The following is a 205,575-nucleotide window of genomic DNA, read 5'->3' on the forward strand; positions in this document are numbered from 1 at the left end:
TTAGCTGGGGAAATGAAAATGAAACTTAAACGGAGAAATGAAACTAGCCCTCTCAGGAATACCCCCTCCCAACAAAAAAAAGCCCAGGCTTTGAAGCTTGACCATTTTCTCCTTTGCTTCTGTAGGCCTCAAACCTTCACAGAAACGCAGCACATAAATGAGGCGCCTGGGAATGAAAAGTGAATACTCTTGAGTAATCCAAAGGTGGCCCTGACTGGCAATCTTTCCTTCTTAAGTCACTGCAACAGTGTCTGATCCCACTAGATAAGGTATTTCGGGTGATTGGCCCATTGTGCCGGTGTCCCGATAAATACTCAAAGACACCTGGTGCAGGTGCAGCAAATGTCCCATGACCCCACTTGGCAGTCAGTGGTGCAGTTAGTGGTGCAATCCTATATGTGTTTAGACCGAAAAAAGTCCTACAACTCCCCGCATTCCCCAGTCAACTATGTTGGCTGGGAATTGTAGGACGTTTTTCTGTCTAAACATGCGTGGGATTGTGCCTTAAGTAATTTGTTTTAAGCTCTGGTCTTGGGGGGATGGGGGAGGCGCATGTTTGTGAACTGCCCAGAGAGCTCCAGCTATGGGGTGGTATAAAAAGGTAAAGGTGTCCCCAACCAGTCGAGTCCGACTCTAGGGTGCGGTGCTCATCCCCGTTTCTAAGGCGAAGAGCCAGCGCTGTCCGAAGACGCTTCCGTGGCCATGTGGCCGGCATGAACACCCAGGTGCACGGAACGCTGTTACCTTTCCCGCCGAGGCGGTACCTATTTATCTACTTGCAATGGATCATGGATCACTGCCTTGTTGTGGCGAAGGGACTTGCGTAACTCAGTGAAGCCATAAGCTATGCCGTGCAGGGCCACCCAAGACGGACAGGTCATGGCGGAGAGTTCTGACAAAATGTGGCCCACTGGAGAAGGAAATGGCAACCCACTCCAGTATTCTTGCCAAGAAAACCCCATGGAACGTATCCCAAGGCTAAAAGATAGGACGCCGGAAGATGAGCCCCTCAGGTCGGAAGGTGCCCAATATACTACTGGGGAAGAACAGAGGGAATTTCCAAGTAGCGCCAGAAAGAGTGAAGCGGCTGGGCCAAAGCCGAAAGGACACTCAGCTGTGGATGTGTCTGGTGGTGAAAAGAAAGTCCGATGCTGTAAAGAACAATATTGTTTAGGAACCTGGAATGTCAGATCAATGAATCAAGGTAAGCTGGAGGTGGTCAAACATGAGATGGCAAGATTGAACATTGACATCTTGGGAATCAGTGAACTAAAATGGACAGGCATGGGCGAATTTAATTCAGGTGACCATCATATCTACTACTGTGGGCAAGAATCCCTTAGAAGAAATGGAGTAGCACTCATAGTCAACAAAAGGGTGGGAAAAGCAGTCCTGGGGTACAATCATAAAAATGATAGAATGATCTCAGTACGAATCCAAGGCAAACCATTCAACATCACAGTAATTCAAGTCTATGCCCCAACCACTGATGCCGAAGAAGCTGAGGTTGATTGGTTCTATGAAGACCTACAACACCTTCTAGAACTAACACCAAAAAAAGATGTCCTCTTCGTCATAGGGGATTGGAATGCTAAAGTAGGAAGTCAAGAAATCACCGGGATAACAGGCAGGCATGGCCTTGGTGTACAAAATGAAGCAGGACAAAGGCTAACAGAGTTTTGCCAAGAGAACACGCTGATCATAGCAAACACTCTTTTCCAACAGCACAAGAGACGACTCTACACATGGACATCACCAGATGGTCAATATCGAAATCAGATTGATTATGTCCTTTGCAGCCAAAGATGGAGAAGCTCTATACAGTCAGTCAAAACAAGACCTGGAGCTGACTGTGGCTCAGATCATGAGCTGCTTCTTGCAAAATTTCGGCTTAAATTGAAGAACGTAGGGAAAACCACTAAACCATTCAGGTATGACCTCAATCATATCCCTTATGAATATACAGTGGAGGTGAGGAATAGATTTAAGGGATTAGACCTGATAGATAGCATGCCTGAGGAACTATGGACGGAGGTCCGTAACATTGTTCAGGAGGCAGCAACAAAATCCATCCCAAAGAAAAAGAAATGCAAGAAAGCCAAGTGCCTGTCTGATGAGGCTTTACAAGTAGCTGAGGAAAGAGGGGAAGCGAAAAGCAAGGGAGAAAGGGGAAGATATATCCAACTGAATGCAGAGTGCCAGAGAATAGCAAGGAGAGACAAGAAGGCCTTCTTAAATGAACAATGCAAAGAAATCGAGGAAAACAACAGAATGGGAAAGACTAGAGATCTCTTCAAGAAAATCGGAGATCTCAAGGGAAGGTTTTGTGCAAAGACGGGCATGATAAAGGACAAAGAAGGCAGGGACCTAACAGATGCAGATGAGATGAAGAAGAGGTGGCAAGAATACACAGAAGAACTATACAGGAAAGATCTGAATGTCCCTGATAGCCATGATAGTGTGGTCACTGAACTTGAGCCGGACATCCTAGAGAGTGAAGTCAAGTGGGCCTTAGGAAGCATTCCTAACAACAAAGCTAGTGGAGATGACAGTATTCCAGCTGAGCTATTTAAAATCCTAAAAGATGATGCTGTTAAAGTGCTGCATTCAATATGCCAACAAATTTGGAACACTCAACAATGGCTGCAAGACTGGAAAAGGTCAGTTTACATTCCAATTCCAAAGAAGGGCAACGCCAAGGAGTGTTCAAACTACCGCACAATTGTGCTCATTTCACATGCCAGCAAGGTGATGCTCAAAATCCTACAAGCTAGGCTTCAGCAGTATGCGAACCGAGAACTACCGGAAGTACAAGCTGGGTTTCGAAGAGGCAGAGGAACTAGAGATCAAATCGCCAACATTTGCTGCATCATGGAGAAAGCAAGAGAATTCCAGAAAAACGTCTATTTCTGCTTCATTGACTACGCTAAAGCCTTTGATTGTGTGGATCACAACAAACTGTGGCAAATTCTGAAAGAGATGGGAGTACCAGACCACCTTACCTGTCTCCTAAGAAACCTGTATGAGGGTCAAGAAGCAACAGTAAGAACCAGACATGGAACAACCGAGTGGTTCAAAATTGGGAAAGGAGTACGGCAAGGCTGCATATTGTCACCCTGCTTATTTAACTTATATGCAGAGTACATCATGAGAAATGCCGGGTTGGATGAATCAGAGGTCAGAATTAAGATTGCTGGGAGAATTATCAACAACCTCCGATATGCAGATGATACCACCCTAATGGCAGAAAGCGAAGAGGATCTAAAGAGCCTCTTGTTGAGGGTGAAAGAGGAGAGTGCAAAAGCTGGTTTGAAACTCAACATTAAGAAAACGAAGATCATGGCATCCGGCCCCATCACTTCCTGGCATATAGAAGGGGAAGAAATGGAAGCAGTGACAGATTTTACTTTCTTGGGCTCCAAGATCACCGCAGACGGTGACTGTAGCCATGAAATTAAAAGATGCTTGCTCCTTGGGAGGAAAGCTATGGCAAACGTAGACAGCATAGTAAGAAGCAGAGACATCACCTTGCTGACAAAGGTCCATCTAATCAAAGCTATGGTTTTCCCAGAAGTAATGTATGGCTGTGGGAGCTGGACTATAAGGAAGGCTGAGCGCCGAAGAATTGATGCTTTCGAACTGTGGTGCTGGAGAAGACTCTTACGAGTGCCCTGGACTGCAAGGAGGTCAAATCAGTCAATCCTAAAGGAAATCAACCCTGAGTGCTCATTGGAAGGACAGATACTGAAGCTGAAGCTCCAATATTTTGGCCACCTAATGCGAAGAGAAAACTCTCTGGAAAAGACCCTGATGGTGGGAAAGACTGAAGGCAAAAGGAGAAGGGGACGGCAGAGGATGAGATGGCTAGATAGCATCACCGATGCAATGAATATGAACTTGAGCACACTCCGGGAGAGAGCGCAGGACAGGAAGGCCTGGCGTGCTATGGTCCATGGGGTCACGAAGAGTCAGACACGACTGAACGACTGAACAACAAATGTCTTGCTTTTGAACTGCTAGGTTGGCAGGAGCTGGGACTGAAGACGGGAGCTCACTCTGTCATGCGGCACTCGGGTCTCGAACTGCTGACCTGCCGACCTTCCAGTCCGCAGTTCAGCATCTTAACCACTAAACCACCGTGGTCCTTATGGGGTGGTATAGCAATATAATAAATGAAATAAGTGAAATGAGATGGTAATGCATGGCTGACTCCAGGATTTGTGGGCTTTGGGGCAGCAGAGCAGCACTTAACCAGGTTTGATTCCCTTTGAAAGAAGGTCCCTGGAGGCTTCTTGGCATTCTGTAGTATTTGTGTTTATTTACAAATATGCATGGGTGAAGGCATATAGCTTAAACACTCCCAACAGACAGCCCCAAATCCATTGCTCCCACATCAGATCTCTAAGGAGACAGCCAGCATGCCAAAATGCTGTTAGCTTACAGAGTCCAAAACTCTGTGTCTGTGTTCCATTCTCCAAACTGAAGTGTCTCTTTCCATCAGACCCCTGGATTATTTCATCCTCAACTGGGAGGTGGGAAGATCTGCCTTTTCTTTAGATGGTTCTTCCTATTCAGAATATCTCCCCCCCCTCAAATAGCCCTGTATCAAGAAACAATGGATAAACAACTATTTAGTTCCCATGGCAACATATTGCCTGTATTTGCCTAACAAAGGATATGCTGAGCCAGACCTGGGTAGACCAGGGTTTGACCAACTTTAAGCATCGAGTAACCCTCTCATGTTGAATGAATCTTTCAGCACCATTATTAGTTAAAAAATAATAATTTTCATTTATATCCTGCCTCTTAACAAAAAGGGCACAAGGTTGAACTTCAGGAGAAACTTCCTGACTGTTAGAGCAATACGACAGTGGAACCAATTCCCTAGGGAGGTGGTGGGCTCTCCCACACTGGAGGTGTTCAAGACGAGGCTGGACAGCCATCTGTCAGGGATGCTGTGACTTGGATTCCTGCATTGAGCAGGGGGTTGGACTCCATGGTCTCATAGGCCCCTTCCAACCCTACTATTCTATGATTCTATGATTCTAAGGTGACCTACATAATATCATAAATTTGCTAAATAAACACAGGGGTGTCATTTAGGAGGCCACCTGAGCACGGGCCCTGGATCTTTTTTGAGCTGTGCCCCGGATCTTTTGAGCTGTCCTAATTGCCTTTTTTTTTTTTTTACATTTTCCCATTGACTTACATTGGAAAACAAAAACGGCCATATCTTTTTTAGTTTGTAAGATAAATACATGAAATGTGGGGGATTGGTAGCCCCCATGGAACTGATTGAATCTGCCAAATTTCAGGCAGTTAGGTCCAGTGGTTTTTGGGCTAGCCACAGGTAAAATTTGCTATTTTCAAGAAAATTTGTCAAAGCAAAGAGCTATAATTTTTTTTGTGCTTCCGCATACATGCATGGAATTTTGGGACCTGCCAGCCCCTATAGAGATGACTGAGTTTACCAAAGTTCAGACAGTTAGGCCTAGTGGTTTTTGTGCTAGCCACAGGTAAAATTTGCTTTTTCCAAGAAATTCTGTCAAAGTAAAGAGCTATAATTTTTTTTTGTACTTCCAAATAAATTCATGGAATTTGGGGATCTATCAGGCCCTATGGAGCTGACTGAATCTACCATATTTCAGACAGTTAGGTCCAGTGGCTTTTGCACTAGTGATGTGTAAAGTTTCCTTTTCTCAAAGTCTAAAACAAAAAGTAAAAACTGTCAAGTCACCCAAGGGATTAGAGAACCTAATCAGAAAGTGTTTAAGGTGACCATTAGGAGGTCACTATCCCTAATCTCTGGTGTAGGGTTTTTTGAGGTGCAAAAAACTTATCTCCCCTTACTTTACTTTTCTGCTCTTACATGCCCACTGTTGTGAGCTTGCCTGCAATGAAATTTTGAGGAGGGAGAAGGAAGGGAAGACAGAGCTCCATGTGAAATACTGGTATTTCACACAGCATCAGATTTTACTGCCCCAAACTGGAACCTTTGGCTTCTGCAGAAGTTTAGTAGCTTCAGTACAGCAAAGGATCCAATCAGCCTCCATAAACTTCTTTCTCCCCCTCTACTTTAATTTCTCCTGAATATCTGTAGGACTCAAATAATCCCAAAGGGAGGGTTAGGACTATGTGGTGTCATGATAGAGAAACTGCTGGGGCTTTTAAATAGGTTCTGCAGTTTTAAAAAAGCTAAAAAAAGCCCTCAGCCACCTCACCTCATAAAGTTCATGTAAATACGTGCAATCCTTACAAACCCTCCACAGCCTCCTAAACTCCTCTGAAGTACGACCTCTCTGAAAGGAGCCACTTGGCCGAGGGAATTCTCTCTACCCCCCACCCCCGCACATATTTCCAATCACCATTCTTCTTTTCTTCTTCCCTCCCCTATCCTTTCTTTCTCTTCTTTATTCCCCCCAGAGCATATCTTGGGGAATTCTTAAAGAGAATTCTCTTTGGTGGGTAAGAGAAGTTCTGAACTGTATTTGACTTTATACAAACAGACAAGAGGGCTGGTTTTTCTCTTTCTCACTCAAGCCTTCGAGAAAAGTGGGTTCACAGGGTTGCAGAGAAACAAATCCGGGGCTGTTTTGTTGGTCAGTTGCCATTATCCAGCAATAGGAAGGGCTGTAGCTCAGTGGCAGAGCACATGCTTGGCATGCAGAAGGTCCCAGGTAGGGCTACAAAGCGTCTCCAGGTAGGGCCTTTCAGAGAGGTCGCAGCGTCTCCAGGTAGGGCTACGAAAGAATCCTGCCTGAAACGTTGGAGAGCCGCTGCTGCCAGTCAGTGTCAACAATACTGCGCTAGGTGGACCGAGGGTATGACTCAGTACAAGGCAGCTTCCTGTGTTCCTCTGAACAGAAAGCTTTAATAAAAATAGGAGTTTTTGGTTTGCCTCTTCAGTGGAGGGGAGATAAATATTGCTAATTTATGCAATCCTATGTATGCCTACTGAGAAGTCCCATTATGTTTAATGAGGCTTACCCTCAGGAAGTAATGTATGTAGTAATAATGTATGTAGTAACGTATGGCTGTGAGAGCTGGACTATAAGGAAGGCTGAGCGGCGAAGAATTGATGCTTTCGAACTGTGGTGCTGGAGAAGACTCTTACGAGTGCCCTGGACTGCAAGGAGGTCAAATCAGTCAATCCTAAAGGAAATCAACCCTGAGTGCTCATTGGAAGGACAGATCCTGAAGCTGAAGCGCCAATGTTTTGGCCACCTAATGCGAAGAGAAAACTCCCTGGAAAAGACCCTGATGCTGGGAAAGACTGAAGGCAAAAGGAGAAGGGGACGGCAGAGGATGAGATGGCTAGATAGCATCACGGATGCAATGAATATGAACTTGAGCACGCTCCGGGAGAGAGCGCAGGACAGGAAGGCCTGGCGTGCTATGGTCCATGGGGTCACGAAGAGTCGGACACGACTGAACGACTGAACAACAACAACCCTCAGGAAAGTGTGCATAGGATTCCAGCACAAGTTACTTTTGCAGGGAGGTTTGCACCTTGATGTTCTGCATGTTTACTCAGAAATAAGTCCTGAGTTGTGAGCACGGTACTGCAGGCTTAATACAGTGCCTACCCAATTCTGTCTAATGAACTGACTACCCTTTCAGCTCATCCTATGCATGTTTTGTCATTTGTGGGTTTGAGGGGGGGGGGGTTGCATGAACTCTAGCTTCAGTGGTGAGGGAAAGGCACTTTGTGCATGCTCAGAGTTTCTCCATAACTGAGCCCTAGTTTTGAAAACAGACTCATTGGCTGAATCCTGGTGAAGTCTTAGCACAAATGAAGTTATGGGGAGGAAGATACAATGAGAACTTGTGCATAGAGAGGAGTTGCACAAAACAAGACATCTGTTTTTATGAAAAGTTGCTGGAGGATTGTAGGATGAGGAGGGATGGCTGCATGGAGGGGAATAGAATTGGTAGGGGGAGGATGCAAGTGCTCAGTGGTGAAAGAAGAACATTCTGCACATGCTCAGAGGCAATCTCTGTTTAAGAACATAAGAAGAGCCGTGCTGCATCAGACCAAGCTCCATCTAGTCCAGCATTCTGTTCACACAGTGGCCAACCAGATGCCCACGGGAAACCCACAAGCAGGACATGAGTGCAATAGCACCTTCCCACCCATGTTCCCCTGCTGCTAACATTGGTGAAATGTAAATAAATTCTAGTAATTCTAAATTTGCATTCATGCATATTCTTCAGGAACTTTGCAGGTTTCTTGCCTGGGGGACACCTCTAACCTGTGTATTTTCATACAAACTTGCCCAAAAACTATGGGGGAAGGGGGGAAGGGAAGGGAAAGCAAATCACTCCCTCCCCCAAACTGGAGAACTCCCCTTCCAAATGAACTGCTGCACCTATCCTTCTGAAATTTTGCTGGTTTCTTGTTGTTCAGTCGTTACGTTGTGTCCGACTCTTCGTGACCCCATGGACCATAGCACGCCAGGGCTTCCTGTCTTCTGCTGTCTCCAGGAGCGTGCTCAAGTTCATATTCATTGCATCGGTGATGCTATCTAGCCATCTCATCCTCTGCCTTCCCCTTCTCCTTTTGCCTTCAATCTTTCCCAGCATCAGGGTCTTTTCCAGGGAGTTTTCTCTTCGCATTTGGTGGCCAAAATATTGGAGCTTCAGCTTCAGTATCTGTCCTTCCAATGAGCACTCAGGGTTGATTTCCTTTAGGATTGACTGATTTGACCTCCTTGCAGTCCAGGGCACTCGTAAGAGTCTTCTCCAGCACCACAGTTCAAAAGCACCAATTCTTCGGCGCTCAGCCTTCCTTATAGTCCAGCTCTCACAGCCATACGTTACTACTGGGAAAACCATAGTTTTGATTAGACGGACCTTTGTCGGCAAGGTGAAGTCTCTGCTTCTTACTATGCTGTCTAGGTTTGCCATAGCTTTCCTCCCAAGGAGCAAGCGTCTTTTAATTTCATGGCTACAGTCACCATCTGCAATGATCTTGGAGCCCAAGAAAATAAAATCTGTCACTGCTTCCATTTCTTCCCCTTCTATGTGCCAGGAAGTGATGGGGCCAGATGCCATGATCTTAGTTTTTTTGATGCTGAGTTTCAAACCAGCTTTTGCACTCTCCACTTTCACCCCCAACAAGAGGCTCTTTAGATCCTCTTCACTTTCTGCCATTAGGGTGGTATCGTCTGCATATCGGAGGTTGTTGATAATTCTCCCAGCAATCTTAATTCCGACCTCTGATTCATCCAACCCGGTGTTTCTTATTATGTACTCTGCATATAAATTAAATAAGCAGAGTGACAATATACAGCTTTGTCATGCTCCTTTCCCAATTTTGAATCAATCAGTTGTTCCATGTCCGGTTCTTACTGTTGCTTCTTGACCCTCTTACAGGTTTCTCAGGAGACAGGCAAGGTGGTCTGGTACTCCCATCTCTTTCAGAATTTGCCACAGTTTGTTGTGATCCACACAATCAAAGGCTTTAGCGTAGTCAATGAAGCAGAAATAGAAGTTTTTCTGGAATTCTCTTGCTTTCTCCATGATCCAGCGAATGTTGGCGATTTGATCTCTAGTTCCTCTGCCTCTTCAAAACCCAGCTTGTACTTCTGGTAGTTCTCGGTTCACATACTGCTGAAGCCTAGCTTGTAGGATTTTGAGCATCACCTTGCTGGCATGTGAAATGAGCGCAATGGTACGGTAGTTTGAACACTCTTTGGCATTGCCCTTCTTTGGAATTGGAATGTAAACTGACCTTTTCCAGTCTTGCAGCCATTGTTGAGTGTTCCAAATTTGTTGGCATATTGAATGCAGCACTTTAACAGCATCATCTTTTAGGGTTTTAAATAGCTCAGCTGGAATACTGTCATCTCCTCTAGCTTTATTGTTAGTAATGCTTCCTAAGGCCCACTTGACTTCACTCTCTAGGATGTCTGGCTCAAGTTCAGTGACCGCACTATCATGGCTATCAGAGACATTCAGATCTTTCCTGTATAGTTCTTCTGTGTATTCTTTCCACCTCTTCTTAATCTCATCTGCTTCTGTTAGGTCCCTGCCTTCTTTGTTCTTTATCATGCCCGTCTTTGCACAAAACGTTCCCTTGAGATCTCCGATTTTCTTGAAGAAATCTCTAGTCTTTCCCATTCTATTGTTTTCCTTGATTTCTTTGCATTGTTCATTTAAGAAGGCCTTCTTGTCTCTCCTTGCTATTCTCTGGCACTCTGCATTCAGTTGGATATATCTTCCCCTTTCTCCCTTGCTTTTCGCTTCCCCTCTTTCCTCAGCTACTTGTAAAGCCTCATCAGAGAGCCACTTTGCTTTCTTGCATTTCTTTTTCTTTGGGATGGATTTCGTTGCCGCCTCCTGAACAATGTTATGGACCTCTGTCCATGGTTCCCCAGACACTCTGTCTATCAGGTCTAATCCCTGAAATCTATTCCTCACCTCCACTGTATATTCATAAGGGATATGATTGAGGTCATACCTGAATGGTTTAGTGGTTTTCCCTACGTTCTTCAATTTAAGCCAAAATTTTGCAAGAAGAAGCTCATGATCTGAGCCACAGTCAGCTCCAGGTCTTGTTTTGACTGACTGTATAGAGCTTCTCCATCTTTGGCTGCAAAGGACATAATCTGATTTCGATATTGACCATCTGGTGATGACCATGTGTAGAGTCGCCTCTTGTGCTGTTGGAAAAGAGTGTTTGCTATGATCAGCGTGTTCTCTTGGCAAAACTCTATTAGCCTTTGTCCTGCTTCATTTTGTACACCAAGGCCATGCTTGCCTGTTATCCTGGTTATTTCTTGACTTCCTACTTTAGCATTCCAATCCCCTATGGCGAAAAGGACATCTTTTTTTGGTGTTAGTTCTAGAAGGTGTCGTAGGTCTTCATAGAACCGATCAACCTCAGCTGTTGGGGCATAGACTTGTATTACTGTGATGATGAATGGTTTGCCTTGGATTCATACTGAGATCATTCTATCATTTTTAAGATTGTACCCCAGTACTGCTTCTCCCACCCTTTTGCCCGAGCAAAAGTGGGATGTTTTCCAAAATGCTGAATCGAGGTCTGAGTTGAAGTGGGGTGGGGGGTCAGGGCACACTTATGTCTGTATGTATGTAATCTATACACACACACACACACACTGCATGCACGCACCACACACACGCGCGCACACACACACACATATATATATTAGACATGCGCTTAGACTCATGTGTGTGTGTGTGTGTGTGTGTGTGTATGCAAATTTGTGTTATGGACCTGTGCCCCAGATCTTTTAAGACCCTAGCAACGCCCCGCCCTAAAGTGTTTTTCAATATTCACATGATTGAGGCAGAGTACTAGTTTGCAACTATAGGGTTAACTCTCTTTTTCTTATAAGGCTAATTCTCTTGTTTTCAACCCACTTCCCTTCCCTCACCTGTATTTCTTTGACTTTACCTGGTAACTATTGATCAATGTGCATTTTGGCCTTTTTCACAAGACAGTAGAGCCCAGAGGTTAAGTTTATTTTATTTGTTAGATTTTTAATCTGCCCAATAACTAATGGCCTCAGAGCAGATTACAAACAGGTTCTCTTGAGCTACTTTATCACAGGAATGGGCAACTTGCGGCCCTCCAGATTTTTTGGACTGCAACTTGCATCAGCTCTAGTCAGCATAGCCAACAGCGAGGGATGACAGAATGCACTTCCGCTGATGTATTTAATGGTAACAAAATGTAACAAAAGAAAAAAAATGTCATTTGCATGTATTTAAATATAACAAAAGAAAAAAATGTCATATGCAATATATAGGAAAAAGATTCCGTAAGCACAGATCTGCAGGTCTTACTAAAAACCCACACACCTAGAGCAGGCTGCTGCAAGACATTTTAACTCCCCAGCCCATAATCTTTCAGACTTACAATTGCCTCCAATTGAACAAACAAAGGACCCTGACATGCTTGACAGAAAGGAACACTTCTGTCTCTGCAGACTTCCGGATCAGAACTCTTATGCCATATGGTCTTACCCTAGAGGACAATTCATAAGCTTTGCACCACTGTTTTAGTCTTCTGATGAACTTTCAATTCCCAGCATTCCAAACTGCCACTCTTGATATCCACTTCACATCACATGTAAATCCCATTTTAATTTGTCAAATTGTATACTATTAATTGAATAATTTAAGGACCTCAAGGTACTATGCATAGTTCTACCCCCCCACACACACACACACACATTTTTTTTCATCCTCACAACAACCCTGTGGGGTAGGTTAGGCTGGGAAGGAGGGAGGGAGGGAGTGATTGGCCTAAGGTTACCTAGGGAGCTTTATGGCCAAGTGGTCTGGTCATACTCTAGTTACACTCTAACTCCTCCTCTACATTGCCTCTGTGCACAGCCTTTCTTCTATTTTATGTTGATTTTAAAATTGATTTTTATAAGAAGTGTAACCTTTTGCTGGGGACTGGGGAGAACAGGCACATGCTGTGGTTGGTTTTTGTGCTGTTACTATGAATAGGCTAGCAAAAGAAGTCTGTTGCTTGGCTCCAGTGGTATGTGGGTCCCCCCCACCCGCGCGTTCCACCCTCCTACGCAACAGGGAAGGGGAATGCTTTGCTGATAGGAGGACAATGCGAGGATGTGTTGCGTGCCACAAGTGAGTGGCAAGATAAGATAAGGGAACCCCAGGAAGGGAAGGCGCCAGCATGGGACTGCAGACGCAGCAGCTGACAGATCATTTGCGTGTCCTGACAGATCAAAACAGGGACACAATTCACACTTCTCCCCTGTCAAAACATCCTTAGACAAACCACCACAAAAGGCAGATTCTCCAGACAGGTTGCTTTGTCCCTTGCCCCCCCCCCGCCCCCCATCTATCTTACCAAAATGATATTCAGAAGTACAGACAGGCGAGCTCCTTTTTCAGGCAGATTTCCGCATTTGGATCCTACAATTCCTTTCTTATTTGCTAGACCAGGGATATTTTTGTGAGCAAAGCAGCTTCGAAAAAGTGCTGTGCTTGGATGCAAAGGTGGAAGGAGAGAAGAATGACGTGCATGCAAAATGATAGGAAAATATTGAAATGGATCGTGAGGTACCAGCAATTGGATCTCTCCCCTGCAGAAAGATGGGCCTGCTTGAGTTCTCCCAATTGTCTATTGTGAGTTGTTACTTCATTGATTAGATTGAGGTGGCCAGTCGCCAGTCTGTGGGGCTGACCAGGCTCCTGAAGCAATTTGATCTGGCTCCAGCAGCCCTATCCAATTTTATATAGATTGATTTACCGGATTCCTCTCCTTCCTCCAAGGAGCTTGATGTAGGGGCGTGCACTGGTTTTGGAACAACTGAAAAACATTACTGAATGGGGCCCATTTGGTTCTAGAATTAATGCAGAGGGCTTGGAGAACCTGTGAACCTTCAGATAGTGTAGGGCTATGTCCGTTTTTCATGTGTTCATCCATAAATTCAATCCATCCCATTTCCGCATTAATCTAATTGTTTTTAAGTCCACACCAAAAAAAGAATGTATTTAAATTCATCTTTTGCCCCCTTCAGTTTGCTTGTTTAACTTTTTTTGTGTGTGTGGTACTTATACAAACCTCAAGGCTCCCTTGATCATACCACTATCTCCCTCTTGTTCCTCAGTAGCCCCTTTTTGCCTCTAGTCTGGTCGGCACTCACCACTTGAGTTCACGATTAGAGGGAGTGATGTACTATCAGCTGCAAGAGAGAGAAAACAAGGACAAGGCGAATCGGCTTTGCACCATGCTTTCAGGTGTCCATTTAGGGCTCCTTTTAAGCTTGGACAACCCTGGAAAGAGATCCCCATTTCCCCTCCAGAGAACTTATCCATCCTCTAGGGACCTATGTTTTGCACTAAGCTGAAATCAATGGGTGATGGATGTACCCATGCTCAGAAGTACCTTGCCTATTCCAGGGGTGAGCTCTGCAGTTAACACAATGTGGAGCAGAGCCTTGACTCAAACTGAGCATGACTTCTCCTTAATCCGAGTTGTCCACATTACGTTTAACTACAGAGCTCACTATCGTAATAGCCAAATGTGCCTCTGGGTATGTATAAAGTGCCACTGAGTAAAGTGACCCACCAGACATTGATTTCAAATTAATGCAAAGCACTTCCACAACAAAAATATATGGCTTCTAATATTTCAAAATTAATGCTCTCTTCTTTTTTTCCTGTCCCCATCCAGGGTGCCATATTTTAAGAAAGAGAGCATGTCCAGAGGAAAGGCAGCCAAGATGATGAGGGATCTAGAAATCAAATCCAGAGGGATGGTTGAAAGAGCTTGGTATATTTTGTTGGAAAGTCTGGTGTGACTTACAGCAGAGTTGCCTTATATAGAGAAAACGTGGCAACACAGCATTTAGTATCAGGGGCAATAAACGCAAGCTAGAGCCAGTTTAGAAAAAGTTTGAGTGAACTTAGTTTATTAGAGCTTTTATACGCATCATCAGAGAAGGCTATCTAACTTTAACTACAAGCACCCCCTAAAGCTGAGTGCGTGTATGGAAAGACCACATGATGGTTGGTGCAGAGCCAAAAGGAACAGGAGGAAAAAGGAAGAAGAAGGGGAGGAATCAAGAAAAAGGAACTGATCGGACAACAAGAGGGATGAACAAACAAGCAGCTGTTGATGCAACACATTCTCTATCGCCCCCTAGTGTCTGGAAGCATGCGGAGTTGTTCTTATTATCCTGGAGAAGAGAAGATTAAGGGGAGATGATACCAGTTTTCATATATCTGAAAGGCTGTAATACAGAAGACGGAGCAGACTTGTTCTCTGTTGCCCCAGAGGGCAGGACTAGAATCAGTGGGTGGAAACTGCAGGGAAGCAGATCTTGGAATAAACATTAGGAGAAGCATCCTATCCATAAGAGCTGTTTGACAATGGAAGAGGCTGCTTCAGGAGGGGGCTCTCCATCACCAGGGGTACTTAAGCAGAGTCTAAAGGGTTATCAGGGATGCTGTAGGAGCTGCATCTTACATTGAGCAGGAAATTAGAAGAGATGACCTCCAAGATTAATCTATGAGGGAAGGTTACAACAGCTGGGTTTGTTTCGCCTGGAAAAAAGGAGGCTAAGAGGAGACATGAGAGAGGTCTACAAAATTGTGCATGGTGGACAGAGAGACATTTTACTCCCTCTCTCAAGATGCTAGAACCCAGTGGGGTCATCCCATGAAGCTGATGGGTGGGAGATTCAGGACAGACAAAAGGAAGGACTTCCTCACACAGAGCAGAGTAAAACTATGGAATTCCCTCCCACAGGATGTAGTGATGGCCACCAATTTGGATGGCTTTAACATTTATTTGTTACATTTATATCCCACCTTTCTTCCATCATGGAACTCAAGGAGGCTGCATGTGGTTCCCAGGTGGTCTCCCCTCCAAGCACTGACCAGACCCAAACCTGCTTAGCTTCAGCAAGGTGGCTGCCTCATGTGCCTTCAGACCATGCCCTGGGACCTTTAAAAGGCGGTTAGACAAATTCCTGGAGGAAAAGGCTATCAATGGCTACTAGTCCTGATGGCTATGTGCTACCTCCAGTATCAGAGGCAGCATGCCTATGTACACCAGTAGCTGGGGAACATGGACAGGAGGGTGCTGTTTCACTTGTGTCCTGCTTAGGGGTTCCTGGTCAACAGCTGGTTGGCCACTGTGTGAACAGAATGCTGGACTAGATGGACCCTTGGTCTGATCCAGCATGCCTCTTCTTATGTTCTAACGTTTTTATGTTCTTATTCCCTCCAGTCTGTGGAGGTTGGTGGCTCTGATTTCTGTGGGGCTGTGAATCCATTCTGGGTTTTGCTCAGAACCAGCCAGAACTCTAAAGGAGCTATCCAATGTGCTGAACTTATTGGAGACAGCACCTTGGATAGCTCCTTTAGAGTTCTGGCTGGTTTTGACAGAAACCCAGAATGGATGCATAGCCCCTCTGAAACTGAAGCCACCAGTTTCTGTCCTTCTTCCATGCTGGTGAACCATGAAACAGAACCAATTTCCTTTACGTTTCCCCCCTGCTGGCTGTGTCAAGAATGGGTTGCAATGGTATCTTATGGTCATATCCTGCCTAAAGAGGATTTTTATGACAGGGCCTTGCTATTTCCCACCCCCGCCGTGTCTTTTTAAAAAAAGTGTGGAATCGCTGCATTGCTGTGCAGCAGTCCATTTATTCTTGCCAGGAGCTACCCTGGCATCTGTTCAGGCAGCAGCGAGAACAGCTCCTGTAGACCGGCAGAGAGGAAGAATATTTCACTTGCCCTGCACACCGAATGTGCATAAGTTACGTGCATTTGGCCTGCTGGCAGCATTTTCTCGGATGGTATAGTACAGGGGTGTTGAACCTGAGGCCCGGGGACCAAATCCCACCCACCTGGAGTTCCAACCTGGCCCTCCAGGGTTGCCTAGAACCTTCCAGGGCTACACCCCCTTTCCCCCGATCACTGATTGGTTGGTGCATTCCTGGCTCTTGTTCATTTTTCCCACCTTACTTCCAGGTTGGATGCGCCTGATCTGGTCTGATCTCAGAAGCTAAGCAGGGTCAGCCCTGGTTAGTACTTGGATGGGACACTGCCTGGGAATCAGGCTTCCTGCATTGAGCAGGGGGCTGGACTCGATGGCCTTGTAGGCCCCTTCCAACCCTATGATTCTATGTCTATGTCTAAAAGGTGGAAATGCCTCTCCTATGGCTTACTTCCTGGTGGTATGAGCTTTAAGCTAAATATGCTGGTATTTTTGGCCCTGCCCCTTTTTGCCTCAGCCCCACCCACCACAGCCCCCAAAAGCTTCTTTGAAATGGAATTTGACCCTTGGGCTGAAAGAGGTTCTGGATCCCTGGTGTAAGAGGACATTTCTCCCTCTCCCTCTCTCTCCCCACCCCCATCCATCCATCCATCCATCCATCCATCCATCTATCATCCCTCTCTCTCAGTTCACAAAATTTAAAAACATAAAATACAACATAAAAGTTTAAAATTACAGTATAAAGGAAAAGGAAAAATAAAACCTAGTAGCAATGCAAAGTTTTAAAGTACAGTAACAGATTTAAAACAAAAACCCATGTGTTTGGACGGTGGAGCTCGGTCTATAAATGCTAGGTCCAGTGAGGAATTCAGTGGCAGTGTGAGAGAGCACGGGGGCCGCACAACATGTATCTGGGGGCCATGGCTTGTGCACCCCTGTTTTAAAACATCATTACTCCGAGCTCCTCAAGCTATTCTACTTCAGGGTTCAGCTCACTCTCCCAGGGTCTGCAGACATTAAATCTATGAGCGTGGGGGTCTGTAGATGCATCTTCTCTCTAATTCACATGCAGGTAAACCCCAGGGTGGTGGATTTGTATCACATTTGCATATGCTAATTAATGGGTACAGATGCCCAGTTAGAAGGAATGGCTATAATTTCAGTGAAGATGCAATCCATCTCGCTATAGTGGGGAAGACTGTGACCAGCTGCATGGCCAGCCCTACTGTTAGGCAGAGTGAGCTAGTGGCCTCAGGCAGCAGACGCTGAGGGCAGGAGGGCAGCCTTCCACCATTCTCCCCCAAGTTCTCTAAGCTATCCTCTCCCTGTGTGCCCCAAAGCTAGCCTAATGCCCTCAGGTCCAGTGGAGGGCACTATCCTGTCACCAGTGTTCAACCACCTGTCCAGTTGGTTTCTATATGTGGAATCTCTGATTCAGGCAGCAAAATGATTTGGACCCAACTGAACAGATGACCTGCGTACCTGGCTGCTCAGTCTGCTGTCCAGGCGATGCTAACTTCTGATGGGTAACTTCAAGGCCCCTCCGCTCCCTTTTTAGGCTCCCTTAAACCAGACCTGGATTGGACAGCTCTTCAGATTGGAGGACCGCTCTCTGCAAACTAAGACACATGGCCACCTTACTGCGATGCTGCGTTTCCAAGATTCCTGCGCCAGCAACAATATGTACCAGAATTCACTCTAGACACCCAGGCATAAAGCCAGCGAATGAATCACAAAGGAAGAGTTCTTGGCACTGGTGGCGTTTTACTCATCTGCTTCCTTCTCGGGGTTCTCCTAAAAATGTGACTGTACTTCCAAGAGCAGCAATTGGAAAGAAAAAGAAAATGTTGGAAGCGCAGAAAGAAGCAAGCACAATACAGGGGAGGCCTCCACCCCCCAACCAGGGCTAACCTTCTCTCTCAAATGAGTTACACCAGGTGCAGGGAAGGGGTGGTCCTCCAGATGTTCCGTGGACTGCAACTCCCATCAGCCTTAGCCAGCACAGCCAATGGTGAGGGATGGTGGGAGCTGCAGTCCAAAGGATGGCCACCCATTCCCCATCCCTGAGTTACACCATGCCCTTAATTTCAACTCTAGTTCCTTTACCATTGGATTCTGTCGCATGGCCATGCTCCCAATCCATGTGTCAGATCGTGACCAGGCCCTGCCTTGTGAATCTCAAGATTTGGGATGCTGGGGATGTGGCAACACTACTCACAATAGCTCTCATCCATTGACCTAGCTACATGCACACGCACACCCCTTCGCGGAACCATAGGGTAGTATCCAACTGTGTCATTCCATTAGCACAAATGATGTTGTGCTAGCAGAAATTAGGTTCTGAACTATGTGCAGGAGATTCACCCTGCCTAATAGGAGGGCCGGCCCTGGAAGGGCTGACAAAAGATTGTCCTCTGTTTTGAAGGGTTTCTCCATTTGAAGGGCCATCCAGTCCAGTTCCTGTTTAAAGAACCCTCAGAAGGAAGAGCTGGGCTGTGGAGTTGCTCCTCAACAGTACCTGGACAGCAGACTGAGCGAGGCACACAGGTCACCGGGTCACAGACTTCCACACCAGGGTGAGACGGACTGCATTTCTGCTTGAATTATAATAATTATGTCTAAATTTGCATCTATATGTATAAAATAGCATGTGCAATTTTTATGCAGATTAGTGTCTTCTTTTCTCCTCTTTTTGGGTGATGCGTGTCCTCTTCTTTTCTTTCTTTTTTTGGTGGTCCATAAGAAGCTAAGAACATAGGAAGAGCCCTGCTGGATCAGACCAAGGGTCCATCTAGTCCAGCATTCTGTTCACACGGTGGCCAACCAGCCACCCAAGGGAAACCCACAAGCAGGACAGGAGTGCTACAGCTCCCTCCTACCCATGTTCCCCAGCAGCTCGCATACTGGAAGGCCACAAGTTGGTTGCCCCTGCTCTAGGTAATTGATTCCATTGTCAAACTGCTCTTACCATCCAGAGGCTTCACCCAAAGTTCAATTGCGCTCTGTCCTCCTGTAACTTAAACCTGTTAGATCCAATCCTGCCCTCTGGGGCAGTGGAGGACAAAAGACAAGCACCTTCCCTCTTCTATCTGACAGCCCGTTGGGTATTCGAGGAGCTCCTTCTTGTCTTTCCCTCTGTCTTCTGCAGGATAAACGTACCAAGTTCCTTCAACTTTTCCGCATAGGACTAATATCCCATGCCATATTGGTTTCCTTCCTTTGAATCTGTTGCAGTTTGTCTATGTTCTCCTTAAAATGCAGTGTCCAGGGCTGTACACAGTGTTTCTGATGAGGGCAGAATAGTGCAGGATGAAGTGGCGATACAAGAAAATATTTACGTAGCCTATCACGGCAAAAAAAAAGGAACGCAAACGGCGGCGGCTATGGCAGCCGCCATTCGCATTCCCTTTTTTGCCATGATAGGCTATGTAAATATTTATGTAGCCTATCATGGCCTCCTCAGGGACGCAAATGGCGTCCCCGTGTTAGCAGTGATAGCCTACGTAAGTATTTATGTAGCCTATCACGGCCTAAATGGTGAAGCGAATGGCGGCTGCAGACGCAGCCACCATTCGCAAAGCAGCACGAACGGCACCAAGTGAGCGCTCCGTTCCTCATGCCTTTCGCGGGGTGGTGGGGCGGGGGGCTTTGTTCCTCCATGGATTTCGGGGGGGGCGAATGCACTGGCATTCGGCCTCACTGAGATCTGTGGCAGAATTCTCTGACATTCCTAGTTTCTATACTTGTATAGAAACTGTTCAGATGTTACTCCAGACATGCAGAGGGGATGAGGTTGTTGTCCATGAGCGGCTGTGATCCTGTTACAGGAAGTGGTTCTCAGAGATCATAGAATCATAGAATAGTAGGGTTAGAAGGGGCCTATAAGTCCATCGAGTCCAACCCCCTGCTCAATGCAGGAATCTATGCTCAATGCAGTCAATCTCATTCAAAGTCAATCTAAGTCAAAGCAGATAGCTAACCATTCACTAATTGACCAAGCTGACTTCTTCTCCTTGCTCAGCAGGTCCATTTCTGAATTCAGAACTCCATGTTTGCCCCTGTAAAATGCAACTAGCTAAACATACTGTGTGTGACGGGGGGGGGGGGGGTGGACAGGAGAGGGTTAATGGGACACAAAAGTATTATTCAGTGGAGGCTGGTGGTTCTGATTTTGGTGGGGCTATGAATCTATTCCAGGTTTCAGTCCGAACCAGCCAGAACTCTAAAGGAGCTATCCAAGGTGCTGGACCCTATCCCCAAAATAGTTTCACCACCTTGGATAACTCCTTCAGGGTTCTGGATGGTTCTGACTGAAACCCAGAATGGATTCTCAGCCCCACCGAAATTGGAGCCACCAACCTCCACTGGTATTTATTTATTTATTTTAAATTTCTTAATTGCCTTTCTCAATAAAAGACCCATGGTGACATCCAATAGAATTAAAACATATGCACTTTAAAATATCTGCAACCATTAGCCATTCAAATCAAACCACCCCATCAAACAACTAAAACATCAGTGCTGACGATAGACAATTCAATGGATGCATTAAACAGCCCATCAGATGCATGGGGAAAGGTGCCGAAAAGGTGACAATGTTGGCACTCAGCAGATCTTGCTGGAAGAGCATTCCAGAACCGAGGGGCCACCACCGAAAACTCATTGAAATCCTAGCACCGTCATGGACCCTGGAATAAAATGGAGTTTGCTTCTGCTGCCCTCATCACCCACCACTCTCTGGGTAGTCATTTGCCACCCCCACCCCCACCCCCACCCCACCCTCCCAGGCTGCAAGGCGCTGAACTTTGGTCCCCAGCCCCAACCCTATACATTTTATACAGATTTTATGACCATTTTATGTAAATGGCTTTTAAACTTTGTATATTGTATTTTAATGTTTTAACTTCTGTAAGCCACCCAGACAGCTTCAGCTATGGGGCGGTATAGAAATGTTAATAATAATAATAATAATAATATAGCCCTAGCTGCACCACTGTTTATGAATGATGGTACCACAAAAATTGGGACTGCCCTTGGACAGTAGGGAGAGAGCTGGCACAGATGTGAAAAAAAGAAAACAAAATCCAGTGCGATGCCAGTGCTGCAGTTCATTGTTTTCATTTTTTTTAATGAATCCCTTGCTATCCATCATTGTGCCCTAGTCGTTTTCCATTTGTGCAACATAGGCACTTCTTGGTATCCAGGGCTGATCTTTGGTGTTTCTAAAAGATTAATGCTGAATATGCATGCAAACTTCTGCAGCATACATCTACTGGCATACGTTGCTTCTTTTTCTGGGATGTGCAGTCTCTCTCTCTCTCTCTTTCTCTCTCTCGTATCAATCCCGCCCAAGGTGGGGTGGAGGCAGTGTTTTGGGACTTTCTCCATGAGACTACACCAGAACAAAGCCAGGGTTAAGCCGAAACAGTGAGCAGCCAGAACTGACTCCAGGACAGAAAGGTGCATCTCCTAGGACATCGTCCCCAAGGTCAGCCTTTGAAATAAGAGTTGGGCTGGCAACTCCAGCAGCCACTTTGATATTAGAACTTGGGGCTCCCCAATGAAACTGATTAGCACAGGAGTGTGGAACCTCAGGCTTGTGGGCCAAATCTGGCCTGCCGGTGTGGCCCTCCAGGGTTCCTCAGATGGACACGCGCCCCTTCCCCTGGCCCCACCCTTTTCCCCTGACCACAAATCGTTTGGTAGTTCCCCGGCTTTTGCACAGTTTTTCCCTGTTTCTAGAAGGTTGAAATGCCTCTCTTGAGGCTACACTACTGGCAATAAGACCTTTAAGCTACAACATGGCTGGTGGGCCTCGCCCACTTTGGCCTTCGGTCCTGCCCACCACTGGAATGCGGCCCCTGAAAGCTTCTCTGAAACTGGATCCATCCCTCTGGCTGAAAGGGGTTCAGTGCTTCAGGACTGGCAGTAGACTGAGGACAGGCCAAGGAAAGCCCTTCAGACAATGCACAACTCTGCCACAAGAGTTGTGCACTAGTGGAAGTCCTAGTTCCCCTCTACTCAGCACTGGTTAGGCCTCATCTGGAGTACTGTGTCCAGTTCTGGGCACCACACTTTAAGAAGGATGCAGACAAGCTGGAGAGGGTTCAGAGGAGGGCAACAAAGATGATCAGGGGACTGGAAACAAAGCCCTATGAAGAGAGACTGAAAGAACTGGGCATGTTTAGCCTTGAGAAGAGAAGACTGAGGGGAGATATGATAGCACTCTTCAAGTACTTGAAAGGTTGTCACAGAGAAGAAGGCCAGGATCTCTTCTCGATCATCCCAGAGTGCAGGACACAGAATCATGGGCTCAAGTTACAGGAAGCCAGATTCCGGCTGAACATCAGGAAAAACTTCCTGACTGTAAGAGCAATACGACAATGGAACCAATTACCTGGGGAGGTGGTGGGCTCTCCCACACTGGAGGCCTTCAAGACGAGGCTAGACAGCCATTTGTCAGGGATGCTCTGACTTGGACTCCTGCATTGAGCAGGGGGTTGGACTCGATGGCCTTGTAGGCCCCTTCCAACCCTACTATTCTATGATTCTATGGTGACAGCTCTGCTGGCTCGGTGACAAACTCATGGAGTGGGAGGAGGTCCATTAATGGCTATTGGCCATGATGGCTAAATGGAACATGAATACATGTTACTGAAGAGCAACAGTGGGAAAGGGCTATTGCCTTCAAACCCTAATTGTGGGCTTCCCAGAGGCATCTGGTTGAGAAGCAGACTGCTGGACTGGATTAGAGACCTGTTACTTGTGGCCTTCTTGAATGTCTCTGCCTAGCCGCTGGGCCCTGAACTAGATGGACCCTTGGCTTGATCCAGCAGGGCTGAAGTTCTTATGCATGCTCTGTTGATCTGGCAAAGACAGTATTGATACAAGGCCTCCCCAGTCCAGAGGTGTCATATTGCTTGAGTACCGGCTCCGTAATATTGCCCCACACCTGAAGCTTCTTGCTTCATGGAGCAAAACACACTTAAGGCGCAATCCTATGCATGTTTAAACAGCAAGAAAGGCCTACAACTCCCAGCATTCCCCTTCCAGCATAAGGTGCAGAACTTCAGACCAGGGAGCTAATCCGGGCTTCTGGAATTCTCCAGAGGGAAACCAAAGTCAAAAAAGAAACAGCTGCACCAATTGAATTCCCATCATGTTTTGACACTTGGTCTTTATCAAGGGAAGAACTCTTGGAGATTGTTTTGGAGGATTTCCTCTCCCTTGCTTCTTCCAAAGAGTCTTGATAAAGACCCTTGATAAAGACCAAGTGTCAAAACGCGTTAGGAATTGCACTGGTGCAGCTGTTTCTTTTTTGACTTTGGTTTCCAGCCTTACAGCTGTCAGTTCTCCAGACAGCCCCACCCCCTTTCCCAGGCCCCACCCTTTCCTCCGACTACCAATTTGTTTGGTTATTTCCCCACTTTTCTTTAGTTTTTTCTCCATCCTAAAAGGTTGAAATGCCTCCCCTAAGGCTTACATACTGGAGGGAAGAGCTTGAAGCTAAAAAGTCCTGGTAATTTGCCTCGCCCCTTTTGCCTCTGGCCTTGCCCAGCCCTGGAAGGTGGCCACTAAGAGCTTCTCTAAAATGGAATTCGGCACACAGGCTAAAAGAGATTCCATGCCCCTGTTCTAGGGCCAACGCTGAAAAACATTCTTGCTGCACCATTCAGACACCAATTCCTACCTTCATCTATTTCTTCCCCCCCCTTTACTTATGAGGTGGCTGTGGAGTGTGGGTGTCTTTCATTGTACAATAATCTCTGTGGCAGCCTGTAGCCCCCTCAGCTTCCCACACTTCAATTAAAGCTATCGTGAGGAAGACATCATGAGGTAAGTTCTCCCATGGGCCTTTTTCAGCTCAAGAAGTGCAGGTGGCCTGGGAGGCTGCAGAGCAATGGAAAGATGTGTAATAGAGAGAGAAAACACACACAGCACCCTCGGCCACCTTGCAGTGATCAGGTAAGCTCAAAAACCAAAAGAAATTCAAAATTCTGCCAAAGAAAAGTGGAAGCCTCGACACAGTGGATGGTGTTGCCACTTGCAGGAGCAGTGCAGTAAACCCAAAGCCCGAAGGAAGGAAGGAAGGAAGGAAGGAAGGGAGAAAGAAAGAAAGAAAGAAAGAAAGAGAGAAAGAAAGAAAGAAAGAAAGAAAGAAGCTGTGCTACAACCCCTGCCAATAGCGAGCCCGATGTGTGCGAAACTGTTGGAGAATTTCGCGTCCCCTAGGAGAAATTCAGTGAAATTGTCCCCCCAATTCCTCTGCCCACAAAGAGGCTGGAGAATTTTGAGAGGCCGTTTGTGCACAGCTCTGTTATTAATTAATAACGATTCGTGAGCAGTTGAAGACAACAGAGAGTGACATTGAGCACTTTGCACATTAATGGGTCAGCCTTTCCTTTTTATTGACAGGCAGCAGGGGTGCAGCTTAACAATCATCCCCGGCTGGGCTTACTTTAGAATGTTTCCAGAAGAAATGCCGACGTACGCCTGTGGTCATTCCGTTCTTGCCCCCTCCCAGCCCTCTTCCTCCAGCGCTGAATGCAGTGCGGTGTTTTTCTCGTTACTATGGCTGCCTCCCCCCAGGATACAGGAGTGTATTGTGCAGAACAAATAGGAAAGACTATATTCCCAAATTGTTTGTTTGCATTGATGCTGATCAGAAATCAACATGGCTTCCTCAATTAGGTCTTCCTGCGAACAGAGAGGGCTCTTGGACCCTGGGGGAGCCTTTCTCTTCCTCTGTCTATGTATATTATAATTAGTGGCTCAAGCTTCCTCAAGATTTAAACTCTGCCTCTGCGTGGAAGTCTGGCTGAGACGTCTGAGCTGTCACCTGCAATAGCTTTGCTGTCTGCTCCAGCAGTGCTGATCTATATGTCCATGGTCCTAACTTTCCCCCTCCCTTCTGCTGTCCATCATCTCCCCGCTGTCTGGGCCGAGCTGGATTTTGCAAAAGCTGCCGCATCCACGTTCGCAAAGCGATGGGTTCTTCCCACTCGATGTCGGAGGAAATTCAGGAGCTTGCCGACAAGACGGGCTGTAAGTACATAAAGCTGCCCACATTGCTCTCCCCCACTCCAACACCCTTCACATTTTTACTTTCATTTAATCTTTCCAATGTTGGCCATTTTTTATGTGTGTGTTTTCGGTTGTCAACCCCGTCACCGAAAGGCAAATTGTTCCTTGGCGGAAGAATGCAGCTTAATAACTGCTTGAGCAACTCTGGCTTTTCTCTTTCTCTTTCCGCAAAGCATGGAAGCTTTTGAAACACCGGCAATGTGTTCACAAACACAAGCAATGATGACATTCGGCAGACTCTGCCTAGCTGGGGTGTGGGGGGAGAAAGGAAGTTTGTGAAGGAGTGAGACCTCCCACCGCACGGACCTTTTCTGTCTGCAGATGTGCAAGTTCAGACTTTCTGGCTTATCGGAAGTGTGCAAGTCTTCAACCCACTTCTTTCTTTCCAGTGCAAAAGAGGGAAATATTGGCAGGCTTGTGGGGGCACCAAGCTTTGCAGAAGTACAAAAATCAATGTAGATAAGACACCCGAAAGGGTTTCTAAAACAACCCAATGAGGAATGAGCACACTCAATGGCCACAGAATGCTGGATTATTGTTTGGGGCAGGATGGGGGGGTGGAACCTGGGGGAGGGGAACATGGAATGGAGTACCCGAAAGAAGGCATGGCTGGCTAGCAGGAACCCCGAACAGGTCCAACTTGTATACACAAGAAACCTTTTGGGTTGACATGTTTTATTAAGGGCTTTCCATGTTCACTCAGGCTTCCCAAAGTTGGGAAATTACAGCTGTTAAGCATCACGCCTGCAACAGATGCGTTATTTAGGCAATATGGACATGATATCCTATGCTGTGGTTAGTTCCTGCTTCATCATTACCTTGGAGCTTGATGACTGTGGTGGGCCCAAGTCCCAGATGTCTCTGTTCTCAGAAATAGACACATGGACCTGGTTCACACATAACACTAACCCATGGTTTATTTAACTCATGGGTTGTTGAATTTCAGGTTGAGATATATGAACAGAGCCGCACTTACAAACCACAGTTCATAACCATAAACAACCCAGAAAGAGAATCCATGGTTTGTTGCTGGGTTGTGAACTCTGGGTTGTTAAATCATGAGTTGTCATTATGTGTGACCCCAGAACCATGGGTTGTTCATGGGTAGTTTTGCCAGGTATGGTATCCAATGCTGTGGCTAGTTCCTGCTTCACCACTGCCTTGGAGCTGGATGGCTGTCGGTGGCAGAGTGTCAGACCCAAGTCCCAGATCTCTCTGTTCACTGGAATACACAAATGGCTTCTATGGAACTGAAGCTCTCATGCAACTGAAGGTACCATTCCACTTTACAAGTACCCAACCAACATGATAAGAGTTGAAAGGGTCCTTAAAGGTCACCTAGTCTGACCCCCTGCCACAGGTAAAACTTTTTAAAGTTTCTTTTCTTTTAGCTAATTAAGTGAGAAAATGGACAGGGTGGAGCACTAGACAATGCCAACATGACGTTGCACATGGAGGAAGCGAGACGTTGTGCATTCCAGATTCAGAGCGGTGGTGTGGCGATCATTTTCTCTGCCAGGGCTGTGATATGCAAACCAGGAACAAAAATTATGTTTGAACATGTGCGGCGTGAAAATTTCCCCCAAATGAGTTATCAGAACATTCGATGGAGCAGGTATTCAGATCAGAGAAGGTATTTTCCTTGCAAGGTTCTGAGCCCCCAAACATCTTTTTTAAGCAGCCATGCCATTTAAGAACAGAAAAACAATTCTGGCGAACTGCTGTTTTGCTTCTCATATCTTGTCATGGAATTTGTTCTTCTCCAGGCTCTGTGGTTCCTTCCTCACATTTTTTTCTCGCCGCATTAAGGGAGATATTATGAGGGAGATCAGGATTACAATGATCCTTTAGGAAGAGGAATAAAAAGGTAAAAAAGGTGTCCCCAACCAGTCGTGTCCGACCCTAGGGTGCGGTGCTCATCCCCGTTTCTAAGCCGAAGAGCCAGCACTGTCCGAAGACGCTTCCGTGGCCATGTGGCCGGCATGACTGAACACCGAGGTGCACGGAGCGCTGTTACCTTTCCCTCCGAGGCGGTACCTATTTATCTACTTGCAGTTTCTTGCTTTCGAACTGCTAGGTTGGCAGGAGCTGGGACTGAAGACGGGAGCTCGCTCCGTCACGCGGCACTCGGGTCTCGAACTGCTGTCCTGCCGACCTTCCAGTCTGCAGTTCAGCGTCTTAACCACTAAGCCACCGCGGCCCCTTAGGAAGAGGAATACTTACTACTAAAATGTGCAGTTGTTGAGATATATATGCTCTGCACAAATGGCCTTTAGAATTTCTCCATCCTCTTTCCCTATTGGTGAGCAGAGAAATTGGGGAGACAATTTCACCAAATTTCTCCCAGGGGAGGAGAAATTCTCCAACAATTTCTCACAGGTTGGACTCTCCATTGGGGAGAGTTGTAGCTCAGCTTTTTCCTTTTTTTCCTAAGGGTTTTTTTTTGGGGGGGGGGGGTTATGCTGCCTCCATAAATGGCAACAGCATCAATTGGGTTGGAAGCCTGGCCCCCCTTCTGTATCCTCCGCAATGCAGGTGTGTGTGTTTTACAATTCATTTTGGATTTCTTTTAGTGGCGTTCCTGAGCTTAGCTAATCACTGCAAGGTGACTGAGGGTGCAGTGTGTGGGTGGGTGTTTTCTTTTGATTACACATCTCCCCATTGCTCTGCAGCCTCCCAGGCCGCCTGCCTGCACTTCCCGATCTGAAAAAGCCCCGTGGTCGAGGAATTACCTCATGATGTCTTCCCCCAATTGTAGTGTGGGAAGCCGAGGAGGTTGTCTGCTGCCAGAGAGAGGGGGTTGTATAATGAAAGTATAATGAGAGTCACGCACACTCCTCAGCCAAGCATACGAAAGACAAGCACAAGAATCCACAAACATGAACATTTCTCCCAAAATTTCTTCACCTTTGAATTTCTTTTTGACAGTAATTTCTTTTCTATCAAATTGGATGAGAATGAGAAGCGGGGGGGGGGGAGGGGAATGTGGAATAATTACCTAATTACTTGAAAGGCAAGACTGTTTATCTTCGTGGCCAGCGACATGAACTAATACCGCAATGCTATGGAGAGCTGCGCTGCCTTAACTCCAGTCCTTACATTCGACTAAGTTTGCATATAGTTATCAGTGGAGGCTGGTTCTCTGGTTTGGGTGGGGCTGATATTCCATTCTGGGTGTCAGTCAGAACCAGCCAGAACTCAGAGCGATCCAGATGATTAGCCCATTTGGGGGATGGGGTTAAGCACCTTGGATAGCTCCTTTAGAGTTCTGGCTGGTTCTGATGAAAACCCACAGCCCCATTGAATCACAGCCCCACTGAAATCAGAGCCCCAAGCCTCCACTGATAGCTAGGATGCAATTCATAAGCTGTCCAGATGGTTTGACTACAATCCCCATAAGCCCCCACTAGCATGGCCAATGATTTGGGATTATGGGAGTTGTTGTCCAGAATACCTGGAGGGCACCAGCTTGCCTGTCTTCAATGAGCTGGATGGCCCATTAGTCTAACCTGTTATAAGGCAGCACCCTGTGTGTGAGTATTCAAGAGATGGGCTATAGGTCCCTGCTAGACCACCTGCTTTGCATAGATAACGTCCCTGTTTCAATCCCTGGCGTATTCAGGTTGGGAAAGACTCCTGTCTGAAACCTGGAGACACGGGACCAGGTATAGGGAACTTGTCTTGACAGCGTCAACCTGCTCTGGGCTCCAATCCAGCAAGTGGGATCTGTGGAATAGAATTTAGAAGGGGTAGAGGAGGTGGTAGGTTAGAACCAAGTATAGATTAATTAATAATAGTATATATAACTCTTTTGTGGTTAATAGCCAGTGTGGTGTAGTGGCTAGGGTGTTGGACTGGGAGTCGGGAGATCCGGGTTCTAGGCCGCACTCGGCCATGGAAGCTCGCTGGGTGACTCTGGGCTAGTCACAGACTCTCAGCCCAGCCTACCTCACAGGGTTGTTGTTGTGAGCATAAAACGGAGAGGAGGAGGATAATGTACGTCACCTTGGGTTCCTTCAGGAGGAAAAAAAGCAGGATATAAATGTAATAAATTAATTATAATAATAATACATTTTATTTGTGTTATTATTAATACAAAATCCCACAAGTTGGTCTATTTTATTATGCTAGCAGATTTAAAACAAAAAACAAAGCAAAACCCTATTTCCTTATTAGTTCTCTTGTTTTGGGTAGAATAAATCAGTTAATCACATTGGGTGTCTCCTTTACCCAGAATAAAGCGCTGAAGCACGGTGTGTCAGTGAGGACAACTGATCAAAGTGGAGGCAGATGTCCTGAGGGGTTTTTCAGTTTCAACAGGTGGAAGCTGGAGCAGGAACGTCTCGAGGCACCTGGCATTGGGAACTCACCTTGCCAGTCTTAAGCTGCTCTGGGCTCCCAGTCCAGCTCTGGGCCCAATTCAACACGCTGGTTTTGAACCTTCAAAGCCCAACATGCCTTAGGGTCAGTATACCTTAAGGGCTACCTTTTCCCACATGAACCTGCCCTGATGCTGAGATCTGCTCTGAGAACCCTTCTTTGGCATCTCCCATCAATCTGAGGTAAGGTAGGTAAGGACCCAAGATAGAGTTTTATCGGTGGTGGCCCCTATCTTTGGAAAGCTCTCTCCAGGGTCCTGCCCACTTTCATGTATCTTTGGCACCAGGTAGAGCTCTATTTAGTTTTGTTTTTAGCTGTTGTGACACTTCACCCATCCTTCATTGTATGTTACACTGCTCTGCTTGTTCTATTGCATTATTTTGTTGTAGTAGTTGTTTAGCATTCTGTTCTTTTTTTTAAAATTAAAGCCTTCGGTGAAGGGCAGAAAATGGCATGGGTTAAACAAGTGGGACCTGCCTGCGATAACATGCATGGAGTGCTCCTGTTCAGGGTTTCAGCCAGCCACACCCTCATCCGGGATATGCCATTCCCCCTCCCCGTTCCCCTTGCCAATAGATACTTGACATTCTGTGGCCACTGAGCTTGCTCCGAGTTTTTTGGATGGTGTCTCTCATCTCCACCCCACCCTGTCACCCTGTCAGGGTTTTTGTATCTCTGCAAACCAAGCCAGCAAACCTTCCTCTTGAACATGGGTGGTGCTGTTTTGGCTAACTACGGACTGGTGCTTGGAGAATGAGTTCGCTATTAGCATATAGAGAATGAGTTCGCTATTAGCATATAGCAAACCCCCTCATACGTTTAGGATTGCAGCCTTTGTCTTTAAGGTGCTGCTTCAGGGTGTGTTTGTTTTGTTGTTAGCTACATCAAGCATGGCTACTCCTCTGGGAGTGGAGTTCACCTTCCAGGGGAAGTTTGAACAGCCTCCTCCCTAATGAACTTCCTCAGGCGAACGGAAACCTTTTTCTTTCCATTGGCTTTGGGGAATTTAATTACCGTTTTGCCGGGCCTGTTTTTGTTCTTAGCTGTGCTGTTGTTCCTTGCTGATGTTGTTGTCTTTGGGGAATTCAGTTGCCCTTTTGCCCTGCCCAGTTTTGCTTTTAGCTGTGCTGTTATTTCTTGGTGGTGGTGGTTTAAAAAAAAAAAAAAAGTACCATGTTTGTTTTAATTTTTAAACCGCTGTGACCCATAAGTGGGAATGGTAAATACCTTTTAATCAAATCTGTTTTATCTTCTCGGTTGCTATTTGGGTTTTTAGATTTGCTGCTCTCAGTACATTTGTTTCAATTCTTTTAAATATGTAACATATTGAACTTATCATTGCCCTCCCCATATATGATCCCTCCCAGTACTGACTCCAGGATTTGGGGGCCCCACAATTACGGGCACCCTCAGTGCCCCCCACAATCTGGAAGAGACAGGACATGTAAACTGCAAATTTTCTTAGACTGTATCTGATCTTCTTGGATAGTCAGGGTAGCAAAGCTAGGGCAGAGGGCTGATCTTGGGACCCTGGCAAATGCCCAACCTTGCCCCCCTCTGGAGCCGGCCTTGTCCACCCGTGTCAACACTATAATGTATGTATGTATGTATGTATTTCATTTATATCCCACCTTTTTTCCTCTTGCAAGGAACCCAAGGCAGCTTACATTATCCTCCTCCTCTCCATTTTATCCTCACAACAACAACCCTGTGAGGTAGGTTGGGCGACTGTCTGCGACTGGCCCAAAGTCACCCCATGAGCCTCCATGGCTGTGTGGGGACTAGAACCTGGTTTTCCCTACTCCTAGTCCAACACTCTCACCACTACACCACACTGGTTCTTGAATCTTTTTCATTCTATCTTGCTTGTGTCTCTCTGGTCCTTTTCTGTGGTAGCCCCCATACTGTGGAACTCCTTTCTGCAGGAAAAACACCAACCACCTTAAAGATGAACAAACATAACTTAACAAGCCTGTGTAAGCAGTGGTGTCGTGGAGGCAGGGTTTGCAGGGACGCGGGGCCAGCACCTTTTGATTAGCAGGGAAGCTGACAATATCTGCAGTCCCCCCCCCAATCTTCCCTGCCCCCCCTCTGAGTTTAGCTGCAATCCTCACAGTAGCTGGGAGAAAATGACATTTCCCAGCAACTCTATATTGTTCTCTATTGTAATGCAAAGTATTTGGGGTTGGCTGGGTTGTGAATGGGCAATTAAAGACCATTAGCTATTCAAAAGACCTGAAAAGTACTAGAACTGGTTTTTAAGAACACGAAAAGAGCCCTGCTGGATCAGACCAAGGGACCATCTAGTCCAGCATTTTTGGCCTCTCATAGGAACATAGGAAGCTGCCTTATACTGACTCAGACCATTGGTCCATCTAGCCCGGCATTGTTGGCACTGACTGGCAGCGGCTCTCCAGGGTTTCAGGCAAGATTCTTTGGCCCTACCCCATTCCCTGTGGGTGTGGCTATGGGAACTATTATTATTGTTATTAACATTTCTATATTGCCCAATAGCTGGAGCTCTCTGGGTGGTTTACAAAGATTAAAAACATTAAAAATACAATACACAGAGTTTAAAAACCATTTACATAAAAAAACACATGAACAGACAATATACATAAAAGAAACATATATCTTAAACAACTTCAAACAAACAATCTCAAAAGCATAACCATAAGACATTCCAGGATCAATTAAAACTTATCATATGCTGCCGAATGCCTGGGAGAAGAGAAAGGTCTTAACCTGGCTCCAAAAAGATAACAATGTTGGCACCAGGCAGGCCTCAGGGAGATCATTCCATAATTTGGGGGCCACCACCGAAAAGGCCCTCTCCCTTGTCACCTTCTTCCGAGCTTCCCTCAGTGTGGGCAGCCAGAGGAGGGTCTTAGATGTTGAGCATAGTATACAGGTAGGTTCATATTGGGAGAGGCGCTCTGTCAGGTATCATGGTCTATCATGCACTTGCCATTACACCACTGGGCATAAGTTGATCTGATGAAGGGGATTAAACGTCAATCACAATTGATTTGTTACAGTACTCTCATCACGCTAACATTTGCACCTGCTTGTGCAATGAGCCAGTCATGGAAGGTGAAAGGATTTTTGGATAGGTTAGTTTAGGAAGCACCCTACTGGAACCATCATATAAAAACAGGAAAGAGAAAAACACAGCAGAGCATTTTCTGTCTCCTTACCTATCAAACAAAACACATTGGTAGATATATGGGAACTTCTTAACTTGCCTTTTCACTTCTGAGAAATGGAGATAAAAACCAGCAACAGCCCATTTCTCCTAGGGGAGGACTGGTGTATGTTAGACAGCTGTAAAAGGAGCTTGACCTCCCTGGAGTTCAAGCAACTGAGAGCTTATCAGAGTATAAAAGTTGCACTGGCTCTTTTCTTTTAATAGCTTAGGCAATTTCCATTTACAGGAACAGCCCTGTGTGTGCATGAGAGAGAGCCTGTGATGCAGCTTTTGTTATCTCTCCTTTCCCGCTTGGATCTCATCAGTGTTTCTTTTAAATTATTGCCTACTCTGTCCTGAAGTCATGGGCGCAGGTCACGAATGGAAAGAGAAAATAACTCCCTCCGCTCCTGCTGCAAGTATGAGAGTCAGTATGGTGTAGTGCAGGGGTGGGCAGAAGGTAGATCTGGATCATCTCCTAGTAGATCCTGGCGTGATTTGCACTGCAGCAGCAACGAGCTCTGCCCCTCAGTTGTTTCAACTATAGCAGCAAGGAAACAGCAAGAGGGGAAGGCGCTTACATGTCCCAAAAAGGAAGAGAAAATATTCTCGGGTGCCTGAAAAAGAACATAAGAACTTAAGAAGAGCCCTGCTGTATCAGACCAAGGGTCCATCTAGTCCACCATTCTGTTCACAGAGTGGCCAACCAGCTGCCCACGGGAAACCCACAAGCAGGACAGGAGTGCAACGGCACCCTCCCACCCATGTTCCCCAGCAACGGGTGAACAGTGGCATACTGCCTCTGATACTGGGGATAGCATAGAGCCATCAGGACGATTATTTGTTTTGTTTGTTTGTAACACTTCTATACTGGTGAATATAATAAAATCCCTTGGTGGTTCACAATAAAGATTAAAATACATTTAAATACAATATTAAAAATGCAACATCAAAACACAACATTAAAAACATTTCCATCTGCAGTTAAAAACAATTCAAAGAGCAGTAAAATGGAGTGGCACGATTAATTTACTTACAGCCCAGGGAAAGCCTGGACTAGTAGCCATTGATAGCCTTCTCCTCCAGGAATTTGTCTAACCCCCTTTTAAAGCCATCCAAATTGGTGGCCATCACTACATCCTGTGGTAGCGAGTTCCACAGTTTAACTCTGCGCTGTGTGAAGAAGTCCTTCCTTTGATCTGTCCAGAATCTCTCACCAATCAGCTTCATGGGGTGACCCCATTAGGTTCTAGTATTTTGAGAGAGGGAGAAAAATGTCTCCCTAGCCACATTCTCCACACCACGCATAATTTTGTACACTGCTACATGCCTCCTCTTACTTACCTCTTTTCTAAGCTAAACAATCCTCATAGGGGAGTTGCTTCAGCCCCTTGATCATTTTAGGGTGCAATCCTATGCACGTTTAGATGGGGAAAAGTCCTACAACTCTCAGCATGCCCCAGCCAACCAGGCTGGCTGGGGCATGCTGGGAGCTGTAGGACTTTTTTCCATCTAAACGTGCATAGGATTTCGCCCTTAGTTGCCCTTTTCTGCACTTTTTCCAGCTCTGCAATTGCTTTCTTCTTCTTTTTTGGTATGGTGACCAGAACTGTACACAATATTCTAAGTGTGGTCACACCATAGATCTGAATAAGGGCAGTATGATATTGGCAGTTTTATTCTCAATTCCTTTTCTAATTATACCTAACATGGAGTTTGCTTTTTTTACAGTGGCCGCACACTGGGTTGACATTTTACATCTCTAGTCTTTCTGTAAGAGCATTCTTATTTACATAGTTTTTAGAAATCATTTTGTAGGGAGTAAAGGCTGGGCAAGAACATAGAAACACTACACCACTGCCCCCCCCGGCCCCCCCAACATCCACTTTCTCTTCCTAATGGTGAGGCCAGCCGTGCACAAGCAAACTGCACAAGCTCCCTCCCGTCTACAGGGGCGGCCCATCCATATAGGCGAACTAGGTGGCCATCTAAGATGCCACTTAAGTGGGGCACCAAATTCAAGGGGAAAAATACATTTTTTAAAAAACATACAAATACAATAATGAAGATGTCGTTATTTCATATACCGAATATCATAGCCGTCCACCGGACTTTAAGGATTAAGAAAAAACTTGCTTCACGGTATTTCTTTTAGGAGAAGGATGTAACAGTTCTTTTCTCTGATCTCAGAAACATTGGTTGGACAGACAGACAGACAGACTGAAAAAACAAATAATTGGGACTCTGTTTAAATAAATACACTTAAACATTAAATGGAAAATAGGGGCAAAATGTTTCCCAGATTACCAAAAACCTCAGCCTAGATCTGCCCTTGGGGTTTGGGGGTTGTGATGCCAATTGCATGGTTCGCTTAGGGTACCAGTTTCAGGCAGCTAGTCTAGGGGGCCCCTGCCCGTCTAAATATCAAGTCACAGCGGGAAAGCCACAGGGAAAATCCCGAATGCCACTCGCACATCTAAGCACCGCATCACACGTTACACTGTGGCAAAAATGTGTTTTGATTTGTTCATTTAAAAAAAAATTACCCACTCCCTTTCCTAGGAAACTCTCGGCCCAAGATGACACAAAAGAAAAGCCAATGCCTTTGGAGTGATGCTTTGGTGTTCTGTTCCTTTGTTTTGTCCCTCTTCTATATTCAGTTCCTTTTCAGGGTGGTAGGGAACCTGTGGTAACACTGTCTCGTACCCCCATGAGCTGTGAATGGCTTTGGGATTGTTGTTTTTCCAGGTGAGCTCAGGTTTAATGGGGGCAAGAGAGCTTGATAGGGTCGTTTTTCTTTTCCTTTCATCAGCTGGCCAAAAATGTTGCGCACAAATTGATCTCGCTTGGGCTGTGTAAATGCCATTTAATTATGAATCCAATAGATTTTCCTTCCTGTTGGCGATCCAATTTCCACAGGAGTCAAATTCAAAGCCAAAGAGGGATGTATCTGAGAAAAAACAAACAATTCTTTCTCTTGGAAAAAATCAATTCATTGTTGATAAGGTTGGCAAATGAACTCAGTGCTCCCCTGGTTGTGTGGGATTTCAAGGAGGGACTAGCAAAGAAGACCCATTACCAATCTGAGGCATTGGGATGGCACAAAATCTTACTATTAAACCTTATGGGTAAGGTACATAGCTGGGAGATCTGGTTAGATCAGGAATGGGCAACTGGAGGCCCTCCAGATGTTTTGGCCTGTGATTCATCACTCACATGATCCATTGGCTAGGCAGGCTAGGGCAGATGGGAGTTGTAGGCCAAAACACTTTCCCACCTCTGCTTTAGATCCAGCTTTATTCATGGAGACCCCAGCAGCATCTGTGTCCAAAATCACCTTTCACAAGCTTTGGTTGGTTTGCAAATTCTCATGGGTTGATGTAGGGGGTGGAGATCTTGCCACAGTTATCTATGCCTCTGCCCTGTTTCAACGCAGGCCAGGGCCTTGGGCAAGGTGCAGATAGTTTTAGGAGCAGCAGTGAGAGAGCAACCAGTTCAGTCCAAAATCATACACCAAAGGGCCGAGGAAGGTTTGCAGGCACAGGCAGAAGCAAGGTCAAGGCAGTCCAGGGGTCAGTTCACCAGTGTCCATTTCAGCAAGCATCAAAGTCAGTCCAGGGGGTGTCCAAAAACATTATCCAGATGTGTAGCCGAGGTCTAGGACCTTATCCGATCGGGTATCTTGAAAGCAAAGCCAAGGTTAAGGCGCTGTTGTTCGCAGTCAAAAAGGTCAGTGTGATGCTTTTAAGAGAGGCCCTCACACTGTGACTTCTGTTTGTTCTTTTGCTGGATGCAACTGATTCTACGCCGCTCAGAGAGATGGATCCCCCCAGAGTGATGCTTTTAAGGGAGGCCCCCATACTGTGACTTCTGTTTGTTCTTTTGCTGGATGCAACTGATTCTACGCCGCTCAGAGGGATGGATCCCCCCAGAGTGATGCTTTTAACGGAGGCCCCCACACTGTGACTTCTGTTTGTTCTTTTGCTGGATGCATCTGATTCTACGCCGCTCAGAGGGATGGATCCCCCCAGAGTCTGCCTCCAGCACTTGGGGGAAGTCCTGCTCGAGAGGGGCCCGGCTGCTCCTGCAATGTTTCCAGAGGAGGACTGTCAGCCAAGGCCTCCTGTTCCTTCCTCGCTGAGCTCCGGCTGGCTCCCATTGTGCTGGCTCTCCCCCTCCTCTTCTTCCTCAGATGAATCCTCCTCCAGGTAGGGCATGACAGCCTTGGTAATGTCCCAGTTGGCCTACCGCCAATGTGATACACATGGACCTGCCTACAAAAAGTGTTTGAAAGGTTCTGCCAGCGGTTCAGAACATGGCGGACAGATTATGAACTGGTTCCTCCTGCTGCAGCAATTGTGAGCTTTTCTACGTGAGGTTGTTAATTACTCTATCTACTTTTGGTTTTGTTGCAGAAGTGAGATCCAAGCTCTACACAAAGGTCTACACGGGGGTGGGCCAAAGGTAGAACTATTGCTAGATATACTGGTAGATCTCCAGGGAGGTAGCCGTGTTAGTCTGTTGCAGCAAAAACAACAAAGAGTCTTGTGGCACCTTAAAGACTTAACAGATGTATTCTGGTTTAAGCTTTTGTGGACACTGTCCACTTCATCAGATGCACAAAGTGTTCACCTCAAATTGGCAGATCTGTGTTAACCTAAAACCTGCCAATTTGAGGTTAAAACTTTGTGCAACTGATGAACTGGACAGTGTCCACAGAAACTTATGCCAGAATAAATCTGTTAGTCTTTAAGGTGCTGCAAGACGCTTTGTTGTTTTGGGTAGATCTTTGAGTCCTTTTAGTAGATCAGCAAGGATTTCTGACTTCCAACTTTATAACAGTGTGAGCAACAAAATAAATTTCCCCCCTCCCTAATTATACTGCTGTAAGGAAAAATGGATGGGGGTAACCGGGAGCAGATTTTTGCATGGAAGGACCGTGAACTCTGTTCTAGTACAAATAAACAACAAATTCCTGGGCTCAGAATTCTTTCATTCCAAGGGTACGCCTTTTGCACCCAGCTCCAGTTGGTGGGTCACAGGGTTCTAGTAAAAAAAAAAAAAGAAAAAAAAAAAAAAGGCAATCCTGCAAGCCTGATGTCTTTCCATCCCTGCCTTAAAACACTGATCTGGATGCATGGTTGACTCTTTTCTTGTGAAAGGATGGTGTGCTCAGCTTGTTTTTAGGGGGGAAAATGTTTATTTTAATCCTTTCCTCTTCTGGGAATGAAGCATATTATCTGAGGCAAGATGATGGCGAAGCTTCAGAAAGAAGCCAAAGCAAAGCAACAGACTCTAAATAGCAGGTTCTCTCTTAGGTTGTTGTTGGTCAAAATCCAATGACTTCTTCCATAAACCAATCAGGAGTGAGTGAGTAGTGTGTGAGCTTTCCCAGGCTGTTGTCGGCAGGGCCGGTGTCAAGGGTAGGCATGCTCGGGCACCTGCTGAGGCCCCACACCCCAGCAGGATCCCACAGACAAGAGCCCCTGGACTTACTCCTCCTCTTCACCTTTGCAACCTGCTTGTTCACCTGCCTCTCGCTCTGGCCCAGACAGTGGAGGTGGTGAGGAGGTGCGGGAGATGCCACGGCCTGCTTGCTCCCTGGCGCTCTGCACCTGTCAAGTGAGCTATCTATCTATCTATCTATCTATCTATCTATCTATCTATCTATTTATTTCTATACTGCCCAATAGCCGAAGCTCTCTGGGCGGTTCACAAAGCTCTCTGGGCGGTTCACAAAAATTAAATCCAAACAACACACAATAAAGCAATTTAAAATATACAGAACATTAAAACCACAATATAACAATACAACCACAATAAAACCTAGCAGCAGTGCAGAAGTTTAAAATACAGATTTAAAACAGCAAAGATAAAAATTTAGAAGGCTAAAATGCTAAAATGCCTGGGAAAATAAAAAGGTCTAAAATAAAATAAAAATAAAAAAAGAGCAAGTGGTAGCAATGATGAGTAAAAGGATGAGGAGCAAAAGCAGCTGGTGACAATGGCGGTGAGAAGGTAGATTCATTGGCTGAGTTCACATAACACACTAACCCATGCTCAGTGGTTGCGTGTAGGTTATCGTTGAACCATGGGGTTATTGTTGCACTGTGGATTATCATGTTGTCTGAACACAGCACATTTTCCCCAGGGTGGCTTGTTAACCACGCAGTTTGGCTTATTTTTCTCAAACACACCACCTTGAGAACCCATGGTTTGTTGTTGGGTTGTTCTGGGTGGTTAACAATCCACCTTGCAGAAACTGTGCTGCATTCCGACAACACAATAGGCCACAGTTCAACAACAACCCACACTCAACCACTGAGTGTGGGTTAGTGTGTTGTGTGAACCCGGCCACTGAGGGAGGGGACCTGTTGAGGGTCTCTCCCCCAAAGGCCCTCAAAAACCTGGAGCTGGCACTTAAATGAGCACTATTTTTGTTATGTCGACAGCAACCCCAGGGAAGCCTGCGTAATCTCAGGACCACATGGAGGGGAAGTTCTAGGTCTTTCTCTTCCTGCTTTGGCCCCAACAAAAAAGACAGATCTGAAGCTGCACCAGCCCGCTAGCTGCAGCAGTCATCTCAGTTGACAGAAGGTGCAGCAAGACCGCTCAACAAGATCAGCCTCGGATGGCCTTCTCTCCGTCCCATCAGCCAGGACAGCTAGGCTGGTGAGGACGAGGGAGAGGGCCTTCTCTGTGGTGGCCCCCACTCTGTGGAACTCCCTCCCTAGGGAACTCCGCTATGCCCCCTCTTTAATGAGCTTCCGCCACACATTAAAAACGTGGTTGTTCAGGCAGGCATTTGGGGCGGGTTAGGGTATTTTTAGAAATATGATGTTTTTAATGTAGAATTTTATTGTTTAAACTGTTTTATTGTTGTACATTGCCCAGAGTGGCTGGGTGACCAGCCAGATGGGCGATTATTTATTTATTAAATTATTTATTTATTAAATTTATTAAATAAATCTGAAATCCAAAGAAGGTAGGGTGTGACGTGTGGGGAGGATTCTGCAGCGGACAGTGCATCCCTCTGGGAGTCCAGAAATTTAGTTTATATGCCAGGAAAACGCTGTTGTATTGTGCTAAATGAAGAGGTGACAGGAGGCATAGTGAAGCCAGGGCTCACAGGGAGGAACTCAGCAGTGCTTAGCTGTAATCTTCACAATAGTTAACGGGAAATGAATTTTTCCAGTATTAATATATTGTTTGCTGTTGTAATGCAAAGTATTTTGGGAGTGGCTTGCTCTTCAGTGGCCAATTAAGCTTCATAAAAGACCTGCTCCTGGTGGAGATGAAAACTCCCAGAAGTGATTTGTTGATATCGATCAACGCAGCATCTGCACTTTAAAATGTACCATTATATCACCAGAGGTGACTGTCTTTTGTATAACTTAGAGCGCAATCCTATGAATGTTTGGACAGAAAAAAAGTCCTACAACACCCAGCATGCCCCAGCCAGCCTGGCTGGGGCATGCTAGGCATTGTAGGATGTTTTTCTGTTTAAACATGCATAGGATTGCACCTTTAATTCCTTGTCGATGGTCAGGTGAAGTTTCTACAGATAGCTGAAGATACCTGCTCAATGGTTTTTAATGGCTAGTGCATGTTTCTTTAACTAGCATTCATGGTTGGAGGACACACCCCATATTCTCTGAAAATGTTTCTTTAATGAGCGATGATGGTTGGTGGCTACTAGTGAAGTCGGATCCCAAATTTTCAGTTGAGGGCAGGAGAGAAAGAGTTGGGAGTTGCAATGTAGCCAGGAGGAAGGCAGTCTGAGTTATAGCGCCTGAAAGGGCTATAGCACTTGCAGATGGCTTCCAGGCCATGCTGTTTTGCTTTTGGGAAACTTAACAGATGTAATGCTTGCCTACTCCCAATGCTCAAGCAATATATTTGTCAATAAATAGATATCACAGTCATGTCATAAACCCATAGTTTGCTCCCTCCTGACAAAGAAACAACCCTTGAAGTGGTCAGGAAAGTACATGAAAAAGAATTGACTAAATAATATGTATGATGTCCACAGGCAAAAGAGTTCACCGGTTCCAAACCACAGATATAGGGGAAATGTTCGAATGACACATGGCTTGAACATCTGATAAAAAAAAAAAAATTAAAGGTTCCATTGGCTATGATTCTTTATGGGTGCAGTGGCATCGCTATAGACCCTGGCACTTCTGTGGTGAAAACCTTATGCTGTATGATGGAGGTTGGAATGGGAAAGTATTCTGTTCTCTGAGGATATGTGCTTTTCAAGTTTCTTATGTTTCTAGCCCTCATGACTGCAAAGGAAAAGCTGGAAATATATAAGTAATGTCTGGTAGAGGCTGCTGGAAGTTGGAATGTGTGGCAGACTGTTCTAAGACACTTTCCATTTGTAACTATTGTTTCATAACCCCCCTTTTCAAACTAAAGAAACGATCATGGCAGCCTTTACGGCAGGAGTGCTAAACCTCAGTCCTGGGGGACAAATCTAGCCCTTCTCAGGTTGCAAATCTGGCCCTCTGGGGCCATGGCGCTCCCCCACCCCACCCCCTAGACATAGTTATTGGCATTGAGAGCTTTAAGCTAAACTAGGCTGCTATGTTTGGCTTGCCCCTTTTTGTCTCCAGCCCCACCCACCACTAGAATGTGGCCCCCAATAGATTTTTTGAAATGAGATTCAGCCCTCAGGCTGAAAGAGGTTCAGCACTCCTGCTTTACAGGGGCAGTTTTCCTTTGGAGGCGAGCCTGCTGTGGAAACTTCTGGGGTGTCTCTGACGATCTGCTTTTTGCCACTGTACAAGCTGAGCATGCATTTGACAGAGGTGCAGAAGTGAGTATGCAGAAAGGCCATGCGTGGCCTCCAACACAAAATCGGAGGTGTGGTGATGGTGGAAGGGAATGATGAGCTGGTGAAGGCTGCATTCAGATGCTGTTTCTCCAGCGTAAGAAGGGGCGCAGAACCGATCAGTCAGAAATGGGCAAGCTAAACCCAGCTGCTACCAGCTTTTTGATTAACCGGCGCTCTGTTGTCTCAACCTGCAGTAAAGCTGTAAATCAGGTGACGGCACAGGGGAATGGCTTCAACCTTCATCATAGGTACATCTGTTGGTTTAAAGTTTCTGTTAAAAATGAGCCACACCAAAGGGAGTGTCCATTGGACAAAGAATATGTATAAATCTCTGTGATGGGATGCAGTTTGTGAGCATGGATTTATAGGCGTGAGCTGGGATGTATCTTGGAATGTCAGAATCCCCACATTCTGGGGTGGAACAGAGGACTTGGATCTCCTCAGACCAGGGGTGGGGAACCTTTTTTTTCTGATGAGCGCTGCATTCTCTTGGGGAAAGCCAAATCCTGGTAGAAGCGGGTTGTGGGGGACAAATCCAAACGTGATTGGCCGGGCCACCTTGTTTCTCTTTCTGGAACTTCCTCTTCTTTCCCTGTGCCTTCCCACCCAGCAGGCTGCCGGGTAAGGAATAGGTCACTGTTTTGTCTGTTTTTTCGTTTTGTGGTGTGTGTACACACACACACACACACACACACACACACTTCATTTTATATTCAATAAAGAAAAATAAAATCACTTATATTACCTTCACACCCAGTCTTGATCTTTTTTACTTAGTCAGAATATCCATTAATGCCAGATCATTTGACCAGTATTGATTCCAAAACTGGAAAAATGGAGTCCAGTCTCTCTGGAAAGTTTCCATCGAGTTGTTTCTTCCTTCCCATAGTTGCTTATGAGCTGTGATCTTATTCATCAGCGTCCTGTTCCAGATCTTCCTTCTCCATTGACCCAAAGTTGGTATGGTTGGTGATTTCCATGCCTTTGCCAACAGCATATAAGCTCTTAACATGCACACAACCATTACAGGATGTTCCTTCCTGACCCAGTCCTTTTGAAATCCTAGCAATAGCATTTTAGGATTTAAAGCATTTTAGGATTTAACTGTATTTCATAACCCATGATATCTTTAATACCTTGAATAATGTCCAACCACTATTTTCTTTTCACCTTCAGACATTCCCACCAAATATGAAAAAAATGTACCACTCTCTCTGCCACATCTCCAACATAAATCAGGCCTATTTGGATACATAGGAACAAGGTACTCTTGCTAGAGGTCTGAATGTTTGAAATTAAGCAGAGGACTGCATGAAATCAGGCCTGGGTGCCTGCTATTAGAGGGACAAAACCCTGCCACTATGAATGGAAGCTGGTACCTGCCATAGAAATGGGTGTACTGTTCTCAGAATATCTGCCTTTTCTTTCTTCTTTAAGTTTCTAGTCCTCGTGATTGCAGAGAAAAGCCAGGAAATGTGTAGGGAATGTCTGGTGGGGTAATGGTTGGTAGAGACCACCCGAGGTTATGGGGTATGGACCGATTGCCCTGGTTCCAGTTACTCCTGTCGTTTGCAGTGCCAGTTCGAGGGTTGTGGAGGTCCTTGGGCAAGGTGCTGTCCATAGGCCATCCCTGCATGCATAAGGCCATGTCCTCCTTGCCGCTCTTGCCATGCTCCGTGTGCTTGCTTCTCCCTCTAGACACCACCTCCCAGAGAGAATGAGATGGGGGTAAGACAAGGCATGCCGAGTCCATCGCTCTTTCACCTTGTTCCTTTCACCGCTCGCTCGGAGAGGGCAGGTGAACAGGCAGCAATGGCAAGAAGCAGAAGCCGCAGGACTAGAAGGTACCGGGGACTGGCAGCAGTCCCCCCCTTACTGAAGCGTGGGCCTTGGCAGGCGCCCAGCAATGCCAATCCTCAGGCCCCGGTCCCTTCGCCCCCCCCTTTAACAAAATGATTATCATCACCTTGACAGCAGGGCTGAAGAACCTGTGGCCCCCAAGATGCTGCTGGACTCCAATGTCCATCAACCTCAGCCAGCATGGCCAATGGTTGGGGGTGATGGGGGTTGTAGTCCAACAACATCTGGAGGGCCACAGGTTCCACAAACCTGCTTTACAAATTAAGTTCCTTCTGGAGGAGACAGCAATGGTGGCTTCTGAAGTATTAAAACAATCTGTTTCTTTATAGTTGTACAAGTTCAGAAGGCATCACATGGGCACCGAAGCAGGCACACAGGGGAGCAGTGCTAGATCTGACCGTATTCTCCCTTTTGAGCCTGCTCATGCCATGAGATCTTCAGGGGAGGCCCTTCTTGCCATCCTGCCACCATCACAGGCATGTCTGGTGGGAACGTGGGAGAGGGCCTTCTCGGTGGCTGCCCCAAGGCCCTGGAACTCCCTTCCCAGGGAGGCGAGAGTGGCACCCTCCTTGATTTGTTTTTGCAGGCATGTAAAAACTTTCTTGTTCCAGCAGACCTTTTGGGAGAGCTAGTCTGGACCTGTGAAAATAGGACAGATAGATACTATATTTCTTGTTGTCATTTAATGTTTTGATATTTTATACAATTTTAATATTATTTATGATTTAATTATATTTTTAACTTTTGTATACTTCTGTTTAAGGGGGCCGCGGTGGCTTAGTGGTTAAGACGCTGAACTGCAGACTGGAAGGTCGGCAGGTCAGCAGTTCGAGACCCGAGTGCCGCGTGACGGAGTGAGCTCCCATCCTCAGTCGCAGCTCCTGCCAACCTAGCAGTTCGAAAGCAAGAAATTGCAAGTAGATAAATAGGTACCGCCTCGGCGGGAAAGGTAACAGCGTTCCGTGCACCTGGGTGTTCAGTCATGCCGGCCACATGACCACGGAAGCGTCTTCGGACAGCGCCGGCTCTTCGGCTTAGAAACGGGGATGAGCACCACACCCTAGAGTCGGACACGACTGGCTGGGGACACCTTTACCTTTTTATACTTCTGTTTATAGGTTTTAATTGTACAAATTTTAAAGCTGTAAAGCTGCCTTGCATCCCAGTACTGGGAAAAAGGCAGGATATAAATATAAATTATTATTAATAATAATAATAATAATAATAATAATAATAGATCTCCCAAACCAAAGGAGCTGCCATAGTGGAGGATGTGGAAAAGGCTTCTTGTCCCAGGAGCACAAAGGGGTGAAGCTGACCAGGTGGAGAGGGGAAGCTCCCTGGTGACAGGCTTTGATGGATCAGCGTTCTGCTGGGGAGGGGGGTAGCTTGCAGTGAGGCTGTTAATCAGCTCATCACCCTACCTAATTAACAGGAATTGCATTATGCATTTGTTAACTAGGTAATTGCTAGGTTGCAGTTAAGTGAGTTTGGGTTGATAGGCGCCATTTGGGAAGCGACCTGAGACGTCAGCATCCCAGAAATGCTTCAGCTGGAAAGTTTCTTGGCTTTCAAAGTTCCATCATCCGGGAGGACCAAACATTCCACTGTGAATATAAACACAGTCTTTGCAACTTGGGTTAAATAAAGAGCCTGCCTGGATGCAGCTGTAAGTGCCTGTGCTTTGCATGTTTAGAGGACGCTGTGCTTGCTGGCTTTTCTGTTAAATGAGAATGCTGGAAACAGGGTTGGCGTCAAGGGTAGGCATGGTTGGGCAATTGCCAAGAACCCACACCCCAGCAGGGGCCCACTGGTGAGAGTCCCCTGGAGGTGCTTCTCCTCTTCGCCACTGCAGTCTGCTGGCTTACCTGCCTTTCACTCTGGCCCAGACAACGGTGGTGGTGGTGGTGGTGGTGGTGAGAAGGAGGAGGCAGCAGATGCCGCTGCCTCCTTTCTGACTGGCTCTCTGCCTCTCAAGCAAGCAAAAGAAAGAGGATGAGGAGAGAGAGCAGCCGGTGACAATGGCAGTGAGAAGGTAGAGGGGGTGGTGGGGCATTGAAGGTGATGTCCCGAGAGCAGTCAAACACGTGGAACTAGCAGTGACGTGGGGAACCAGTGCCCTGAGCTCCTTGGAGGAAGGGTGGGTTTTTAAAAAAGCCGTAAATAGTGTTGTGTACTGCTCTTTGAGTTTCTTGCTCAAGAAGCAGCAGCAGCAGCAGCAATAAATAGCACTGGTATACAAGAGAAGGATCTGGGGAATTGCTTTCCACCAGAGAGAACACAGCAGACACCTCTTGCTGCTTTCTTTCCTACGCTTTCCTTCCTGTGTCTGTGCAGCATCCCATCCTGCTTGATCTTTCAACCATCTGCTCTTCATCCGGAGGAAGATGTGACAAGACACGTTGCACACTCATTCTGAAACTGTTTGCTGTAGAGCAAGGGGGCAGAACCTCTTTCAGCCCGAGGCCGGAATGCATTGTGGGGGAGCTCTTGGGGGTGGGCATTCCAGTGGTGGGCAGGGCCAAAATATATAAAAAAAAAACACCAGAATATTTTAGCATAAAGCTTGGGAACCCAGGAAGGTTAGGTTGGAACCGCAGCCTGAGGTTCAGTGTCCCTGCTGTAGAGAAAAGCATGTGGGCTGGTTCAGAGAGACCACTCATGAATGAGCAACGGCCTGCCGTTTAGTGAGCACTCATTCAAGGTACACCAAAAAGGGGGGGGGGAATCCCAAGGCGCCACTGAGTATGGACTGTAGTAGTTATGTATTTGTTGTGCAGATCTCTAAAATATTCATGGATGATATAAAAATTCTTTATTTTTTAGGCAGATCGCTAAAATGCTCAACGTGTTTCGAGGCTATGTCTCTTCCTTGTGAGCAACTGATCTGTTTAAAATATATCGAATACATATTTTTGTTGTACAATAAAATTAACATACAATTCCTAAAAATCTTAAAAGTTAATTCTCCACCACGATATTTAGAGACGTTTTCCTTCACAACATATACATTTGATGAAAACCATACTCATGGCATATAATAATGAGGAGTGAGACGTACTTCCTTATATTGTTCTTTCTATCGAATCTAATGGTTGGAAAATTGAAATATATACTTAATCTTTATCTCAAACATATATCAAATTAATACTGATATTAATAGCACCTTCCCTCTCAGTGTGGTTCGCTCATTCAAGGTAGCCAGGATGCTGGTTCAATGTGCTGAAGGCATCCAGGTTGCGCATGGAATCAAGTGGAGCTCAATGTCAGTGTCAAGCCACAAAGTACAGACAATATAGCTTATACTGCAGAATCTGATATTGGACACCTGGACTCCTTGCAGAGAAAAGAATACCTGCCCAAGCTGTGTAGAATTCCTGGCATGATTAATGGGGCCAGCTAGGGTGGGGTTAGTGCACCACCCACCAGGATCACTGATCACCCCATGGGTTGTTTTTTTTATTTCAATTTAAAGAAGAGCTTCTCTTTAGTGTAGGGGAACATTATGACTTTTAAAGGGGAATATAATGACTTTTGCATCCCCTAAAATGGCAGAGCTCAAACTCCCCTTTCCCCCAACTTGCTAAGTTCTTTCCACTCATTATCCCACCCCATGGATGTTTTTTTCAAGATCGTTGTTGCCCATATACTTAGGTCATCCTGGAAAACTCCTCCTTTGGGTACTTTGATAGCGAGGCTAAGTGGTAATTTAGGGAATGTATTATTTCATGAAGGTATCTATTAAAAATATGATTTATGTTGGTGTTATAGTGAACACTTTAACTTCTTTGTAAGGGATTAAATGCTTCTGAACTAACTGTTCTTTAGTTTCATTGTAAGCAATTACATGCTTCTGAACTAACTGTACTTATTTGAGTTAGATGTTTCTGGTGCTAACTATTCTAGGCACTAAAGCTGCAATCCTCTACCCACTTACCTGGGCCCTACTTTTGAATAAACATGCATGGGAATGCACTGTAAAATATACACAGACACTTGAGTGTGGTGGAAATACATGGCAGCTCCACCTTATTGTGGACTCATGCTTCCTCACTCACGGTAGTTTGCAGGTCCATTACACAACATCATCCGCCTCCAAGGCTTCTCCCATGCTTTGCAACCATTATCACTCCCCCCGCCCCCAACGGGAAAAGTCTAGTATTTTTTCCCAATGGCATTATAGAACCCTTGTGTAATTGCACAATTCTGCTATACCACAGCACCACCTAGTGGTTGTGTAATGGAATGTATAGAAAGGCAGAGAAAAACACACACCTCCCCCAAAAAAGTCACGTGTAAAGGAGCCGATTTTAATCCTGCAAAGAATCCAGAAACAGAAGCCTTGGTAAAGGTGCAGGTTAAAAGCCTCCTGTAGTAAAGCCCTTTATGAGGGGGTATGCAAATACCTGGCCACCTGCCCCTATGGAAAGTCTCACAAATGAGGCAGCTAGAGGTTCACTTAGAGACAGTCACTCTAAGAAGGATCTCTTGCAAGGTTTGCAAAAGTACTAAACTTGATCTCTCTGGTAGAAGCAGGGATTCTCTCCAATTCACAGATGAAACGGTTGAGGCAGTGGCGGGATGGACAAATGAGTGATGCCTCACCAAATTCTGTTTTCTACCTTGCTGCTTGCTTTGCTTTGTGGTTGTTCCCAAATGCAAGCATGCTGGTGTGCATATTTTCGAATGGGAAAGGTGCGCATTTTCGAATGAGAAAGATGTGCATTTTCGAATGGGAAAGGCGTGCATTTTTCCAAGTATGCACCCAAATGCGCGCTTTCCCCCATTGATTCAAGTGTGAAAATGTGTCCTTTTTTGAGAGGGGAAGCATTTGTGACTGTGATCGCAAGCTTGAGAACGTGTGAGCTTTTTCGAAAAAAGTGATTGCGTTTGTGCTTGTGTTTAGGGTTGCAAGTGGGCCATGTTTGGCTGGTTTTCAAGCAGAAACAAAATTCTTGTACATCCCTAGGTGGAGCTCGGGAATTTTAGACCCTGGACCTAATGGTTTTATGGGGTGCTTCCCCTTAGACTGCCATATGCATGACTTCAGTTGTTAAGCACACAGTTAACATTTCTTTTCTCGCTGCCCTCCCTGCTCCACTATCTGCTTACCCTTCCTGATTTAAAAAGAAAGAATGCAAAGATATGCGGTTTCACAATGTAAACTTAAATAATAGCATCATCATGACTGCAGGAATAAAATAAAGTACTCTTTCTGCGACCCTAATGCTAAATGCATTTAGGGCACAATCCTATGCATATTTAGACCGAAAAAAAGTCCTACACACTCATAGGATTGTGCCCCTACTTGGGAACAAGCAGCAGTTTGTTTTAGAAAAGGGTGATCTATTTTAATAGTAAAATGAATAAAATGGGCATTTGTGACCATGTACATGCCCAGCTGGCCAGCCCCTGATCATAAAATTGATCTCTGAGGAGGAGGGAGGGAGGGAGGGAGGGAAGGAGGGAAGGAAGGAAGGAGAAGGAAGAAGGAGGGAGGGAAGGAGGGAGGAGGGAGGACAAGGATGCTGCGGTGAAGAGCGTTAGCCCTGGCATCCATGTGCCAGATCATTTGCTGATTCTGGGACTGTTTGCCACAGACCCATCTCATCATTTTCTGGGTTGTCATTTGGGTGTGTACTTTGACCCCGGCGTCCAGCCACAGCTGCATCACTTTGTGGAAGCTCAGAGAAAGCGTTACCTAAACCGGTGGAGGCTGGTGGCTCTGGTTTCGGTGGGTCTGTGAATCCATTCTGGGTTTTAGTCAGAACCATCCAGAACTCTAAAGGAGCTATCCAAGTTCTGAACTCATTTGGGGGATAGGGTTCAGCACTTCGGCGAGCTCCTTTAGAGTTCTGGCTGGTTCTGACTAACATCCAGAATGGATTCACAGCTCCACTGAGCAAAATTCACTCCTCATACTGGCCCGGGGAAAGGAAGACCCCGGAGTTCAGCCTCCCACAGCCTGGTCTATTCTATTGCCCTCCCCCACCCCAAACACACATATCTCTCCTTGAAAAATCTCAGCCTCAGAAGAGGACAAGGTGCGGACTTTCTGTTCATAGTATTAATTCCCCAAAGTTTATAAGAGGATGCGTGTTTTTAAAAAAGAAAATAGAAAGAAAACTAAACCCAACTTCCAGATGTACAGAGCTTTTCTGGTCCCTACGTTTCCATGACAATAATGATGTCAGCCAGTGAGAATGTCAAAAGTCAGCCACTGACAGTGAAGACGCAGAAAACAAGATGCAGGGGAATTATTTTTTCCATTTTTGTGAAAAGCAGGAGCGACGGGAACTATAGCCGAATTAGCATCATGTTTAAAATAGCATTACTGCTTAAAGGTCGTGTGTTGGAATTTGGAGCGTCTGTAACTGAGTGAGGTTCCAGCGCGCCAGAAAGGGTCCCATGATGGTGGTGGTGGTGTCCTGGGTGACCGACAGAAGCAAAACAAACCAACAAAATCAGCCCTCAAGCAAAGTTATGGCCTTTACTTTCTCCCAGAAGCCAAGGAGCAAACGTATGAAAGACAAGCAAGCGAAGTAAACTATGGAAGGCGAGTAAGAGGAGACATGATAGAGGTGTACAAACTTATGTACAGTGTGGAGGAAGTTACTTTTTTCTCCCTTCCTCAAAAGACTAGAACCCATTGGGGTCATCCCATGAAGCTGATTGGTGGGAGATTCAGGACAGATGAAAGGAAGGACTTCTTTGCACAGGACACAGTTAAACTATGGAATTCACTACCACAGGATGTCGTGATGGCCACCAATATGGATGGCTTTGAAAGGGGAATGGACAAATTCGTGGAGGAGAAGGCTATCAATGGCTATGAGTTCTGATGGCTATATGCTGCCTCCAGTATCAGAGACAGTATGCCTGGGTACACCAGTTGCTGGGGAACTTGGGCGGGAGGGTGCTGTTGCACTCATGTCCTGCTTGTGGGTTTCCTGAGGGCAGCTGGTTGGCCACTGTGTGAACAGAATGCTGGACTAGATGGACCCTTGGTCTGATCCAGCAGGGCTCTTCTTATGTTCTTATATTCTTAACCTCCACCCGGGTCTCAAAATGGATTCCACACACACCCTGCCCATGTGCCTGCTACTGACCAAAACAGGAACAGCGCACACACCGAAGCCCAACATTCATGCAACTGTCAATTGCATGGGTGGGTAATGTCTCATTTGGCCCTGAAATAAACTTTGAAGTTTATCTGGGGTATAGGGATTGGCAGTGCATGTAAGGCTCTTTGCTCTAGATGGATACCCCACAGGATGGCATTATCTCATGAGCTGCAGTTGATCCTCCAAACAAGCATTGGTTGTTAGCTGGCCTTGAAGAAGTTGTGTGTGTGTGTGTGTGTGGTTGATGGGAAGAACATAGGGTGGCCGTGTGTCCTCTTTTACAGAGGAGAGTTCCCCATTTGAAGGGCTGACAGAGGAGCATCCTCTATTTGAAGGGCTGTCCAGCCCAATTTTGGCTGAAAGATTGATGATGATGGACCGTAAATACAGTTGTCCATCGACAGTTCACCCCTGGACAGCAGACTGAATAGGCAAGCACCTGGTCACCTGATCACAGTCTCCCACCGCCCCCCCCCCACCGCCACCTTGATGGGATTTCTATTTCTAAATTTGCATCTATACCTATAAATTAGCATATTCAACCTATATGCACATCTGTCCTATCTTTTTTTGGTGATACAGGTCCTTTCTTTCACAATTCATCAGTGGCCACCCCAGGCACAAATCGATCTGAGTCCTCATTCTTTTCTGAGCCCTGGGAACATGTCTACTCTTAGAGGAAGGCATGAGGCCTAAATCAGTGGCAGAGATGGAGGATTAAGTGCCTTCTTGGGTCTCTAGGGGTGTGTGTGTTTTCTTGGCACTGATTATCACCAGGCGTTCCCCTCTGTATTGGCGAGACCTGTACCAACTACATATTAGAACCTTGCAAATAGCCACCCCCAATATTGACCAAAGCATTTATCACCTTATCAGCTGTGGCCAAAAAGGGCAGGTTGGTTTTTATTTATTTATTTTTGCTTTACTTGTGCATGCACTAAAAGAGAGAGAAGGGAAATGGAAGCACAACTCCAGGATTCATTTAATGAGCTGTTTGTACATTCTTGCTTGTTAGATTGGCTGTGGCTAGAAGTGAGTCAGAGAGGAGAAACTCTGATTTCTAATGAAGGGGGATTTAAGTTTGATTCCTTTTGCCAGCCAGGAGGTGCAACTTGATGATCATGGTGGCCTTTTTCAGTTCTGTGATCCGGTTGTCATATTTACTAATGGCAAACCTATTCTCTGACTGCCTATTTTTATGTAGCCAAAAATGGCACCTGACCATCTTTGCACAAAAGGGGAGGTATCGGTTGACAAGGAGGAATGCCAACGTTTGTTCTTTATTACATTTATTTGTTACATTTACATTGTTTGCAGAACTGCAACAAAAATTTGTGGGGGGGGGGAGGAGCCCCCAAACTGGCGAATGAAGACTGAGCATGCTCAGTGGTCACAGGATGCTAAGTGTGTTCGGTGGGAGGGGGAAGAAACAGAAAATGTGGGGAATGGAATGGAATCTTCTGGAAAGGGGCATGGCTGGCTGGAACCCGTACCAGGAACACTCCACACTGCAACGTTTTGTTGCAGGTCCCAGTCCCACCTGTGTTACTAACATGCTAACAGCAGGGCGAAGTGAGCCAAAACCCCTCAAACAGAAATCAGTAAATCCAAACGATACAGTAAAAAGAGGCCAAGAGACTATATTGACACTTCAAGTATGGCACATCATCATAGCCTCCACTGAGCCTTTCAATCCAGCAGCCATTCCATCCTGGCTTTGGTTGTCACCCCTAGAGCAATGGCGGCTGATGTCAATGGGGCTGTGAATCTGCTCCAGGTTTCAGTCAGAACCAGTTAGAACTCAAAGGGAGCTATCCAAGGTGCTGAACCCTATCCCCCGAATAGGCTCAGCGCCTTGGATAGTTCCTTTAGAGTTCTGCGTGAAGGCCAGAAGGCCCCACTGACATTGGTGCCACCAGCCTCCACTGCCCTATCATAGCAGCTTCAGGAGAGGTAAGATCTACATTAGGAAAACTGCTGCAGGAGAAGGGTTAACTCCTCCCAATAAACGCCAAAGCCCCCCTCCTCCTGCAGCTGCTTTCAAGTAAGGGTGGGCATATGCTTTGGCCCTGACTGACTTGACACAAACATAGTACAAGAAATAGTAGCCAAACTAACAAATACCTGGGGGGGGGGAGGTATATATACACACCTGTCTTCCCCAACCTGGTCCCTTTCAGATGTGTTGGAATAAAGGTCCCATCATCCCTGCCAGCATGGCTATGCTGGCTGAGGACAATGGGAGTTGTAGTCCAAAACATCTGGAGGGCACCCAGTTGGGGAAACTTGAGTGTTGAGGAAACCAGGTTGGGGAAACTGGGGGGGGGGGTCGAATGTCAGGCCTGCGGGCCAAATCCAGCCCTCAGGTTTGCCAGTGTCAAGGTGGACACTGAGCCCATAGAATCCCAGAGTAGTTCTGATTTGGAGGAAGAGCAGTCGCTCCTGGGAGAGGAGCACACCCCTTTTTCCCAGGGCCCGCAGCTGACAGAGATTCCTCCCACCAACATTCCTAGATTAGAAAGCAGTCCAGGGAGTGACCCAGCACCAATAGCAGACTGGTTGGATGCGCGGCGCAGACGCAGAGAGCAGCGCCAAATGGGGAGCGCGGAAAGGAGGCGTAGCGCCCGGTTGGCGCTCAAAGAACAGTTGCGCCCAGAGGATCCAAGGGAAAAGGGGAGGGACTCTCCCTAGTCCTTATATTCAGGGGTCTGCCAGTAATTGCCTTTCAAACGGGGACCAACTGTTCCAGCTTAGGGCGTAGGGATGCTGCTGCTCAGATCTAGTTGCTACCTGTAGAGTTGTAAGTTGTTAAAGAAGAATAAAGCTTTGAAAAGAATCCCTTTGTCTGCGTCTGGACTTGGCTACTGGATTAGACTGAGAGAGCCCTCCAAGGAGCCCTTGACAGCCAGATGGCCACACTCCCTCCCCTAACCCCACCCCTTTCCCCTGGCTGCAGTCCAGAGAAGGGGCCAAGCTAGACATGATGTTAATTGCTTGAATGCAACTGACATGCACATATTTTGTAATGTGCATAGCAGGGGCAGGAGAGTCTGAACAGCCTCAGGACCCTGGCTGGGGGGCCAGGAGTGAGAGTTTAACTCCTCTCTTCCCACCACAGTCCAAACAAAAACCACCAGTTTGAAGCTGCTGTTTACATTTCAAGGGAAGCCCTCCATTGGCACCAAGGAGAGCTTCCCTTGAAATGCAAATAGCAACTTTGGATTTTCCAGAACAAGCTGTTTCCTTCCCAGCATTTTGTATCAGGGCCAAACTGCAGGCTACATAGGAGATGTGTGAACAATCTCCGGACGGGTTCCTCCTTTCTAAAAGAAAGACATGAAATGGAATGAAGTCATCCTTGTTGCATGCCGACCGCATTCGTTTGATGTAAGAGATTTCTTGTGATCTGCATCTTGTCATTGGCTGAGCTGCTGTGACATCACAGAATGCTCACGAACATTCTAACTGTTGAGGGGGGGGGAATCCGTTGGGCAGTGTTGCTGCTGTGGAAGATTCACTAGGGAAAGAAAGGGGCTATGTGCTACGGGGGAGCTGGAGGGAGAGAGGCCGGAAAAGCAGGAAAGCTGATGGCCAAGGGGTCATTCGGTTGTGGATATGGTGGCAGAAAGGGAATTTGGAAAACCTCACTAGGGGCATGGAAGAGGCATGGAGAGCAAAGAGGCACTAATTTTCACCTTCAGACTCTAAGTCAGATTTTTCAGTTATCTACTGCCAGTAGATAAAGCAAAAGGAACGCTAGAGTTGGACCACTGTTCCCCAACCTGGTGCCCTCCAGATGTGTTGGGCTACAACTCCCAGCATGGCTATCTGCGCGATGCTGGGAGTTGTAGCCCAACACATCTGGAAGGAACCAGTTGGGGAAGGCTGGCTTGGATGCATCTGTCCCTTTCACAAGTGTGCACTGGGTATGCTCAAGGACTTTGTTCAGTCTGCATTTTCAAGCGACCTGACTAGATTTGCATTTCCTGGATTAATGCATGCAAACAAATGCAGCCATCCTTTGGGTTTTGTGCTTCTCTGAATTTTGCAGTGTGGTTCTCAGCTTTAAAAAGTGTGCCGGGTTTTGGAGGGCCCTTGGGCAAGATACCCTCAAGGGCCCCCTCCCTCAGTGGATCTGTCTTCTCGCCACTGTGATCACCAGCTGCTCTTGCTCATCCTCTTTCTCATCCTTGCTCCCACCTGCTTGCTTGACCTGCAGAGATCCAGGGAGCAAGCAGTCTGTGGCATCTCCCGCTCCTCCTTCTCACCACCCCCATCATCTGGGCCAGAGCAATAGGTGCATAAGTATGCCTACCCTTGACGCCAGACCTGGATACTATGAACCTTGACTTCATGTGTGCGTGTGCGTGCGTGCGTGCGTGCGTGCAATCTGCTCTTCAGGCAGAAAACCATTGTGGGTCAGAGCTAGAAAGTTCTGGTCAGATGGTATCTGTCATAAACCACCTATCAAAACAATATCAACCTGGATAAGAGGGGCAAATCTGAAAGTGATTCATAGGTGGCATCTCACACCAGTAAAATGGCACTGCGTAATAGTAGCCTCTCTCCTAAGTGTTGAAGAAGTTGTACTATCCACTGGACACTGTAGCATATGTGGCGTACATGCCAAACTTCAACAATATTGGGATTCTGTATTCAAGCTTTTATCAGCTATAAATGATAAAGTCATAGTTCTAAGACCCCCAACTAGCATTTCTCCATCTTCCAACCAAAAAGACCTTCTGAGACTACCACTGGGAGCAGCTAGAAGGGTGATTGCAGTAAGAACATAAGAGGAGCTCTGCTGCATCAGACCAAGGGCCCATCTAGTCCTGCATTCCGTTCACACAGTGGCCGACCAGCTGGATGGGGAACATCTGTAGGATATGCAATTACAGGGTGGTTTGCAAGAATTTGCCAAATGGCAGCAGGCAGCAGCTGACAAACAAATGCAACAAGTAAGAATTTCTAGAGTGGTAATTAAGAAAGATTTATTCATTGAACACTGGTTCCCTTTCACGTCGTGGATCAATAATGAAACAACCATTCCCGGAACAACTGTAGGTTACTCTTTATTCTGGAGAGACATTCTTGCTTAGAAGTAGAATGGGATATTACCATGTAAGAGCATAAGAAGAGCCCTGCTGGATCAGACCAAGGGTCCATCTAGTCCTGCATTCCGTTCACACAGTGGCCAACCAGCTGGATGGGGAACATCTGTAGGATATGCAATTAATGGGTGGTTTGCAAGAATTTGCCAAATGGCAGCAGGCAACAAACGCAACAAATAAGAGTCTCTAGAGTGGTAATTAAGAAAGATTTATTTGTTATAAACTGGTTCCCTTTCATATTGTGTGTTGATAATGAAACAACTGTTCCTGGAACAAATTAGGTCACTCTTCATTCTGGAGAGACATTCTTACTTAGAAGTAGAATGGGATATTACCATGTAAGAACATAAGAAGAGCCCTGCTGCATCAGACCAAGGGTCCATCTAGTCCAGCATTCTGTTCACACAGTGGCCAACCAGCTGCCCACAGGAAAGGAAACCTACAAGCAGGACAGGCATGCAACAGCACCCTCCCGCCCATATTCCCCAGCAACTGGTGTACATCGGCATCCTGCCTCTGATACTGGAGGTAGCACAATGTATGATGTATATTGGCACATGTTCCTATACAAACAGTCCTATTGGTAGCAAACGTATTCAAGCCTTTGTAATAATTGCAAAGAACCTTTTGCATGTGAAATTTTGTTTTGTAAATTTCTTGCTGTTGCATACCATATTAAATACAACAACAACTAATAATAATAATAATAATAATAATAATAATAATAATAATAATAATATGTTTAGGTCACTAACAAAAGGCTTATCTGTCTTCTCTTGGTAGTCACTTCAGATCAAATTGAGAATCTGCACCGGAGATTCAAGCAGCTGAGTGGGGACCAGCCAACCATTCGGTAAAGTATTTCCAATTCCTTGTCTTCTTAATTGTTAGCTTCTTTACTAAGTCATAGGGAATGCATTCTCTTGAGTTTGGGTCCTTATGTAGCCAAAAGAGCACCACCCATTTGCACAAGCAGCAGGCCCAGGGGCAGCCTGAGCTGCGCAGAAGTGCAAAACATCTTTAGGAAAAAAACAAACCCCAGAGAGCCTTGGGAGCCCCCCAAACAGCCCTATGAGGACAAGGGGTGGAGTTGGGCCTGCACCTTGGGTGGAAGTCAGAGATCCCGTACCCCTCCCCCCCATGACTACCCAGAGAGTGGCAGGCGATGAGGACAGCAGAAGCAAACTCCCATTTTATTCCTGTAGTCAGGATGGTGCTATGATTTGAGTGAGCTTCAAATGCAGAACTGCACATGCTCAGAGTATCTCTTTTCTGAAGCAGGGTTAGCAAACATTCTAACATATGCAGAAGCATTTGTAAAGCATGGAGTGGTGGGAGTGGGGGAGAGAAATGTTAGTTCTGTGCTTCACAGTTAAAGTAATACACAAGGCTGTATAAAGCCCCTGCCCTCCCTAGGATCATTAACTCCAGGGTCTAGATTTACTTAGTTCCACTGGTGATGAGGACTAAGTATCAGTGAGCATGGAATGCTAGATGAGTGTTGGGTGAGGGTGGGGGGATGGAATATAATATCCTGAAAGAGGCCATGGCTATCCAGGAGCACTCTGTGCTGCAACATTTTGTTGCAGGTCCCCATTTGTTACTTTTATTAGGGCACATGCTGCAACCCCTCTCTCTGCCCCTTGGTCTTTATAACTAATTAATGCTACTTAACATCTACATAGTGCTTTTAAAATACTAGGAATATAGGAAGTTGTCACTGGTCTATCCAGCTCAGTATTTTCTACACCAGGGGTGGGTAGGAAATAGATCTCCAGGTGTTTTGGACTTCAACTCCCAACATTCCTGCCCATTGACCATGCTGGCAGGGGCTTCTGGGAGTAGTAGTCCAAAACATCTGGAGATCTGCCTTATGCCCACCCCTGGTCTACACCATTTTCCCCCAGCCTGGTGTGCTTTAGATGCATCAGACTGCAACTCCCATCATTTTCAGCCCATGTCATTATAGGAGCTGAAGTCCAACACATCTGGAGGGCACCGTGGTGGGGAAGGATGGCCTTCACAGCAGTTCTCCAGTGTCTCAGACAGGCGACTTTTCCACCCCTATCTGCAGAAGGCATGGACTGAACCTGGGACTTCCTGCAGGCAAAGCATGTGTTCTATGGCTCTAAGTGCTTTCTATACGCCAGAGGTCCCCAACATGGTGCCCAATGTGGCACCCACAAAACTTAAACAAAAATATGTTTGGATGTGGCCAGTGCACAGTGAGAGCGTTGGACTGGGAGCCGGGAGATCCGGGTTCTAGTCCCCACTCGGCCATGGAAGCTCACTGGGTGACTTTGGGCCAGTCACAGACTCACAGCCCAACCCACCTCACAGGGTCGTTACTGGTTTGAAGATAAAATGGAGAGGAGGGGGATAATGTAAGCTGCCTTGGGAACCTTCCAAGAGGACAAAAGGTGGGATATAAATGCAATAACCAAATAAATAAATAAATAATTCCCCCCATTTTTAAAATACACATACATGGATTTGTATATCTCTGTAGCAATGAATACAATTGAAATTCATGCCACTTCCTAGCAGTTACTCATAGACTTCAGCAAAAGCAGGCCACATATTGAAGTAAGTATCAGTTTGAAGGTGGTGTCTATATGCCACCCGCTCAAATATTGAAAGCGTTGTAAGGTCCTCAATCCTTTGCATGACAGAAGGTGAGTGTTTATCCTTCCAACATTGTAATATCAGTCTTTTAGCTGTCAAAAGGATGCAGATAATCCATTTACGCTGACCGTTTTTAAAAATTTCCATGAAGCAGGTAAATAATTTAAAAGACCATGTACATCACTGAATATTAAAGACTATTCCAGTGCAAAATCTATCTGTGTAAGAATAACCTCCTGTGTTATAATAAATAACCTCCAGTGTAATAATAACCTCCTGGGTAAATAGCCTCCTGTGTAATAATAACCTCCTGGGTAAGTAGCTTCCTGTGTAATAATAACCTCCTGGATAAATAACCTCTGGTGTAATAATAACGTCCTGGGTAAATAGCCTCCAGTGTAGTAATAACCTCCTAGGTAAATAGCCTCTGGTGTAATAATAACCTCCTGGGTAAATAGCCTCCGGTGAAGTAATAACCTCCTGGGTAAATAGCCTCCGGTGTAATAATAACCTCCTGGGTAAATAACCCCCTGTGTGTAATAATAACCTCCTGGGTAAATAGCCTCTGGTGTAGTAATAACCTCCTGGGTAATAGCCTCCGGTGTAGTAATAACCTCCTGGGTAAATAGCCTCTGGTGTAATAATAACCTCCTGGGTAAATAACCCCCTGTGTGTAATAATAACCTCCTGGGTAAATAACCCCCTGTGTGTAATAATAACCTCCTGGGTAAATAACCCCCTGTGTGTAATAATAACCTCCTGGGTAAATAGCCTCCTGTGTGTAATAATATCCTCCTGGGTAAATAGCCTCCTGTGTGTAATAATAACCACCTGTGTAATAAATTTATTTGTGTAACAATAACCTCCTCCCAAAAAGGAGCAACTACTGGACATTGCCAAAACTTATGTTTAAAAGGTTTAGCTGTATTGCACCATCAGCAATTAGCTGAATTAGACAATCCCTTGTTAAAGAGACGTTGCAGTGCTCAACAGACATGAAATAAACGTTTTTGCTGAATAAGACGCAGCCTAAGATCCATAGATGAGACAGCTAGATGCCAAAGCAGCGATCCAGTGATTAGGCATTTTGTGGTGGTACCCACAGCTGTTTCTCAAATTCCCAAATGTGCCCACAGGTACAAAAAGGTTGGGGACCCCTGCTATATACTATCTTATTGTAAGCCTTACAACAACCCTGTAAAGAAGGCCAGTATTGTTATCCCAATATTTTGGGTCAGGGGCTGAGGCTGAGAGGCAGAGACAGAGACAGAGACTGAATCACTTCGCTAATGCCAGTAGCTTCATAGCAGAGGCAAAACTTGAACCAGGCTCAGCCTCTCAAAGCCAACAGTGAGAAGGGAATAGAAACTGGAAATGGAATTTGATCTCGTTTGTTGGTGGTGTAGCATTTAGAGCATCAAGAGTAGGGCTGGGGAAACCCAAGTTCAAATCGCCATCCAGCCATGAAGCTCGTTGTGTGACTTTGGGCTAGTCCCTCTTTCACTGCCTAACCTACCTCACAGGGCTGTTGTGCGGGTGGGGACGAGGGGACAACATACAATGCCTTGGAGGCAAATTGGGATATAAATGAAATAAATAAAAATTATATTTGACTTTATTTTTAAAACTCAGGGTAGCTTAGGTTGAAATGGAAAACAGGGTCATTGCAGAGAATGGCATTCTTGTGTTGCACTCTCCTTCTCTTCCTCTGCATTGTGTAGTAGATAATGTATAGATAATGATTGGCCCAAAGTCACCAAGTGAACCTGGGTAGCTCCAGTTCTAGTCGACACTCCAACCCAGGCGTGGGCAATACGTGGCCTTCCAGATGTTCTTGGATTCCAACTCACAATCGCCATAGCTGGCATGGCTATTGGTCAGGGACGATGCGACATGTTAGTCCCAGAACCCCTGGAGGGTCACAGGTTCCCCCCCCCCGCTGCCCTGAACTAACATGTGGGTGTAATGTGGAATCATAGAATCATAGGGTTGGAAGGGGCCTACAAGGCCATCAAGTCCAACCCCCGGCTCAGTGCAGGATTGAGCAGGGAGACTGCAGTCTCCAGTGGAGACTGGTCCTGATCCAGATTTGTCTCTGAGGTTTCTTCCTGGGCTGGAGCAGCTGGTTGTCCAGCCAGACAGTGGCTTGCTAATCAATTGCCTGCTCCTGCCCTGTTCTCTCTCTCTCTCTTAATGAAATTTTGTTCTCGCAGGCAATGTGTTTTTTTGCAAGAAGGCTGCTCTAATGGAAACCCAGATCATTATCTCCAGTGCACAGTCCTTTTTATCCATTCAAAATGTGCTGCTTCGAAAGAGGAGTCGAGGCATCATGGTCTGGAGAAGGATGGCTTCTCTGTCATCTGCCTGAAGCAAGAACAGCTGTTCCTTAATCCACTGTTGGTCCAGAGAGCCAATTGTGCATGGAATTCCAGCTGTGCAAACAAACAAAACCTCCTGCAAAAAAAATGTGGGGGAGCCTAGAGATGCATGAAACCCAGGACTGTCTCCAGGAATTGGAGGGCCCTTGAGCAAGACACCCCCAACGGGCCCCCTTCCCCTGTGAGTCTATCTTCTCCCCACCATTGCCACCAGCTGCTCTAACTGCTTATCCTCTTTTTCATCATTGCCACTGCTTGCTTGCCTGACAGGCAGAGAGACCATGAGCAAGTCGGCCGCGGCATCTGCTGCTTCTCCTTCTCACCACCGCTGTTGTCTGGGCCAGAGCGAGAGGCAGGTGAACAAGCAGGATGCAAGGGTGGAGAGGAGGAGCAAGCAGGGACTCTTGCCAGTGGGCCCCTAATGGGGTCTGGGCCCTCAGCAGGTGCCTGACCATGCCAGCCCTTAACACCGGTCCTGATGCAAACACTGGAGGGGGACAGGGGCTCTTTTCTACCAGACTCCAGCTGGTGGATCTCAGGCTTCTAGTGAAAACAACCACCCCAAAGTAACTCCCACAGACCTTATTTATTCGTGTCAGAAGCATCACAATGAAAAAACATACTATCACACATAACATTTAAAATATAAAATGCAGAAGTTAAAATATATAGAAATTAGACAAATCTCGCCCCCAAACTAGCAACATGAATTGTGTTCTGTCGCGCTGTCATAAGGTCCTCATGTGTACATTGGTCAGGGCCCAAAGGGCAAGTATACGTATGTGTTGTCTGCAAGTCTCCGCAGTGGCAAAGGGCAGAGATCACCGGATAACCCCATTTATTCAAAGTGTCTCTAGATCTTGTTACACCTGTACGCAGTCTATTCAATGATTTCCAAACTTCCCAGCTTTCATCGAAAACCGGGTGCCAGCTCCTCTTCTGGTTTCCTCCAGTGTTGATTCTTTGTATTCAAGTCCCACAGACCTGAAGTTTGCTCTCTGCACACCAGAGACGGTAGCAGAAACGTCCTAGCAGTATGAGCTATTTGACGGTGGAATTGTCTGTCTTGGGAGGTGGTGGACTCTCTTTCACTGGAGGTTTTTAAAGCAGAGGTCCAACAGAGCCAACTGTCAGTTGCATCCTGCATTGCAGATCCTGCACTGAACAGGGGGGTCGGACTAGATGATCCTCAAGCGCCCTTTCAACTCTATAATTCTATGATGTATCCACTCTCCACTCTGAGATTTCACTGTCCGAGACCGTGAGGTGGGGGCTGAGCCCTGCAAACTGAAAACAACTTGAGCAACTCACACCAACAAAATTTTATTCATTTATTCATTCTTTTAAAATGCTTATATGCTGCCGTTCAGGTCAAAGCCCTCCCAAGGTGGCTTACAAAAGATAATGAAAACTGTATTTTTTTTAATACAAAATTAAAAATCCAATCACACACAAAAAACGAGCCAGCAAGCAGTTTAAAACCCAACTCCCAACACTTTTAAGGGTGTAATCCTATGCATGTTTAGACAGGAAAAGAATGTCCTACAACTCCCAGCATTCCCTAGCTAGTTACGCTGGCTGGGGCATGCTGGGAGTTATAGGCCTTTGTTCTGTCTAAATATACATAGGATTGCATCTTAAGTGCACGATCCTATGCTTGTAGACAGACAAAACCCCTACAACTCCCAGCATTCCCCAGCCAGTATAACTAGCTAGGGAATGCTGGGAGTTGTAGGACATTCTTTTTCTGTCTAAACATGCATAGGATTACACCCTAAGATAATGTTTTTAAGGTCCTTTTAAAAACTAACAAAGGGGCTCTATGTACTCCTATTGAGCAGCCATCCTACAAAGACAAAAAATGGGACAAAAGAGGGATAGTGATTTAGCAGTAGGATTACCAGAGAAGACCCGAGTTGTTGTTTTCCCCCCAGTAGTTGCAAGGAAACATCACAAAGAGTTGAAATTGAGGGAGGTTTGTCCCTCACTGAATGTAATGTACAGATAGAGGATAGAGCCCCAAACTTTCAAACATGCATCTCTTCTTCTTCTCCTTCTCCTTCTTCACATCAAAATATAAAATGCATTATTGCAATACCATTAAAATCCAGTGATCAATTTGGATTCCTTTTACACAAAATCCAGTTACAAGAATTACCTGTCAGATTCCATCAGGCTTGCAACATAAAAATAACCACAGTTCATTCGTTCTCTCTCTCACACACACACACACACGGACACACACGCGCGCACACACACACAGGGGTGGAGAACCTCTGGCCCTGGGGCCAAATTCAGCCCAACTGGAGTCCCAGTCCTGCCATCTGGGGTTCCCCAGATGTCCTCACTCCCTTTACATGTCCCCACCGCTTTTCTCTGGCAACCAATTTTGGTGCTTTCACGGCTTTTGTGCTGTCCACCCCACCCCACCCCACCCATTCTTACAATCTTGAAATGCCTTTTCTAAGGATTAGTTACGCAGTAAGAGCTTTCAGTTAAACTATGCTGGCATGTGGGGGGCTCATCCCTTTTGCCTTTAGCCCCATCCACCACTGAAATGTGGCCCCGAGAGCTTCTCCGAAATGGAATGTGGATCTCAGGCTAAACGAGGCTCAACAGCCCTGCTGGGAACTGGGGAGAGGTAACGCCCTGTGTGCGTGTACGCACATGCATACACACTCAAATTACAAATAAAATCGCCAGAAATGTGTGTTTTAATAATCCATTTTGGATTTTGATGTTTAGGAGGCCGGGCGGGGGGACTGTTTTGCAAATGGTGGCGCCCAACTTCTCTCTGTATCACTATAGTTTGATTCCTGGTTCGAAGGATTATACCTCCTTTGGTTTCTGTTTCTCCTCCCGCTCAGCCAACTGCCCTTTGCCATGCCAAAAGCTGACCTTTCTGCAGGAAATTCACAGAGAGTCACAGTATGGGCAAATGAGCATCACTTCAAGGTGGCAGACGCGATGTCCTGCAGGGAGGCAGGCAGGAGGCCGCTTTCACAGCTGTCAGGGCAACTGGACAGAGGCACCCGCCATCCTTTGTTTGCAAAAGAACATTGCAGACATCAGGGATGAGTCACCAAGGGTGAGAAGCCAGATTTCAGCCCCAATCCAGTGAAACTCCAGACCACGAGTGCTAAAAGATCCACATTCTCGTATCTTCTCTGAACCTCCGCCAAAATCTAGCACAAAACTTTGGCATAGGTTCGGAGGAGATATGAGAATGTGGATTTTTTGCTTTGGCCAGGCCCCACCTAAGTGTATGTCATTTTCATGCTTTTGGTGGTGGCACAGAAATTGGGATTTGTGGCATAAAACTAGCATAAAATTTTGGCACAGGTTTGGAGGTGATATGACAATATTTGATTTTGGTGGAAGCACCTTGGTGGAAAGGTGGAAGCACTTCGAAAAGAATGCCATGATTACTCGAAGCCAACATGGATTTGTCAAAAACAAGTCCTGCCAGACAAATCTGATCTCATTTTTTGATCAAGTAACCTCCCTTGTAGACCGTGGGAATGCTGTAGACATCATATACCTCGACTTCAGCAAAGCTTTCGACAGTGCCCCATGATATCCTGATGAGCAAACTAGCTCAAAGTGGGCTAGAGGAAACAACGATCCGGTGGATCCACAGTTGGCTACAGAATTGGACTCAGAGTGCTTATCAATGGGACCTTCTCAAACTGGGGAGAGGTAACAAGTGGGGTACCTCAGGGCTCAGTCCTGGGCCCAGTGCTCTTGAACATTTTTATTAATGACTTGGATGAGGAGGTGCAGGGAATGCTGATCAAATTTGCAGATGACACAAAATTGGGTGGGATAGCTAATACTTTGGAAGACAGAAACAAAATTCAAAGTGATCTGGATAGACTGGAGCGCTGGGCAGAAAACAACAGAATGACATTTAATAGGGATAAATGCCAAGTTCTGCACCTAGGAAAAAGAAAACAAATGCACAGTTACAAGATGAGGGATATGTGGCTCAACAACACTACAAGCGAGAAAGATCTTGGAATTGTTGTCCATGACAAGCTGAATATGAGCCAACAATGTGATGTGGCTGTAAAAAAGGCAAATGCTATTTTGGGGTGCATTAATAGAAGCATAACTTCCAAATCCCGGGAAGTACTAGTTCCCCTCTACTCAGCACTGGTTAGGCCTCATCTGGAGTACTGTGTCCAGTTCTGGGCACCACACTTTAAGAAGGATGCAGACAAACTGGAGAGGGTTCAGAGGAGGGCAACCAAGATGATCAGGGGACTGGAAACAAAGCCCTATGAAGAGAGACTGAAAGAACTGGGAATGTTTAGCCTTGAGAAGACTGAGGGGAGATATGATAGCACTCTTCAAGTACTTGAAAGATTGTCACAGAGAAGGCCAGGATCTCTTCTTGATCATCCCAGAGTGCAGGACACGGAATAATGGGCTCAAGTTATGGGAAGCCAGATTCCGGCTGAACATCAGGAAAAACTTCCTGTTAGAGCAATACGACAATGGAACCAATTCCCTAGGAAGGTGGTGCGCTCTCCCACACTGGAGGCATTCAAGATGAGGCTGGACAGCCATCTGTCTGGGATGCTCTGACTTGCATTGAGCAGGGGGTTGGACTTGATGGCCTTGTAGACCCCTTCCAACCTTACTATTCTATGATTCTATGATTTTGTGTGAGCATTGCAGAGGGGCGTAAAGGGGATAATGGAGGTGATTGCAGGGAGGCCTTCCCTGAGGCAGTCCCAGGCATAAAGGGCAGCAAGGAAAATAAGTGGAGTCATTTCAGGGAGCATAAGAACATAAGAAGAGCCCTGCTGGATCAGACCAAGGGCCCATCTTGTCCGGCATTATGTTCAAATAGTGGCCAACCAGCTGCTCACAGGAAACCCACAAGCAGGACATGAGTGCAATAGCACCCCCCTGCCCATGTTCCCCAGCAACTGGTGTCCATACACATACTGCCTCTATACTGGAGGTGGCATAAAGCCATCAGGACTAGTAGCCATAGATAGTCTTAGCCTCCATGAATTTGTCCAATCCCCCTCTAAAGCCATCCAAACTGGTGGCCATCACTGCAACTTGTGGAAGATAGTTTCCATAGTTTCACTCTGTGCTGTGTGACCAAGTCCTTCCTTTTATCTGTCCTGAATCTCCTTCCAGTCAGCTTCATGGGGTGACCCCAGTGGGTTCTAGTCTTCTGAGAGAGGGAGAAAAATGTCTCCCTATCCACATTCTCCACACCATGCATAATTTTGTGCACCTCTATGATGTCTCCCCTCACTCGCTTTTTTTCTAAGCCAAACAATCCCAGCCATTGCAACCATTCCTCATAGGGGCGATGTTCCAGCCCTTTGATTATTTTAGTTGCCCTTTGGGGATCTAGGGTAGACCGGAAACCAGTGAAGGGGTTCAGAATGCACACAGTGTGTTGTAGGCTGTGTGTGTCAGCATGGGATTTATTTATTTATTACATTTCTATCCTGCCCAACAGCTGAGCCTCTCTGGGCAGTTCACAACGATTAAAACCATACAATACAATACAATACAATACAATGATAAGACCTAATATAAAACTTAAAAGTTTAAAAGCAGCATGTAAAACCAAAGTAAAACCCAACAGCAGTTACAGCCCAGGGAAAGCCTGGATGAAAAGGTGCATTTTTAGGAGTTAGGTGGGCAATCCTGATTTGTGTAGAGTTGTCGTGAGCCTGGGATCTTCTGAATGCAAAACATCACAGACCCTGCCACAGACCTCTATGTCTCCAGTCTTGGAGGGACCGTTGTTTTGTCTTGGTGAAGTTTCTCACTCTCTTATGCTTTCTGTCTCTACAGCAAGGAGAACTTTGATCGCATCCCTGACTTGGAGTTCAATCCAATTAGGTCCAAAATCGTCCAGGCCTTTTTTGACAAGAGGTAAAAAGTGGTGGGAAATTCATCTCCTTGGGGTAATCCTTTATAATAATAACAGCTGCTACTCTCTCCAAGCAACCTCTAGATCCATGAGCTATTTTGAAACATACACTTTAAAATGTCAAGGGTGGATTTCACAAACTTCTTTGTAAATATCTATGTAACACACATATGTTCTGCCAAAAAGCTGGGATTTGGTGGCCTTACATAATGGCACCCAAACGTTGGCAGTTTCCACCAGACACCTGCATTGCCATCTTAGGTGCCACCTAAGCCTTGTCTTATTTTCATGAGATTTTAGCAGTATTTAAAATGTTTTGAGCTTCAGTTTTTATCCTGCTACTTGCAGTTATATTTTTTATTTTGATACAGGGGCTTTGGTTCTTTCCCTGTCTTCCCATCTCAGTTTGGAAAGCAGGGATTCCAACCTGGACCATGAGGGGAAAAAATCCAAAATTCACAGTTGGGAAATACCACAATATTGTGCAAGCGTTTGAGTTTTCCAGAACTTGTCATCATAAGGCTAAGGGGGGAGGGGGGAAGACGGCGGAAGAACAGAAAAGTCCCCCAAATAAACCAAAGTTATGACCATCAGGTCTGCAGTTTAGACCCAAACAGGAGATTCAAGACTGAATGAATCATTCTGTGGTAGGTGTTGTAAGATATCAGGTAACATCTAGCATTCTGGAACAAAGAAGGAATGGCTCTCATTTCTGAAAACTTAAAGGCTGGCTGTAACTCAGATCTGGAGCAGATTTGGGACTACCTAGAACAGAAAATTACTATCCTGTTGTCTCCACAAAATTGTGAAAAATATAAAATAACACAATTGCCTGCTTCTGGCATTTCCCCCAACTCACAACCCTGTCCTGCAGAATGCACCCACAGATGGCAATGCCACACCTATAAAGATTTCTTCTTCTAAAGATTGTTTCGTAGCACTTGTCCATTTTACTATTCGTAAGTTGCTTTGTGTGTGTGTGTGTGTGTGTGTGTGTTTTAAACAGAAAGGTGGAGTCGATATAACAGATGGATGTGTAATGTATTGCATATTTAGATGGATTTGCTTCATAAGCTATCTTAATGACGTTTGTCAAAAGGCGGCGCTAAACATTCTGTAAATTAAGACGCTGGGTGGAACACCCTCACATGAAATGTGGGAGTCTTTCCCCCCCACTTTTAAGTGAGGCTGTCTTTGCAAACTCACTTTTCTAGGCTGCTGCGGGACAGCAACTGATGTGGGTAGAAAATCTGGTAGTAAATTCTTTTGTGTCTACAGGAACCTGCAAGAAGAATCCGAGGGGCTGGTGGATGAGATCAACTTTGAGGACTTCCTGACTATTATGTCCAATTTCAGACCCATTGAGATGAACATGAATGAAGAGCAGCTCGATCGCTTCAGGAAACAGAAGCTGAAATGTAAGTGGAGGGTCAAGCCTGTGGTTTTCAGGGGGGGTTGGGAGAGGGACTGGTTGGGGTACCTTAGGCACTCCTCATGCAGTACACCATGCATTAAAGGCATTGACCTGGTTCACACAACATGCCAAGCCAGAGTACGTGTTGAGCCGTGGGTGGTTGTGCTGCGTGAGCCCAGCTTGGCTAACAAGTCATAGTTTGTTAACCACGTACTCCGGCTTGTGGTGTCCTGTGAGCCCAGCCAATAAGTAGGTGCGAAGTATCCCTTGAAGCTATCCTCTTCACCCATATCTGCTCAAGTGTGTGCGCTCCCATCTCCCAGTGTAATAGGTGGCCTTTCAGTTTTTCTATCTTTGATTTTTAAGTCATCCCATCTGTTGCAAACCCTTGGTGCGAGGTGCATTGATAAGGATCGTGAATGGCTGAAATATTTATATCCTGCCTGTTAATCGCAAAGATGCCTGATGCAGCTAACAAATATAAACATCCAAGATCACAATAAAACCATACATGGTCAGCAAATGAAAGTCACAGGATTTCTGTATTTAATACGATAAATGCTTACAGAATAGCGATGCATCTGGGATGCATGTTCAAGAAAAGGCACTTTTTGCAACCTTCTCAGGGACTCTTCTTGATGAAGGATGTGAAGGTGCAGGTAAGAATGTAAGAAGGGCCATGCTGGATCAGACCAAAGGCCTATCTAGTTCAGCATCCTGTTTCCTGCAGTGGCCAACCAGATGCCCTTGGGAAGTCCACAAGTAGGGCATGGGATCAACAGGCCTCTCCCATCATTGCCCCCCTCCCCAACACCTCATATTTAGAGGCATACTGCTGCTGGACCTGGAGGTTTTATCATGGCCGAAGAAAAATAAGCAATCAGGAAAGAACTACAAATCTTACAGACAAATGTCAATATTGCAGCAATAAAATCATTTATAAAACAGCTAAAAATGGCAAACAATAATGTTAAATGATTGCCCTTGTAATTTGAGACTGAAGTTTTAGCAGGGTCGTGATGTTTTGTCTGTCCTTATAACCCTTGTGCATTATTTTGAAGTTGGTTCACTTTCTGTTCACTAATTGACTTTTACCTGCACCTGTCGTTGTGCATTTTTAGCTATTTTACTGTTAAAATATTCATGATGTCTATATGAATATAGCCAGTATTCTATATTATCAAAGTATCAGAGGCAGTATGCCTATGTATGCCAGTTGCTGAGGAACATAATATAATGTTGACATTTGTGGGTGAAATCTGTAGTTTTCTTCCTGATCTCTTATTTCCCTCCAGTTTCAATTGGACAAGAAATGATCTCTCTGGCTTGACCTTGGGCACTATCGTGGCCGTCAGCTATGATCCATGCATTTGTCTGAGACTGAAATCCTATACTGATTTACCTGATAGTAAGCCCTTTTGAACTTAAAGGGGCTCACTTCTGAGTGGACATTATAGGATTTTGCTGTAAATCCCCTTTAAATTTAATGGGTGTGCTCTGAAAATCAACAATGCATGGTGACTGGGGAATTAAAGTGACACAGAATTGGACACCCTTCCTTTGAATTGTTGAAGCGGGGATATTTAATGCAGGTCTGCCATGCGCGTGTGCTTGAGCCGCAATCCCAAGCCCTCTTACTACAGGAGTAAGCGCTATTAGACACAATGGAACTTACTTCTGAGCACACATGCATCGGATTGTGCTGTTGGTGGCATCGCTCTCAAGCCAAGGATGCCCTGTCTGACCCTGCTGGTTTTCGTCTTGTGTCTCCTAGTCCTCTTCCACATGTATGATGCGGACAGTGATGGGAAGATCACTCTCCAGGAGTACAGGAATGTAACGTATCATTTTGGCCTCCTGCTCTCCCAAATTGCACTCCGCATGACCCGCTGCTGCTGCATCAACTGGTTTTGCTTGCTTCTCCCTGCCAGGTGGTGCAAGAGATGCTCTCAAGGAACCCACACCTGGATAAGGAGTCGGTGAGGTCGATAGCAGATGGAGCCATGATGGAGGCTGCCAGCATCTGCGTGGGACAAATGGTAGGATGAGCTTTAGCCTCAAGCGGTGGGCCGTGGTGCCCACTGCAGGGGCTGTTGTAACATCTTCGTATGGCACCTAGGAAACCTGGGGAGCTGTATAAATAACAAGGAGGATGTAACATTCTGCACTTGCCCGCCTGGGGTGAGGCTTGCATAGAAGATGTCTGGATCCAAGCTGCAGTGTCTCCCCACACCTTCTCAAACGCCTCGTCCTTGCTTTGTAGGCATGTCCGCTCTCAAAGTAACGTTTTTCTTCTCTAATTTCAGGAGCCAGACCAAGTGTACGAGGGAATCACGTTTGAGGACTTCCTTAAGGTTGGGACGGGTCCTTGTGTTTTCACTTGGTTGTGGTGGTGAAGGCCAACCGGGGGGATGGGATGGCACACAGCCCTCCCCCTATATATATATATATATGTGTGTGTGTGTATGTGACGTTGATTTCCAAAAGCGCAGATGTGAAATTGTTGAAAAAGACGTAAGTGGAGGATTGTAGCACGTTTCTAACACACAGTTCGCAAACAACCCACAAGAGACTGGGTGGCGGAGTGGTTAGAGTGTTGGACTGGAAGTAAGGAGACCCAGGTTCAAGTCTCCACTCATTCAGGAGGCCTACTGGGTGACCATGGGCTAATCACTCTCTCTCAGCCTAAACTACCCTCTAGGGTGGTTGTGAGGAAATGGGTGGGATTAAAAAAACATGTAATAACAAGAGAGATTACAGCAGGGGTGGAGAATATATGTCCCTACGGATGTTGCTGGACTCCAGCTGGAAGTGATTTTCCAGTGACATCTGAACAGCCACACGCTCCCCATCTCTGGGTTACAGGGTTGGAAAGTACAATAACTGCTTAGTAAGCGTAAAAGGCTTGTGATCCCAGTCCAGCATTCCCCAACCTGGTGCCCTCCAGATGTTTTGGATGGCAACTCCAATGATTTCTGAACTTTGGCTACGCTGGCTAGGGCTAACGGAAGTTGAAGTCTAAAACATCTGGAGGACACGAAGGTGTGGAAGGCTTAGTTACTGAACAGATATTCAGCCTAGGGACTTGTTCACGTACAACAGAATAAGGCAGTACGCATGTCAAGATGGTAGTCTGGGCTATGCTGCTTCAGACTGCAGGTAGAGGTGTGTGTGTCACATCTTGAATACACCTCCATGTTACACACTAGCTGAAAATAGAAAATGAGCACAGCCTGCGAAGGGCCCTGTTAACTCCTGTTCCTATCTAGAGGGAGCTTATGTGGAGCATCAAAACTAGGACCCCCCCAGTTTACAGCGGAACAGTTCGTTCTACCAGAAATGGCAGCTGGTCTCTCAGCTGAGTTGATGAAATAGGCCGTCACTCCACTGCTCCCTCTGTGGAATGGCGTTCTCCCCTGCCTGTGCAAATCTTCACTCTCATACAAAGACACCTGCACCCTCCTCCAATTTCTAGGTAACGGGCTAATTCCGATTTCCCTAGAATACCAGTAACTGAAGTATCCCTTGCATTAATCATGTTCTTGCCACATGCCTCTCCCCTCCATTTCTAGCTTGTGACATATCATCGTCATCATCATTTCTACACCACCCATAGACGGTTTACAGAAATTAAAACATTAAAATATAACGTGCAACGTTTAAAAGCCATTCACATAAAACGATATACACAAAGACAACATATAACTAAAAACAACTTTGAACAGTCAGTCAAAATGAAAGGCAGAGCCAGGACTGATTAAAAACTCATCATGTGCTGCCAAATGCCTGAGAGAAGAGGACGGTCTTAACCTGGTGCCGAGAAGGCAACAATGTTGGTCTGACGTATTATTTATTAACTGCATTTATAGCCCACATATCCTTCCAGGAGCTCAAAGTGGTGTAGATGGTTCCTTCCCCTTTTTATACTCATAAGAACCCTATGTGGCAAGGCTGAAAGATGGTCACTGGCCCAAGGTCACCCACAGAGCTTCATGGCTGAATGGGGTTTTGAACCCAGCTCTCTGGCCCTAGTCAGACACTCTCTTACCACTACACTACACTGCCTCTTGGGGGTTTGCAATCTTTCTCTGGTGTTTGGGGGTGGAGGTGTTCTTATGTTGGGGGTGGGGGGAGAGAAGCGTGGGCTCAGGCTTCCCCAACCCGGTGCACTCCAGAGGTTTGGGACTTCAACTCCCAGCAGCCCTAGCCACCATGAGCAATGGACAGGAGGGCTGGGAATTGTAGTCCAAAAGATTGGAAGGCAACATGTTGGGGAAGGCTGAGTCAGCTTGTTTTGGTCTCTGAGCCTGCAGCACCAATTTTAGAAAATATTTTATGTATTACATTTTAAACCCTGCCCTTGTCTACATTATCCTTACAACAATCCTTTGAGGTTGGTTTGATGGAGAGAGTGAGTGGACTAAAGTCGCCCAATGAGCATCATGGGAGATCTGAAGACAGGTCTCTCTAGTACCCATCCAACACTGACCCTCAGCAGAATAGCAGCAGGGACCTCTATGTACAGGGGTTGGGGCTATGGAAAGCAAGTCCCATCAGGAAAGGTTGAAGGACCTGGATATATTTAGCCTGGAGAAGACTCAACAGGGGACATAGCAGCCCTCTTCAAATACTTGAAGGCTGACACACTGTTCCCTGCTGCTGGCCCAGAGGCTCAAGTCAAACAGCAGGTAGATTTTGGTGGACCATTAAGAGAAACGTCTTCACAGTAAGAGTAGTTTGACAGTGAAACCAATTACTTAGGGAGATGGTGGGCTCTCCCTCACTGGAAGGCCTTCAAGCAGAGGCTGTACAGCCATCTGTTTGGGCTGTGGCTCAGTGGTGGAGCCCCTGCTTTGCAGGCAGAAGGTCCCAGGGTCGATCCCCAGCATCTCCAGGCAGGGCTGGAAAAATTCCTGCCTGAAACCCTGGAGAGCCAGTCAGTGCCGATAACACTGGGCTAGATGGACCAATGGTCTGCCCCAATATAAGGCAGCATCCTGTATTCCTAACTCTGGCTTTCCTGCATTGAACAGGGGGCTAGACTAGATGGCCTAGAACCCAAGGATTCCAAGTTCCTGCGTAGCATGTACCAGATCTGCAGATGATCTGCAACCTAGCTTTGTTTGGCCCACCACCGATGAAGGGCTCCAGCATGGCTCGAAAACCACATGGGCCACAGGCACACCGGCTGCATGACTAGACCCTGTCCTTCAACTCTGTCTGCTTTTGTTTCCTCCAATGACAGATATGGGAAGGAATAGATATCGAGACCAAGATGCATGTCCGCTTCCTAACCATGGAGCCCATTGCGATTTGCTACTGACCAAAGAGAAGTTGGAACTGAGATGTCGGTGCCTTTGGAGAGACCTGGGACAAAATGTCAGGTGGTCGATACGGGTATACGGGGGAATTGCACCTCCCAGACCTACTGAGAAACAGAGCAATTTATTCCACTCTTTTGTCAGTCCTCAGAGGTGATATGTCTGGCCTAGCTTTACAGACTCTCTCTTCATGAGTCTATATATGAAGCCTCAAATCATCAATAAAAGCAGGTTCTGTTTTTAATTTTGGAAAGAGCATGTTCATTCCTACTATTTTGAATCTTCCAGTCTTGTTCTTCCTTGTTGATCTGCTTCAGTCTGTGGTACCCAGTAGCCAACTTGAATAGCACCAGATATTCCTGTTCTGCTGATCCAAACAAACAGACCGCCTTGCAATTAAGATGGATGCCTAACCCGTCGGAAACCTTAAATGATTGCCTTTACAAATATTTAAACTACATTACACATCTTATACACATCTACTCAAACGTTAGCCCCACTGAGCTACATGGGATTTGTTGTTGTTGTTGTTCAGTCGTGTCCAACTCTTCGGGACCCCATGGACCACAGCACACCAGGCCTTCCTGTCCTGCGCTCTCTCCCGGAGTGTGCTCAAGTCCACACATGTGTGTGTGTCCGTGTGCGCAGATGTGTGTGTGTATAAATACAGCTGTTGTTTATACACACACACACTCGTGTGTCTATGTACATGTATCTGTAAATGGGTAGTATCCAGTGATAGTCCTATGTAGCGTAGACCCACTTAAATGAATGGGAATTAAGTTTACTCATGACTAAGTTAAGTCTCATTCATTTCAATGTGTCTACCCCACACAGGATGAAGCTTAGATATTATCCTATGTATGTATATATTTATATGATATATATGTGTGTATATACATGAGATATATATGTGTGTGTGTATGCGTGCATATATACATACACGCTCTCTCTCTCTCTCTCTCTCACACACACACACACACACACACAAATAAATAGACAAAGCAACTAAACAGTGATGCAATGAGGCAGTCCTTGGATCCCTGAGGTATGCGAACAACCACAATAAGAACCTATATTTCTAATAAAACAATTGGCAAAACAGGAATAAATGTATATTCTTTCATTTGTATCAAACATTTTGGCATCCACCTTCATTGGTGAAAGTCATGAAGGCAGAAGCCAAAACGTGTGATAAAAATTATTCCTGTTTTGCCAATTGTTTTATTAGAAATATACATGCGTGCGCACACGCATATACATACACAAATACAACATATGTTAATACATGTATGCATTTGTGTATGCGTGTATATACACACACACACACACGTACGTACGTACGTATGTACGTACGTACGTTTGTTAGCTGCTCCAGGAGCCGTTTTGGCTGAGGAATGGGATAAAAACACTTCGAAGTACAATCAGTAAAAGCAAGACAGTCCCTGCCCACAGGTTTGTAAGATTAAAAGACATAACACAAAACAAAAAAGTGATGGGGAGGGAAGAGGAAAAAAGCAAGCAGATACGTCCGCATGTATCTATATCTACAGCATATCTATATCAATCTGTACCATCTGTACACACTTCCTTCCCCTCCCTCTATTCCCTCTCCCCGGAGAAAGCATGCATCCTGTTTATTGCAGGACCTCAGTCCACTGAAGATAACTTCATGAAAAATAAGTCTATCAATGCTCACTACTCAGGATGGCTCTATTCAGCCTTCTAGTTCAGCAGCAGTATGCCTTTGTTCCGGGGGGGGGGGGGGGGGAATAGTGGGAGAGGGCCACTGCCCTCACATCCTGCCTGTGGGCTTCTCATAGGCATCTGCTTAGCCAGTGTGGGAGACAGTGCTGGACAGGACAGACCCAGAGTCTGATCCTCATGACTCTTCTTAGTTTCATCTGAGGCTGGGATACGCGGCCCTCACTTGCATTTGCTTCTGCTGCATGTTCATTTTCCAAACTGTCACAGAGGAGCATGAACACGAAAGCACACTCAAAGCCCACCACTCAGATGACCACTGCCATTGAAGATCCAAGCTGGCTTGGCAAAAGTTCTCTCAGTCAATCTGTGACTGACACCAACCTCATCCCCGAGCGTGCCTGACTGGCAAGACAAATGTCCTCTTTCCCCAACTTGACTAAATCACAGCTCTTTTCCGACAACTAAGGTGCCCCAGCTTCCAAAGATTCCTCCCCTATCCAAAGTGCCTTTCTATCCTGTCCTTCCAGGCAGTGAAGCCTTCTCCTAAGTTTTAGGCTTCTACTATTAAGCAAGAACGTAAAAACCATAACCTACCATGTCACAGCAGTTTTCACACCCTGGGACAGCTGATCTCCCTTATCGAAGGTTGCAGAGTGCCCCTGACTGTGAAATAAAAGGGTATTTCCTTACCGCCCCCACCCCCGTCCCCCAAAAGATTGTCTTTCTTGTAAACATATCCAGAAGGGAAGTTTATTCTTCACAACTGTGTTTCAGGTGTAATTTCATGGGTGAGTTGGACACTCACTCCTGAAGGGTCTCAGTGAACGTTTTAAGTGATCTTCACGTCCCTTCTGGAGATACCCTAGCTCGCCTGGTTTCCCCTCCCTCCAGTTCTGGCTCTGGCCCTGTTTCTCCTTCATTACTAACTTTAAAATATGTCCTCGGGCCAGGGGAAAAGGTTGCCAAGTCTGGCTTCCCTGTCCACTTGAGTTGCTGGTGTGGCAGCTTCCTTCTGACTCTGCTCCTCCTCCTTCACGCCACGGTTAGCTGGGGCCAGCCCCTCTCCTCCAATGCCGTTGTGCCCTGTTGGGGCTTTGCATAGCACTGGTATCAGCCCATGTGTGGGGCTGGTTCCTTTTCATTCTCCTTCTCTGCCCTGCTGAGTCGGGATGCACTCTAGGGGAGATCTCAGGGCGGGATCATCAGCCTTGCGTTCCCCTCCACGTCCGGCGGCCCAAAGCCATCGCAGCCCCTCACTGCTTCTGGGCAGTTTGACGTGTCCTTCCCAATCCACTTCGGTTGGCCTTGACCAGCAGCCTCCGGTTCCCCCATCCAGCTAGAGGTTGTCATACGGGACCGCCAGGCCAATGTTGTAGTTGTAACCGGTCACTTCGTTATAAGAGGAGCGGCAAATCGGGAGGACACTCTCCGCGGTCAACTGGTCCACGGAGAACTCGTATGCATAGATGACTCCTCGATACCTGACCAAAGGGGCGGGGGGGAGAGAAGGTATGACAAAATATGCCTCTTGATTATGAATGAACTCAACCCTCAAGAGCCTGAACCACCTCAGACACAGCCATTGAACCACCCCAACCCCCTGGGAAAACAAAGGTGAAAAGACGGGTTCAGACAAAGACCATACCTCCAGATGGACCTCCAGGGGACTTCTACATGTGCTGTCACTCTCACTTTATGCATCTTAGATCCCATCTCGCCAAATGAGACAGTGCAGTGGTACAGCACCTGCTTTGCATGCAGGAGGTCCCAGGTTTAATCTCCAGGTAGGGCTGGGAAAACTCCTGCCTGAAACCCTAGACAGCTGTTGCCGGCCAGTGTTGATGACAACACCGGGCTAAATGGTCTGACTCGGTATAAGGCGGCTTCCTATCTGCCAGTGAGATGCTAATTCCTTATGGCTGCGCTGTACTTCGCAGGCCAATCCTTGCACATTTACTCAGAAGTCGGAAGGGCGCATGGGACCGCAGCCTAAGGGTGCAATCCTATGCATGTTTAGACAGAGATACGTTCCCTAGGCAGCTGCTGCCAGCCAGTGTTGACAATACTGGGCTAGGCGGACCAAGGGTCTGACTCAGTGTAGGGCGGCTGCCTGTGTTCCTAAGCACAAGGTAACACAAAGGAGAGGAAACCTATCATTTGCCATGATGCACCCAGCATATCCCAGCAGCAGTACGACCTCTACCGATCAGATGGGATTCTGGTGACAGTGCTAACATGACACTCCATGTGGGTTTCACTGGGTTTGTTTTGCCAAGGGACACACAAAGCTCCCTTGCCTCGATTCGGGATGGTTGTTGTTGTTCAGTCGTTCAGTCGTGTCCGACCCTTCGTGGCCCCGTGGACCACAGCACGCCAGGCCTTCCTGTCCTGCGCTCTCTCCCGGAGTGTGCTCAAGTCCATGTTCATTGCATCGGTGATGCCTTCTAGCCATCTCATCCTCTGCCATCCCCTTCTCCTTTGGCCTTCAGTCGTGTCCGACCCTTCGTGGCCCCGTGGACCACAGCATGCCAGGCCTTCCTGTCCTGCGCTCTCTCCCGGAGCGTGCTCAAGTCCATATTCATTGCATTGGTGATGCCGTCTAGCCATCTCATCCTCTGCCGTCCCCTTCTCCTTTGGCCTTCAGTCTTTCCCAGCATCAGTATTTAAAACGAGACAAATTCATCTTCCCAACTGGTTTCATCTGATCTTTGGAGACAGCGCTAGTTATTCCAACTGTTACAAGTAACTGACTTTTAGCGGACTCCCTCCCTGCCGCACCCGAAAATATGAGTCTGGCTTAGACCGAATTAGACTGCTGGTCCATTTAGCCTGGCACGGCCCACTCTCACTGGAAGCAAATCTGCAGTATTTCCTAAACGGTGATGATAGGGATTGAACCTGAGACCTTCTGCATGTGTTCTGCCACAAAGCTGCAGCCCCTCTGTGGACAGACAGACAGACACCAAATTCTCCCCCCATCCCTCACCCCACCACTCTGCACATTCAGTAGCATCGTCCGCCCACCCACCCCTCCCTGCGTCCTGGATCCTTTCCTTGCTTTCTGTTTAATGAAGCAACTGCCAGGGGTCCGGTCCTCACCTTCGATGAGCTGTCAAGTCATCATCCATGATGCTGGCCCCTCGGGGTATTTTTTCATCAGGAATATTGGCGGTGATGAGGCTGTGGGCATTGAACCAGATGTGGCGGACTGGGTGCCTGGGAAAGGAAGCATGGGTTCTACTGGTGGCTGTAGTGGTCTGGCTTTTTCAAAAACATTTGAACAGTTATATTTAAAGTGTCTAAATGCAATGTGCAAGTTCTGAACTTTTTAACTAAACAAACGAGCACTACAAAAGGATCCACTCATTGAAATGCACAGTAAATTAGAGCAAATCTACACAAAGAACAACTGAAAAAAAATCCTGGATTTCAATGCACAAATTTATAAGATGAGGAATATGCAGTATTCTCTTGGACCTTTGGGCAGCTTTTGATATCACAGATCAGGGCTGGGCAACATGGCCCTCCAGATGTTTTGGCCTACAATTCCCATCGGCCTTGCCTGCTTAAGCAATGGAGAGGGAACAGGGGAGTTGGCAGTCAAACATCTGGAGGCCCACAAAGAAACACAGAACCATAGAATAGTAGGGTAGGAAGGGGCCTACAAGGCCATCAAGTCCAACCCCCTGCTCAACGCAGGATTCCAAGTCAGAGCATCCTTGACAGGTGGCTGTCCAGCCTCATCTTGAATGCTTCCAGTGTGGGAGAGCCCACTACAAATGGTATCCTTCTGGATTACCTGGCAGGGTTGGCCTTTGGGGGCACTGTACTGCAGCAGTTCTAATCCTGTCTGGTTGTGTCCAAAAGATGGTGGTGGATGAGGCAGGTGGCTACAAGAGAGGGCCTTTTCAGTGGTAGCACCCTGGTTGTGGAATGCCTTCACCAAAGAGGCTCACCTGGCACCTACATTGTCTTTTTGGTGCCAGGTGAAGAACGTTTTTTTTTAAATTATCCCAGGCTTTTTAGACCTTCAATTTTGTTTTTAAATGTGTTATTGTGTTTTTAGATCTTTACACTGCTGCTGCTGCTGTTTTTTAAAAAACTTTACACTGCTGGTTTTTTAAAAAAACTTTGGCTGTATTTCGTTTTAAACTTTCAAAGGTTTATATTACGTTTTATGCTGTTGTATTTTAAGGGGTTGATTTTTGTGAACTGCCCAGAGAACTCTGACTCCTGGGCAGTCTAGAAATGTAAGAAATGCATACATACATAAATAAGATGGTATAAAAGAGAAGGGAGGGGAGATCTGATCAATTTAATCTGATTCAAATTCAGGGACCCTGTCAATGGCATTTCATCTCCAAGAGGTTCTTTTAGTCTTTCTGACCCACTAAAGCTTGTGAGAATCTCCACTCGCTTTCTCTTTCTTTTGAGTTAAATGGGTCTGGCTAGAAGAATTATAGCTTGTCATGCTGGGGAAGAGGAAGAGAAGGGAAAAGCCAGAAATGCTGCTTTTAGCACCACCGGGTGGCGTGTCACTGAAATAGCGCCGGACTCCAAAGATTCCTGAAGAAGGGCAAAAGGTATGGCAAGGCAACATTGCAGCTTAATTTACAGCGGCCTCCCCAAATCTGGGATGCTCCAGATGTGTTGGGCTACAGCTCTAGCACTAGTTTCCAACTGGTGGATTGGGACCCATGACCGAGTTGCAAGGACAGCACTAGCACCGTACAAAATACATGGTAAAAAATTCAGAAGTGGGTCTGCAAATGAATATTTTGAGCTAAAGGTCGGTCCCTGGTCTAAGAAGGTTGAAGAGAGTCCACAAATGAAAGTTTTCAGCTAAAGGTGGGTCCTGGGTCTATAAAGGTGGAAGACTACATATTTATAGTATCTCCGTCGTGTTAACTCCACTTGCAGTGAGAACACGACATCTGCATAAGGCTGCCTTATACCAAGTCAGACCATCGGCCCATCTAGCCTAGGACTGTCTGCTCTGACTGGCAAGGCCTCTCCAGGATGTCAGACAGGCTGGCTTTCCCAGCCTGACCTGGAGATTCCAAGAACTGAACCTGGGGCTTTCTGCATGGAAACCATGTGGTCTGCCTACCGACTTACAGCCCTTCCTCTGAATTCAGGAGCACAGGAAGCTGCCTTATACCAAGTAAGATCATTGGTCCATCTAGCCCAGTATCGTTGACACTGATTGGCAGCAGCTCTTGGGGCAGAGAAGTCTTTCCCAGCCCAATCTGACTATGCCGGGGATTGAACCTGGGACCTTCTGCCTGAAAGCGCTGCGCCGCAGCCCTGCCTTATGTACAGGAAGCTCATTTATATCAAGTCAGACCATCTACCTCAATACTGTCTATACTGACTGGCCAAGGTTTCAGACAGGAGTCTTTTTCCCAGCCATACTTCAAGATGCTAGGGATTTCCTGAACTTTTTAACGGGAGATGCCAGAGTTTGAAGCTGGGATCTTCTGCCTGCAAGCTATGTGTCTACCTACTGAGCTAACGCCTTCCTCTGAATACAGGAAGCTGCCTTACACCAAGGCAGGTCCTTTGTCCATCTAGCACAATATTGTGCACTCAGAGCAGTAGCAGCTCTCCAGCACCTAAGGCAGGGGTCTTCTCCGCCTTTGGGATCAGAGATCCTTTTAACCAGTGATGCAGCTGGAATGATGTGTTGAAGGTGCACCCCAGGTAACTTTGCCCATGTGAATGTGTACAATGACTGTGCTGTATACTCAACAGGGTTAACCATCTGGTAGCCTGCAAGTCCCACAGAGCAAAACCAGACCAGCCTTTCCCAACTGGGTGCACTCCAGGTGTGTTGAACTACATATTCTATCATCCCTGGCCAACACGGCTATCTCCTGGCTGGAGATGATGTGAGTTGTAGTCTGACACATCTGGAGGGCACTAGGTTAGGGAAGCCTGGCCTAGACGAATACACCCACCGACTTGCACTCGACAAATGCTCGTTACGGGCTGTACAGCACGCTGTCGTCATCATTTCTATAATGTCACCAATGTGTCATTAAAACAGTGGTGTGGAAGGTCTTTTGTCCCAAGGGCTGAACTCCATTTTGGGACACAATTCCAGTTGTGGGTGGGGCCAAAGGCAAAAGGGGCGGGGCCAAAAATCCAAAAGATTAAGCATAGTTTAGCTGAAAGCCAGTAACTAAGTTGTAGGAGAGGAATTTCAGCTTGTTAAAACGGCGGGGAAAACTGCATAAAACCAGGAAACTACCCAATGACCAGTGGTTGGGGAAAAGGGGATGGAGCCAGGGAAAGGGATGCAGCCTTCTAGGGACCCCTGAAGGGATGGATTAGGACACCCAGGGGGCTGATTTTGGTCCCCGGGCCAGACATTCTGCATCCCTGCTTTAAAAAGTATAAGAGAACAAGAAGCTTATTATCTAAAGCAGGTGGGGAAGCTGTTGTCCTCCAGATGTTGCTGGACGGTAACTCCAACCATCGCTGAACATTGGCCATGGTGGCTGGTGCTGATGGGAAATGGAGTCCAACAACTTCTGAGGGGACACACATTCCCCACCCCTGATCTAAAAACTGACAAAGTGGAAACAACCGAGGAAGGAGAGGGAAACAGATGCAGGGATAGACAAGAGAAGAAAATAATGTATTTCAATTATGAATACTTAGGCTCAGTTACACTGGGAAAACGGGACCAAATAACGCGATCAGCCACCATCAACTTGATTCAGGAACAGGATAGCAGGAAATGGGTTGAGAGCAGGTGGCCTTACCTGGCGTGCATTTCCCAGAGCTTGGTACCCATCCGCTGGTCCCATACACAGACCAGCCCCTCTTCCCCTCCGCTGACAACCTTCCAGTCATCCATCTGCACAGCAGAGACTCCGAGCTGGTGGCCATAGAACGAGCAAACGGGCTTGCTGTTGCGGAGATCATATACCCTCACCCTAAAAGACAAGAAGAGAACACCAGTAAATTCTTGTGACATGCAGGCTGGTGGGTTTTATTAGCACCACCTCTCTCAGGCAACCCTGCTTTTGTCTCACCCAAAGATGGCTACATGGCAAGTTGTCCCTAGAACTGTGCTGAATACGTCTCTCACTAGTTGGGGCCCACAGCTATGTTTCTAGGTGGGCTTAAAAAAGAAATGCTCCTGACATATAAAATTAAGTCAGCTTAAGAGTGAGCCCTGATTTTTTAAGAATATAGGAATAAAGTCAGTAGCTACCAACAGGGCTGACTTTGACCGTTATTATAAGGAGTTCCAGTCGCCGTCTGCACTCAAAAGGGAGTGCAACGAACTAATTCACCAATGAATGAATGCAACAGTGACTAGGCAGTAGCCTTGTGAAATCCGGAATTGCAAAACAGGGTCAGTGCAATGGGTGCAGCCAGTCAGTTTTCTATTACACTCCTTGCAATGTTCATTGCTTAGAAGTCTGATTCCAGGAGTCTTAGTTTAAGTGTACAAGTTTCTAACAGCACGGTGTGAAGATACTCCGAACAGAAAAAAACCCCTAAGAATGTAAGAAGTTGGATCAGCAGTTGAATAGCAGCGGGTTGATAAAATTGGGGAGACTACGATCATGTATAAACTTACTCAGCAAGGGCTGCAAGCAAGGCATCCTAATGTTAAAAAAGACATTATGGCACCAGGGTTTCCATGTATTTCCTATTTGGAAGCCCTTCAAACGTTTGATCGAATACCAACCAAGTGCAGTTGCCTATATTTTTTTCTGACTAGTATACACAGAGGCACACACAAAATAACACACCCTTGCACCCTCCCCTTAATATATGCTACATAATATGTGTTATGAATTTTACAGAATTCTGGTCACAGACCAGCCACTGAAGATACGAAGTATAAAATCAAGCTGACAAATACAAATACAAGCTGCAGGTGCAGAATATACCTAAGATGGAAGATTCAATCAGAACAAGCTTCAGTGACAGTATCTATTAGTATCAGCTAGTGCTACGGTGACTTATAATGAAATGTAACCATCTGATTCCTAAGGGAACATGCCCAGGCACAAAATTTTGCAGCCTTAAGAGTAAATTCATTGGTGAAATCTGAAAGAAGAAAGGATAGGTAGGTAAAACCTATCAGATCTGCCTAGAAACTTTATTAAAATTGGAGCCATATAATGGGAGTGAATATCTGTATAATATAAGAAGTATAATAAAACATGTTCAGCTCTATCAACCATGCCTGATTGGCAGGGGCAAACACGATGAGATAATATATGCCATATAATCAGCCTTCTCCAACCTGGCACCCCCCAGATATACTGGATTCCAACTCCCATAATCCCCAGCAAGCTGCAGAAGTTCCCAGGTTCAATCCTAGGGGAAGGCTACATTAGATAGTGAGCCCAACTTAGGCTGCTTTGCTACAACTGTCCTACAAGCATATCAGTGATAGACTACGGATTATAACCAGTGAATTTCTTTGTTTCTTTAGTGATCTTGTTATATTATTCTGTATGTTCTTCTCTTTATTTGTTGCCTTTATTTATTTTTAACTTTATTTAAAAAAAATTTTTTTTCATGGTTAAAAGATGAAGTGGGTCCACAATCCTGCTTCCCAAAGCCAGTTGCTTCCTGGAAGCTCACAGGGAAAACAGGAAGGCAATGATCGCTTCCTATCATTGTTCCTCAGCAATTGGTGCTTAGAGATACACTGCCTCTGAACATGGAGGTTCTGAACATTTAGCTACTGTGGCTCGAAGCCCCTGAATGACCTCTCCTGTGTGCATTTGTCTGATTCCCTTTTAAAGCCACCTAAGTCAACGGCTGCTGCGTGAGTTAAAACATGAGCCCAGATGGTTAATCTCTCTCAAAGACTACACCAATCATTTCAGTGTCTGACTCACAAGCCTTTAACCTCTTGGGCTTGGCAACGGAGCATGTCTGCACTGCGAAAAGCCAATCGCGGCATCCGTTGGGATTACTGTGTTGGCTTTATCAAAATGAGAAATCGATGCGTGATTTCATGCAGTGTGCTCCGTTGAGAGTGGAGTGCCCCGTGAGGATGAATAGCAAGTGTCTTTGTAAATTACACTCGGTGGCTCAAGGAGCCTGCAGAGGCTATAAATGTATCGTGGAGAGCAGGATGCGGCCTCTCCTGATGTGTCTGATAAAGCGCAAATTCTGGCCAGTCACTTCTAGTCGCTCCTGGCCATAATCAGTGTGATGTAGCCGCTTAAAAAGAGGGTGGTGTTGTTGCACTCATGTCCTGCTGGGGGGCTTCCCAGTGGGGCATCTTGCTGGCCACTGTGGGAACAGAATGCTGGACTTCATAGGCCTTTGGTCTGACCCAGCATAGCCCTTCTTACATTCTTGCCTGCACCTTAAGTCCTCTGTCGAGAGCCGCCTTCAACAACTTGGAGCCTTCGGGATGATTAGGACGACAACTCCCAGCATTCCCCTCTTTAATGAGCTTCCATCGTGCATTAAAAACGTGGTTGTTCAGGCAGGCATTTGGGGTGGGTTAGGGTATTTTAAAAAAAAATTATGGTAGAATTTTATTGTTTTAAATTGTTTTATGGTGTGTTGTACATCGCCCAGAGTGGCTGGGTGACCAGCCAGATGGGCGATTAATAAATTTAATTAATAATAATAATAATAATAATAATTCCGGACCACTGGCCATGCTGACCAGAGCTGATGGACTTGGTCCAAAATATCTGGGGAGCGCCAGGTTGGGGACAGGTTGATCTAGAACTGGGGTCACCGACGTAGTGCCCATAGGCACCAGCGCACCCACAGACATGTCTCTTACCGCCCACAAGGCTCCCTGCCCCTTCTGATATTTTAAATTTCATTTTTAAAGATGTTTCTTGATTAAACATTTTTAATGGGGTGACTGGCATGCTGGAAAGCACCATCTTCTCCAGTGCCATCTTTATTTGGGTTCCAAAGACTGGTTTTGTGTGTTTGGAGCTCAGGCCCACACTTCTCCTTGTACTTAGGTTTTAGTCTCACCATTTTGCCTCCTGGCTCAATGTGTGTTTAGTGACCAGCCACGCTCACCATGGCTGTCATTTTGTAAGCAGGCCCACGGCACGCTTTCAAATTTCTAACTGGGCCTGCAACCCAAAGAGGTTGGGGATTTCTGATCTAGAGCCTCTGAGAGAGAGCAAGCACGCAAGCCCATAAAAGCACAGGGGAAAAGGCTTAAAAGTTTTATAATCCGGAGCACAGGAGATTAAAACAGCAGATCGCAAAAAGAAAACGCAACCCAGGGAGTCAAATAGGAATAACTACAGAGGCCGCTGGAAAAGAAATCGAAGCTAATCCTTGGGAAATGATGAACTGCCGGAGCTCAAATGCCCAAGTGGATTGCAGCCCACCAACGAGGAGGTTCATTGTGCCAAAACTTTCATTGTTCAAGATTCCTGCTCTGATCTGGAGGCTGTTCCGAAAGAGAAGAAGAAAAAAGTCCCCCCTCCCGTCCCCCCCTTACCCTCCTCTAATGAAACCGCTCTGCGGGAGCCCGTGAATAACTCTATTCCGACAATTAAAACAAAAGGACGACAAAGACTCCAGCCGGGCAGAATCCATCTGACAGGCTGGAACAGAGAACGAGCATGCTTGGGTTGGGGCTCTCCCAACACCTTGGTGTCGCTTGTCAGAACATCCGCAGATGGAGTAAACAAAGCCCAGCTCCCTCTTCCTCTGACAAAGTGTGTGTGTGTGTGTGTGGGGGGGTTTCTGCAGACCCCAGCACCGGGCAAAGGCAGAAGCTCTTCCAAGCCCCCCGTCCCTGACAGCCCACGGCCTGGCGCTCTGCCTGCCGGCGCCACGCATGATAATCAGGCAGCCTTCAATTTACCGAGCCCTGGCTGAGTCTTTGTGGTTTCATTAGCGAGGACCTGGCTTCCAGGCACGCGTGCCCAGGGAAAACAAAGCACACTTTCGAATTGTTTTGAAAAAGTCTTACAAGCTCCAGCTCCCAGGCTCCAGCTCCCAACACTGCGTCTGTTGTTCCATTCTGCCATGATCACATCTCACGATTTAGCAGGCGGGGCAGAATTTAGAGTTTTGCCAATCTCAGCTTCTCCTCCCTTCCCCCTAAATATACCTTATTAAGTGGTGTACTGGTAATAGCAGGGGTGAGGAACCTACGGCTCTTCGGATGTTGTTGGACTTCAACTCCCATCAGCCCTAGCCAGCATGGCCAGTGGTCAAGGATTATGGCCATTGTAGTCCAACACAACTTCTAAGGGTGCCACACGCCCCAGAGATTTGCCTCAGGAGCACTTACAGCAGAGCATAATGTTGCAACACCCACCCGCTGGAACACTTTACCAATTGACATTAGACAGGCCTCCCCAGTTCCGACGTTCAGATGTCTTCTTAAAACTCATCTCTTCACACAGGCTTTCCCTGAAGTGTGACCCAGCCAGCTATGGTTTGTAGCACACAGTAGGATATGCGGTTTTATTGCTGATTAATTTGTATTGTGTTCTTTCTATTGTTATATTTACTGTTGTTTTCATGCCGTCGTATTTTATGTTCACTGCTCTGACATCAGAGTGGAAAGCACTATGTACATTTGAATAAATGAATGAATGAATTGAGTTAATATTACCATGTGTAATAAGAAGGGGTATGGAATGGATTTGGACAAATCCCCAATCCAAAACCAGATCAGGTTTATTTGGACAATTCGGGAGAGTCCAAATTCGAATCAGAACACTCACAAAGAGTCCAGATTCGGAGAGGCATAGATAGTTTGTCTCCAGAAACTGATACATTTCTCCTCAAGCTCTCCATATAAGGAAAAGGCCGGGGTAGGAAGAACAGGGAGGGAGAGGAGGGGGTATCGTTTTGTGACTGGGAGCTCTAGTTTCTAATCACAGTGAGTGGTTTTACAGCTCACCAATCCCAGTGCTTTGGGGAAGGCTGCTGAAGTAATATATTGCAAGGCTGACCCAGTGTTCATGCTTAGAGGTGTAAACTTTCTGGAAATTTTGAGGCTGTGAAAAAAAACTGGAAGTTTTTTTTTGGGGGGGGGATGAAAATTTTGAGAAAAAATTAAAAATAAGCAATACTAATTTTTTAGCACTCTTTACAGATCTAAAGTCACTTTGTTGCATTAGGACAGCCTTCCCCAATCGGTGCCCTCCAGATATTTTGGACTTCAGCTCCCAGCAGCCTCAGGCAGCATGGCCAATGGTCACAAATGCTGGGCATTGTAGTCCAAAACATCTGGAGGGCACCTGGTTGGTGAGGGCCGCTCTAGGAACATAAAGCAGCCTTTCTGTTCCTAAAGTTATTTTATGTCTAACTTGGTTTTCTCATAAAATTGCTCATTATTTTTTAAAACTTTTAAAAGTAAACTCAGTAAATACGTAATTATTATCTGAATAAACTATACTTCACTCACATGTTGGGAAACGGAGCATAAATGTCTATCAGTAAAATATATGTTAGATCAATAATTTTAACAAGGAGCGAAAGAAATAACTATGCTGGGAATCTTACAGAGAGGATTAAAAAAACCATTTTCCCCCATGGCTTCATTTTTTCCAGACAGTTTATATCTCTAGTCTTTCTATAAAAGCATTCTTATTACATAGTTTTTAGAAATCATTTTGTGGGGAGTAAAGGCTGGGTAACAGTATATAAAAAGTTTGTCTTAAATTCTAACAGAAAATATTCCATAATCCAAAGCTATTCAACTTTTTGGAAAAAAACATAAAAATGGTCCTCGGGAGAAAAAAATACCCCCCCCCCCTTTTCTGTTTTTTCCCTCTACATCTCTAGTCACATCCCAATCTCTATTCATACTCTTTGCTAGTTCTGTCTCCCGGGAGCAGGAACATTAAAAGAGGGACCTGGGATAGTTCAGCACTGGGTGCTTGCTTGGAAAATATGCTGGATGTTCACATCCGTCTGCCTCTGCCACTGTAAACTCCACAACCATCACCCAGCCCTGTCTGATTGTACTTTCTGTGACTTTGGTGCCCACTGCGCAGGAAATTTTAAAAAGTCTTAAACAGTTTTCATTCATCATAACTCCCTAGGCCCTGTGCCTTTCCTTCTGAAATTTTGCAGGTTTCTTAACTATGGCCATCTCTGTGCTGCACATCATTTTCATAACAATTGCCCACACAAAACATAGGGGGAAGAAGCCCCTCTTTTGTTTTTTAGAAACCTCCATACTGTAAAAGCTGCTCTGGCATAAAGCTCCCTGCATGTATTCATCTGAAACTTGGCAGATTTGATTTCCTCGGAAGGGGCAACTACCCCTGCAAATTTCACCCAAATCTGCCAATATTTTTTTTTAAAGCTATTGGCAGTTCCCTTGGGGGGGAAAAAATGAAGATATAAGGGCACATAGCATAACAACCCCTATTTGTTTGAGATTTGGCAGGTGTAATCCCCCTCTAAGTGGCTACTAGGCCTGCAAGTTTAATCTAGTTATGACAAAGACAAAAATGTTTGTTGATTTTCAATGACAGTCAATGGGAAGCACAGAGACTGGATTTCCAAACTGAGATTAGGATTTGAGTTGGCCTCTGAATCAGTCTGAGACAAATCGGACCGTTTTCCAAATCACCAAATCAGGGTCCAGACCAAATCTTGGGGTTGATGCACACCCCTCGGAATAAATCTAGTTTGCACTTTCTTTATCTATGTTACTTTGAGAGCTTACTTAGCTGAAAAACAAATAAATGTATAAAAACAGCAGAAAATAAGTAAGGTGGTAGAATGGATTGAACTCCTTCAGACTGCAGGTGGGTAGAATCTTACCTCGGAATGCTTGCCGTGTTAAAACAACCAAATAAATCCCTGCAAGTAGAAAGCTAGGACAGCAAGCAGAAAGGTGTTTGCTTGGCTCTGCAGTGTTACTTTTCTGCTTACATGGAGAAGGGGGAGGGGGAATTGAAACAATGAGATCTCCCGACAGCAGTCTTTTCCAGCACTTCATTCTGCTATGTGTATGAAACATGCCTCAGCCACCTCTCAGCTAGAACCAAGAAAGGAAAGTAGGACAGCTCTTTGTAGTGTTATTTTATGGCCTGGAGGAGAAGGGAGGAAAGAAGTGTGCAGCATTTTATTAGTTATTTGGAGGGTGCATTCTGTGATGTTGGTCTTTTTCCCCTTGCTTTAACCACCCAGTAGGATCAGGGATCTTTGTAGGAAAGAATCCCAAGCTGGCGGTGGCAAAAGCTCTTTTATTTTATGACTTCAGGTTCTACTGCCCTGCTGCTCTTTCTAGGAAGAGATAAGTCTCACTTGCTTTTTGCAGATTTAGGAAAGGGGTGAAATCATGGGGGGGGGACCCTCTGCCTGTTCTCCTACACTTTCTCTGCTGACCCTTTTTAAATTTTCCTTAGATTGCACATTAGCTGAAAAAGGAAATAACTGTGCAATCTTTAAAATAATCAATATTACTATATTGTTGTTGTTGTTATTATTACCATTATTATTAATTTGCAAACTGTTACCCTGGCTGATGCAAGATCTGAATTTTGGAAGTGTAAACTACACGTCTCACAATCTGATACCCTGCCATCCAACCAAACTGCCACCTCCACTCTGATGCCCCAGCTCTTTTTGGGGGAGGGGAACAAGAGAAGGGAGAAAGCAGGGAGCTATTAGTGACTAATCTTTTGCCACTACGCAACATCCCTTTGGTACAATGCATTGGACCATTTTAATAATTAACACCCTCGCCCTCCCAAAACCCGGGGGTGGGGAGAATCTAAAAATTGGACTCGAAGGTTTTTTTTTAAGCACTATAATCCTTTCATGCTGATGACTCTGAGCGCTACCATGTCTGCCAACAACTGAGCAGAGGGGGCCGGGGGGGGTACAATATGTGACCATCCAAGCCAAGGAGATAAAGAGAAGGCTGCTAATCAGCTAAATAGAATCTGGAACCCGTTCATATGAAAATCCCCCTTTTTTGTCACCTGAGGGACACCACAGCGTCCCGATGTACATTCTTGTCACTGTTTGGTGGGGGTGGGGATGGGACTCTTTTGGCCTGAGCGATTTCTCCCTTAGGTTATTTTTCTCCTTCAGTTTCAGGAAGTGAGCTTTTAAATGCCAAACTCATTTTGCGAATGTCAGTAGGAAAAGAGGAAGGTGTTCCAAAAGGCCTTGCTGGACTGTCCACCAAATGGCTAAAAAAATGCAAAAAAAGCTGGGGGGGGGGGGGGGCGGAGGGAATCTTCCCACTGAGTTTTCTTGGTTTTTTTAAAGCAAAGCACGGTGTACCATCCAACCATTACCTAATACTCTTGTTCTCAAAGTTTGCACAGACTCCACTCACAACCTCCAGCGCACTTCTGTGCGAACTGGTCCAGAAACTGCTCTGAGGCGCAGCTCCCGAAGCACTAGGTGGCGCGCCAGTCCTGCCTGGAGTTACCTCCTGTCTTTATTTCCAGCCACCAGCATGGAAGGAGGGCTGTCCCGGAGGTTGATGCATGAGAAGTCGCCCAAGGAGCTGCCCAGCTGCATCACGCACTGTCCTGTTTCCAAGCTGTACAGAAGGATCTAGAAGAAATGCCACAGAAATGCACATGGTCAAGCGAGAGCAGCGGTCCCGATCAAAACAACAACAGGAGTTGGGACCCCATCGCTGAAATTCCACAAAAAGTTTGTTTGGCAGGCCCCGCCTCTTCGACCTTTCAGTCATTTTTTGTGGGGGGGGGGGATCCTCATTCTCGGCTGTTCAGTCTCTTATCCACGTAACAGCCACATTCAGGCACAGTACACGTTGTCATTGCTGTTGTTTTTAAACTGGAAGGACGAGTCATAGACAGGGATGAAAGTGAGCGAAACACAGCAAGCGAAGAAAGGTAAAGAAGCTTGTTTATTTGAGAGGAGGATATAACTAGAAGAGGGGTGCAGAACCTCTTTCAGTCTGAGGGCCAATTTCCATTTTGGAGAACCTTTCTGGACCGTGTCCCAGCAGCGGGCAGGACCTGAAGCCAAAAGGGGAGGGGCCAAAACCACCAGCGTATTTTACCATTCTCATGGCACTGGCCAATTTTGCCCTTGCAGCCCAAAGATATAGAGTACATTTTTTGACTTTGCACACTGATTAAAAACGTGTAACGTATGTTTTATCTGATTTTTACTCATCTATGTTTTTTGTATGCTTGTTGTGACCATTGGTTGAAACAATAAAAGCTTGACTGATTGATTGATTGATTGATTCCATTGCCAGGAGCTAAGCCAGAGGCATTTCAACCTTTTGAACGGGGGAAAACTGCACCCCCAAAGCCAGAAAACTACCACAGTTCTCTACTCCTGCACTACAGTCCAAAAGGTAAAAGGTAAAGGTGTCCCCAACCAGTCGTGTCCGACTCTAGAGTGTGGTGCTCATCTCCATTTCTAAGCCGAAGAGCCAGCGCTGCCCAAAGATGCTTCCGTGGTCATGCGACCGGCATGACTGAACACCGAGGTGCACGGAGTGCTGTTACCTTTCCTGCCGAGGCGGTACCTATTTATCTACTTGCAATTTCTTGCTTTCGAACTGCTAGGTTGGCAGGAGCTGGGACTGAAGATGGGAGCTCACTCCATCATGTAGCACTCGGGTCTCGAACGGCTGTCCTGCCGACCTTCCAGTCTGCAGTTCAGCATCTTAACCACTAAGCCACCGCGGCCCCTTGCACTACAGTCTGCAGGGGTTCAAATGGTTGAATGCTCTTCTGCACAATATTTTTTAAGACCTGCACAAAGAAAATTAGCATGCTGGGGAAGAGGCTAGACTGGAACTGTTCTTCCAGTTGCACCTATAGTCTGAACAACTCCAGACACAGGCTGACCACCTAAGGAAGAAGTAAGCCTAATATGAGAATAAACATACAGTAATATAATACATAGTATAATAAAACAATTTAAAAACACAATCCCCCTCACAAAAAATAAAAAAAAACATTAAAATAGCCACAATATAAAACATTTCCAGAGTCACAGAAGTAACACATTAACAAAATAGCATGACTAACAAAGCACACCAAGGAAAAGCCAATTGAAACAGGTGTCTTTCAAAGCCTTATTTTTTAAAAAATGCAACTGAAAAACTCCTCTGCACCTGCTCCAATCAGTGTACATCCTTAAAGTGCAACGCCCAGAACTTGACACGGTGCTCCAGATGAGGTTGGAGTAGTACAGAATAAAGTGGAACTATTGCTTCTCCTAACTTGGAAACTGTAAAGTATTAATGCAGCCTAAAATCACATTAGACTTTTTTGCAGCTGCATCACACAGCTGACTTAGGTTCAGCTTCTGATAGACTGCAATCCCAATATCACATATTTTTACTGCTGCCAAGCCAGAAATCCCTACACATGGGCATCTGACCCCTGCCGCCCCCCGCCCCCCGCATGCAGAACATCACATTTACCTCTGTTGAATTTCATTTTGTTAGTTTCAGCCCAGTTTTCCGTTCTATCAAGGTCATTTTGAATTTTATTCCTCTCTTCTGGTCTTAGCTATCCTTCCCATTAGTGTGCCAGCTGCAAATTTGAGAAGGATTCCCTCTACCTCTTCATCTAAGACAGGGGTACGCAACACAGGGCCCATGGACTGTATGTGGGCCTCAGGCCCATGGTGTGTCCCTCACCACCACCCTGCTGAAATTTGGCAGTGCAGCGACAGCAAAACACAGACACATCCCAAGACTGGCAGTTTGCTGCCCAATTTTGACGGCAAATTACAATGGAGGCTTCAAAGTGACAGACTTAGCTTGAAAACAAGCTAAACGTGTCTCTTCTAATCCTCGGTAGTGATTTGCGACTGACATTTGGTGGCACACCACCATCGTTTGTTTGCGGGGAGGGGGAGTTTTCTTGCTGAATTTCAGCAGCGCGATGGCCACAGAAGTGTGGCCTGTAAGGGGTGGGTGGGTGAAGTGACCCCCAGATCCCCACCTCGACCAAAGCCAGTGATTAAACTGTCGAAGAGTTAGGGTAGAGTCCTGTGTCACCCTACTCTAAACACTCCTCTTCCCAGTTACTTCCTGCTTTTGTCCTTGCTGTAGCACCATCCTGTCCTGTCCGAGATGTCCTCTACCATATTTTCTACCACACAAGATGCAAGGAGATGTGATGAACATGAGCCGAGAAAGCTTTTACTGCCAGTAACTAAGCCTTAGGAGAGGCATTTCAAAATTTTAGGATGGGGGAAGAACAGCACAAAAGCTGAAACCATCAAATGAGTGGTGGTTTTGGGAAAGGGGGCAGGGGGTAATGGAAACCCAGATGGCCATGCTGATACCCCAGGAGGGGCGAATTCGTCCCCTGAGCTTGAGGCTCTTCACCCCAGCTATACAGTGACAAAGCCAGCTGAGGCTAAATAGATGCGAACAGGTTAACAAACTGGGTGGGAGTAAAGATGCAACATTTCCAGAAATTCTGAAGCCAAGGAAAAAACCTGTTTTTTCTTTGGGGGAAAAATGGAAACTTTGGGAAAAACTGAAAAATAAACAATACTTATTTTTTAGCACTCTTTACAGATCTAAAGTCACTTTGTTGCTTTAGGACAGCCTTCCCCAATTGTTGTGCTCCAGATATTTTGGACTTCAACTCCCAGCAGCCTCAGGCAGCATGTCACGAATGCTGGGCATTGTAGTCCAAAACATCTGGAGGGCACCTGGTTGGTGAGGGCCGCTCTAGGAACATAAAGCAGCCTTTCTGTTCCTAAAGTTATTTTATGTCAGGCTTGGCTTGCTCATAAAATTATCATTATATTTTAAAACTGTTAAAAGTACACTCAGTTAGTGAATTTGTAATTATTGTCTGAATAAACTATACTTTTATATTTAATGTACCAAACATGTACTGTCAAGTGTGCACAATGGTGACTCCACTCACATGTTGGGAAACTGAGCATAAATGTCCATCAATAAAATATTTCCTTTAGATCAATAATTTTAATAAGGAATGAAAGAACTATGCTGAGAATCTTACAGAGAGGATTAAAACAACACATTTTTCTCCATGGCTTCATTTTTTCCAGACATTACATAAGAACATAAGAGGAGCTCTGCTGGATCAGACCAAGGGTCTATCTAGTCCAGCATTCTGTTCACACAGTGGCCAACCAGCTGCCCATGGGAAACCCACAAGCAGGGCATGACTGCAACAGCACCCTCCTGCCCATGTTCCCCAGTAACTGGTGTACAAAGGAATACTGCCTCTGATACTGAAGGGAGCATATGGCCATCAGGACTAGTAGCCACTGATAGCCTTCTCCTCTGGGAATTTCTCTAACCTCCTTTTAAAACCATCCAAATTAGTGGACATCACTACATCTTATGGTAGTGAAATCCATAGCTTAACTCTGTGTTGTGAGAAGTCCTTCCTTTTATCTGTCGTGAATCTCCCAACAACCAGCTTCATGGGATGACTCCATTGGGTTCTAGTATTATGAGAGAGGGAGAAAAATGTCTCCCTATCCACTTTCTCCACACCATGCCTAATTTTGTACACCTTTATCATGTCTCCCCTTACTCACCTCTTTTCCAAGCTAAGCAATCCCAGCTGTTGTAACCTTCCCTCATAGGGGAGTTGCTCCAGACCTTTGATCATTTTAGTTGCCCTTTTCTGAACCCTTGCCTTTCCTTTGTTGTTGTTCAGTCATTAAGTCGTGTCCGACTCTTCGTGACCCCATGGACCATAGCACGCCAGGCCTTCCTGTCCTCCACTCTCTCCCAGAGTGTGCTCAAGTTCATATTCATTGCATTGGTGATGCTATCTTGCCTTTCCTAGCTCCCTCGCTTTCCTTGTGAGTAGGCCTCTTTCCGGGTCAAGGGAATAAGCCAACAGGGAGAGCCAGGGCTGATAGGCTTACCCGGTATCTCCCCTCTTTGGTCAGCCCTCTGGCTTCCTCCTGCCCCCGGCATAGACCCTAGGGAGGGGAAGAAGTTTGGTTCACATTTCCTCATAGGGGAGTTGCTCCAGCCCCTTGATCATTTTAGTTTCCCTTTTCTACACTCTTTTCCAGCTCTACAATATTTTTTTTAGGTGTGGTGACCAGAACTGTACACAGTATTCCAAGTGTGACCGCACCATAGGTTTAGGAGCAGTATGATATTGGCAGTTTTATTCTCAATGCCTAACATGGAGTTTGCCTTTTTTACAGCAGCCCCATACTGAACTGACATTTTACATCTCTCGTCTTTCTATAAGAGTGTTCTTATTACATAGTTTTTAGAAATCATTTTGTGGGGAGTAAAGGCTGGGGAACAATATAAGAGACACTTTGTCTTAAATTCTAAATGAAAATATGTCATAATCCAAAGCTATTCAATTCTTCGGGGAAAAAAACAAAAATGGTCCGGGAGGGGGGGAGGTGTTTTTTTCCATTTTTTTCTGTTCTTTTCCCCCCAGGTCTTCGCATCTCTAGGTGAGACCCACAACTACTGGAAGGCAGAAAGTCAACTATCTCAGCTCCCCTGAGTTCACCCCCTACTGCTCCCATGTCCCTTTGGTGGGCACTAGATTTCAGGTAATCGGTTTAGCCAATTATTGCAAAGTGAGCCTGTGAAGGTTGCTAAAGAGGTAAAGGGAGAAAAAAGGTCAGGCTTAGAGGTCTGGAGTTTTTGTTGGGAGAGGGTACCCATGAGAGGAGTAGTTTCATTTCTCCGATTAAGTTTCAGTTTCATTTCCCAGTCAAGTTTCATTTTTTCAGGTTAGAAGCAGTACTTTGGTTTTGAGGGAGGGGGGTATATAAAGAAAGCAAGAGAGCTAGTAAGAGCAGAGTTGGGGAGACCAGAGCCGGAAGAAGGAGCAGGAAGAAGCAGTCTGGAGAAATCTTAAGTACAGCTAGGGTAAAGGCACCTGCATTTTGTAACTTTTATCTTCTCTTAATGCCTTTTGTATCACTCTGTTCTATTGTGTAACTACCTTTAGTTGTGATTTGCTTGCTTTTATTGACCAGTAAACTGTTGTGGTTAAACCCTGTGTCTGGAGCGTCAGTCACCCCACGTCTACAGCCTAAACCCCACATTAATGGAAATGGGAAGGTAAAGGAAGGAAGATAGGATTCGTAAAGAGGCAAGAGATCCTTAAGGAGCTGCTCAGGGGGTCCAGGTCATAAAGGGAACCCTGACAGAGCCCACAAGAAAGACTCCTCCAATGCTGAAAGACGGCAGCAGTGGCAACTCAGGGTTAGCTGGGAAGCTTTAGAATGGTGGACTTTGCCAGCAACCGCCTCTACCAAATGCACATGTCAAACAAAGCCAAGTCTCCCAATGTAGGGTTTTCAACATTCAAAAATCAAATGTTCCCAGTCCTGAGTCGAGAGAGTTCTCCCCAAATGCTGAATAATTCAACATGCCCGAAAACGCCTTAAGAGGGCCTTCACTGTGACGTTGAGTTAAAGACCTCAGAGATTAGGAGGAGGGGGGAAAACACAGCATCCATTTTGGAGGCGATTCTTTCCATGTTACAAGTCCCTTAACGACCTTTACCGTCTCACCCCCTCGCTCACTCTTTTAATAAGGCTGAGCAAATGGGACTTCATTTTCTCTGGTTGCTACAGGAGAGCAAAATCAATTATTCATGCCCCTTGCTTTCTCTTTTGTTCAGGCAATGCATTAGTCTAATGCCACCTTTTCACAACAACAAACGTTGGGTGCACTGCAACCTTTGGCCTTTGGCAGATTGGTGGGGTGCGGGAAGAGGTAAAAGGGAAGGGATGGGCTTCCATTCAGGGGATAAATAGCAAACTAACCAGCATGGTGTCATCCAAATAGTGCACAGAATTCCTCTCAGGCACTTTTTTGCAGCCACTTCAACCTAGGCATCCAGATCTTGAAATCTCAGGGTGATTAGGACCAACGGGCAGTATCCAAGGCTGTCACAGCACTAGCACTAATGACCTTGCACTAGCGTAAACCACCGCTAGTGCAATGTCATCAGCGCTTCCTAAGCAAAGGAAAAAAAACGTGATTTGTCGTCATGTTTTGGCGGCACAATTTGCCACCGAATTTCAGCAGTACGCTTTGCCACAGAATTTCGGCAGAAAGTCACTGCTTTTTCCCTTTGCCTAGCAAGCGCCAATGACATTGCACTAACATTGGTTTACACTAATGCAATGTCATTACCACTACTGCCACGACAGCACTAAATACCACCCAATATCTAAGATTCCCAATGAAGCAAAACTTTTTAGCCTGTAATACTATAGGAGATGCAGCCGTGCCGGTACTGTCCCAGCCCCATATGAACTTGTGAAGTGCCTTATACTGAAATGGTCCATAGGTCCTGCTACCCAACTGATTCTACTCCAGGCTTCCCAGATGTGTTGGGATACAACTCCCATCAACCCCAGCCAGCACAATCACTGGGTGTGCTGGCTTGGGATGATGGGTTTGTGACCCAACACAACTGGAGGGCCCTAGGTCAGGGGAAGTTGGTCTCGTTTCACTGAGAGCAACTCTTCAAGTCCGCTGGCAGAGGTCTTTTGTAGCTCTGCTGCCTGGGATCTTTTACAAATATTTAGCTTAGATAGCTTTCAAAAGAATTAGATTAATCCATGGAGGACAGGTGTCTCAGTTCCTAACAACCATAGTAGCTAAATGAAATACCTTCACGTTCAGAGGTAGTGTATCTCTGAATAGCAGATAGCCTGCTCAGGGAGTTTGGATATAACCATCATATCCTGGAGACAGAGGCTCAATACATGCCCAAACATGGTTAGGGAAACTGAACTATGATTTGATGCAGTATCTGAATTGACAAACCATCGCTTATCATTGACTGACAAACTAGAAGCAGAAGCTTTGCTTCAAGGTGGGTTTCTGCAAACCATGGTTTGGTGTGATCTGAATCAAGAAATCAAGGTTATGGCCTTTACTTTCCTCCAGGAGCAAATGCATGAAAGACAAATAAGCCAAGTGATCTATGAAAGGCGAGTAAGGGGGGACATGATAGAAGTGTATAAAATTATGCACAGTGTGGATAAAGTGGCGAGAATGCCATTTTTCTCCTTCTCTCACAGAAACCAGTGGGGTCATCCTATGAAGCTGACTGGTGGGAGATTCAGGACAGATAAAAGGAAGTTCTTTTTCACACAGCACATAGTTAAACTATGGAATTTGTTATCACAAGATGCAATGATGGCCACCGGTGTGGATGGCTTTAAAAGGGGATTGGACAAATTCATGGAGGATAAGGCTATCAATGGCTTCTAGTCCTGATGGCTATATGCGACTTCCCGTATCAGAGGCAGTGTGCCTGTATACAGCAACTGCTGAGGAATAGGATGGGGAGGGTGCTGTTGCACTCATGTCGTGCTTGTGGTTTTCCTGTGAGCGGCTGGTTGGCCATTGTGTGAACAGATTGCTAGACTACATGGACCTTTGATGTGATCCAGCATGGCTCTTACATTCTTAAGTGCTGAGAGGATGGAAAACAAGAGCAGACAAGCAGCTCTAAACCACAGTCTGGGTTCTGCACTAAATTTTCTCTCCTTCATGGTCTTACCCAGCAAGGAGATGTTGATGTTCTTAGCAGGGGGTGGTGACAGGGGTAATACTGGAAAGGAAAGGTAGTGCACTGGGGTTTGATCGCTGATCAGGCCAAGGGAGAAACACAGCAGATTAAGTAATGAAAAAAGAAGAAAACAATGGGATTGTAAACCAAGAAATTAGGCCCTTGATAAGCTTGATAAGGTAAAACCCTTTATTTAGAAAAGCACTATTGACTCGCCTTCCTAATTTGTGGACGTACAATGTCCACAACGCTGCACACATCGAAAACATACATAAATGCCAACAAACAAGTCAGAAGCAAACAGTTAAAAACCACTCTAAAACCAAGCAGCTTCAACAAGGCTCAGCTTTAAAATGAAACAAGGGGATTACCAAAACCAGCAAAAGCCTGAGAGAACAGGTACATTTCCACTTCACAGCAAAAGAAGTATAGGGCGGGGGGAGGGGAGACCAACTAGAGTTCCCACGACAGGGAAATCCACTGTAAAGGCTCTTCAACTTGCCCTTTTATCCTTCTTAATGAAGAGCCAGCTTCGTGCACTGATTAGATTGTTGGGATTAGACCAGGGAGAACCAGGTTGAAATCCCACTTGGACAGGATTTCATTTGCTCACAGACAAGCCTACCTTACAGGGTTGTAAGGATAAGTACATCACGTATGGTACCCTGAACTCTTTGGAGCAAGGGTAGGATTAAAAATGTAATTTGAAAAAGGGATCTCAGCAAAGGGATTCCAGAACAGCGCTCCATTGGAGGATCTTGGTATGTGTATGGGAGTAGATGGTCCCAGTGGAGAACATCCAAGATCAAAGTCAGCAACTTGAACTGGGCCTGAAAATGAATTGACAGGCAGGCAGACCAAATCTGTGCTGCCTTGGTGGTCATATTTCGATCGCACTTAGGTCTGTTAGCATATGATGCAGCTAGCTGCTTACTGACAAACCAGAAAGCATGCTACTCTTTATTTTGATCAGCCTGCTGTACTGTTTGCAGCTGCAGGTCCCGGCAATGCTCCGCACTGCCTCAGTTGTGGGTAGAGCTTCACACTGCTGGGCATTGCTGTAGACTGGGTTGCAGGGTTCTACTGTGGGTTAGATCTTTAGCAGGGGTCTGGGTAGGCTGGGTTTCAGAGGGAGGCAAGATGAGAATAGATCAGTACCATGGAAAGCTCCAAGTGATCCTGGGGCTGGAAGCCAAACAGTGTTATCTGCATGTTGCTCCAACAAGCAGCAGAACAAGACTGAGCCTTAAATGGGAGTTTGGCTTCCTTTAGGCTAGTTGGCCCCACCTCCATACTGACTGAGGTCTTTTCTCTTAAAAGGGCCTGGAGTGTTTTAGCAACCTCTGGCTGTGATGCAGTGAGATTAGTTGTGCCATGCTTGTGTCCTCATGACCCGAGTCTTCAGAGTCAGAACAGTAATGCAATACTCCTCTGGACCCGGGGACCTTTGGGGTGTTTCTGGAGAACTGGGCCATAGGAAAGTGGAAGCCTTATGATGGCATTCCATTATCAAGTCCTCTTCCTGAACTTTATCACTGGAGCCTCTTCCTCCAAGGACAAGGGGTCAGTAACCTTTGAGACTGATGGTTTGGGGTCCTAGTTATGATACCTGCCTGCCCAGAAGCATGAGAAACTAAGAGGTCAAGGACTACCCACATTATTCCATTGTATTTGATTACATTTATATCCCGCCTTTCTTCTAAGGAGCTCAAAGCAATGTACAGGGATCCACCCCCTCCATCTTATCCTCACAACAGCCCTATGAGGTAGGCTAGGCTTAGACACAGCGACTGGCCCTAGCTCTCCCGAGCTTCAAGGCTGAGTGGGAATTTGAACCCAGGTCTTCCCAGTCCTAATCCAACAGTCGAGCCACGGTGATGCTCTGACTCTCAACATTCACACTACGCTAGCAACAGCCATGGCTTCTCTGAAATATTTAATTCATAATGGCAAAGTTCTACATTTTACGGCAGTGAGGGAGGCACAGTTTCTTTGGCTACTCTAAATATGGCACTCAGCCCCATACGCTTGGCTATTAACAAATGCACGGTTAGCACATGAACGCTAAAGCACACACACAGATAAGCATATTCGTTTGATAATACATTTACAGATGAGCTAAGATTTGGAAGATCAGCTAGAGAAGGAGAATGGGAATGGGGGGGGGGGCTGAGAAAAGTGTAAACCTACCAACGAAGAGGCAGTATGTTGTAGGCGGAGGAGTATGTGGAATAAAAAAAATGGGGGACATAAAGCAGTTAATATGCATGAATAATGGATGTTTGATTTAAAAGCAGTTTACTCCAATATGATGTAATTTTTTGACAACCAGCCAGCCAGACTATCTTGTAGCTCCCTGCCAGGGAAAAGTCAGCATTATAGCGTAGGGAATGCTACCTCATCTAGGATCATGGGGAAAATTGACTTTCACGCTATCCCAAAGGTGACTTTCCATTGGCAAACAAATACGTGCACAGTTCTCACTCAGGTGCCGAATGCATCCGTACAACGCTCCAAGAGACAACCTGGGGAATCAGCTGAAGCAATGGCCCATTTTCCATCTTCGCCACCAAGGGGATGCTTCGCAGTGCAAAAAAAAAAAAAATTAAAATAACTTCTTCTGAGGGTCTAAGCCTTGCCATATACATTACTGGAGATGCTTTAAAAGTAAAAACAAAACAAAACAAAATATGGCTTCTGTTTCCTTTCGAGGCTGGGTTTCAAAGTGATCGTCTCGAAGCTGTCACTGCCAAGGAGAGTCAGACGTGGAACAGGGAGACGGTGCCCGGACACCAGCAACTCGCTCTGCCAAAGCACCTGCAACCCCTGCTGTTTCTGCCCCTGGACTTTTCCTGCCTCCAGCCTGCCAAGCGGGGAGGATGGCCAAACCAGACGAGGTGGAGATGTGGACAGATGTCTGCTGAAGGCAGAAAGGAGGTCACACTAAACTCATTTAACCTGTGGACAAAGAAAAACAGGGGAAGGCATCCTTTGCCCATAGCCCAAACATGACAGTTGTTCTCTCAGTAGGACAGGCTGGAGGGAACGGTAGAAAAACAAGAAATAAAGCAGAGTGACTTGCTTTGGTGAATTCAGAGTATATCACATTGAGATCATGGTTTTAAGCTGGATCCATGGACATCAATGCAAGAATGTGGGGAAAAATGGGCTTGGGGAAGGCACAGCATAGAAAATGCACCCTTGAAGTAGACCCTGCAGAATTCCAAGAATCTAAAACTCATTTTTTAGAAGGGTGAAGGTTTCTAGCCCTTATGGTTAACAAGGATTTTTAAAGCAAATAGCTGAAGATAAAACCATTTGGAGATTTTATTATATTAAACGGCATATAAGTATTATAAACAAACAAACAAATAAACAATAAAATGCTTCAGTTGATTAAATGGCGGGTGCTAATTTTAACTCATGGAGAGCAATTTTTAATCAATAGGGTTGAAAATTAAGGACACGTTTATTTCTGTGAGGCTGCTTTTTAAATTTATTATTACATTTATATCCTGCTTTTTTCCCGCTTTCAAAAAACCCAAGGCAGCTTACATGGTCTCTATTTTTTATCCTCACAACAACCCTGTGAGGTAGGTTAGGCTGAGAGTTAGTGACTGGCCGACTGGGGACTAGAACCTGGAACTCCCAAGTCCCAGTCCAACACTCTAACCACTACACCACACTTTGGCTCTGGTAAGTTACTGCCATAGGGAATAAAATAGTAAAATGGTTCTTCTGACAATGAATGGTTGTTGTTGTTGTTGTTCAGTCGTGTCCGACTCTTCGTGACCCCATGGACCACAGCACGCCAGGCCCTCCTGTCCTGCGCTCTCTCCCGGAGTGCGCTCAAGTTCATATTCATTGCATCCGTGATGCTATCTAGCCATCTCATCCTCTGCCGTCCCCTTCTCCTTTTGCCTTCAGTCTTTCCCAGCATCAGGGTCTTTTCCAGGGAATGAATGGTAGGTTTGGGGTATTGAGCTTTTACAGTCTCAAAATGGCATCTAGAGATGTTTTGGTAGCATGCAAATGCATTTAAAATGTAATTTAAATAGACTAACTGGTTAAAAAGGCAGATTAGCCAACTAAACATGCTTTGATCAGTTCTAAAACAACATAAAATAACAGGGCTGTCTAATTTCAGTCACATGGAAGTATCACAGCACCGACTAGGTGCTCCAGCTCAGCCAATCCTTTCTGCCAACGGCACACAGAATCTTGGCCCAGAAACACAAAATGAAACATGATTGCAGAGTGGGTGGAGGGTTCCATCCCTCCCAAACGGGGCCAAAAGGCACCGATACATCTTCAATATCAATCCAGAGACAGATCATCGACTTCTGACCAGAGTAATCAACCAATGCAAAGTCCCTTCACGTCTGGGGAATAATTATCATAATAGACATTAGTAATTAGTTTCCGGCGTGATGTCAGCCGGTGTGGCAATGCCAGGCAAGCCAGCATCCTTGTCAAACACATCCCAGCCGTCTGGGCTACTTCAGCCCCATCTCCCTGATTAGAATACATGCTGATGCGCTGCTCATGAACCATCTGTCAAGCACACGCCAAAAGACTTCAGGCCGAAATTAGGAAATCACTCTGAACACACAGAACGGCTTTCGGGACCTTCCAGATCCCTGTGTGCCGGTTTTGCTGGGGAGCACAAATAATGCAGCAGGGGAAGAACGTAGATCTGAATCTACTACTGGTAGATCTCCGGGTGTTTTGCAGCTGACTGGCAAGGATTTCTGAAGTCCCAGCAGCAGCAGCAAAATGACTCTCGCTGCCATGGCCTAAATTACGCTGCTGAAATGAAGAAAGTTGAGGGGGGGGGGTAACCACAGTCCTTTGTGTTCAAGGACTGTGAGCTCCCTTCAGCTCCGGTCTTCCAAAAAAATTCCTGGGCTCAGAATTCATTCATTCTATGGGTACATCATTTGCACCAGGCTCCATTAGGTGGATCTCGGGGGGGCTAAATACAAAACAAAGTTGATCCCGGAACCCCTATTCTTATGCAGAGGTGGGCAGACTAGGCTCAGAGGAACTACTTTAAAAAAAAAAAAAGAAGAGATCCATGAATTGGTGGTGGCAGATACAAAATAGTACCTGGGGTGGGGGAGGAACCAGATGCTCCAGGGAGTCTCTGGCTTCCTGCGCCCCATCATAGTGCTCAAATAACTGTAAGGGGAACAGACAGGACAGCCCTTAATCACATCCACAGGTCCCAACCACGATTCACCCCAATTGCAGCCAACTGCTCCTCCTTTAGCTGCTTTTAAGAGGGCAACATGGTACATCTGATTCCAGCAAAGTCCCATTTACATCTGGCAGAACAGCAGCTCAGAAATGGGCAACCTGTTCGTGGGTCAGGAAGGTAAGTGTGAATAGGACTTTATTAGTGGTGGAGAAAGGACGGTCACTCAGTGTAAATGCCATGCTTTGCATTTGGAAGGTCTCAGGCCCAATCCCTGGCATGTTGAAGTAGGCCTAAGAAAGGCCTGTGTGAAACCCTGGAGTGCCATGGCCAATCAACGTAAACCAGGGGTCCCCAACCTTTTTGAGTCAGTGGCAATGGAGGCTGGTGGCTCCGATGTCAGTGGGGCTGTGAATCTGATTTGGGTTTCAGTCAGAACCAGCCAGAATTCTAAAGGAGCTATCCAAAGTTCTGAAACCTGCCCCCAAAATAGGTTTGGTACCTTGGATAGCTCCTTTAGAGTTCTGACTGGTTCTGAGTGATGCCCAGAGAGGATTCACCACCCCACTAACATCCCAGTCACCAGCCTCCACTGGCCAGTGGGCATATTTGGAATTTTGAGACCGTGTCATGGGCGCTCCCACAAAATGACCGTAATCGGGGCCTTTCCCATTCATAAAATGGCTGCCATAGTGAGCATGGCGGGTCACAAAACATTCATTTCCCAAAAGGCAAATTCGTGAGACTAAAAGAAAATAACTGGTTCAAGGACCTTATCCTGAGCCAGAGCCTGCTTCTGCCCCCGCCCACAGGTACTTCAGGCGGGGCTGCCAGAGGCTGCTCGGGAAGGAGCCTGGGGAAGGAGGACCAGCCAGCAGCGGCACCAGGTGGATCCTGAGCCTGAGCCTGCTTCTGCCTCCGCCCACAGGTACTTCAGGCGGGGCTGCCAGAGGCAGCGCCTCGGCGTCGCGCCAAGTGCGACGCTAAGTGCTCACTTAGCGTCACACTTGGAGTCACGTAGGACCTGAAGATCTACCCACCTGCCTCTCCAGAGACACCAGCAGCCACAACACCAGCAGCAAATAGCAGCAGCAGCAGAGGGCAGCAGCTTTAAAGACCAGGGGAAGGGGCAAACGTGGACTATCTGCTCCTTCTTAGCTGCTGGTCTCTTTTATCTTTTTTATATTCTTTTAAACTGTTGTATATTTTATATCTTAATATTTTAATATGTGCCTGGGAGGACTATTGGGCAACTCAGGGGGTGGGGGAGGTGCCACCATAACTGTGGTCACGGGCAGGGGGAGGTATGGCGTTGGGGGATTAACAGGCCAGCTGAGGAGAAGAGGGGCTAGACACCTTACAGCTGTCCCCTCTTCTGGTTCTTCCCCCAACCTGATGGTTCCTGGCAGCCTTACCAGTCTGCCCTCGGGTCTGGTGGTGCTGCTGCTGAATGCCAGGTCGGCCCAAAATAAGACCTCCCTCATCCATGATTTGATTGTGGATGAGGGGGCTGACCTGGCATGTATTACTGAGACCTGGGTGGGGGAACTGGGAGGGGTCACTCTCTCCCAGCTGTGCCCTCCTGGGTACTCGGTGCAGCACCAACACCGACTTGAGGGTCGGGGAGGGGGGGTTGCCGTGGTCTATAGGAATTCAATCTCCCTCTCCAGGCTTCCTGCTCATTCGAGTGCAGATCTTGAGTGTCTGTACCTTGTGTTGGGTACCTGGGACAGATTAGGGATTCTGTTGGTGTACCGCCCACCCCGCTGCCCATCGGACTCCCTGCCTGAGCTGACGGAGGTGGTCTCGGACTTGGTGTTGAGGACCCCCAGGATGATGGTCCTGGGGGATCTCAACTTCCATGCCGAGGCCGCTGTATCCGGGGCGGCTCAGGACTTCATGGCCGCCATGACAACCATGGGGCTGTCCCAACATGTCATCGGCCCAACGCATATAAAAGGACACACGCTTGATCTGGTTTTCTCGACTGGGCAGGAGGATGGTGATCTGAAAGTGGAGGAATTAACATCTGTTCATGGTCAGATCACTTCCTGCTGAGGTTTAGACTTCTGGCGGCCTTTCCCCTCTGCAAGGGTGGGGGACCTATTAAAATGGTCCGCCCCCGGAGATTAATGGATTCCGATGGATTCCAGAGGGCTCTGGGGGATTTTCCTGCTGGTATGGCTGGTGCTCCTGTCGAAGCCCAGGTCGCTCTGTGGAATGCAGAGATGACTTGGGTGGTTGACACGATCGCACCCAAGCGCCCTCTCCCTCTGAGCAGAGCCCAGCCAGCTCCTTGGTATACACCTGAGCTGAGGGCAATGAAGCAAGAGGGGAGACGGCTAGAACGCAGGTGGAGGAAAACTTGTGCTGAGTCTGACCGAACACAGGTAAGAGCCCACTATCGAGCCTACTCTGAGGCGGTGAGGGTGGCAAAGAGGCAGTTCTTTTCCACCAGCATTGCATCTTCTCAGTGTCGTCCGGCGGAGCTTTTCCGAGTGGTTCGCGGCCTGTTACATTCTGGGCCAGGGAGAGAGACGGTGGAACCCTCGGTAGCACGCTGTGACGAGTTTGCGCGGCACTTTGAGGATAAAGTCGCTCAGATTCGTCATGAATTGGACACCACCATTAATGCAGTTCCATTGGTAGAGGCGTTCAGAGCACCGTCTGGTCCAGTTTTATTGGATGAGTTTCAGTTACTGAGGCCTGAGGATGCGGACAAGGTGCTTGGCCAAGTCCGATCGACCACTTGTGTGCTTGACCCTTGCCCTTCATGGCTTATTAAATCAAACAAGGAGGGGTTGTCCGGCTGGGTCCAGGAGGTTGTAAATTCCTCCTTGAGAGAGGGAGTGGTGCCTGCCGCTTTAAAAGAGGCAGTAATTAGACCACTCCTGAAAAAGCCTAACCTGGACCCAGAGGACGTTAACAATTATAGGCCAGTGGCCAACATCCCCTTCCTGGGCAAGGTGCTTGAGCGGGTGGTTGTAGGACAGCTCCAGGCACTCTTGAATGAAACGGATTATCTAGATCCATTTCAATCGGGCTTCAGGCCTGGTTTTGGAACGGAAACTGCCTTGGTCGCCCTGTGGGATGACCTCTGCCGGGAGAGGGACAGGGGGAGTGCGACCCTGTTGATTCTCCTGGACCTCTCAGCGGCTTTCGATACCATCGACCATGGTATCCTTCTGGATAGGTTGTCTGGGTTGGGAGTTGGAGGCACTGCACTACAGTGGTTCCGCTCCTACTTGGATGGCCGATTCCAGAAGGTGGTGCTGGGGGATTATTGCTCTGTGCCATGGCAATTGTGCCATGGGGTTCCACAGGGCTCTATTTTATCCCCCATGCTGTTTAACATCTACATGAAACTGCTGGGGGAGGTTATCCGGAGGTGTGGGCTGAGGTGCCATCAATATGCGGATGACACCCAGCTCTACCTCTCTTTCTCATCAAAACCAGGTGAGGCAGTGGCTGTTCTGAACCAGTGCCTGGGCACGGTAATGGACTGGATGAGGGCTAATAAACTGAAACTCAATCCAGACAAGACGGAGGTACTGTTAGTGGGTGGTTCGTCTGCCCGGCTAGGTGATATTCAACCTGTTCTGGAGGGGGTTGCACTCCCCCTAAAGGATCAGGTTCGTAGTTTGGGGGTGCTCTTGGATCCAGAACTGTCACTTGAGGCACAGGTGAACTCAGTGGCACGGAGCACTTTTTATCAGCTTCGGCTGGTATACCAACTACGCCCTTATCTGGACAGAGATAGCCTAGCTACAGTTATCCATGCTCTGATAACTTCTCGTCTGGATTACCGCAATGCGTTATACATGGGGCTGCCTTTGAAAACGGTCCGGAAACTTCAGCTGGTCCAAAATAGGGCAGCAAGATTGTTAACAGGGACTGGCCTGCGAGCTCATATTCCGCCAGTACTTTTCCAGCTGCACTGGCTGCCAGACCATTTCCGGGCCCGATTCAAAGTGCTGGTGTTAACATTCAAAGCCCTTAACGGCTTGGGGCCAGGTTACCTGAAGGATCGCCTCCTCCCATATGTGCCTGCCCGGACCTTAAGATTATCATCAGCAGCCCTTCTCCGTGAGCCCCTGCCAAAGGAAGTGAGGCGGGTGGCTACTAGGAGGAGGGCTTTTTCTGCTGTGGCACCCCGGCTCTGGAATGAGCTCCCTAGTGAGGTTCGCCTGGCGCCTACATTGTACTCCTTTCGGCGCCAGGTGAAGACCTTTTTATTTTCCCAGGCATTTCAGCTTTCTAAATTTTTATCTTTGCTGTTTTAAATCTGTATTTTAAACTCCTGCACTGCTGCTAGGTTTTATTGTGGTTGTATTGTTGTATTGTGGTTTTAATGTTCTATATATTTTAAATTGTTTTATTGTGTGTTGTTTGGTTTTAGTTTTTGTGAACCGCCCAGAGAGCTTCGGCTATTGGGCGGTATAGAAATGAAATAAATAAATAAATAAATAAATAAGGACCTAAGTACAAGGAATAGTCGGGGGTCTGAGCTCCAAAACACCAAACCATTACTTTGAACCCAAATAAAGATCATGCTGGAGGGTAGCGCTTTGCTTTTCAGCCTGTCAGCCACCCAGTAAAAATTTAAAAAAAAAAAAATCTTAAGGACTAAAATAAGAATCAGGAGGGTCAGGGAGGCTGGCAGGTGCTAAGAGAGGTGCATCACAGATCCCAGATGTAGAAAATACTGAGCTAGTATTGTAGACAACACTCAGCGTAAGGCAACATCCTATGTTGTTGCTATTGTGAAACCCTTGAAGATCTATAGTGAAACCTGATTGGCAATCGGAAACCCTTGAAGATCTATAGCAAAATCATTCAGAGATCTATCAGTATTTAACAGTTATATCCCAGCTTTTCAAAAAGTTCAGCTAACAACAGAAATACAGTATATAGATCATGAGGAGTGCTGCCCACCATTTTTTAATGTAAATCTTGGATGGAAAAAAGGGCTTGCACAAAGATAGAGGGAAGAATAGCAATATAATATGTGCCTCATAGTGTATACCCAACAGCACTAAGGACATGCCACTGCTAGGTGCTATACATAAGAACCACTACAATAAAGTGAGAGCCATCAATGCTATCACTCCCATATGATTATTTGAGACAGCATTTCCATTCCTAAGCCCTTTGCAATCCTCCTTATTGCTTGCCCTGCCAATATGGCTGCAAAATAGGTCACATCCTTCAGGGTTCTGACTACTCTGCAAAGTTTTAAATTTTTAAGTTTTGCAAGCCAAATTCTGCAGCAAGGAAACCTGAACTCTGCAACAAGACAAACTGAATAACTCTGTCAACTCTCTCCTATATTGCCTAAATTGATGCTGCACATTTTATTGTCTTGCTATTTCCCCCCTGGTTTAACTTGTCATGAAGAGGGTAAGGAGCTATGTAAGCAAATACACAAACACACCCCTCTGGCACTGGAAATCATATTCAGCTACTCCTCCCACTTTTGAGGTTTCAGCAAGCACTGCCCACACACTTTCAAGCATCTATTTGTAGCGATAAGGACTAGGAACATGGGTTCTTTAAGTGAAAGCTAAGATTTGCAGGGAGCAGAATTCTTCATCCAATGCTTTTTTGAAGTTTCTGCAGAAGCAATGCATTTGCGTGGCCCTAATTATTTGTTTTTACTGCTGAGGAAACTGAGGTTGAGGGGGCGGGGTGGGAACAGACTTGCTGAGGACTTTTGCCTTAGGTCTGCCAGGCTGGAGTAGAGTTTTGGACTGGAACTCGGGAGATCCAGGTTCTACACCCCACTCAGCCATGCAGCTCACTTGGGACTTTGGGCCAGTCATTGACTCTCAGCCTAACCTACCTCACAGGGTTGCTGTAAAAATGAAATGGAGAGGAGGAGGACCATGTAAGTTGCCTTGGGTTCCTTGCAAGAGGAAAAAAGGACGGGATGTAACTGTAATAAATAAATAGAGTAAGAGATACAAACCCGTGTTTGAAAGATGGGTACATAGATATCTGATACATTCCAAGAAGCCAGTGACTGAATTTCCCAGCTGAAATCTAAAATGCACACATTTTGTCACCAGTAAATTTTTATTGATTTATAGCCCACCCTTCCTGACAAGGGGCCCAGGGTGGTAACAACTCATGTAAAACAAGACAATGCAAAATCATAACTCTACAACTGAAAACACACAATGAAATGCACTAAAACCATCACTGCACCAGAAAACAGATAAAACACTTGCCTGTATGCCCCAACGCTTGTAGAAATAAATATAGTTTTAACTGGCGCTTTAATGACAACAGTGAGGGGGAGCGCCGAATCTCTACTAAAAGCAAGTTCCACATTTGAGGCACCCTGTGGCATCACAGGACGAAGGCCCCTATGGATCCTTCGGGCACCCCAAAGAGACGATATACATTTCACCTTTTTCGTTGCAAGCTTCTAAACTTCTCCAGACACTGAACGATTTTGAATACAGCCCCACAATCTGGAACTTGCCTTCAAGAAGTTCTTGTTGCTTGAGCTCTCTCGTGGGAAAGGAATATCGGTCTACTCTATAAAGGCAAACAGTTCCCCCTAGAGGCCTTCAGCCGCATGAAAAGGCCTGGCTCCCTCCACTGTGCCTCGGTGAGGAAATGAGGCATATATATATCAGCTAGCAATCCTCAAAGCGCCCCATTCTTCTGCCAAAGGATTAATCCAGTGGTGTGTTTGTGTCGGGCAGAGCAGGGCGAAACCTGGGCCCCCTTGGCCTCAGTGAGAACAAAGGGGATTATTCTCACTTCCTTCTCCTCCATGACTCCTAGTTCCCTCTGAAATTATGGTGGGCCATAGAGCTCTCTCCTACTGGGCCTTCTCCTTCCTCTGCCCTTTATACATGGCTCCCCAGCCACGGTCATTTAAGAATGTAAGAACATGAGAAGAGCCATACTAGATCAGATCAAGGGTCCATCTAGTCCAGCATTCTGTTCACAGAGTGCCCAACCAGCTGCCCCAATGGGAAACCCACAAGCCGGATATGAGTGCAACAGCACCCTCCCCACCATGTTCCCCAACAACTGCTGTACATAGACACACTGCCTCTGATACTGGAGACAACATATAGCCAAATGACTAGTAGCCATTGATAGCCTTATCCTCCATGAATTTGTCCAATACCCTTGTAAAGCCATCCACACCGTTGTCCATCACTACATCTTGTGGTAGAAAACTCCATAGTTTAACTACGCACTGTGTGAAGAAGTCCTCCCTTTTCTCTGCCCTGAATCTCCCAACACTCAGCTTCATGGTGTGACCCTGGATTCTAGAATTATGAGAGAGGGAGAAAAATGTCTCCCTATCCATGTTTGTGACACCATGCATAATTGTGCACACCTCTATCATGTCTTCCCTTACTCTCCTTCTTTTCCAAGCTAAACAATCTCAGCTGTTGTAACTTCCCTTATAGGGGTGTTGGTCCAGCCCCTTATTTATTTATTTATTTATTTATTAAATTTATTAATCGCCCATCTGACTGGTCACCCAGCCACTCTGGGCGATGTACAACCCACCATAAAACAATTTAAACAATAAAATTTTACCATAATTTTTTTTTTTTTAAATACCCTAACCCACCCCAAATGCCTGCCTGAACAACCACGTTTTTAATGCACGACGGAAGCTCATTAAAGAGGGGGCATGACGGAGTTCCCTAGGGAGGGAGTTCCACAGAGTGGGGGCCACCACAGAGAAGGCCCTCTCCCTCGTCCCCACCAGTCTAGCTGTCCTGGCTGATGGGACAGAGAGAAGGCCATCCGAGGCTGATCTTGTTAAGCGGCCTGTCTGGTGTTGCTGGAGGCGCTCCTTAAGATAGGCTGGGCCGGAACCATATAGGGTTTTAAAGGTCAAAACCAACACCTTGAATTTGGCCCGGAAAACAACTGGTAACCAGTGCAACTCCTTCAGCACTGGAGTGATGTGATCTCGCCGGCGGCTGTCTTTAATCAGGCGAGCCGCCGCGTTCTGTACCAGCTGCAGTTTCCGAACCGTCTTCAAGGGTAACCCCACGTAGAGCGCATTACAGTAGTCTAAACGAGAGGAGACCAGGGCATGTACTACCGATGGGAGCAGATGGTCGGGAAGGAAGGGGTTTTAGTTGATCATCTTAGTTGCCCTTTTCTGCACCCTCACCTTTCCTCGCTCACTCACTTTCCTTGTGAGTAGGCCTCTTTCTGGGTCAAGGGAACCAATCAAAAGGGAAAGCCAGGGCTGATTGGCTTACCCCATATCTCCCCTCCTTGGTCAGCCCTCTGGCTTCCTTCTGCCCCTGGCATAGACCCTAGGGATGGGGAAGATATTTGGTTCCAGAGCGCAACAGAAGCAATAAACAAAAGCTGCAAACCATACAGAGAGTCGAAGATGAGCTGACAACAATTGATATGACTTAGGCCAGGGGTGCAGAACCTCTTTCATCCCAAGGGCTGAATTCTGTTTCAGAGAAGCACTTGGGGCCCGCATTCCAGTGGTGGGCAGGACCAAAGGCAAAAGGGTCAAGCCCAAAATACCAGCATATTTTTGCTTAAAAGCCTTAGGAGAGGCATTTGAACCTTTTAGAATGCGGCAGCGGAAATGCACAAAAGCCAAGAAACCGCTAAATGATCTGTGGTCAGAGGACAGGGTGTGTGGCCTTCTGGGGAACCTCACTGGGCCAGACTGGGACCACTGGGGGACTGGAATTGGCCCTGGGGTTCTGCACCCCTACCTTAAAAAGAGGCCAGAGTTGTTCCATTTTAAACACTTCACGGGACCGAGCAACAGAAATACCTTGTTGGTTTCATTGATTAGCCAGCCGAATCCTTTCACTCCAAATGCTGCCTCACTGGCTGAGACATCCAGGCACGTGACAGGCTGGCCATAGACAGAATGCAGGACTTTGGCTGGCTCCCCTGCCTTCAGGAGGTAAACGACCTCTTCCGCAGTCGCTACCACCACAGGGCAACCCATAACACGGGGCGCCAGGCAGAGCGAACCCACCTGCAAGAGTTCAGATGATTTCAGAAGCTGCCAGAGTGCCAAGCTCTTAGCCTCATCTTTCCTGCTTTGTTAGCTTGACCTTCCCTCCCCACCCTGCTCACCACAAAGTTTGATGAGCGGTTTGTCTTTTCTCTTCAATGCTTTTGCTCTCTTGGCCTTTTCTTGTCCCAGTCTAGTAGGGGGAAGGACCACAGCTAGGTGGTAGAGCACCTGCTTTACAAGCAGAAGGTTCCAAGTTCAATCCCTGGCATGTCTAATTAAAAGGACTGGGCAGCGCACAATGGGAAAGACCTTTCTCTGACCCTGGGGACCCAGAGTAGACAATACTGGGTAAGACGGACAAATAGTCCTATTCCTTTTTATTCTTACCGAATTGTAACTTCCTCCCATCTCCACTATTACGAGTATATTCTAAAGTTTACGTCAGGGTTATCATTCATTTCCTACATTTCTTTGCCTCGTTTTCTTCATTGCCTTTATTTCCTTCCCATCCTTTTGCCTCCCTGGTCCTTTCTTCTTCCTTTTTTAAGGATTGTCCAAATCGGCAGACAGCCATCGGCGAAGGTCGATACAGGGGAAAAAATGTGTTCTGAACACTTGAGAGACTCACCAGTTTCTGGATTTCAAACTCGGCAACAGTCGCCCAGTATCCCTTGTCATTGGCACTTTCCACTTTGACCTGGAAGGCTGATGCAGTCGCTATAGCTGCCCCTTCGGTTGAAATTGCTAGCGCTTGTATCTTCTGATTGTGCTGGTAGCAATGGATTGGCTCGCAACCGGTCATCAGGCTCCACACCTTAACTGATCCTGTACATGAAAGACAAAAATGGAGATCAGAGTGGTGCGGGGGGAATCTCATTCATGCTCTTTTAACGCAAAATCAGTCTGGCCAACTTCATCAAGCCAAGATGCCTTTCACAGAGTACTCCCGCTAGAGGCTTTCGCAGAGGAGAAACCCCAGCAGACAATGAGGCCTCCATCTCTGGCTCTAGAGAGGACAGTTACGAACATAGGAAGCTGCCTTCTGACCTTGCGTCCATGTTGCCCAGTATTGATGGTGACTGCCAACAAGTTTCAGGACAAAATAGGGCCACTGAGAAATAAGAAGATAAGCATGCTCAAGTTGCAGAAGTACAAAAGAAAAACTTTTAAAAACACCTACGGGGGCAACTGTTCTCCCCCCCACCCATGCCTACACACACACAGCCCGATGAGGACTGAGCATGCTCAGTTGCTGCAGAACGTTGAGTATCCACTGCAAAAGAAAAACAGGGGCGGTGAAGCAGAATGGCCTGCTTTGAGGGAATAGCTTTCTGGAACTCTGAAAAGTAGCACTCCTTTTAGAAGGAAGCATACACTAAAATGTTTGTTGCAGGTCGGGATGTGGAAATCAGCAACATTCAAGCACTTCTCCGACTTCCACCTTGAGGTTTAGTCCAACTCATGCCTGTATCAGATTGCAAACTCCCCCCCGCCGCCCCCTTAGACATGAAAATTGAAAAGTACTTGGGTGTGTACTTGGGTACGTACTTGCATGTGCGTTGAAGAGTACACAATCTTCTCCCATCAATTGCAGCATCTTCATAAGCACTTTTTTAAAAGTATGAATTTTTCATGCATATTTTTGTAATGTGCACATTTTTCGAATGCGTCCCTCCCGCCCGCCGCAAGCAGCCTCGTGAGCTCTGGCATGTACGAGCTTTGACTTCAGATTGCACTCACATTCTGGTCTGGGAGGTACAACTGTGGTAAATTCTGGTCTTAAACGAACTGAAATGAATTTTTCATGCATCCTTTGTTGCAGGTCCCACATGTCCGGCATGTTCCTGAAGCTTACTACGTGGGGAGCTCTTCCTGGTCCTGATCTTCAGCTGCCTAACCTGTATCCTGCAATACCTAGGCAGTATATCTTCACAGGACCAGTTGCAGAATGCAATTTCCCAGCCTTAGGTTGGGTTCACATGCAACTCTAACCCATGGTATGGGTTGTGGAATTCTGGGTTGTTGTGATCTGTGAACTCAACCGTGCTTAACAAACCATGGTTTGTTAACCATGAACAACCCATGGTTTGTTGTTGGGTTGTGAACTCTGGGTTGTTTAAACCTTGGGTTGCTGTTACATGTGAACCAGAAGAGTGGGTTGTTCATGGGTTGTTTCGCCAGGCTACAGAGGCAGAACCGCAAGAGCAGTAAAAAAAAGCCAGCCTCTGTACATGCCAGTACTACAGCACTGCAAAGGCATTTGGGATACAGGGAGTGAGTGGCCTTAGGAGGAGGGAAACAAACAATCACAGACTGAGAAGAAGAAAAAAACCCCGTGGTGGATCATCTGCCATACAAACTCTGGTAGGGCAATGAAACATGAGTTAACCATGGGTTAAATAAACCATGGGTTAGCGTTATGTGCAAATCAAGTCTTAGTGTTTCTCTATAGCCTTTCAGATGATCGAGCAAGATTGGAGCCGGAAGAACCATTACCCTGGTCTGAAGTAACGGACAGTGAGTTACTTGTTCCCAAAAAGTTGTAGAAAGTCCCGGTAAGCTGCTGTAGATCGGCAGCCATGCCAGGTTGCAAATGCTGCTCCCACATCCCAAAGGAAGCAAAGCACGAGCGTGGTAATGAAACGGCATCCAAACACATTTAAGCAGATATTTATGTGCACTCCTGCAAAGATCATTTCAGTGCCTGGGAAGCACTCCCACACCATGAAAGAACACTGGCAATCTCCCGAGATATCTAATGGGAAACCCTCTGAATATTTATGTTCCTCATCAGGGGAGAAAAACCCATCACAAAAGCCATTTCGGGGATGTTAGGGTTTTTTTTATTAGGGATGCGTATTTAAATTAATCTATTTTCCTAAACAATTAGTCACCTTGTTTTGTGTGCGCAGAGCCAAAACTCCAATTAGGCTTCCATCAAAGTGCAAAAGTCCCAACTACAAACTGCCCCCATGGAGTCATAAGGCGCTCAGAGTACAATTTTTCCAATACATTGAGACGTAACGGTAATTACGCTGATTGTTTGAAAGGTAAACAACAGCTAAACTGGTTTCGGGCGGTGGGGGGCGGGGGGAGAAAACAAAACACATAGAACACCAGCCACGCACAATAAAGCACTATGAAAACAAGTTAACACCTTTATGAAGAGCATCAGATGCAGGCCTAACACCACAGCAGAAGTCAACCATTTAAGTCCAAAACTCCTTCCAAATGGGGTATATTCTATGCTCTAGCCAGCATTTTAGCTTTCTTTCTTAGTTTTTAGGCCACCCTAAAACTTGTTCAAGTTCCTGGATAGCCTTTAAAACTCACAGGGTGATCCTGAGTCTCTCTCACTCCCAACCTCACAGCGTTGTTGTAAAGACAGGTTTAGGAAAGGGGAACAGCATGCACACTGTCCTGAGCTCCCTAGAGGAAGGGTGGAATTAAAATCTAACATAAAACAGTAACCACGCTTAGCGCGGTTTTTATCTTGCACACCACCTTGAGAGGGTTCCATCCTTAAAGGCTGCCTAGAATTGTTTTTAGATAGATTTAGGGTACAAACCTATGCATGTTTAGACAGAAAAAAGTCCTACAACACCCAGCATTCCCCAGGCAGCCAACCATGCTGGCTTGGAAATGCTGAGAGCTGTCAGACTTTTTTCTGTCTGAACATGCATAGGATTGCACCCTTAGACAGATAACAATTAGATGGCTCAGGGCTCCTAACAGTTAGAAATATATTGCCAAAACATTTGAACATTTTTGTTTTAAATGGAAATAAGGATCCCAAAAAGTGCAATCTTATACATGCCCACTGAAAAGTAAGTCCCACAAAGTTCCACAGGGCTTATTCCGTGGAAACTGGGTATAGGAATGCAGCCTAAATCAACACCTTCTCAACCCTGGTCACGAAAGCTTGTTTGATGACCACAAGGACACGGTGAGGAGAGATGCTATGGACCACTGGAAACATTACGTGGCAACAAAACAGGAGGTGTACTGCAAGCAATCTTGGCCCTGTGATAAATATACCTCTACAATGTGTTCGTCTTATTCACATTTGTACATTTTTAGGTGCAGAACTGCCTCATACCAAGTCAGAATATTTATCACCTAGCCCAGTATTGTCTTCTCCAACTGGTAATGGCTGTCCAGGGTCTGAGAGCCTTTCCCATCATTAGAACCTGACCGTGGTGAATAAGCCCTAAGAAAAGCCCAATTCAGATGAAGTAGGTAGAGTCAATGCAGGATTCTGCCTGGGTACAGAGCCAGAGTACATACAAGCGTCATGCATTTAAGCTTTGTACATGTGATCTGTAACCCTGCAGAAAAGTACACAAGTTCAGATAATACCTTAAACATCACTTTTCCACTGCTGTTCCTCACAGTAAAAGAGGTAATGTAAAGTACCTTCAGGACAGCCTTCACCCATATGAACCTGCCCAGGCTTTAAGATGGATATTAGAGGTGTTCTCTGGCCCATCAGTGGTTTTTTAAAAAATCAAACGGGTGGAGACAGGGCCTTTTTGGTTGTGGCACCACAGATGTGGAATTCTCTTTCCAAAAGGTAGTGTATGGCTGACCACCGTTGTTGTTTTCTGAAGTTTTAATGCTGTTATGTCCTTTTATTTTTTTTAATACTTTTTTATTATGTGTTTATTTTTGTCATAGTGGGTTTTTTTCTTGAAAGCCACTTTCGTAAGCCAGTTTTGCAAAAGTGGGAAATACAAACAAGTTAAAATAGAAATGCAAAATTAAGAGGTAGTCAATGTTATTATTCCTTAATTAACTCCCTCCCTCCTGCTGCCAACTGCCACTGCTGAGGACTTCAGAAGAGCAGGCATCAACCCTTCCACTGTGCTTAGATCCAATGCTATGACCTGCTAAACTTTGCAGCTAAGAATCTAGTGCCTGGATTTGCTGTTTTCCTCCTCCCTCCCAATGCTCTTTCCTTTTGTGTTGTGCCTTTTATATTGTAAGGGGGACTGTATGCCATTCTGGGAGCCTTTCTGGCTGAAGGGCAGGGAAAAAATGCTATCCATAAATAAAAGTTATTTCTATCAACGTGCAGCTTCTCAATGGTACCGTTGCCAAAGTGAAACATAAGAAACTGCCTTATACTGAGGTCAGAGCATGAGTCCATCTAGCCTAGTACTGTCGACACTGACTGGCAGTGGCTCTCCAGGGTTTCAGGCAGGAAATTTTTCAGCCCTAACTGCAGATGCCAGGGATTGAACTTGAGACCTTCTGCATGCAAAGCCGGTGCTCTACCACTGAGCCATGGCACATCACAAAAGAAAACAGAGTGGCTCTTTGAGCTCCCATGGGTCAGGGTGTGTCTGTGGATGAAATGGCAGTGAAACTTCTACTCCCACATTAATGCCCTTTACAAGAGTATGCAAAGAGCCCTGTTGACTTTCGAACGGATACAGCCGTGAAGAGGGGGGTGCTTCCCCTCACCTTCCCCAGTGCAACACAAAAACTTTCCATGGTGTAAATCAGAACTGCAGAGGACAAGAGGTTAAAGCCAACAGTCCCCCCCCCACCCCCACCCCACAAGGCTATGGCTCTGCGCCAGAGCCAGGCAAGCATGGAACAGATGGAGCCCTGGCAAGGTCCCGACGGCCAGTGCATTAGCAGCATCTGCTCATTACCCAGAAACCCTTCCCCTGCTTTCTCTAATGCTCCAGGAAAAGCATTTTGATTTGATTCATTTCGGGTAAGGCAACATGGAAGGCAATTAGTGGCAAAAAAAGAAAAAAAATCAAACTGGAAGGCTGCCAGTGCTGACAATGGGAAACAAGGCAGAAGAAATAGGAGGCCGGTCAGTTGGAATTCAGAATATCACAACTGTGGATTTGGTTGCCAAGTCCTGTTGGCCTCCCAGGTGTAAATGGAAGGAGGGCAGGGAGGAGCCGGCACAGCCCAGTAGAGTTTCCACCCCTCTCTGCGTGCAGCTGATGGATGTTAGGAAGTTACGAAGGAGATGTGGGTTCAAACAGCACAGCCCCCCCCCAACTCTCTCTGTAAGGATAAATGAGGGCTGGAGTGGAGGAAGAAACCTACACCCATAGCTTCCTTGCCTTCCGTCAAACCACTGGTCCATCTAACTTGCTGAGTCACAGGAAACACAAGCGTTTTCTCTCCTGGTTTGGACATGCGGCTCTTGTGAAAAGTACATGGCTGTTCTAGTTGGGGAGGGGGTCTCACTCTGATGGGCAGCTGCTCTCCAAGATCATGGGCTGAGGTCTTTTAGATCCTTTTTATGAACCGATAGAACCTGGAACCTTCTGCATGCAAAGTCTGCGCGCTACCCCGAGCTACTGCCTTATCCATCGGAGGAGATCGTAGAGCTATTGGAAGGGACAACTAAAATCATCAGAACTCTGGAACACCTGCCCTAGGAACAAGGCTCACGTTTGGGACCGTTCAGGGAAGAAAGAGACATTTAAGGCTGGCCGTGACAAGAGATGTATAAAATGATGAACAGCATGGAACCATTTGGAGATTCTTCTGCATGCACTCAGACACACTAGAACACTGGGGGTGGGGGGGACTAGATGAAGGGTAGGTAACCAAATGCCTTCCTGATGCCCTCTAGAATACAACTCCCATAGTCCCTGACCATTGGCCACACTCCTAGGGGTGATGGGAGTTGGATGCCGACCCCTGAACAAGATGTTTGCCCATCACCTGGGGCCTGATCTTTTTAGCTGGATGTGCCAGGGACACAGGAAGCTGCCCTATACTGAGTCAGACCTTTGGTCCCATCTAGTCCAGTATGGTTGACACTGACTGGCTGCAACTCTCCAGGATTTCAGGCAGGGATTTTTCCAGCCCTAGGTGGAGATGCCAGGGATCGAACCTAGGACATTCTGCATCTAAAGCACATGCTCTAACACTGCGCTATAGACCCCCTCCTGTATTGCAAGAGGCGTGTGGCTGCTGCTGCTAAGAGCAGTCCCGTGTATTTCTCCGCTCTCCCCATAATGTCTAGTAATTTTTTTTGTTACTGACGTGATGTCATCATGCTTTGAGTTTCCCCACCTCTGCGAACGGCACACAATGAAGTGGAGTTGGGGGCAGGGAATCTCGGAGCTTCATGATGTCACACTACATGTTTTCACTTGCGGGAGAAAGACGCAGGGCTCTTGTTTCCAACAGCAGCCATGCATGATTGGCAGTATCTAGTTGCACCCTTGGCATTGCCCAATTAAAGCAGAATCTGCTCCAGGTTCAGGACAAATCAAAGGAACAGCTTCAAGGCACTAAGCAGGTCTGGCCTTATAAGTAATCTGAGAATCATACATAAGCCACTCTAAGCTCCTCCGAACAAACGTGGATATGCATTGACAATTTACACCAGATCAAATCGCTCTACACAGCCTCTCTGCAGCACAGCAAAGGATTGGCCTTCAAGTTATAAGCACAATATTTATGTTAGCATACACCTGGTATAGGCAACCTGGTGCCCTCCAGATTTTTTGGACTACAACTTCCATCATCCCAAGTCAGTGTGGCCAATGATATAGCATTATGGGAGTTGCAGTCCAAAACGTCTGGAGGGCACCAGTTTAGGAATGGCCCGTAGTTCAGTGATAGAGCGAGCACATGCTTTGCAAGCAGAAGGTTCCAGGTTTGATCCCTGGCATCTCCAGGTAGGGCTAGGAAAGAATTCTGCCTGAAACCCTGGAGAGTCACTGCCAGTCAGGATCGATAATACTGGGCTAGGTGGTCCAAGGGTCCACCTTATACGCAGTATAAGGCAGCTTCCTATATTCCTAGTTTGCCTATCTCTGGCATACAACATTCATTAAAAGCACTGCCTATAGGGATGTTGGAGAAATCTGCAATGGAACCAAGTGAGTTCAGGTTTTTATGAATCCGACCCGCAGATTCTGCAGTGGACCATTTTTCCCCCCTGTTGCTTGGATTCTGCAAACTTGCGGACCGTTTTTCCAACTTTCTCGAATGTTGTGCAAATTTCATCACAGAAAATTATGCAAAAATAAAAAAGCCCAGCCAAAAAAAGTACATTTCCCCCATAGGCTAAAGCGTGAAAATGCACACGGGGGCTTGGGCATTTTCACACATGCAAATTTCATGGGAATTCGGTATGTAAAAAAAAATGCAATTCCATCCATGGGTGGATGACGGAATGGAAGGCGCCTGACCATCTGTGAAACATAGACGAAACAGATTTTACACAATCCGTATCCCTATTCTCCCATTACATAACTGGGCCCAGGCCCTGGGATCATCTCTCAGCAGTGCTTCAACAGCTACACTGGCTCCTGGTCCATTTCCAAGCACCATTCAAGATGGTGATGCTTATTTTTAAAGAGGTGTATGGCTTCGGAGCAGGGTACCAGGACGATCTGCTACCCCCGCATCAGACAGCTTGTATGTTACAGAAAGCGTACGGAAGCCCTCCTCTTGGTGAACCCTGCTTTGTGAGGTGAGGCAGATGGCAACGAGAGAGGGGATCTTCTTGGTGGCACCCTTGCTGCAGAACACTCACCTCAGGGAGGTTCACCAGGGACCTACTTTCTTATCTTTCTGACACCACCACAACACAGAAAGCTACCCTATAGTGAGTAAGATCAATGGCCTATCTAGCTCAGTATTGACTCTACACTGACTGGCAGCAGCCCTCCAGGATTTCCCAGCCCTACCCGGAGATGCCAGGGATTAAACCTGGGACCTTCTACAGGCAAAGGAGGTGCTCTACTGCTTACATGCAATGGCCATTCAAGTGTGATGGCTCCCACCCTATGGAACTCCCTGCCTCTGGAGGTCAGGCAGGCACCAACACTGGGTTGTTCTCAGCATCTCCTGAAAACAGCTCTTTTCCAGGAAGCCTTCCTTGGTTAACCAGCCTCAATTTTATTGGCACTCTGTTTTTTAAAGAATAACTTTAATATCATGTTTCATTCTTATCTTTTATTTGTGTTATCTCCTGTTGTTCTCCACTCCGGAATCTGTTTAGATGTGCAGCAGTATACCAATGTTGCAAGTAAGTAAGTAGGTAGGTAGGTAAATAAATAAATAAATAAATAAATAAACAGGACAAAACCCTCTTTGTATTCCAGACTTAATGCTTGATGGAATCAGTCTTACTCTTCTCTGCTGTTTTTTTTAAACTGTTCATTTCTATCACTGATCTCTTTTTATCAATTGTCTTTTGTTTTTGTGCGTTTGCATAGCTGCCTTGGCTATCTATCCATTCATTCATCTATGAACCTAGGAAGCTTCAGCTAGTGGGCAGTACTGAAATGTAATAAACAAACAAACAGGAAACTTCCTTACACAAAATCAGACGCTTGTTCCATCTAGCCCAGTATTGTTGACACTGACTGGCAGCAGCTCTTTAGGGAACGTATCTCTGTCTGAACATGTATAGGATTGCGCCCTTAGGCTGCGGTCCCATGCACCCTTCCTACTTCTGAGTAGATGTGCAAGGACTAGCCTGCAAAACACACTGCAGCCATAAGGAATTAGCATCTCACTGGCAGAAAGGAAGCCGCCTTATACCGAGTCAGACCCTGGGTCCATCTAGCCCAGTATTGTTGACACTGGCCGGCAGCAGCTCTCTAGCATTTCAGGCAGGAGTTTTTCCAGGAGATGCCAGGAACTGAAGCCGAGAAATTCTGCATGTAAAGCAAGTGCTCTGGCCCTGAGCTACAAACCCTCCCAAAATATTAGAAGGAGGGGATAAAAATCCCTTAAGTAAATTCCCCCTAACCACAACCCTGTCGTGTCATCTGCTACTGAAATTTAGATTGTACATTCCTCCAGGCAGGGACCTGTCTCTTGCTTATGATGCACTGTAAACTGCTGCGTTCACAGATGGAACGTTATAATTGCTGCTGCAAGTACCGATTTCCCAGAAACCACAATGTTTGGCTCACAAAAAGGGGAGGGGAGAGAGAAGGGAGGGTCTTCTCCATAGCATCCGGAGTCCCTGAAATGTTCCAACATCCTGACTGCGTTGCATATATTGACCGTTTATCTGCAGTGCCACATGTACAGGGATACGATCGCTGGGGCGATCCACAGAACTCTTTGCTAAGCTGGCACAGACTGTGAGGACGACAAGGCAGGCACTGAAGGAGCAGGAACTGCCTGCTGGTTCCTCTGTGGAGATTGGTTGCCAAGGGCATCACTGCTTGAGCTCTGCTGAACAGGGAGAAAACGGTGTTGTGTCAACGAATTTGCAAAGGATGGATTCAGCAGAGGAGGCTGACGGTGCGAATGTGACCAGATGGCTTCTCTGCGTTGGTCACACACATCCCGAAAAGCAAAAAAAAACAAAACAAAGAGGGGAGAGGCAGCCAAGAAAACACACTAAATAAAGCCCTTGCAATACCTTAGAAGATAGTCAGCAAGAATTGTTTTTGGTACTGCACTGTAGATACATTCACTGAGAGTTCTTCTTAGGTATCGTTCTTTAATAGGCAAAGGAAGGATATTGCACATTTTATGGCCCTTGGATTCCAGCGTCCCAACTGAGAGATTTGCATGTGCACTGGGCTGCTCGGTGCAGAGTGCCCACACGTGGGAAGGCCTCCACTCCTTTCAATGGAGGAAGCAGAACCAAGGGATGCACATCCACTGAAATGGATGGGGAAGATTATAGGTGAAATCACCTGCAAAAGAATGTAAGAACTTAAGAAGAGCCATGCTGGAACCAAGGGTCCATCTAATCCAGCATTCTGTTCACACAGTGGCCAACCAGGTGCCCATGGGAAACCCACAAGCAGGGCATGAGTGCAACAGCACCCTCCCGCCCAACAGCAACTGCCTCTGATACTGGAGGTAGCATATAGCCACCAGGACTAGTAGCCACTGATAGCCTTCTCCTCCAGAAATCTGTCTAACCCCCTTTTAAAGCCATCAAAATTAGTGGCCATCACTCCATCTTGTGGAAGTGAATTCCATAGTTTGACCTTGCACCATGTGAAGACGTACTTCTTTTAATCTGTCCTGAATCTTCCACCAATCAGTTTCATGAGATGACCCTGGGTTTTAGTCTTATGAGACAGGGAGGAGAACGTCTCCCTGTCCACTTTCTCCACACCGTGCATAATTTTGTACACCTCTATCATATCCCCCCTTTACGCACCTTTTTTCCAAGCTAAACAATCCCAGCTGTTGTAATCTTTCCTCACAGGGGAGTTGCTCCAGCCCCCTGATCATGTGCGTTACCCTTTCCTGCACTTTTTTCCAGCTCTGCAATATATTTTTTGGGGTGCGGCGACCAGAACTGTACACGGTATTCTAAGTGCGGGCGCAGCACAGATTTGTGTAGGAGCAGTACGATATTGGCAGTCTTATTCTCAATTCCTTTCCTAATTACGCATAGCGTGGAGTTTGCCTTTTTTACAGCAGCTGCACACTGGGTTGAGATTTTCATTGAGCTGTCCGTCACAACCCCGAGATCTCTGTGTCAAAGACTGCTGGGTGCAGTCACTGGGTGTTGTTGTGCACTTGGCAAGTGCTGAGTGAAGTGTTTTCTATAAATCTGAGGCAGCAGGATATCTGTCCTATGTGTCGCTTTCCTATTCCTGAGGCCAGGGGTGATGAAGCTTTTCCAGGTAGAGGGCCAAATTTCATTTTGGAGAAGCTCTCCAAAGGCAAGGCTAAAGGCAAAGGTGCGTAGGGCTGAAAAATCTCCCCCCCCCCCCGCATTCCATTGTTACCAATATACAGTAGGAAGCATGCCTGCTCAGAAATAAGGATAAGCAGCATGTCTATTCACAAATAAGCAGGGCAGGCCTCTGCAAGTTCACTCAGAAGTAAGCAGGCCTGAATCACTCAACAGCATCTGGAGGAAAAGGCTATCAATGGCTACTAGTCTTTCCGGCTACGTATGTGCTACCTCCAGTACTCGGGTCAGTGAGCCTATGTACACCAGTTGCTGGGGAACATGCGTGGGAGGGTGCTGTTGTGTTCATGCCCTGCTTGTGGGTTCCTGGTCGACAGCTGGTTGGCCACTGTGTGAACAAAATGCTGGACTCGATGGACTCTTGGTCTAATCCAGCATGGCTCTTATGATCTTATTTATGTACACTTTCAAATATTATCGGAAATGCAAAGCCTTTGCAGGTCTACTCACAAGTAAGCAGAGCGAGCCTCTGCATATCTAGAAGCAAACAGTGGAGGCTGGAGGCTCCAATTTCGGTGGGGCTGTGAATCCATTCTTGGTTTCACTCAGAGCCAGCCAGAACCGTAACAGAGCTATCCAAGGCAGTGGGCCTAGTTTGGGGATAGGGCTCAGCACCTTGGATACCTCCTTTAGAGGTCTGGCTGGCTCCGACTGTAACCCAGAATGGATGTACAGCCACACCAAAATCAGAGCCACCAGCCTCCACTGGAAGCTGATCAAGGTCTACAGGACAAGGCTCAGAAGGAAGCAGAACTGAGTCACTCAGCAGCACCCTCCCTTCGCCCCACTCCATGCCCCACAGGGAAAAGCTCTTATCTCCAATCAGTGCTTTCCCCTACTAAGTACTGAAAAGTGAGCCTTCTCCACTGCTAACCAGGGGAAAACAGTAGTTGTCTCCAATCAGCTGCTGATTGGACCTAAGGGTTTTCCCCTCCATAGCAGAGGGGATGGGACCAAGGGAAGAAGCTGCCGGATCAATGGAGAACAACTCCGCAGCCCAGAGATGCCCTATGCTTGCCTTAGGCCCTCTTCACACATTATACAGTCAGGGCCAGAAATATTGGAACAAGGATAACTGTTTTGGCAGTTGGCCTCCGTACACCACCACACTGAAGGTGAAAGGAAACACACCCAGATGGGAGTGAAGTCAGGACTTTCAGCTATAATTCAAGGGGTTTGACAAAAGTGGGGCACCAACCATTCCGGAAGGACAGCCAGTGGCATACACACACACCCATCGTTGGTGGCTCATAAGTAATGGAACGAATGGCTGACAAGCAGCTGCATGGCCAGGTGTGGCCTGTTTCCTGGGCACCCCATGACCAATCAGGCAGATAAAAGACCTGGAGGTGGTTCTCAGTGTTACATTTGCATTTGGTAGCTGTTCACTGGAACTCCCAACATGAGGTCCAAAGAGGTGTCCATGCGAGTGAAGGAGGCCATCATTAAGCTGAGGAAACAACATAAACCCATCAGAGAGATAGCAAAAACATTGGGAGTGGCCAACACAGCAGTTTGGAACATCCTGAAAAAGAAGGAATTAACTGGCAAGCTCAGCAACAGCAAAAGGCCGCAGAAGACAACTAAAGTGGATGACTGCAGAATTCTGCTCATGGTGAAGAGGAACCCTTTCACAACACCTAGCCAGGTCAAGAACGCTCTTGCAGAGGTAGGCATGACATTGTCAACATCTACAGTCAAGAGACGGCTTTATGAACGTAAATACAGAGGCTTCACAACAAGGTGCAAACCACTGGGAATGCTCAAGAACCAAAAGACCAGATGAGCCTTTGCCAGCAAACACCTAAAAAAGCCTGCCCAGTTCTGGAATAAGATTCTCGGGACTGATGAAACCAAGATTAACTAGTACCAGAATGATGGGAAGAGAAAAATATGGAAAAGGAAAGGACCAGCTCATGATCCAAAGCATACCACATCATCTGTCAAACATGGTGGAGGCAGTGTAATGGCATGGACATGTATGGCTGCCAATGGAACCAGGTCACTGGTGTTTATTGATGACCCGACTGCTGATAGAAGCAGCAGGACGAATTCTGAAGTGTATAGGGCTATACTTTCTGCTCAGATTCAGCTGAATGCTGCCAAACGGATAGGATGCCGCTTCATATTGCAGATGAATAATGACCCAAAACATACAGCAAAAGCTACCCAAGAGTTTCTGAAGGCAAAGAAGTGGGATGTTCTTCAATGGCCAAGTCAGTGACCTGATCTCAACCCAACAGAGCATGCTTCTCACTTACTGAAGACAAGACTGAAGGCAGAAAGACCCACAAACAAGTAGCAGCTGAAGGCAGCTGCAGTAAAGGCCTGGCAAAGCATCTCGAGGGAGGAAACTCAGCATTTGGTCATGTCCATGGGTTCCAGACTTCAGGCAGTCATTGACTGCAAAGGATTTTCATCCAGGTATTAAAGGCGATCCTTAAGTTTGAAATGATGTTGGTTTGTTCCATTACTTATGAGCCACCAACGATGGGGGTGTGTGTGTATGCCACTGGCTGTCCTTCCTGGATGGTTAGTGCCCCACTTTTGCCAAACCCCTTGAATTACAGCTGAAAGTCCGACTTCACTCCCATCTGGGTGTGTTTCCATTCAACTTCAATGTGGTGGTGTACAGGGGCCAACTGCCAAAACAGTTATCCTTGTTCCAATATTTCTGGCCCTGACTGTAGGTAATGAGGGTGGGGGTGGGGGTTAGGCACATACTAAACTTTTTAAACTGTACACTGAAAATTAGTGTTGAGCCTTAAAGATGGCCGTTTCACAGGGCCACATTTTAAGGAGACATTTTATCATCTTACAAGGATTGGAACATGAGCGTCAATAAGCACGCCCCAATCCACTCCTTTTTTTTAACTGATAAGAGATTTGTTGGGCTGAGGAATACTCTAAATATTAGGATTGAAGTCTCAAACTCCTGTATCTTCTATGAGCCTGAGTGTGGTCTGCGGTGATGGCCCTAGAAAGGGAGACTTGTCTGTGAGATGTGTGTGTGTGCCACAGAATCACTGGCATCTGTGGGCAAGTCACCGGCTCGCAGCTTCTGTTGTTTATCTGTAAAAATGGAATTCGAATAACTCACGCAGGTGATGATGGGAGAGCAAAACAGATAACGCTTGTGATGTACTTTGCAGGTTCAAACCTTGATCAACACAACAAGCTTTGGCAGGCCTTTACGAACACAGCCAAACAGATGCGCCCATGACACATCTGAACACAGCCACCCTTGCACTTTTTGAAAACAAGCAAGCAGAGGGCCCTCAAGATTCTACAGAATCTACTCTGGTTCCACCGAACACACATTTCCATTTCTATGGGATGGACCAGGCCTGTGTGTTGTCTGGATAATGAAGGATTCAGCTCCTATTGTTGGCGAAAGACACATTTCTCTTTTGCAGACTAGCCCTTCCCCTTGCTATCCACATGAGCGAAGCAGATCAATGCAGCGGCACACTTTACTTTGCTATATATTCTCTGCATGCCGGGAAACAGCGTGTGGGGGTTGGGGGGAGAGAAGAAGATGCAGGATTTGCATTCATCAAAGAGTATCCGGTTTATCCTTTGTCTCACAAGCCTGCCTCCCGTGTATCTCAAGGCAGGAAAAAACACCAGGCCAAAACAAGTTGTTTGCTCAAGACGGGTTTGGCTTGGCCGCAAGCTGGCACCGTTCACCCAAGCGGCAGCTCCAGGAGGAATTAAAACAGCCATTTTAATGGGCAACCCAATCCAAGGCCTCCTAATGCACACAGGGTGATCAGCCAACTTTCCCACATAAAAGCAAGTGTGAGTGCACATGCGTGTGTGTGTATGTGTGTGCACCGAGAGGATTAGAGTCGCTCTCACATGCACACGCACAAAGCTGGGCACAGCTGCTTCATTTTCAGAAAGCTTAAAAAAAAAAGGGCATACATACAATATTAGGAAAGAGTTGCCGTTAACTTACCGTCCTCGTAAGCCGCCACCGCCAGCAAGCTGTTGATCCTCACAAAGGAGGCATGTGGCCGGGGTCCAGGCTCAGCCAAGCCGCGCTCTGCTTCCAAGATGGGGGCCGTGAAGTCCCAGGTGCGGGTGTCCCACAGCTTCACGTCCCCTGATGTGTATCTGGGGGTGGAGGTGGGGGGAAACAGAGCATTGGTTCCAAAAGCCTCAGGAATCGAGGGAAGCCGGGAGAGATGCGCCCCTCTGGTCACAAGCGAAGGTGAGATGTTCTCCTCCCCTGCGCCCCAACACAAATAAGGCAAAGGACAGCCATGCGTCCTCTTTTAAAAAGGACAATCCTTTATTTGAAGGGTGGCCAGAGGACTGCCCTCTATTTTGGAGGTGTCCTCTTTTTGAAGGGCTGCCAAGTCTGGTTTAAAGATAAAGAACCATCAGAAGTAAAAGCTGGACCTGGGAGTTGCCCCTCAACAGCAGCCTGTGCCAGGCACACAGGTCACCTGGTCACATCCTCCACATTGCGGCAAGATGAACTGTATTTCTATTGATCATAATTATTGCTAAATTTGCATTTATATGTGTAAATTAGCATATGCAGATTCTATGCAGATAGGTGTCCTTTTGTGTCCTCTTTTTTGTGTGTGTCATGCATCCCCTCTTTTTTGGTGATTTATAAGGGGCCACCCTAAGAAGGCCCCCTTGCATATGAGATGGGACACTCTGTTGCTTTACTCCTGGGGTGCAGAATCTCAGGCCCAGGGGGCCAAATCTAACCATTCCAGTGTTTCCCAAAAGACCCTAACATCTCCCCGACCACCGATCATTTCGTGGTTTTCCTGCTTTTGTGCTGTTTTTGTCCCATTCTAAAAAGTTGAAATGTCTCTCTTAATTACTGGCTTTAAGCTAAAATAAGTGGGTATTTTTGGCCCTGCTCCTTTTGCCTTTGGCCCCACCCACCACTGGAATGCGGCCCCCGACAGCTTCTTCAAAATGGAATTCAGGCCTTGGGTTGACAGCAGTTGAACACCCCTGCTTACTGGTTCCAGTGGCTGCGCTCACATGAACCTAAACAACATGACGTGCATCTGCCAAAGAAATTCAGGAGGACATGCTTTCTTTTTCTACGGTTCACACATGATTTATAGTGGCCAGGAATACATTGGCCACTTTCTTTCCCCCCTACCTCACTGGGCACTTCTCTCTGTGACCAAGTCTGGAAAGAAATAGAGCATACCCTATTCTGGCAACATTCACTTTTTAAAAGAGAATTCTGCAATCCTGGTCCCTCTTCCTCTTGTTCTTGAGAGTGTGCAGTGATGATGTGAAATCTCAAGTCATGGCTATTAGTCTGTACATCTCATACATTAAGACTAAACCCGTTCTCTGAGTCCCAGTCTTTGTGTAGACAAACCCACCCACAAGAGGGAGGTGTCAGGGTGGAAACTGAGCCAATAGAGCCCCAGAGCAGTTCTGATTCTGAGGAGGAACAGCAATCCGTGGGAAAGGAGCTCGCTCATCTCTCACAAGCACAGCAGCTGGCAGAGATTCCTCCTGCCAGCATTCCTGGGATAGATAGTGACCCTGGCAGTGAGAGAGTGCTGGAGGGGGGCTTGCTGGACGCTCGGCGCAGACGCAGGGAGCGACGACAGATGGAGGACACCGAAAAGAGGCATAGCGCGCGTTTGGCGCGCAAACAACAGTCGCGTCCTGAGGACCCAAGGGAAAGAGGGAGGATCTCTCCCTAGCCCATAAGTTCAGGGTCTTCCCGTGATTCTTCTTCAAATGGGGACCAACTGCCTACCCGGAGCATAGGCTACTCTGCTGTTCCTTGCTTAGTCGCTGGTGATTAGCATTTGAAAGAGTCATTAAGTTGTAAAAGGATTAAAGTCTCAGAAAGAATTCCTCGTCATCTGTGTCCTGAGTTGGCTATTGGTGGGGACTGCAAGAGGCAGCTAGGGCACTCCTGACAGGAGGTATCAGTGGACTTGGGGGAAATCCAGAAGAAGTACAAGAAATCTTTGTGTGGTGGTGGTGGGGAAACAGAGGGTAAATACATCCAAAAGATTCAGCCCAGTGAGGACTAAGCAAGCTCAACAGGCAAAGAATGGTAGGGGAAAACTGACAACTGGGGGAAGGGGGGATGGAAAGGTGTCTTCTGGAAAAGGGCATGGCTGGCAGGAACCCTGAACAGGAGCACTTCCCACACTGCAATATTTCATTGCAGGTGCTGCTTGTGAACAGACTGGAAAAGCCCCAACCTCGTGCCTTCCAGATGTTTTAGACTACAACTGCCAGCATTCCTGACACTTGGGGAGTGGTGATGGGAGTTGATATCTGGAGAGCACTAGGTTGGGGATGGTTGGGCTAGAATATAATGGCAAGTTTGATTATATTAGTTTAGGACTCAGTCAGAAATTCCCAGTATGGGTGCTGTATTAGCTAGAGATGTTGGAGAAATCTGCGAAGGAACCAAACAAGTTTGGATTTTTATGAATCTGGCCTACAGGTTCCACAGTGGACTGACTTTTCTCCATCGGGTAGATTCCATGGACTTGCAGACCGTTTTTTTTACTTTCCAGAATTTTACACAAATTTTGTTGTAGGAAAATGCACAAAAATTAAAAAAAAAAACAGCCAAAATGCACTTTTCCCCCATAGGCTAAGCATGAAAATGCACATTTGGGGGGAAAGTTGCGCATGTTTGCACATGCAAATCTGCGCAAATGCGCATTTACGCAAATTTGGAAACTTAAAAAAAAAACCCGAATCCATCAGTGGGCGGATGATGGAATGAATGGTGCCTGACAGTCACAAAACACCGACGGAACAGATTTTACACAATCCATATATCCCTAGTATTAGCATAGCAAAACCAGATAGACTGCTATTGCTAATGAGTGCCGCTGGGAGGGGGGGTGATGGGAGTTGACGTTCTCAACATCTGGAACACACTAGAATGGGGAAGATGGGACTGGAAAATAATGGCTAGTTTGATTACATTATTGCAGGATTCAACTAGAACATCCCAGCATAGGTGCTGTATTAGCACAGCAGAATTATATAGATTGCTATTGCCAATGAAGGCTGTTCTGTATGGCCACTGTACTGTTACAATATACACTTGCATTTCATGGCCCACTGTTTACTTCCTCCCCACTGCTACACCAATTTTTATATACAGATTTACCAATTGAGGATAACACTTGATGCATTGACCTAGTAGGCTCTAGTCCAAGACAGCTTAGTTCACAATTAATCTGTTAGTCTCTGAAGGTGCCAAAAGAATCTCCTTGTGTTTACATAAACAGAGTATCCTAGTATTATGACAAAAAGCCAAAGGAGAACAAAACTAGGCATGTTTGTTTTAGAGGGAAGATGGTTAAGGGTGCGCAGGATGAACTCCATAAAGGATATCAGAAAATAGAGAGGGAAATATTTGCCCTCCCAATTGCCACCAAGAAGAGAACAAGGAAGCAATAGCTTAAGAGCAGTGGTGGGTAACCTCTGGCCCACCAGGCAGGCCCGGCGTCGGGGGTCGGCATGGGCAGGCAGCTGCCGAGGGCCTGGAGGCTCCGAAGAGCCTATTCCTGGCCCTGAGCCACAAGCTGAAACTGCAGCAGCTGTTGTCACTGCTGCCACCCTCCTCTTCCTCTTTGCCCACGTGGGAAAAGCCCCCTGGCCCCGCAGTGCCCCATTCATTTATTTTTTAAATATACCTTTGAGTAGCAGCAATCTGAATGAATCAGATGCTGCATGGGGGGGGGGCAGTAATGAGGGCACAGGATGGTATTTACATTTCTCCTGTGCCCTCATTGGCCAAGACCCCCCCCCCCAACACAAGGCAGCATCCGATTTGTTCAGATTGCTGCTACTCAAAAGGTAAGTTTAAAAAAAACTTGCATGCAGGGCTAGCCAGGTAAGGAAGAGGAGGCCGGCAGTCAGGCGGACAGGTGAGTGGGCGGGCGGCAGGCGGCAGGCAACTGCAACTTCAGCAGCAGCAAGAGTGGCAGGCAAGTGAGTGGGCAGCCAATTTTGGCAGCAGGTGTGTTGGGGGGGTTCGGCAGCAGTGGGTGGGGTGGCGGCAGCCAGGCAGCTTCGGATGGGTTGAGCGGCTTTGGTGGCTGATGGGCAGCCCATGTCTTTGGCAGGGGCGGGCAGCGATGGCAGGCAGGCAACAGCAGCACTATGCTGAAGCCCGCTGGGGTCTGACGCTGGCCCTGCCGCCGGGCTATCTGTCCAGCCCACCCACTCATTTATTGCTTTTCCACAGTGATCTGGCAGGAATAGATACGTTTCGTCCTCCATTGCCAGCTTCCTCTCTGTGCCCTGGGAATGAGGCAGGCACTATCTCACTGCACATAAAGGAAACAGAGGGTGGGGGGAGGAAGACAGAAGGAGAAAAAGAAGTGTGGGGGGGCGAAAGAAGGAAAGAGGAGCGGGGCAGAATGGGAGATAGGTGGGGCCAAAGCAGCATTCACTACTTTTGTTTTGAGCATGCCCACCTTTTGTTTTGCCCACCCCATACCCACATCTTTTGGCCTCGTCCATCTCTGGCACGTGGCCCCTGGGGGGCTGTGCAGAAAATGAGTGCAACCCCTTGGGCTGGAACAGGTTCCCCACCTCTGCTTGAGAGGACAGGGAGTCTCTTGTCTTAGGAAGGTCTCAACACCTCCATGAAGGAGCAGAAACCTTGGATAGGGGCTCAAATCACTGTACGACAGAGCAGCTAAAACTCAATTTTTAACACTGTGTTATAAATCATATTTTTAAACATTTAAATTGGATTTGATCTGTTTTTAAATCATAAATATTAAATTTCTCTCTCATCTAAAGAGAGTTACAACTACATCTCATTGTAAATATGCTAAAACGATGCTTACAGTCTCTCTGTCACCCTCAAACACACTGAATTACCTAGCAGACAAATATGGGCGTTCGTTTCAGTATTTTCCAGCTCATGAAAATGGCTCTGACTAGCCTAACTACTAGCTCTTGCTTTTTGAAAGCAATGGGCTTTTGATACCAATCCCTTTCAGGAATCACAAGTAATTATTAATTTTTCAAAGTTCATTAAGAGTCTATGCATGTTATTGGTCCTAGAAATTCTATTTATACAATTCCTTATTTGTAAGTACTCAAATATTGGAACATGAATACCTCTTTGTTCTAAATCCTTATAGTCACTCATTCGCCCGCTGTTCAAGGCCCAAGCCTTTGCTAAGCAGCTCACAGTAGAGTAAAAGGAAAAAAATATAATGTGAAAACAGAACAAGGCAACAACAAAATCCCACTGAAAATGAAGGTAATATAGAAACACATAATAACTAAACTAAACGCAGCAAAAAGTTCCCAGAGAGCCAGAGCAAACGTATAATACCATGAACAGCAACAGAATCAAGGGCTTGCTGAAAAAGAAAAGTGTTTGACTGTTGGCAGAATGCGAGTAGAAGGACCTAATCTAAACACTTGGGGCAGTAAGTTCCACAGAAAAAAATTGTGCATTAGTTACATTTATAGCCCTCCTTTTCTGTCAAGGGGACTTGAACCCAGATCTCCCAAGTCCCGGTCCAATACTCTACTGACTACACCATACTAGCTCTCACATCCTCTTGCCACTCTCTCTGGCTGCTGCGACAATGAAAAGTGGTAGAGCGATTCAAAGCAGCAGACTGAGAGGAGTTTCTATGGCCCAAAGCCAGAGGATGCGCAAACATAAACTTCAGAGGCTCTTCTCTACTGCCACCCTGAACACCCACAATGGTGCGATGGGTGCCTACAAGGGAAGGAGCCCTCTCTGCAGTGCCCCCCTCCCATCACCACATCAGAGCCAGGGCCTGCAGGAGAAGCCACCACCACCACCACCGGGGAAGAGGCGTGCTTGCCGCCGCTGGGCCTGCTGCTGCCGCCGCTGGGCCTGCTGCTGCCGCCGCTGCCACCACCACCAGGCCTTCCCTGTGGACTTCTGCCTGGCAGACCGCCAGTCCCTGCAGGACCAGGCCCCCAGGTACCGAGCCAGCTGTGCTGCTCCACCTGCCCCTCCCTGGAGGGGCTACATAAGCTGGCTGGCTGAGGTGGCCTGGGAGAGCCAGGGCCTGCAGGAGAAGCCACCACCATCACCACTGGGGAAGAGGCGTGCTCTGCCGCCTGTCTTCCCTGCCGCCGCCGCCGGGCCTGCCGCCGCCGCTGCCGGGCCTGCCGGGGATTCTGCTTGTGTACCATCCACCCCACTGCACGACTGACTCCCTGGCCGAGGTGCTTGAGGTGGTCTCTGATGTGCGTGTACAGTCCCCTAACTTACTGGTGTTGGAGGACTTCAACGTACATTCGGAGGCCATCCTCACAGGAGCACCTCGGGACTTCATGGAGACCATGGCCTCCTGGGAGCTGCACCATATTCTAACTGGGCCCACCCATGTAGCCGGTCATGCACTAGACCTTGTGTTTGTTTCTGGAGAAGCGGGGAGTGATCTGGAAGTCGGGGGTATATCCACCACCCCCTTGTCATGGTCAGATCACTATCTGGTGATGTTGGACTTCTCGGTTCCACAACCCCTCCGCAGGGGTGGAGGACCCATTAAAATGGTCCGCCCCAGGCGTCTTATGGATCCAAATGGATTCCTGAACGCGCTTGGGGATTCTCTGGGGCATGCCAACGGCCACTCGGTCGAGACCCTGGTGGGTGGCTGGAATGCCGCAATCACTGGGGCATTAGATCGGGTGGCTCCGAAACGCCCTCTCCCCCTGAACAGGGCTCGGACTGCACCATGGTTCAATCCGCGGTTACGAGCTCTGAAACAGGAGGTGAGACGGCTAGAGCGCCGGTGGCGGAAGTCTCGCTCCAAAGACGATCAGACACGGGCTAGAGCTGTATCTTCAGCCTATCACGTGGCGGTGAAGGCAGCAAAAAAGGAATATTATGCTGCCTCCATCGCATCTGCAGAGTGCTGCCCCAGGAGGCTGTTCCAAGTGGTCCGGAGCCTGGTCGGTCCTGTGGCTCCAGAACCACTGGAGCATTCTAAGGCCTCCTGTGAGGCTTTGGCAAGGCACTTTGCAGATAAAATTGATCAGATTAGGTGTGTTACTCTGCACACTGTGGATACAGTTAGTGAGCAAGAGGCGGCCTGTGGCAAACCGGTTTTGTGGGATCGGTTCCAGCTTCTTCCTCCTGATGAAGTGGACAAGGTGCTTTCATCTGTAAGGCCGACCACCTGCTTACTTGATCCTTGCCCATCTTGGCTCATTATGAGCTGCAGAGAGAGACTGGGTGAGGGGATCAAGGCGGTGGTGAACGCCTCCCTTGAGGAGGGAGTTATGCCATCAGCCCTCAAGGAGGCAGTGATAAGACCGCTCTTAAAGAAGCCCTCCTTGGATCCTCAAGTTCTGAACAACTTTCGCCCAGTCTCAAATCTGCCATTTTTGGGCAAGGTGATTGAGCGGGTGGTGGCGGTGCAGTTGAAGGCACACTTGGAAGAAACTGATTATCTAGACCCATTTCAGTCGGGCTTCAGGCCTGGGCATGGGACAGAAACGGCCTTGGTCGCCTTGGTGGATGATATGAGGAGGGCTCTGGATAGGGGTGAATGCTCCTTCCTTGTTCTCCTCGACCTCTCAGCGGCTTTTGATACCGTTGACCACGGTATCCTCCTGGACCGCCTGGAGGGGTTGGGCATTGGAGACACTGTATTGCGGTGGTTCCGGTCCTTCCTCTCCAGCAGGTACCAGAGGGTAGCAGTGGGAGAGGAGGTTTCGGACCCGTGGCCACTTACTTGTGGGGTGCCACAGGGTTCCATCCTCTCCCCGATGCTATTTAACATCTATGTGAAGCCGCTGGGGGCTATCATCAGGAGGTTTGGGGTGCAGTGTCATCAATATGTGGATGACACGCAGCTCTACCTCTCATTCAAATCTTCACCAAGGTTGGCCGTAGAATCCCTGTCCAAATGTCTGGAGATGGTGAGTGGCTGGATGGGGAGGAATAAGCTGAAGCTGAACCCTGACAAGACCGAGGTACTTTTGGTGGGAGACAAGAGGAGGCTGGGGGATGTTGACCTGGTGTTGAATGGGGTACGGCTACCCTTGAAAGACCAGGTCCAAAGCCTGGGGGTCAGTTTGGACTCCCAGCTGTCCATGGAGGCTCAGGTGTCAGCTGTGAGCCGGACAGCGCTGTATCAACTCCATCTGATACGGCGGCTGCGCCCCTTCCTTCCCGACCATCTGCTCCCATCGGTAGTACATGCCCTGGTCTCCTCTCGTTTAGACTACTGTAATGCGCTCTACGTGGGGTTACCCTTGAAGACGGTTCGGAAGCTGCAGCTGGTACAGAACGTGGCGGCTCGCCTGATTAAAGGCAGCCACCGGCGAGATCACATCACTCCAGTGCTGAAGGAGTTGCACTGGTTACCAGTTGTTTTCCAGGCCAAATTCAAGGTGTTGGTTTTGACCTTTAAAACCCTATATGGTTCCGGCCCAGCCTATCTTAAGGAGCGCCTCCAGCAACACCAGACAGGCCGCTTAACAAGATCAGCCTCAGATGACCTTCTCTCTGTCCCATCAGCCAGGACAGCTAGACTGGTGGGGACGAGGGAGAGGGCCTTCTCTGTGGTGGCCCCCACTCTGTGGAACTCCCTCCCTAGGGAACTCCGTCATGCCCCCTCTTTAATGAGCTTCCGTCGTGCATTAAAAACGTGGTTGTTCAGGCAGGCATTTGGGGTGGGTTAGGGTATTTAAAAAAAAAAAATTATGGTAAAATTTTATTGTTTAAAATTGTTTTATGGTGGGTTGTACATCGCCCAGAGTGGCTGGGTGACCAGTCAGATGGGCGATTAATAAATTTAATCAATCAATCAATCAATCAATCTGCGGAATCCCCTTCTCAGGGAGATGAGCCTGGCATCTTCTCTTTATACATTTAGATGCCAGGTTAAGACCTTCTCCTTCCAGCAAGCATTTCATGTTCAATCTGTTTCTTTGATTATTAACTTGACTGAACATAAGAACATACATAAGAGCTGTGCTGGATCAGACCAAGGGTCCATCTAGTCCAGCATTCTGTTCATACAGTGACCAACCAGCTGCCCACGGGAAACACACAAGCAGAACATGAGTGCAACAGCACCCTCCCACCCATGTTCCCCAGCAACTGGTGTACATAGACTCACTGCCTCTGGTACTGGAGGTGGCACGTAGCCATCAGGACTAGTAGCCACTGCTGGTTCTTTAATATTTTTCACAAATTGAATGTCTTAATATTGTATTATGTCAATATTTTCATTGTTGTCTTTCTTGTTTTAGTTGTTATTTTGTCGTTTGGGCTTTTTGCATTTATTTGCTTCATCGCTAACCCGTCCAATGCCCAATGTTCTCTGGGTGTATTACAAACACTTAAAAGACTAAAATACCATAGAAACAGTTAAAAATATAAAATAAAATGCAAATATTTAAAAGAATAACATGCAAAATAATGCAAAACAACGCAAAACAACAAACAGCACAGGAAGCAATAGAACAGCCATAAAAATCTAGAAGTACGTAGGTCTCTAAAATGCCTGGGAGAAAAGAAAGGTCTTTCCTGGAGCCAAAAAGATAACAATGTAGGTGCCAGGTGAACCTCTTTGGGGAGTTTATTCCATAAGTGGGGTGCCACCACTGAGAAGGCCCTCTCTCTTGTAGCCACCCGTCTAGTTTCCTTCAGTGGGGGCTCCTGGAGGAGGGCCTCTGAAGATGATTTAAGAGTCCGAGCAGGTACATATGGGAGCAGCCATTCCTTTAGATACTCTGGTCCCAAGCTGTTTATGACTGTAAACTGTCCCAAGGCATTTGCCAATTGGGCGGTATATAAATCTAATTAATTAATTATGTGGCTCTGACAGCTTTTCTCCTGCTGTTCATGCATGCAAAGCAGGCCATGGGGAGGGTGTGTGTGTGGAAGCAGCCAGGAGCCTGAACACAAGATCCTGCTATGAGCGCTGGAAGAATCTTGTTTACCCCACTGCCCATGCCTCCTTCTCCCTCAGGAGCAGTCACTCCAAGCCAAAGGGCTGAACTTCCCATCCTTCTTGGGATCCAGAAAGATGCCCAATTCAGCATTGGTTCAAGTAGAACCTACTTCCAAGGTTTCTTTGGGATCATTCTCTAACAAAGGAGGGTGTCACAGTCGTCTCAGGGCCAAACTGTGCACAATGCAGAAGATCTGTGATCAGGGCTTCCTGAAGTCTCCGTGCTTCACTTAAAGGCAGCTGTCTGTGTGGAGTGCTTTCCTATTTTAGTCAGAGTGGGAAAGTGGGGAGTGTAACCTCAGCCCCCTGCCCAAGCCAAAAAAGAATCCTCCCCAGGGCATGGCTGCTTTTAAATAAAACAGGAAATGCCCAGAGGTGCAATTATGGATCTCTTATTTAGAGACATGGCATAGACACTGACTACTAGCAACTTCTTATGCCTCCAGTTCCTTGAGCCCGTTTCACAGACTGAGAAGGGAAGGGGACCAAAACAAAGGCAGTGCTTCAGCCAGCCAGGCTCTGCGAGAGGCGGAAAGGAGCTGGGTGCTATCCCAACAAAGAGGTGCTGAAGAGGCTGGCAACTTCCTGGATACCCAAAAAGCGAAACAAAGCAAAACAAAACAAACAAAAATTACCCTGGAAAGCTGCAGAAAGCTCGAGTAGCTACGCCAAAATCAATCTCTCTCCAGAGCCCCAGATGTCCTTATCATTGCCTAATGACAATTACACTCAGCCAATTAAAGACTCAGCTATCACTGTTGCATTGTTAGTAAAGCCTTTGGCCCCCAATGTTGATGGCTGTCTAATTAGCGTTGGTGCAAAGTACAATTGCAAGTTACACACGCAAGCTGACAAACACACACAAAAATAAGCCATTAAGAAGAGTCTTCACTCCTTCCATCCACAGCGCCGGTGCTGGCAAAGAGCTACCTTTTACAAAAGTGTCTTACTGCCACAAGACCAGGGGGATATTCTGCCCTGGTCACACAGATAGGCTGATTGATTGTTCCTTGGTTGACCTGGAAGGCACACCTGACTTTGGACACTTGGCAGCTAGAGAAGCCAAGATCCAACAAGCCATAAAGTCAAAATTTCTGCCATTGGCGTACAACTCCTTAATCTCCATACCTGTCAACCTCCTTCCAGAGTGTGCAAGATTTTAAAAAAGGTTCACCGGAACTGCATAGATAGAGGAGTCTTGAAGGTGAATCCTACCTGACGGGACTTAAGGAACTTAGTAAGTTTAACCCAGAAAAAAATATTCCAGAGCAAGCTTGAGCGGTAAGCAGTTGGGGTGGACAGAAATAATAGATGACAATTATTCAGAAATGTTGGAACAGACCATAGAATCATAGAATAGTAGGGTTGGAAGGGGCCTACAAGGCCATCGAGTCCAACCCCCTGTATGCAGGAATCCAAAGGAAGGAGACAGCAACGGTTCAGGAAAAGAAGCAATGGTTCAAAATTGCGGGAAGGTGGGTTTGGGTCAGTGCTGGCTCCTCGTTTTGGAAGGCCCTTGGGCACGTCACCCTTAATGAACCCTCTCAATCAGTGAATCTGCCCTCTCATCCCCATTGTCACCAGCTGCCATTGTTCTTCATCCACTTTCCCATCACTGCCATTGTTTGCTTGCTTGACAGGCAGACAGCCAGGGAGCAAGCAAACATTGGCGTCTACTGGTCCTCCTTCTCACCACCACCACTACCTGGGCCAGAGCAAGAGACAGGTGAACAAGCAGGTTGCAATGGTGAAGAGGAGGAGCAATTCTAGGGGGCTCTTGTCAGTGGGCTTCTGCTGGGGTGTGGGCCCTCAGCAGGTGCCCGAGCATGCCTACCCTTGAAGCTGGCCCTAGTTTAGGTTAGCCATTAGGAGAAAACATATTAGTTATAATGGATCACTTCAGAACCTTAACAAAACGCCATCATTGGAGATCCTCTCGCAAAGCGGGGACAGAGACCACTTGGAGGAGCAACAAAGCTGTAAATCTTAGCATTGTCAGGGTGGAAACTGAGCTGACAGAACCCCAGAGCAGTTCTGATTCTGAGGAGGACCAGCAATCCATGGGAGAGGAGCTAGCTCATCCCTCTCAGGCACAGCAGCTGGCAGAGATTCCTCCTGCCAGCATTCCTGAGATAGTGATCCTAGCAGTGAGAAAGTGCGGGAACGGGGCTTGCTAGACGCTCGATGCAGACGCAGGGAGCGACGAGTGATGGAGGGCGCGGAAAGAAGGCATAGCGCCCATTTGGCGCACAAGCAACGGCTGCCTCCCGTGGACCCAAGGGAAAGAGGGAGGATCTCTTCCTAGCCCATAAGTTCAGGGTCTTCAAGTGACTCTCTTTCAAATGGGGATCAACTGCCTACCCGGAGCATAGGCTTCTCTGCTGTTCCTTGCTTAGTTGCTGGTGATTAGCCTCTGAAAGAGACATTAAGTTGTAAAAGGATTAAAGCCTTGAAAAGAATCCTTTCGTCTGTGTCTTGAGTTGGCTATTGGAGTCTACTGAAAGAGGCCGCTAGGGCGCTCCTGACAAGCATGTGCTTTCATGGCCTAGAGCTAGGTGTATAAATAAGGTGGTCTGGGAAAGTTGGTAGGTCCCAACAGAGCCAATGGAGCATTCCTAGAGCTACCATGGGGGTCATGGTCAAACATACATGGAGGGGAGCAGGTTGGGGAAGGCTGCTGCTTTAAACGTATGAAACTGTTAATCCCACCCACTCTCGCCCCACGCCTCCGAACGTACAGTAGTGCAATTTTGCAACAGAATCTGGGCTCAGCCTATGACGTAAACCATTGTAGATTTGGGGACTTGGAGAATGTTTGCTGCTGAACTCATGCTGGATGAAAACAATTGCTCAATGGTCGGACCAAGCAAGGGAGAAGGGGAGCCAGAGGAAAGAGCGTTCCTTGCATTCCTGTTGGCTGATTCACCTGCGAGACTCTTTTCATGAGGACAGCAGAGGAATTAATACACTTGCCACTTCAGGCAATTCTACCCCCCCACACACACATTTTGTAACCTGACCTCTCTGAACTGGTGATGATGTCATCTGGGTTTTTTTCCTGCTGATAAAGGAGACCTGTCAATGAGAAGTTGAGTGTGTGAATGTAGTGGAAGAATTGAGCTTATTTGTGGGAGTGCACTGAAAAGAGTTATTTCTACCATGGGGACATGCATGAGAGATATATTAACATACTCCAGTATAAAACAAAGACGGGACAAAGCTTCTTAGTTTGAGGCAGGGTCCAACAGCGTCATTCTGCAAACTCAAATAGTGCTAGCAGAGCTCCGCCAAACCTTTCTGTTGTGCAAGTGCTTGCGCATTACACTTGTGCAATGTGTTGTGCAGCCGACTGCACCACCAGCTGGGTAACTGTGCTTGCACATATATCACTTTTGCTGGATTCTCCACTTGCGCCTAGTTCGGAACCTAGCTTACACTAGAGCAATGTCATTCGTGCTAGGAGAACGACACGGATACTTCCCACCCTTTCTTTCACACAGAAGCAGTTCGTTCCACATAGGATATGCTGATATCCTCCCAGTTCAACTGCTATGTCATAAGCATTTTAAAAATAGAGGCCTTTCCAAAAAATTGGGAGGAAAAACAGCTCAGACTCAATGCTACTCGATGGGCAAATTTCAGATTTACAGACTCTTCTACAGATTAACATACATAAAAGAGAAACAGCAATACGAACACATTGTTCCAAGGTAGAAATGGAGGGAAAACAGCCCTGTATGTCTGTTTCATCTCATCTGTGAAAAAAACCTCCAATTCTGCGTTGTTCCCATTCAACCAACCGAAAAGATTGATTGATAGCAACTTGAGCTGCGGGCTGAGAGAAGCAGCTCTCATCTCTCCTTTCTCTCCTGCTTATGGCCTGACATCAGAGAACTCAATCTGGCAGGCGTGTGTTTATCAATAACACTTTGCGCAGCGGTTACGATGCTTGTTTTCTGGGTCAGACCTTGGATTCCTTTTCATTTGAGACTGCGATGTTTGTGGTTACCTCACTCCCCAATCAATGCTGTATACAACCCAGCCTTTCTATGGTTACATGTCTCAGACGAGCTGCTTAAAGTGACAGTACCACTTCTCTATGTGTGCCTCTGTCTCAAAACAATACAAAGCCACCTTCCCCGCCCCCCTCGCCCCGGCTTAGAAAATGCCAAGACGGCACTGCAAAATGGAGACTTTCTCAAGGACACTTAGCAATTGCAGATAATTAGCAAGCAGCAGATTTTTTAAAAGGTATCTGCAGATGGGAGCTCAAGTTGTTCCTCTTTTATCTCCATTCTGGGAGTCTAAATTCTCTTCTGTCATAAGTAACTCTGTTCAGATTACTGAAAAGAGGTAACTGCCTTGATAGTGTTGATCTGTTTCACTTTCCCTTAGCGCCCCCCCCCCCACACACACACACATCTTTTGCCCAGGGATGGGCAAAATACAGCCCTTGCTTCCCCCGAAATGAATTAAAAACAAAACAAGAAGGCAAATGACCTAAATTTGTCCATTTTAGTGCTACTGAGCATTATGGAGCAGTTTACCACTTCAAATTTCAGCAGCAAACCAGCAATTTTTAAATACATATATTATCTCCCCACCCCCACCTGCCAGTGCAGCCCGCAGGGGAGGGCAAAAATGGCATCTGGACCTCCTGCTCTAGCCACTTGGAGACAACGGATACCTTTCCCCATTCTTCCCTCTCTCCCCCCCGCCATCTTTACTTATTAATATACTCTTAAGGCAACCAAGAGATGAGAACTGTCAGACATTACGTTAGTGAGATATTGATATTTTATTCAAAATAATATTAGAAACAACGTAAGGAGGGCCCATAGCTCAGTAGTGGCGCACACATGCTTTTCATGTGGAAAGTCCCATGTCCCACCCCTAGCACTTCAGCTTAAAGGATCTTAGACAGCGCAGCAAGACTTCTCCCTGCCCAGGACCCTGGAAAGCAGTTGCCAAGTCCACAGCAGACTTTACTGGGCTAGCTGGACCAGCAGTCTATAAGGTGGCTTCGTATGTTCAGTAGGGAATGCAATCAGCATAGTATGGAAGAGTCCCAAGCAGCAAGAATCCTTTTAAAAAGAAGCACCTGGTCCTGGTCAGAGTCATTTCTCGATGTATCTCCATCCACTAAATTGGTGCTTTATGCTCATCATTCTAGATGGTTTTGTTGCGTGTCAAGTCAACAAGGCAGCTAACATTTGTAATACACCCAGGGGCCTATACTCTCATAACGAGGTTCTAAAATTAGCACTGTTGATTCTCTAAGCTCATGCATACCTTCGCAGTCATTTCTTCCCTTGCTGCTAAAATAATCTCTTATTAGGTCATTTTTTAATCTAGTCTACATTTCTCATTCTTGAAGCCAACAGAGCTGCAATCCTGACAAGAACAACTCCAAAGGCAAGAGTTGAGTAAATAAAGCCAAGGAAGTGGGCAAATTCCTGGAGGATATGTCTATCGATAGCTATTACATTAGCCAAGATAGTTAAAGGAAACCTCCAGCTTCAAAGGTAGCATACCTGTGAGAGGCCATATCTTACAAATAGAGACTGTGTTTTTCTCCGGTCCAGTCCTTGGCATCTACAGTTAAATAAAGGACCAGGTAGGAGGTGACAGGACAGACCTCTGCCCAAGTCTCTGGATAGCTGCTACCAGTCAGAGTAGACAATACAGGGCTAGATGGACAAATACTCTGATGTGGTAGAAGGCAAGTTCCTACTGTTCCTACTGCTTGAGCACCACTGGGGAACAGGCAGTGTCAGGGTTGGATCGGAGCCCATAGAGCCCCAAAGCAGTTCTGATTCTGAGAAAGAGATAGAAACTGTGGGAGAGGAACCCGCGCGCTGTTCAGAGGCGCCGCCGGAGGGAGAGTCCCTCCCTGCTCACATTCCTGAGAGTGGTAGCGACCCTGGCAGGCAGGGAGAGGGACAACTGGAGCTTCGGGATGCTAGGCACCAGCACAGAGACAAGTGGAAGATGGAGAGCACTGAGAGGAGGCACTCAGCCCACTTGGCGCAACATCAACAGCTACGCCCTGATACCCCACGGGAAAGGGGTGGACTTTCGCCTCCTAGCCCTTAAGTTCAGAGGCTTCCTGCCTTTACCCTCCAAACGGAGATCAACTGATTCACTAAGGCTAGAAACCCCTAGTAGGCAGCTCTGTTAAGTTTCCCTCATTAGGCTCGTGCAATTAGCATCTGTAAGCATCATTAGGTTGAATGGAAATAAAGCCTTGGAAAAGAGCCCTATCGTCTGCGTGTTGATTCTGGCTACTTGAGGATTTCAGAAGGCAGCAAGGGCACTCCTGACAGGCAGGGGCTGTGGCTTTCATGCCTTGCTTGCAAGCTTCCCATAAACATCTGGCTGGCCATTGCTGGATACAGGATTCCAGTCAAGAGAGAACAGAATGAGGGCCAGCATCACAGGTAGGCATGATTAGGAACATGTCAAGGACTGACAAAGGCTCCTCCTCTGCACCACTGCAACCCGCTTGTTCACCTGCCTTTTGCTTTGGCCCAGACAACAGTGATGGTGAGAAGGAGGAGCAGCAGATGCCGACTCGCTCACGATCTCTCTCTGCTGTCAAGCAAGGAATTATTTATTTATTTATTTATTTCATTTCTATACCGCCCAATAGCCGAAGCTCTCTGGGCGGTTCACAAAAATTAAAACCAAACGCACAATAAAACAATTTAAAATATATAGAACATTAAAACCACAATACAACAATACAACCACAATAAAATCTAGCAGCAGTGCAGGAGTTTAAAATACAGATTTAAAACAGCAAAGCTAAAAATTTAGAAAGCTAAAATGCCTGGGAAAATAAAAAGGTCTTCACCTGGCGCCGAAAGGAATACAATGTAGGCGCCAGGCGAACCTCTCCAGAGCCGGGGTGCCACAGCAGAAAAAGCCCTCCTCCTAGTAGCCACCCGCCTCACTTCCTTTGGCAGGGGCTCACGGAGAAGGGCCGCTGATGATGATCTTAAGGTCCGGGCAGGCACATATGGGAGGAGGCGATCCTTCAGGTAACCTGGCCCCAAGCCGTTAAGGGCTTTGAATATTAATACCAGCACTTTGAATCGGGCCCGGAAATGGTCTGGCAGCCAGTGCAGCTGGAAAAGTACTGGTGGAATATGAGCTCGCAGGCCAGTCCCTGTTAACAATCTTGCTGCCCTATTTTGGACCAGCTGAAGTTTCCGGACCGTTTTCAAAGGCAGCCCCACGTATAACGCATTGCAGTAATCCAGACGAGAAGTTATCAGAGCATGGATAACTGTAGCTAGGCTATCTCTGTCCAGATAAGGGCGTAGTTGGTATACCAGCCGAAGCTGATAAAAAGTGCTCCGTGCTACTGAGTTCACCTGTGCCTCAAGTGACAGTTCTGGATCCAAGAGCACCCCCAAACTACGAACTTGATCCTTTAGAGGGAGTGCAACCCCCTCCAGAACAGGTTGAATATCACCTAGCCGGGCAGACGAACCACCCACTAACAGTACCTCCGTCTTGTCTGGATTGAGTTTCAGTTTATTGGCCCTCAGCCAGTCCATTACCGTGCCCAGGCACTGATTAAGAACAGCCACTGCCTCACCTGGTTTTGATGAGAAAGAGAGATAGAGCTGGGTGTCATCCGCATATTGATGGCACCTCAGCCCACACCTCCGGATAACCTCCCCCAGCAGTTCCATGTAGATGTTAAACAGCATGGGGGATAAAATAGAGCCCTGTGGAACCCCATGGCACAATTGCCATGGCACAGAGCAATAATCCCCCAGCACCACCTTCTGGAATCGGCCATCCAAGTAGGAGCGGAACCACTGTAGTGCAGTGCCTCCAACTCCCAACCCAGACAACCTATCCAGAAGGATACCATGGTCGATGGTATCGAAAGCCGCTGAGAGGTCCAGGAGAATCAACAGGGTCGCACTCCCCCTGTCCCTCTCCCGGCAGAGGTCATCCCACAGGGCGACCAAGGCAGTTTCCCTTCCAAAACCAGGCCTGAAGCCCGATTGAAATGGATCTAGATAATCCGTTTCATTCAACAGTGCCTGGAGCTGTCCTACAACCACCCGCTCAAGCACCTTGCCCAGGAAGGGGATGTTGGCCACTGGCCTATAATTGTTAACATCCTCTGGGTCCAGGTTAGGCTTTTTCAGGAGTGGTCTAATTACCGCCTCTTTTAAAGCGGCAGGCACCACTCCCTCTCTCAAGGAGGAATTTACAACCTCCTGAACCCAGCCAGACAACCCCTCCTTGTTTGATTTAATAAGCCATGAAGGGCAAGGGTCAAGCACACAAGTGGTCGATCGGACTTGGCCAAGCACCTTGTCCGCATCCTCAGGCCTCAGTAACTGAAACTCATCCAATAAAACTGGACCAGACGGTGCTCTGAACGCCTCTACCAATGGAACTGCATTAATGGTGGTGTCCAATTCATGACGAATCTGAGCAACTTTATCCTCAAAGTGCTGTGCAAACTTGTCACAGCGTGCTACCGAGGGTTCCACCGTCTCTCTCCCTGGCCCAGAATGTAACAGGCCGTGAACCACTCGGAAAAGCTCCGCTGGACGACACTGAGAAGATGCAATGCTGGTGGAAAAAGACTGTCTCTTTGCCACCCTCACCGCCACAGAGTAGGCTCGATAGTGGGCTCTTACCTGTGTTCGGTCAGACTCAGCACAAGTTTTTCTCCACCTGCGTTCTAGCCGTCTCCCCTCTTGCTTCATTGCCCTCAGCTCAGGTGTATACCAAGGAGCTGGCCGGGCTCTGCTCAGAGGGAGAGGGCGCTTGGGTGCAATTGTGTCAACTGCCCGAGTCATCTCTGCATTCCACAGAGCGACCTGGGCTTCGACAGGAGCACCAGCCATACCAGCAGGAAAATCCCCCAGAGCCCTCTGGAATCCATCGGAATCCATTGATCTCCGGGGGCGGACCATTTTAATAGGTCCCCCACCCTTGCAGAGGGGAAAGGCTGCCAGAAGTCTAAACCTCAGCAGGAAGTGATCTGACCATGACAAAGGGACAGATGTTAATTCCTCCACTTTCAGATCACCATCCTCCTGCCCAGTCGAGAAAACCAGATCAAGCGTGTGTCCTTTTATATGCGTTGGGCCGATGACATGTTGGGACAGCCCCATGGTTGTCATGGCGGCCATGAAGTCCTGATACAGCGGCCTTGGCATGGAAGTTGAGATCCCCCAGGACCATCATCCTAGGGGTCCTCAACACCAAGTCTGAGACCACCTCCGTCAGCTCAGGCAGGGAGTCTGATGGGCAGCGGGGTGGGCGGTACGCCAACAGAATCCCTAATCTGTCCCGGGTACCCAACACAAGGTACAAACACTCAAGATCTGCACTCGAATGAGCAGGAAGCCTGGAGAGGGAGATTGAATTCCTATAGACCACGGCAACCCCCCCTCCCCGACCCTCAAGTCAATGTTGGTGCTGCACCGAGTACCCAGGAGGGCACAGCTGGGAGAGAGTGACCCCTCCCAGTTCCCCCACCCAGGTCTCAGTAATATATGCCAGGTCAGCCCCCTCATCCACAATCAAATCATGGATGAGGGAGATTTTACTTTGGGCTGACCTGGCATTCAGCAGCAGCACCACCAGACCCGAGGGCAGACTGGTAAGGCTGCCAGGAATCATCAGGTTGGGGGAAGAACCAGAAGAGGGGACAGCTGTAAGGTGTCTAGCCCCTCTTCTCCTCAGCTGGCCTGTTAATCCCCCAACGCCATACCTCCCCCTGCCCGTGACCACAGTTATGGTGGCACCTCCACGACCCCCTGAGTTGCCCAATAGTCCTCCCAGGCACATACTAAAATGTTAGGATATAAAATGCTCAACAGTTTAAAAGAATATAAAAGATAAAAGAGATAAAAGAGAACAGCAGCTAAGAAGGAGCAGATAAAGTCCACGTTTGCCCCTTTCCCCTTGTCTTTAAAGCTGCTGCCCTCTGCTTTGCGGTACCAAAGATAAGAGAGAGGATGAGGAGCAACCGCAGCTGGTGACAATGGCAGGGAGAAGGTAGACTCACTGATGGAGGGGGCCCATGGAGGGTGCCTTGCCCAAGGGTCCTTCAAAACCTGGAGCCAGCACTGAGTCCAGAAATCAGTAATTCCCTACCTAAATGTTGTTGCACTAGCAACTCCCATCACTGCCAATGGTTAGTGGTGAGGGGAGGTGCAGTCCAACAACATCCAGAGACCCATGTCGGGAACCACTCAACTAGATTCTTGTGCTTCAGAAACAGCTCAAGTAGGGCCATGAAAGGCTCTTCTAAAAACGAGCTTAAGGGGAGCAGAGAGAGTTCTGGCTTCATCTGAGTCATTATGGCTGCCACAAGTATACGCAGGGTACAGCTGACATGCACTTTGGTTTCCTAGTTTTGGTGAAAGAGCTCTGCTCATGGCCCGGATTAGAATAGCCAGGAGAAAAACAGGGCTATTGAACCTTCAATGGTTGTGTTAAAGAACTAATTTGGGCAGAAGCAGCTTGTCACGCCAATTTTTTTTAAAGCCTGCATTTGCTCAAATTCCCTTTTCTTTGTTGTTGTTCAGTCGTTCAGTCGTTCCCGACTCTTCGTGACCCCATGGACCATAGCACGCCAGGCCTTCCTGTCCTGTGCTCTCTCCCGGAGTGTGCTCAAGTTCATATTCATTGCATCCGTGATGCTATCTAGCCATCTCATCCTCTGCCGTCCCCTTCTCCTTTTGCCTTCAGTCTTTCCCACCATCAGGGTCTTTTCCAGGGAGTTTTCTCTTCGCATTAGGTGGCCAAAATATTTCAGCCTCAGCATCTGTCCTTCCAATGAGCACTCAGGGTTGATTTCCTTTAGGATTGACTGATTTGACCTCCTTGCAGTCCTGGGGACTCATAAGAGTCTTCTCCAGCACCACAGTTCGAAAGTATCAATTCTTCGGCACTCAGCCTTCCTTATAGTCCAGCTCTCACAGCCATACATTACTACTGGGAAAACCATAGCTCTGATTAGACGGACCTTTGTCGGCAAGGTGATGTCTCTGCTTCTTACTATGCTGTCTAGGTTTGCCATAGCTTTCCTCCCAAGGAGCAAGCGTCTTTTAATTTCATGGCTAGTCACCATCTGCGGTGATCTTGGAGCCCAAGAAAATAAAATCTGTCACTGCTTCCATTTCTTCCCCTTCTCTATGCCAGGAAGTGATGGGGCCAGATGCCATGACCTTAGTTTTTTTTAATGTTGAGTTTCAAACTAGCTTTTGCACTCTCCTCTTTCACCCTCAACAAGAGGCTCTTTAGATCCAATTCACTTTCTGCCATTAGGGTGGTATCATCTGCATATCGGAGGTTGTTGATAATTCTCCCGGCAATCTTAATTCCGACCTGTGATTCATCCAGCCCGGTGTTTCTCATGATGTACTCTGCATATAAGTTAAATAAGCAGGGCGACAATATGCAGCCTTGTCGTACTCCTTTCCCAATTTGGAACCACTCGGTTGTTCCATGTCTGGTTCTTACTGTTGCTTCTTGACCCTCGTACAGGTTTCTCAGGAGACAGGTAAGGTGGTCTGGTACTCCCATCACTTTAAGAATTGGCCACAGTTTGTCGTGATCCACACCATCAAAGGCTTTAGCGTAGTCAATGAAGCAGAAATAGGCATTTTTCTATTAAAGATTCAGGGCCCCTGTCATCCTGTGCAACAGATCCATCTTTCGGAGTGTCTCGCCTAGCAACATTTGGAGCCCAAACGGAGAGCCAGTGTGGTGTAGTGGTTAGTCCTGGACTGGGACGACCTGGGAAGCTCACTGGGAGGCTCTGGGCCAGTCACTGGCTCTCAGCCTAACCTACATTGTAAGGATAACATGGAGAGGAAGAGGACTGTAAGAGAGTAAGATTGGATTGGAAGGTGGGTGGGTGGGGCCTTCCTTTGAGCCTTCGCTTGTTTGCTACTTGCTTGAGGAGTTTGCATCTTATTTGCACTCTGCAGTCACCTTATTGCTATGCACCAGTTCAGTTCACACAGTACACTGTAGTTTTGCTTTGTGGAGGAGAGCAGGTCCTATGATCACTCCTAATTTTGATAGTATGTATCCCAGGTAAACTGCTATGAATGATGTTTGGTGTGGTGTCAGAATGAACCTTCCGAGGCAGCAAAATATGTGGAACTCAAGGGGCAGAGCAGTCGCTGAGCTGTATGTGGCTACTACCAGGAATATTATTTTCAGAAATCCATCGTTTTCTAGAAAGACGGGCTTTGCACAAACATCTGCCACCCTAGGATCATGAAAATGCCGCACGTCCCTCTGCCAAAGATACCTGAATAAGGGCCATAGAGGTTGCAAATGGAGGTTACAGTCGAAGAAAAAGAAAAATTAAGTCCTTTAAAGGAGCGCAGTCAATAGCAACTTAGCTTTTAGCTAGACACAATCAATGTTCAACATTTCATCCTGGAAAAAAGAACTACTCTGTGAATTTATTTCAAGCAGCCTTTGCCTCCGCCACTCAAAGAATCTGGCATTAATGGCACAGGGGATTTAAAAAAATAGACAATTGACTCTAATCCCACTCTACAAAAACATATCATTAAAATGAAGTGTTGCTGTAAAATGCCATACATTGATTTATGACAAGACTGAGCCAATTTCACAGTTCCTATGACATCACCACTTCTATTCACTGCCCGGCGTGGTGGCTTCAGAAGGACCAAGAGGCAGAAAAACCAGGGGAATGCTCTATCTCATGCTTAAACACACTCTGTGCACCAGGCAGGGTCAGGGTAAGTAGATTAGTGATTATCTGGGGACATCCATTCTCGAAAAATGCAATAGTTTTTAGCGTTGAAACAAGGTTAATAAGGTTCACGGCTCTAGAAGACCTGCAGGAATAAACCTTTTAAACTCTGCATTGCAGATAAAGCAATTGTAGTGATAAACAGAAAGGACGTGCCATCGTGGGAGAGAAGAAATATCTCTTGGAGGCTCAGAAAATGCAGCACAAGATACATAGAACTACGCAATATAAACCCTGTTACAGGCATGAAGGGTACCAAGTACAGTTTACCTTAAACTATTGCCATAGCCAAAAGCATTTCTACTAAAAGCCACAATAATCAGTTTATCTCTATTAAATAACAGATTCATTTTATGAATCAGGAATAAAACAATCAGTATTACAATACTCTAATCTAAAATGCACATTTTTCATTAATTTATTTTATTATTACACTTAAATCCTACCTTTCTTCCTCCAAGGAACCCAAGGCAGCTTACATGATCCTCCTCCTCTCCATTTTATCCTCACAACAATCTTGCAAGGTAGGTTAGGCCAAAAGTCAGTAACTGGCCCACAGTGAGCTTCATGGAGTGAACTTCATGAAATGAGCTTCATGGCCAAGTGGGGACTTGAATCCAGATCTCTCGAGTCGCAGTGCAACACCCTAACCACTACACCACCCTGGCACATAGACCCATGGCAGGAAAAATATCTCAAATTCCACTGAGTTAAGATGAGGGTTTTTTTTCAGTAGCCAGCCTTGCGGAAGCAAAAAAAAAAAAAAAAGTGCTTAGAAAGATTTCAAACACCTAAATACTGGCAGCCCCCTTTTAGGTGACAATGACCAAAATTTCCAGTACCCATTAGATGGTTTAAAACACCACTAACAGCAACAGTCAATTCATGGAAGCCATTTCCAATATAAAAACACACATTTTAAATCTACATGCCATGAATCATGCAGATTTAATGGACCAGATTGCACGATCAAATAAGCTACCCGGGCAGCATGGCTTGCCTGAGGGGAAAACAACCCTCAAATAACCCTACAACAAGCCACAAGTTACTTGAGTTACCCTCAAACAAGCCATGCTGCCCGGGTTTGGGTGACACGACAAGCCGCCCCCACACAGATAATTAAGGAAACAGCAACAAGCACACACTGCGGATTAAAATAAGCCATGGTGGCTTATCTGATCGTGAGAACCGGGTCAATGCTTCCAGCTGTAACATATTTAGATCATTCACGGTCATTTTCCCAGTGCAGATTCAGGCCCATTTCTGTTGCCCTGCCAAATAATCTTCTGCTATATTTACTGGCATTTCAGCAACCCAGTTAGGACCAGGTTGTTCAGTCGTTAAGTCGTGTCCGACTCTTCGTGACCCCATGGACCATAGCACGCCAGGCCTTCCTGTCCTGCGCTCTCTCCTCGAGTGTGCTCAAGTCCATATTCATTGCATCGGTGATGCTATCTAGCCATCTCATCCTCTGCCATCCCTTTCTCCTTTTGCCTTCAATCTTTCCCAGCATCAGGGTCTTTTCCAGGGAGTTTTCTCTTTGCATTTGGTGGCCAAAATATTGGAGCTTCAGCTTCAGTATCTGTCCTTCCAATGAGCACTCAGGGTTGATTTCCTTTAGGATTGACTGATTTGACCTCCTTGCAGTCCAGGAGACTCGTAAGAGTCTTCTCCAGCACCGCAGTTCGAAAGCATCCATTCTTCGGCACTCAGCCTTCCTTATGGTCCAGCTCTCACAGCCGTACATTACTACTGGGAAAACCATAGCTTTGATTAGACGGACCTTTGTCGGCAAGGTGATGTCTCAGCTTCTTACTATGCTGTCTAGGTTTGCCATAGCTTTCCTCCCAAGGAGCAAGCATCTTGTAAGTTCATGGCTACAGTCACCGTCTGCGGTGATCTTGGAGCCCAAGAAAATAAAATCTGTCACTGCTTCCATTTCTTCCCCTTCTAGATGCCAGGAAGTGATGGGGCTAGATGCCATGATCTTAGTTTTTTAATGTTGAGTTTCAAACCAGCTTTTGCACTCTCCACTTTCACCCTCAACAAGAGGCTCTTTAGATCCTCTTCGCTTTCTCCCATTTGGGTGGTATCGTCTGCATATCGGAGGTTGTTGATAATTCTCCCGGCAATCTTAATTCCGACCTGTGATTCATCCAACCCGGCGTTTCTCATGATGTACTCTGCATGTAAGTTAAATAAGCAGGGCAACAATATACAGCCTTGTCGTACTCCTTTCCAAATTTTGAACCAATTGGTTGTTCCATGTCCGGTTCTTACTGTTGCTTCTTGACCCTCGTACAGGTTTCTCAGGAGACAGGTAAGGTGGTCTGGTACTCCCATCTCTTTCAGAATTTGCCAGAGTTTGTTGTGATCCACACAATCAAAGGCTTTAGCGTAGTCAATGAAGCAGAAATAGACGTTTTTCTGGAATTCTCTTGCTTTCTCCATGATCCAGCGAATGTTGGCGATTTGATCTCTAGTTCCTCTGCCTCTTCGAAACCCCGCTTGTACTTCTGGTAGTTCTCGGTTCACATGCTGCTGAAGCCTAGTTTGTAGGATTTTGAGCATCACCTTGCTGGCATGTGAAATGAGCGCAACTGTGCAGTAGTGTGAACACTCTTTGGCATTGCCCTTCTTTGGAATTGGAATGTAAACTGACCTTTTCCAGTCTTGTGGCCACTGTTGAGTGTTCCAAATTTGTTGGCATATTGCGTGCAGCATTTTAACAGCATCATCTTTTAGGGTTTTAAATAGCTCAGCTGGAATACTGTCATCTCCGCTAGCTTTGTTGTTAGTAATGCTTTCTAAGGCTCACTTGACTTCACTCTCGAGGATGTCCGGCTCAAGTTCAGTGACCGCACTATCATGGCTATGAGGGACATTAAGATCTTTCCTGTATAGTTCTTCTGTGCATTCTTTCCACCTCTTCTTAATCTCATCTGCTTCTGTTAGGTCCCTGCCTCCTTTGTCCTTTATCATGCCCGTCTTTGCACAAAATGTTCCCTTGATATCTCCGATTTTCTTGAAGAGATCTCTAGTCTTTCCTATTCTGTTGTTTTCCTCGATTTCTTTGCATTGTTCATTTAAGAAGGGCTTCTTGTCTCTCCTTGCTATTCTCTGGAACTCTGCCTTTCTCCTTTGCTTTTCGCTTCCCTCCTTTAGGACCAGGTACTTGGATGCAAGTCAGTTTCAGGTCTAAACAGGAGACAAATCTGCCTTACTCTTTTTCTCTGTTTGCCCATCAAACAGGATCAAGGATTTACCCATAAGGCAAATCCTTGAAGCAGTTTCTATTTTCTGATCCTTGTCAAAAGTATCCCATAACATTCTTAGGTAGGGGTGGGCAAACTTCAAGCTTTTGAGATCTACTTTGTTTTTCACAAGAAATCCACGGTCCACCAACCAGAGCCAGGTGCAAAATAGTGGCTCAAGAAGATGGATATGAAATTGCAGAACATGGGTGTCGCTTAGCACATGTTCAGCCTGGGAATTTGTTTTCAGTGCCAGACTTGGAGCTTGCACACAGACCCTTTCACACAGAGATCTACTCTGGTTTTCCCCCAAGCTCTCTTGATTTCAGCAGCCTAATTTAAGAGATGGGGGAGAGGCGTTTTAAATTATTTATTTAATAAAATGGATTTGTACAGAAGTTAAAACATATACTCCATATAAAAGACACCCTTCTCTAAGATAAAATCCATTTACAAAAGGCAGAACGTTACCTTCTATATAGGGTGTAAACATTCGAATTCGTCATAACCCAGTGACAAAAAGAGTTTTTTATAGAAACTACCAGTGGGCTCCGTAATTCATTAACACGTTCAAATACATCAATTTAACTAATAAAAGAATATCCCACAGTTTCCCCGGGCATTCTTGTATCCTAGGTATCTTTTTACATTTTCAGCAATAAGCACAAACCAGTCTAGCAACCACCAGTGCACTCAACATTACCTCATATTTCTTTCTAGAGACTATATTTGACATAAAATTAAGAAGATAAGCAAGAGGAACTATAGGTACATTAACAGTAGTAAAGGAAGACATTGCTTGGGTAATCATTTTCCAACACTCTTGAGCTCTACAACACATTCACCACATCTGGAGAAAAATCTGCTCCGTTTTTAGCACAGTACAAGCAGTTACTATTTTCAACTTTATAGATCTTGTCTAATTACAAAGGCGTTAAATGCCATTGCATTGCTATTTTTATACAGATCTCTCTCAATGCTGATTTCACAGTAAACTGACTTCCAAAAAGGAAAGTCCAAACATCTGGTGAAACTGCCCTTTGTAGACCCTTTCCCCATTTCTGTGGATATTTTACACCTGCAGTACGCAGATACAATATATTTTGGAAAAAGTCTTTGTGCCCGGACCCAAAAACATAGAGCGCAATACTACAGAATTGATGCTCAACAGATCTCAGAGTCCTCCGCCTATCCTAAGCCCTCCCAGCAAGAGCCAGGAAGGGCAGAAGGAGCGATAAGAGGGTTTTACAGCCTCTCTATCCACCGTTTCAGCATTTTGTGCTAGACAGGCCTCTGAGCCCATCTAGCTTGCTTACCTTGCTGTGGGCAGGGATGGAAACAAAGAGGCTTTTGGATCCACATCCAATCCTCTTCCCTCCCCACTCACAGGCACACACCCTTTTATCATTCCTTGTCCTCATCTGAGGTCGCAAGGCTTCTGAACTGACTGAACGTTCTCCCGGTAATAACTGCACCAATGACATCCCTAAAGAAGAAGCATCACCCATGGAAACTCAGGATAACTTACACTGAACAGCATCACTTTCAAAACAAAGCATGCCTCCGTAAAGGGTTTCCTACTGTAATCACTACATACAAACAGAATCCTCCAAGTGATTAACTTCCAGTGTCAATCTGCTTAATCACAGTGGTTAAACGCCATGCTGTGAACATTAGGACTTGCATACCTAACAATTTATTTCACATACAAGACTTGTGAGCTGGTCAGAGACACCACTGCCAATGTATGGAACAGTTCCTTGGGTGGGGGGAGCCAAAATTAGCATTTTCCCGAAAGCACAGCAACATTTTTGCTTTGCCTGGCTTTTGATTATCAAGTATATGCTCATAAAAAAAACACACATCCGACGTTTGAGATTTGGAGACTTCTCAGTACTTATTTTAATTTATTATATCTATTTTCAGAGGGGTGGCCAGGTTGGTCCATTACAGCAAACACAAGCCGGTCTTAAAAAACTAACATACGTATTGTGAGCTTCCATGGACTAGAGACGACTGAATTTGCTAGCACAGCCTTCCCCCAACCTGGAGCCCTGCAGTAGCCTTAGGCTACTGCTCCCATCACACCCAGCTGGCAAGTACCATTGCTAGCTGGGGATGATGGGAGTTCTAGTCAAAGACATCTGAAGCCCACCAGGTTGGGGAAGGCTATGCTAGTCTTTAAAGTGCCATAAGGTTCATTGCCTTTGCTCTGAATTTTTGTTTATTCTTATTTCATTGTAAGTCTCGACATAGAACTGTAGCTGGAAAGTTCACCTCCCTAAGCAGCCTCAATTAAGCTGTCAATTCAGTTCTACTGCCTGGGCCACAAACTATCACAATACCCAATTATGCTGTCAGCGGGAGACAGGAGAAGAGTTCAGACTGCAAAGAAAGGAGAAAGCTACCATGCGCTTACCCAGCAATGACCACTCCATCACAAGAATGCACATCGCACAGAACTTTCCCAAGTTCGTACTGTAGCTGGCTCACAGCGCCAACGCGATTCTGCACAGAAAGACAGGAACACATTGTTAGTTCTGACCAGTCACTCAGGAATCCTTACAATTCTACTTTCCCTTCACTGGAAGGGCCATAACTCTTTGCATTCAAAAGGACCTAGGTTCAATCCCCACCATCTCCAGGTAAGACTGGGAAAGACTCCCTGTTTGAACATACGAAGAGCCATGCTGGATCAAACCAGGAGTCCATCTAGTCCAGCATTCTGTTCACACAATGGCCAACCAGCTGCCTGTGGGAAGCCCACAAATAGGACGTGATTGCAAAAGCACGCTCCCATGAGTGTCACCAAGCAAATGGTGTACACAGGCATACTGCCTGATACTGGAAGAAGCGTCTAGCCAACATGACTAGTAGCCATTGACAGTCTCATCCTCTATGAATTTCTCTAATCTCCTTTTAAAGCCATCCAAGTTGGTGGCCATGACTACATCTTGTAGTAGCAAATTCCATAGTTTAACTGTACACTGTGTGAAGAAGTACTTCCGTTTATGTCCTGAATCTCCCTCCAATCAGCTTCATGGGATGACCCGAGTTCTAGTATTTCTCTACAGCACACATAATTTTGTACACCTCTGTTATGTCTCCCCTTACTTGGCTTTTTTCCTATGCTATATAGTTCCAGATGTTGTAACCTTTCCTCATAGGGGAGACACTCCAGCCCCTTGATCATTTTAGTTGCCCTTTTCAGCCCTTTTTCCAACTGTACAATATCCTTTTTTTTAGTTGTGGTGAAAAGAGGGAGAACTGCCGCTAGCCAGAGCAGACAACACTGAGCAAGATGGACCAAAGGTAGAAGTCAACTCAGTAGAAGCCAACATTTCTTAGGTTCCTGTATTTGGGGGAAGTGTTGTAGCTGAGTGACAGAGCACCAGTTTTGCATACATAAGGTCCTGGGTTCAATCTCTGGCATCTCCAGGTAGGGACCATCAAGAGTCCTGTCTGAAACCCTAGCAAACTGCCGGTCATACTGAGCTAGATGGACAATGGTCTGACTCCATATAAAGCAGCTTCTTGTATTCCTACAGTCCATCCCAGGCATTTCCAGTAGGGTTCTCAGGTAGCAGACGCTGGGAAAGGCCTCTGTTGGACTGGACATGCCAGTCAGAGCAAGCCATACTGGGCTAAGATAGACCAATGATATAGGACTGAGTAGAAGGCAGTTTCATACATTCAAAGCCGCCCAACTTCATGGAAAATGGACAGCCCCACACAGCCAGCAGGGAACGCCATATCTCTGCGGTCGTGTCCAGAATGCCGGCAACACCCAAGCATCCACCAGAGCAGGGGTGGGCAACTTGTGGCCTTCCGCATGTTTTGGCCTCTAACTCCCATCAGCCCTAACCAACATAGCCAGTGATGAAGGATGCTGGGAGGTGTAGGCCAAAACATCTGGAAGTCCACAAGTTGCTCATCCTTGCACTAGAGGTTCAGACAGCCCACCTTGGGAAATCTAGGAGAAGTCCAAATGCTTCTTATCACAATTTTTTTAAAGGTTTTTAGGTACATTGTCAACGTGCCCAAATATGAACACCTTCATTAGTTTGGACATCTTGAAGGTGGGAATGTTCTAAGCCTGGGGTCTCCAATGAGGTGTCTTGGTGCCCGCCAGGCTCAGTGCTCCTCATGATTTTTATTTTACTTCTTAAGACTTTTTAAAATTACACTTAAAAAAAAATAACAACTGGGAGTCTGACATGCTAAGAAATGAAGTGCCAGCCTCCACCACCATTTTTACTAGTGTTCCAAAGAGTGGTTTTGCATTTTGGAGCTCAGACGCCACCTCTACCTTGTATAAGGTTCTTGGGCAAGTTACTTATCTTTTAGTCTCCTCACCTTACCTTCTGGGAAATAACATGCCCTCTATGGCAGCTATTTTATGAATGGGCAAGCCCCACCCATGGCAGCCATTTTGTGAGAGCAACCACAACACTCTCTCAAAATTCCAAATGTGCTCACCTACCCAAAAAGCTTGGGGACTCCAGTTCTAAGCGGCTTCAGAAGCTGGTTCCAGACTTCAAGGGATGACTTCAAAGGAAGCACCCTGACACCGACAGTGTGGAAGCTCACCAAACTCTCCAGTAATGCTCCATACTGTCAATCTAAAGATTCTGTATTTCAAACAGCAGCAGAATGGCCCTTCCCAGTTTAGTTCTTTAGTGTTATGATGGGTACCAGAAGAATTCTATACAGTTACCTTCCAGTTGGTTCTTAATGCCTGCTCCTTCTCCCGGCATTCTCGGAGGGTCTCTTTCCAGCAGGGAAAATCAGAGATTTGACTGTCAGGTAGGTAACCTTCATGTTGGCACAGCTGGAACCAAAGGACTTGGTCTTCTGCAAGCACCTTCCAGGTCCTGCTCACCTAAAAGCAATGAAATAAAAATTGGGTGGGGACACATCACCTCTTAGAGCAAATATCTTCACGCATGGAATTAAAATTAATTTTGCTGCACTGTGTATTATGATGTTCTACACACACACTTGCAATTTCTCTTGAACCGTCTACTGCACCAGATATGGGAGAGGTAAGATGACAACCAGGCTGAAGCCTGGTTTCAACATTCTTCTAAATCTTCCTCTCCCCTGAAATGCAAAGCATTTACAACATCATTTTTACTGGACTGTAAAGCTGCTGTAGCAAAGCCAGCAAAACACACTGGAGGAGTTTGCACGTCATGCTCAGCCACCCAAAGAATAAACCACCATGGGCTGGTTGTTCACTCGCTAATTAGGCACTCCACAGCTTTCCGCGGCTTGTTTCCTCCCTCCATGCCTCACCTCCACCAGCTCCCAGTATGTATCATGTATCCCAGGCACCTTTGTGGCAGAACTCCTTGTTCCCTCAGTCCCTACGTCAGTACCCTTTCTGCAATAGGTCCGCTGGGGTTGCCGGCTACCAAAAGAACCCCCCCCCCCCCGCATGAGATCACAAAATAGATTTAATTTTCTGAACCCTTCTGAACCTGGTAACGTGTCTGAAAATTCTTATTATTATTTTGGGTGGGTCTTGTGCAAATGCACAGGAGGGCAAGACTGCCCCGTCTGCTATTTAGCCCAGGAAACCAATATCCCCCTCTTGTCAATGTCCTTGTCAGTTTCATCCTCCATGTCAGTGCTTGCTAGGGAACACCTTTTTTTTTTTTTTAAGGTTGCTTCACCTACTACCACTTACATCGGCCCCAAAAGCTCCTTCTCCTACAGCCGCCAGCTGCTTTCAGCTCCCCCCAGCTCTGCTTTGTGCTTGTCGCTTCCCTCCACTGGTCCCTGTTGTTAGCTGGCAGACAGACATATGGGTTACACAGCAGTGACACGGACTGGTAAAAATATGCAAATTTCAACGCAGAGCAGGGAGGAGGATTGATAACTTGTAATACAGGCTGTTTCAAAAAGATGGACCCAATTTGAAATCGCTGTATCTCTGCAACCACGACCCGCCCATGAATGAAACTCTTAACACTTGAAAGGGTGGGGCACAGAATTTCAAATGATTACTGCTAGATGCCTCTCTCAGCGCACAAACAGCACCGCCACATTGGCACCTGCAAGTTCGACGTTTTCTAAATGACACACTGCCTCAACGTTGGATAGGCCGCACAGGACCCCAAGACTTGGTGCTACACTCTTGGCCCCCAAAATCTCCAGATATTACACCCTGCAACTTTTTCTTGTGGGGATACATCAAGGAACGTGTTTTTGTGCTACCGTTAGCGACTAATCTGGATGACCTCAAAAACAGAATCACGGCAGCGGTGACTTCAATGTAAGAAGACACTTTGAGAGGCATTTGGGGTGAATTCAACTATCATCTCGATATTGTCCATACAGCAAGTGGAGGGCACACAGAGCATTTATAAAATGGTTAGTAAAACTTGATAACTCATTAAACTGTTTGTAAATTTTGGTGTAATTGTAACATGTTGCCATTGTGAAATATACTGCTTTGAAATTGGGTCCATCGTTTTGAAACACCCTGTATATCCTTCCTACACTTATGGCCTAGTCTACATAAACAGAAGAATGAGGGAGGGGGGTGCAATCGGTCACTTCAGGCTGCAAATGGGAAGGAAGGGTACCATTTTTAATCTTACACCCATATATAAGTTCCCTGCGAGTCAAACAATGAGCACGCATTGTGGAGAAAGGTTCTAGCCCAGCCTGCTCGTTGTTGCTGTAGTGATCTATGTGCAGGGAGATTTTCATAAAAGGCAGGTGTGGGCAACCTGCAGCCCTAGGCCGAATTTTATGTGGCTGTCAGCACTAATTTTTCTCCCTCTCTCATAAAACTAGAACGCAGGGTCGTCCTATCAAGCTGATTGGTGGGAGATTCAGGACAGAAAAAAGGAAGGACTTCTTCACACCACGCCGAGTCAAACTATGGATTTTGCTACCACAGGATGATGGCCACCACTTTGGATGGCTTTAAAAGGGGGGTAGACACATTCCTGGAGGAAAAGGTTATCAATGGCTACTAGTCTTGATGGCAATGTGCTACCTCCAGTACCAGAAGCAGTGAGTCTATGTACACCAGGTGCTGGGGAACATGGGAAGGAGGGTGCTGTTGTGCTCATGCCCTGCTTGTGGGTTCCCGGTTGACAGCTGATTGGCCACTGTGTGAACAGAATGCTGGACTAGATGGACCTTTTGTCTGATCCTGCAGGGCTCTTCTCATGTTTTTATGTTCTTAATTCCAAACCCCTCTGCAAACAATCCATTCAGAGCTCTGGTAGAAGTGATGCATCACTTTCCCGGCAGCCAATGGGCAGGGAGGACATGAGAGAGAGATCAGGTGGCAGAAAGGGAGAATGTGTGTATGTGTGGGTTGAGGGGAAGAGCAGAAGGGAAGCAGAAAGGAAAAGAGGTCTCCCCAACCACTTTTGGCTCTAGGCCCACCCACTACTCACAGAAAAAAGGTAATATTCAAAACCAAACAAGCCACCAAACAATTATTACAGGCTATAGGAAACTGTCTATGTATACAGGTGTATTAAAGATACAACCAATGCTAATATACAATTAAAAACAAGGTTTTAATAAAATATTACCAACAAGGTTAAAAAGATATATAAAAAGTCCTCAAGTATTCCCTACATACATATTATAATAGTTAGTATCTATACTGGGCTATACAAATTTTGCAATATCCCAGTCCCACACATGTTTTGACCTAGACGGTCATCAGTGGAAAAATAAACCCAAATTACAGCCCATATAATCTAGGATCACCCACTATTGGCTTGCAGCCCCTGACAGATTACCCCAAAGGAACGCAGACCTCAGCAGAAAAAAGGCTGCCCACCCACGGTATAGAGAAACATCTTTAAAAATCTGATTTCCCCCACCCACCATTCTGTTCCATGAGGGGAACAAGCCTGGGTTTCTTAAAAATATGCATTAAAGTTTTGCCCACAATCAGACTAGAGGCCCAAATGGGTGGTTCAAGGAAGCCAGAAATTCTGTGCCCAATGAAAAAAAAAAAATCAGAAGGGAACTGATGAATGCTGCACATGTATTGATACATGCCTAAATAGACCTATGGGTTGTTGCTTTAAAAAACAAGACCCAGAAAAAACAGCTACTTTGCAGGAGTTAATTTTCTGGGCATAAAAGGAATGTAAAAAGCTGTGGGTCCCTCAAGCCCAGTTTTGTCGACACTGACTGGCAGCAGCTCTCCAGGGTTTCAGGCAGGAATCTTCCCAGGCCTACCTGGAAATGCTGGGGATCGAACCTGGGACCTTCTGCCTGCAAAGCAGCTGCTCTACCACTGAGCCATGGTCCCTCCCCATACACTCCTCCACTTGGTTTTAGCTGAAGTGTGTTTGAGGGACACTGATGAGGCTTCTGGATCAAAGGGAGAAGTAAACACAATGAAAGGCTGCCAACTTTGCCTACCCACGAACTGAGGACAGGGCAACAAGGAAGAGGAGAGAAAACCAAGCCTTGCCAACATATAGCTAGCATTTACTGAGCTGTTGCCAAACTGAAGTTAAAGTGGTGCTTTTAGAACAGCCATCCTCAACCTGGTGCCCTCTAAATGTGTTGGACAAACCCCCCCATCATTCACACCCAGCATGGCCAACACATCTAGAGGGCAACAGGCCAGAGAAGGTTGTTTCGGAAAGTAAAGAAAACTCCTCAAAATGTATCAAAGGGTTCCAGGATGTTCTTTCAACATGCATTTGGGGGGGGGGGGGGTTAAATCCCACTGTGATTTTAATCAGGTTACCTCCAGCCCTGCTGGCTTATAAACCTCGATTTTCCAAGGAGGGATTCGGTAAGCCGAGACACCCCATTAATGCACCAGAAACTGGCACAGCCAAGCCTAGTAAAAGCTCTGCCGAGCGAGGCGCAGCTGCAAGAAATCTCTAATAAAAAGCGTCGCAAGCATTCTGCTTTACAGTACCACTGTGACTGGCTCCATTTAACACACACACACACAAACAGCATTTGGCTCAAGCTCAAATTTACTAGCTCCGCTTGTGTTAAGGGTGCAGGTGAGCCACTCAGTGCCAAAAGATTTAAAAGACTGCCCCCTTCCCCGGTCCCCCAAAAAGGAAATATCGCCCATGACTTTACTGGTACTGTTGCCCAGTTGCTGAAGGCTAATGAATGCTTAGCTGAGCCACTCAAATGTGTGTTCAGGGTTGTGGGGTGAGGAAAAATCAATGGGAAGGGTTGTTATTTTTTCAGGTTGCTAACATAAGCTTACCAGCAGCTTATGCATCCCAGGGCTAAGTCTGTTGGGGAGAAAGAAAGGGGACATATTGGCTCTCCTTCCCTTTTCCATTACCTTTGAACTACCTCCCATTTTTGCCCTTCATCTGGAACATCACTACATCTTCATTACAAAACAGATCCCTGAAATCCTAACATCATAAGGAAGGCGCCGTAACTCAGTGGTAGTGCACATGGCTTTGCATGAAGAAAGTCCCAGGTTCAATCCGTGGTGTCTGTAAGCAGGGCTGGAAAAACTCCTGCCTGAAATACTGGAGAGCCGCTGTCAGTCAGTGTCAATAATGCTGGGCTTCGATAGATCAATGGTTTGACTCAGGATAAGGCGGCTTGCTACGATCGTGTATGATCTCACTAAAAAATGCTGATTGGCACAGTCACATGCAAACACATTCTTCCCACCAGATTCTGTATTTGAGTAATGCTTCTCTAATACAATCCATGGGATCTACCTATCCATGCATCTTTTCCTCCCAATACCAGTTGCTCCCTTCCCTAAACTCTCAATGCAGTAGCATGGAGACACCCCTCTAGGTCAAAGAGACCTGAGCGGGATCACACACAATGGTGCCCAGTGTAACATTCAGAACTTTTACAGAACGGCTTCTGAACCTCTTTCAGCCTGAGATGAATGCCTTTTTGAATAAGCTCCTGGGCCGCCTTCCAGTAGTGGGTGGAGCTGAAGGTAAAAGAGGGTGAGCCAAACACAAAATGTGTGGAGCTAAAAAAAAAAAACCCTAAACATCCACATCTGTTAGCATAAAGTTTTTAGTACTGGTAACTAAGCTGTAGCAGAGGTGCTGTAACCTTTTTTAGAATAGGGAAAAAACTGCACAAAAGCCAAATGATCTATGGTTCAGGGAAAGGGCTGTGTCCATCTAGGGAATCCCAGAGGGCTGGATTTCTCCCCCAGCCTGAGGTTCTGCACCCATTTTACAGATTTGCATCCAAATAATTAAGTCTCTGAGAGTTCAGTGGGGCTTAAAAAGGTAAAGGTGTCCCCAACCAGTCGTGTCCGACTCTAGGGTGCGGTGCTCATCCCCGTTTCTAAGCCGAAGAGCCAGCGCTGTCCGAAGACGCTTCCGTGGTCATGTGGCCGGCATGACTGAACACCGAGGTGCACGGAACGCTGTTACCTTTCCCGCCGAGGCGGTACCTATTTATCTACTTGCAATTTCTTGCTTTCGAACTGCTAGGTTGGCAGGAGCTGGGACTGAAGACGGGAGCTCACTCTGTCACGCAGCACTCGGGTCTCGAACTGCTGTCCTGTCCGGTCTGCAGTTCAGCGTCTTAACCACTTCCAAGTAAATATGCGTACGATTGTAGCCTTGTATCTAAACATTTGCTTGTACTGAAGTCTTCATCAATATCTGCAGAATGGGGGGGGGGGGGGCTCTATCAACAGATCAGAAGAATAATTAATAGAAGAATTGGCAGGTATCGGGTTTGCCATTCAGTCAGCCCTTTCTTTATAGCCTACTTCTGGTCTGTTGAAAAAGCCTCCCATTCTACAGATAGCGACATAGAATTCAGTACAAGGAAAGATCCACAACTCTAACCATCTCTCAAGTATCATCAGCTAACACCAGCAATATCTTATTAGAAGTCTGCAATTTCGCTGGAGAAGACTCTTACGAGTCCCCTGGACTGCAAGGAGGTCAAATCAGTCCATCCTAAAGGAAATCAACCCTGAGAGCTCATTGGAAGGACAGATAATGAAGCTGAAGCTCCAATGTTTTGGCCACCTAATGCGAAGAGAAAACTCCCTGGAAAAGACCCTGATGCTGGGAAAGACTGAAGGCAAAAGGAGAAGGGGACGGCAGAGGATGAGATGGCTAGATAGCATCACGGATGCAATGAATATGAACTTGAGCACACTCCGGGAGAGAGCGCAGGACAGGAAGGCCTGGCGTGCTATGGTCCATGGGGTCACAAAGAGTCGGACACGACTGAACAACTGAACAACAATTTCACCAGACTGTCATCTTTGGTACCGTAAGATCTGGAATCATGCCATCACAGAAAGTATTACGCATGAGTTGAATCAAATTAAAGGACTACTGTCCTCAAACTCATTTTATACTACATAGTAGCCACTGTGAACCACTTAGGCAGCAACACTCAAATTACACCTCTATCACTGCGATAAAAACAATCATTATTGCTTATAATGCCCAGTTCCAATGATATATTATATGATCCAGGCTTATTATTCTGGTTTGTTGAGTAACATTATGCCAGAATTCCCCTGGTTCAGAAATAACAGGGAACTCTGGCTTAATACAGGCCAGGAAAAAAGCACCAAAGTAGTACAGAGGGAAGGGGGATGAGCGTTCAGCCCTGATGCTTGTTCCTGGCTTCCTTACCCATTGTTTGAACTGTACCTATGTCTTCCAGAAGATTAAGGGTACAATCCTATTCAGATAGGCGGCTGTCTCTGAAGTCCGAGGCAACTGCCTATCCAATACAGGGCAGGAGAAGCACTGAGGGGATTGTTCCATCCTGCCCTGTTTCTCCTGCCCTGCATTTTTGCCTAGACAGCTAATTGCAGCTGTCTAGCTGCAGGAGGGCAGAGTAGGGGAGGAGGCTGCTGTATGACACACTGGATGTGTCGTACTGGCATTTCCACCCTCCCTGCCCCGGAACACCCTCCATGAATGCCCCTTTTTGGCCACTCCGCACTCCTCTTGCAAGTGTGGAGCACAGGGCTGTTCCGCTCTGCCTCCGAGGCAGCACGGAAGTGGGGGGAGGTCGGTTCCCAGAAAACCAGATATCCTATGGCCATCTAGCCACTGTCTAGCGGCCATAGGATTGCTCCCTTAGCTTTTTGTTTATATCTGTATGAAATTCCTAACCCTCTCCCCTCCCTCCTCCTGCTTTCATTCCCCTCGATCCTTGTTATACTTTTTAAACTTTACGTACAAAAAGCTTCTCTAATCACCAATTAAGAAACCACAAAAGGGATCAAGCTTCACATCCAAGCTCTGTGGATCCCAGCCTATGAAGAATTCCCAGATGGATTTAGAATGGAATAATTCCCCAAGTAGATTCTGAACTGACTGTTACCAATCCTGGGAGTTAGAGCAGCACCTTCAAGAAAGGGATGGCCCCCGCTAGCATTCACAGGGCATGGGATATGGCAGTGTCTAACACAGGGGTGAGAACCGCTTTCAGCCCAAGGGTCAAATGAAGTTTTGGAGAAGCACTCGGGGGGGTGCAAAGGCAAAAGGGGTGGAGCTGGAACACAAAGAATACCAGCATATTGGTATCTTACAGTTCTTACTACCAGTAACTAAGCCTTAGGAGAGGCATTGCAACATTTTCGAATAGGGAAAAGACAGCACAAAAGTTAGGAAACCAAATGACCCATGGTTGGGGGGAAAGGCGTGGCCATCTGGGGATCCCAGGGGGGCCAGACTTGGATCTCGGGTCCGAGGTTCCCCATCTCTGGTCTAACATGGCAGAGACTGCTCTTAGCTTTTGATAGATTCAGGACAGATAAAAGGAAGGACATCTTCACACAGCGCAGAGTTAAACTATGGAATTCCCTGCCACAGGATGTAGTGTTGCTGTTGTTGCCGTTCAGTCGTGTCCGACTCTTCGTGACCCCATGGACCATAGCACACCAGGCCTTCCTGTCCTGCGCTCTCTCCCGGAGTGTGCTCAAGTCCATATTCATTGCATCGGTGATGCTATCTAGCCATCTCATCCTCTGCCATCCCCTTCTCCTTTTGCCTTCAGTCTTTCCCAGCATCAGGGTCTTTTCCAGGGAGTTTTCTCTTCGCATTAGGTGGCCAAAATATTGGAGCTTCAGCTTCAGTATCTGTCCTTCCAATGAGCACTCAGGGTTGATTTCCTTTAGGATTGACTGATTTGACCTCCTTGCAGTCCAGGGGACTCATAAGAGTCTTCTCCAGCACCACAGTTCGAAAGCATCAATTCTTTGGCGCTCAGCCTTCCTTATAGTCCAGCTCTCACAGTCATACGTTACTACTGGGAAAACCATAGCTTTGATTAGACGGACCTTTGTCGGCAAGGTGATGTCTCTGCTTCTTACTATGCTGTCTAGGTTTGCCATCGCTTTCCTCCCAAAGAGCAAGCGTCTTTTAATTTCATGGCCACCAATTTGGATGGCTTTAAAAGGGGGTTGGACAAATTCCTGGAGGAAAAGGCTACCAATGGCTACTAGTCCTGATGGCTATGTGCTACCTCCAGTACCAGAGGCAGCGAGCCTATGCACACCAGTTGCGCTCATGCCCTGCTTGTGGGTTCCTGGTCAACAGCTGGTTGGCTACTGTGTGAACAGTACGCTGGACTAGATGGACCCTTGGTCTGATCTAGCAAGGCTCTTCTTATGTTCTTAGGATAAAAGCTAAGAGAAAACAGAACAGTGTAGCTAGGAGAAAAGAGGGGAGAAGACATTTATAGGAGGGTGATGGTGAAAATATACTTCTTCAGTTCTGTGTAGTAATGCCATCCCAACCAGTTCCACAGTCAAGCTACTTTTTTGCTGTCAGCCTGTAACCAATTTGACAGGAAGACACACAAAAAATAGATTCTCTCTCAAGGCGCTCACATCACACATGATGCCAGTTCCACTACCAGGGCAATTTCACTACCTCCCAAAGTGCTTTACTAACAATAAATTTTTTAAAAACACTTACAACAATAGCAGTGAAAAAGACAGCGGGGCATTCCATTTAACAGAAGAGGTCCTTCATCATTCAAAAATCAAAAGCACTGAGAGAAAAATGAAAACAGTCTTCATTTTTATGGCTTTGCTTTTTACTTGATCGCTTTCAATCGCAGACTAAAAGCTTTGGCTATGCATCTCGTTCCAAAAGCCTTGTAAAGCCTCGGAACTTTGCTCAGCTCTCAGCTGCCTCCTAAATATCCAGGGATTGCTTCTCAAGAATCGTTTCAGAAGCCCACATTTGCCTAATGCCAAGAAAAGAGCATAATAAAGCACTTCCCAAAATTAAAAGGAAAGAGTCATGGGCAGACTGATGAGGCTGTTAGAAGCTGCCAGGAGCACTGCTACCCAGTACAGGAAATCTAGCACTACAGGAACATTATTCTAACATGTAAGCAAACTATTAGGCAATACAGATCAGGAGCAGCCAAAGATATTCTGTCACCTGAGGCAGACCAGCAAAGGCTGCAGTCCTGTACTCATGTAACTGGTAATAAGTTCCACCGAACTCAATGACTGGGTTCAGACAACACGATAACCCACGCTGAAGGGTTGAGTATGGGTTGACTGTAGGTTCTTGTTGAACCGTGGGTTGTTGTCGAACTGTTGGTTATTGTGTTGTCTGAACTCAGGCACGCTAACAAACCATGGTTTGTTATCCATGAACAACCCATGAAGACAACACATGGTTAATTGTTGGGTTGTGAACTGTGGGATGTTCAACATGGTATATTATTGCAGCTCAGTTCAGACAACTGAATAACCCATGGTTCAACAACAGCCCACAGTTCAATGACAACCCACACTTAACCCATACTCAGTCCTTCAGTGTGGGTTATCGTGATGTCTGAACCCAGCCAATGGGATCTACACACCCACTCCCCCCAGGGCTCCTTGCTATAGCATCCTTCCACCACAGCTGAAGGAATCACACAGAAACAGAACTCAGTAAATGTGTGCCTTTGTGCTGGGAGAATTAGATTATCCGAATACTTCGCTTCATCATGGGTTCTTCTAAGCTGAAGGGCAGGATGGTGTCAAGGGTAGACATGGTCAGGCACCTGCTGAGGGCCCAGCAAGGGCCCATTGACAAGCGCCCCCTGGACTTGTTCCTCCCCTTCACCACTGCAACCTGCTTGTTCACCTGCCTCTCGCTCTGGCCCAGACAATGATGGCGGTGAGGAGCAGTAGATGACACTGCCTTCTTCAGGGGTGCAGAACCTCAAGCCTAGGGGCTATTTCTCCGGGGGGGCCAATTTAGCCCTCCAAGATCCCCCAGAAGGCCTCACCCCCTTTTCCCGCCACTATCATTTGGTGGGTTTCCGGCTTCTGTGCAGTTTTTTTAATCCATTTTAAAAGGTCTCCTAAAGCTTAGTTACAGGCAGTAAAAGCTTTAAGCTGTAATATGCTGGCATTTCTGGTTTGGTTTTTTCCTTGTATTTCTAGCCCCTTTTGCCCTGCACACCACTGGAATGTGGCTCTCAAGAGCTTCCCTGAAATGGAATTTGGCCCTCGGGCTGAAAGAGATTCTGCACCCCTGACCTATTTGCTCCCTGGCTCTCTGCATCTCAAGCAAGAAAGTGGTGGCCGTGATGAGAAAGAGGATGAGGAGCAATAGCAGCTGGGGACAACGGTGGTACGAAGGCAGACTCATTGAGGCAAGAGAGCATTGAGGGGGTCTTGCACAGGGGCCCTCAAAGACCTAGCGCCAGCCCTGGCTGAGGGAGCTGTTTGACGGAAGTCAAGGTTTGAACTGCCCTAACATCGTGAAGAAGAGGCCAAGAACATATCCCTTGGCTGATATTTCTTATGCTCGCCTGGTTCGTATCATTTATCCACCCCACTCCACCCAATTACAAAGGGCTTTCAGGGGGTTCACCAATTGTACTTGTATTTCCTTTGGCTGTAATACTAGTGCATGTCACCCTTACTAGCTGCTGGGCTGGTAAGGCCAGGATCTTTTTATGAAATCTCAGCAGGCAACAATGCATTCTTGCACAAGAAATTCTGTGCGGTATTAAGTACTTTCTTTTGCCTGCCCTGAATCTAATGCCAATCACATTTCTTGGCTGACCCCCGAGTCCTATTATTACAGGAGGTTTGTATACACTTTGTTTTTTCTACCCATGCTTGTTCCTGACTAGAGATGTGAAGTCCTGGGAAAACCCGGAAAATTCAAGGGGAAAACTGTTTTCCCCCCAGTTCATTTGTTTTTATAGGACTGCTTTCCCTCAGTTTTTCCAAAGGATATATTTTCTCTTTTAGAATGAATTAAACACTTTATATGACAAGATGTTATGCACTCAAAATGTGTAGTGTGAAGGTTTTTATGTAAGATAATTTACAGCATTCGAGAATGATAATTCATGCGCATGCTGTAGAGTTCAGTGTTGTCAGTACTGTTATAAAGTTTAACTTGATATCCGAATATGCTGCTAATCTTTAATACTGAGACTCTATGAAACTGTTTCTGTCTAACATTTAGACTCTAAATAATACACTTCCTTCTGGCTACTACAAAATACGTGGTTTCTGATTTCAACTTTTTTTCCTTCTCAGATGGCGAAAAAAAGTACGTGTGCTTAGACAACATAGGGCGCAGCAGTGTGCATTTCTCTCACTCTCTAATACTGAGTTTATTTGCAGTTCTGCTTGCACAGAACTAAAGCAGCAATCCTATACATGCTAACCTTGGAGTAAATCCCATTGAACTCAATGAGGCTTACCTCTGAGATACGTATAGGATTTCATTGTAAGGCATGAGCACTCTCAAGGCTGAAATCCTATGCGTGCTTACCCAGGAGTAAGCTCCGCTAAATAAAGTGACTCTTACTTCTGAGTAAACATGCATATGATTCTGTTTCTGTAAGCCACCTTGGAATGGTTTTTACCCTAAAAGGCGGCCTAAAAGTATTTAAATAAATTCCATAAGTATGGCATATCATAAATTTTCATAAGCTAAGTGATAAATGATGCATGTTACGTTGTTGAGAAAGTAATTTGGCTTTGATGAAGAAAGTAAGTATGGCATATATTTCAAATTTTCTCCAAATTTCTTCCCCCACCCCTGCCCAGGAAAAAAAACGTTTTTTCTCCGTGGCTTCAAAATTTCCAGAAATTTTACATTTTATTCCTGACCTGATGCTGCAACTGTTTTCTCTCAAAGGCCACAACAAATACCACTGTTCTGCTGGGACAGTCTCGCTCCTCCTTGCATCCGGCCTTGGCGATTCTGCCATCTATAACAGCAGAAGATGGGTCGCACATAGGGATGCGTGAATCGGCAAAACTTGACCTCACTGGAGTTCTCCAAATTCCATCTCAAAATTTGTTCCGACTGGAGTCTGTATTAGATTGTGAACTTTGCTTTTTCTTTTCGTATTAAAATCTGTCCATATTTTTGTGTGTATTTTTCCAAATGCATCTGTTGCATGCATCTTTCAAATGTATGAATTCTTGTCCCATTAATTAAAGCATATGCATGTGCATTTTTCAAAAGCAAGCATTTTTTCAGGAACATTTTTCAAATGTATGCATGCTCTCAAATGCATTTTGAGGAGTTTGAAAATCACACTACAAGTGTGGAAATGTATGGACTTTGACTGCAGATTGGGTCCGAGTTTGGTCCATAAGGTGTGAACTAGGTAAATCCTGATCAAAAAAGAACTGAAACGAATTTCTCATACATCCCTAGTCACACACACCAATTCAAAATGTATTTACTGGGAAGCAAAACCTGCTGATTTCAATGGAAATTGCTTGCAGGCTGTGCACTCAGAAACAGCAAGAGGCAGGCAGCAGACTTTGTGCTGAAAACTTACCTGCGCGCATCTCCCCAGCTCTGTCTGGCCAAGGAACTGAAAGATTTTTAATGCCAGTTCGTAAGGCAGCTGAACATCAAAGAAAGGAACTTCGTTTATTTCATTCTGAAAAGAAATTGGAGAGGGGAAGAAAGAGACAGGCATTAGCAGTATGGTATTTTATTTCCCATCCTGCCTGAGAGTAGAACCAAAGAAAGGAGAAATGCACGTCGCTTGTTTGCTGCTGCTTGGGGAACACATGAACCATCCCAGATTCTTTATCCTGATAAGAAATCTAAACATGAGAATTGCCATAGGAATTCTTATACCACATACAGGCATTTCCGAACCTGATTCAAGGTGCTGGTTTTAACCTATAAAGCCTCACATGGCTCACGACCATGATACCTGACAGAACACCTCTCCTGATCCGAACATACCCAAACACTATGATTGACATCTGGGGCCTCCCTCCAAGTGCCACCTCCTAGGGAGGCTCAGAAGGTGGCAACAAGGGACAGGGCCTTCTCATTGGTGGCCCCCCAACTTTGGAAGGAGCTCCCCATTGAGGCCAGCTTGGTGCCAACACTTTTCAGCACCAGGTAAAGACCACCCTCTACACCCAAGCATTTAATGGTATATGATGGGGCACCTATGTCTGCTGTTTTTGAACTGGTCTATTAGAGAATGTATTGTTTACTTAAATTACTTTTAGCTGTTTACATTGTTTTAATTTTTCTGTGTAAAATTTTTAGACTGTTTTTATTATGTTGTATTTTGTAATACTGGTGTATTTTTATTAACTGTAAACCAGCCAGAGACCTTCAGCTATGGGGCAGTGTAGAAATGAAATATTTAATAACAATAATTATTATGCCAGGTCAGACCTAGGCCAGTATTGTCTATTCTGACAGGTAGTGGTTCTCCAGAGGCTCAGGCAGAGAAAGGTCTTTCCCACAACTTGACCATTTTAATTGGAGAGGTTGGGGATTGAACCTGGGACCTTCTATATGCAAAGAAATTAGGTGCTCTTCTACTGAACAATGGCGCCTTCCCCTTAATATTTATTTATTTATTGCATTTATATCCCGCCCTTTTTCCTCTTGCAAGAAGCTCAAGGCAGCTTACACTATCCTCCTCTCCATTTTATCCTCACAACAACAACCCTGTGAGGTGGGTTGGGCTGAGAGTCTGTGACTGGCCCAAAGTCACCCAGTGAGCTTCCATGGCCGAGTGGGGACTAGAACCCGAATCTCCCAGCTCCCAGTCCAACACTCTTGCCACTACACCACGCTGGCTCTATACAGGGTTAGACCAATGGTCCATCTAGCCCATAACGAAGGTTATTACCTATAGAGCCCTATATGACTTGGGACCAGGCTATGTGAAAGACCGTACTCTCTCATATGAGCCTGCCTGCTTTTTAAGATCTCTGAGGGAGGCCCTTCTCCCAGTCCTCCCACCACTGGAAGCACATTTGGTGGGGATGTAAGACAGGGCTTTCTCAGCAGCCGCTCCCAGGCTGCAGAACTCCCTGCCGAGGGAGGTTAGGTTGGCTCCCTCTCTGTTGGCCTTCCGCAGGCAGGTAAAGACATTTCTATTCAGACTGGCCTCTGGCATTTAAGCCTAGCTGCTGCCAAACAGGGTTAAAACTGGTCGGATGTTATTTCATTTTATTGATGTGTTTAACTGTGTTTTTAATCTGTTTTTATACTTTAATGTTTGTTTTATTGGAATTTTACTATTGTTAGAAGCCTTGAGTGTCTCTTTTGGCAGAACTGCAGGATATAAAATAAATAAATAAAATCACAAAGGTTAACTAAACACTACAGACACGTTTTGCAAACAAAAAGTTATTAGATGTACTAGTCTGCACATACACAAATCTGCCTAACAATGCCAGTTCCAGGTTTTGAGGGCCCTTGGGCAAGACACCTTCAATGGGCGCCCTCCCTCAGTAAGTCTACCTTCTTACTACTATTGTCACGAGCTGCTATTGCTCCCCCTCTCCTCTTCCTCATCACTGCTACCATGTTTGCTTGATAGGCAGAGAGCCAGCGAGCAAGTAAGCAGTGGAATCGACTGCCCCTCTTTCTCACTACCACTGTTGCCTAGACCAGAGCGAGAGGCAGGTGAACAAGGATGCCTGGATGAAGAGGAGCAGCAATTTCAAGGGATTCTTGTCAGTGGGCCCCTGTGGGCCACTGACAGGTGCCCAAGCATGCCTACCCTTGACGCCAGTCCCATTACCTAATCTGGCTGCCTGTGATTACCAACCTAAGTTATTTGTAGCACATCAACCAGAAACGTTTTATAGCTGAGGGAGCATTTCCCAAGTGAGGCCTAACTGGGAGCTTTATTAAAATAAAAACTTTGTCCATGAGCTCCATAGATCCAAACCTCAAAGGTTTTTTTAAAAAAGGTGGGATGACCCAGGCCTTGTTCTATCGCATGCAGTGGCAGTGGCAGAATAATCTGCAGTATTTCTCTCACATGTGAACTACATTCATTAACTGGCACAGCGTAAAGCCAGAACAAGCCCAGAAACACAGGGCTCTATAGACGAAAACCCAAACTATCAAGAATGCACTTTTTTTTCACATATTACAATATGGTGACTCTAGTCACATGTTGGGAAACAAGCATGGCATGGAGCATCCCTAAATGTCTATCAGTAACAGATACATTTCATCAATAATTTTAATAAGGAATGGAAGAAATAACTATGCTGGGAATGTTAGGGAGGATTAAAAAACATTTCCCCCCATGGCTTCACATTTCCAGATATTTTACATCTCTAGCCTTACACAAAAGTCTTGCTATTACTTTGTTTTTAGAAATCATTTTGGGAGTGTTAAGGCCAGGTAGCAATTTAAGAACATTGTGTCTTAAACCCTTTATTCATAATTCTAAAAGAAAATACTTCATAATCCAAAATTGTCCATTTTGGACAATTTGGGGACGTATATATGGTTTTCCCCTCTCCCATTTTGTTTTTACAGCTACCATGTGAGGTAGCTTAGGCTTCAGGAGGGAGAAAGTGTGTGTGCCTGGCCCAGGACCACCCAATATATTTCATGGGGATTTAAACTGGGGATTAAACCTGGTCCTCCATCGTCAAACATTGATGAGATATGAATGAGCACTGTGCCTCAGCATAGTCCCTTCCCGCCTCACTTTTCAGCATTTTGCAGTTAAACCCAGAGGCCTTCAAATAACCATAGTTCATGTTGTATCCAAAATGAGAAACTATGGTTACCAGGTCTGGAACAAGCCAGGATCTTAAACTAACTTCAAACTGTGGTTTAAGATTCTGACTTGTTCTGAACCTAGTAACCATAGTTTCCCAGTTTAGACAAAACAGGAAACTATGATTAATTGAAGACTTCTGGATTTAATTATGGTGCAGCTCATCCATACCTTGTCTTATTAAGCAGGGATATGACCATCTGAACAAGGTAACTCTCTTTCGACCACACTGACTCAAAATTAGACCTCATGTTACATACGTAGAGGAGGCAGACATGTGTACAGATGAACATGGGTGCAACCATGTATAGTTTGGCCCCAAGACCTGATGCAAAAAAGAACCCAAGGAGCAAGAAAACAAAAGACTCAACTAATTTTGGGCTGTTCCTACCAAGCACACATCCCGCCCCAGACAAGGTCACAAGTAAAATATCCTATTCCTTCAGTGGAGGGAAAGGACTTGTTACTGATGTCTTTACCTTTACATACTGTTCCAAATCACCTACCATCAGAATGCTCACAAAGCGCATTTAAAAAATCCATCTTGCTAACTCCAGCTTTTCTTGAACATTTGATGGACAGAATCCAAAACACAAACACTACCGCCCACTCCTTAGAGACACACATTTACACACCAGTGCGCTAATGGAGCTCTAGTTCAGTAAATGGATTAATTTACTGCCATCAGAAATTTAATCTGTGGCTTTAAAAGAGAGAAAAAGAAAAACTGTAATTAACCAGAAGGGAGAGAAGCAAGCGTCTTCTAACCTTTGCATAAATTGCAAAGTTTTTCTATACTAACCAGGCCAGCATTACCATGGGAGTTTAATTTCTAGCAACATGCAGTTATTACCAATGGAAACATTGCTGAAAAACAGTATACAAGTCTTTATGATCAGGAGAAGCATTGCAGCCACAGGAACCAAAGCCCTCCTGTTCACCCAAGACAACCCTAAAAAAGGAGAAAAACTATGCCAGTCCTGGAGCTTGTGTATTTATTTTCCCTGCCATTGAAATCAGCGGGAGGGAAATGTAAAAGGGATGAATATGAGGAACGGAGTACATTTGAAAGTACAAAGGGGCGGGGGGAAGCCAACCCCTCATCTTCTTCCCTGGCTAGGGTGAGTCCAGCAGGGCTTAGGAAGTGGTGGTTCCTCCACCAAGGACTCCCACGCTGCAACCTCCATAGGATTGCTCTGTTATAGAGTGTACTACAGGGGAGGAGGCCCTCAGGCCCTGGGGCCAAATCCAGCCTACCTGCAGTTCACAGAAGGCCATGCCCCCTTACACTGGCCCCACCCTCTTCTCCCCCAACCAACAATTGTTTGTGGTCTCCCAACTTTGGTGCAGTTTCTTCCCCCACTGTAAAAGGCTGAAATGCCTCTCCTAAAGATTAGTTACTGACAGGAAGAGTGTTAAGCTAAAATCGGCAGGTATGTTTGGCCCCACCCCTTTTGCCTTTGGCCCCACCCACCACTAGAATGTGGCCCCCAAGAGCTTCTCTGAAATGGAATTTGGCCCTCAGGCTGAAAGGGGTTCAGCACCCCTGGTGTACTGGCACTTTTTTTTAATGAAAGAAAGGCTTCTCTAAACAAAAACAAATTCATGCAGAGGTCCCAAAACTTTATTTGGGCATGGGCGTGTAAGCAGTAGAGTGAAATGGCAATAAAATGCAATTAGTATAGCCTGTGACACTTTGCGACCATTCATAACAGCAGTGTTTGGCAATAACGTTATAATTTTAGAGCAGAGGGAAAGAAGAGAAGCTTCTCTCACCTCTGTTGAGAGATCAACTGCCATTCCATCAGACTACCTGAACTAGGGAAGGCGAGATATGATGTGATGGGGGGGGGGGGGTCATCAGAGGAAAAGTGGATGTAGATTGTTGCAAGCCATCCCCCCTCTGAATCCCCCCCACCCCTGTAATGTCAGGTATCTAGTTGCTAAGCTACTGGGCCTTAGAACGGTGCTCTTATTTAATGCAAGTTGGTCTGTAATAAGATCAATATTATCCATGAGTTACTGCAAATGAGTGGCTTCCAGGACCGGGAATTACCAGCTCTGGATGGGGTTGCTTTCTCCCTGAAGGAACCAGTTCACAGTTTGGGAGTGCTCCTAGATTCATCACTGTCACCGGAGGCCCAAGTGATCTCCATAGCCAGGAGCACCTAGTACCAGTGTAGGCTGGTACGCCAACTGCGCCCTTTCCTGGACAGGTATAGTCTAGCCACTGTGATCCAGACACTGGTAACCTTGAGATTGGATTACTGTAATGCACTTTATATAGGGTTGCCCTCGGGGCTGGTTCAGAAGGTGCAGGTAGTGCAAAATGTAGTGGTTGCATTACTGACTGTGTGGCTTACTGTGTACATATTACACCTGCACTAAAGAACCAACATGGGCTGCCTGTCTGCTCCAAACTAGGTTTAAGGTTTTGATATTAGTATACAATGCCCTATACAACTTGGGACCAGGTTACGGCTAGGAATGTCTCCCCCATACCAACCACCCAAGCCCTAGGATCTTCAAGGGGCGGGCCACTGTTGTCCATGCCACAGCCTCATTTCCATTCAGCAGAAACACATCTGCGGTGATACCTGCTGTCTGAAATGATCCCCCCTCTCTGCAGTATGTCAGACTGCAACACTGATGTGTTTTAGCCATTTATGGAAAATGTATCTTTTTACTCTGGCTTGTCTTAAACAATCTCTAATGTTGGACTATTGTGTATGTATTGTCTTATTCTATTGTTTTATGGTGTTGCAGTAAACCGCTTCAGGATCTATGCAAATGAGAAGTGGTATATATCAATATTACTAACAATAAATAAACTGGTTGTGAGAAGAAGTATAACTTTAAGAACTGGTGCCTGAGTTTAATTTTTGCCTCCTCTCTCTCCATACTGTTTTTTCCCCTCTTGTAATTCATGTCTTTTAGAACATAAGCCACAGGGGGACAGAATTGGGCCTGGCTGGGGAGCACAGGAGCTGTAGTCCAGCACATCTGAAAAGCACCAGATTAGGGATGCTAGTCTCTTCTACAAGGCTGCCATACAGGGCCAGTAGCCAGGTGCTTCTCTTTGGACCTCTCACACAGCACCCTATGTTGGCTGGGGGATTCTGGGAGTTGTAGTCATCTACAACTCCAAGACATCTGGAGGGCACCAGGATGGAGAAGGCTGCTACAGGGTTTCAAGCAGGCCTTTTTCCTAGTCCTTACCTAGAGTGCCAGAGATCAAACCTGGGACCTTCGACATGCAAAGCAGGTGCTCTGACCCATCCTTTCCCAACCTGTTGCCCTCCAGATGTGTTGGACTACAACTCCAATCAGCCCCGCCAGTATGGCCAATGGTCAGGAATGCTGGGAGTTGTGGCCCAGTCTTCCTTTCTCTGGAAAGGGTTCGAACATATAATGGGCCCTGTATTCAAATTCTGATCTACGGTCTGTCCATCTCCCCCCAATGGCTGAAGGATGCTGGATGCTATAATCCAACACACTTGGAGGGTATCCGCTTGGGGAAGGCTAATCTAGCTTGACAAAATTTAATTCTTTCTACTACCACAGCTTCCTTTCCCTGGACAGGGTTCGAACACATAATGGGCCCTGTATTCAAATTCTGATCTACAGTCTGTCCGTCTCCCCCCAATGGCTGAAGGATGCTGGATGCTCGATGTAATAATCCAGCACACTTGGAGGGTATCCGCTTGGGGAAGGCTGATCTAGCGCGACAGGATTTAATTCTTTCTGCTACCACAGCTTCCTTTCTCTGGACAGGGTTCGAACACATAATGGGCCCTGTATTCAAATTCTGATCTACGGTCTGTCCGTCTCCCCCCAATGGCTGAAGGATGCTGGATGCTATAATCCAACACACTTGGAGGGTATCCGCTTGGGGAAGGCTAATCTAGCTTGACAAAATTTAATTCTTTCTGCTACCACAGCTTCCTTTCTCTGCAAGGGTTCGAACACATAATGGGCCCTGTATCCAAGTTCTGATCTACGGTCTGTCCGTCTCCCCCCAATGGCTGAAGGATGCTGGATGCTATAATCCAACACACATAATGGGCCCTGTATTCAAATTCCGATTTCAGCCCCCCCCCCCCGGCCCCCTTGGCTGGCGGGGGATGCCGAGAGCTGCAGCCCCACGCACCTGGAGGGCACCCGGTTGGGGAAGGCTACTCCAACCCCCGAGCTACGGGGGGGCACCCTGAGGGGCAGAGAAAACATGCTGGGGCTCTGGGCCAACTCGCCCTTTTCCATACCAAGTCCCGGATCAGCTGCCCCAGAAGGTCTTCCTTCCCTCCTCCTCCTCCTGGAGTGTCGGCGGCGCAGCCGGGCCCCAGAGGGCGGCCCGGCGCGGCGGGGCTCTGGGGGCGCCTCCGAGGCGGCGGCGGCGGCGGCTTCTCCGCGTCCCGCTCCGGCTCCCCCCGAGGGATGCCCCCGCAGCCCCCCCAGCCTCGCACGGGCTGCGGCGCTTCGCCCTCCGCCTCCCGCGGCCTCTTCCGGCCTCCGGGGCCGCTCCTCCTCCGGCTCCCCCGGGCCAGCTCCGCCCGCCAGCGCCGGCGGAAAAGCTCCAGCTCCGCGGCTCCGTCCCCCATGGCAGCCGATGGGGAGGGAAGAAGAGGTCCGGCCCGGCCCGGCCACTTCCGGCTCCCGGGTCCGCCCTCCGTGGCAGCCGGGGCGGAAACTGCGGCTGCGCCTCGAGGGTTCCGCGGAGACGAGGCGCGCGGCCCCGACGGAGCGAGCGAGCGGCAGGCGGTCGCGGTCGGGGCGCCCCGAGCGGGCGTCCTCCGGAGGTGTTGGGCTGCTGCTTCCGGCGCCCCCCTGCCAGCCACGGGGAAAAGGGAACGCAAGGCCCACTCCTAGGCCAGCCGTGCCGGCTGGGGGATGCTGGGAGATGGAGGGCCGTCTTCCTGCCTGAACATGCATCGGATTGCACGCTTAGAGCGGATTTGAACTCAGGGCTCATTATAGGGTTGAGCCCTTTCCAGGGAAAGGAGGATTGGGCTACCACTTAGCGCCGTTGCTGCCAGTGACTAAGCTTCGGGGGAGGAATTTCAGTCTTTCTGAATGCGGGGAAAACCTGCAGGAAAAGCCAGGAAACGACCAGACGATTGGTGGTGGAGGAAAAGCGGGTGGGGGACCACGGTGACTTAGTGGTTAAGACGCTGAGCTGCGGCAGGTCGAGACCCGAGTGCCGCGTGACGGAGCGAGCTCCCGTCTTCAGTCCCAGCTCCTGCCAACCTAGCAGTTCGAAAGCAAGAAATTGCAAGTGGATAAATAGGTACCGCCTCGGCCGGAAAGGTGACAGTGCTCCGTGCACCTCGGTGGTCAGTCATGCCGGCCACACGACCACAGAAGCGTCTTCGGACAGCGCTGGCTCTTCGGCTTAGAAACGGGGATGAGCACCGCACCCTAGAGTCGGACACGACTGGCTGGGGACACCTCTACCTTTACCTCTCTCTCTCTCTCTCTCTCTCTCTCTCTATATATATATATATATATAAAAGAATAAGCTGCTATGTTTTTGTTATTCTGGGGCAGTGCTGTTTGCATTTGGCCCTGCCCCTCTTCTCTTTGGCTCCGCCCACCACTGGAATGTGGCCCCCACAGAGCTTCTCGAAAATTGAATTCTGCCCTCCCGCTGAAAGAGGTTCAGCGCCCCCGATATAGAGAACGAGCCATCTATGTGCATGCTGTTTTACAAATCACAAGAAAACAAGCCCCTGCTCCGAGGAGCATACAATCTAATCCAACGCAGTCGGGACAGCAGAGGAAGGGAAATGGAGGCAAGGTAAACGGGGGAAGATTATGTGTTTATTTCAATGGCGTGTTCTTCATCTTACTTACTGCAGATTGCATTAAATTAATGCAGATTACATTAAATTAATACAACATACAGCAGTGTGAAATAGTGAGGCCCAGGGCTCAGGTAGTGATTCTTGATATGGGAACTGTGCTGTTAGAAGCAGTGGAGGCTGGCGGCTCCAGTTGCGGTGGGACTGTGCATCAATTCTGGGTTTTAGTCAGAACCAGCCAGAACTCTAAAGGAGCTATCCAAGGTGCTGACCCCAATCCCCCAAATATGGTTACAAGTGTTTCTGATTTTCATCTGTGAAATGTGAGAAGACATCTAATAGCTGCAGCTAACATACTCAGTAACATTTTCAGCCTTCTCCAGCCTGGCGCCATTGGCCATGATGGCTGGAGATGATTGGAGTTGTGGTCCACCTGGGTGGGGATGGCTGGATCACAGACACTGAGGTGTGTGTACATGGAAGGGGCAAGGAAAGATGGAAAGGAAGGCACAGTGAACTCCTCCTCTGAGTGAGGAGAGAGAGAGAGAGAGAGAGAATCAGGAGGCATGGGGGATCCCCAAGGGTTTGCAGGAATACAAAAAATTTTACAGAAAAACCCCTTAAGACCAATAAACAGCTCAAGGAGGACTCAGTGAGCACAGGATGGTTACTAACTGTTGTGGCAGGGACAGACATGGAAGAGTGCAAAGAAAATGGAATGAAGTATCCTGGAAAAGGACACTGCTGGCTGGCTGGCACCCTGAACAGAAGCATTCCAGCACTTTATGGCCAGTCCCATTTGTGTGCTCTAATGCACATGTGTGCACACTGCTAACGTTTTCAAAAAGGCTTCTCCAATTCTTCAAAAGAGTCAAAATGGACACAAAACAGGAACAGATATTAATCAGGGACTGACATCAGGAAATGTGGACCATTGGAGCATATGAAGCATAAGAAAGTATGAGGGAAAGAGAGAGAGAGAGATGAGAGTGAAAGAAAGAAAGAAAGAAAGAAAAAAAGAAAAGACAAATAAATGAATATCTAAGTTTGGGAGTGAGAATGTAACAGAAGACAGATAAAGGAAGGAAGAAAAGAAAGAGAGAACACACAAGGGAAGGAAATGAAAGAAAGAAAGAAAGAAAAGTGGAAGGAAGGCAGACAAGAAAGAAAGAAAGGAAGATGGAGGGAAGAAAGAATGAACGAACGAATGATGGGGAAAAAGAAAGAAATGGAAGGAGGGAGAGAGGGGAAGGAAGGAAGTTAGGCAAGAAAGAAAAAAGTGGAGAGAGAAGTGCAAGGAAAAAAGAAAGAAAGAGGAGAGAGAGGAAGGAAGGAAGGAGTGGAAGGGAAAAAAAGAAAGAAGAGAGAGATGGAAATGGAAAAAAGGAACGAGTGGAAGGGAAAAAAAGAGAGAGAGAGAGATGGAAATGGAAAAAAGGAACGAAAGACAGTAAGAAAGAAAGAAGTGGAAGGAAGGCAGACAAGAAAGAAAATAAAAAGAAAGAGGGAAGAAAGAAATGGAAGGAGGGAGGGAGGGAAGCAAGAAAGGAAGGAAGCTAGGCAAGAAAGAAAAAAGTGGAGAGAGAGAAGGGGGAAAGGAAAGAAAGGGGGGAGACAGAAATGGAAAGAAGGAAGGAAAGACACCAAGAAAAGAAAGAAGTGGTAGGAAGGAAAGGGTTGGGAGAAGGAGAGAGGAAGGCAGGCAGGCAGGGAGGGAGAAAGGAAGGAAGGCTGCCTCGAAAGAGTTAAGGCTGCCGCCCTCGCTCGCCGCGTCCCTCCCTCGCCGCCGTCTTGCGGCCGCCCCGTCGGGGAGGATGATCTCAGCCAGCATGTGACGCCCGAGCGCGGCGCGCTCCGCGCCAGACTGACAGCCGCGGCAGGAGGAGGAGAAGCTCGCGGGGCGGCGGCGGCGGTCTCTGGGCTGGCGATCGGCGCTGCGCTGGCCGGCGGCGGCGGCGGGCCTCGCCATGTGCCCCTGCTCCCTCCCCGGGCGCCCCCCGGCCGCGTGTTGCTGTAGCGGCGGCGGCGACAGCCCGGCCCGGGCGCGCGTCTCGGGGGCGCAGCTCACCGCGGCGCGCCTGAAGGCGATCGGCGATGAGCTGCAAGCGCGGACGGCGGCGCGGAGCCGCCGGGCGTCGGCGGGCACCGGCCTGGCCACGTCCTTGGCGCTGCTGGCCGCCTTGGCCTGGCTGAGCCGCCGGGGGCGCATGTAGCGTGGCCGAAGCGACGGCGCCTCGACGGGCGGCCGAGCGAGTCAGCGGCACCGGCGGCAGGTGAGAGCGCGGGAGAGCGGCGGCCACCCCGCGCGCGGGCCGCGGAGGGGCGATCCCCGGGCTGCGGCTCTCGGGGACCGATTTTGGGGTCTCCCGGAGGGCAAGCTGCGGACCCTCCTTCCGTCCTTCTGGCCTGAAAGGGCCCGTGGACTCAAGGGCCCCTTTCGCGGCGCGGGCGCAGACGGGCACCCTCGGGGGCGCGTCACACGGGGTGAAAGGAGCGAGGACACGTGCCTCCCTTCACACGTGACAGCAATGTACCCTTCTTCGGGGGGTGATGCGTGGCATGTGCGCTCATCTCTCTATAGACAGAGACATGGAATTGGAAGGGGCCTACAAGAGCATCGAGTCCAACCCCCTGCGCAATGCAGGAAGCCTGCATTCCCAGGCGGTCGCCCTTCAGCTGTGTTTGACTACAACTCTAATCATCCATGGCCGCGGTGGTTGGGGGCATGGTTGGAGCTGGAGTCCTACACGTCTGGACTGGAAGATGCCAAGTTGGGCTAAGGGACTGAGCTGCGAACCAGGAAGTCCCCAGTTCAAATCTTGCCTTTGCCATGAACTCCGGTAGGTGATCTAAAGACAGGCTCCTTTCTCTTAGTCTCACTCCCCCCCCCACCCCCACATCTTTAGTATCTTTTGTAAACTGCCCAGAGAGCTTCAGCTATGGGGCGGTATAAAAATGTAATTATAATAACAGTATGGGGGATAAGAATACTGACTTCGCTTAGGACTGTGGTAAGGATTACGACTACAGCATGCATGTTTCAACACTTGAAAGCACTATATAAATATTATTTTTCATGAAAGTTCATTTTATTTTGAAATAACGTTAACAAAATAAAGGCAACAGAAAGAAGAACTTACATAACGATAAATCAAGAACACTAAAGAAACAAAGGAATTCACCCATTATAATAATTAGTCTGTAACTGATATGCTTACGGAACATCTACAGGGAAACCGCGTAAGTTCAATACCTAATGAAAAAGTAAAAATGGGATTTATACAGCATCTAAAAGGAGCATGTGCGAGTGTGTGTTATTTCGTGTGTAAATGTGGTATTGGTCAGAAGAAGAAAAATAGGCAACTATACTTGGTTGGAATTTGATCAAAAGTTTGAAGAGCTTCAACATAGGAAATAAATGGAAATTATCATCAACATCATCTGATGTGGTATGTCCTGAAAATAATGTCCCCAAAATAAATTAGTGGGTTTTTTTAATCCAATGCATAAATAACTTACGGAACTCATTGCCACAAGATATTTCATGGCCGCCTGCTTAGATGGTTTGAGAAGGGCATTAGACCAATTCATGGAGGAAAGGTCTATCAGTGGCTACTAGCCATGATGGCTAAACGACACATCTGTGCAGATGGGTGGTATGTCCAAGTACTAGTTTCTGGGAAGCAACTGCAGGAGAGAGCAATTGCTTTCCTGCTCTGCTTGAAGGCTTCACAGAGGTATTCTGGTTGACCACTTTGGGCACCCGACGCTGGACTGGATGGACCTAGCATAGCTCTTCTTAGGTTCCTGTGTAGTGTCCAGAGACATCAGTCTGGACTAGGTGGACCCTGCTTGGTCTGATCCGGCAGGGTTCTTCTGATATTCTTATGCATATGTGTGGGGTGCAAGCATTTGCTGTAACTTTTTCATATCCAAAGTTACATGAGTATTCCTTTCATAGTTTAGAGATCAGCTGCCTTCTGGTCACCCAAGGGAAATGCAACTGAATTCCAAGTTGGGCATGGAGCTCTGCTGGTACCACCTGTGGGATCTGCCTTCCCATCCTTTGCTTTCTGTCTTAAAGAGAACAGAACTTGGTATCTTTAAGCCAGAAGATACCAGTGGCAACTTCTGAGGGTGCCCCACCCAGGAAGAACGTAGGAAGCTGCCTGATACTGAGTCAGACCTTTGGTCCATCTATCCCAGTGTTGTCGACACTGACTGGCAGCGGCTCTCCAGAATTTCAGGTAGGGATTTTTCCATCCCTACCTGGAGATGCCAGGGATCGAACCTGCGACCTTCCGCAGGCAAAGCAGGTGCTCTGCCGCTGAGCTACGGACCTGGTGTGGATGGTGCTTCCAGGAGAGAGGGAGAGAGAGAGAAATGAGGGCTTGCTGTCAGTCACTGGCATTGCTGGATGCTTTTCACCCTAAGCCAGGGAAAGTTTCCAGCGATCTTGTCTGCCAGTGGTTTAAAGTACAAATTCCCAGTTGGCTCAGTCAGAAGAGTGGGCGGGCATCTGGGGGGGAGATGGATGTGGTACCCGACCTCTCCCGGACAGGTGTGTCTCTCGGCAGCCAGCATCAAGCTTACTGTCACCATCATCGTCTATAATGTAGTGTGCCCCAAAAATGAATTACATGAGAAACGCATGACCATTTGCATGAGCCAAGACTTGGGCATGTCCAGGGGATGGTGAGAGGGAAGCTATCTGCCCACTGAGAGAGAAGCTCAGTGGGGAGGGAGTGGAGCTCAGCTGCAACATGCGGAAAGACGCAGGTTCGATCCCGAGGATCTCCATTTTAAAAGGACCGTGTAGAGTAGGTGATGGAAAATAGCTTCTCCTGTCAGATCCTGGAGCCAGTGGAAACTTGGTGGCTCTGATTTCAGTGGGGCTCTGAATCCATTCCGGGTTTCAGTCAGAACCAGCCAGAATGGAGCTAGCCAAGGGTTCAGTACCTTGGATAGCCCCTTTAGAGTTCTGACTGCTTCTGAGTGAAACCTAGAATGGGTTCACAACCCCACTGAAATCGGAGCCACCAGCCTCCACTGCCTGGAGCTCTGCTGCCCATCAGAGTAGACTGGTCCTGTGTTCAAGGGACAAAGAATCAGACACGGTAAAATGCAGCTTCCTATGATGTGCCTGACTCCATCAGAACCAGACTTCTTGTCTTGAATTCATCTTCACCTGAAGACTACCAACTGTCTTAGGAGATAACCAGATTTGAAATACAAAACTAAACAGCACAACAGTCCTGGGAGTATATAGCTGGCGGGAACGACATCTCTGGCATTGCAAAGCTCTTGCTTCTTGGTGAGAGGGCCAAAATCGATGTAATGCAGGCGGTCCATGACTGGATCTCCCCGTGGTTTGGTTTTGTCTTTATTTTAAAATGCCCAGGGATTTGGGGGGGGGGGGTGTATGCATGGCCCTATTATTTATCTGAGCCACAGCATTAGATAGAGTTCTTTCCTCCTGAGCCTTTTCCGCAATCTAAATTTCACCCCCTTTTCCAAGCTACTGTTAGTCCCCAACAGAAATGTGTGTGTGTGTGTGTGTGTATGTATGTGTGTGTGTGTGTGTGTATATATATATATATATATATATATGGCACATCTATGTTGTTTGTGTATATTGTCTGTGTGCTTTGTTTGTAAATGGCTTTTAAACTTTGTATATTGTATTTTAATGTTTTAACTTCTGTAAACCACCCAGAGAGCTTTGGCTGTGGGGTGGTATAGAAATGTAATTAATAATAATAATAATCTTCTCTCTACCCCCTCTCTCAGGATCTGATAGCAGCGGTGGGGAGGATGGATGGGATTTAGATTGGGGGAAAAGGCACAGTGGGGAAAGGTTAAACACGTTATTCAATGTTTTTGTGTTTTGATGTTCAGTGTTCATTGAAAGGATGTTTTTAATTGTTAAATTTTTGGTTGTTTATTATTATTATTTATGTATTCTTATTAACAAGCTCACACTCCTAGGAGAAAAGGCGAGGTATAAATGTTTTAAAACAAATAAATTCTCCCTCCCCCAACAGTATTGATCTGATCAAAATCAGCCCTCTGTGGCTGTGTTAAAGTGCAAAAAACAGACAAACAGCCAGGTAATGGTGAACCTCCCACATCCTGTTCATTTTGGCCCGCCCGCATTGCAAAGCCCATTCCTGTCTTTATATATGTGCTTTCTTTGCCTTACTTTGGGCTGCCTTTAAAGTGGAGGGTTCACATAGCTGTCCTGTTTGTACTGATGGCAAGTTTTTGCTCGGTGGTGGAGTACATGCTTGCAGGAGGGCTCAGGTTCAGTCTCTGGCATCTCTGCTTCAAAAGATCTTTCTTGGGTTGCAGAGTTGGGAACCAGCCCATATCTGAGATCTTGGAGAACGGCTGTCGTTAGAATGGACAATACTAGGTTAGATGATCTAATCCACTAAAAGCAAAGCTCACAGCGGAGTGCTAAAGCTCCTGTTGATATCGGTGGGAACCAGGCATGCCTTCCCCTTATCGGATCGCTTTCCCTCAGAATGGTTTGCTTGGATGCAGGTTCTGAATCTTTTCCAGCTCAGTCCCTCTTGGCTGCCTTGATCCAAGCATCATGCCATTCACCCATTTGTGTAGCATGGTGCATCATCAGGAGAATGGCAGGTTTCTTGGGGAAAGGCAGCAAGCTTTCCCCACAGGATTCTCAAGGGCACACCATCAAAGGGCCTCCACGGGGCTAGCAAAGACCCAACCACATCTGATGGAGCAGTACATTTCTTGTCTGCTGCAGCTCATGTCCTGGCTGATTTGTAACCCTTTAAAGCAGGGAACCCAACCTTTTTGGGTCAGTGGGCACATTTGGAATTTTGAGAGGGCGTTGTGGACACTCTCACAAAATGATTACCCTGGTGGGCCTGGCTGATCACAAAATACTCCTTTCCCAGAAGGCAAATGGGTGAGATGAAAAGAAAAGTAACCTGCCCCAGAGCCTACATACAAGGCAGAGGTGACGTCTGAGCTCCAAAACACAAAACCACTCTTTGGAATATGAATAAAGACAGTGATGGAGGGCAGCACTTTGCCATCCTCCCAGATAAAACATTTTTTAAAAAAATTAAAAACATCTTAAATAAAATAAAAATCAGGAGATGAAGGGAGCCTGGTAGGTGCCAAGAGAGATTCCGTTGGCACATTGATGCCCACAGGCATCATGTTGGTGACCCCAACCTTAAAGACTAACAAGATGGTTGCATTTGCAAAGGAACTGTGGTGTGCATCTGGATGGCAGGAATCAGGACGGAGGGAACAGCCAAAGTCAGCAGATTTATACGACTGGTGGAATCTTACTGGCCCCTTCCGTCACCTGACTGATCCCTGCGGAGGTAGCCATACCTCCCTCTGGCTGGTGGTGGGTGAGGAATGCACATTGTGGGCTCTTAACTTCGGGAGCCTTATTCGAAGACTGTGCTGTTCCCACACCCACTGGTGGTGATGTGACTGCTTTCTGGTCATGGCAGTATTCTCCTGGTCCCCCACAGCAGTCATAATGACTAGTAATAACTACTGTGGTGTTTGCTTGGGTGTATGATCCCTGCAGGAATTAGGAGCACAGCTGGTATGCCATCAGTCCTATAATTACTATTTTAGACTTAATGCAAGCTCCAGAACCCTTTCTGAATGCCGGGGGTCACTCCTGGAACATGTGAAGCAATTGCACACAGACACACTCATATTCATATGAAACTGCCGTATAGTCAGACCATTACTGTCTACACATTGAGCCTAGACTGGTGAGTGGTTAGCTGCCCATTTTGGTGATGAAGGGCAGCCTATAAATATTTGGCATGAATAAATAAATAGCTAACATTAAAGAAGTTTTGCAGTGCAGTCTGATCCATGCCTGCTCAGAAGTAAGTCTCCGCGGGGTTTATTGGGACTTACTCTTGGGTAAGCGCATACGGGATTGTACCTTAGGGTGCAATGTTATACATGTCTAGAAAGAAGAAAGTCCTACTACTCCCAGCACTCCCCAGCCATCCATGCTGGGAGTTGAAGGATTGAGCCTTTAGGCTGCAGTCCTGTGCGCCTTTCTTACTTCTGAGTGAACGTACGAGGATTGGCCTGCAAAGTACAGTGCAACCATAAAGAATTAGCATCTCACTGGCAGATAGGAAGCCACCTTATACTGACTCAGCCCTTTGGTGCATCTAGCCCAGTATTGTCGACACTGACCAGTAGCAGCTCTTCAGGATTTCATAGAAACATAGAAAGCTGCCTTATACAGAGCCAGACCCTTGGTCCATCCAGCCCAGTATTGTAGACACTGATTGGCAGCGGCTCTCCAGGGTTTCAGGCAGGACATTTTCTAGCCCTACCTGAAGATGCCGGGGATCAAACCTGGGACCTTCTGCCTGCAAAGCAGGGGCTCCACCACTGAGCCACAGCCCTTCCCCATCCACGTCCCCACTTAGGAGAATGAGCTAACAACAGCTACTAGTCATGATGGCTGTATATTACCACCAGTATCATAGGCAGTATACCTTTGAATACCCCTCACTGGTGAACACGAGTGCAATTGCATTCGTGTCCTGCCTGTGAGCTTCCCACAGGCATTTGTGTGGCCACTGTGGGAACAGAATGCTGGTCTTTGGTCTGATCCGGCAGGGCTCTTCATATCTTCTTATATTCAGGTTGTCTTACAACATTAAAAAAAGAAGTTTATTTGCCTTTCAGTGTACAGTAACTGAAAGGATAGTTTCTTAATCCTTAGAAATGAATAGAGTAAAATATCCTACCTTTAAACAAAAAATCGAAATGGAATAATGCTTCGGTTACATCCAATCCTTCTGTTCCATCAGATCGTTAAAATATCTATTGCTGCTAGATCACTTGGCCTATATTGATTCCAGTGTTGGGGAAATAACAACCAGTTTCTCTGAAAAGACTCTGCTGAATTGGTTCTTCCTTCCCAGAGCGACTTGTATGCACTGATCTTGTTCATCAACATAATTTTCCAAATTTTCATCCTCCATAGACCAATAGTGGGAATGATGGCCAAACTTTTGCCAACATTATACAGGCAACCATTAACCTGTACCATGTGGTGTTTCTTAACATGCTTTTTGGTCTTTGGCCTGATCCAGCAGAGCTGTTCTTATGTTCTTCTATTCAGGCTGGTTGTTGGTGTAAGTGAATGACTGCACATCATAATGTAAAGAGCTCCCTGCTCCATAACACCAATATGTCAAGTCTAAAATTATTTTAAAACACCACTGTTCACTGGAACTTCAGTAGAGGGGCCTTTGAAAGGCTGCAGTCCTATCCATAGTTACCCAGGAGTAACTCCCATTGAGCTGAGTAGGACCTACTTTTGAGTAAACATGTACTGGATTGCAAGGAAGATTGACCTCATGTACAATTTAATAAACAAGTTCCCTTGTAGAAGAAAGGGGCAGGGTTGGCTCCAAGTTTTGCAGAACCCCTATCCTGCATTTCTGTAATCCACCAGAGGTGATGGGGGTGGAGGGAACTCTGCAGAGCCTTGTCCACCAGGAATTAGGAGTCTCTGGGGTAATCTCCCATTAAAATAATAATAATAATAATAATAAAAAATTACATTTATATCTGCCTTTCCTCCAAGGAGCCCAAGGCAGCGAACATGGCCCTCTGCTCTCCATTTTATCCTCACAACAACCCTGTGTGGTAAGCTAGGCTAGAGTCAATGACTGGCCCAAAGCCATCCAGTCAGCTTCATGGCAGAGTGGGGACTAGAACCTGGGACTCCTCAGTCCCAGTCCAACACTCTAACCACTACACCACACTGGCTCTTGTAAACTGGGCTACCTTTGTTCGTTTGTGCCTCTGAGCAAAAGCCCCTCCACCCCTAACCCCCCCACATACCAGGTCACCTGAAGGCAGCACAAGTCTGATGGATGAAGTCAAGGTTTCAGGACCTTGGAGAGCACTACCAGCAACTTCCTCTAGCAAAGTTTCCTTTCCAAATGTGCCCTTTATGCCCCTCAGCCAGGGCTACCTAACCCCTCTTTCATGTAGCCTGAGGAGCTTAAAGGCCCAACCTGGCCTCTCCTGTCCATTAGTTCCCTCCAGCTCGTTGCCTGCCTGGGAGACCATGGGGAGTGTGGCGCCCCCACGCACTTAGTGCCTCAGGGTCACAGACTGTGTTCTCCAGGGAGCTTTGTTCAGGGACTTCTTGGTGGACAAGCCCTGGTTCAGCAGCCTCATAAATAGGCCCAACAAAAGCGATTAGGGTGCAAAATGTTCTACTAGCCTGCTTATGGATCATAAGAACATAAGAAGAGCCCTGCTGGATCACACCAAGGGTCCATCTAGTCCAGCATTCTGCTCACACAGCGGCTGACCAGCTGCCCACGGGAAACCCACAAGTAGGATATGAGTGCAACAGGACCCTCCCACCCATGTTCCCCAGCAACTGGTGTACACAGGCATACTGCCTCTGATACTGGAGGTAGCAAATAGCCATCAGGACTAGTAGCCATTGATAGCCTTCTCCTCTAGGAATTCGTCTACCCCTCCCTTTAAAGCCAACCAAACTGGTGGCCATCACTACATCCCATGGTAGCAAATTCCATAGTTTCACTCTGTGCTGTGTGACGAAGTCCTTCCTTGTATCTGTCCTGAATCTCCCACCAGTGAGCTTCATGGGATGACCCCATTGGGTTCTGGTCTTATGAGAGAGGGAGAAAAATGTTTCCCTGTCCACATTCTCCACACCATGCGTAACTGTGCACACCTCTATCATGCCTCCCCTTACTCACCTTTTTTCTAAGCTAAACAGTCCCAGCTGTTGTAACCTTCCCTCGAATCGCCATCAGGAGCATTACAGTTTGGCATATCTAGAAGCCTAGCCCTTGTTGACACACCACGCAACCATTTTCACAAGCACAGATTTGACTACTGGTGTTCCTGATCTGGCTGGTCCTTCCTCAGAGTCCAAATAGCTGCCCAGAATGAGAGCTGGGGCAGCAATGGATTCCATCTTTCCTCTCCCCCTGCCCCATTTTCCTTTTAGGCCCACCAGCCATAGCTAGTCCTAAAAGGAGCACAGACGATTCTCCCCCAAAATGAGAGGTGCCCCCTAGGTCGTTGGTCAGGTGTGCCTTCTGCCAAGCTGTGGGCCTCTGCTGGGGCGGAATTTATTCTTTATTCTTATTATTTTTATACTGTCTTTCCACCAGAGCCACTGAGGTGGTATACAATAATGAAAAACCATAAAAACAACATCGTGAACACAGTAAAAGCAGTGAGCCATCATTAGAAACAAAACAACATGACAAATGAATCAACTTAAAAGGTTAAAGGCGCAATCCTATGCATGTTTAGATAGAAAAAATGGCTGGTTGGGGCATGCTGGGAGTTGTAGGCCTTTTTTCTGTCTAAAATGCATAGGATTGTGCCCTAAACAGTTGTGTCTTGACTGGGGACTGCTTCTAGCTCTGAGGTCAACCTTGCTGACTTCTAATGCTGGTCCTCGAAAAGGGCATTTATATACTTATTACCTATGACAGTAATATATCCAAACCAAGATAATCCTTTAAAAAATCTAATTAATCTTAAAAAAAAGAGTGAACTGATGATTAAAATAGGGCGTCCACATTAATTGCTGATTAAAGTACAGATTTATTTATTTGCTATTTATTTACTACAATAATATCTCATTCATCTTCCAAGGAGGGCTCCTCCCTCTCCTTTTTCACAACAGCCCTGCAAAGTAGGTTAGGCTGACAGAGAGTGATTGGCTCAAGGTTATCCCAGTGAGCTTCATGGGTGAGTGGGGATTTTAACACCCCAGTCCTAGTCCAGCACTCTAACCCATGCTGGCTGAGAATGATGGGGGTTGCAGTCCAACACATCTGGAGGGCACCAAGTTGGGGAAGCTGCTCTAACCACTTTCTAGCTTCGAGCCTTAACAATGAGGGTGTCTCAGTGTTTCCAAGTGGTTCAGACATTTAGGAATATTTCATTCTCCCAGGCCATTAGCTGTGTTTCTTCATTATACGTTATACGTGGGGCTGCCTTTGAAAATGGCCTGGAAACTTCAGCTAGTCCAAAATAGGGCAGCAAGAAGGACTGGCCAACGAGCTCATATTACGCCAATACTCTTCCAGCTGCACCGGCTGCCAGTCCATTTCCGGGCCTGATTCAAAGTGCTGGTATTAACATTCAAAGCCCTTAACAGCTTGGGGCCAGGTTATCTGAAGAATCGCCTCTTCCCATATGTGCTTGTCGGACCCTAAGGTCACCCTAAGGGGCCCTTCTCCAGGAGCCCCTGCCAAAGGAAGTGAGGCGGGTGGCTACCAGGAAGAAGGTCTTTTATGCTGTGGCACCCTGGCTTTGGAATGAGCTCCATAGAGAGGTTCGCCTGGCACCTACCTCGTTCTCCTTCCAGCGCCAGGTGAAGACCTTTTTATTCTGCCAGTATTTTAGCTTCCTAATCTTTTAGCTCTGGTGTTTTAAATCTGTATTTTAAATCTCTGCATTGCTGCTAGGTTTTATCCTGGTTGTATTGTTATATTGTGGCTTTAAGCTTTCATATTTTATATTGTTTTATGCTGCACTCTGTGGTTTTAATTTTTGTGAACTGCCCAGAGAGCTTTGGCTATTGGGTGGTATAGAAATGAAATTAAATGAAACAAATAAATAAATTATCGCTACTAAGGCACATCAGTGTCACTGAACCTATTTGGGGGATAAAGTTCAGCACCTTGGATAGCTCCTTTAGAGTTCTGACTTAAACCCAGAGTGGATACACTGCCCCACTGAAATAGGAGCCACCAGCCTCCACTGGGTAGAGTTATAGGGAGCCTAAAATTTGGGGGCGGAGAGAGAGATCTGTAGAACTGGAGTGGGCAACATGTGACCTTCCAGATGTTTTGGCCTACAATTCCCATCATCCTTCACTGGCTATGCTGGCTAGGATTGATGAGAGTTGTAGGCCAAAAGATCTGGAGAGCATCAGGTTAGCCACCCATGCTGTGGAACAAAGACTGAACTTCTAAGCTTCCTATTTATGATATGAAATCAGGGTGCTCTTCAATCCCACCAGAAATATTAGATTTGTAGAATGCCCAGTTACTAAAGATGGGCAGAACAATCTGAACCGGAACAGGTGGCTGATTTTTCTCAAAGAAGCCACCTTGAGAACCCATGGTTTGTTGTTGGGTTGTTCAGGGTGGTTAACAAGCCACCCTGCGGAAAATGTGCTGCGTTCAGACAACCCAACAACCCACTGTTCAACAGCAACCCACACTCAACCACCGAGTGTGGGCTAGCGTGTTGTGTGAACCCAGCCAAAGACTTCATGTTGTACTTTGGGGTTTAAATTTTTCTGAACCACCCAGGGAGCGTTGGCTCCGTCCCTTGCTTGAGTGCTTAAAAGCGCTGATGCAAATGCACAACCGTGCGTCCGCTGCGCCTTTTTTTGTTGTTGTGCGTTTTCTTGCTCCCTCGCCGAGCCTTTAATGGTTGGAGCTTACTCACCTTGCAGAAGCTAAGTGATTTGTGTCACTGGGCTTATGTGTCACATCTCCGGTTTTTGAAAGGGGCCGGGGCGTGAGAGAGCGAGAGAGAGAGAAACCACTCCATGGATTGCAGCTGTTAAATATGCAAGCTGACATCACCTTGGAAGGCATGGCCAGGTTGGTCCGTGCCAGCCTGGCATGCAGTGTCGATTGTATTTTGCTCTATCAGCCTAGACGTGGCACAGCATGTTAAATTAAAACCCTGCCTCTCCCTGCCAGTGCCACCACCAGCTTGGTTCTGTGCCATCGGCGCTGCCAGTTGTTTCCCGTGCCATCAGCTGCTGGGCCGGCACAGGGCGGCGCTGTCAAAATTTTCAGTGGAGTTAATTATCTGCATTCAGAATTGGACCGATAAGGTTTCCGGAGGCATATCACGCTGGGTTGTGCAGAAGTCCAAAAAAAACACACAAAACGGGCGAGGGCTGGAGGCATTGCCATAGCAATGGGTCTTGGCCAGCTGACTCAGCAGTAGGCAATGTTTTTACGTGACAAACAGCAGAGCGCATAGGAAAGAAACAGGATCGCTTCTGCACTAGTGTGCTTGGTTCCATTGCTGTCAATGGGAGTAAAGGTTTTTCCTTCTCATGAGTGGGGCTGAGGAGGAGAGAACTTTTCTTCCTCTTCAAGTTCCCTGGGCAACCAGTTCCACAAAATGCTGCAATATTAACCTTTCACAGAAATGAGGCATTGTTAACATAGTCATTCCTTCTAATTGCAGACTCTGGGGGATGAGTGCCTATCATTTTTGGAAGCAATCTGGGACCACCCAAAAATAAGATGGTGGTTTCTACATATTTGGGGGACTCCCTAGTTTCCTAAGCAACTATGCTCTATGCCCACAAAATGCTGTAATATTAACCTTTCACATAAATGAGGAATTATTAATATTATCATTTCCTCAAGCTGCGAACTCTGGTGGTTGAGTGCTAATCTATTTGGAAAGGGTCATCCACAAATATGATAGCAGTTTCTACACATTTGGGGGACTCCCTAGGTGTGTAGAAGTAAATACTTTTATATATTCAAAGAATATGTATGTTTTTTTAAACAAACAAACAAAACCCAAAATAAATAAAAATGTCCTGTCAAGGACCTCTGAGCTTCCACTATGAACATTATGATGAGGTTTCAGCTGAGGGAGAGAAGGGAAAGAAAGCTGAATTGTTCAGGGTGGGGGGATGACAACAACAGCTTAAGCTAACAGCTTATAGCAAGTCTCCTGGAGGGAGGCTTATAGAAGTGGTACATTTCCCTTTCCTCATCTCCTGAACCCCTCCACATATTCAGTAGCGATAAAAGGTTCTGATTCAGCCAGCCCCAAACCTGACACATCTAGAGCTAAATAGTACAGGTGGGCAGAAGGTAGATCTCCAGATATTTTGGCTTTCAACTCCCAGAAGCCCATATCAGCATGGCCAACGGTCAAGAATTCAGGGAGTTGAAGTCCAAAACGTCTGGAGGTCTACTTTCTGTTCTGCTCTGCTATATCGAACAGCTGAGGAAGGCCTGAGAGGCCACCACAAAAGGCACTCTTTGTAGGAGGTGGGGGACGGACTGCAACGTTTTGTTGCAGGCCTCTTTTGTTCCTTCTAACACCAACTGCCCAGCATCAACTGCCTATTAGTTCGGCGATGAAATGGTGCCATTCACACGTGAGGTAAGCCCGTTTGTTTCTGGCCTAAATTCAAAGTATTGGTTGTAACCTGTAAATCCCTACAAGGACCCCCTAATACCTCAAGGACCACCCCTCTCCCCATATGAACCTACCTGGTTCCTGAGCTCAGCTTCTGACGTCCTTCCCTGTGTGCCCCCTCTGAGAGAAGCTTGGCGTGTGGCAGTTCAGGAACGGAGCCTTTTATGTGACAGCCCCACGTTTATGGAACGCTGCCACCGAGGAAGCTCACCTGGCACTGATACTGTCATCTTTTCAGCGCCAGGCAAAGACGTAATTATTTTCCCAGGCAGTTGGACTTTAGTTATGGCCCAATTGTTGTGAGCTGTTTTGTAGTGTTCGTTCTAGGCCCGGGACTGGGTCGGGGGGGGGGGGGAGATTTTGCAGATGAACACATTCCGTATTGTATTGTTGTTATGTTTTTATGGTGTTTATTTGTATTGTACTATTGTGCTGATTATGGTTTATGTTGATTGGGGGGGGGGGTTACCTGTTATATTAACTATGGATTTCTGTATTTGTGTGTGTCAGTCGCTTCGAGACTGCTTTTTGCAGTGGGAAGCGACACAGAAATTTAATAATAAATAAATAATCCCTGTTATAAACCTGAGGAACCAATTCAATTTCGGAAAACCTCTTGGTAGCTGCATTCCAGAAGTGGGCAGGGCTATCTTTGATGAGCTTCCGCCGGGCTTTAAAAACCTGGCTGTTCAAGCAGGCATTTGGGGTGAGTTAGGGGTTTTTTTAGAGCAGTGTTGTTTTGTTCCGTTGTTTTGTTCAGCTGATTATATAAATTCGTTATATTTCGTGTTGTTATTAGTACTGTACACTGCCTAGATTGGCCAGGTGGGCAGCTAATAAATCAAATCAATCAATCAATCAATCAATCAAATAAATAAATAAATAAAGGCAAAAGTGGGTGGGGCCAAATATGCAAAGAATAACAGCACATTGCAGCTTAAAATACTTATCGTAAGTAACTATGCGGTAGGAGAACAGTGGGGGACACCAACTGCACAAAAGCCGGAAAACCATCAAATGATTGGTGGTTGGAAAGGGGGCGGGGCCAGGTAAAGGGGGCGGGGCCATCTGGGAAACCCCAGAGGGCCAAATTAGGACCTCAGGAGGTTGGATTTGGCCCCAAAGCTGAGGTACCCGACCCCTGTGATAAACCATAGTTTATCATGGCATCAAAATGCAGCCACTGCCTGTCTGATATTCATAATAAACCAAACAATTGTTTGCTGATATATATGAATCTTAGGGTGCTGGCACCAAATCATGATCAAATTTAGATTGGATTGTAATTGTAAGCAAATCTTTTTCCCCCCTCTGTCCCTCCCCACAACCTTTCCTTAGGCTGAAGGAAGATCTGCGTGCTTGGGAAGTTTCCCCTGTTCCTGCAGGATTGCAGTCCTTGAGCACTCCACGTGAAGAGTGAGATGGAAGGGGAAAGGAAGAGGCTGAGAGAGAGATCTGAGTAATGTGGATGGAGGGAAACCAGCACGTGTGTGTGTGTGAACACCGCTTTTGTACAGAAGAAGAAGCGGCGGCAGAGAAGGAAGAAGAAGAGGAAGAAGAATGTAACCCTTCCATGCGCAGACAGAGGCCGTCAATGCATGCCATGTGGAGTGCGAGCTGCCGGGTTAGTGGTCCCGTCCCTCACAGCTGCTTGGGCTGTGGGAATGCAGCCGCCCGTTTTCTGACAGCAGAGTGGGGCCATGCTGCATTTGGTGTAAACAGATGCCACAACTTGCTGTCACCGGGCTCCTGCCTGGTCACGGGGCCGGGGTTTTAGCGGCCCTGCGGAGAGGCGGCCTTGCGTGGGTGTTTATAGCTATATCTCTCTACATGTGGGTGGGGTGTACATATCGCTGTCTAAAAGGTGTAGGCGGGAGGGTAAGAGAAGGCTTCTCTATACCTTTAGTTTTCTGGTGCTATGAATTAAGATTTGCCTGGAGCGAAGTTGTCTCCGTGGTGCTATGTTGTCGTGGTTGTTTTTTAAAAAACAAAATCAAGTGAACGGTCTTAATAACAGGTGAAACCGGGAGATGTGTGTTTTAGTCATTCGTATTTATAGGAAAAGAAGCGCTGGGGTGCTCTGTTTGTCATTTCCAGCCTTCCTGCCCATTTGATAGCTTTACTGGAGCCTCACCCGTACGCTGTGCAAAGCACGAATTTGACGGTGCTTCTTGAAACTTGCTTACCATGAAATAGTTACTGCCTTAAGGGCGCGATCCTATGCATGCTCAGAGAGAGAAAAGCCCTACAACCCCCAGCATTCTCTAGCCTCCATGCTGGCTGCGGGAGGCAGGGAGTTGTAGGACTTTTTTTCTGTAAGCATGCATAGGATTGCACTCTTAATACTCTTAAAATCTCTAGGTAGTATTTAGAGTTGGTGGTAAAAATGGTGGCTTTTTCTGCACTTTTTCTCTCATTTGGTGCATGCTTATGGGTGAAGGACATCCACTTTCATAACTGGGACAACAGAGACCCGGTCGAGTTGTTCTGCTAGATGAATGGATGCAAAGGAGAAGGGTGTATTTTTTGTTTATGGAAGGCAAATAGACAGCTTTTCACTCATGCCTCTTGCCTTGCATCGGAGTGACCTGTACAGGGAGACGGATTGCCATTTGGGGGTAAAAAAATTCACAGTAATGCGGTCTAGGGAGCTGGTCGAAGGCACGCCAAGTATGGTTTAATCAAGGTAATAGTTATTCCAAAAAGAAGACAGAGATTGAGAATCCACTGTTAACTATGAAAAAAAGAACTGGCTCTTTTAGTTACTTTAGAGCTTGTGCTCTAAACACTTAAGGCCTAGGCTGCTGTTCAGTAAGACAAGGGTTTAAGAAACCACCCCCTTTTAGCCTTTATTTACTTGGACGTTCCACTGCCAGTTTTCCAAGTTACACAAAAGCAGCAACTACACAAATACACACCTGTGCTGTATTGAACCCCAGTTGAGTTATAGTCATTCTTAAGAATGAATTTCTGGAGTTTCTGCATTAAACCAGCTAGTCTTGTTGCATTGGGGCTCGCTCAGGTTTAGGTTTCGGATCTGTTTATGGCGCTGTCAAGGGTCTGTTTATATTGTCAAGGGTGCCTCTGAGCATGCATAGAGTGCCTTTCCTCCTCTACCACGACCCCTTGCAACCACAAGCCTCTACACACCTGTGGGGCGGGAATGGTTTCCAGTCATGGTTGTGTCTTCACAGCCCTCACAGCCCTCTGTGTGTTTTGTGTGTGTACGTGTTTTTAAAAGAAATTAACTCCCAAACTGCTACTGAGGTGTGACTTGAACTCAGAACGCGCACATACCACTGAGAAAATTATGAAATGGACATGATGTCCCCCTTTCGCTTATGTGGTAATGTATTCATGCCACGCAGGGTGCATTTTCAAGGAATAAAGATGAAAGGAACCTCTGCAAAAATTGGATTCCTTCGCAAGAATTCTGTTCTCCTTGGGGCATTGTAAAATAGCTGTTCACTGTAGCTTTGTAAAGAGAAAAAAGCCCCCATTTATGAATTATATCAACCGTAGGTATTTGTATCAGAAACCTTATTAAGATCTACAGCAGCTGAACACATCTATGTATTCTATGGTCCAAAGCTCCAACCATTGTCAGTGTCCTCAGCATTAAAATCCTGCACAATCCATAGGTTGAAATGCATTTCAACCTTGGTTTTGATGATTGTGTTAGTGAACCAGTGTGGGTGAATTGTAGAATTGTAGAGTTGGAAGGTACCATAGAGGTCATCTAGTCCAACACCCTGGTCAGTGCAGGCTCTGCAATGCAGGATGCAACTATAGCATCCCTGGCAAATGGCCATGCAGCATCCATTTAAATCCTCCAGCAAAGGAGAGCCCCCACACCCAAGCTGTTCCACTCCTGAATAGCTCTCACTGTGAGGAAATGTTTAGCTGAAATCTTCTAATGTTTAGCTGAAATCTGCTTCCTTGAGATTTCCACACATTACTTCCAGTCCTGCTCTCTGAAGCATCAAGACAATCCTCCAGATGTCTGAAGACAGCTATAACGTCTCCCCTTAATTTTGCTGGAGCGTTCACATGAGGGAAAAGAGTGGCTTTTGTACAAGACTCTAAAGAAATCTGTTCCACGAGGAATCCTAAGTTTGAAATTCATCTCCCTCATGGACGCGAGAGATGCGGGATGAGCTGATAGATAAACAGGTCATATTGACCGCTTTTCAGATTTGGGCTGTAGTATTTATTCATTTATACAGCATCCTCAGTGTGCCCTGCATTTGGCAGAGTGCAAGAGGACAGATCTGTGCCCTGAGGAGCGTACACTGTAAAGTTCAACCCCGGGGTGACGACAGAGGAAGGGGAGGCAGGGATAAAGTTCAGGCCATTCATAGCGGTGCTAAACAAATAAATATTCTGCAACATTAGCGTATATTTTGTCGTAAAGACGCACAACGTCACGCCAGCTCCTAATGCCTTCTGGTTCTGTGTGTGCAGAGTTTTGAAAGTTTTGGCTAGGAGTGGGCGAGAGGCATTTGAGTAAGCAAGGGGGGATACGAGTGGTAGCCACAGACCAGTAAACACCCCCAAAGACAGGCGGCCCAAGCAGAGAACAGAAGTTTTACCCGCATGCTTTCAAATATAATAGCTAAGACTAGATGTTTGCTTTTGGAAACAAATAACTCACTGCTGATTCTCCTGAATGCAATTTCTGTGTTAGTTAGCCAATATGGTACAGAGTGCTACATGTATAAAAATAGGGAAGAAAATAGAAGACAAAGAGAGCATACCACTGAATATGAGAATAGCAATTCTCTCTTTCTCTCTTTTTACTCATATACACATTTTTGGGATGGGGTGCCTTTGTGTTCTGCTTGTGGGCTTCCTGGAGGCATCTGTCTGTCTGCAAACACAATGCAGGACTCGACGGACCCTTGGTCTGATCCAACATGGTTCGTCTTAGGTTCTTAAACATGCTTAGGGCCAAACTAGATACGACGCCATTCACGTAATTAGGAATTACAAACAGTAGGGTGCAGTTAGGTGGACTTAATAGTTGTGGGGGGGGCGGCTTTAGACAGCCTCATCTATTACTTCATTTGTAAAGCACACAGCTAACATTTCTCTCCCCTCCCCTCCCAACGCCATTCTGTGCTTTAAAACGGCACCTACGTTCCTGACATGTTAGAACAATAGTAAAATTGTTCACCAGGCCTGACTTAAAAAATAAAATGAAAATACTCTGAGCATGTGCAGTTCTGCATTTTAGACTCACATAATTATAGCACCGTCATGACAAGGATGACATGGTGCTTGCTTCTGCTACCCTGATGCCCTCACCACCTGCCCCCTGGGCTACGGGTCCTGGACTTCGGCCCCCAACTCCAAGCCTAGCCACACCACAGATACTGGAAATGTTTTCGGGTCCACACAAGCGTGGGGCCCTGATGCAGATGGGGATGCCAGCAGGTGTAAGAAAGAGGGACTTTATTGCCTGTGCTCTCCACTGCAGTCCTGATCCCTATTGAGTGCTTGCACCTGCAGTTTGCATTGGAAGAGAAGCTTCCATTGGAGTGAATGGGAGCTTTCCTTCCAATGCAAAAGATAGGTGCAGGGCTCCTGATCCAGATCAGGGCCACAGTGTGTGTGCGTGTGTGTGTGTGTGAAGGGTTAAAACCTCTCTACACACCCCCACCCGCACTATTTACCTTCAAAAACCCATTCAATGGTGCCATGTCTGCTTTGTCCCTTCCTTTCCCAATGTTACCGAAGCAAGGGTCAGTTCGCGATATTCTGTCCTTTTCTTGTGTGACCTGAGTGCAAAGCACATGCGTGCCCCATCAGGTTTGACAGGTTAGTGCATGAATTCACGCATATATTTTATTTATTGCATTTCTGTCCCGCCTTTTTTCCTCCTTAAGGAATCCAAGGCGGCGTACATAGTCCTCCTTCTCCTCCGTTTTATCCTCACAACAACAACCCTGTGAGGTAGGTTGGGCTGAGAGTCTGTGACTGGCCCAAAGTCACCCAGTGAGCTTCCATGGCTGAGTGGGGACTAGAACCCGGATCTCCCGGCTCCCAGTCTAACACTCTGGCCACTACACCACACCGGCTATATAGACAGATAATTTCATAAACGCACCCAGCCTAACGATAACATTGAAGGTGCAATCTTATGCATGTTTGGACAGAAAAAAGTCCTACATCTCCCAGCATTCCCCAAGCAGGCAGTCAAGCTGGCTGGGGAATGCTGGGAGTTGTAGGACTTTTTTCTGTCTAAACATGCATAGAATTGTGCGCATAACTGGTTGACAGCCCTAATTCATCTTCCATTGTTAGACATAAATTGATGATGTGTGAGCCACTCAACAGATTTCGTGGCCTTGGTGCTCGCCAGGGGTGTTACAAGGCTCTGAAATGATTTGGGGCCCAGGCCTGTAAGATACACCTCCATAAAGCTTGTATATGTTCATTTATGTCTATATGTGCAATAATTACTAGGATTTGTTTAAACGTCACATGAGGCAAAGCCAGCCAGTTCATTCCTCATCCAAAACATTTCAAACAAAATAAATTCTTCCATTAATTTGCACCTTGCCCCCAGATCATCCCAAACTGGGGGCGGCGGGAGGTTTTCTTTTCTAAGCCTAAATGCAAAGCAGGAAGAGATTTGGGGTGAGTGGGTCTTGCAGCCTGTGGAGATGGGAGAGTTAACCCTTCCCTTCTCAGCTGCAGTGTCCCTTGAAAATCACACAGTTAAGCCAAGTCCAAGTGGAGACTTGGGGCTCTGGGGAATAGATACAGGGCCTTAGGAAACAGATTCCGGTCTGGGACCCGCACAGGCCTAAGCCTAACAGCACCTCTGGTTCCCACCCTTGTGTTTTTCTCTGCATCTCAGGCCTTCTTAATGAGTGAAAAGTTCTGTTTCTCCCCTTCAGTGGTGCAGAGAATCGCTATAGCACAGATAGCAAAGCCGATGCTTTGTATGCAGGCAGCCCTAGTTTCAATCCCAAGATTTCCCATTAAAAGGATTTCTGCTAGGAGGGCAGTGAAAGGCCATTGAAAACTGCAATCCAACGGAGCAAACAGCTCTGGGGCTAAATCTCCCAATGATCTTACTCGTTGTAAGGCCATTTCCTCTGTTCAGGGGACAATCTACAAACAGGAAACAAGCGTAAATCAGCCGTGACCCCACAGTCCCGAATAGTTTAGTAACTTCTATTACGCCAGCCCAAATGTCACAGAATAGCATGCAAGTTTTCAGGTTCTCCAGAACTCTTTGTTAGGCCAAGTGGTAAACAAACCAAAAGGAGCGTGGGGGGTGGATGAGGGGAGCTGGCTATTCTTGACATTGCATTTAGGCACAGGGCCTGTTCAGATGTCACACTAAGCCATGGTGGTTGGTGATTTCCTGTAACCACGGTGGCTTAGTGTGTCACGGGGGAGAAAACCATGTTCTGCGTGGCTGCTAAGCCACCTTGCATAACCACCCCGTGCACAAGGGTTAAGAGGCCCCGGGGAGGCTTACCGTGTCGTCTAGCGGGTTCCTGGTGGTTAAAATGGGCTCCAGGCCGTGACCATAGAGTCCACCGGCCGGAGCATCCACTACTGCGGACAATGCTGTAGCTCCCGCTGACTTTCTCAATGGTCACGCGACTATTCGGGATGATGGAGCAGCTGCCGGGAGCCTGTTTGCACTGCAGCGGACGTTGGGATGCAAGCAAAGCAGTAAATTCGCAAGCTAATGACAGAGAGGGTGGGTTAGCGGAACCACGCGGCACCGTGTGGTTCCCGGCCGTGTGATAGGCCCTCGTGGGTATGTGAATAGGCCCACAGTCTTAAAATGAACATGGGAGGAGGTTGGATCCAGGATCTGCCTTCCATGACAGGAAGGGCTCCAATTGTGCAAAGTCCCGCTGCCCAATTTTGGGGGATACCCCCTCCTGCCCCTCCACCCCCACACACACACACATACACCGCAGCTCAGTCCATTCAGCAGCGCCTCTTGATTCTCTGCACAGCATTTTCGGGGAGCTCGAGGGGCTGCCAGAGGAAAGAGCAGGGATCCAATGCAAACCTGTTTCCAATCCGTTCAACATTAGGCTCCGCTAGGTACTGTGATGGTTTCTGGTGTGGGGATGAAGAAACGAACTATGGTTGATTCCCCAAGTCTGAAAATATACAATCCCACCGTTTCCTACGGACGAAACAAACAAGCCCCTCTCCCTGTCGTCCATTAGCTTTACGTGGCAAGATGTGCTTGCATCCCCAATTTAAACGGGCTAAATTACAAGAGCAGAGTCAGATGCCGAAATCCTGGGAATTTGTCAGTTTTACAGCACGAGTTCAGTGTGGGGCAGAACACGGGTTTATTGGGCACTTGGTTTCCTGCATGCATCCCCAAGACAGCATTTTGAGGAACCCATATGGTCAGTCTGTATCCACTGTATATAGATATATATGCGTGTGTTATTTGCCTGTGGGTGAGTAGTTGCTGATGCCTTACATATTTGTAGGATAATCAATATTCTTGGGCTCCTGTTTTGGGAAGAGGGGTGCATTTTTTAAAACAAAACACACACAACACCAATTTCCTTTCTAGTTAATATTTGCAATGGACCCAGGTTCATGTGGTCTACTCTCTCCATCTTGTTGGGGGGTGGGGGCGAGCTTGCACTTAGCTGCACAATTCCCCTGGTCCTCATGGTTTTCCACAGCAGCCAAGAGGAGTGATGGCATCTCGATTTGGTAATGACTGGGAAGTATTCTCAAAGAGACCTCGCCATGAGTAGCAGCAATAGACACCATGTCCTAAGGCGGATAGAGGAGGTTATGAGATCATAGTTTTGCCCGCAATGCCGCGTACCGAGGCTTGGAGGGAAGATCTGATTAATGTCTTAACATTTGAAGACAGCGTATCCTGCTCTTCCTGTGTATCAGGAGAGGTTTTCCAGAAGTCAGTACTGAAAGGCCCTTGGCATGTGTGACTCGTCTGATTCGAGCGCTTCTCTGTGGTTATGACCCTAGGCTGACGTTTGCCCCCATTATTTCTGTTGCTTGCTCACCCCGCTTACTTGAGCGATGGCAGCACTGCAGTCTGGTTC

At 46.6% G+C, this 205,575-nt stretch overlaps 2 protein-coding genes across 3 annotated transcripts; one reads left to right on the forward strand and one right to left on the reverse strand.

Annotated features, from left to right (window-relative positions):
- The first annotated feature begins 25,051 nt into the window (after positions 1–25,051).
- Positions 25,052–73,715, forward strand: TESC (tescalcin). Its single transcript, XM_084819674.1, has 8 exons — positions 25,052–25,276; positions 56,600–56,669; positions 66,649–66,729; positions 68,006–68,145; positions 69,916–69,977; positions 70,073–70,180; positions 70,448–70,495; positions 73,387–73,715. Exons 1-8 carry the CDS (start codon positions 25,219–25,221, stop codon positions 73,462–73,464), a joined length of 645 nt encoding a protein of 214 aa, XP_084675800.1. The 5' UTR covers positions 25,052–25,218; the 3' UTR covers positions 73,465–73,715.
- A 2,181-nt stretch (positions 73,716–75,896) lies between these two features.
- On the reverse strand, positions 75,897–180,961 carry FBXW8 (F-box and WD repeat domain containing 8). 2 transcript variants are annotated; one of them, XM_084819672.1, is made up of 11 exons: positions 179,732–180,961; positions 172,242–172,346; positions 159,196–159,360; positions 156,898–156,986; positions 128,453–128,610; positions 113,446–113,642; positions 112,626–112,835; positions 90,558–90,685; positions 81,940–82,113; positions 78,269–78,385; positions 75,897–76,650 (listed from the first exon to the last, which is right to left on the reverse strand). In XM_084819672.1, exons 1-11 carry the CDS (start codon positions 180,065–180,067, stop codon positions 76,506–76,508), a joined length of 1,824 nt encoding a protein of 607 aa, XP_084675798.1. In that variant the 5' UTR covers positions 180,068–180,961; the 3' UTR covers positions 75,897–76,505. The 2 variants fall into 2 exon arrangements, with proteins under 2 accessions (XP_084675798.1, XP_084675799.1); XM_084819673.1 differs by lacking the exon at positions 78,269–78,385 and having other exon boundaries at positions 75,907–76,650.
- Between the last annotated feature and the right edge of the window lie 24,614 nt (positions 180,962–205,575).

The sequence above is a fragment of the Heloderma suspectum genome, chromosome 13, assembly GCF_057233095.1.
Source record: "Heloderma suspectum isolate Gila_16-S chromosome 13, 16-S_ref, whole genome shotgun sequence".
Classification (NCBI taxonomy): domain Eukaryota; kingdom Metazoa; phylum Chordata; class Lepidosauria; order Squamata; family Helodermatidae; genus Heloderma; species Heloderma suspectum.

Coding starts and splice junctions, on each gene's coding strand:
- TESC (XM_084819674.1), top strand. CDS start 25,219: ATGGGTTCTTCCCACTCGATGTCGGAGGAAATTCAGGAGCTTGCCGAC. Junction 69,978..70,072: donor CTCTCCAGGAGTACAGGAAT/GTAACGTATCAT, acceptor TCTCCCTGCCAG/GTGGTGCAAGAGATGCTCTC. Junction 70,496..73,386: donor CGTTTGAGGACTTCCTTAAG/GTTGGGACGGGT, acceptor CTCCAATGACAG/ATATGGGAAGGAATAGATAT.
- FBXW8 (XM_084819672.1), bottom strand. CDS start 180,067: ATGGGGGACGGAGCCGCGGAGCTGGAGCTTTTCCGCCGGCGCTGGCGG. Junction 159,361..172,241: donor AGCTGGGGAGATGCGCGCAG/GTAAGTTTTCAG, acceptor CATTGCTTTTAG/GTGAGCAGGACCTGGAAGGT. Junction 156,987..159,195: donor CATTAAGAACCAACTGGAAG/GTAACTGTATAG, acceptor CTTTCTGTGCAG/AATCGCGTTGGCGCTGTGAG.